Here is a 262,451-nt window from a genome sequence, read left to right as displayed (position 1 = left end):
CTCATATTCTATTCAAGTCATGAAAGTCATGTTCAGTCCACACACAGATTCAGACACACACACACTTGTTGTGACAGCTTGTTATATTTGAGGTCATCAGGCCTATGGTGAATTGTAATTGATTTATGCTGATGTGCTGTTTGGCCATTTCTCTGCACTGAATCGAGCCTCTCTGTCCTGCTTTACCTTCACACACACACACACACACACACACACACACACACACACACACACACACACACACACACACACACACACACACACACACACACACACACAAGTTTCCACTCAAAGAACGCCAAAATGATGCCCATCTTTTCCTCCACACTGTTTCATTTCCATATTCAGCACTGTGTGTGAACAGATAACTTATCATAGCCAAGCAATGGGAGCAGTGAGCTGTATGTTTACAATGTTGTATATTCACACAAACACAGTGTCCCTAAGCCCCTTATTCTCTGGCCTCAGCTAGAATATAAAGAAGGCCTGATTGGGACGGTGGACTCTCCAGGGCAAAAATGGAAAGAGTCCAACTACCACGACACTCAACACATTAGCTTCTTACTCACAAAAGACAGTGGACAGACTCCTAAACAAGTTTAGAGGGCGTTCTAGCGCCGAGCATTTTCCTTTTCCAATCGCATCCGCGATATAATGCCAGATAAATTTCTTCCCCCTGTAATTTGACTGTTGAAAACACCCAAGAGGCAGAATGAAAAATGAGAGACAGAACAGAGGCAAGCTCTCTACACATCGAAGGTGGAGATATTAAAATGCACTCTCGCTCGGTGAAGGCTGTGATAAAAAAATGTCATTTTTAGGGGGCATGGGCAATTATGATTAAAATCGCTCAAGGAGTCTGTGACTGTTTAACAGAGTGCCACTTGATGGGGGTATGTGTGAGTGTGTGCTCTTACGTATCTCATAAAATTTCGTTTTACAAAGATTTTGTTAAAGGAAAGAGCGGGGATGTAAAACAGGCATTTCCAGCCTTGTTTTGACGCGTTGTGCGTTTGGATGGAAATTCAAAGCACAAAGTGGACGTACCTTAGTAGGCAGTTAACACGGCAAAAAATTAGGTCCTAATATGAAAAATCCAGCAGAGAGGGGAAGGCTAAAGAAAAAATAACGAAATATTGTTGAAACAGAAAATAGAAATTTTGATTAAAAAATACAGTCTGGCTAATGGGAAGTGCTGCACAGGACCCGCATATGACAAGACGCGTAACGGTTTGACTAACAAAAACAGAAAGTGACACAGAGCCAGAGGAAACCAAGAACTCAAGATAAAACAAGACGGAACTAATCAGAGACCACATGATTCGTCACATTTAGATTGTTACCCGTGAACTTGGCATCAACAGCTTTCATCACGAGAAGACAAAAGCTAAACCAACTAACTGATACTCGACATGTTGCTGCTGCACTAACATCAAAGAAAACAATCCAAATAGTAAAGTTAACCATAAGCCTGAGCAGTTATGGTAACAGCTTAACAGTTTTTAGGGGGTGGTCAATGCAAAAACAAGCCAGTTTGTCATTTTTTGTTTTAACACACAAAGTGGCGTGAGTTACAGCTGCACCACTGTTTTCATTTTTTTTTCTTATTTAACTACTAAATCAAATAAGTCTTAGCAAGCACAAAAAACTAACAGTGAGAATGGCTGCATCATGGCTGAGTTAAAGTAAGCACATGATTCAAACTGGATCTGCTTTTAACCATTGTATAATTAGATGGAAACAACACTCTTTACTCTTGTTGAAAAAGTGACCAAAAGTTAGCTTCAGTAACTTCATGAGAATCTTAAGTGAGAGACATGGAGAGACCAAAATACAGGAAGCTGCAGTAACACATACGTGAAGTAATAAAGGCATGGACTGTTTCCAGGTCGTGCTAGTAGCTATTTTTTGACAAGAAATCAAATCAAAGCTTCAAGCCAAAGATAACACCCAGGCCTTTTGGATGAGATTTTAAAGACAAGGTGAGATGCTCATGTTTTGGCTCAGTGTGGACTTAAAGAGCAGACTCAAACAACAATCAGCAGTTTTAAAAGGTTTATTGAGAGACTTGTATCCTTGTCTTTGTAACCAATTGGTGAGTGGTGGAAGAGGCTGGATATTTCACAGGGCAGCACTAAAAACTCTGCCAGAGAAAAGAGAGGATGTTAGCAACTGCCGCGGTGAGTTTGACAGAACATTGCTGATGAAGAATGCAGAACACAATATGTGGTTCCACTGGCTTACTCGTTTGTTTCCGGAACAGGGTTGATAGGTTTGTAGCTTAAACCCATTTGCTGGAACGTTCAAGACAATTCAGCTACACGGCAAAAAGCATTAAACACCAAGTAGGCAAAGTTCTTTGTGTTACTCATATATGAGGGAGAGAACCACAACAAGCGCCGTTCCTTCGCTTGACCCCAGTCGCTCTCGTCCGCTCCCCCGTAACACTGCTCTTTTATTGAGGTTACATGAATATACATAGGTTCATTTGCATATGACGTTTCATATAGGTACACATGTGGACAAAGAATACCTTGTCTGTGTGTGTGTGTGTGTGTGTGTGTGTGTGTGTGTGTGTGTGTGTGACCCCATAAATGACTTCCCTAAACCTATTATTATTTTTCTTCTACAATGTAAATTTTGTCTCTTTTTTATTCTTTTTTTTTTTCCTTTTACAATAGCTGGTGACCTGCAGAATCACTGCTCTCACAATTGGAGGCAATTACTTTTACACAGCGCACACACACACTGTGACGTCGGGCACATTCACACTCACTTTTTCAGCTGCGTAAATAAATCATATGGCTGATGATATGTGCCATGGTGATCCATAAGTATGATCACAAGTCTATTTAATTATTTTTCAACCTAACAAAACAAATAAACAAAACATGATGCTGATGCTTTGAACACTCTACACACATGAGTCAAGATACAGGACAACTGCTGCGCATCTGAAAGAAGAAGCTGAACTCACGGAAACGCTGCACACTCCAGTTATCATAGTTATCATAGTTTTGTTTCCCTCTCTTTGATGAGTTCTCAGCCAGCTCTCGATCTGATAATGTGTAGCTTGCTCATCAGCTCAGAAGAGATCGCAATGCAACCTCACACTGTGCTTTGCCCCACAGTGGCAAAGACTTGCACTTTCATATTCATATTCAATAAAGGTGTGCTCTATATGTCAGCAATGGTTCATATTAAGATGACAGTCTTAATATTAGTTAAAATATTTACCTATTTTACTTCAGCTTATATGTCATTGTTCCAAATTTGAGCAACCCTAAGCTTAATGCAGATTACTTTCAACAACTGGTTAAATTACTGGTCTGGAGCACAGGCTGTTGTCGATCAGAGCAATCTGAAGAATCATCTAACCATTTTGTTTCAGCAAGGGGTGGGGGAAAGCCATTCACCAAAGCATATCTTAAGTGCTGCTGCTGTGGGCTGGCCTTCTACACACGCTCTTTAAGGCTGCTGTGTTTTCTGAAAACTTCCAACATTTTCCAGCAAGCAGTTTACACCCAAAATCATATTTTTTGTACCAATATTCTAAATATTTCGCGCTGCCAAGAGCGAATTCCATCATAAACTTCTCGTCACCCTCTGACGCACTCTTGGTTGCTTGATAACAACAACAGCTGGCGTCATAGACCACGTGTTCTACTCCACACTCACTCACACAAACACAAACACCACAAATAACAACAAAGAATAGGTCTATTGTCCAGCACAATCTGGACCCCGCGGAACTTCTCAACGTCCCACAAAGCGGCGGAGAACCCACTCAACTCGCCACAAAGCGGCGGAGAACTCACTTATCACTCCACAAAGCACCGAAAAACACCGTTCTTAGCCCCAAAAAGCGGCTAAGGAAGTACACACTCACACGGTTATAGAGTCGGACTCTCTGAACGTACTTGGTATGGCTTATTGCGTGTAGCATCAGTCCCTAAGCCCGCCGATCATCATCCATCGAGGAGAAAAGACTAATCCAGCTAATCCACTGGCCCGATGACAAATTCTCACGTCTCGGGACTTTACTACAGGAACTTCCTGGCTGACGTCAGTCTTTCAGCATGTCTCTTTTCCCCTCGGTGAATGTCGACTCCAGGGCTCCGGCTGGAGGATCAATTAATGATAGGTTTGTAGCTTAAACCCATTCGCTGGAACGTTCAAGACAATTCAGCTACACGGCAAAAAGCATTACACACCAAGTAGGCAAAGTTCTTTGTGTTATTCTTATATGAGGGAGAGAACCACGACAAACCACGACAAAGACAAAGAATACCTTGTCTATGTGTGTGTGTGTGTGTGTGTGTGTGTGTGTGTGTGTGTGTGATACCCCATAAATGACTTCTCTAAACCTGCTGGTCTGGAAGTCCAGCAGTTCATCTAAACAAAAGGCACTTAGCCTAAAACAGACATAGATATGTTTATCCTACCACAAAACAATAAGAGAAGGTACGGCCTCTCCCATGCTCCCAGGATGTGGGTGTGAATGCCAGAGCACTCTGGAATGCACACAAAGTCTTTGCAGACTATTAAGGATCAAACCTCTACCAACATGACATTGATTATAACACTCTAAGCATATATGAGTAGATATTTCTAAGCATAAATGACAATCAACAATACAAACCTAACACAGTACAAGAAGATACTCAGCTGGCAGGTGGGACTTCATTACTGAAGAGAGAGTGCAGGGGTCACGTGATGGCAGCGGGGTGAACGCACTGTTTTTTCGGAGCTCCGTGCCACTCGGCCTTAATTCCTTTATACTCCATGTTTTATAAGGCGTCCTGTTTCTGTTCTGGTATGTACATTGCGGGCTATGTCCCTGAAAGACTTTTGGCCACAGTCTTTTGACAATGTGGGTAAGCAGCGACCAAACAGAGAAAGAAAAGACACTCCGTCTGAACCGGGCGAAGCCCCTCAAGATGGCACCTGCTCTGACTCCAACCCTACTGTCGAATTGGACCCAGCCTTTGCCAATGCCTTTAACTTGATGATGGCTAATGTTGTTAAAGTAACTGACAAGAAACTTAGTCCTCTGACCAAGGCTGTTTCTAAGCTCGTGGTTGAACTCTAGTCGGCACACAAAGGGTGGGACGAAGCGGAAGCTAGGGTGCTAGCTGTGGAGAACGCTGATACTGCTCAGGAGCGCCGGATTACCAAGCTGGAAAATCAAGTCAGCGCTCTCACGGAAAGATTGGATGCAGTGCAAAATTACAGCAGACGACTGAACGTCCAGCTTGTTGGCCTACCGGAGGACACTGAATCTGCGTTCTCAGGATGACCACCAAGGCTGGGCGCATAAAGTTGGAGAGGGCTCATTGTGTACTCGCTCCGAAACCAGACCCTAACAAGCGTTCCCGCACGCTGCTCATTCATTTTCATTCTTTCAGAGATAAACAGAGAGTCATGGAAGCGGTGCACCGACTCAGCTCTGAAGATGGGGGTCTTAAGCTTAACGGCTCAATGGTGTCAATTGACAATGACTTCTCCACGGCAGTGCTGAAGAAGCCAAAGGCCTATGATGCAGTGAAGCTGCTTTTACGGGAGCAGGGTATACAGTACACCATGTTCTTTCCGGCGACAGTCCAGGTGACACACAACGGCTCGAGGAGGAGATTCTCCACACCTGAACAGGTGCAGGATTTCCTGGCTTCCCTACCTGATTGAATCCCCTGCCGCTTGCTTCTTCTTACACTTACTGCATCATTGACTGGGATCAGATGCAGTCCAAATGTCCCCTGTTTAATTTGTTATATGTTAAAGAGATCAGTGAAGTCAAAAAACTCTCCAACAATCCTATTACTCTATGCTCTGTCAAGGCCTGGATGTCTATCTGTGCTTTGGAGGGCTGGGTCCATCTGATATCCTAGCTGGCTCCTGTTATGATTGGCCCTTACTTCTTGCCTGGATGTCTGGACCAGGTTTTTTTGGTCTGGTCTAATTTGGGGCTGGTTAACTTGGGTGATCTGTTTAGAGGTCGGACCCTTCTTTCCTTTCAGGAGCTTCAGCAATGTTTTGGCCTTCACAATGTGGAATTCTTTAGATACCTGCAACTGAGGCATGTTATAATTAATGACACCACCCTAATGTTGGACTACTAGGTCTGCAGTGGAGGATGCTTTGTCCTCACTGCAATCACTTTCCTTGGCTGGAAATAGGAGAAACAGACTGAAGCATTTTGTGGTTGGGCTCCAAGCAAAGAACTAGGATGGAGATGGATACATGGTTAAATCACAAAAGGCAAAAACTAGCAGGTAGCAAGGACGGCCTGATTGCCACCATAATGACAAGGACAATCTAGCGGAGAACCGTTGCAAAAACAGGAGCTTGATTACAAAAATGGAACAGGTGTGAAAAGAAAAGCTGGTGCAAGAAGACTTTACCCAGAGGCAAGCTGGCAAGATAGACCCAGCCCAGCAACTCCACCTGTGGTGTAAAGAGAAAGGGCTCAAGAAGGAGAGATACAGAAAAAAAGGAAAAAGAATACCCTGCCAGGACCATAACTGAGATTACATACATTTCTGGTAAATTGGCTTTAAGATTTGGAGGAATCATAGATGACCAAAGAAATTATTTTTCCATTGTTTGACTTGAGGAAGTGATAAGTCATCTAACCTTTAGTATTTAAGACATTACAGCAGAAGCTGTAGGGAATCCTGAGATTTTAGCAGAAGATATAGCTGTAAATCATCAGCGTAGAAATGGAAGGTGTTATATCTCCTACTAATATTACCAAGTGGAACCAGATAACTCTGAGGGATCCTGCAAAAATCAGGGGCAGGGTATGAGAAAAACTGAGCAACAGACACACAGAAAGTCTTATCCTTGAGATAAGAACTGAGGCAGCGAATAGCTTTGCCCTTAATACCAAAGCAGAGTTCAAGGCGAGCCAAAGGAATCAAAAAGCATGGACTCATCTGAAACAGAATCAGAACTGTACTGGAATCTAACAAAGTGTGAATAAGGTTAAAGCTAATTTGATTAAATTCTATTCTGTTTTGCTGTTTCTGTATTACAGAAGATACTTCCATTAATGCACAGACCAACACACTGATAACACTCCCAAAACAAGAAATGAGGGTTACAGATGTATTTATTAGTAGCAGTAGTAGTATTGTTGTTATTGTTGTTGTTGTATTATAGCTCGTTATATAATTTATTTTTATTTATGTGTGTAGGATATTAATATGATATATGCCACTGTCTCAGCTGAACTCTGGACACGCACACATATACATATACACTGATATGCACACACTCATTGGATACTCACGTCAAATCTCTGGTTCGGTCTTGCTTTTATCATTTAAGAAATATTTCTAAATTGAGCCCCATAATAGCTCATACTGAACTGGAGATTGTTATGCATGCTTTTATTTCATCACGACTGGACTATTGCAATTCACTGTTTACATGTCTAAACAAGAGTTCCCTGGAGCGTCTGCAGACTGTCCAAAATGCTGCAGCAAGGCTTCTGACGAAAACATCGAAATACTCACATATAACACCGCTGCTTATACAGTTACACTGGCTCCCTGTCGAATTCAGAGTCCACTTTAAGATTCTGGTTCTCACATTTAAGGCTCTTCAAGAACAAGCACCATCATACATCATTGAACTCTTACAGCCCTATGCCCCTAGTAGGTCTCTGAGGTCTTGTGGTCAGGGCCTACTTGTTATTAAGTATACGAGACTGAAAACTAGGGGTGATCGAGCTTTTGCTACTGTGGCCGCCAGACTGTGGAATTCTCTTCCTCAGAACTTAAGATCTGCTGATTCACTGATTACTTTTAAAAAACAGCTAAAAACACATCTTTTTAAAATTGCATTTTGTTAACTTTTGACTGTACTTCGTCTTTTTAATCTGTGTCTATACCTTGTAAAGCACTTTGTGATCTCTTATCTAGAAATGTGCTATATAAATAAAATTTTACTTACTTTACTTACTTACACTCACCCCCCCTCCCTTTCCAAACGCCTTCGACGCTTATTCCCTTCCGATGCTGCACCTTTTACCCACCCCTGTTGCTTGTCATGTGTTTCTTTGGTGTATTAAGAGTTTTTTTCATGTGCTATGTGCAGAGGTGTTTTTTTTCTGTTCTCAAACTGATCTCCCTGTTGGAGCTCAGTCTGGGGGGAGTTATTTTTTTCTCCTTATCTTTCCTCATGTGGTGCATTTTCCATTGTTATACCTCTCTGACCTGCCTTCCCCATGTGGTGTTTTGTGTAATGTATGTATGGTCAGAGGGTAAGATGGCGCCGCCATTGCGTGCAATAGGTCGGCAGCCTTATGAAATTTCCCCTTTGTGGGACTAATAAATGTATATCAATTCAATTAAAGATGTTTTAGTATACATTATTAGTACAGTAGTACAGTATACAGTATACTACAATCCTTCAGAGATTCAATATCTGAATAAATACCTTCATATGAAAGACAAAGCATTCAATCTAATAACTCAACATATTGAAACACGAACATATATTGCTTCTGCAGATAAAGCTTGGCAGATTTTAGTAGCAAAAAATATGATTCTATAAACACTATCTTTAATTCAGTGTTTTTTGTTGAGCTAGTTTGATGTTTAGATATCAGATGATGTATGCTGTGAACAAACATCTGTGCAAGTTTGAATAATTCAGATCTCCCCTATGGTGTTTCCTTATAGATATTCAAAAGCATGTGAAAATAAAAAAACAAAAAGTGCAGTGCAGCGTCCAGTTGTATCACATTGCAAAAAAAAAGAAAGAAAGAAAAAAAAAAAGACTTTTTCTGTGAACACAGTTTTTCCATGTTTTTCATGGTTGCAGTCCCTGACATCTTATTTGTGCCTTCTGGTGTTGGTAAAGATGAAAAATAAAGAGAGGCAAGGAAAAGGCTTCACATTATTACTATGTGCAGCATCAGACTCCGCTGTAATAATTCTATCCCGAATGTTTCTTTGAAAAAAATTGAAGCCTTGACAAAACTCTAATGAGAATCTGAATCATAACTGAATCATTTAATTGAAACATACATGAACAAACTCATGAAATGATCTTAAAGTCCACACCTCCATAAAAGAGATGACTTGTGCAGGTTTTGAGAGACTTCCACACAAGGTTGCCAGATATGCAGAGTGGAGAAAGAAGGCTGTATCTTTATTTAGCCAGGCCATTATGGAAAGGTCACAAAGTTCATTTTGAAACACAGATACATACCCGTACACATGCACACATACGTTTCAGCAACCCAAACCCGCGCACACACATCATACCAAAGGAGAAACAAAGGCAAGCCTAAAATAGAGAAACAGATGACTAACACTTAACTGTACACACAGTACTGGATGCACACTCACACACACACACAGTAAAAAAAAACAAGTTTCCAGATATATTCAAACTGATCGATTTTCTTGGACGGTCTGTCATTTTTAGCTGTGCTCTGCTGTATAATTATTGATCCGCAGTAATCAGTGGAATATCAATCTTGCCTTGAACTTTCCACTTAGGTATTTTCAGAATGGCCTGGCCGTGCGCTTTCTGAGTTTACGGTTGATTAAAAGAACAACAGAAGAGAAAGAAAGTTTAGAAGTTAACAGGCAGGATATTTGTTGACACAGCATGGATCCACATGTGTGTCTGTGTGTGTCATTTTTGGCACAGGAAGGAGGACAGGATGTTCTGTTTGGATGTGAAAGTGTCATGTCCTTTCTAATCTATATACAGTAGTACAGTAGCCTGAGGAGTGTACATTATACTTCCATTGAAAACATGTGGAAATAATTAGGACAGCTTGGTGGAGTTGAGTTGTTTACGGCTTCTACATAGTTTAGCGTCATGTTGCATCATCTTTTGCTGGTGCCTGTAGTGTGGGGCTCAGTGTTCAAGTACAATTTAGCATTCTGGCTCACTTCATAAGAATGTTTTATGAGGTGTAGTAAATGAATCTTCATTATTTCAACATAAAAAAAATGAGTAAATAAATCTTTCTATGCTTTATGGTGCAATTTGTTCTTTCTTAAAGAAATAGTTCACTTTCTTGCTTAAAGTCACCACTTTGTCATTCAGTGAGATGATTGCGGCCCTCAGATGAGGCTTAGTTTGTCATTAGGGATGGGACCAGGAACAGAGAAACAACTACAATGGTTCTGTCTCAGGTTCAACTGCAGTGACCATTAATTAAGATTTTACATCTTGGGTTTGTTTTTCTTTTTTTAAATGATTGTTAAGAGCTGGTCTCTTTCACCAAGGTTCGGTTACTTCCTCAATCAGCGACTGCCCATGAAGCCCAGATAAAGTCCCTAATTGTTGCACACAAGCAATAGTGTGAAATGAGAGGTATCAGCACACATATTTTGTCACCACTGGACCGAGCCAGGCTAGCTGTGTTTTTAGTCTTGCTTTCTTTCCAGAGACCAGGGAGTAAATCCTGCGGTTACAGACAGAGCTGCAGTATGTTGAAGGCCATGGGAAAATGACCCTTAAGCACTCTTAATCTGTGACCTCATTAAACACTTTCCTAATGAATTCATCCTTTCGATCACGTTTCGAGTCTTACTGCATACAGCATGGTGTTTATTTTGTAAATTATTGTTCCCAGAAAAGTAAAAATGGAGGTTCGAGTAGAGCATGTGTGTCTGCTTGTGACTGACATGTCACTACCAATTCCAATGTCTTTTAGTTTCCCAGCAAACTCAACCCTCACTCATATCCAGATGGCAACGCTCAGAACTGACATCACAAACCAACTGGTGACGTTATGTTGCTTTCTCCATCTTTTGTATACAGTCATACTTTTATATACATCCTGGTACATATGTACAAAGAAACAGCCACAGATTTTAGCAAGTTTATGGAAAAGAAAGAACTTCAAAAAATAATTTTGGGAGCACTAATTAAAATGTTTTATCTTGTTTTTACAGACAGAGGAGCCATTGAGAGGAATACTCCAACAGGGAATGTGTCTTCAAGCATTTAGGGAATGTTTTCAGGGAATCAGTCTGAAGAATTTCAAGATGTTGGTTATATTTCAGAACTGGAAGACATGGAGTTCTTACTGATAACTGTCCTTGGCAAGATTTTAAGGATCACCACACACTGAAGACAAGCTGGGAGACAGGACCTCTGATCCTTAACTATATATCAGTAATGAGATGATGCGCGAAAAATATTGCAGCTGAAGCCAAGAGGCCACGTCAAGCAGGGGTTAAAGTGGACTAATGTCCTTATTTAATTTAGAATTGTTAAATAAGACATTGAATCCACAAATTATGTTTTTGCTGAATTATATTTTTGTGAAATATCTTGCAAAATAAATTGAAATATATTAATTTTGTGTTATTCAAATATTGCCTAAAAACAAACAAACAGGCAGTTTAGTATTTTGATAAAGTCTACAGTTAGGCATGATGTTGGACTGGTTACAGCTAACTGATTACTTGGTTATAGGTTACGGGTAGCAAACAACCATTTAATCACCTTTATATTAGAGGTGATTATGCTGATTAGAGTCACTCACTGAATTCTACCTTTTATACTAGCTTTATAGTATCCAGGGGTTGGAAATGAGTCTTATATCTTGTTGAATTCAATTGGCTAAATCTGTCACGGGGTTTGAAACGGACTCAGGCGCAGACCAGAAATCCTTGGCAAAGGAGACAGTGCATTTATTCACAGTATACACAAAAAGACCAGTTAGAAACAATCACAAAACTCGCAGATTCCGATTTGCAGATTTCAGAGAGACTGACGCTGATGGCTCAACGGTCCAGCGAAGAATGACACAGGTCCGCCATCATAAATAGTGCTTCAATCCGCTGGGATCAACTGCAGGTGTGACGGTGAGCACAGGTGCATGGGCCAAGGGCGGGAGCCTGTAATGAACACCACCCCGGCGGAGGAGAGAGGCACGGGGACCATGACAAAATCCACGAAGAGCAGTGAATATCGTAGAAGTACCACAAGTCAGCTGATCACAGTCTGTACACAAAGAAAAATCTACTGAGCTCACAAAACAAATCATCATGTGAGTTATTTCTGGGTAATCCTTTTCCTTACCCTGCACCGCTGCCCCTGATCTTAGTGTTCCCCCACCTGCTCAATCCTATTTTAACCCATGGGTCTAAGGAACCATTTCATGATGCAGGTGAACAAAGGGAGAGCATGAAAGCGATACTATGCCCTCTTCAAAAGCCAGAAAACCTTCACATCCCCAACCCTACGATTTATATCAATCATCAGGTCAGCTAATAGCTAGTTCTTTGATATTTTTGCATAGTTATGAGAATGAAACTGAGCTTTTTTTCTAACTCTCTGCACAAAAGAAAATAAGCATGTTTCTAAGAGTGTCAAATCATTAATTTAAAGACAAAGTAACTGGGTTATATCATTAATTCTGCTTGTCTTTAATTAATTATTTGCCCCACTACGAAATAAATTCATGAATTCATCGGGGGGTGGGGGGTGCAATTGTGTTGCACATAATTATACAGAAAGTGAAATTTATCCATAACACCATTTTTTAAATGAGGCTGCTGACCTTAGGTTCCTGGCATCATCCCACAGTTTCTTCCCTCTGCTTTGAAGCCCAATACGGAGGCTGATTTCAGTGGTTGGCCTTTCATCATTAGTGTAGTTTAAGAGCTCCATGTGACTAACAGGAGGAGAGTATCCAGCATAGCAAAGAGAAAGGGGCATTTATTTCTTATCACAAACTCAACATTCAATCCTTGTTTAGGTCTTTGTATCAGTACTCTCTTTTGGTTTCAGAGGTTTTGTATGCGTTTTTTTAGCAATATGTTTTAGTCCACTTCTGAAAACCAAGAATGAGGCCAGCAGACAAAGACAGTAAGAACTCTGTGCTCTGTTAATACAGCATACTTCTTTGCTTAGCTGCTTTTTTGATGATATTCAGAGGTCCCATTACTCGTTAAGCTCTCAAATTGTGCATACACCACCTATTTTTGTGTGGGTAGTTTCATGCTCACAGCACTGAATATTATGTTGTCAGACTTCCTAATTACTATACATAAAAGGTTAGGGCATGTAGAGAAGGTAAAGTAGCTGCACTGTTTAGGCATCAGTAGCATCATTTTATCGCACATATATATATATATTAAAAAAAAACCACCCAGCACGCCCCTGCGGGCGGTTTATCCTTCAAGCTCGGGTCCTCTACCAGAGGCCTGGGAGCTTGAGGGTCCTGCGCAGTATCTTAGCTGTTTCCAGGACTGCGCTCTTCTGGACAGAGATCTCCGATGTTATTCCCGGGATCTGCTGGAGCCACTCGCCTAGCTTGGGAGTCACCGCACCTAGTGCTCCGATTACCACGGGGACCACCATTACCTTCACCCTCCACATCCTCTCGAGCTCTTCTCTGAGCCCTTGGTATTTCTCCAGCTTCTCGTGTTCCTTCTTCCTGATATTGCTGTCATTCGGAACCGCTACATCGATCACTACGGCCGTCTTCTTCTGTTTGTCTACCACCACTATGTCCGGTTGGTTAGCCACCACCATTTTGTCCGTCTGTATCTGGAAGTCCCACAGGATCTTAGCTCGGTCATTCTCCACCACCCTTGGGGGCATCTCCCATTTTGACCTCGGGACTTCCAGATTATACTCGGCACAGATGTTCCTGTACACTATGCCGGCCACTTGGTTATGGCGTTCCATGTATGCCTTGCCTGCTAGCATCTTGCACCCTGCTGTTATGTGCTGGATTGTCTCTGGGGCATCTTTACACAGCCTGCACCTGGGGTCTTGCCTGGTGTGATAGACCCCAGCCTCTATGGATCTTGTACTCAGAGCTTGTTCTTGTGCTGCCATGATTAGTGCCTCTGTGCTGTCTTTCAGTCCAGCTTTGTCCAGCCACTGGTAGGATTTCTGGATATCAGCCACCTCCTCTATCTGCCGGTGGTACATACCGTGCAGGGGCCTGTCCTTCCATGATGGTTCCTCGTCTCCCTCCTCTTTCTTGGGTTTCTGCTGCCTGAGGTATTCACTGAGCACTCGGTCAGTTGGGGCCATCTTCCCAATGTATTCTTGGATGTTCGTTGTCTCATCCTGGACTGTGGTGCTGACACTCACCAGTCCCCGGCCCCCTTCCTTCCGCTTAGCGTACAGCCTCAGGGTGCTGGACTTGGGGTGAAACCCTCCATGCATGGTAAGGAGCTTTCTTGTCTTTATGTCAGTGGCTTCTATCTCCTCCTTTGGCCAGCCTATTACCCCAGCAGGGTACCTGATCACAGGCAGGGCGTACGTGTTGATGGCCCGGATCTTGTTCTTACCATTCAGCTGACTCCTCAGGACTTGCCTGACCCTCTGCAGGTACTTGGTGGTTGCAGCCTTTCTAGCGGCCTCTTCATGGTTCCCATTTGCCTGCGGGATCCCCAGGTACTTGTAACTGTCCTCTATGTCTGCAATGTTGCCTTCTGGTAGTTCAACCCCCTCAGTTCTGACTACCTTCCCTCTCTTTGTTACCATCCGACTACACTTCTCCAGTCCGAACGACATTCCAATGTCATTGCTGTATAGCCTGGTAGTGTGGATCAGTGAATCGATGTCTCGTTCACTCTTGGCATACAGCTTGATGTCATCCATGTACAGGAGGTGGCTGACAACTGCTCCGTTCCGTAGTCGGTATCCGTAGCCAGACTTGTTAATGATCTCACTGAGGGGGTTCAGGCCTATGCAGAACAGCAGTGGGGACAGAGCATCTCCTTGGTAGATCCCGCACTTGATGGTGACTTGTGCTATGGGCTTGGAGTTGGCCTCTAGTGTTGTACGCCACATCCCCATTGAGTTCCTGATGAAGGCTCTTAGGGTCCCATTGATCTTGTACAATTCTAGGCATTCCAGTATCCAGCTGTGGGGCATTGAGTCATAGGCCTTCTTGTAATCAATCCAGGCAGTGCACAGGTTGGTCAGTCTGGTCTTGCAGTCTCGGCTGACTGTTCTGTCTACCAGTAGCTGGTGTTTTGCGCCTCTGGTATTCTTGCCAATTCCTTTCTGTGTCCCACTCACGTATTGACCCATGTGCCTGTTCATCTTAGCCGATATGATGCCTGACAGGAGCTTCCATGTAGTACTGAGGCAGGTTATTGGTCGGTAGTTGGAGGGGACCGGTCCCTTCTTGGGGTCCTTGGGGATCAGGACCGTCCGACCTTCGGTTAGCCATTCCGGGTGTCTCTCGTTAACTAGCAGCTGGTTCATTTGTGCTGCCAGACGCTCGTGGAGTGCAGTCAGCTTCTTTAGCGAGTAGGCGTGAACCATGTCGGGCCCTGGTGCTGTCCAACTCTTCATACTGGAGACCCTTTCTTGGATATCTGCCACTGTGATGGTTACTGGACCCTGTTCAGGGAGGTCGCTGTGGTCTGCCCTCAGATCCACTAGCCACTGAGCATTGCCGTTATGGGTTGCGTCCTTCTCCCATATGCTCTTCCAGTATTGCTCCGTCTCCAGCCTTGGTGGTGCTGTTCTCTTATTATTGTTCCCTTGCCACTGAGAGTACACCTTTGCTGGTTCTGTGGAGAACAGCTGGTTTATTCTCCTGCCTTCTATCTCTCTGGTGTACCTCCTCAAGCGGCTGGCCAAGGCTGTGAGTCTTTGCTTGGCAGTTTCCAAGGCCTCAGGTATGGACAGCTTGCTGTATTTCTTTGTCGCACCTTTCTGCAACTCCGTTAGTTGGCTAACCTCCCTCCGTGCTACTTTGATCTTGCCCTCTAGCCTCCTTCTCCATGGAGGGTACTGCCCCTTGTGGCTGTTCAACTTGTAGCCAAGCATCTCACTGATCACTGCTGCCGTATTGTAGATCAGCTTGTTAGTGTCGGTAATCGTGGTTGTAGGTATTGTCCGTAGTGCTGCATTAACATCATCTAGCAGACCTTCTGAGGGTACTTCACGTAATCTTGGTAACCGGCTACGGGGGATCCAGGTTTCAAGCTTGGCCATTATCCTATTTTTCAGGTCAGTTCCTCTCGCACTCAACGATCCTTCTCCTATCGCACTTGGGGCTATGTACCCAATCTCGGGTGGGGGTGATGATATCTCCCCCCTGACCTGGCGTCCTGACTCCTCCTTGCCGTAGCATTTGTGTTGTACCTCGTCAATCTCTAGCTGTGAGAGCAGTCCCTTCTTTCGAATGTTGGAACACTGAGCTATTAGTTGTTTCGCCGTCATTGTGGATGTTGGGTATCGAAGAATCCATAGGTCCGTCATCCTATTCATGTAGCCCCTTCCGCCGGGGTTACTTGCATAGTAGCATTCCAACAACGCCCTGTTTTCGTCTCTTGCCCACCGATGCCTTCTTGTTCCAGTAGCCCACTTTTCGTCAGGGTGCCCTGGTTCCGCAACACCTGACGCGGACCTTGTTGATCCGGGCGACGTCCGAGCCGGCATGCCTTCATATTTATCTGTCTCGCTCATGTATGCGGTAGGCTCACTTAGCATAGGGGGTCTAGCCTTAGGACCCTTACTGGATACAGACGCCCCAGGCAGGAATCGAACTTGCGATCCTGGGTTCCAAAGGCGTGTAGTCTATATATATATATATATATATATACACACTAGGGGTGCAACAATACACAAAATTCACGGTTCGGTTCGGTTCGATACTTTGGTGTCACGGTTCGATATTTTTTGGATACAAAAAAAAATGTTCATGCCTTTTTAATTTGTCATTTATTAAATTTTCACGGCACATTCCGCACCACATCTCTGTGCGTTCATCATTTGTTTGAAGCCAGCTCACCTCCTGCAACTACTTTTCCGAGAATACGTGCTTCTTTTGTGGTTCGGACTCCTTCTGACATTTCTTTGGAGGTGGAGGAACATCACAGTAATTGGACCAGAAGGACTGGTAGCTCCCCTTACGATAAGGGTTCAGATCGCGCGAACAGGTGTGAAATGTGTGTGTTTAGTTAGTTTGTTTGTTTGCTTGTTTTAATCAATTTTAAATCATGCTTTTTATTTGTTTTTGTTTCTAATGTCTCTGTAAAGCACTTTGAATCACCTTGTTGTTGAATTGTGCTATACAAATAAATTTGCCTTGCCTTGCCTTGCTTAAAGGAGCTTCTTCGACATCTTTAAGAGTTCTAAACAAATGTCTGTCCTCCTCCTGAAAATCTTATGTATGCAAACACGCGTTGCAACTTCTTGGCCCTATTTCAGGAAGCCGGTTTAGAAAACTCAGAGTGAAAAACGATACTCAGGGTTGAGTAACCCCGAACTGTCCAACTCGGAAAATTCGGTTTCAGAAAGGCTGATAACAAGTAGTTCAGTCAACGCGGAGTTGCTTTAACCCCAAGTTAAGCGCGCGCACGAGGATATATAAAGCCCTGATTAGTGGAGCACAGATTAAGCGAGTCACCATGGAGACGGAGGGAAAGAAGGCGCGGTCAATGTATTTTACAGCGCTTGAGGCCGAAATTCTGATGGCAGCATATGCCGATAACATGCAAATTCCGCGGAAAAAAAGTAACACAGCCTCAGCTGCAAAAGAAAGGGAGCATGCATGGCAAAACATAGCCGACAGAGTCAATGCGTGAGTGTTAATTTAAACATTGATCTAGGGATTTCCACCCATTTAACACGTTATTTTATTATATTTTATTTTATTTTTTATTTCATACATTTTATTTTGTGATGTGATTTGAGCGCAGGTGCAACCCAACAGGCCCCAAACGTTCCTGGCAGCAAGTAAAAATGAAATATAAAAATATTGTCCAAACAGGTAAGGTGTAATTGTATTATGAGCCATAGTGCTTGGTCTGTTTGTCCTATGTAAATCAATTGCAGTTAGAGGCTACATTAATTTCCCCTCTGTAAGCACTTATTGAAATTATCTGAGCACATTACAAGTACATATTTGCTTACTCTGTATGCTCAAATGTGACCCGTTATAGCCAACAGAAAAAAAAGCGGAGGCCCGAAAAACAGGTGGGGGTCCTCCACCACCACCACTCACAGAGGCTGAGCAGTTGGCTTCCACATTTGTGATAATGTTGGCAGCATCACATATGATCTTCACGGTGCAGAGAACACAAATTAGCATCCATTACTATAATGAAATAATTTGTTAGTTTGAAATGCTACAGGGAACTATGTACCTGTACATTAATGTTGTGGAAAGACTTCCTGTTCACATAGTCTCCTTCATTTACTGAAGGAGCAATGATTGGAATGTGAGTGCCATCTATACAGGCAATCACGCCTGGGAACCGTGAGAATAAATGTAAAATTTAAGTAGTAGTTCAAATATCACCACATCATGAATTAAGTTTTGTTCATCCTGATACCTGCAATTTTGTGGAATCCCTCTTTGATAAATCTTGTGGGTCTATGACCGGGGAACACCACAAACGAGTACAGGAGACGTTTCAGTGCAACTGTAACATTCCTGACTGCCCGACAGACGGTAGCCTTGGAAACGTGCTCAGCGTCACCAATATTATACAGAAAGCTCCTGTTTGCAAAAAACCGAAGTGCAATACAAATAATATATACAGAACTGAGAGGATGTCCGCGATGTGTCACATGAGTAATATTAGGCCTGAGGATGTTATTCAAATAAATTATAGATTGTGTTGAAAAACTGTAACGTTCACACAGAAAATCATCAGGAAATGATAAAATGTCCGAACGCGCTCTAATCACTCTCTCCCGGCGGAGAGCTCTGCGGAGAATTTGGGCTTCAACATCTACTGGCTCTTCAAGGAAGGAGCACGCCATGTCTGACACTTCCTACAGTCAGGTTTCCGACAAAGAGGCGGAGAAGGTCAGGGTTAGTTGAAGTAAACCTGCTAGGGGGCAGGTTAGCTTCACGGAGTGTGTCGTCATAGTAACTCACTCAGAATTAATCTAAACTCGCTTTGTGAAACCGAAAACCCAGAGTTTTCGTTAACTCAGGGTATACTTACTCAGAGTTTGCACTAAACCGGCTTCCTGAAATAGGGCCCTTATCTTGTGCCCGTTTTTTATTTTGACAGCGAATGCGCACCTGCGGACCACTTATGTGCAGCCCTGGTTATTTCGCTTGTCATATTGCAGCCACAGAAATTCTTTTGTCCATGAAACCATAAAGCTGCACTTTCTTTTTGTCTTATAGTCTGATTTGTCATAACTTTTCCGTTTTGTGGTAAGCTTTTCTTTGGCTGTCACTTCTTCACCCTGACCTGTCTTATTTGGCTCAGCAGAACTAAAATATTGTGGCGAGCTCAGACAAGGAGGAGACGGAGGTATCGTTTGGTCTTGCTTCCCGTGAGCTAGCCAGGGAGCACAGCCGTTTATTGACATCTGCAGAAGAACACTGCCGCTAGCTAACTGCTCAGAGCGGCAACAGCACAGCAACAACAACAACAACAACACACAGGGCGCCCTCTGACCCCGGAAGGACACACCGTCGCAGCGAGAGGGCGTTCACCCGTCACTATGGCAAACATAAACAAAACATAACTGTACACACGAACCCCGAACAGCCCTGACCCGCTACAATATATATCCTGCTGCTTTTACACACGCACTCACATAACGCTCAGCGATTCTCTGCGCGATCAACCTCTCACATGTTTAAGCTTGCTGCGGTAGATTTCACTTGTCATGTTTGCATAGTAAGCTAACGATTGATAAGACGATGTCAGAGGAATTGGTGCGCAAATTATCATCACTCACCAATCAGTGCTGTCGCTCTCTATACACAGTTTGCGCGATTGCAAAGTGAAAGCAAAAAACAAGCCCAAATTCAAACGCGATTTCAATATGTCACATATTGACAGTGGCTAATTACCCAGCTACATTTCCGAAAGAATGCAAAAGCATTGACATATATTGTTCCTTCCTACGATAGCCCGACGGGCAGGGCAGAGATAGATTTTGGTAGCCCGACTGGAAAAATCGCTAGCCCCAGGACGTCAGGCAGGCGATTTTGCGATCCCTGTATCTGATTGAGGAATCACTCATCTTTGGAAAAGAGAGTTTATTACAGAGAAATGGCTCTTTCCAAATTAAAAGCTATACTATACGCTTCTTCTGGGCTATATTCTCAGCAGCATATTAAACATATCAGGTCCCCATAAGGAGAATCATGTGCTAACGGCTGTCTAAATGACTCGGGTAAAGTTTGTAGCATGCGTGCTTGTTGTTTTTGTCTGCTTCCACTTGTCTTTGCACTAGGATGATGTCGGTGTAAATGTGCAGTCATATTTGTTGTGTTCCCACTAGTGCTGTCAGCGTAATTCTCGTTGAAATGACGTTAACGCCGCAACACGGCAAATCTCCGTTAATGAGCTACTGCGGATCACCCGCATGGGGCTGGACGGCCAACACGTTAACAGCTAACTGCGCTAACACACTAGCTCCCACCCATGTAATTGAGCATTGCGTGGCACATCCAACATACTGTTTTACTTTAGTCCATGACGCGCTTACCTTCAGGGTCATACCTCACATGAAAACCAAAATAATTCCAAACGCCAGATCTGAATGAGGGTGGGGGAGGTTCAATTTGCCATGTTGCAAGGAGAGCTTAACTTCTGTCTGGCTAGCTTGCCCTGCGCTCAGTGAATCTCCGCCTAGGCTGCACCGTCGAGCGCAGATCCACTGAGCGCTCAAAACAGACAGCATTGTCAGAAGGAAAGTTGATAAAATAAATTAAAAATTTATTTTGTATTGTTCGATACATATGCATACCGAACCGAAAGCACTGTATCGAACGGTTCAATATCGATACGAGTATCGTTGCACCCCTAATATATATATATTAATATATCGTCCGCAGATGGTCTTGAGACAAGTCATTTGAGATGTTTAAGATAAATATTTCCTGTAAGCTTCACTGTTAATAATAATAATAATAATACATTTGTACATTTATAGGCGCCTTTCAGACCCTCAAGGTCACCTTACAGTAGCATGTAAACAATACCATAAAAAACATAAGAAAAATGTATATATAGCAAACATGGTAGATAAAATTTAGATATAAACAGTCATAAATGTATAAAAGCAAGTATAAAAACTGAGCAAGGTAAAAATGGCCTAAGACAGATCAGGTGTATGCAATTCTAAACAGATGGGTTTTGAGTCGTGATTTAAAAGTGGTGAGACAGTGTGTGGTCCGTAGAGAAAGTGGAAGTGCATTCCAAAGTCTCGGGGCAGAACAACTAAAGGCTCTGAGTCCCATGGTAGTCAGGTGGAACTGACAGAAGGGAAGCTGAAGAAGAGCGGAGTGTACGAAGGGGTGAGTATGTATGGAGAAGATCGGATAGATATGGAGGAGCAAAGTTATGAAGCACTTTGAAAGTGAGAAGCAGGATCTTGAAATTGACACAGAGGTGAATTGGGAGCCAATGGAGCTGTTTAAGAACAGGTGTTATATGTTCAGTGGATCTAGTTCTGGAAATAATACGAGCAGCTGTATTTTGAACCAACTGCAGTTTATGGAGGGATTTATGAGGTAAACCATAGAGAAGAGAATTACAGTTCTGTTACTGTGCCAAGAAGATAACACGCTGGATGTTAAAATACACATGCAATGTTCCCATGCCAGTCATTTGATAATGCTGAATAAACAAAAAAGCCGATCTGCAAAGCACTGAGCTGATTTTTCCGGTAGCTAAAAGTGTCTACTTTAATAGATTTAGCATTACTGTATATTTGTATTGTCCTTATGCATGTGTTAAGTGCAAATTGTTTTGGATATTGTCACTTCTCTTAGATGTTTGATTTCCACAATATAAAATAAAAAATATGTTCAGTTTTCCGTTAGAAGCCTGGTTTTCAAATTCACCTCATGAAAGTGGGAAAAGCTAGTTTGGGATTAGTCTGGAGTTCAGTCCTAATCCCAAAAGCAACCTAAACAAGAAACTTGAAGTCTGCATTGTACCTGAGAGTGAAGAGAGGTGTGGTAACATTTCAAGATGAAAAAACTTTCTATTTACAGAGATTTAGAATTTCTCAATCAGCCCAGGGAGCCGTCGTGTCATTTTTAGAGCTAATGCAACCAAGCATTCCAATGTTTTATGGAAAATTCATGTCAGACACACATTATTCATCCAAGAGGCACATCTTTATGCTCTGTGAAAAGCCCTAAAGTTTAAGCACTGCAAAGGCAGAGCTGGTACCACTTGGCATGATCTTATAAAAGGAACAATTACTGATATTCAGTGACTAATTCATCCTCTTCAGGGTCTGAATGACATTTTTTAACCACCAGATGGTCTTTACAGTAACTTTCTTTTGGGGGCCGGACCAAGCCAGCAACACCACCAGCCTTTTCATAGTTAATTCATATAGTGAGTAACAGTGTTATTAGAGATTGCTTGAAACCCAGCTTGTGGTGGAACGGAATAATTGATTTTCTGGGTACTGTGTGAGAACTTTCACTGTGCAACTGTGCAAAAAAAGTTAAGTATACTCATATAAACATTAAAAAAAATCGGAATTTCTAATATTTTTTTGAAACTCATGCTTTTAGAAATATATTTAAAGAGCAACTTAACATTCAGCTGGGGGCCCAAGTAAAATTAAAAAGTAAACCATTCCTATTTACACTTCTCTATCATTTGAGGACAATAACACCAGACTGCATAGCTGAAAGTTTTAGAGATGCAAAACCCAAACCAAATACTCAACTTGGCACTTTAATTCAAAAGCGTGCATGTGTGTGCTCATGCTTTAATGTACAATCCCCTTGAAGACATTTCCCACTCTTATTACAGGGTGGGAGGGGTGGATGGAGATTTTGCAGTGGATGATTGTTAGAGGCAGATCTCCCCCTGTGGATGTCACTGTGTGCCAAATCACAAAAGCAATTGACTGTGTGATCAGAGACTGGAAGGGACCTGGGAGAAAAGAGGGTAATTTGATTGGCATGGGTGTTATTGATTGACAGCAGCGAAATTCCCTAAATTGCTTATGAAGGATGGTGACCAGTGAGTGTTGGAATGAACGATAATGAATCACGACACCAACCTAACATAAATTGGCATCCGCTGGTGATTAAAATCTGGTCACTATGAGCATCTCCTACACCCACAATCTACCTTTGCCTGTTTGTGCCTGCTATAGTCACATGTGGACAGACACACGTCACAGTCACATTAAAAATGTTCAGTCTTTTTTTTTTTTTGTGGCTAAAAGAAACTGTGCGACTTCTCTTCCAGAAGTAGCAGCTCACAGTGAGCCTTAGGCTGCATGCAGTGATCAAAATCAGCTGAGCTTTGGTGAATACAAAGCGCACAATTGAGTTCTTGACGTAGCTAGAGATAACTGCGAGTCGTTTAATGTGTCATCAAGGTAAATTTGGCCACACATGTGAGTCCTGTATGAGTTATGGAGACACAATTGTGCAGACGTAATTATCACAGCTATATCCTGAGATGTCTCGGAACTTCCCCTCACAATCCAGTCTGGCTATAGTACAAGTCTGCCTTCTGAATAGGATCCATATGTGGGTGGATGCCTAATCATCTCAATATTCTGCTGGCTGAAAGTACACTAAATACTTCATTGACACCACATTTAGGATGCAGATGAACACCCACACCCGGCAGATATACATTAAAAATATTCAAAGCAGTTATGGTGAGTCACAGTCAGTTGGTGAAGTGCCTCTAATGTGGAGATAGTTGAGAGACGCAACACTTGGCTTGAAAAATGTGTGAGATTTATACACCTGTGATAAATTCGTTATTGGGACTATAATCACCCAAAAGCATATGGTTGTTTTTTAACTGCTGTGCTAAAGACAGTCTCAATAATAGCGGTAACTTTTCACCACTGCTACTTCCATAAATTTAAGACAAGAAGAAGGAAATAGTGGGGGGAAAAGGAGAAAGGCAGGTGGAGGTCATTGGCATATATGTTTATACACCATAAAATAAAGTATTACTCCAAATGCTGTAAGATCTGAATACTGAATTGTAGCAATAAAATAAAATAAAAAATCAAATCAAATCAAATAATAAAAATCAAATTAAAAAAAATAAAATGAGGAAGAAGAAAGAAGAATGTTGCACAGAGTTCAGGAAGGAGTTGAGACAAGCTCTGAGTGGTAGGGAACAGAAATACAGCTGAAGTGGTGAGGGGAAAATGCCAAGAAGGTATTTGGTGTATCCTATAGACAGAGTAAAGAAGACAAGAAGAGTTGGTGGTGTAATGAGGAAGTACAGGAAATTATTCGAAGGAAGAGGTTGGCAAAGAAAAAGTGGGATAGACAGGTAGATAAAGAAAGGAGTACTGGGTATAAGAGAGAGGTATAAGAAAGCGGTCGCAAAGGCAAAGTAAAGGGTGATGCTCGACCCTGAGGGAAAGGAAAATATTTATTTCAACTGGCTTCTAGGAAAAACTGTGCTTGAATATTACGTGCAGCAGTTTGGGGTGGTTAAGGACACAGATGGAAATGTACTAATGAGTGAAGTGAGTGTGCTGAGAAGAAGTACTTTGAGGAGCTGATGAATGAAGAAAATGAAAGAGAGGGAGAGCAAGAGAGAGGAGGTACAGGGGTCAGATGGAGGAAAATCATTGAATCGGCAAGTGCAGACAATTAATAAGAAGGAAGTGAGGGCAGCTATGAAAATGACAGATACAAGAAAGGGGGTTGGTCCAATGACCTAATGTGGAGGTAATGGAGATGTCTAGGAGAGGGGGCAGTGGAGTTTTTGACCAGATTGTTTAACACAGAGAGTGGGAGGAGGCCTGAGGAAAGGAGAAAACGTACTGCAGCCTTTTTCAATTACTAGGGTGATTTGCAGAGCTGTGGTAACTATTGAGGGAGAAAGCCGATGAACCATGATTTGGGTTTATATGGGAAAGAGTTGCTGAAGCAGTGAGGAGTATGGCTCCATGCCAATAAAGAGCACTACAGATGTGATGTTTGCTTTGAGAGTGTTTATGGAGAAGCATAGAGAAGGTCAGAAGGAGTTGCACTGTGTGTTTGTGGATCTAGAGAAAGCATATAATAGAGCACCAAGAGAGGAACTGTGGTACTGGATGAGGAAGTCAGTAGTGGTGGAGCAGTATGTGGGTGGTGAAGGACATGATGAGGACAGCAAAATAGTGGTGAAGTGCGCGGTAGGAGTCACTTCAAAGTGGTGCTGGGATTACATCAGAGAGCAGCTCTGAGGCCCTTCTTGTTTGTAGTGGTGATGGACAGGCTGACAGATGAGGTACTGAGAGTGGGGAGCAGGTGGAAGAGAGTCTAGAGACGTGGAGGTGTCCACTGGAGAGAAGAGGGATGAAAGTAAGTAGAAGGAAGACAGAATACATGTGTGTGAATGAGAGGGAGACAGGTGTAACAGTAAAACCTCAGGGAGCAGAGTTAGTGAAGGTAGATGAGTATAAATATGTATCATGTATCATATCATCCAAAGCAATGGGCAGTGAAGACAAGCGAGAGGTGAAGAAGAGAGTACAGGTAGGGTGGAGTGGGTGGAGGCAAGTTTCAGGAGTGATTTATCACAGAAGAATAGCAGCAAGAGTGAAAGGGGACATTTACAAGATGGCAGTAAGACCTGGTATGTGTGTGGTTTGGAGACGGTGGCGCTGACTAAAAGGCAGGTGGCAGAGCTAAAGATGTTTAGACTTAAATTGGTAGTGACGAGAATGGATTATAAATGAGTATATCAGAGGGATAGCTCAGGTCAAGGAATTTGGAGATAGTTGAGATGGTTTGACATGGAGGAAAAGTGAGAAAGGATTGGAGAAAGCTGCCAGAAAGGAGGAAAAGAGGAAGACCTCAGAGAAAACTCATAGATGTAGTGAAGGAGGACATGCAGAGGGTTAGGGTGCTGGTGATAGAGTGAGACGATAGAGCAGATGATTCACTGTGACTATGCTTGATGGAGCATTGACAAAAACAAAGAACAGGAAGAAATAAAATAAAGTAAACTTTTATCCTGTCACAGCTGTGATTGGCTCCAGTCCTCCTGCAACCCTGAACTGGATAAATGGGAGAAAAAATGGATGGATGCAAAATAAAATGAATAAATGTTGGCCTTATTTGACGATATCATAGAATATTTAATAATTAATTTATGCTTAAAACATTTTTGTTAAACCAATTTTCCTGACCTACACTAACCTCACCTGTACTGTATACACAGGTAAGAAAGGAGAGTCACAACAAAACCATACATTTCTGACTAATCCAAAGAGGGGATCCGGAGGCAGGTTGGGTCTACTGGTGTTTTTCAAGAGAAGGGTGACTAGAAATCAATACAGAGTTGTTCTGAGTGATCGTCTTTATGCCATGATCAAACATTTCTGTCCTGATCTGTCTTTGCTTCCAGGAAGACAAATGCCTCCATCCACAATAAGGGCTCAGTAAATGTAATGTAAAACTGATGTGAATCACATGACATGCACTTCACAGTGATCAAAAACAAGAAATGCTTCTCTGGGAATCTGTGCTATGAAGACTTAAAGCAGTTGTAAAGTCAAAAATGGCGACGACCTGTTGCTCACAAAGTATGCCTAATAAAGTGGCAGTTTAGCATTGTTACGGCCCTGGGCCTTGGAGAGAGTGAGACTACCCTTTTGTGCTTATGCAAATCTAAGTGTGCCAGGACTCGTAGATGACTGGCTGCTGGGAGTCCTGTGCCAGCCTTCTTTTATGCAGATCACAGTGTGCCAGACCTCGTGGACGATTGGCTGCCTCGAGATCCCATGACCACTCCATGACCAATTGACTGGCTGATTGTCTGCACCTGGGAGTATAAAAGGCTGAAGAACCTTCACACTATGGTGAACTGCTGCTCTGAAGTGAACATGCAGTGGCCTCCTTGGCTGTGTTGCATGTGAAGCTTGTTTGCTAAACCTGTTTGCTGTGTTGCTCTTTGTTTAACCCTTAGCTTTTACTCTTTCCTGTTCTTTTCATTGTGTATTAATTGTTTCCCCAGTGGTCTGTTGAACAGCCCTGTCGGTTTTCAGTTTAATGTTTGTAATAAAACCCCTTATTAACTCAGATTTCGTGAGAGGGCTTGTGTATGTTTCTCCCCTCCTGTCGCCTAGCAGAGGGGGTCGTAACAAGCATATATAATAATGGATCAAATGGCTCTTTAATGTGAAAGGCCTCAGTTGTAGTGATAAATTTAAGGGAGAATTACAAACCAACACTGCGTTGTACCTCCTGTCCTTGGAGCTTTTCCCCTGTTTTAACTGAGAGTTTTGTTTTTCTTGTCTCTTTACACCAACTTTGTTTCTAGTAGCAGCGAGCAGGTGGTTTAAACAAAGCTGTGGATCTATTTTACACAGCTTGCACTGCGCTAATAAACAGAATGACAAAGTACAATGATGAGTGAGTATTGAGCTTTATTCATCAAACAACAAGAGAAGACGGCTCCAAATAAATGCTAATGTTGCTGTGCATCTGTTAGATGAATAAACTTACATTTCACCTAACTACATAGATAACAGAAGATAACAGTGTGCCATATGTTATTCTGCTGCCCTCAAGAGAACATAAAATTAATTAAGGCTGCTTAAAAAAGGAACCAAACAACAAACTTTAAGCAGGAAAAAAAGGAAAGTCATCCCACATATTGTGATTTATTATGCTCTGATGCATCCATTCGGCTGGCGTTTCTTTAATTATGTTTGTGAGGGCTATGGTATGTTGTGTACTGTCCCGTTGAGGCTTTTAAGTTGGAGAAGGAAAGGAAACACCTGTGCCTCATCTGAAAGACTTCAGGAGAAGCTCCTATCCAGCATGTTTTCTTTCATTACCAGCATTGGTTTTTTATGTCACATATGAAATAGGCATGACTTTGGACCTTTGGGGCTCACTCCAGGTGATTTCACTGATTTACATGGCTTCACCTGGAGAGGTGAACTAATCAGTGAAATTACCTTGGAAGAATAGCAAATCCATCAGTCCTGCATCAATACTTCTGTGCCTAGATACAATGGAGAAAAATTTCCCCCCAGATGTCTAGAAAATAAGTATTTCCTCAAAAGATGGATCAAAAAGAGATTTGAGATGCACTGAGTGCTTGGTGTTACACGCACAATCAAGTGTGCAGCTCTTCATTTCCCCATCTGTTAAAACTGGCTCAGTAAAACACTACAGCACTCACTGAGAGTCTCAATGATTACCATTCAGCCAAGATAAAATCTATTGCATTTCATATTGGCAGTTCTTTATTTTTATGTTGGTTTGGCTCCTTAGCTTTGGCAATACTTGAGATAAGTGAACACTGAAAATTTTTTATCTGACTTGACCTTTCCTTCTTTTGATTTCTCCCGTATATGGTGTACAGTTTATCTGCGTTGCCATGATAATCTGCTTTTCTGAAGCAGCCAGATCACAGAGGTTGCAGAACTTGGAAAGACTCTGGCCTGCATTAGGTTTAAACACAAATCAGGTGTAGTTGGACGAATATTTGTTGAGAATTGGTTAACTGGAATAATAAAAATAATGAATAATATGACAGCACACTCAGTGTCTTTCACATGCACACAGGTATACACACTAGCCAGCCATTTTACACCATACTTGTAATGGGTTGGACCCCTTTTGCATCCATGGCACAGATTTGAAAAGCTGCTGGAATCTCTGGAATCTCTGGAGAGAGATCCAACCACATCCCATAGGTGATCTGTTGGGTTTGGGATCTGGTGATTGTAAAGGGTGGTTGGGTACAGTTTTTGCGACATGATGTGTTATCCTGCTGGAAGTGGCCATCAGAAGATGCGTAGGCTGTGGTCATAGACATGATCAACAACAATACTCATGTACAGATAGTAGATGTTGGCATTTAAACCGTGCATGTTTAAGCGGGCCCAAAGTATGCCAGGAAAATGTCCTTCTTACCATTAAACCACCAGCAGCAGCCTGAAGTGTTGATAGACAGGATGGCTCAAATGCTTTCATGTTGTTTACACTAACATTCAGATGTTGAGGCAGTAACTGACCTCGGGCATCAACTGCTCAATGGATATTTTCTTTTTCCAGCCACTCAGTAAATCCTAGACTTTAATCTTAAGTTGTGTAGACCAGTAAAACTCTTCTTTCTACTACTAGCCAGTGTTCTGGTAGGTAACAGGAGGCTAACAGGGGTTACAGGGACTGTTCTGCCATTAAATTGTTTATTTAACATTCAATTATGGTATAATATGAATGGCCATAGGAGCAGGAAAATCTGTAAAAACACATTAAAATACAGTTAAAAGTCTAAATGTTCACATTTTCTGAAGATGTCTGATGAGCCACATAAAAGTCTTTCCCGGGGCCCTGGGCCTCATGTTTGACATTCCTGCAGTACATCAGCATTCTGAAATACTTAGAAAACTCCTCTGGCACCAACAATTGTTTCACATTGAAAGTCACCTAAATCACCTTTCTTCCTTTTTCTGTTCCCTTCCTTCTTCTTCTTCTTCTTCTTCTTCTTCTTCTTCTTCTTCTTCTTATTCTTCTTATTATTATTATTATTATTATTATTATCTGCTATCACTCTCATCAGTACAGCTCTGCTTTGAAAACGGTTATTAATTATTAATATTCTGTTTTTCTTCTGTTTTGCTTGATTGTTTGTGGGTTTTTTGAAATTTTATTATTTTAACATGTTCAAAATAAAGCTGCACAATGAAAAAGTATAAATACAACATAAAAAATTAACTAATGAATAAAAGCCCCAGGTCTCTTTAATTCTTTTCATTTATTGCATATTTATTGCTTTTTACTTTCTCCCCAAATTTTTGGGATACTTATTTTATTTATGTATTTAATTTTATCTTGTTGAATGAGAGAATTTTATATAATTTATAAAACCGAATTTTATTCAATTAGAAATAAGAACTTTATTGCATAGTATAAACCAACTGTATTTATGTATATGTGTATGTGATAATAAAACTACCGCTGCTTCTGAAATATAAATGATTATACATTATAAAGATAATGTATAAAGGATCGTTTCCAACACCTTGTTGAATCTATTCCAATATTATTATATTGCAGGTATATAACATTGTCACAAACAGCAAGGAGATTACACTATTCCATTTCCGGTAGACATCTTTGAACGTGAGTTAGACCAACTGCACTTTTCTTAAAAGCTCAGTTATTTTTCTACGGTCTCGATTTTGCTGTATTTTTGGAGGGGAGTAGGGTTTTTGTGGATACAGGAAACGTGTTAAAAACTCCGGTGAGTTATTTTTTAAGCACACTGTTGTGGATTTTAAACGCTTACCTCGGAAAAAAACAGATGCTGTGATGTTCATTGATTGCGCACGCGGGGCTGCTAGCTTCTGAGCTATCTGTGCACAGGTGCTGTGGAGCACTTCATGAGGCAGGTGAGCAGATGTGAGAACAAGTTGACCCACAGGACTTTTGATATTTGCCCAAAGCTTATTTAATTGGCACTTTTTTGCTCTGCAGCTGTAAAGATAAAACACTCCGGGGGCTGCTGTGTTTGTTTTGGGATGGTAAATATCAGAAACGGGCTGCATATGGTGAATCACGAACCCAGTCATCTTTATCTGCTCAGTCGGTAAGGCCAAGTTAGCTAACAGCTAACGAGCCTGCTCAGTCTGCTGTAAATCTAGGGATAGCGTTTTGATTAATGTTAATTGCCCTGGGTAGCCAAAAGACTTTCTTAGAAGAAGTATATATCTCAAGTGCTTTGCAGTGTTTACAGGTGTTGTTATGCTGGGATAAATGATTGTGCCCATTTCTTTTGTTTTTGCTGACAGTGCTGGTTAATGTTTAAATAATAATCACATCTTTTTCACCCTCTAGTACGATTTTTATTTTTATTTTTTGCTATATGCAGCATCTAAAGTAGAAATGACAAAAGCCCACAAGGCCAAATAAATATCTAAAATACAGTTGAATTCACAACTGTAAATGCTTTTTTTCTGTTGGTGTCTAAGCAGTAGGAAAACAAAGTGTTTTTCTTTTTATTCAAATATTTTAAATGTCAGCATTTTGCATCCATTTAAACAGATTATATTGCAGTACATCAAATGTTTGGATTAGGTTAATTAACTGGGCACTCATAAAAATACTGAAATAGAGGCTACAGCAAGTAATATGGTTAGTGAGACTTGCTATGATATATGGTTTGGAGATAGTGATGCTGACAAAAAGACAGCAGGCAGTGCTGGAGGTGGAAGAGGTGAAGATGCTAAGATTTTCACCAGGAGTGACCAGCATGACAGGATTAGAAGTGCATAAGAGGGACACCTCTGATCGAGGAGTTTGGAGACAAAGTTAGAGAGACAAGGTTGAGATGGTTTGGACATGAGTAGAGGAAGGATAGTGGATATACTTGACAAAGGATGTTTAATACGGAGCTACCAGGCAGGGGAAAAATACGAAGATATCAGAGGAGGTTCATGGATGTACAGAGGACTGGTGTGACAGAGGCGAGTGCTATGGACAGGGTGAGACACATTCAGATGGGCGCCGCAGAGATATTTATAAAAGTTTTGCATTCATTTCTTCTTTCTCTTTCATTTGATGTATTTTGGCATTTTTTTTAATACTGCAAGTTTTGTAAATTTTGTAAAAGTGATTATTGATATTATTACCACATTTAAGAAAAGGCCTATGCACTTTTTTCTGACCTTCTGCCTTGGCTATTATGTGGCTGTAGTTTAATCATAAAAAACAACAACAACATTGTGCTTTAGTCAGAGCCTACACGTAAAGGAGGCTCTGAAATATTAAACAAGTTAACAAAGTCGGCACAGATCATAGTCTGTGATACTTCGGCTTTCAGCCAGTTTCACCAGATATTTCACCTTTCTTTCTTTCTTTCTTTCTTTCTTTCTTTCTTGTGATAACTTCTTCAGAGTATTTTCATTTGCTGCTTTTAACCAGCTGCTGAGCCTTTTCACATTATACACAGTTGCTGGTTTAGTACAAGATTTATGGCTGGGCAAATTCAGCCCTTGATGCTTTTTAGCAATAAGAATAATAACATTTTCATCCCTTGGTTTGCAGAGAAAAAAACTGCACATCTCTTCACACGGTGGTGATTTAAAAAAAAAAAAAAAAAAAATCTGATAAGCCTGGATTTTCCACAGGTGTTGTGCAACTTAGCTGCTGTAATTCACTGCCTTCAGGGTTTTTACAGCTGTGCCGTGTTTATGTCAAAATAGACACAGACTGTGAGTTTGGCACTGCAGCCCTGCAGAAGAGGTGAGGAAACCACACTGGCTATCAGGTTCAATTGAACCACAACCACTGACTAATCAATAATTAAAATATTATTAGGTTTAAGCCATAATTTAGATCTTGTGTAAATTATTTTCTTTGTGATGGCAAATTCATAAATTGGAACCACCTAGAAAATGTTATAAAATCATACGCTTAGTTTTCTATGTTTTAGCCCCATCATTACATGAAATTTCAGTAATTATTTTAACATAATGATTTTGAAAATGACCCCAATTATCTGACATAACTCTCAAGTAGTGACATAATCTCAGTGTTGAAGCAAACAAAGTGCATGTTAGTAGTAGTGATATGATGGAAGTGATGCAGAATTTAAGAACTAGCAATGACAAATATATTTTGTCTCCAAAAGCTGTCTGTTTTATTCATTACGAAAATTTGAACCAGATCACAAAGCTCCACTAAAAATCTTTGTCAATAATCATGTGAAGACAAGTTTGACAAGCTAGCAAGAAGTAGATATTCAGAAATGTTCTTTATGATCGTTTTAACAAGTCTGTTGGGATAATGTTGGAGAGAGTGCCCAAGTACAGGACTCAAAGGCTGTTGGTTCATGCAATGTTCATTGCTGATGCCAAAAAAAATGGAGCACTGAGTTTCAACGGGCAAGTAAACAAAAACAGGAATCCACAAAAAGGGCAGAAAAGACACATGGAACTTAAAAGCAAAGAAAAAGATGAGGCTATATATACACCATTTGGGGTGACTGGACTAAGGCTTGAAAGACATACAGGTGCAAAGAGTTAGACGAAGGTAAATATATTGAGGGTGCAGCAAAGCAGGAAATAACATTAATTCTGGATGCAAGAGAACATTAACCTTCAAAGGAAATGTTAAGTAACTAAAGATAGGAGAGAAGAAGGTAAAAATTAAAACTGGAAAATATAAGAACTGAAAAACAATAAGTGTGTTACAGACACCCAGGACCACAACAACATTGGCAGTTACGGTATATCCATATTTTGTTGAACAAAGACACAATTTCTGTAATTTTGCTGCTGTACACAACCTCAGTGGATTTTAAATCCGTCAGTATGAGATTGAGATGCAGACATTCAGCTTTAACTCGAGGGCTCTCTCCATACTCTTTCATGTGATTCCTGTAGGTAGGTGGTAGAAGATTTTTGTTGTGTTTGAGTTTGTTGTGGGGACCAGTTTGCGGCATAAGTACAGTTTTCTGCTCCGTGTCAGACTCACCATAACCAAACCATGTCCATGCTACAGAGGTCCTTATGTTTGGATCAGTAATTAGTTACTGATTACTTTTTTCAAGTAACTTGACCAACACTGATAGTGGCCCATTAACACTGGAAGCCATATGTGCCCATGCTGTAACATTTTTATTTAAAAAAAAATTCTGTGCAGATTTTTTTAAAATGTTGTCTGTAAATGCCTGGACATTGTGTTCTCCTTTTATGGAGATTTTCTACAAATAACAAACACTGAGCACACACACACACAAATAGGGATGGGTATCAAAACCCGGTTCTTGTTGAGAACCGGTTCCCACTGTTTCAATTCCTTGGAATTGTTTCCCATTTTTGCAAACGATTCCCTTATCGATTCCAGTCGCCCCGAATGACGTCACCACGTTGCGGAGCGTCATTTACCTGGCAGGAAACACGGCGCCTAAGCGGCTTAAACGCTCAAAAGTTTGGTTATACTTTACGAGAACAGATGACAACAAGGCAACTTGCAATACTTGCAAAGTAGATATTTCATTTAAGGGAGGAAACACTACGAATATGCAAAAGCATTTGCTCACAAAACACGCGATAACCTTAAATGAATGTCGTGTTTTTAATTCCGCTCCGGACTCATGAATCTCAACCCAGCAGCGGCGGTAACGTTTGCACGTCCTCTCCCGTTAATGCGGCAGGTAAATAATCAACTAACAGTGCATATTATGTTAGCGCGATCTGCCTTATTACAAAACCTGCTATTACTGTGCATTTAGGTGACCATGATGAGAGAGACAGACAGTCTGGCTCAGATGCTGGCAGTTCTCTCTGCAGTCTACTGGTAGCGTCTCCTTTCAGGCCAGGATAGACGAATGTCACCGAGCAGTGACTAAGTTTGTGGTCAAAGGCTTGCACCCATTTGCCACAGCAGATGCCCCCGATTTTCGGTAAGTGAATGTGTTTAATTGTAGGCAGGGACATTACTGGATATTCTTGTGTAATTGCTACAGAATAATTTATGTTATACTTTGTTATTGCTACAGAAGAATATTTATTTTATTATTTTACGTTCACAATTTTTTTCCGGGGACCCTGTGACACCCCATTGAAGAGCCGTAGGCTGGATCTCTTAAAATCTCACTGTTGGGTTTGTAAGGCCATGTTACTCCTAAATTTCTATCTTGTTCAAAAACAAAGTTCTAAGCTAATCGACCTTAGTGTTCTCCTTTTTAAAAAGAAAGAATCGATAAAGAATCGAATCGTTAAACAGAATCGAAAATGGTATCGGAATCGTGAAAATCTTATCAATACACACAAACACTGAGCGCACACACACACACACACACACACACACAAACACAAAGCAAACTGGAACACAACACAAACAACAATAATAGTACATACGGTTATGGGGTAAGATTGAAAATAAAACAAAATTGTCCATAAAAGAAAAAACGACTTCTTCCACCTCGTACGATTAGCTTAGCTTTTGTGGGCTAAATAACAGCCATTTCTCCCACCTTTTCTCTCCCACCTCTTTTTGAAGTGTTATTGCATATGTCAGCTGTTCATAAGCATGTAGATTTTTAACAGTGTGTCTGAACAAGGTGTTCGTGGGTCGGTTGCTCTGGGGCCAGCACTCAGTGATGGCTTTTTAGCTCGCTTCTTTCCGCCTATCTTTTTGTCTGTGTGAATTATTTCATTTGGAAAGTGTCCAAGGTAAAGGCCTCCCTGTTCTTGAGTGAGTCCAGCAGTTTGCACCTTTTTGTAAACTCTCTGTATTTACATTTATGAAGATGTCTCTTGATTGTAGACCCTGACTTCTTGAGAGTGTCCTTGAGAGGGTAAAATATTATGATTTTTTTTTTTTTCTCTTAACCATGGAAAGAATTCTGTCATGGTGTACAGCAGACAAAATACGTCTTTCTGAAAGTGGAACAACATTTAATTTATTCCTTTGTTATGTTCTGCCGTGTGCAGCTACCGAAACTCCCATAGAGGTTCATTATCTTGTTAATAGTGTTAGCTCCTCTTTGTGTATGATGCTGGCTTGTGGGCTTCTCTGAGAAAGAAACAAATCATATAGGTTTGGCTTCCTAGTATAACTCATAAACGTACACCTTGAAGCAAATGATTCATAAGCTGGAGAGAAAATGGAGTGGGGAAAGGAAAATTTGCTGCTCCATTAAAAAAAGCTAGGACATGTTACTGGGAACAACCCCCAGTGTTTTTTCAGCACTGCAACTGGGCTGACAAAGAAACAGAGTTTGGTTAAGCCACTTTAAGTAGACATTAATTGATGAACTTATTTACAAATAATATTGTAACTGCAAACTACCAACTCACAAATAAAGCTGTCAGATAAACAAATAAAGCAAATAAATAAGAATAAATTTAAATAACAATAATCAAATCAAAATAATTCACGGCTGGCCCACCAACTTATGATTAAGTAGAGCAACTTCAGTAACTGCTGATATTATTTAAGACTCTTTCTCTCCAGTCAGTTTTTCTATACTAACTTCATTAATTCTTCCTCCAGTGCAGATTCAACGTGTCTACCAAACCCTGTTCCTACTAGACTGTTCAAATAAGACATAATTAATGGTAAGACTTAAGTTTTAAATATGATAATTTTATCTCAATTAAGAGGATATGTTGAGACATTCCCTAATCTACTGCTGCTACACACCCACTCCGACACACAATGAATAAGCAGTGCAGATTCAGACTTTAGAGTTAGTTAAACTTGCACACAAAAACGATCAAATTCAGTACAAGGACACACAAATACAGAGCCAAGATTAAACCTTAGGGCGTCTCTTTAAGTAAGAGTTCAATTATCAGAGCACCAATCAGCTGATAAACAGTGGACATTAGGTTTGCTTCTAGAACAGCTTAATTACTATAAACTCGACTAAATTCAGCATCATTATACAGAGAGCTATCACAGCCTCCTCTGTCCAGGTCAGGTATCTATGCAGTCAGAGCATTACTTGCCTTTGAGATCCAGCCGAGGTTGATCAAAGTAACTGAGCTCACCTACATGTATGTGGGTGTACAGAGCTTTGAAAATGCTGGAATAAAAAAAACCAAAACGTCCGCTCTAGAAGCACAGTGTGCCTTTATTATATGGCTACTGCTAACCCCAAATGATAGTGAAAATTATTCTCATTATGATTTAATGTTATGTGAAATTATTATATTTATAGCACATATAATTGCAGTTTATTCTTGCATGGATTTTCTTTTTGGATTTGTTTAGTGGAAAGATAGTCCCGCTCTCTGGCTGGAGACTCCTGCAGGACTCAGTCCCATAAATCTGTAGATATACATTTACTTCGTGTGTGCAGAATTACTGGGAGCATAAATCCCTGTGATTTGCTTCCTCCCCGATGGCCTGTGCTGCTGCTTTTTTAAGGAGATTGTTTTTCAAAAATGCTGACACATGACAGGGTACAGTGGTATTACCAGATTGAACAAAATATTAGCCTCAGAAATACAATACTTACAGGAAGGATTTCTAACCATTCATCATATTTCTGTATGGTTTTAAATAAGATTGTGTGGGATGAGCGCAAACAGGCAGACGTATTGATATCGTAACTGTAGTCTCAGCACTATATTAGCATGCCAATAGCAATCAGTTGATGTGATGTTCCACCTGAACTTATTACCATTACTGTTAATATTATTATTATTATTGTTGTACCCACTATCTGAAGAAAGAAGAAGAAAAAAAAAAACCTATTGGAGGATAGTAGATAAATAACATTTGTACTCTTAGAGACTCGTTCAATAAAAATCTGACATCAGTGCAACAATATACTCCTTTCTGTTGCAGAACTTCAATTTTACTCTGCAGTGAAGATTAATATCTGAAGAGGCCCCGTAACTTTCAGTAGTTTTTCAAAATATTTTATAATAAGAATTTGATTTTTATGCTGTCTGCATCAGATTGCACGTTTCTCTACTGATTGACAAACTAAACTATATCACGATACGGCTTGGCTCACGCTGATAAACTAAAAATTTATTTTTCTGAAAAGGTGACTTCATGGGAATTTTTAAAAGTGATAAACGATGCTGTGATCAAAGTTAGATTTGGTCACAGATTTGATGTCATATTCTATCTCTAACTATAAAATGGTAAATGGACTGGTTCTTATATAGCGCTTTTCTACTCTTCTGAGCACTCAAAGCGCTTTACACAACTTGTGCATTCACTGTGCATTCACCCATTCACACCCATTCGCACAAGCACATTGTTCTAGGTGCTTTTTAAGTAACATTCACACACATTCATACTCCGATGGATGCATCGGAGAGCAATTTGGGGTTAATATCTTGCCCAAGGATATTTGGCATGCAGACTGGGGGAAGCCAGGAATCGAACCACCAACCTTCCGATCAGTAGATGACCTGCTCTACCGCCTGAGCTACAGCCACCCAAGGACATAATTAAAAGAGATAATAAAATGCGCATTTAGATAGAATATGGATTACTTCAGCAGACTTGGCAGTGCTTTTTGACATACCATCTTTAATAATTTTACATTATTAAATAAACTGGCAGATGCATCTGCAGCTGTCTGGCTTATTATGAGCATTTAAGAATAAATTTAGTCATTTGGAAATGGAATCACAAGTTTTTTCTGCACGAATATCCAGACAAACATAAAACTTTAATTGATTTTAGAAGAATACTACTTGCAGCCTTCTTGCTATGCATATTAGGGTAAAGGAAAAATGAAAAAAATAAAGTGAGACAGTTTTCACCCTCTGACTGGGACTACGTGAGGGAAGCCTATATGTGTGTCATCTTACATGAGCTGATCCACATTTCAAGTGGCTGCATGTGTACAGGGCTATTCAGCGACAGTTGGTAATGAATTGGATTACCTTCATTAAAACAGTAATGTCCAGCTGTATACAGTTTGCATATATCATGGTAAAAAGAATATAGTGTTCGTTCACTGCAATCAATTGAGCTCTTAGTCAGAGGATTTCTCTTCCTCTCACATCTTATCCCTCTTCTGTCTCATTTGTCTTCACTCACTGCATTGATGTCTTCCTATTACCACTGATTTGACTTGTCTGTTAGTGAATACCTAATCACAGTGAAGATGCCACGCTTTCATTCCTTGAAGGCTTTCTCCTTTGCTCTCATTTCATCGTTGGGGTGACAACTGTTCCTTGCTGGAAGGGGAGATGTGCCACATTCAGTTTACACAGCCATAAAAGAAGCCTGTGCGTGGCATGACCTGCTTTGCACACCTGCCTACACACAGACGCCCATGCGCATGCATGTATTGTTTGAAATGTAATGTTAAAGGATTTCTTTATGCACCCAAGGACAGTTCTGTAGGTAGCTTTGGGGGTGCCTTCGGGGTTGATCTCAAGGTCTTGGTCAGCAGTGCACAGCTATGCTATGGAAAAATTTATGAATAAGTGATGTAGCTGCTGTCCTGTCTAGAAAATTCATTTTAACCTTATCTCTCCACTAACTCAGTCTTGGTGTCACTTAATTATGGGTAAAGTTAAAGCTTTTCTTTCTGGCTCATGTCGCTGAGAAACATATTTTTGTAGTGATAATTTGACAGTACCAAGACTTTGTGTCATATTTGTTGATATTTTTTAAATTTGATCTCATCTTACTTAATGGTCCTAACAAGTATTTTTGATTCTTTCAAGACAGCGCTGAGCGTCCATTCTCCAGTGGTCTTCACCTGACAAACCCTGTTGCCGCTTCAGCTTAAGGTAGGACAGATTCTGTCTTTGCCATCATAGTCTTATGAATATGTTGGCACATTTGAGTCCATTGTTTTAAGTCACTTCCAGTAAATGCTCTGGAGGGTCAGCTGTCTTTGAGATGTTAACGTCTTGGTCAGTGATCTGAAACTGTTCTGAATAGGTAACTTAGTTGCCATGTTAAAAGTGACCATAGCAACAGGAAGTTGTGGTCACTATTACAAGTATTTTTGTTAACAGTGGCAAAAAGAAACGTTGTTTGAACTTTGAATGTGGTGTTTAGAGAGGAATTTAAAATAAATGAAAGTTCTCTGATCAAACATAAATTGTTATCATATAGAAAAGATGTCTTTGTAAAAAAAGAAAGTTTTGCAACTTTTTGACACCCCTCATACATATTTTATAGCAAAACAAAATTGGCCAGCCATACTCGGTAAACACTATGATACATTCAAAATTTATCTTTGCATCTCAAAGCCTGTGCATGTCTACTCCTATTTTAAATGCAGTAGTGCTACAAAAGAGCATGAATATGGCTCAAGTCTTAGGATTTTTTTTTTTTTTTTTTTAAAGAAAAGGACACAAACTTTTTTTTTTTTTTTTTTAATTTAACAAGTTGTATCTCGTGTTTATGTGTTGCTCTGCACAGCACTACAGAGGTGCAGCAGTTATCTCCGTCTCCTCACAACAAGAACGTCTTGGTGTCTAATCCACAAGCTGGCTGGAGTCTTTGTCTGTAGAGCTTGCATGTTCTCCCTGTGCCTGTGTAGGTTTTTTCTTGGTACTCTGGCTTCCTCCTATAGTCCAAACACATACATGTTAGGTTAATTGGTGACTAAACTTGCCTGTGGCTGTGAATGGTTGTCTGTCTTTCAGTTTTAACAGTCCAGGTTGTACCTTGCTTCTAGGATAGACTACAGCCCTCCTGTGACCCTGAACTGAAAAGGCAGTTAAGAAGATAGATGGATAGATTTTTTTTAATGCTTTATTTTTGGAAGTGTGGTTAGTGAGTGTGCTAAATTCTGTTCAGCCTGAGATCAATCATTTGTAACACAAAGATGAAGAAAAAGATGTCAAGAGTAAGAAAAATAAATGACGGGAATAATAAACATGGGGAAGGTGTTGGTAACAGACTTGTTAAATATTTGTGCATCCGCTCAGAGTCACTGGCACTGGAGCGATATAAAGACAAATCACCATTCTGGACCTGGGCGAGAATATAGCCTGTTTGATTTGCATTTGAGTTTTAGAAGTGTTGTGAAACTCGATCCATCTCTCCATTCTGCTCTGCTTTTTCACAGCATGTCATAGTAGCAGTGCAGCTAAGCGAATTAGTGCAGATGTCTCTCTCGGGATTGTTTTCCAACTCCTGCTGCGGGATCCTTAAATGCTCCCTCGGACAACAAAAATATCTGATCTCTAGTGTTTCTGCCCCAGGGCCTCTTACCATTTGGGCCGACCTGAGAGGCCTGTGATGTATGTGCCTAAGAGCTAGGGCTGGGCAATATGGCCTAAAATCCATATCGCGGTATAATTTGAAGCATGTGCGGTAACGATATATATCATGATATATTCTTTTCTTCTGTATAACGTATTTTCCACACTATAAGGCACAATTAAAATCCTTTAATTTTCTCAAAAATCGAGAGTGTTTCTTATGTATGAATTCTGGTTGTGCTTACTGACCTTGAACCGATTTGGGTGTGCAGAAATCTGTTAAAAAATGTTTTAGTACAACTTTGGTAAGCTGCACAGCTTGATTGATTGTCAGAGCATTACGGCTGCCGTAGTGAGGAGCTTTGCAGAGTAATCTGGGTCCAAAATTCCGTCCATTTCAGGTCCCAAAGTCAAACGAACACTGAGAGTTAAAAACGGTCTAAATTCTTCCATCTTTAATAAAATCATCAGCGTTGCTGCTTTACCAGGTGTAACAATTTAACATGCAGGCATCCATGAAAACAGAATTTATTAAATTTAACGGAGTTAGAAGTTAACAGGAAGTTAGCTCGCTAGTTTCCACCTAAACATTTCATACCATGTTCTGACTGAGAGATTTTTGAAACGAATTAAAACGTACAGCTCTGCTACCACTTCCAACATAAATGAAGACAGAAAACTAAACAGCAGTGGCGTTTGCAGGGTTACTGAAGTTGGACTACCTGGTATATAATGTTGTGCTACTTGATTGCTAGCAACACAGCTATGTTAGCATAACATTAGCACAGTGAAACTGGAGGATGAACGGCAACTTTTTTAAAAAGGCAAGCATAAAAAATATCTCAAAGTCGGAAAATTGTTTGAATATGATGATAAATAAAGATTGTCTGACTTGCTATTATTATGAAAATAAGAACCAAGGTTCAAACGTACCAAAACTAAACTGAGACAAGCAAACCAGCTCTGGGGATTATATTAGAAGAGCAGTGTTTCATCTTAGCTTACATCTGTATGTTTGCACAAGGGTAAGCCTGACTTCCTTACACATATCAGAGCAGGATTTTCATAGTTACTAAAATTGAAGTTATATTAGATTTTTGGTTACTAAAGTAAAAAGTAAACTATATTATGTCTTTGTAAAACTAAAAAGAGAGACATATTTAAGAGATGTCTTTAGTTTCGGTCTTTTGTCAATTTGGTCAACACAAGTATTGTGTACAAGTATTGATACTTTTACACTGAATACTAATCAAACTACTGAAATTAAACAGATTAAAAACAATATTTAAAAATTGAAAATGCAAACTAACAAAATAAAACAAAACAAAGCTTTTATAAAGCAACAGTTTTAACAAATCAGTCAATACAAACAGTTGTACTCCTTGACAGCTTCCCCTATGTAGCACAGACTGTTACACAGTGCTACTATGTTTTAGACATCACAGACATCACGTTGTCACAGAAAAGCCAGTTGATATTTTAGACCACATAGCTGAATTCTTATATACTTTGGAAATGTTAATATCAGTCTCATTCTTCTAATAATATTTGTATGTTTGAGGAAAGAAACAATGATGAGAGGATAAAGTTATGCACAAGTTGGTTAAATGGAAAATTAAATTAACAATTATTATTTTGTAAAAATATTTCTTATTTTTACATTTTCATATTTTAAAGTATGTCATTAGTAGTAGTCATATCTACAGCAGACAAATAATTATTGGAAATTAATAACAGCCCTCGAAGTACTACTCATGTCTCAATTTTTCTTTTCTTAAAATTGTTATTAAATCTCAAGTCCCTGGCTCTTCAGTCTCTAACACTTAATCTAAATATTCTTACGGAACTTTTTGTACTTCTGTCCATTTTTGTCTCCAGTCAACTGACAAACTAACCTCATACCGTCTCTTATTTCTCCTGAGATGTCACTGACTTCTGAGCCACAGGAATAGGCTTGAGGGAGGCTTTTAATACTGTTGATCTCTTTTTACTTTTGTCCGTGTTTTGTGCTCTCCTGAAGCATATGCTCTCACACAAAGCCGGTATTCTCTCCCTTAACTGCACATCGTGTCACACTTTTGCTTGCCAGGAGACAGAGGGTGGGCATCTACAGCCTTGTGGGTGTAAATGTATCTATAAGTATCTTTTTATCTTAACACCCAAACCACCACTTCCACCACGTGCGATCAGCCATCCCTCGTTCTGGCCAAACTTGTAAACAACTTTTCATCTGAACTCATGCTGGTGGTATAAAGGGCTCTTTTAAATTTAAAAAAAAAAGAACAAAACTTTTGCTTCAGTTTCTTACTTTACTAGGTCATGTGTGGGGATTAGGATGGAGGGGGGAAAAACCCAAATTACAAAAACAGTTACTGAGAGTGTTCTAGATTGATCATATTATTCAAAAGGAAAAAATGCATCGGTTATAATAATATGTAATTCTGTCACACACACAAATATCCTAAATATCTTTTGTAGGCAAAAGAGAACTTAACATTGAAGTTTGCTGTTCGGTCATAGGCAGGGACCAGACTCTCATTAGCAGTGATGGTACTTGAGAGAGCCTCTTCCTAGTTGGACATAACGAGAAACATTTCACCACCGAGGAGTAGCAGCTTTACTTCACCCTATCTCTAAGACTGAGAACAGACGCAGTTCAGAGAAAGTCCATTACTGCTGTTTGTATCCTGAATCTAATTCTTTGGATCACTACCCACAGCTCCGGGCCATAGGTAAGTTTAACCTTGGGACTTCTCCTTTTCTGGCTTAAAGCCACACTTTAAGACCCAGAGAGGGTAATTCTGATACTAGCAGCTCCGCACTCTGCTTAATCAATAGAGTCACATCATCTGCAAAAAGAAGTATTGAGACCTCTGAACTTTGCTGCCTCTCAAGTTCCACAAACTAAGCAAGTTCAATAGGACTTAATGGCTATCTACATCTCTGGTGTCCACAATTTGGTTCAGGAGTTGCTACAGTGATGGACATCAAGCTTAAATCCATAACGCTGTATAGCCACTTCAGCAGTGCGCTGGAAGTTGATTATCTCCTAGACCAGGGATGTCAAACTCCAGGACTCGACGGCCGGTGTCCTGCAGGTTTTAGATGACTCCCTGGAAATAACACACTTGAATCAAATGATTAGTTCATTACCAGGCTTCTGGAGAACTTCAAGACATGTTGAGGAGGTCATTTAGCCAGTTAAATCAGCTGTGTTGGATCAAGGACATGTCTAAAACCTGCAGGACACTGGCCCTCAAGGTCTGGAGTTCGACACCTGTGTCCTAGACTGAGCTGCTGCCAGATGCTCCCAATACACCCGCACAGTGCATGTAGTCCAGCCAGGCCTTTCCAGCAACTTCCCCTGATGCCTTTTCTAGCTCACCCAAAGGTAGTGATCTACAGATCAGATGATCATAATTACAGGGTCAACGATGAACCCGAGGCTTGAGGTCTTCAGGTGCCAAGTGAACTTGCAACGTTATGTTTGAAAGTATTATCAGATATGAGCAATTTATGATAATCACAGAAGCCACCACCTGGTTTCAGCTCAGCTCAGCTGTTCCTCCAGTCATGCCCCTTTGGGTTTCATGAGCTTTGAGAGTCCCCAGATGGCTCAAATAAAGTTGGGTACCTTGAGTGCTGAATGTTTGGTGCATAAGTGCAAATGACCAGAGGTGTGGACTCGAGTCACATGACTTGGACTCGAGTCAGACTCGAGTCATTAATTTTATGACTTTAGACTTGACTTGAAAAAATGTTCTAAGACTTGTGACTTGACTTGGACTTTTACACCAATGACTTGGGACTTGAATTGGACTTGAACCGGTTTACTTGAAAAGACTTGATATTTTACCCCAAATATAAAATTTAACATGCATATTATATAGAGATTGAAAATGTGACGTCATTCACGGGTAGAACCGCAAAGGATTCTGGGAACTCGTGGCAAGCGGTACTAGCGCACGCAGGCTTTCAATTAAAATCAGTTATACAGCTATAAAAAGAAACACAAAAATGTCAAGAAGCTGTTGTATTATTAACTGCAATAGCCGGTCGCATGACAGCCACGGGAAGCCGACGGGTAAAGAGATCGGTTGTTATCGGATTATGTCGTTGAAGAGAAATTGTTTGAGCCATGTTTCCGAAGTAACAAAGACGCGACGGATGGCCTGGATTGCAGCCATTCAAAGATCAAATATAACGTCCCAGAACACTCCAGCTCACAGGTTAGTCTGCTCCAAGCATTTACACGAAGGTCAGTGTTTTTTAGTAGTTAATACGTCATTTTCATAACATAATTAGTGATATAGGTTACAAACAAGTCTGGCGCTGAACAGAAATTGTCGCGCTATGCTCCTTTATTTATTGTGTTTATTGTGCATAAATAGTGAATTGTCCTGACACAATATTGCGTTTCGCTTCTGTTATTATGGTACATTGACAAAAACATATACTTTTATTCACAGGATAAAACAGGTTTTTTGTATCACTAATTGCCCAGTACGATTACAGCATACAGTATTATTGTCACTGCTACATTTCTGTGATGGGTACCAGAAATTATTTCCACTACTAATTAATTACCGTTGAGCTCAAAGGTCCTATTAATAAACGGTTAAGGAATGTGTATTTATGAAGACAATTTGTGAGACTGGTAAACTTATGATACGTACGATGGTCTTTCGTTCTACACGGTGCATTTCAAGGTCCTGTACCCATCCGTCGGTAAACTGTACCTGGGCTTGTTGCAGTGACCTGAAGTTACTAAACTTCATGAGTGTATGCACTCACTCCAAGAACCGTATAATTATAAATATGCATATAAATATGCTACGATGAGATAGCTGACTTCATCTAACTAGCAAATGTTTTCCAGGCTACGTTGGTGATGCAGTTTTTTTTAATGTGTATGATATTTTTGTCATGCGATTTTAAAGCCGGTCCTACAACCGCATCCAAGAATAACATGCAGCTTATCTCAGAACTGTCGGTGAAAATTATTCTCGGAGCTAGGTTTAATTGAGCTGCATTTTAAAGAGGTGCAATTTCACAATTTGTGTATATTTTCTAAGTTCACTATTTTGTCATGTGTTGAGAAAAACACAGATTTTAAAATTACATGGTCTAATATTTACATTTAGCATATAACTGCAACATTATTTTTTCGTTTTTTTTTTTTTTTAAAGACTCGAAAGGACTTGAAATTCAAAGTTTCAGACTTGTGACTTGACTCGGACTTTTACACCAGTGACTTGAGACTCGACTCTGACTTGCCTGACATTACTTGAGACTTGACTTGAGACTTGAGGATAAAGACTTGAGACTTACTTGAGACTTGCAAAACAATGACTTGGTCCCACCTCTGCAAATGACAGTCAGGGCCTGATCCTCAGGAAAATTGCAATGTATAAGCACTAAACCAGGGGGGAGATAGCAGTTCATTTATATCCATATCCATTTTTTGTGTGTTTTATTTCACTTATTATATTATTAAAGCCAGTAAAGGTTCTAGGTAAACTAGAACACATTTTGATTGTTCTGCCAGTGCCTTGAACTGTATTGCAATTTGTTGGAGCCTATAAATAATGTAGTTAGCACTGTGAGGTTTTACTGATTCATAAAAAGTATGTAGAGAGGAAAAAAAACACAGAAAAGATCAAAGGGAAACCACCGGCACATAGCAACGTCAGTTTTGCAGCATGAGGCTAAACAACTGATTTAAAAAGGTCACTGTTACAGCATGTATAAAATAAAATAAATACAATTTGCTGTATAAAGAACTGCAAGACAAAGTTTCAGTAGATTTAGCAAGGACATTGTAATTTTTTTTTTTTTCTCCATGACTCCTGCCTTGCTTGCAGTGGACATTGATGGACATAAATTGAATGCTTTCTACAGTCACATTACATTTTTCTGCAACATGGTAATGTAACCGTACTAAATTCAGTAATCACATTACAGTTGTGTTACTTCAGTTTAATACGTTTCTTCAGTTATCTGTCTGACGGGCAAGTAGAAATGAAAAATGTCCTTTTTGTTCTTGCTACACACAGCTAGCATGAAGTTAGAGTGATGTCAAGCTGAATACATGCTAACCAGCTGGGCAGTCAGAGCCTGATCTTTGGTAGTAACAAAAGCAGTGATGAGCAGATACCGTCTCGTAGCATCATAGAATTCATTTCTACCCAAATATGGTTCTCCAGTAGAATAACCAGTATTCACAGTGAAGATCTTTTTGAGCTGGTTTCAACTTTGTTGTTGGCTTGGTTGCTATACTTGGACATTGAAAGATTCAATGTGTGCCCTTGTTAGGATAGGAATTCGTACCAGTGTGTGGGACTGTAGCCTAAGTTTAATATTGTTAAGTGGTAATTACGTGACAGTGCATTTCAGGGCATGTTATTGAGTAATGTGAAAGTAATTCAAAAACAAGTACAGCAAATTACTTTTCCCTGGGAGTAATTAAGGTAATGCTTTACTTTTACAAAAGTATCAAGTAATATGTAACACATTACTTTTTATGTGGAGTGGAGTTGCTTACATTTGAAGTACATTTGTTTTTAGACTCTTAGCTGGCTCTCAGAAGCTGTCTCAGAGTGCATTTGATACGAGCACAATCAGTTGTGCATCAAGGACTTGCTGACGTAAATTCATTTCCATACCGTTGGCCTCTGTGTACCAAAGTCCTTTGTGGAGCTTTGTTTGTGCATTGTTTATGCCACTTCACATTGTAGTGCCTGCAGGACCATCACATCTGCATGATGTGGAGAGGCTTGTGGAGTGTTTATTTGTTTCAATATCCCTGCAGGAGTCTGCTTTTTAATAGTGCATGAGCAGCTTCATACCTCTACCAAATTAACACTCTTGTGATGTTTTTGTAATGTCTCATTCCTGTTTGTATTTCAATTTCACTGTCCTCCTCTAACACCACTTTTTTCCCCCATTTATCAATTTGTTGATTTTCTTCTCTCTCACTCCCCTTTTCTGTGAAACTCTTCTCAACCTCTCCTCCTTCTGTCACTATGCCAGTCACCTGGGAGTTGGGGTGCATTTGCTTGGATGTTTACCCTTATCAGTGATAAACTGTTTGGCTTGATCTGAGAGAACAGGCCTGTCATTAAGAATGGTTTATCGGATTTGGTGTTTGGGGAAGCAAATTTGTTATTATTTTTATGTAATTAAGAAGAATTCCTGTGGGTTGGCTTTTCATTCAGTGTTCTCAAAAGTATTTGTGTTGTAGTTTCTATACTCTTTCTCATAACTGTCTTCATTCTGCCTCATTAGGGTTCCCTGACTAATTGAGATTATTCTTTAAGGCTCTATATTAGAGTGAATTTGCACTGATATGCCTATCCATTTTATACTGGTTAACTGCATCTGGATTGTGGGTATAGAGCTGCTTACTTTTTCCTCATCATTGCCTCCAGCTCTTCTGGGGGGGATACTGAAGCGTTTCCAAGCCAGCCAAGAGCTGTGATCTCCTCAGATCATGGCTAAGCTCCCGTTGCCTCCATCCCTTAAACACCTAAACACCTTACCTGTCGAAGAGGCAGAAAAGAGCAGAGCAGAAGACGACACACTGAACTTGCCTTCTATTGATGTGGCAGGGTAGCAATATGGAAAAACTGTAATTAGCATAGAGGTTCAATAACTGACCATCTCTCAGATCAGCCAGGCAATTATTCGTAATCACATCCTCAAGTCCCCCAGTGGAACAATATAGTCCACAGAAGATGATGGTCTCTGTAGATGGTGGACCCACACAAAGATGGCTCCACATAGTTTTTCCTGTTCACCGGGTGATACTTCCATCCTTGGTGAGGTAACTGGAGTTTGTGATGCTATAAAAGTTGTCTTTGGAGTCACACCCGTACTCGAACTAGACGCTTTTCTGTGTATCGCACCAGAAAACATTTGTCCTTCCTCCCCAAGAGTCCACTGGCCTGGACTGACATAATGATTAGCACACTAGGCTTCAGTTTGTCTTTTTTGCTTTCCCTGTTTTATTCCACAGAAAGGGGCTTTCTAAGTCTCTCTCTCCCTGGCCCACTTCCAGTCCAGCCCCTGCACACTGTAACTCTTTTGTGCTCTCATGGAGTTGCCTCCAAATTAAGTTCTGTTCCAAACAAACTAGCCATAAGCAGAAGTGGCCCTCCAACACAAAGTCTGCATCAGCCAGGTTTACAAAACACACACACACACAGTGAAGGTGCAACACCTGTTTTTTGTTCGAGTCAGCTCCACACACGTGCAGATATTAGTGTGTTAAAACTGATTATCCTTTCAGAAGAACACACAGAATTGAACCGTGCCAGTGTTCAATGTTCAATTACAATGCTTCCCTAAATCCTAAATAGGGCCTAATCATTGCAGAGTGTTTTTAATCTTAAGGATTTTTTGAATGACGACAGATAGTAGGATTTTGTAAATAACAATAAAATTAAAACAGACCAGGCACATTTTGAGCACGTAACAGGCGTCTTAATTGTTCTATTTGATAGTATTGTGCATCTCTTTAGATACCAAAGTTTCTGTTGTTCTTCAGAGAAAGGTGAAAATGTCCAAAAGGTCATACAAGTAAATTCCCTCTTATTGTGAATTCAATTAGCAGCTACAGTAAGACTCCACATGCAATTACACTTGTCATGGTGGGTGTATAGGCTGGATTGGACACACACACACACACACACACACACACACACACACACACACACACACACACACACACAGAGCCACTCTTCATCACAAAGTGACTGTTTGTGTTTTGACTGGCCACCATCCTGCATCGCACAAACATGGTCATGATTTCTCTCAGTTTTCAGTGGGCTGCATGGAGGCAGCTGACACAGTCCAGCTGAATTCTGCCTGAGCCCGACCCTTAAAGCGGGCCAGGGTATAAGAATCAAACACACTGGACTTAAGGGATCAGATATGCTTTGGCACATCACGGATGTGTGTCAAGCCCCTCATTTAGGCTCAAGTTACCTTGGAAAGTCCTAGCAGGGGAATCTTGCCCCTGATATTCTAGGTGTCTGAGCCCATCCAACGTGGTAAGGGACACAGATGTATTTTTCACAGATGAATACCCAGAATTGCTGAAACTAGCATTGACTTGAATATCTTATAATCTTAGTCGCCACATGTCCTTACAGGCTAGTTCAATGTAAAGATGTGTTTCTCTAACAGTTTTTAACCTTAATTGTACCTAAGATGAAACATACTCTAACATACACTGGTCCTCATTTGTAGCTGGATAAAAGAGCAGCACTCCACTAGCCCGCAGAAGCTGGATTATTACAAAACCACCTAATTTTTCATTCTGCATGTAATGTGGCCCAGTTACTGTTGTTTACATTCTTTCACTGACAATTAGCATTATTTGCTGCCCTCACGTTGACATGTTATCCTTTTGTGGACATTTTTGCTGCATTCCCATGACATTAATCAGCTGCTCTACAGGGCTCTCAACTTTTTGTTAGCATGTGTGCATGCTTTAGTGGATACTTGTTTAAGTGCGCTAATGGCATAGTGCTGTGTGTCATGTCCAACCCCAGTGGCTGTTTTTCGTCTTTTTTTTTTATGCGTTTTTTTTTTTTTCAGCTTTGGGCTTTCTTTCCTCTAATCAAGCTACAGTAGAGTGAAAGGCTAGTTTTCCTTAGACTTTATTCAAATCACTGTCGGTGATATGAAATGTAGCTTTCCATTAGGGGTGCAACGATATTCGTATCGATATTGAACCGTTCGATACAGTGCTTTCGGTTCGGTACGCATATGTATCGAACAATACAACATTTGTAATTTATTTTATCAATTTTCCTTCTGACGATGCTGTCTGTGTTGAGCGCTCAGTGAATCTGTGTTCGACTACTCCGCCTAGGCTGCACTGTCGAGCGCAGATCCACTGAGCGCTCAACACAGACAGCATAGTCAGAAGGAAGAGCGCAGGGCAAGCTAGCGAGACAGAAGTTAAGCTCTACTTGCAACAGGCAAATTGAACCTCATTCAGATCTGGCGTTTGGAATTATTTTGGTTTTCATGTGACGTATGACCCTGAAGGTAAGCGAGTCATGGACTAAAGTAAAACAGTATGTTGGATGTGCCATGCAATGCTCAATTACATTGGTGTGAACTAGTGTGTTAGCGCAGTTAGCTCGTTAACGTGTTTGCCGTCTAGCCCCATGCACGGAGCAATCGGCGGTAGCTCGTTAACGGAGATTTGCCGTGTTGTGGCGTTAAGGTCATTTCAACGAGATCAACCTGAAAGCACTAGTGGGAACACAACGAATATGACTGCACATTTACGCCGACATCATCCTAGTGCAAAGACAAGTGGAAGCAGACAAAAAAAAGCAAGCATGCTACTAACTTTAGCCGAGTCATTTAGACAGCTGTTAGCACATGATTCTCCTTATGCTGCTGAGAATATAGCCCAGAAGAAGCGGATAGTATAGCTTTTATTTTGGAAAGAGCCATTTCTCTGTAATAAACTCTCTTTTCCAAAGATGAGTGATTCCTCAATCAGATACAGGGCTTGCAATATCGCTAGCCCGACGTCCCGGAGCTAGCGATTTTTGTGCTTCGGCAAGCGCGTACGCTAAATTGGATACGATACAGAGAAGATTAGCATGGCCCCTGCGCAAGGATGACACGCAAATTAGTAAGGAAGTTGGGGGAAGCAGACAACTCCACAGGAAGAGTCTTTTGTCTCTTTGAGGACTCTGGTAGGTAGCAAGGGAGTGTGAACCTTAAGGTGTGAAACAGCTGTGTACTGCCTTTTGTTCCTGAAGAAGGTATTTAACTGAGAGCCATGCTAGGCTCAGTGAGAACTCTGCTGACCGTCTGCCCCGCGGTCATGTAGGCTCTCCACAAGCTTGGTTACCTGTTCTTTGTGTGTTTTAATTAAAGAATGTTAGCTACCGCTCACCGCTCGTCTGCAGGGTTTATTTAATGGAAAACTTCCACAACAGTAGTAAACATTTAAAGCAGCCACAGTTGTGGTACTGAATCAACTTGCTTCTTGGATGCCCCACTGTGGGATTATGCTGGAGAGATTGCGTATCATTTCTGCCCTGAGCTCAAAACAAAAGCTGCAGGTAGAGGCTGGGCAGAAGGACCTGCAGCTCCCATGGCCTGGACCTGGATAAGCAGGAGAAAATGAATAGTTGGGTGGACTGATAGATGGATAGCACAGTTATTTTGTTCCAAAGCCTGTGCTGGCAGGTTAAGAATGCTTATCATTGCCTTTTTTAGATGAGGAAGCACAACCGAAAGAAAAAAGAACAAACAAAGCCAGTAAATGGTTTGCTTATCTTTGTGCTTTTGTGCACCATAATTACATTTTGTAGCAGTTCTTTGGAGTGACTTTTCCTGCTGTTTACATCAAAATATAGGCAAAGTCTTGGAGTGAATTCAGAAACAGGCAGGAGATAAACATCTTAATGAGAGGGCAGACACAACAAATGCAGTTGGTTCTGTGGGCATGAGCACACTAAGTAATTTGGTGATTGTGAAAATGACGTTAATTGTATGCTGTGGTCTTCTCAGTGTCACGCAGAAGAGTAATTTGAATGGAATAAGTCATAAAAGACAAGAAAGCACGAATAAAGCCATGGGACCCTTAAAAGGAATAAAGGCAGATATTAAAACTGTAGGAGTGGTAATATTTCTGTATTGCATTATATTTTAAGATGTTCCACGTAGGATTGTCCACCCCCATGCAGATATGACATTGAGAATTATTCCTTACAGTCTAATTCTTAGAGTCCTTACAGTCTAAGGAGCACAGGAATCAGTCACAAAATGACTCTCTTGTCACACATTTTGTAGCAACTACAATATCACTTTTATAACCAACACAAGGTTGTGTTGATTAATGTGGTACTAAAGCATCCGAATTAAATAAAGTCACTGACGTAGTTCTGAATTGCAAAGCATTATTGGAATAAAAGTAAATTAAAGTGATTTTTATTGTATTAACACCGATGTTCATAACCGATTCAATCACTAGCTATGCGTCATTTTACGTCATTACTTGCCTGGAAGCTTGGAAGGCAGAAATCTAGCTCTCATTAAGCTTGTCATTATCTGATGTTCTATAAATTTTAAATGAGCTTTTTCAGCATGTTAGTTAAAAAAAATATTACTAGTCCAAATAAATGAGAAGTAAAATTAAAGTCTTTAATGCAGCAAGGTTATTTAACAAGCTTACATTGGCTTTTGCAAGCCAGGATGTTAGTGTGCTTGAAAACAGACCCAAAAACACAATTTAGATGTACTTTTACCTTCCTGCTATGCATGGCATTGTTGCATTGAACACAGATTTTTACAGAAATTGGGCTGTTGTTAAACTTAATTGGTTCTCTTTCTACAACCCCTGGAAATAAACTTGAGGAGTAGCCTCAGTGAGGGTGATAGACAGAGCAAGGTTTTAGACAGGATTGTTGTGTTGTCCTACACAGAGCGTGTTGAAGAGGCAGAAAAGCTGTGCTTGCTGTAGAAAATCCTCCAGAAAGATATAGGTTTTTCCAATTACTTGCTGTTGTCTTTCCTTTCTCGCTCTCTCTTCCCCTTGTACAGCAGTGATTAAATTGGCTCAGAAATGTAATATCAGAAGTTTTAGTTAATTCAATTCTTTTGAAACAGAGGCTGTAGGCTAAATCCACTTTCTTTCAAATAGTAAATTGATGATTGTTTTTGGCATTTTTCATCCCAATGATTTTTTTAAAAACATATAATGGAGGAGACATGGTGCAGTATGAACAGCGCAAGGTAGCAGATTGGACTGTAATGGCATTGTTTATGCTACGTTGTTGTTGTTAAAATATTTTTGTTTTTGCATGTAGTAGTTATTATGCAGCCTTTTGAGGGGAAATGTTTATTCATAATATGCACAGGGTTTTATTTGTTGCTTAATTCCCCTCTTTATTGGATTTCCATTGTATTGATAGTTAAGGTGGTATTTAATATGCATGAACAATTCTCAGTTGGAAGAGTAGTTTATTGAAATTTTAGTTAAATTAGAGTTCCTTTTTCTCCTGCAGAGAAACAGGCGCAAAAGAGGGTTATTTATGTGGGATGGTGGCTGAAGAGCTAAAACGGAAGTGTTTTTCAGATTAAGGGAGAGAGAAGCTGACACAGCACAGACTTAGTGAGGGGAGAAAGCTGCGAGGAGAGAATAAGCCAGCGCAGACAGTGAGGAAGGGAGTAAATCTGACCTCAAGAGGACTGAGAAATTGCAAAGCCTCTGAGGCTCAGAGTAGGGATGGAGGGATGTTGATTGATGGGGGAATGGCTAGTCTGTCGTTTATCACTGGAGTTAAGATCCTGTTAAGTAGCCTTATGCTGTGATGCGGGAGAAGAAAGAAGCAGGCAGAAGAGGGATGGGGAGGGTGTATGAGAGGAAAAATAATAGTAAGGTGGAGTTTTAGAAGCTTACAGGCACATGATATTAAGAATATTGACAATATAAGGTCATATGGCAGAAATAAAGTTGATGTGAGACTTGGCACAAAGATTTTGTGGCTTTGTGTGTTTTTTTTTTTTTTTTTTATACGATATAATTTCACTTCTAGAAATTGTATTAAGCTGCCAAAAGTTTGGCCAGTTGCTTCTATTATATTCATTCAGACACAGTGGGCATATTTCATTTTCACTGCCATGCCAATCCTTTTTCAGGATCTACATAGTTATTTATTTTTTCTTTCGGGTTTTTTTTTTTTTTTTTTTTTTTTTTTTTTTTGCCAGCAAGATTTTTTTTTAAACTTTGTTGCAACCAATACTATATTTAAGGGGCTGCTGAAAAAGGGTTTTATTTTTCCTGCATGGGCACCACTGATGGGATTTATTACATGATTTACCTGATTTAAAATACAGAAGATTTGAGAAATGGCTTCATATTTTTGAAAATATTGCTTCGAGGAGGCATGTTTGTTAAGCTATACAGCCAGCAAAGTACAGCATGGTTATAAAGTAGTGCAATTTAAAAAAACAAAACAAAAAAAAAACTGAATTTCTCTTACATATTGCTTCCTTGGCTGTCTTATGGGGCACATAATAGTTTTCATAACTGAAGCCATGGTAATATATTTTTGTGCTTTTTTTTCATAAGTCCAGGCACACATGAATGCCATATAGGAAGAGGCCGCATTTTTTGGTACACCTGTTCAGCTGCTACAGATCGAAGCAACTCATTGATTTAGTCATGTAGATGTGGTCAACAGGACCTGCTGAAGTTTAAAATGAGGGTCAGAATGGTAAAGAAATTTGAAGGTTTGGTTGTTGATCACACACATTTTTTTTTTTTTTTTTTTTTCCCCCCCCAGAAACTGCTGATCTACTGGGATTTTCCTGCACAACAAGTTGTAGTTTTGATTTCTGTAGATTCTCAGTCCGCCCAGAAAAGGTAGCCTAAAAAGCTTAAAAACAAAAGCAGCTGGTCTTCAGCAACCTTGTCTCAGGTGACCTCAATAGGTCACATGATAGGTTGTCTGAGGGGTTTCACCATTAACTTGGGTTATGATAATGTCCCATGCCTTATGTTTTTTCATACTTTGGCTCATGTGGTGACTCACATGATCGGCACCATGAGGAAATCTCTAAAAAAAAAATTAAAAAAAAATTGAAAATTTGTTTTTAGAACTGAAGAAGTCTCTTAGATAATAGAAGTCCAGTTGCCTCTTCTTTAAGCCCTTAAGGCATGTCTAGGTTTTACAGAGAAAATAGAGTGGCAGTTCATTGGGCATGTTTTTGGTACCAAAGGTCAGGTCAGAGGCGAATGGCCAGACTGCTTTTGAGCTGACAGAAAGGCAACAGTGACATAAAATAACCACTTATTACAAATAAATTATCCAGATGAGCATCTCTGTATGCAGATTTGTTGAAGCAGATTGGCTACAGCAGCAAAAGACTACACCAGGTTAGGGCTGGGCCATATCATACCATTCACGGTAATACCGTTATATGTTGGGCAATGATAAGAAAATGAAATATCGCTATAGAATATGGGTAAAACGTGCATGTGCAGTGCCTTTCTTTTCATAAGCACATGGCGGAAAAAGCATGGCGGCGATGGAGAATGAGAAGGGCGAAAGCGGATCGTTGAATGAAACAGATGAACCAGAATTGGTTTGTAAAAATGCTGCAACTTCAGTGGTGTGGAACTGGTTTAGCTTTCATCCGTCAGATACACAACAAAGCACTATTTTTGGTAGAGCCTGCTAGCGGGCCGTCGTTATTACGTGTTGTTCGGAAAATACGGCACACTTAAAAAAAAATTTCTGAAAATCGACAGTGCCCCTTATGATCCCGTGTGTCTTATGTATGAATTCTGGTTGTGTTTACTGACCTCGAAATGATTTTATGTGGTACACGGCGCTCGAAAATCTGTCAAATGTTTTAGTACGACTTTGCTAAGCTACGAAGCGCCGCTTGATGGATTGTCGGAGCATTACGGCTATCATAGGCAGGAGCCTCGCGGAGTGATACGTACTGTGCTTCAACATAGTATTACTGTATTGTGTGTGTATAACCTCTTTTTAAGTTTTGTGGATATTATACATGGTTATGCTGAGGATCTGTCGGCCAGTTTCCACTGGAAATGCCTTTTGGTTAAACTGTCAGCAAGGAATTTGCATTTTCACTGTTACATTTTTATATAACTTTAATGCACATAAAAAACAGCTGCTTGTTTAAGTGAAAATACATTGATGTTTTTTGGGGTTTTTTGCACTAATAAAGTTGTGGAGTTGTAAAGTATTTTGTCTAGTGTCAATTATATCATCAGTTAATTTGTTATCGCAAATTTTCAAATATATATCGTGATAAATATTTTTGGTCATATCGCTCTGCTCTACACCAGGTGCCACTCTTGTTAGCTGAGAACAGGAAACCTGGCCTTGAGTCCAGCATCTTTTCCAACATAGGATTATATTATGTCTTGATTTAAAATTAAACCAGCAGGCAGAATGAAGATGTTTGTTTTGTTTTGTTTTTTGTTTTTTTGACCAATCTCTCCAGCTTCTTTCAACGCAGACATTCATTTCAAAGTTTGCAGTGGGGCAAGCGTGGCCCAAAAGCAGCATGAAGGGATACTTAACCCTCTGGGGTCGCTGGACGCGCCGGCGCGTCAAAATCACATGACCAATTTAAGACAACACAGCTACAAGATGCAGCATGTCAGAGTCTCCATTTCAACTTGGGTCGAAAGTGCGGACTTCAAACTATATACCAGTTTTTGAATTGTGTCGATGGGCCACGTAAAACCAGAGTTATGATTAAAAAATACATGTGATGTTTTTTTTCTGAACAAAACTGTGGTGTTTACAGCGGGAAGAACGGTAAAAACTGCATTTTCTACAGACAGCGCTAGCAAACACTCTCCGCTTGCGAGTGAAAAAAGAAAAAGAAAAAACACCCCTTCCCTATTGGTGTTAGTTTACCATGTCAACCATTCAAAAAAAGGATAAGGCAACATGTGACATTTTGTTGTTTAGGGAGAAGGGGAAGTTTTTAGGAGTGACACCCGCAACGGAAAGCGGGCGAGCGAAAGACAGAGAGAGAGCAAGTTTTCATATGTGAGACATTAGTGACGTTTAGCGTGTTTGGAGGCTGTAGTTAGTTTGTTGTGTAGTTATTGTCTTGTATTGTGTGTCAGTTATACTGCTGAATTTCATATTTGCTCTAAAAAAAGCCGTCAAAGGCAGATTCCAGTGTAAACGCTGTTCCCACATGGAAAACTGGACTCATGCAACTGCTGTCAGACCTGCAGGGTTTAGGCCTTTGGTGTTCTCCTCTGTCTTATACTGAACACAAACTACATTTTTTGGACTGGCACAAATAATTTGTGTGCCTTCTTCTTTGATGCAGCACACCTGATTGTTCTGTAAATAGATTTAAATGGTTATATAAAAAACGCCTGAGGCCTTGGCTGCATTTTTAGGTAAATAGTACCATATAACTTTGTTGTTTGCAAAACTTGTGCATAATTTTTAGAAATGTACAATTTCTATTTGCATTTCAAGTTATGAAAATGATTCGTTAAACATGTTTGTGGGTTTTACAGTAAAAAATAGAACTTTTTTCTACTCGGATTTTAAATTTTTTGTCTGAATTTAGATCAACTGTGCTAATATAGTTTACCAAAATGAAAAAATAACTCAAATTTCAGATATTTGAGGTTGTGCTGGAAATAATGATACCAAACAAGGCAAGAAAAACATATTTTAAAAGTAAAATATAGACGTAAAATCAAAAGTAGTCAAAAACGGCCAATTATACCCTGGACCCCAGAGGGTTAATTAGGGGTATGAATGGATATTAGGTTGATCAATTTCCTGTGTTCAGCAGGCCTACGTTGAGAGTTAATGATTGCTCATTAAATGTGGCTCTTTTCTCAGTGTTTTCATTTTAGTAGATGCAAATCTGATGCTGTTTATCTCCATGAATTTTATCGCTTATAACTTAGTTTCCAAAGTCAATAAAAGTGACAGAGTGTGTGGGAGGTTTCATTCCTTTGAGTTCATGACTAAACAAACATTCTCAGCAGTTATTTTCTTAGTTATGACCTCTGTGGTTTCAAACTTTAAATGTCTCAACAAATTTTGTATAAAGTGCCATAAAATATTCTGACACAATTAAAATTCCAACAAAACCAATCAACTGTAAAAGTTTTCATCGCATGTTTCCCCATAGCACCGAGATGAAGTTTGTCTTCTGTGACATTTTGACAGCTACTTGATAGCCATGGAGTTTAGTATGGATATTCTTTGCGTTAAGCAATCTCCAAACAGTACTGTGGGCTCCCCAAGGGGAACTAACCACTGGGGAGCTCCTTCAAAAACAAACTACCTTCTTTTTCTGTGTTTGCAGTCACACTATGCAATAACAAGTAAAGTGAAGTTTAATGATGGATCGCAGGATGTGAATTACAAGTAACCATACTACTTGATATTCTTAGTTTCTGGGTACTATTCAGCTATCCTTCAAGGAGCTCACCCCACTTAAACAACTCTGAAATGACTTCACCTACAGTACCTGAAACAGAATTGTGACCCTGCAGACCCTGTTTTTGTTAGGTTGAGCATGTATCATACAGAATTGCAGTCGTTTGATGTGTTTGCAAGTTTCTCCTGTTTGTGGAGTACTATGTTTTCTCACAGCGCCACACATCTTTTACACAATGCCTTTTACTTAGCATGTTTTCTAAGTTTGTTGTTTTTAACAGTAGTTGTTGCACATCATGTTCTTGTAGATGCTGGTAAAAACAAGTGAAAATATATACTTTAAGAAAAAGCTGCATACATTTTTAAGCATCCTTGAAGAAAATCAGAGGTTGGCATAAATAGTCATGTTATAATTTCCTTAGTCTAATTAAACTGAGTTCTCCATCAGTCCAGTGGTCTTTGTTTTGTTCTGTATCTGTATTAGTGCTTTGTGGAGATGACATATTGGCTTATTTTTCTCAACCAAGTAATGACAATGACTGATATCATTCTGTTTGTTTAATTGGGTTCTTTTTATCTAATTTTCCGACATGCTAAAATTGTCTTTTTATAGAAATACAGAAATCTCAGTCACAAACTTTTATGTATGTTCTTACTGTTGCACTCAGTGTGACCCATTGCCCGATCTTTTCTAGTTCTCTTAAACTGATGAGGTAATCTTGCTTTTACTGGACTCTTTATTTAACTTTTTGTTTTCCAGTAGGGCTGCCACAAACGATTATTTTGATGGTCGACTAGTCACCGATTATTTTTGCGATTAGTCGACTAATCAGATCATGCATCCAATGGACGTAAAACGTACAGCTTATTGCACCAGCATCTGCTCTTATATAACTATCATTAGCTTACAGCTTTAAGTGTTTAAGGTATGTGCTAACTAAAAATAAAGACAAGATGATAGTTTATTAAATTTTAATGAAATTTGCAGACTGTTTCGGTGGAGTTTAATAAACTCAGCCGCCTGCTCCTTGCTAAAATATAACAGGACACCGGAGTATATTCTCCAGCATCTCACACTTCTGATAATCAGTTGTCTGCTTGACGTTTATTCAGCTGTGTAAAAACTATAACTTTAATCTCAGCCAAACCGATTTACTCAGGAACAAATAAAATACTGAAAAAAGCCAAACGATAAAATTTTTATGTTGTCTAAGTTACTTATATATCATGTTTAACCTGAGTAGCGAAAGACGGCGTTGGGTTTGAAAACGATTTGCCGGGAGTCCGGTGTTCTCATGGGCTCTAGTAAGCCTTGAACCCCGTCTCCGAAAACGTCGGAGTGCTTTTGAAAATATGTGGTGTCTTAATAAACCAAGCAGATATTTGAAGTTTACACAGCTACATTCTTGCCTGAAAATATGTTAAATGTTTATTTTGTGACCCAGAAAGAATAATAAGAGTAATATTAAAACTAGCTGCCGCCATTGTTGGAAACTGAGCAGGGCCGCGCTATGAATTCTGGGAAACGGCTTCTTCTTCTTCAATTAGTCATCGACGTAATCGTGACTAGTCGACTAATTGTGGCAGCCCTATTTTCCAGTCATCGTTATCTTCCAGTAATTGAGATCAGTTAGGGCTTCACAATGGATTCCTCAGGGCGTGTTTATTCCCTGAACATCGTACTGCTGTGTGTTACTTAAATGTTTATTCTGAACCAAACCAAATTTGGTACACACATGTAACAAGCCAAGACTGACAAATAAGTCCACGGGACCCAATGACGCAAATCCAAGACGTAGTCTGCCATTTTAAGTTAAAAATGTCATGTTTTACACTGGTACAGCTTCAAGGTGGTTGACCCCAGCAAGCTCAAATTGGTCAAGGAAATCCTTAAGAAGTTGGTCTTACATTACACTGGAAAACTGGGTACTGCTCCTCCCAGGTTGACGCCATCCACCTCGAAAATGTTGAGAATATACATCAGACCCTGATGATTCTTCAGCACTTTTTGCTATTTTCAGACGTTTTTGAAGTTCAGAGTTTGTTTTTGGTTTTTATGGTGGGTTTTTGTGCTTTTGAGCGCTGCATAGTGGGAAGAAGAAATATGGAAATGCACTGTAGGTTATAATTATAATTCGATTGAGATGTGACATTTGGCCAGATGGTATTCTCCATCGCCACCTAGTGGCCATATAATGTGTTCAGCAGGGCTCAATGCGCCAGGGTGTGAGGGCCCTTTCATCACAGCTTGCAGCTTTAATTTATACACAGATGTTTCAGAGAATGCATGGTTGCATAAATTTACATATGTATATAAACTGTGATTATATCAAGATAAGGAATTTTGCTTATATTTCAAAGCATCCGTATCCAAAATGTGCTGGCCACAAACAGAACATGCCAAATGTACTCTTGTTTGCCGAAGGGCGCAAACAGAAGAATATCCCTGTAATTCTGAGACACTGCTGACCCTGCATGGTCAGATGGATCAGCCAGAGTTTATGTTTAGGGACGGTCACAGATTGTAGAAACATAGTTTATTTGTGTCAAATTAAAGAGTGATTTGTTTTTCATGTCAGATTTTGTGGTTTATTGTTTTTTAGCATTACTTTAATGGTAGAAATGTGAAAAAGGAATGATTATAATACAAATAACTTAAAAGAAATGGTAATGCCATTATGCTTGCCTAAAGTGTGTATATACGTTATATGTATACTTTTAGAGCCTTTTTCTAAAAGTCAAAAACAGTCTATGGAATTTACCATGTTTTTAGTAGTGTTAAAAAAATACAAATATAGTTTTACATTGTGTCAGTCAATAACTAAAGATACATTATTTTTTCCCACAAATGCTAGAAATTCAATGGAATTGGTCCTGCGATCTATTTCCAACACTCTGAGAAGCTTTAACTTTGTGATCGTTGAGATAACAGCTCACTCTCTCTCTCACAGAATACCAATGTCATACTTACTCTCGTCACTGCAGCACTTCTACACTGATTTGTTTGAGGCACAGAAGTTTTTCCTTTTTTCTTTTTCTGCTGCTTGAGAGAAAAATGTGACTTAGGCGGGCAGTGCCAGAACCTGGGAGGAAGGACAAAGTCTTCAAATGTATCTGAAAATCCCAGAGGTTTTCCCTCTTTGTGGGTTTTCTAATAAAACAGGTGTTATCCATATCCGTCTGATATGAGAGCTGGAAATTGAGATTACCATTGCTTTGTTCGATGTGAATATAAATGAGGCAGGAGTAGGGATGGGTATCGTTTAGGTTTTATCCAATGCCTAAACGGTGCTCAAACCGGTGCTTAAAGAATGGAGAACACAAAATTGGTCCAAAAACCCCTCATGTTCAGCTGTGTTTTTTTTGTAAAAAGATAACAATGTTAGCCTTTTCTGCAGCTATGGGGCATATATGGTATCACTCTTTGCTGGAAGCAGTGCTTAAACAATGGAAAAAACACAAACTTTGTCCAAAAACCTCTCATGTTTAACTGTTTTCCACTTTTTCTTTGGTCATTTTAGCCTTTTTTGCCAGGGTGAAGGGAGTATCTGCCATCAAACAAGAAGACAGCCGCATGTAGCTATGATGGTGTTTGCTAGTTCACCTTACATGCATTAATGTAATAACGTGGTTAGCCTACTCAACGTAAATTAGACACGAACAACATTAAGCTACTCACGCAGAGAAGAACGGCTGCTGCTGCATCATCATCCGTCATCATTTCTGCTATGCGTCGCCAGGTGTTTCATCGGATTTGAGGTGTTACTTCCTTTGACAGTATCACCTTAAAGCACTTGTTGCAGGCTGCTGACTTTGCATCTTTTGCTGTGAAGTACAGCCAGACTTTGACCCCTTCGCTTGGGCATTTTTAATCTGTAGCTCTGCTCTAAAAGAACGTACATACCTGGACCCGCCTACTATCCTCGGAAACGTAAAATGATTGGCTAGAATTCAAAGTGTATGACATCTCGGGGGAAAAAAAGCACCGAAATAAAGCACCGAAATGTGCGCTGCTTTTCGGTCTGGTTACTACCGTTTATGTCAGAACCAGATAGGCAGGAGTAAAGTAACAAGACTTTTCATCCCATCTCCTATAATTTGACTTGGAACACTGTGGTTTCCCTGGCCATCAAGATACACATTTAATCTTCTTTGGCCTGCTGACACGGATAATTTAACAACTGAGTGAGTGTACAGTAATTAGGTGTCACACTTAAAGTTATCATGTCACTCTAAAGCATCGTGTTAACTGACGTTAAAAGATCAGGCAAGAAGCCTGTGATACTTTAGCCTGTGATACATTAATTAGAATGTAGATTACATTCATATTAATGTCGTATCAATGTGTGTATGATATAGCGGTTAAAATCAGGATTCCTGATGAATTACAATAAAATTCTGACAAACAGTTTACCTTATAGCTAATCAATATCTGTATTATTTAACATTGGGATTGTGACAAAATATCAACAAGGCTGCATATTTTATTGGTTTACTTGCCAATACACGCTTGCCAAAAACAGGTATTTTTATGTAAACATGCAGATGTTTGAGGTTTTTTTTAATTAATTCTTTTTTTTTTATTGGTTTTGGAATTTGTAGATGTTCCCTGTGCTCATTTCTGCACATAGAGATGTGTGTTATTTGTTCAGCTTACAGGACATTTTGTTCTGATTAAAATTAAGTTATGGCCTGTTAAACATAAAGGTTAAAATAAACAGAATATGCAGATTCTCATGACCATTAATCAACAACCACTGATCCAAGGTCAGCACTAATGATCAAGGAACTGACCTCCCACCCCATTGTTCCCTCGGTGGTGCTAGTTTCAGTCTTTATGCAAATGTACTGTTTATAACATTGGGGAAACCTTCAGGTGAGACTGAAGAAGTCACTTGGGTGAGTGACGAAATGTTTTTGCCACTGAAAACGCTGAGCAGAATAAACTTTTGGGGATTTACTTGAGCATACATCAAGACGTCCTATCTGATAAGTAGGAAGAAAATGAGTTTAACACGGAACCAGATATATCTGCCAAAACCTTCAGCCTGTTATGTAGGGCTTTGTGGTCAATGGTATTGAAGGCTGCACTGAGCTCAAGCAAATGATCACAGAACAATTCCCTGCATCATTATAGACCCTTAAGAGAGGGGTTTCAGTGGAGTGCTGCTTTTGAAAGACGAACTGAAAAGGGTCAGAAATCTGTAATCTGCATAATAAAGACCTGAACTGATTTTTCTAAAAAAATTCTAGTAATTTTCTTATAAATGGCAATTTTGAAATAGGCCAATAATTACTAGTAGAGCCAGGATCTACAGGGTGGGCCATTTATATGGATACACCGTAATAACATGGGAATGGTTGGTGATATTAAAGTCCTGTTTGTGGCACATTAGTATATGTGAGGGGGCAAACTCCTCAAGATGGGTGGTGACCATGGTGGCCATTTAGAAGTCGGCCATCTTGGATACAACTTTTGTTTTTTCAATAGGAAGAGGGCCATGTGACATATCAAACTTATTGGAAATGTCACAAGAAAAACAATGGTGTGCTTGGTTTCAATGTAACTTTATTCTTTCATGAGCATGATGACCATTTTACCTATTACTGTAAGTAAGTCATTAAATGTAATTGGAGAAAAAGAAATAAATGACCCAGGACACCAAGAGCCATCTTCATAAGGGGAGGCACTTGAGGAGATTTTGGATCTCAAGCCCATCACCTTATTTATAAAGTGATTGAGAAAAATATTACAGTCTTCATCAGAAAGCAACACAGCATTCTGAGATGGAGGAGAAACAATACTGTTGATGGTCTCAAACAGAACTCTAGGATTTTTCTTATGACGATTTATAAGATTATTAAAATAAGAGGATTTAGCCTCTTTCACTGACTCATTAAAATAGGTGAAGAAGTTCTTTGAAGTCTTCACGATGGACATCAGACCAGTGGACTTCCACAGACGTTGTGCTTTTTCACAGGAATGTCAAAGACCACGAGTTTGCTTATTTAACCAGGGTATGCGGGATCTAACAGAGAGATTCCTAGTTTTGAAAGGCACACCCTGATTGAGAATGGCAAGACAGTGTACATTAAGAGTTGATAAGGAGCTCCGCGCACAGCAAATCAGGATTCCTGCTGCAATGAGCTGTGGCTTTCCTCGCTTTGAGATGACAGCCTAGGTAGTAAACATAAGGGCTTGAGGGGATTAATCCAGCTCCCACAAGTCTCAGGCGTATCTTACCGGCAGCAGCCCAGTAATGAAGCTCAAGAAGATCCACTTCTCTCCGAAGCCGACGAAGCGGCACAAGAAAACCGACTCTCTTCTCCCGCTTCCTCCAATGAGGCCTCTGAAGCAACAACTAGCTGACTGGCAAGAATGGAGGTAAACTGGGTGCTGCGCCGTGCTCAAGTGGAAAACAACCTCGTTTCGTTGACTCTGGAAATTATCCATAGCAGATTTGATCGCCAATAACGCATGGCGATCATATATCCGAAGGGAGATGACACCAGACAGATCTGTAGCAAAAACACTTGCACAATATGTAACGTAAACAAACACAGGGATAAAGCCAGAGGCACAGCCAAACACAGGTGCCATCTTGCAAGCAGCCATCCCACTTTCTATCACAGTGAGCTGTGACACCTGCAAGAAAGTGTGTGTAAAAGGGGGGCATGGAGTGTACTAGACCACATTGCATTAAAAAAAAACCCATTATTTTTCAGATTCAAAGTGAAATATTTTGTTTGTTAATAAAATTGTGTTTACACACATACACACACCAGTTTTTTCCCCACAGACCAATAAAAATGTACATGGACCAGCCAAGCTCTTAGGTTAGACACTGAGTTTTTACTAACATTAATTATTTACGTTGCATGTGTCCCTTATTTTATTTGACATTACTGTACTTGAGATAATTTAGATGCACAATAGATGCTCTGTCATGGTTTGTGGTCGTTTCATCCAGAGGTGTTTGGGATCTTGTTAAAATTGATGGATTTAAGGGCACAGGAAAGATACCATCAGATGATGGAGTGCCATTATAGTGTTCCATAATATGTTTTTCTATCAGTCATGGATTGGCTTGACCTCAACGTTATTGAAGCAGTGTGGGATCAACATCCTAAGAAGAGCTTTGAATGTCCTTGACAAAGCCTGGAGAACTATTCACTGAAGACTACTTAAAAAAAATTAAACCAAATATTGACTTTCATGCGTGTCAGAACTGTAGAAACTAAGAATTGTTTTTGCTTTTTACATACTGTATTTCTATATGTTTCAATAAATTGCTGTACCTATTTCCTATTTTCCAAGCAAAATGTAAAGAAATAGATGGTTCAAGACTTTTTCACAGTGCTTTATGTCCCTGTACTTTTAGACTGAGTGGTGATATGTGTTATATATCTCAATATTTTCTGCATGCGAGCTATCACAACCACTTTTATTCAAACAATTTAAAATATAAAATGTATGAATTTTTTCGTAGCCTGTATTTCAAAGCAGTCAGTTTCTCAGTCAGGAGCTGCTGCAGTTTTCAGGAAACGTTGGAAAATCATATTGCATATTTCATTATAATGTTTAATATAGTAGCAGTTTTGCTGGGGAAAATGTTTTTACTCAGTATGGGGTATTTTAGTTTCTTTGAAGTGAGGTTGTATGAGATACTTAAATGCTTGGTGTATTAATTACGCTGGATTGCGGCACACCACCAAACAGGAGTGCCAGCTGGCACAATGTTTTAGGTTTGATAAACAGCAAAACACATTACAGTCACCTAAAACAAATTAAAAGCCGTTTAAGAGTCCTTTATATTAATTTTCAGTGCTTCAAGTGCCAGCAGACCCTTTTCATCAGACTGTAGCCATTACACTCTCTTCAAAGCCGCTGGAGTCCATTGCCAAAAACAGTAATTTTACCTTGCAAAACGTAGAACCTTTACATGTTCTGTGTCGTTATAGGTAATAAGCATCATATTTTTCGTAGGATAGTTTCCTTTCCACTACAAAATATTATGCTATGTCTGTCTCTATACTGCATGTGAAATTTGAGAGCAAGCTTTAAATTGTATATGTATAGTGGAGGAGGGGCTATTCTGTGTTAGATGTTATTGATGTATATTGACATAAATGGTGGTGTCTCATTTGAAAATATAATATCTTAAAAAGTATACTATCCACTAGGGCTGCACGATTTTGCATAAAATGAGAATCACGATTTTTTTGGCTTAGAATTGAGATCACGATTCTCTCACGATTTTCTTTTCCAGTATAAATATTTATTGCACTTATTAACTGCACATCAACTTCGTAACAGTTGAGACTGAACATAAAAACAATAAATAAACATAAAAACAACAAATGTCTCACGTTTTGTTGTTGCTGCAAAATGTTGTACTGCTTGAAATTCCGTCTCCACCGTTGCTCGACGCTGCGTGTACAGAGCAGGTAGTGCAACAATAGAAAAATAGTTGCGGGACGGCACTGTGTAGCGTTTGTCTAGGGTGTTGATCATTTTCCTAAATCCCTCGTTTTGCACAGTGTTGATGGGAGCCATATCTTTGGTCAGGTGATAAGTGATAGCCTCCGTAATTTCTTTGTGCCTGCGGGAGTTCGACTGGTATAGGGAAGCGCTGTATAAGGTTCCCGTTATTGATGTTTGGGTGGTTGACCGGGACGGATTTTCTCCTGTCACTTTCTCGTCATCCCTGACGTGCTCTCCGTTGTTTTTTCCCTGCTAATTTTAGCATCACACGGCACAGCTTCTGTATCACGTGGTATAAGGCTCCGCCCTTGTCATTTGTTGAGCAGGAAGAGTGAGCGCTTGTTTTCATGCAGATTACGTCCCGGATCAAAATGCGGTACAATCGTCGTCGTCTTTTTTTTTTTTTTTTTTATCGTTGTCATTTGGAAATGAGATCGCACATAAGTATGAATCGAGATCGCGATTTTCTAACGATTAATCGTGCAGCCCTACTATCCACCACAGATACAGTACTGTGCAAAAGTCTTGAGCCATCACTCTCTTTTTTTATATTGTGCTAGGAAAATTAGAAATTGTTGGAGGATTTACAAATTTATATACAAATACAGTATATAAAGCAAAAACATTTTCTGATATATTTCTGATGAGCTTGAATGATTATATTTGGTATGACCACCTTTATTATTTAACATAGTCTGAACTCTCTTAAACAAGCTTTGTTTAAATTTTAGGATTAGTTCTCCAGGCTTCTTAAATCATATTTCATATTATGTCAAGATGATACCACATTGCTTCTTTAATATTGAGTTGCTGTCTCTGGGGAGCCCAGTCTATGACTGATAGTGTTCCACTGTGTGTTTTTGTACCAAGCTGTGCTTCTATTGCATTGGTTGTGTGTTTGGGGTCATTGTGATGCTGAAAAATTAAACTGTTGCCAGTTAGATGCTTTGCAGATATAGTACTGCATAATTAAAATCTGACTGTACCTTTCTGCATTAATAATTCTGACAATTTTGACAAGATTCCCAACACCACTGGCTGAAATGCAGCTCTAAATGATGACAGAGCCTCCACTGTTCTATACAGATGGCTGTAGACACGCTGAAATCCTCTCCTGACCTTCTCCATACATACTGAGGACGGCTTATACAAAAAAAAAAGTCAAACTTGGGTTTGCCGTTCCATGAGTTGTTTTGTAATTTTTGGCATACCTCAGCCTTTTCTTGCTGTTTCATAACAATGACAATGACTCATAGATACAGCTAAAGAAATATGAACCAGTTATGTGATGTTTACATTTTACTAAAAACAATGTGCCTAAATATACAGTTTAAAATTGGTGCTTTCCAAAATGTTGCCTATTAAGTATAGGCGCATCACCAATTCATCCCTTGAGGTAGTGTTTATTTGTGTTGCTTAACAAACACTGAAACCTTCTGATAAAGGTCAGGTACAAGGTCTGGATTGAAAATGAGTGAAAATGCATCCATTGCCCAAAGAGAACCTGAAAAAGCTTCAGAAAGCCTGGAGAACTATTGCTCAAGAGCAGTTATATATTACAAGAAAGCCTGGCATCTTAAAAGCAAAGTATAATGAAATAAGGAGTGGCTCAAAACTGTTGAAAAGTACTGTATAACACACTTTAATCTGAGTCTTCTTTTCTTTTTTGGATTTATCGTGTTTTATTGTAGATATTGCATGTAAAGGACTTTTGTTCTTTTGCTGGATCTGCTTTTAAAACCAGGGGTTGAACCAGGTTGTTAAAGTGCAATGCCTAGTCATCTGAGTTAGTTCATTGTGCTTAATATGGATACTATTCCTTGGATCTCTCACTTATAAGTGTTGGTTGATTTGTTAAGCTATTTAAACAGATCATAAGTGATAGGTCTTTTAGTCTTTTCCTCCTCACAAAGGATGTGAAAGAAGTCTGAATATTGCATGGAAAAAAGGATGCTTTAGAAAGAGAGAAGACCTTTTATGCTTGATGTTTAATTAGCAATAATTTGAGAATTTTGTCTGTCTTAATTTGCAATAAAGCTTAAAGTTGGTAAATATCTCCTTGTTTAGAGACCTTTTGCTTAAGAGTATGCAGCATTACACTGGCACGTACAATAGGAATGTCATGCCAGAGTTAGTGTCTTTATTTATGTGGGACATTGCGGTGTAGTTATCAGGTCACATTCTCTAACTATGTCAGCTACTCGGGCCTGTGTGTCGTCTGCAGCACCTGCTGTGTATCCCAATCCCGAGGCTGCGCACGGCTCTGCTTATCTGCAACCTCTGTGACAGTGTCAGTCTCTTTGTGGCTCTGTACTAATGGTTTCCTTTGAAACATAAATTAGACTTAAGAGAAGGGAGAGAACGAACACATGATTGAGGACTGAAAGGTACAGAGAGAGCTTGATAGATTTTTCCGTCATTAATACAGATTGTCTTACCACAGAGCCTCTATCATGTAGTCTAATTACATTGATTTTGTATGTCAGTCAAGTATTTTACCAGAGTGTAGCCTTCATTCGGTATGCATGTGTGTGCCTGTTGTAGAGAATTAGCCAGGTCAAGCAAAGGCCTGTCAGAGGACTTTGTAATTAAGGACTGTGTGGCAGCAGCATGTTTCCCATTAGGGCACCAGTATCACATCCCAGCCATGTGAGTCAGCCTTGGCAGTCTTGCCCTGTTTAATAGAGTTAAACAGAAACGCTTAGGCTAATTATCTGCATCACTGATAGGATTTGCCTGTAGCAGTCACAGTATAAAGCAGCAACAGCTATCAATTGAACAGAAATGATTAGGAAGAGTGCAAGTTTTAGTCATGTGTACCTTTTTTTTGCACATTAATGTTCACAAAATGTAATTAAATTATTTTCAATTTTTAAAAAAAAAAAAAAAAATGCAAACTGCAGTGTTATTAGTTGCATTTTGAGAGACTCTGAAAAAACTATCTCCGGTCTAAATTAAATCAACAGCGATCTGATTCCAGAAATACTACTCTGAAAGAACATTTCCTTCTCCTCATTTTTTTTTGTTGTTGGTGTTTTTTTTTAATGTGCCCAGTTGTGCTCCTCCATTCTCTCGGTCTGTCTTTTTGTCATTCAGCTTGCTGTGTTGTCTCCAAACCCTAGTTTTTCCTCCACCATTGTCTGTAATGTTCCCAACAGGCCTTGAGTAACCTTTTTCAAAAAACTTCTTACAACAGAGAACATAATATTTAGAGATGCAACCTCAGATATGTCTGGGTTTTGTGCTCATCCGGAGCAGGCTGATGTTCACCTATCCAGTAATGTCATTGCACAATGTAGCAATGCAGAACAATTGTGATTGTTCTGTTTGGTAACAATATGCGCGACATATTGATTGGCATGAGGATATTTCTTCTGTGATGCAAAATTTAAATGGGATGGGCTGCAATTGTGACTGGCTTGCTAATAATGCCAGTGTTAACAATAATGCATTAGCTGGCAACCAACAAGTGTAGTCTGCCGTTTTCTAGTTTTGAGAATCCTGCAAGTCCATATGGGAAGTCTTTCTCTTTTCCTTTAATAACCCTGGGGCCATCTGGCATTTTGAAGAAGTATTTACAGAGACATTTAGATGGGGACTCCATACTGTAGCAGTTTACTCATTTACTTAGCATGTGAAAGTTCATTGGTTCAATTCCAGTTGGAAACACAAATTCCTTTTGGGGTTAGTGTCCGGACTGCTGCCAAATAAAACAGAGTTCCCCACCTGTAACGAACCCCTTTTGGCAAGAGGATGGAAATGTTTTGTGTAGTTGAATCCTATTTATTCTTCAATGTGACATTTGTTTTTATGAAAATGACAAAAGGACCTACAACTTGGTGCAGATCTGGAAAAAGTGTCAAGTGTTTTTTGAATGTGCATTGAATTCTTAAACTTTGTAGGAAGAAATGTACAAAATGAACCATGTAAACTGTTAATTATATTCTTAATTAAATTTGCAGTTGGCTAAAATATAAATGACCAAGATAGACTAAATCAGAATAGGATGGAAACATGGCAGTCTGACTCTGAAAATGCATCCATACAGGAATAGACTAGCAGTGATATAGTGACCAGGAACTGAGGAATGCTAGTGAAATTCAGCTACTTGCACCAATCACAGGTGACATACAGCCTTGTGGAAATGGAGTACAAAGCATGATGTAATAGCTTGTAGAGTCACCTTTAGCAGCAGTTACTGAAGTAGTCATTTTCTGTATTACTTAATCAGACTCTTAATCAGACCACATTCTTGTGGAGGAATTTTCGCTTACTCTTCTTTTAATCCGGTTGACATCTGGACTTTGATTCTTTTCTTTAGTCCGTGACTCTGTGGTAGATTTGTGCTGTGCTTGAGGTCACTGTCCTGCTGCATGACCCAATTTCACACTGTGGCTGTATAACATGCCCAAATCATCATCCATCCTCTACTGTGCTTGACAGTTGATGTGAGATATTTGTGCTGATCTGCTGTTTGTTTTTCACTTACTGTGGCATTGTACATTATAGCCAGAATTCTTCATTTTGGACTTGTCTCTGCAAAGGAAAGATGTAGCTTTTGGGGTTTTTCCAGTTTCTCTGAGCATTCCACAGTCTGTATGGGGTGAATTTAACGAGGTGTGTTCTCCTGGGAAGATTGTGGCATTCTATTAACACATACCTGAATGTGCCAGAACAGCAAATTGCAAAAAGTTCTGCTTTTATAGAGGTGGTCACAATTTTCTGTAAGGAATAAAGATATACTTAAATTTCCACAGGACTGTGAATTGTACCCTTTCACTAGACAGGGCTATCTATCCAACTCAAGACTGGGTATCTGTGATCAAAAAAACCATCAGCTAAAAAGTGATATGCAATGAGTAGTGGTGCAACAGATCACGGTTGATCCGTAATCCGAACCGATCCCACTCCATGGTTCGGCATGCACGTGATTCTAAGATTCGAAAAAGAAGGGAAAAAAAGTATGTGTATGGTGCGCATGGTCGGTCTGTCAAGCAATAGTTATGGCCAGTGCTAGCGATCCAAGTGGAGGAGCAGAGGAGTTTGCAGCATTTAAGCAGCCCTTTGCTCCCCAATCCGACCGGGCTAAAGCTACTACAAAAGCTACTGGGGTGTTTAGCTGCAGACTGGAGGCCGTATTCCCTTGTGCAAAACAAGGGGTTTAAACTATGATGAACGTGCTTGAGCCACGCTATGATATCCCGTTGCGCATCCACTTCAGTGACAAGATCGTACCCAGGCATGTATGAGCAGGAAAAGTTTAAAGTTATGGCTGAACTGTCCAAGGCATCTTCTGTTGCCCAACTACAAATGGGTGGACCTCTAGGTCAACGGAAAGCTACACAGCAAATCCAGCATGTCCAAATTAACACTGTCGGATTTGATTTCAACACTATTAAAGTGTCTATATGGGTCCACACCAGAGAGTGTTAATTTAACTCTTTTTGGAGAGTTGGTACGTTAACTCTGATTTAGTGTTAAACACCAAATCTGTCTGGAGTTGATAATTTAACACTTGGTGTTAAGAGTTTATATATTAACTCTCAAAGAGTATTTTAGTTTAACTACGTAAGAGTTATCTTCTAATTCATTCTAAAAAGCGGGAATTTTACTGTTCTGAACTTCTAGAAATTTCTTTTGGAAATAAACATTTACTAAAAAGATGCAAAGCTTTTTGAAAAACATTTATTCTGAACTGTGCACCACAATTTCAAAACATTTTCTGAAAGATGTAACAGTATACATGTTCTCACTTTCATTAGAATTTTGTTTATCAAAAGGTCTGACATAGGTGAGCTGGTAAATGCAAATAACAGCATTCTCAACACTTATTTCTTCAATACAATATGCATGTCCTTCATTCATCCCTTTGTGGAACTTCAACGCACTTCTGCTCTCCCCCATATTCCATCTTCACAAGCATATCCTGTGCGGAGATTGAATAAAAATTAGTTGACACTAATTAATCACACAAATAATCCAGTAAACAATTGCAGCACAGTAAAAAAAAAAAAGGAATCCTCTTTGAGCCATTACTTGTGTAAAGTATTTTCCCAAAAGACAAGGACACAGGCAACAGGTAATACTGAACTAAATGTAAAACCTCAACCTTTTTCATTTTTACCTAAACCGTGTGCACAAAACTCTGGAGGGATCTATGCTAACGTAGAACCCAGTCAGGATGCCTGCTACTGCTGTTTGCTCGTTTTTTGGGGTTTTTTTTTATGGGCGATCGTTTTCAGGCTTCAAGTAGCACCATTATACCAACATTTCACATTCTAGACATTGTTTTAGGTGTATTTGACCAAAAGTTTGACTGAAAATTCACATGCAAGCTTTTTTCAAGGCTGTGGTATTTGCCCGCAAACAATACCTTTCAGCTAGCTAAAACAGAATATTATGCTATCAGCGAGCAACATGGCTAATGCCTTTCACACAGCTTTGTCTCAACTCCAAAGAGCCACAGAAGTAAAAGCTAATAATAATTGAAACAATCTTTGAAAAAATGACTTACCAAGCATGGCAAACAACTTAAATATGTAGAGCAAAATGTTCTGAAACGGCTTCACTTCAGCTTCGATTGGAGCCGTGCTGGGGGCGGAGTCTGTGAATTTACTCTATTGGTGTCATAGCCCCTGTAGGAGTTCAGAGTTAAGAGGTCAAGAGTTAATGTTTCCATTGTAACACCTCCAGATTTGACAGAGAAACACTCATTTTTAACACTCGATTTTAACTACTATCATTTTACACCTCAGAGTTACATTAAAAGAATGTGACTCTACTTAGAGTAAAATTAACTCTACTTTTGCAAGGAGACTATTAACACCAAAAAATTTAACACTTTTGAATTTGCTGTGTACGTGACCGTGACCGCTCATTATATCACAGCGGAGTGTAGATACAAAGCCCTGTAGTGTCCTATATTGCACCTTAATTTCTTTTTATATAATTGCGTGGAATGAGTCTTAAGTTGAATGTTTTTAATAGGCAAAAAATACTTAAATAAGTTAATACGTAAATGTTAAAATCTTTGTCTTTTTCTTTTTTTGCTGATCCGAAAATTGATCCGATCCGTGACTTAAAACCGTGATCCGATCCGAACCGTGAGAGTTTTGATCTGTTGCACCACTAGCAATGAGCAAATCGCTTTATGTGTGGATGGTATTTAAGGGTATTATCAGATTGGGCATAATTGCCTTGTACCTTTGCTGAGAACAATTGTTCCCCTTTCCCTCTCGCCCACTGGCCTGCCCACATTGTATTTAAAGATCTGAGTGCTTCAGTTTGGCTCAGCATCTCTTCTCTCTGCCATGTAGAGTATTCATGATTTAATGTGTCTTGTGTGCAATTTTGGAAATAATAACACGGTGTCCTGTTATCTATCTGTTAATTAACCCAGTGATTTTTTTCTTTCTTTTTTTTGTTACCAGAGAGAGCTGTTGTTGAAAAAGCACTGTAGTTCAGTAACATGTTTACTGATCATGAATCCAACTGAACCAAGCCCACCTCCTCAAGAGGCCAGGCCATGGTACGCAATGATTTTGTGTGGATTTTGGGGGTCAGAGGTGCTCAGACATGATATCAGTTGCCAAGTGTGAGCACTCCCTAATGTTGCCTACAGTATGACATTGTTGGGTGTGTTGTGAACTCGCTGTGAGCAAACAGGAGAGATTTTCCGTAGAAATGATTTGCACACCTGTTCAAAGGGAAGGTTAATTGACTCAGGACATGCTGAGTCACTGATGCAGCATGATGTGCAACAAGAAGAGGTGCTCGGTTCCTTTATGCCATGCCAATTGGCACATGAAGGCCAAATCAGGTTAACTGGACAGGTTAAAGTGTGATTACTCAATGACACATAGATGGAGTCAGAGGGAGAAAGAGAAAGACAGACATATGTTGGAGATAAACAGCCTCTCTCCCAGGGCGGCCTGTTTGTTTTCTATTTTACATTTTACCAAACAAACAGTCTATAAATGGCATTTTTTGTTTCTTTCTCTGTCTTAGAATATCTGGTGAAAAGCCACTTTTGCCAAAAATACTTTTGACCTAATGCTGCACAATTTATGGCATTTTAGTGAGGCTGCAATGGTACTTGTATCCTCTTTCAAGGTTGAAGTAGAGCTCTCTGAAAAAGTGAAGTTAAACTCATTCACACTATCATGTTCGGTAAATCATTCTTCATTGATCACTCAAAAAAACCCTTTATCATATGTGTAATTCAGAGAGAACATGGTTATCTTTATTGCCAGAAGACTAGAAAGTCTTATTGAGCACTCGAAGTGCCTTAACTACAAGTCATATTTAACTATATCGTACATCATACAGTTGCTTCATGCAATACACTTTATCAACATCATCCCTGGCTAATTTTAAATCACCGGTTAACCTAACGTGTGTCTTTAGACTTTGGGAGGAAGTCAAAGTACCTGGGGGAAACCCACAGAGGCATGAAGAATTTGCACACTTGGCACAGAAAGTCCCCACCCAGGAACCTTTTTGCTGTGAGGCCACAATGCTAACCCCCGCACCACAACTCCATCCAATGTCTCTACAATGTCTCCTTAAACAGCATTAAATAACACTATATAATTAGTCCAGTTAAAATGACCAGATGATTGGTGGACAGATTTAACAGCTGGTTTGAAGTCTGTTTCTTTAAAAATGAATTTGAAATTTCTTTAAAGGTAAATAACAAGGTGCTTGAATTTGACTTAAAAAAAAGAAGCTTTTAGTAAGAAAGTAAAACTGTTACAGTTGCTGCATTTGAATTATTGGGTTAAATATATGAACATGGCTTTATGTTATCTCTCCATCCTAATTAAACAGCTCTTAGGATACATTACAGTTTAGTTCATTTACTTTCAATAAAATTCCCACCATAAATGTGTATGAGGTTGTAAAGAAATATTGTCTTACTTTAAAAACTAACGATTACCCCCACCCCGCCGCCCTGAAACAAATTCTAAAAAATAAAAACAGGAAGAAATCCACTAAAAAACAGTTTGCACTGTTCAATGAAAAACTTTGAAGCAAGTTTATTTTTCTGTCTGTATTATGTTTGGTTGGCTGCTTGAAACTTCAACTCACAAACATGCAAACATGTGTGTATCAGTTATTGCTAAAATTTCAGTTAAATGCCTGCAAAGAGACATCCTGTTTGTTGCTTGTAATCTGGTTATGTCAATTGACTGACCAGCAGATCCTTTAAAGAGGGCTGCAGAAAGACTGGAGACAGAGCATTGTTATCTTTTGGTTTCTTTTTTACACTCACACACAGTAAGAGAAAGATTCACATTACATGGCTTATATTACATAATATTGTTCTCCACTGGAAAGCAACCCCATAAATCATTGGTCCTTATGTCCATGTCACCCTGTTATCCTAGAAAATAGAGTTTAACATGTTTTTACATTGTGAATGTTTTAAACCATGATCTTTTTCCTTTTTTTTTTTTTTGTTGTTGTTGTTGTCGTCATTGTCGTCATTTGTTGCAACTGAAAACTTGTTCAGTACTAGTCAGGCCTGGTGACGTTGTCCCTCTTTTAAAGTGGAACCAATCCTACATATTGTTTAAAAATACTTTCATGGGTCATTTCAGATGCTGGGGACAAACAACTGATATGATCTTTTGGTTGTGGAACTTGTCTTATACAAAGGACAGGGCCTGTGTTCAGATGTTATTGATATGTGTAATCATGGAGTGTCCTACTCTAATAGAGGAAAAGTCAGTGCCTCTCAGGAAGTCTGGCCTTTTGAAATGTCACAGCTGTTTCAGAAGACTATCCTTTAAAAGACAAGATTTTAGTCCTTCGTCTTCCATTTGTCTTTCCTCTCCCTTAGTCATGTTCTTTCTTTTTGCACTCCAGTTTCCATTGTTCGTCCTCTCTCTTTGAAGACTTTAAAGCTTTGAAGAATGGCACAGTGTGCTTCTTGATTCAGGAGCAGGTAATGGGGAACAGGACTGTACTGTTGCATTTAAAGGTGCTGTGTCACACCTTAATAGGTTATTCAGCTTGAGCTTGGTGTGCATATAGATGGATTGTAAAATGAAATGCTCTGTATGATCTTCCCTGGGGATTTCCCTTTGGAGGAGACTGCCATATTTTGAGCTGTTATTCAAATCCCTTTATATTGGAGACATTCACCTTTTTTAATGAAACTATTGTTGGTGTTTTAACCTGACAGTGCAGGAATTTGAGCACTGGTCAAAGTCCAGACAGAAAACTAGTTAAACCTGTTAATTAACAAAAAGGAAAAGTAGGCAAACTGTTGCAGCAAGTAAAGCTTGTGTTTTCAGCATTTAAAAAAATCCTACATTTTTCATTTTAATTTCAATTTAATCCTTAACCCGTTACCTAAAATCTCAAAACTTGTAGATTAACATGCAAAAAACAGATATATTTATCTGTCTTTGACTTGTTTCTATGAATTTTTAACTTGAAAATGTCAAACTGCCTCCCCTTTGTGGTTCAGTAATGATACAGACATAGTTTTGAGAGACAGGCAGTGTGGTGGTTGGTTTTGTCACCTCCCAGCAGGGACCTTTATTTGTGTAGATCGTTCTCTCCGTGTCTGAATGTATTCTCACATGTTTTCCGGCCTTCTGCCACAGTCCACACACGTGCATGGTGTAAATCGATAGTTTTGAGAGATATTGAAGTCAAGTTAAAATAACAAACATCAGAAATATTGGAGAATGGGGTTATTCTTGATTGCATTATTGTTTGGCTGCGTTTGTCTATGTAATAAATACAGTTTAGACCCGCCACGTGTAAGCATTAAGGGATTTGATAATGATGGTAACATAAGACTTAGGATACATGTTACAAGCTCTAGATCTTTCCATCCGTACATCTGTCCATCATCAGGCGTGTAACAAGAAATGTTGCATTTGACCTTCACTGTTAAGTGGCATAAAATGGACCCTTCATCTTTCTAATGTATATTATTAGCTTTCTTTTGTTATTAGCCTTTTTACACATTTAAAAGAGTGCCCTAAAAAAATTAGCTTAACTATATACATTTTTAAAAAGAAAAGGGGAAAAAAAACCATCAAATGTTGTGACTTTGCTGTGATACCGTTATGTCCTGATGATGAAGCCTATGATACTTTCACTTCATGCTGGAAGTGAAGAGATCAGCTTCCTCTCTCTTTCTGTCTTCTGCTGTTTGGACAGAGTTACACTTATGCAGCTCTGATATTTGTTTCGGTTTTGTCTCGCAAGAAAAAAATAGGAAACAAAACATAATCTCAGAAAAAAATTTACACATGAAAATCTATTTGTCCTCCTTTTCGGATCTTTTTTCTAGGGGTATAGTCCTCCCACCCCCTGCCAGTAGGACCCAGCTGATATGAGTCTCAATCACTTGACCTTAACATAAAACCTTTACACACTCAGACAGGGAGTGAAGTGCTTTGCTTTACCAAAGGTCACTCCCACAGATTTCTCCCACTCTGCTGCAGAGCTTGGCAGCAAGGAGGAAAAGGGTGAACCCAGCAGGCTGCCGTTTTAGGACCTCAGGCTGAATACATTCCTGGACAAATATACCCTTGATCTGTCTTTACACTACAGTTTTAGGCTTTTAAACACCAACCTCTCAAGCTTAAGGCTGACACTGGGTATTTCCGCCTTAGCTCTCAGTTTGGTCAACCAACAAGAGTCTGGTTTTATAAGCATGGCAAAATACCCATACACAAGACTTCCAGACATATGTGCAGGGATTTTAGCTCCATTTGATGTGAAATGATGACTCGAAGAGAAAGTTTGCAGTAGAAAGTCTTACTTTTTTTCCTCTTTCAGTGCACCACTTACTCACACAGCAGTGTGAGAGAGAGAGCAGGAAAGCTGCAGGAAAGCAAGACTTTATTGCAAAGCAGTTCTGTTCATAGATTTTCATCAAGATGTTTTTTTAATGGAAAAAAGACACTTACAATGCACTAAAAGTCTAGTAAATCTAGTGGCAGTTAATAAGTTGGCAACAGTTAGGTGAACCTGAGTGTGAAAAGTGAATGCTAGAATTCCCAACAAATTAATAACCAAAATATTCAATAGTTAAGCTACCCTTAACGTTTATCGCACCCCATGTTTTTAAACAATGCATGCTAGTGAAAAAATTCCTATGTTTGAAAAACTCTGATTACTGCCAAGATTATGTCATTAGCCTGTTAATTAGAGCTGCGACAGTTGTTTTGTTTCTCGTGTTATAGATCAGGCACATCCCTTTGCTTTAAGACAGTGTGCTTTCACCCCTCCAAAAGCAAGCCAAGATGACTAAAAGAGAACCTTTGGCCAACAAGATTTTTCTAGAGTAAGCACAACTCCCAAGGTTTTCAAAGGTGAACCTGTGAAAGGATTGTTAATGGTTGCCTGCAGCTCCCTTTGCCTACAGATCACTAGGTATGAGATCAGGGTCTGTCACCTGGTATGCATTCGGCAGCACACGACAGTTTTTTGTCGCGCTAACTCTGTCTTGCCCGGGGCTAATGTGCAGTCTCCTGAGGAGCCCAAGTCAGCTGCCACCTCTGTATCTTGGTGACTCCCATGCTGGAGATGGCTGCAACCTGTCAGGGACCAGCGGCTCCCCTTGCAAGATGAGCTTTGAAAAAAGTCCTCAGAGTTTATCATTTGAATAAAATTTAAAGTTCGAGTTCAGTAAATTCTTGTTTGCTAAGTTACTAAATAATTGTGTTAAATAATCAAGATTTACAATATAATTATTGATCAAAATAGCCCTGAACACAGCTCACAGGTTCTTCTCTTCATCATGTTCTCTGTGCAAGTACTGATAATTCAATTTAAATTAAATTGCATTTTATTTGTGTAGCACCAACTCTTGGAATGTGTGCGGGTAGCCAACAAATATTCTAATTGTTAACATAACAGATACTGAATGCCGGCAAATTGTTGTGTCCTAAATGATATGCAGCCATCTGCTACTAGATGGAGATGCAGTCCCGACACAGTTATTGAAAAGTGCCAAAAAACGTTAATCTATTATTGTACGTTATTTTGAAGGTGAAAGAATTATTTCGCAGACATAAGAGCCGAAATGAGCTTTCTCCGAAAGGGGGACGGGTTCAGTTATTTGGGAGAAGCTCAGAGTAGAGCTGCTTCTCTGCTACGTCAAAAGGAGCCAGTTGAGCTGTCCCTGGGTGAGGTGATCCGGATATGTCCCATCAGAAGGAGACCCCGGGATAGATCCACGATACACTAGAGAGATACCATCTTCCAGCTAGCCTGGGAATACCTCTGTGTTCCCCTGAACGAGCTAAAGGAGGTGGCTGGGGAGAGTATAACGCGCAGTATTCACAGTGCATGATATGAGGCGCCAAACAGTTGAGCAGCATTTAAATTATGATTAATTTTTAAAGAATGTCATTAATTGTTTTAAATTCCCTTGTTTAGACTGTTTTTGACATTGTCCATTAAACAGTCCTCAAATTGAACTTTATACGTTTCTTAGTTTTACAATGATGATGCTTTATATTGTATGGCAAAGACCTTACAATAACAGAGAAAACCCCAACATTCAGACGATCCCATAAAAGCAAGCACTTTGCGACAGTGGGAAGGAAAAACTCGCTTCCAACAGGAAGAAACCTACGGCAGAACCAGGGTCAGGGAGGGGGGCAGACATCTGCTGCTCCAAAAGACACGATACATTGTGACACATGTTCATCGTATGTGCTTTAAATATAGTCCCTAATTCTGAAAATTTGAAGCATATAAACAGAATCACTGGAAACAGGACTGTTCTAAGTTCATAACAAGCTTTATGATATTAGATTTCATGTAAATGTGTTCTTTGTTTCTGCCAGTGAGCCTCATGGGCTTAGGTGTTAACAACATTAAGAGAGCTGAATATTGACACAGCGCCTTTCCTGGCGTCTCAAATTCATTTATACTCTGGTCTGTTGGCCTTTGAGATTCTGCTGTTTCTGATCTCTAGCGTTTATAATCTGTCTGACCTCAAATGTGACTGAGTCAGTCACTCCTCGTCTGTCTTTGATTCAGTCAAACACACACTATGCGCCTCTGTCATCTCTCTTCCCATCGTTTGCTTGTTTTTTTTCCTCCCAGCCATAGCAGTGTGATGAGATGAGGACACTCAGTGTCGCTGTTTACAAAAATGACTGCCAACCTGACATTCAACTGTCCATCAGCTGCCTACATGAATTCATATTACCCACCGTGTCTTCGTGCCTGTCATTTTCTCTCTCCATCTCCAACATAACATGCCTTTCTTCCCCACTATCTCAACTCCTCATTCTTTCTTTATTTCCATTCTTTCCTCAAATCACTCCTCCTCAATCTTCCACAGCTAGCCAAGGTGTCAGCTTTAACCTTTCCTCCTTTTCTGGCTATTTTTGCTTCCCTTTACCCCTTTACTTCTTACCTCTCCACTTTGCATTTGTTCATCTCACTTTCCTTTTTAGAGTAAACACAGCAGCCTTCTCACATCTCGCAATGTATCAGTTTGTTTGAACTGGAAACAGCTCTTTCTCCCTCACTTGGGTTTCCTCCCACCACCCTATCACATTTATCTTCATCCCCTCACTCTTCACATCTTCCCTGTGTGCTTTTCTGTGTCTTCTTCTGCCTGTTTAATGTTGTTCCATCTCCTCTGTATCATTTATCTTCCTCCATTTCTCCTACTTTAAAAAACTTGCCTTGCCCTGTAGTTATTTGAGATTAATGTACCTGTCCATATGTCAGGATTTTCTACTAGGCTTGAGGAAGTGTATATATTCCAGGAAACTAGAAAATCTGTCCCAGCCAATCAAAAAGTTATCTCAATTGGCTATTCGCTCATTCGTATTTCACTTCCCTGGCAGTTTAAAGTATCTTTTAGTTGATGTATTATGATTGTAGTGCACCAAAAGAGTTGATGCTGTCAAATTTTTTTTTTTTTTTTTTTTTTTGGTTGTTCAGATTTGGTCCCTTTCTGTGAGCTGCTCTGCAGAGTTGAAAGACCTTGCCTGTGGGGTCCGCGTTCAGAGTGGTGGAAATGACCTCTTCTGATTTTTTTTATTTTTTTATTTTTTTTAATCGACAGAAACCTTGCTGATCTCACAGCTCCCCCTCTCTTCCCCTACTGGGCAGATGAAGACCTTTATCCCTCTATCTCTCTGTGACACAGCAAGACTCTGTATTTTCCTGCTTTGCTCTTCATCCACCTCTCCTTTATATTCCTCATATATTTTCTCACCTTTAACCTGCCACGACCGTTTATCCCGCACACCATTATTCCTCCCGGGACCCCCCAAAAATCAAAATGTCACTCCAAAGACTCATCCTGTGCTTTCCCATTCAAAACACATAATTTACACACATTATGCTTTTTAGATTTTTGCTTTGTTTGCATATAAAATTTTGCAAAGTCCACCGACAAAAGGATTTAATGTGTCCACCAATAAAACCCTGCTGTTTTAGCCACCTGCAATGCTTCATTTGTAGTCGAGGCTTTTCTTCCCTGAGTTCTATACCTCACTATATAACACACTGCCAAGCAGCTAGCTGTCAAACAAAAACTTACTTCAGATGAAACCATCTGTATCACAGCCAACTATTATTTCTTGTTCTAAACTCTAAAATATCTCAACTGTGTCTCAGCGAACCATGCCAAATCCTCCAACTGTTACAAGATTAAATATGTGTTGATGCACTTGCAGGATTTGACAAAAATGAAGAGCCCACAATAGGTGAATACCTGTCTGTTTAGTCTCTGTGCAAAACAAAGCTAATATAGCTAACACTACCATCTTGTCTTCTTTGTGCTGCCACATGTGCGACAGCCACAGTCGCCATTAACACCTGTTGCTAAGGTATACAAGGGTCATGCTAATAGATGATGACATTAGAAATTGACAATGGTCAAAGTGATTGGCGAAGGCTTGTCAGACAGGGTGATTTTTAGCTAATTTCCCTATTGAGTTATTAAATTAATATCATTATCATTGTTATGGTGATGCTACAGCGGGCGATAGGATGATTGGACCAAACCTAATGTATATGTGTAAAATGATAATTGAAGGAAACTTAGAAGAAACAGGACATATTAACAGTATGCCTAAAGTGGTTAACATTAGTATTAGCTCTGACTGAATGCCGACAGTTTGGACCTGTGATGTAAAACTGAATGCTAATTATTAGTGCATGTGTATTGTAGTGACTTCTCATGAATCTCTCCTTTCTAGGTTTACATACCAAGCCTGTTTCAGAAGGTTATCATTGAGCTCCTGTGTTTTTAGCCAGTAGCTACACTGGGCTTTTTAAGAGGAGAACCTTAAAGAGATAGAGGAGCTAAAATGGAGCATGAAAGCAGGTGATCCGGCAATGTGCATGATTAGCGCGCTCCCTAAAACATAACCTATAAATAAGGTTAGTAAGCACTTCAAAAACAGTGAATGCTGGAACACACCAAATAGTAATTATTGTGATTAGTACAAAATGTCCTATTTGGAAAAAACTGCAATGTATTGATTGACTCAGTGTGTGTCTCTCTCCAGGGTAATAATTTCATAAGAAGAAGCTCGTTAAGAAATGAGTATTTGGTGTTTTATTGTATTTATTTTTAATGTGGAAACGTAGACCATCTCAGCTTGGGTGCCAGACATCTCTGTCACTACATTTAGTGATTTCTTTTTTGCATATGCCTTAAGCTACTTTTTTCCAACTGAAAACCACCTACCATGAAAATCTATGGGCAGCTTTGCTCCAAGGAATTCAACGTCTTTGTTAAGTGGGAGAACGGCAAACGGCAGCATCCAAAATGAGGCTGCACACTATGTGAGAGACAAAAGTAAGACGTCTATGTTAATTCTAACTTTACCTTTGAGTGACCCTTTTATATGTAACTAGAGTGGAAATCACAGAACAGAACTTTAACTTATTCGATACATAGGCTGTATGTAAAAGATGGACATAGACGGATGTGATTGTGCTGACCTGTTATGAAGCCTTCACTTGAATGAGAATTCACTGCAAGCTGATAAGGAAGAGACCTGTCAATCACAAGCTAGGCCCACCCTAAGCACATCCTCTTTTATCCCCCCTTTTGACTCTAATTACAAGAGTTATTTATAAAATGATTAGTGTGTTATGCTAAACAAGATGTAAACATAGCTGATTAGACCATAATCCTTTTGAGGTTAAGACGTTAGCCAAACGTTCAAGCTCATTCCATCATGTCAGCTGAATATTTGATTTGTTGTAAATGTTTAGATTTTTTTTTTGTGGCATTTTGCTAAAAGAAATGGTGACTTTTTACTTTTATTGGCAGGTGCCCTTTAATTTTGCTTATGGTTTGAATGTTTTGTATGAATGTACAAATGTTTGCTTGTATTTGTGTATGCACTGCAAGCTAGGATATGTACACTTAATTTTGAATTCAAATTTTTATAATTTTAGGGAGCACAGTGGTGCAGTGGTTAGCACTGTTACCTCACAGACAGAAGGTCCAAAGACATGAATTTTAGGTTAACTGGTGATTTTTATGTGTGTTGATGCATACTCAATCATCCAGGTAAGGGAATCCCAGAATTCTGAATTCTGCTGATTCTGTTCATTTGGCCATTGAGTTTTCAATGTCTAGATGAATACTAACATTGGAGTGACTTGAACATCTGAATTCAGTAATCTGGATGGATGAGTGGATACTTTTGGTAATATACCGTATTCATTATAGATTTTTCGACCGGGGAAACACCCAAGTGTATGTCTGTCTACTTCATTTTTTTTTCCTTCCGAAGGAAACCTATTCAACCTTGGCACTGTTTTTTTCATAACTGCTGACTTTCTAAATATGTTGCCAGGCTAGCTTTGCACTTTACTCCTCTGTTGTAGATAGTTGGAAATGCAGTTCCAGCAGTTAAAATTGACTGTGAGGCAATAAAGTAAGACCAGAAAGTAATACCCAGAATTTTGCCTCTGTCACACTTTCGGATCCTCTGTAGTTAAGGTGTTGAATTCAAGTGGAAAAGCTGTTTTGTGCCATAGTTGGCACAGTCAGGCTAAGACAATAAGGTGCAGATTTTGTAGGAGGAAAGTGAAGCACTGGAGTAGTGGAAAACATCAAGGAGCTATGTGAAGTTGCACCGTAGTTGGTCCAGAGGTCAGACATTTCTTCGTGTGGCTGTTCTGATAGAAAAGAGATGGCAGTGCTGTTGTTCTGATCTGCCTTACCCTCTCTCTCACTATCATATTTCTCCAAATTGCTTATCCCTTACTCACCAAATGCATTTTTTTTCCTGTCTCTTATTTCCCTCCCTTCCTGTCCCTCTCCAGTTCAAAAAGTGCTGCTTTGTCATACATCAGCTGAACTTCCTCTTCATATTTACTTTGTAGCACTTTGCAGTGGCAATGGGAGTAGTGTCATCATCACTGAGATGTGTAGAGGCACAGGCATCAGCAGATTTATCACCGTTTTCTCCAGGCACATTTAAGCATTAGTGGGAGAGAAAGAGGATCAGGGTGATGAAAGCATGACTAGTGGGCTGTAGTGCAGTGTGGAAGAGGTCATTATGATACTTTGTGTTCATCTTTCTGAAAAGTCTTTATTTGTCCACCATGTGGAGCTTTGATCACCCTTTGTCCTCCCTGCTCTCATCTAAAAGCTGAAAAGCACTACTGTTAACCTGTGCTCATAGCAATTAAACAACTCCCTAAACTCGGAATCCATAATTAAGCAAATCACTTGTCTGATTGAGTAATTAAAATGGGCCGTGTTGTTCCCATTCCCCAGAAGAATTCAAAAAGAATTAACTAGCATGGGCCTCTGTAATCAAAATAAACATATTCACTGCATTAGACTGTATAATGCTGAGTGAATTTCTGTGTCATATAGTTCAATGCAATATGTAAATATCCCCTTTGCAAAGCTTTTAATGGTCAGTTTGTGTTGAGAGCTGTTGAGGGGCTGGAGTGAGTGCGCTACTTTGTGTGATGCTCTTGTTATGATGAGTAATAAAAACAAATGCCTCTTAAGATATCATATACTATTTGTATTTCATATCATTTATATTTTTGGTACTAATGTAATGAAGTCTAATGCAAAGTAAACACTTTACTCTTACAGGTGGTAACAAGTACTTAGTGGATGTACAGTCGTACTTATAGGTTGTTGTACATGTGCAAATATGACAAATTTTTTTTTGACAATATCAGATTAGTTATTACATACTGTGTAGCAATTTCTATCAATCTTATGATACTTTTAAGTGTCAAGATATGAAAAGGTGCATTTTGTAGGAGCATACATGAACTGACTCAACCATCCACCTTCAAACAATGGAAGCTGATTCGTTTAAATGCATGCATTGATGCCAGGCTATTACCATTTCCCTCCTGTCCTAATTAATTGCACTGTGAAAATTTCCCCTCAAACTCTTGTCTTGAGCTTGACAGTTTGTTTGATGTGTGTGACTTTCCATTGTTCTCTGTTGGATCCCGTCCGTTGCCGTGCACCGTGACTCCTGGGCAGAGGGAGAGCTACCCCACACACAACGCGCGCGCGCACACACACACACACACACGGATGTTCCTGGCCTTCCCTGTGCTACTAATTACCTTGTTTCCCATCTGGACTATCTGGCACTAGTGGCGCTCTTTCTCTTCTTTATACATCTCCTAATTGTCTTTTCTTCACTTTTTCAGCTGCCTGCCTGATCAGAAAGTGATCCAGCTTTACAAACTCATATGAGAGCAATTTTCATTTGTTATAATTATTAATGTAGAAAATATCAGCTAATCACCTAATTTAAACAAGCAAATAGAAGATATTTTCTTTAGTTTATTTTGTGTAATAAACTGTTCCTAACAAAGTACAACAAAAAAGTAATTATAAATATTGTAATATTAAATCTTAAGTCTTGAGAGGACTGGAAAAGGTTTTCACTGAGAACACTGAGATTATTTTTCTCTATCTGTCTTTCCCTTCATCTAGTCCCTGTTGCAGAAAATAACTACCACAGCATGATGCTGTGGCCTCTGTGTGGCCACTGGACTGTAAATAAAAGAACAAAGCTTCTGGGTCTGAAAGACGAGGGCAGTTCGGAAGTATTTTAAATGTGTACTCTTTTTACTAACCAGCAGTTGGAGGCTCCTCTGGTTGGCTAAAGAACGCTAACTGTGCAGAAGCCTATGGGGCAACAACCACATGATTAATACTTGAGTTGTGACCTCAGGAAGCACTTTCCCATTGCTTGTTTTATTTATTTTTGTTGACTGTAACATGCGGCTAATTTTGTAAATTAGAGACAAAAACAACTTTGCTTACTATGGCCTTGTATTCTATAAAATACTTCTTCTGCCAAGACCTTGTATAAGTGCTTGTTTGTAAGTGCACTTGAAGTTTTAGAGTGTTTTAGGGAACCATGGTATAAGGATGCACCAGAGCTAATATAGCATATAAAGCAGAGTTCATGGTACCTATTTTGTGTTTGTTTGCCTATGCAGAGTGAAGGATGTGGACTGTGCAACTAATGTAGCCATGTTTCCTCCAAAAAAACCAATCGTGTGTAGCCTGATTGAGATGAAGCTACGTGTAGGTAGAAGGCTGATTGGTTGGACCTGAACATAAAAGAGAGCAATGAGCAGAGTTCAGCATGAAGAAAAGTAAACACAAAAATAGGTTTTTTTGTGTGATGTTGGATGTTTTTCTCCAAAAATGAGATTTTTAAATCTTAAAAAAATACACTCCGCCTGCTCTTTTAAATATTAATGAAAGATTAATAGGTTGTTTAAACATAATAAATTAATCAGTATCTTAAAATTTGTTGTAGACGCTCATTATGACGGAATTCTTGGCCCAGTTTAACCTGAACCATACTATATGAACAGTATGTAAGGGTTAAATAAGACAAGCCAGTGTTTTATTGTCAGTAATTGTTTAACACTACAAAAGCCTGTTTTTCCTCCGTCATTGTGGAATATTAACAATGATGAGAAAACAATAAACTCACTGTGCATTTTAGGATCAGTCAAAACAAAATGTGGAAAACTTGAAAACTTCAGAATCCTCTTCAGGTAATTACTTTGCTTAGAATCATGATTGAGCTTTTACCTCCATCACTGACGATGTTACAAGGCAGCACAACATTTTCTCATTTTTCCCTCTTTTTTTTTTTTTCAAAACGTCTCGCTGACTGCTTGGCAGCAAATCAGACAGCTCTGCTCCATATTAAGCACTTCTGTGTCAGCATCTGTTTCTCATATTTATTTGCCTTTTGTAGAGGTTCCAAAAAGTTAATGTTTCTGTTCAGTCCGATATTAATTTATGGTTTTTGACAGATGTGACTGCCCTTTCAGGTGGTGATTCTGAGGAATAAGGTCCTTTATTTGAGGTGCCCCTCAACACTTTGTCAGTTGCTGTGAGTTCACTGAGAGTTCAGTAGAAGTTATTACACAATAGTCTTTATAATCTAAGTTTTCATTAATCAGCAGATACTTTTTTTTCTCCACTGGCCAAATCCCTGTGTCATTTAGAATTCATGGACAGAGAAACAAGGTTAGCCTTTTATTTAGTGACTCTGATGATTTGTGACAGGCAGAAAATTTGATCATTAAGACCAGCAATGAAAATAATCCTCACAGCATGTTATTATGTGTTACTGGCAACATCTTTGTATTAAGATTTTATTCATGTTCAATAGGTTCCAGATATCTGCTCCATGAAATGTTATAGCCTAGGTGCATTGTAGTGTTTTATCTTTTTAAACAGAGTAGCTGAGGCTGAAATTGGTGGAATAACATAAATATTCATGTATTGTGAGATTTTGATTTGGATGTATGACATCAAGAAGAAAGATCAGTCACAATACGTGGCTGTCCCCTCAAAAATTGGTTAATGATAATATTTTGTTTTATAAACAGAGTGTTTAAGTTTTCTAATTAATCAGAATATCTTAAAACAGACATAATATTAAAACAAAATATACTTTATCAAAAACTACTAAGGTTTCAGTCTTAGTAGGCCTAGAGACTGACCCCTGATTGTGGGGGGGAAATGTATATTCTCCAACTATTCAGTGATTGGTTGCTGGTAATCTCTGTGTGACATCAATTGCAAAGAGAGGTGTTTCACAAAAAACTTTAATTAAATAGTTGATTCTGTTCATCTGGACGTAGCGTTTTTGGGAGAAACGTCTCATCACTCATCCAAATGACTTCTTCAGTCTTAACTGAATGTGGCAGAATAAATGTGGTTATTTAGACATTTGTCAAAGCTGGGAAGGCACCTAAAGGATGCTCCAGGCGATCCAGAAGAGAAGATGGACAACTGCTGCCTAAGCAAAAACCCTTAGTGTGATCCCTTGTGTGTCATGAGTATCGGAACAGCTAAGACACATTTTCTCAAACACTGTGTCTCTGTCTCTGACTCTGTGTTTGAGGACAAGGGAGCATCTTCAATTGGCAGTACCATTTATTCATTTTGTTTGCTTTGGTCTTATTTGCCCACAATCAGAGCTACTGGCTGAGGAACGCTTTCTCCTGAATATACCAGAACTTGTTTTTGCTTGCCTTGTGATGGCCAAAGTGTCAAAAATAAAAGGTGTCAAAAATAAATAAAATAAAAGGCTAATAATATATTTAAATACCTACCTAGGCTAGATTTACTTTCTTTGTGAAACTAGAGCATGCCTAGTCTTGGAACAAATAAAAATAAATGAAAAAAATTGATGTCCAGTAAGAAAGATTGCATAATAATAATTGCCAAATAATAGTCTATTTCATGGCAGATGAACAACAGTTATTTCAGCATCAAGTCATCGTCACTGTGAAATGACACAATTTCCCAGATAATACGCAGTACAGTACATCATGCAACATTGTAAAGTCTTCTAATAAAGTTAAGCAACAAAATAAATAAATGTGGTATAAAATATAGCAATATACAACGAGAAGAGGAAAGCACAAACACAAATATTAAACAAAAACGTTTGGCTCAAAAAGCAAAAAAGCATTTTTGTTTAATATTTGGTTTAAACTTTGCTGGCAGACTAAAAAAAATGGCAAGAAAGTAGACTGAGTGGGTAGGGGATAAATAAAACACATCATAACAATATAAAACAACAACGATAATAAAAGGTCCTAATAGATGATGATATTATTATTATTATATCGTGTAACCTTTACTATGGAAAATATTTTGGAACATATCCACGCACATAATCAAACACATAATTTATCTGCTGCTGTAAACAACTTCAAGCAGAAGAAAGTATATTTTACTTTATGGTTTTGCCAAGTTAATAGAAATGATCACTACAGAGAAGCCTTTTGATTATATAAAATTGGGAAACATCTGTCTAGATTGCTGAAAATATTGAACAGATAGGCCTATATCATAGAAAAGAAGTTTACAGATTTTCCTAATTATCTTATCAATGTAGGGCTCAGTAACAGCCCTAGACACTAGTTAGTCAACATCTGTCAGATGCTTGTCATTAGGGGAAATTGGGTGTTCCCTGACCGACCAATAAACCCACCAAACAATCACCAGTTGATTGGGAAAACTCCATTTTCTGGGATTGGTTTCTACAGGTTGCTTGCATAAAATTGGTATTAATTGGCGGTATATACTGCTTTGGTTGCTACCAGGTTGTTATAGTTGCCTGAAGATTGCATTGAAGACACGGCTGTTCTGCAAACACTTGTCAGCTGCCTGCCGAATAAGACTGTGAAAAGTGCAAACTAGAAATAGAAATCATTTGCCTTTACAGTAAAAGTTTCACCATTTGAAATATGCTCTTTGCAACAGGCAGTTTTTACTTTAAAGTTTTCTCTTTCCAGTAGCAGCTTTAAATTTTACTACAGTTCAGAGAATAGTGTTTTTTGATGAGTCGACCTTTTTCATGTCAGGGTCAACCTCTAGGATTTACGAAATGTACAAAAAAATTTGTTGTAAATTAAAAAAAATGTTTAAAAAAGGTGTTTAGTGCAGCGCTGTCTTTGCAGCTGATTTTATTTAACACCAGGCATCATCTTCCAGCAAGAATTTGCATTCTTCCTAAGCAACTAGAGGCTGCCAGAGGGTAACCGACTGGTCTCTAGGCCTGTATAATTTATAGGGAGACTCTAGAATATGAACAACTAGCAGAAAGCAAACCCAGATAAGTATAGACAGGTACAGCTTCTTATTAGACATAGTAATCATTTTTTACTTTAATGGCCATTATAGCCAGTGTTTTAGAAGCTGGTACTCCTAACGTCTTTGCTAGTTAGATGACAAAACCAAAGACTAAAAAATTTGAAAATACGACGGATGTTGAGTCTTAAAGGCATTGTGTCATTCTGGCAAATGTCATTGCTTTTCATAGGTGTTCCAGAGGAATGACATGTAATACTCCAGGCTTTCCAAAACTGACATTCGGCATAGCAACCACAAGAACGTTTTAACATTAAAGCATGAATTACCTTGAAAAAATGCAAAAGGAAAACAAATTACCACAAAATTAGTTTAAATATATCTGACTTTAAAAAAAAAAAAAAAAAAGTTTTTGCTTTTTGGTAATTCAGTGCAACACCTGCTTCTAAGGCCTGATGGCTATCTCTCAAATGATCTGTAAAACTGAATGACACTGTTTTTTTGTTTTGTTTTTTTTGCCTATCAAAATTTCAAAGTGTGCCAATGTTGACAACTGTTAAAATGCTTTGGGATACCGAGATATCCAGCCAATAAGATACCAGGCTTACAACACCAGGTCTTAAAATAGTGTCGACTTGGTAGAATTTGCTCAGATGTTGCAGCCAAACAACAAAATGACAGCTTAATAAAAGACATAAGCTGACACGGCTAAAACAGTTTCTGGCAGCTCCCACTTAATACACTGAATTATATTGTGGGTTTCTTTTAGTAAACAACCCAAAGCATTCCACACATTTTGGCTTATTTATCATGTATTTTCAGCTGCTGAGCAAAATCGGTGAGGCTAAATTTAAATCAGAGTAGTAAACAAGGTGATGTTTGTTTATTATTTGAACAATACATTTAAAAATGAAACTACTATGGAATTGTGTTGGTGGAAACAGGTTGGCTCCTATGAATAAAATGTAAAAACTATTAATGCTATGAAATTTTAAAAATTTAAATCCATTCAGAATGGAGTTAAAACATAGAAGGCCTATAACACAAAGATAAAATGTTGTCAGTCCAGTTGTGCCTCTAAAGTAAGACAAGTATTTGTTATACAAGGTGAAGGCAACTTTATCAGTTACTGTGTTAGAAGCTTCCTTACAAGTGCTCTTCAAATATATTCCTGATTTGTCTTAAGAAAAAACAGTAAAACCTAAACAAAGGGGTTGATTGAAGGGGAAAAACTGGAAGCTGTTAGAGAAGATGGATACGCCTGTATTTCAACTTATACTGATTGGCAAATTTTCAGGAAACTTTGTTTGTATACTTGTTCAACTACTCTTCAACACAAATATCTAATCAGCTAATCATGTGGCATCAACTCACTAAATTTAGACATGTAGACAGAGTGAGGTTCAAACTGAGTATTTGAATGGGAAAGAAAAGTGATTTAAAGGCCTTTTAATAAGGCATGGTTGTTGTCTGATGGGTTTGTGTAAGTATTTCTAAATGTATCTCTAAACTGCTGATCTACTGGCATTTTCCCAAACGATTAGCTCAGGTTGTACAGTATGTAGGGTTTACAAAGAATATTTTGTCTGAATTTCTTATGAACATTACTTGTCATGTTCTCATGTTGTTGCTAAGGATTGTCTTATTGCACTGGAGTCACACTGGGTTAAATATTTACACTTGGGTTTTAAGGGGTATTTATTATTTTCTTCACTATTTTATTTACGGGTTGTACGGAAGCCCCAAACGCAATTTCATTGTTCTCTGACAACGACAATAAATAAATACTTACTTACTTACTATTTAAAAAAAGAGAAAATATCCAGTAAGCTGCTGTTTTCTGAGTGAAAATGTCTTGTTGATGTTAGAATGGTAAAGCTGATATAGGAAGGTAACAGTATCTCAGTTAACCACTTGTTACAACCAAGGCATGCAGAAGAGAATCTCTGAACCTTGAAGCAGATAGGCCATACCAGGTGCAACTCCTGTCAGCTGAGAACAGGGCATTGAGGATACAGTTCACACGGGCTCACCAAAATTGGACAGTAGAAGACTGTAAAAATGTTCCTTGGTCTGATGAGTCATTACCTACTACAATGTTGATGGTAGGGAAACAATATAAAAGCAAAGATCCATCTTGCCGTACATCAACACATCAGACTGTTGATGGTTGGGGATCTTTTCTTGGCACACTTTGGTCCCCTTAGTTCCAACTGATCATTGTTTAAGTGCTACACTTTGCTTGAGTATGGGTGCTGACCATATATTTCCCTTTAAAACCACAGTATACCCACCTTGTATGCGGCTGACAAATCTTCAGCAAATGTGTGATGCTGTCATGTCAACATGGATCAAAATCTGAAGAATATTTTCAGCACCTAATTGAAATTTATGTCACAGGAATTAAAGCAGGTCTGAAAGTAAAAAGGGGATCCCAACTGTTACTAGCAAGGTGTAAGTAATCAAGTGGCCAGTGAGTGCATATATCAGTTGATAATCTAATATCTAATCTGATATCTACCATGTTGACTGACTTTGGCATATTTGCTATTAAGAGCACATGGAAACACATGACTTAAGCAAAGACTTCTTAGATGGTCCATACCTCATTGCAAGTCACATTATTTGTCAAGTAACTCCATTAAACACAGTCACATAGTCCAATTCAGTGATGTGTACTGGTTGTACACGTCACTGAAGCTGAAGCTGGTTGCTAGATAGCGTTTTAAAACCAACAGTAGCTTAGCAGTATCCAAATGAAGGAGTTATGTAATATTCAGTTATTAAGAAGGGAGAAATTATCTGTAGATACCAAAACAGTTTGTGTCCTTGATTACTAATGCTGTTAAGGCATTTTATCATGGGACTATATGGGAATTAGCTTTCCCTAAGAGCCAGACTCTAGTGGCCACCCGACTTACTGCGGTTTTTTATCTCTTTCATGTTGGCTTAACTTGTCAGCCCCAGAGGTGCCCATTTTCTAGAGCAAGTTATATTTCACAGTGTTAGAGAGAATAAATAACAAAAAAAACAACATTTTAAAGCTTTCTGATATTTAAATCCTATACTTTTATAATTGTTGTAATATATAGGGTTGTGTTTAAATACTTTCAACACTAACATTCAGAGTTGAGTGGGGGGGTTCATTTTCAACCCAGATGCTTTTTGCAGGATAAACCCTTCCCATTAAACTATTGTGTAACAAAATGTTTTGTTTGTAGGAAATGTAAACAACAGGTAGATCATTGGCTTTAATTTTGTCTTTTTATCACCACAGACAGGGTCAGAGGAGGTCTTTGAATAAATGGATTGGAAGTTCAGAGACACAGATGCTTGTTCAAGTTAAATGGAGTTGTTTGTAAAATCCACTCCACCCCTGCAGTCGTATTGGCATCCATTGCTCTGGCAGCTTGTATTTTTCATCAAGACTAAATTGTATATGTTTGCCCTTTAATACATTAGCTGGACGAAGATAAAACGGTGGACTGGGGTCAAGCATTTGAGGGCACAAATGCATGGAAAATTCCATTTAGCGAAGACAAAGTGCTGGGAGGGGTCTAACAGAAGAGGAGGGTGGCAAGGATGCCCACACCTTGGGTTAAGCGACTGTCCACCCACTCTGCTTTTTAATTCTGTCTAAAAACATTTCGTTGTGTCTCAGTTTGATAGAACACGTTTTGAAATTGCTGTCTTTAAAATATATTATGAGTGTTGCTGTGAAAGGATTTGTCACCATGATAATCTGTCAAAACAGGCTCGTCTGTGTGCTGTTTGTTTTGAGTTCATTAGTGAGATCGACAGGGTTTCCTGTCAGGGCTTATTCTCAGGACTTCACCGTTTTGATTCATTGCAATTTAATTTTCATGTGACACTGATTCTGTTGTTGTTACCAGGAGATCCCGTTGACTGTTAAGTGTTCCTGTTTTTGCCCAATAAATGATTGATTATATGACAAGCTTATGCCGACGGGGGAAAAAAAGAACAAAAGGGAAAATCTAACATGACAGACACGGCCTTGTCTGCCATGTTAGAATGAACAGAATTAGCAATATGTGAAACATATGTGTTAAATGCACCTTAGAACACACATGCATCAACACTACATATGAGCGGGCAGAGGGAGGTTTGGAGTCTTCACACACCCCCGTTCTCTGTTGCCTGTTGGGGCCCTCCAAGGTATGGAACCGATCTCCCCCCACCACTCCCCCTGCCAGTGGCAGACGCCCTCAGACATCGGTGCATTGGTGGGGTTTTTTTGTGTCCGGGATGGGCGTCCAGGTACGCACCAGCTCATTCCTGGCGGCTGCTTGTCGGGGCCTGGAGCCTGGAGCTCACTCGGGCCCCTTCGGGGGTGGGGTGCCCTCAGCCTCTCGGCCTGGGGCTCGGTCAATCTGGCACAGCTGGCTGCCGGCGGAACTCACGGGCTCGTCACTGCAACCCCCCCTGGCTTCTGCTCCGCAGCTGCTGAGTGACCCCTCATCTGGGGCTCTCCTCAGCTCTTTCCGGGATAGTGGCGCGGCTGCCCCTCCGTTGGTCTTCCTTGGTCTCTTGTGCTCTGAGGGCCTCTGGTTGTCTGGGGCCTGGATCTCCTCCATACCTGCTTCATGCCCTGGAGGACGGGGCTATGGCTCCCCACACCCTCTAGCAGATCATTACATGAAGGAATCTTTTAAATACAAGCGCACTCACGCTCACAGGTGTACACACGAGTGCTCACACAAACAAACTACACCCTTTTTGGCTCCAACCTCAAAGCACACTGTGTGCTGTAAGTCTTACGTGCTGCATAATAATCAATATTTAATATTTACTGCTATATACACATAGAGTATCGCGATGGTGTTGTGTTTATTATATTGCTGTTTTTGTTTGCATGTTTTCTCTTTTTTTCTCTCTCAACAGGTGATCCAGGTGATATATATAAAAATGTTTTTTGCCCCCCCCCCCTTCTTTGCCCATCATCACTATTCCTCTTCCCCACTGTCTTTGTTTCCCTCCCTCTCCCCGGTCATGTCTGTCCCGTCTGTAACAACTGAAAATAAAATAAAATAAATAAATAATAACAACAAAGGTCAATCAAATGGACCAATACGGCAAGGCAGGGATGGTCCACTTGGTAAAGTAATTCCGTTGGTCTTCTCTCTTTGCTTTCAGACAATAATACTGATGGCAGAAGAACCAAACGGGACAGGAGGGCGGGGGGGAGAACAGCAATATGTGAAAACAAAACAATTCAATTCAACATGGTTTATTTATATAGTGCCAGTTCACAACAACAGTCACCTAAAGACACTTTGTGATGTAAAGACTGTACAATATTCAAAAGAAACCCCAACAACCATGCCATGAGCAATAGGAAGGAAAAACTCCCTTTTGACAGGAAGAAACAATACAGTGCAATCCCAAATCATGATTTTATGAATGAGAAATATCTACCAATATATTTGATGGAGTTCATGCAAGTGAGAAAAGATACACGGAAAGAACACAAAGAAAACAACATGGGATCATCTGACCGAAAAGTTCAATCTGGCGCAACATCAGCCATTCAAAGCAAGAACAACTCAGTGTTCAGCATCTCAGGTACCATTGAAATCAAGGAAGACCAGAATCACAGATTGTCAGACTTATTATTGACCACAGCACAGATGTTTTTAATATCACATTTTCAGACTCTGAAGCTCCTATTAAGTTAGAAATTATTCTTTCTAGCTCCAAATGAAAATTAAATGGTAGAAATAAGGAGTTCATGTTACACATTTGACAGAAATTAAACTCATTTGCTTTGCCACTGCTGTGTCCTGCCCGATAATAATGAACGGTGAAACACAAACTCTGTGAAATAAGAACGGAACAGTTAAAATATATCAGTTCAGTGGTGATGGTAAGGAACACCCAGCCCTAGAAGAAAGGAGAAAGTGACAAAGCTGCAAATGTGTTTTCTTGGAAATGAAATGGGGATGTTGAAATTACATGAAATGCTTCACCGGATTACGGGAACTGTAGTTTGGACAAAATTGCCTCTCTCCCTCTCTGTGTGTGTGTGTGTGTGTGTGTCTCTCTCTCTCTCTGTGTATCTATAGATATAGATATTGTGAGTACAAGAAAACAATGCTTAGAATATAATGTGCTTAAGTTTGATTAGATGATAGGGTCCAGCTGTAGATCAGGTTGGTTTAGCTATAGGCCTGAGTGTGTGTGTAATTGTGCAGAGAGTGAGAGGAATTTATTGACACTGGGGGTCTGTCTGTCATAAAAGGAAATAGGAAGTCACAGTTAGGAGATGCTAGGACTGTATGGAACAGATAGGAAAGAGAGGAGAAGTCCGTTACCCATGTCCCTGAATGTAATAAAGGCTCATAACTGTCACAACTTAGAAGTAGGTTTGCAGGAGACCCTCCACATGCTTAGCTGTAAGAGTAAGACAAACAAGAAGCCAACAGCTTAGTGGAAATTCCCCAAGGGATACCTGAGTGGGGGTCTCAGTGCTTGTGACCTGATAACCATGTTTTGTTTGGTGTAGCTTGGGTGAGGGGAGATGGACTTTTATGACCGGCAGGAAGTCACATATACACACCCAGTGCTGTAACTGTTACGACACACACACACTCACTCACGTCGCACACTCACAGGTACGCGCACACGCAGGCACTCACGTGCTCGCACATACATACACAAACACAGTGTTTTGGGTTTATAACACACCATGTGGGTTTTACGATGGGGGGTCGCTTCTATAAAACTGGTTGTAACAGACAAAGAAGTTGAGATCTGCAGAGAAATTGCCAGGCCCTGTGTATCTCCCCTTCTAGAAAGTGCATGAGTGACTGAAGATGAATAAAGGTTTTGTGAAATAACTACTGAGTTCCGGTGTCGTCTCTGGAGGCCTGAGGAATAAAAAGAACTGGGGTGAAACTGAAAACGCAACAATATATAGGATAATCTCTTACACACTCTTAGACACAAGGCTTTTATTTATCAAAAATTGTGAGGAAAAAGTTGTGGCGTCACTTTTGACTGAAAAAGTCAATAACTGTAAAAAAGGGCCACTTAGAAATGAGTTCACCTGAATAATATGGGTGCTGTGTTTGTAACTCATGTAGTTTATGAATATTCTTAGCTGTTTAAATGCTTGGATAGCTGTTATCGGCAATGTTATAAAAAGGAATCATTTATGTATGTCAGTCTGCCTGATTGACAAGTGTAAAGATTACAATACAACATATTTAATGTGGCTGGAGAACGTCTCCAGAAGTGTTGATAACCTTATCTGGCTTGTGCGGTCACACCGTATGTGCTGCACAATGTCAGGCTGCGAAGGTCAAAGGCAGCTTTGTTGAAGTCAGCTTGACAGATCAATAATAAATCATAGCTTCTGTAATATTGCAGATGTTGACTGTTTCCTGTTGTTTTTCACCTTCAGGTGACAGAACTGTATATATGTTTAAGCCGTTGTGATGTGTTTAATCATAAAAATGTTTCCCACTATCAATCTGCTTCGGATCGGATTTTTCAGACTTGCCCTGGAAATAAATTTTTTTAAGTTAAAGGCTTTAATTTTATTGGAATTTTTCACTTCCATCGTGCCATGTATTGCAGACCTAGAACAAGATTCAGACATCCTGAAGTACATGCTTTCACAGACATTTGAACAGTGGTTGTAGCCTGGTTACCAGTACTATATCCTGGTACTGATCTCTGTGTGGGTGAACTGTTAATAGCTTTTAAAGGCAGGTGCAGTTTCTGTGAAATCATTCCTTTTTAAACCAGCCAAGTGTAAAGCTCTGGTGAAACTGTGATACCAGGACTCCTTTTTGCTTAAAAATGGCTAAAAACAATTATTAATTACAATAGAGGAGTTGTTGTGGTTAAAGAAGGCAAAAGGAACATTTTCCTGTATAAATAGGGCCATAACTGATGCCACTAAGTTTCTAAAGAAGTTTGGTCACTTGAGGGTTAAATGATGAATAAATATCAGGCTTTGCCACAGCTTTCAAAAGGGGATCAGGAAAGGTGGCAGCTTTACACGGTTACGTCTTTCAGTGTTCGTTTTGGTGTCTGGATCAGTTTGCAAGTCACTGTGCGTGAAAGGTTTCAATAGGTTGGTTATAGGGACTGATTCCCTGCGAGTGTTTCTTACAGATAAAACCCATGGGCCTTCTTGCTGCAGCAAATAGTCCATCCGTGCTTGAAATCTTGTCGGAGCCAAGTCTTCCAGAGCTGCCAGCTCCCAGACAGTGGAGAATGATTACCAGAATGGGCATTAATATGCAGCATCCACCAATCAGGACAGTGCAGCTGGTATACAAATCAGCATTCCTGAGTGGTTGACTACACTACTGCTATATTTGATAGTACTGCGTTGTGTGATACGTGTGAAGTGACACATCCGTTTCTTTTGTTTCTGTGTAGTAAAAGCTAATTCGTGCTTTTTAACAGCATGTAAACCAGCTGAGTTTATTTATTTATGCATTTTTCTTTTTAAAATGTGGCTTTAAAACGAGGAAGATGACTGCTCTGTTTGACTCGATTTCATTGTTGCACCATAATTGCAACATTCTGCTACACACAGCATGCGTTGTTAGAGGACTCTGTGTGTGCATGTGTGCACGTCTGTGTTTCTGTATATCTCAAAGGAAATGTTCTTCTTGTTTTCTGTAGCCACACAACACCTTTAATTGCTTTCAAGGCAGCACATTTTGTTGTGTTCTTAGGAGTTCAGAAGAGTTCACAAGTACTTGGCAACATAATCTATGTTGACTTTACATAACTTTTTATAAGTTGTCAGCATGGAAAACAATCTCAAACTGACCCTGGTGTCAGACCTTTGAGTCAGAGTAAGGTATGAATGACTAGAGTTTCGTGCAGAATTTATATTGTATGGTCTTTCACTTCCTATTCTCTTTGGCATTGTAGAGCAAGATGCTGAAGTATGGAGTATTGCTGTCATGGAGCCTATGTCCAGGAGCTATCCACTAAATATTAATGTTCAGTGTGTGTATGTGTATGTGTGTGTATATGTGTGTGTGTATATATATATATATATATATATATATATATATATACACACACACACACACACACACACACACACACACACACACACACACACACACACACACACACACACACATATAGAGAGAGAGACTGTGCTGGAGAGTAACGCAATACATGTACCGGCGTTACGTATTTAAAATACAAAATATGCGCAGCTGTATTCCATTACAGTTACAGTTGAAGAAGTTGATATTCACAATACAGTTACTTTGTTGAAATAAAGGGATTATACTGCGGCCTTTTTCTGTTTCATATGTTAGGCTATGCCCTCTCTATTTTTGGTACTGTATTTTTCGAACCATAAGGCGCACCCAACGTATTAGCCAGAGGTCCCTTTACTATGGTTCGGAGCCGTGGACCTGTTTTATATACGCAAGGAATAGTTTTCTATACGGGATCGCTGCAAAAAGTGCAGCCTTACCTAATGTCAACCTACTGTTACTCATTTTATATTAAGATTTAAAAATCTAGTTGGTAGTGGTATGGCAAGTAGCCTTCAGTAATAGTAATAAACCACACAGCAATCGTATATTCAAGTAGATGTAAAAAGCATGACAATATATTAAGTAATCCAAAGTATTCAGAATACATTACTCTCATTGAGTAATGTAACGGAGTACGTTACAAAATACATTTTGGGGCATGTATTCTGTAATCTGTAGTGGAATACATTTTAAAAGTAACCTTCCCAACACTGTGTGTGTGTGTGTGTGTGTGTGTACACACCATAAGGCGCACCCAACGTATTAGCCAGAGGCTAATACACACACACACAAACTGTATACTGTAGTTAAAGTTGATGTTTTAGGAAAGGACAGGATAAGGACCAGATCTGGACTCTTTGATGTCAGTGTATCATGGATTCATATTTAATTATGTGGGGAAAGGTTTTAAGGTTTAAAAAGTTAATCATTTATATTAATAGTCTCTGTTAAACTTGTGTTTTAACTGCTGATATGTATAGAAAACCAAGTTGGCTGATCTTCTCTGTCTAAAATACATGATAGGCATATGTCTCTGTTTATCGCTAAGACTCCTTTTGGAAGGCTGCCATTTTCCACCACTTCTATGCTAGGATGGTACTCTGGTCCATATCAGCCCTAGTCCTGCTTGGCTATCATTGCAAGTCCAGCTTCTAATTTCTTCGCTCTAACCACCTGAAACTCTTTGCAATGCATCCAGAAAATGAATTCTTTGGTTGCTCTCAGTCAATTTAAATTCATGATTACAAACCATTTAGGTTCCATCGTTATCTCTTTAATGAATTTGCCTTTTAACTCTAGATTTAGTCTCCTGCAGTAGTGTATTATTGGGTTTTTTTTTTTTTTAGAGTGTATCTTATGTTATCTGTATCCTTTGATTTAATTTTAAACACTAAAAATAATTGTGAATTAGTTTTTTATGGCCTTTTTTTTTCTCTTTTTTTTGAGAATAGTTGCTCAGATTACTGTAGAGTCATGTGAAAAAACCTACATTTCTGACTAAAAACAGACCTGCGATACAAACGTATTTAGGAGCACCATGTGAATAAAAAGTCTGACAACATTAAGCCCGCGCAGCCGCTAGTTTTAAACAAAAACACTGATAGCAGTGATGATAATGCTAGCACATTTTAATGTGGAGGCGGAGTTTTTTTTACACAAGAGCAAAGAGGCAGAGCCGAGAGGCTTAGCTCAGAGTGAAAAAAATGTGCTTCTAGCTTTCAAAACAGCTGCGCTGTTCCTGTAGTCACCATTAAAACCTTTACTAGAAAAAGTCTTTCAACAAACTCCAACATGAAGAAAAGCAAACTTTGTAGTTGCTCCATCCACTGCTGTTTGTTTTGTACACAGAAACATCTGCAGTAAGCCTCCAGAAGTTGTATTAAAAGATGAAGATGAACTGTTAACTTAGTCTGATACCAGACTGGTTAAATCATACAGCTTGCTGAAGGCTAAATTAAACTAAATTGCATAAATATTTATTAATAAAAGCGTTTTTCACAAGCCAATAAAAATGTACATGGGCCAGTAAGGCACTGGCCTGAGGTTAGGTTGGACACTGAATTATTATTATTAATAATAATTAATTGTTCAATCGATAGATTAATAAAATGATCAATAGCTGCACCCCTAGTAGCCAGATGCTGCTAATCAAAGGCACTTGATTAATTGGTCACGTTAAGCGTTAGCACCTTTTTATAAACAGGGTTCGTACGGGTGCTTGAAATCCTTGAAAATACTTGAATTTTAATGTTGTCTTTTCAAGGTTTGAAAAGTGCTTGAATTTCAGATGTGGTGCTTAAAAGTGCTTGAAAGTGTAACTGTATTTCATTCACCACAAATAACTATCTGATTGAATAGTTTTCTTATCAGATAGAGAAATAAAATGAGTCGCAAAATGTAGAGGCAAATTTTCTCCGCCTGGGCTGCCTTGCCCCTCTGTCTGTTTCAACGTGTAACCCCGCCCCTCCCTCGGACAGTCGGGGATGGGTGCGCTAACATACTTATAGGTTGCTGTTTTAATGAGTGTTTGATGGAAAACAACAATGGCGGAGTTTGCGCTCTCCAGTCGCATGATAGGTGAGACCTAGTAAATAATTTTCCAGTACGTGTATGTTACACATGCTATTTTTAAAAAAATATGATTATTATTTTGCTATCAAACTCGCTGGAGAAATGATTGAAATGCACTGAGTGTGATGCAGTATGGCAGCGCTATTATGGAATATGCTGTGAACTTAGCTAACATTACTTAGCAGTGATATGAGTTAATTTACTCAAGTGAAAGCTTTAAACATTAGCCTGATACATAACTAGCTAACTTAAGGCTTTCTGGTTAACCCTCTGGGGTCGACCGACCCAGAGTCTCCATTTCAACTTGAGTCAAACGTGCGGATTTCAAACTATATACCAGTTTTTAAATTGTGTTGATAGGCCACGTAAAACCGGTGTTTTTTGTTTTTAATAAAACAGTGGAGTTTCCTCCAGGAAGAAACGGTAAAAATGGCGTTTTCTAAGGAGTGCGCTAGCAAACACGTTTTGCTTGTGAGTGAAAAACAACAGTCATTGGTGAAAAAAGAAAAAACACTCCTTCCCTATTGGTGGAAAAATGTACCACGTCGACCAATCAAAAAAATGATATGGCAACGTGTGGCATTTGGTTGTTTGGGAAGAGAGGGAAGTTTTAGGAGTGAGCAAAGAGAGAGAGAGAGAGAGAGAGAGAGAGAGAGACAGTTTTGATACATGAGAAATTTGTGACGTGTACCGTGTTTGGAGTCTCAAGTTAGTGTGTTGTCTTGTGTAGTTAGTGTGTAGTGTAGTCGTTGTTTTGTTTTGTGTGTCAGTTCTACTAGTGATCGTCACAGTTGCTGCAAAAAAGCCACCAAAGGCAGATTGCAGTGTAAACACTGAGTGACACACCTGCTGTCAGACCTGCAGGTTTATCCCTGTGCTGTTCTCATCTGTGTTATAGTGGACACAAACTATTTTTTGGAGTTGCATCAATAATTTGTGTGCCTTCTTATTTGATGCAGAACACCTGATTATTCTGTAAATAGTTTGAAATGCTTATATAAAAAACGTCTGAGCCTTGGCTGCATTTTTAGGTAAATAGTACCATATAACTTTGTTGTTTGCAAAACTTGTGCATATTTTTAAAAATGTACAATTTCTATTTGCATTTCAAGTTATGAAAATGATTCGTTAAACATGCTCGTGGTTTCTACTTTCTACTTGTAAAATTTTGTCTGAATTTAGATAAATTGTGCTGATACAGTTTGTCAAAATGAGAAAATAACAGATTGGCAAGATAAACAGTTTTTAAAGGTGAAATATAGAGGCCAATTCAAAAGTAGTCAAAAACGGCCAATTATACCCTGGACCCCAGCTTTTTTGAGTATTTGAAATAATGGTAATATGAGTGATCCATATGGTCACAAAGAATAGCCACTTGTTTCTGTGCTACCAAAGTTCCCCGGCTTTCATTCAAAATGTGTTTATCGTCAGCACCTGCACATTAAACTACTTAAACATTATAAATGTCTTCAAGCTCACACTGAGGCCTGTGGGGCACTATCAGCCACTGAGACAGTACACACATTTATATGTGTATTTGTATATGAATATTTCATACTTTAAGGCTGCCTGTTTATTTAAGGGAGATTAACAAAATACATTGGACTTGTACATAATATCACAGATGATAAATTAAATAGATTTGAAGTAGATGCTTGTGCATTCTTAAAGCATTATATGTTGAATTGAACTATGTGATCTGTTCAAAGCCTCTCCCAGTCTGTGCTGTTCTCCATGCCTGTCTGACTGTACATGATGTTATTAGCACAAACACTTTAAAGGTTTAGGATTTCAACAATAATACAGACAGCAATGTAGTTAGCAATAAAACAGTTTTATTGGGAATTAACTTAAAAAACAAACAAAGAACATAGAAACATCTGTCTCCTATTTTTTGTCACACAGGAAGGAAGCATCAATTTCTGATGAGAAGACTTATTTATTTCTTTTTTGGGGGGGGGGTTCAACAGGAGAAGAATATCTCTAACATGTTGATTTGTTCACATTGTCGCAGCTTAATTTTTAAGTGAAATGTGCATTTTTATACACTATGTATATAAGGCAACAGTTTCCTTTTGCAGTATTTTTGTGTGGTTTGTTTTTCTATTTCTTAACAAAAGGTGAACAAAGGTGTTTAAGTTCACCTAGGATGATTTGTTTTAATTTTCACATGGTCTTACTGAGGTGATGCGAATTGAAACATGCATTCTTTTTTGGGGGGGGGGGGGCATGTGCTGGAAAAGCTTGAATTTGAACCTGAAAAAGGCGTATGAACCCTGTCTAAAGCTGGAGTTTTGGGAAGTTGTTGATCTGGAGTATTCAGGTGTGTGTTAACACACTGCAGTAGAAAGTAGAGTAGACATCTCAGCAAGTTCACCCCAAGGTCAGATACTGCTGAGATACTCAGAGAAACTGCAAAAAAAAATCTAAGAGGTACATCTTAAACTCTACAGGCCTCAGTTGGAAGTGTTGGAAAGGTTGCCTCTTCCCTCTAAAAAATAACATGGCAGCTCAGTTTTGGTTTGCAAAGTTGCATCTGAATAAACCACAAGACTTGTGGAACAAGGTTTTCTGGATAGGTGAAATCAAAGTGGAGTTGTTTGGCCATAATGCACAGCATCACATTTAGTAAAAATCAAACAGCATAATGGCACAATCACCTCGTACAAACTTTCAAGCACAAGGTTGTCAAGCTTGATCCAAACTGGGTCATGCAACAGGACAGTGATCCCAAAGTCAGCAGCAAAGCTACAACAAAATAGCAGTGGGGAAAAACGCACGTGCCAGCAAACTCCAGTGAGCTGAAGCAACATTATAAAGAAGAGTGGGCCAGAATTCCTGATAGAGTTACTAAAGGTGAATAGACAAGCCACTGAATCATGGGGTGTTCTTAATTTTACAGGACTGCATCTAATTTGATCTTATAAAATATGCTTTCATTTTTGATGAAGAGGCTAATTCACTAAGATTAAATTAAAAAATTTCAATTTTTACCACATGCAAGACAACACCAGGGTCTAAGTAATATGGATGTATTGCCTGGGTTTCTCCTGCATAGAGATAACTTTTGCTAAATTAAGAGTAAGGAAATTTGGATTCTCTTAGATGTGTTTAATGTTTATATCAGTGTCATTTTTCATCTCTCTGTTCATGTTAGGTATTCGTGCTTCTGGATTCCTACAAATGTGCTATGCCTTTAATAGCAGCTGTGACTCATAAATTAAACCACTGTAGAGCATAATATATTTTGCTGAACTTTTGAGTCGCCTAAATTTACGGCCATGTATCCAGCTTCATTGCTGCCAAACAAGAAGCAACAAAATCTAATGTTGCCTTGTAAACAACCACTTCCCATAAATTTAATTTATGCGTAGTAGAGCACATTACCGCTGTCTTCAGGCAGCAGATTGCTTGTGCAGATGCTTATAAAAGACCATCTAAATAGTTGATAATTCTCAAATATGTCACAGCATGACAATTAAAACAATTTCTGGAACTCTGACATCACCAGCCGGTGAATGTCTGGAGCGAAACACCGCTGTCAAAGGAAAGCACACTGTATGAGAAGAGTGAGACAGATAAATGGTTTGTGTGCATATAAGAAAGAAAGAAGGAAGGAGAGAGCAAGAGTGAGACCCAGTACCTTGTACATGATCTGTAAAAAGTAAGTCAGTATAGCTTGGGAGGCACACTAACTTGGTTCCCTGTGATAACTTTGTATGTCATCATTTTATATAAATTGTGAGCCCAGTCAGTCCCTATTAGCGCACCGAATGAATTGAATACATGTGAGGTACACACTACCAACTACTCCATTGGTAATCGGATCTATAGGAGCATTAGGAGACAGAAAGGTGCTAAAGCTGTGGGGCTGGATGTTAGGTTTGTGTGAGTTTGCCAGCATGGCTGAATATTGCACAGTGGATGAAAGCAAGTGCTGAAGAATTAGCAGCATTAGAGTCTGAACATTACCCTAATGAGCTGGAATTGCATCTGTACTTTAGGGGAAATGTGACTCATAACTAGGACCGGGTAATAAGCCGGAGCTCTTTTTATATGCTTGGGTAGAATATTGTAGTAACCATTTTAGCTTTTATATAAACTGCATCAAAATGGCATTGGTTCAGAGCAATTTACTGTATGATGATGCAGAGGCAGCCCACCATCTCAGTCTAATCATGTACTCCTCACCTCAGTGAAGAAGAGAAATCTTTGGTATGGGAATAAAACGCATATTCAACACATAATGGTACCTAAATAAATCAATTATCTGCAGAGTCAAGCAGGTTCTGTAGTCGTGAAACATTTTAACAAGCGAATGGGTATGTATTGTTAGCACAGTGATTTGATCTTACTGGTGAAACTCACAAACAGGACTTCAGTCTTCATCCTTCATCATTTTCTATCTATCATTTTTTATTTTGTTTATTCTCATTTACAATTCTTGGTTTCCAGGCTTTTCCTAATGAATCTTGGGGGGTTTCCTGATAAATGCCTGTACATATAGCTTCTCATAGAAACAGTGAGGATAAATTCTGCACACTGCACCTCTAAGAATGTAAAAATGGGTGACAAATTGAAGGAAATTACTGAACATTTGTCCACTAATTGAGAGGATCTGATGGTTCTGTTTTGTTTTGGGCATGGTTTGGCACACCTTTTTTCCTGAGATCAGCAATAGTCCAGATCCAGACCCAGATGCTGTTTTTTTTTTTTTTTTTAATGCACCCAGACCTATTACTAGACTTTGACTGACCTTTTTAACCTTCCTTGAATTTACCATGGGGCTTTAATCTGTATAGCGTTTTCTTTTGTCTGTGATGGGATGCTACTCAGCAAATCAAATCATTTATTCAGAGTGCGTATGAAAACAAAAAACTCTGCCAGGAGATGAGATGCAGAACTCATCTCTAGGGTTAGATGTAAGGTCATCTGTCCAGTCATCCCTTTCCTCACTTTATGAGGAAAAAGGGGGAGTTAATGCCTAGATGGTTAGAGAAATACAAGATAAAGGGAAACTTACACTACACTTTTTACCCCTCACACGTAAAAGCCTAATGGGGTTTTGTCAAAAACCCGCCAGGTTGGCAGGCAACATGAACACCCAAGTTTGGGAATGGGATAAATTGAGAACTAAGCGACCTCAAGGTCATAGGTCAAGTTTTCAGAAAATCTTGTGAATTGAATAACTTGAGAACGAGGTGACGTAGGATTTTCAAATTGATACCATAGATGAATCTACTGGGAGGCCAAGGGGTGCCACTGGCTACAGTCACCATTTTTTTTCTAAAGTCAGCTTTTTCAAAAGCTTTTTTTTAAAGTTCAGAATGCAAACTTATTTTACTTGAAATGAGAAAAGAACATTTTACTTTTAGAGTACCCTCTAGGTCATTGTGACAATTTATTTGTCTTACACACCCAACCAAACAGCAAATAAAAAATTAAACAAAAAGTAAGTTAAAAATCAAAATGTCTAGTCCAGCAAACATAGAATAAAATCTCTGACGTAATGTTAAGTCTTTTGTGCGATTTGGTGCATCTCAAATAAATAAATGAATAATCCAAAAAGTAGTTATATTAATACTGAAATATTTCCTCCAAACAAAACGTATAAATTCTCAATGTGCCAATCAGTCCGTGCATGATTCATTGCTCCGCCCATCAAAAAGTCACCTGCGCGAATATATCGCCTATCGTCATTTAGTGGACTGACGACTGTCAGCTAGAAAATTTTACATATCGGCCAACCTTAGTGTACAGAGGAGTTTATGGTTGACTCAATGACTTCAAGATGCCAATATGCTGTGGCTGCAAAACGAGCCCAAATCATCACCCCCTCTATCACTGTGCTTGACATTAGAAATGGGGTGCTCGTGCTGATATGCTGTGTGGTTTTCACCAAACATATCACTATGCATTATGGCCAGATATTTCTGTTTTGTGCAGTGTGCCCAAAGGACATTGTTCCACAAATCTTGTGATTTATTCAGATGTAACTTGTAACTTGCCAAACATGTTGATGATCAGTTAATCAAGCACATTTTAATATCAGCACCTGGCTGTTATTTATCCTCTTAATTCCCAGAAGTAGTAAGAGTGTACTGGTAAAAACTGATTTTCACATGACTTTTATATGGTGCAGAGAACCAATTATTTGATCCTCTGCTGAATTTTAAGTTTGTTTTCTTACAAAGGGATGAACAGTTTCTAATTTTATGAAACTAATTTTATGAGACAGAATATCAAAAAAAGAAAGTCCTGAAAAAACAAATTGCATAAAAGTTACAAATTGATTTGTATGTCACTGAAATAATCATTTGATTCCCTACAAGCTAGCCGGAATTGTGCATAGCAGAGATTGTAATCTGTCTCCCACATGGGCATGCAGATTTCAGTCAGTCAGTCTGTTACAGATACTCCTGATCTCAGTGATTTGAGGAGTATCTGAAGAAATTGATTCCGTCCACAGAATCAATTTCTTCTATTCCTCTCCTTCGCCATGGGCAAGAGAATAGAACTGTCAAAGCTCACTTCAGAGACAACATTGTACACTTGCACAAGGCTTGAATGAGCTACAAGACCATCAGTAAGAAGCTTGGTGAGAAGGTGACAAGTAGTGAAATTACTTGGAAATGGAAGAAATATAAAATGGTCTTCAGTCACCCTAAATTGTGAGCTCCATGCAAGATTTTGCCACATAGAGTGAGGATGATCATGGGGGAAAGTGGTGGGTCAGCCCAAAACTACATGGGAAGCACTTGCTAATGATCCAAAGGTAGTTGGGACCACAGTCACCAAGAACACCATTGGTAGCACATGCCATAATGGATTGAAATCTTACTCTGCCCACAAGGTCCCCTTTATTTCACTCAGTGACATGAAAATCACTTTGTAACTTTTATGTAATGTCTTTTTTTCTGGATTTTTGGTTGATGTTATGTCTTTCTCCATTAAAATGAAATTACCATAAAGACTGTCCATTTCTTTGTAAGTGAGCAAACTTACAAATTTAGCAGTGGATCAAATATTTCCCTAACTGTAGGATAACAGACCATAACTTCTAATTTCAAATGAACCTGATAAAAACAAACATACAAACTAAGAAATACACAAAGAAACAGCATTTGTCAAAAACTTTTGAGACTACTTTAGAGTATGTCATAAAGCAAATAATGGTAGAGGTAAAAAATAATTTGTCTTTAGAGTTTCAGAGCTTTCTAACTCAGAAGTGTTAAGAAAAATGCTTTATGATTATCACTGGGGTGTTGGATTAAGTGCTCATCCCCATGTGCCTAAACAAAAGATGTGTCTGTTAACAAGAGCAAGTATCACTTTCCATTAACACTTAGGTGGCTCATGAAAGCTACACTAATACACTTGACATTGATAACAATTTTTCAGGCTGAGCCCATGAGTTCTGTCTCCTGCAGCGTGTAAGGCTGCTGCTTGAAAGGCATCGTCTCTTAGCAGGATGTTACTTGGTGGGGGGGCTGTGTGTGTCCATGCAGCCTGTGGCTCCTCTCACACCCACTCTGTTAATCCAAAGTTAGCAGACAAAGTATTTGTTAGTTTAAATTAGGCTCTTTTATCAAAGAAATGGTCTCAAGTCATTATTGATACAGTTTTGTATTTGTACATATTTGCCATCTTTCTGATTTTTGAGTTTTTTGCATATTTTTCAAACTTGAATGTTTCAAGTTGTTTCAAAAACGCATTCTGTGTGTGTGTGTGTGTGTGTGTGTGTGCATGTGCGCATAAAATTGGAAAATGAAAAATTGATCCTTAGAAATACAAAATAACTCATGTGAGGATACACTTAAGATATGATCATACACTAATTGCTAAGATGTCCAGAAATGTTCAGGCTGGAACTTTCTTTTTTTCACAGTTAGGGAAATGTTGAAGTCTTTTTTTTTCTTTTTCTTTTTTTTTTACTAAGAGTCCTACCTGTTAAATGAATAATGGATCAGTCTCCACAGCGTAATGATGGTATTTAAAAGAAGCTAAAGAAAGCAGAGAAAATCTTTCTGTGAGAGCCCTTTAGAAAGTTTGAACTGTGTGAAAAAGAACTCGACATGATTAAGTTGGTGAATTTAAGGTTGTCCCTAGTTATAAAAAAGCCATTGTCCTAGGACATTACGACGATGTCATGTCTATTAGATCCAAGGTGAGTCTGTCAAAGGACCTTTGTAATCCTTTATCCCTCGGTCTTTCATCAGGAGTTGTTTCCTTCCTTTGTGTCCTCTTACTGTCTTTGACTTTAAAGCCAAGCTGGTGCACAATCCCTGGAGGCTTCTTATTAAAGAGTGATGTATGCCTTTCAGTACAAAGGCCATTTTAGCATTTTCAAGAGAACAAGATTCTGATATAGATGGGTTTTGTTAGAATTTTGTCAGTACCAGTATTGATACCTTTACTCCTACTGTGTTATTTTATTTTATCTCCTGGAGGTGGAGTTGCTTTATCTGTGCTGTTTTTTGGGTGTTTACCGTGTGATCGCATTATGCTGAAATTACCAGGCCAAAATCCTTAAAACTTGGGAAAGTGGAGCTGGGCAAAAAAAGGGAACCCATTTAAATTATAGTGTACTTTAAACTTGTAAAATGGGCCATTGTCCTCCCCAGTGGCTACACTGTCGGTGAGCCCTTTTAGGCTTTTTCAATTTAAAGGGTTAAAATTTCGAGACTTAGTGCAACAGTGCTTATTATGCCCTTTATTACTGTAATTTGTCTGGGCCGTTCAGGTGTGTGTCAACTAGGGGTGGGTTTAAAAAATCGATTTCCCGATTCATATCAATTTTAGCCTGAATAATGCAATATTGATTCATTAAATCCTGAATTTATTTTTAAATATAAATTTATTTTGCCAGAAATGCCAGAATCTCAGATTAAAGGTCACAAAACTATTTCAAAAACTGCCAAAGAGTTAAAACACTTTGAGTTCGAACACTTAAAACACGATTAAAAAGCAGGTAAACGGATTTCACTGCACGTACACGGACACGTTGTCGGGTGCTGGAAGCCGACATCTCACAGATTCTGAACCTGCAGGATTTGTCACTCTGTCACTCTTTGTCCAAAATTCACTGAACCAGCAGGAAAAGAAGATCAAAACTACGCTTCATGTTTGAAAAACATTGTCATGAATTCCCGCTTGCTTTGGCTGTTTTGCTTCCACCAAGATAAAATCACACTTCCTGCACAGCCCTCTCTTTCTGCCTTATTATGCACCAGTCTACCATTGTGTACAGTGCTGTCGGTCACTATTTTGTTTTTTGTTTTTTGTTTTTAACAACCTCCGCTGAGAAAGCCTAATTTAAACTTTTTAAATTGAAAAAAGCTTAGTTGTGTCTCTAATAAAACTTCAGTAACTTTGCTCTGCTTCACTTTTAGCAGCATCAGATAATGTTCATATGCTGATTCATGATTTTCTTCAGTTTTTTTATCTACTGCAGAATATTTTTAAGGCGGTTATCTGCTATGAAAAGCCAGGCCAGGAAAATCTCCATGTTTTTCTGTGTTTTATCCTCAGTTACTTTGACACAAAGGCAGCTGCTGGGATGCTTACACCTCTGATGAAGTCTCACAAGTGTCAGCTTTGGTTTTATGAAAATATGGATATGTACCGATAAATGATCTGAATTATAATATTTCAGATTGTCTCATTCAGAATCAAATCCAATCGGGACCTTGTGAATCGGAATCGAATTGATTATAGAAATCAAAATCAATACCCAGCCGTAGAGTCAACACAATGTCAGTTTTCCTCAGAGGAGATGTCAGAGCTTGCATTGCTATGGCAAAAAGCAGGAGGAAGTCAGACTGAAGAAACTTAATAGTGTCTATGAAGGAAGCCAGAAATGGTGCATCTTTCCCAAGTGTTTCCATTGCAGTGACAACATTTACAACACACAATAAATTATTTCCAAAATAAAATAAAAGTGATTCTTGTTCTAAAATAATGTCAGATCATGAATATTGTTTCCTCTGAGTTAATTACTGTAGCTCAAGTAACTAAAGAGTTTGGAGTTTGTAGGAACAAAAAAAAAAGACTGGGGTGTGTGTGCAAACACTAGTATATATGGTCAGAGGCAAGCAAACCGTGGAAAATGTCATACAGAGATTTAATTAATGTTGATATAAAGAATTAACTTTAGCTGGTGCTGCAGCTTTTTGAAATGAATGTGTTTTGATTTGCTGGAAGCGTAACGTTGTAAAAATAATTACTGTAGAGTTGTTTAATTTAATTCCAATCCACTGAATACATTTAGTGTGTTGATATGTGAACTGGAGTTTCTTGGGAATGACGTATTGTAGTTTATTGTACTTTTACAGCTGACCTACAATTACATGCAGTTGTTCACATAAGTTTGGCTGTGGCATTTCAGGTGTTTCAGGCGAGCACTTTAGCATTTCAGTGTGTCCAGAGTGAGTGTATGTAAGTAAACATAAGTCAAAACAGCAAATAGTTCCCTAATTTAAGACTGGTCATTAATAACAATCTGTATATACTGAGAAGTCTTAAGAAATATGAAAGTGTCAGTTAATCATCCCAAAGAAAATTTTAACTGAATATCACCAAAAATGGAATTAATTTAAGCAAACATTATTGTGAGTAATATACAAATCTTGGCCTTTGAAAAGCTAAAATATTAGATGACAGGATTACTTCTGTATATCTACAAAAACGCTTTAAGGGATCCATTTATGGCAAATGTATTTGAGTGCTGCATGTACAGCCTATTACTAATATGTCTATGCTTTCCTTATACCACTGCATTATTAAAAGTTTCTAGGCGCTTAAATACAAGCCTCTATGCTGAATTAAATATAAAAGGCATTAAACAAAAGGTTTTCAGATGAGATTGCATTTCACTGCACAAAGTGGCAACCCATGGGTAAAATGTAGGCAAAGCCATATGCTGTAAAGGAGCTAATTCAATACACCAGCAGAGCAGAAAAACAGCTGATTGTTGCTCCTGATACAAGCTATAGCTCGTACAACTGTAAAGCCCACAAGGCAATTTCTCAGATTTCTTCACAAAGAAATTTGCTTTTAATTAGACAAAGTCTCTCAACAATTAACCTTTGCGTTCCCTCGCTACAACTAAAAAACAATAAAAAGTTTTATCTTCCTTTTATTGCCAGTTTTAAGAACATAATACCCACGCGAATGACAATTTAGCGTTGCAGATTTGAGATGTTTAACCCGTTTAAAGTCAAGGATCATTATAAAACAGTGAGGTTTTATGATTAAGCATTGCCTAAATTTTGCTGTGCGTGTGGAAGCAATGAAAATTGTGCTTCCCGCTCTGTCTCTCTCATACAAACTCTCTTATGCAGTTTCTGAAGTGGTGGATGTGTGCAGGCTTCTCTATTACTCCCATGCCTTAAACATTTTTGAGCAGCACTCAGCTCATGGGGCTCCTGCTTGTATCGAGTCCAACTTGGTAAACTCTGACACATAAATCTGCATCACTGACAAATAGCAAACCCATATAGACAGTGTTGACCTTTGAGGGAACACAGAGCTAGAGAATACAACATCAGGCAAGCTTATTTTCTATATTGTACAATCGAATTTTATATCAGGCTGCAGTGCTGTGGTGTAGGTCATTAAAAAAATTAATGGCTTGCCAACAGTTGATTTGTTTGTTAAATAAACTTTGCGAACTCATTGTTTTGTTACACTCTGATTGAAGATAGCAGGCAGGTCCTGAATGAATTAGAACATTCAGTATATTCCTGCTTAATCAAACGCTGTTGCCATGTTAAACTGACATTTGGGCAGGGCCACACATAGAAGACAGAGGCCAGACTTTAAACAAAACTTGTTCCAGTGCAGGCAAAAATGACTTTTTATAGTTAGAGGCACGTTCTCATGTTCTCAGCCCTTCTCAGCTGCACCTAGCCTTGATGAGGGGCAGGACCTTTGCTAAAGTGCTCCTCATCAAGGCTAGGACCTTTGCTAAGCTGGCAGTCAATCAGATCTGGCAATGCCCTGGCAAGTATGTGAAGTATGCTCTCTCCACAAACGGGATTTACCACAATGCAGGAAATGGTTTCCAAACTATGTTCCTGTCAAAGTTTCATAGCTAATAGGTATTTGTTATCAGCTGCAACTTGTAGACATTTTCTTAACTTTAATGTGGTAACATAAATTTGGGGGCACAGTGGAACAGTGGTTAAGACTGTTGCTACAAGGCAGGAAGTGTTTTAGGTTTGAATCCATCATCTACCATCCATCCTCGACAGTACTTTTAATTATCTAATAGAATAATTTGCTATGAAGTTGATTAGTCATTAGAAAAAACCTTTTCCAGTCATGTAAACAAAGATGAAATGTGTTGATTAAAGAAGGATTTAAAAAAAAAAAAAAGAATGTTGCATACTTACTGTGGGAAATGGGATGACCAAAAAGAACAAAAAAAGCCCTGAACATTATGAGAAACATTCATCACCCTTCAACTTTACAAACACTGGTCTAAACATCAGCAATAGATCAAGTCCTAGATTCTGGGATTCGATAAATGTTATCCAATAAAAGATAATGATTATTATGGGCAATTCTTTGATGTGACAAATGAGTGAGACAAATGAGCAAAACAAGGCTTTCCTTTGGTCTCTGATCCCGTCTAATACCTCTATGACTGACGCCACAGTTCACTCCCAGAAATTGTATTAAATTTGAGGGGAAAGTTTTTAACCCAGTCAAAAGGAGGTTAAGTATTGTGGGATCTTGTTCACGAGTGAAAAATTATACAGATAAGCAAATCAGTGTAGCCATAGCAGTGCAGTTTCCAGTTACCAGAGGATCTACTGTGTACTATGTAAAAGTCTTGTGGCATGCAGGAGGACGCCAAATTCAGGGCTCGAGAAACGAGAAATAAACTTAAAAGCAGATCAGCATCCAGGAAATCTAAACTAATTCTCATGTTGAAAAAAACAAACAGCAAGGAGAGAGACAGCCATGGGGATGATAATGGAGCAACAGGTGACACTAATTACAGGTGGCGAGACAGGGGAAGTAGAACTAAAGAGACAGAGGCCACAAAAATAAAACTGGGAGAAACAAAACACAGGAACAGAAACACAGACTTCACACAAAAACGGAAAGTCGAACAAACATGGAGACAAGACTAGACTTGAGGCGACAGAAACGAGAAACAGAATACAAACAAACTAAAACCTAGACCTAAGAATACAAATACTGAACAGAGGAAATGGAACCGATATCAAAAATCAAGGACTAAGCACAAAGGAATAACAACTATAATAGGAACCAAAGCCTGAAACTACAGTTTTAAACTCAGAATAGTAAATGAACAAGCAGAATTGCTCCTTGGCTCCTTCCTTTGGAGGCTTTCCAGGCTTGCCCAGCTGGGAAGAAACTGCACAGAAGACCCAGAACTTGCCAGTAGGAATATATATCTTCTCTGGACCAGGAGCATCTTGGGCTTTCCCTGGAGGACCTGGAACATTTTGTTTGGGAGAAAGACTATAGAATATGCTGCTTAGCCGTTGTGACCTGACTTAGGATAAGCGAAAGAAGACAGATTAAGGGATGTCCTATCTAGATTTCTTTATTTAAAGACGTTAATAAAAAAATCACAGAACATAAAACTTTTTTTGGGTGACTCCAAACTTTGCAGCAGTAATGTATCTGTTCGTATCGACACCACTGAACTTTGGCCTTTACAGGAAACTCATAATTAATAAATCACAGAGCGTTGCAGACGTGCTGGTGTTTGATGTCATGCCTACTGTTTCACTGAGCAGTCTTCTTGTTCCTGTAGCCCAAAACCACAAGTGGCTAAGTTAGCAATATTTAATCAAAAGTAGTAGTTTGAGAAAAAATTGGAGGAAAAAAGTAAGAACCTTTGCAACATGACAGTGTTTTGGAATATGTGTTGAAGCTCACAAAGCCAGTTACTCACTGATATCATTATTCCCTGTTAAGGGAACTCTTGCAGAGAGCACTTCACGAACCACCTAGACTATGAACTCCAAATTGAGCTACATTTTCTTTTTGCGAAGTCCCAAATGAGACACATAAATGCGAAATCAATTTTCTGAACTAAGTGGTAACACAAAAGCTTAAAATTATTTTTTTAATTCAAATATTAAGTGACACTGGGTGTTAAATAACACAATCTCATCCTTTTTGAGTTGGTGATATAGCAGATGGAATGCTGGTACTTGAATTATTCCTCTTCAATTAAAACAACACTCTGTCCCACATTTAGCCTTCTGATGACATTCATTAAAAATGCATTAGCGTCTGCATTCATATTGCATGTGTTTGCATAAAGTATCCATGGGAATAACACAACCTCAAATTCTGGGTAGTATTGTCATCTTCCACCACATTTCTAGTACACCCACTTCTTCTCTCATCAAAGCCATCATTGTCAATTTGCCGTGATTCATTCTAGATTTTTTGTGTATTGATTTATACAGTTTTAAGAATTTGGATAGCTTTCCAGGGTTGCAAACAAATAAGGTTTTGTTGGAATCTGAAATAGCAAGACTGAATGTGAGGGAGTGGGCGACAGATGGGAAGCACAGAATCTGGTTTCATGTGAATGAGCTTTTGCCAGAATTATTGGTCAAATCAATCTGAAGGCTAGGGCTGTCAACCTGCAGGGCAGGAGTAGGAGTTTTATTATATCCTTCTCCTAGAAACAGACAGACGTACACACATACAGACTGAAACTGTACTGGCTTTTACCTTGTAAGGTCTCTTGCCAATTGCTGTAGTAGGGTTGTACTTAAAAATGTGCTTTATTGTTATTGTACAGCAAATGAAAAGTTATAAAAAGTATTCAATACATTCATAATTTGAAACTTTTGAAAAAACTTTTTTGAAGACGCAATTTGCTGTCGTAGTTTTGCACTGGATTACCTTAACTTGTAAATATGCAATTAGTATATTACTGTATATGAGACCTCTAAGTTACATTGGACAGCCTACCTCCATTCAGTATAAGGCAGTCTTTCTCGACAGTATTAGAAAGTGCAGCATCACAAATTATCATAGACCTGAGTCAGCACAGTTCTGCTACCAGTCTTAATAAAAGCTGAACATCTTAAGGTGATACAAGGTCCAGGGCTGTTGTGTTTCATTAGATTGTGCAGCTCTCATGTCTTATCTGATTATTTTCTGTAAGTGTATTTTTTTTCTCTTTACCTAGCTGAAGCATGCCTCCTTGTCTGGTGATTGTTCTATGTTCTATTTACAGGAACACATGAAGTAGAAAATTCAGTTATGGTTTCTGCATTTTCAGCAAAAAAAGTAATGCATTTCTTCTGTAAGTCTCTCTATATCATTACAGTCACATTAGAAAAGTTTCTAAATATGTAAATATAACGTGATTATTCAATCTTGAATTATAATAAAGACTAAAAATAAAAACTTCCAAAATATGACAAATGCAGTAAACATTCAGAGTTGATAAGCTCGCACCAGAGTCCAGCTGAATTTGATTGCAAACTTTGTGGCACACGTTGTTCTGTCATCACAAAGAAGACATGTTAACGGCTCAGTGTTATCTTCGACCTGATTGTCGTTGCTGTGTGTGGAGGAGGGTTCAGCACACAAACACTGGGGCCAGAATGAAGGAAAGCAAATCTTAATTTTTAAAAGTGAAAAAGTAGGAGAACCAGCTTTTTGTCTTGGTCAAAAGTTATTGTGGTGCATCTCTAAAGAAAAAATACCCCTTCCCTATTGGTGGAAAAACGTACCATGTTGACCAATCAAAAAATTATATGGTAACATCTGGCATTTTGTTGTTTAGTTAGAGGGAGAAGTTTTAGGAGTGACGGTGCCGAGAGAAAGCGAGCAAGCGAAAGAAAGAGGGACAGCGAGTTTTGAGACGTGAGAGATTTGTGACGTTTAGCGTGTTTGGAGTCTATAGTTAGAGGAGCTTGCAAAGAAAAGAGTCTGGACTTCTTTAAGTTGCTTGAAGACGTTTCATCTCTCATCCGAGAAGCTTCTTCAGTTCTGAAGTAGCTTCTCGGACACTTTTCTTTGCAAGCTCCTTTGACTACGATGACCTGGATGACTGAGAACCTTCACAGACAGTTTATAGTTAGTGTGTTGTCTTGTGTAGTTAGTGTGTATTGTAGTCGTTATTTTTTTTTTTTGTGTCAGTTATACGAGTGAATTTCACAGCTGCTGCAAAAACTCCACCAAAGGCAGATTGCAATGTAAATGTTGTCTCCAGGTGGAAGACAGGAGTGATACACCACCTGCTGTCAGACCTGCAGGGTTTAGGCCTGTGGTGTTCTCCTTTATCTCACAGTGAACAGAAACTATTTTTTGGAGTGGCACAAATAATTTGTGTGACTTCTTATTTGATGCAGAACACCTGATTGTTCTGTAAATAGTTTTAAATGGTTATATAAAAAACACCTGAGGCATTGGCTGAATTTTTAGGTAAATAGCTGTTTGCAAAGCGTGTGCATAATTTTTTTAAATTGCATTTCAAGTTATGAAAATGATTCGTTAAGCATGTTTGTGGTTGTTACAGTAAAAATTATAATTTTTTTCTACTCAGATTTTGTTTTTTTTGTCTGAATTTAGAACAATTGTGTTAATACAATATGTCAAGATAAAAAAAAAAAAAAGTAAATTTAGACATGTTAGGTTGTGTTGAAAAGAATGATATGAAACAAGGCAAGATAAATGGTTTTTAAAGGTGAAATATAGAGGTAAAATCAAAAGTAGTCAAAAATGGCCAATTATGCCCTGGACCCCAGAGGGTTAATATATTGCTATTTCTGTTATTTTCTTCTTAGTTTTTTCCAACCATATTACCAAATTTCAATAATTTGTTGTGATATCTAAACTAGTCAGGACTACTGTCTTTAAACCAGTTGATCCACTTGTTTTTTGTTTTAATCTGAAAGTAGTTTTTGTATTTTTATACTTACTGCATTTTGCAATTTAATTCATTTTTATTGTATTCCTGGGACAATTTTTTACAATATCACTTGAGACTATCTGGGTTTGGCTTACATATTGTTTGTCTTGGCTCTTATATGAAAGCATTACCATAAATGTCTGTGAAGGTTCTCAGTCATCCAGGTCGTCGTAGTCAAAGGAGCTTGCAAAGAAAAGCGTCTGGACTTCTTTAAGTTGCTTGAAGACGTTTCACCTCTCATCCGAGAAGCTTCTTCAGTTTCTTCTTCATTACCATAAATCTACAGTTTGCAGTAACTTGTTTTAAGACCTTTGTTGTTACTGTCAATAGTTGTTGGATTCATTTGTCAGTCAGACAAATTGATGATGACCTAACCCTGACTGCCACTTGGACTTTATTGATTAAGGCAGGATGAGTTAAATGTGCTGAAACAAGAGAATTAGACTACATTTCAATAGCAGTTCTTGTATCCAATTCTTTTTGTGAGCTCTTGGTAAGGAACAGAGCAATCCTTGGAATCTTGCTAATTTTGGAGAGCCACAATGATTGAAGATGATTTGATTGGTAGTCTCCAGAAGGGAACTTCATAAATTAGAAAGTTATGGCCTGATTATCACATAAATTGCCCGTTAAATAGATTTTACTTTCTTGGCAGTGTGCATGCTTGAATTATATATGTGTGTGGAGTGGGAGAGTCAGAAAGTGAGATCCATTCATGATAACTTGCTCACCATTACTTGTATCAACGGCACAGATAATGCTGGTGTGGTTCTTTTATTACCGTCATCAGTTTTATTGCTGTTGTTAATACTATGGTTTGTTCCCCTGGCAGTCTAATGCAGAAGAGATGAGTGGATCCATCACAGCTAGATTGGGTCCTGGAGGAGAAATAACCAGCATCAGGCACAATGAGAGTTGGGTAAAGTGAGCGGCAGAAAGAGATAAAATGCAATAATGAGAGAATCAGGTGATATGAAAGAATGAACAAAATAATTGAACAAACAAATGGAAAGAGATGAATGATTTGTCAGGAGAGAGGAGCTGAAAGGGAAAGATCAGAGGAAATGGGCTTTCTCTCTTCTATAGGCTTAAAAGTGATTTTAACTTCAGAAAAAAAACAACAAATATCCACACAAAGGCTGTCTTTTTTTTTTTTCTTGAAGGTGAAAGAGTGAGCTTTTGCAGGGAATGAGGAGTGCCAAGATGAGAATTATAGAAAGACTGCCAAAGCAAATAAAGTGAATGCTTTACTTTTGTCTGCGTTGCTGAATAAAGCACTATCAGCACTACCAAGACCAGAGTCTCTCTAATACTGATACAAACTGCTGTGTCTCCTGCTGTAACTCATTCGTTTCACTGATGGAAACCTTGGCAGAAGACAAGATGTGTTGGATTAGGTTTTGTTTTTTGTTTTTTTTTGTTTTTGTCTTTTACTGCAGCCGCTCATCATTGTGCACTTTATTAAGTACTCAACATTACAGAGAATAGGTTGGTTCAACAGCTTTATGCAAAGACGTAACACACATAGCCACCAGTCCCAATTTATTAAACTATATCACTAATTTATGGCAAGTTGAAGACAAACAAGAGGCTGTTCAGTTTCAGTCACTGAGTCCGCTACTGGAGCTCAGAGTTAGGAATGCAAATTTTAAACTTACTACTAGCACTGTTGCCTCACGGCAAGAAGGTACTGGGTTCAAAGACATGCCATTAGTGGGGGTTAGGTTAATTAGTTCTAAATTGCCCATACATGTGAATGTGACTGGTTATCTGTCTCTCTGTGTTAGCCGTGTGAAAGACTGGCAATCTTCTTCTCACCCTATGGCAACTAGTATAGGCTCCAGCACCCCCATGATCCTGACTTGGATAAGCGGAAGAAATGGATGGATTTTACTATTTCTTCTTCCTTTGGCTGTTTGTTTAGGGATTGTCATAACAGATTTTCTTCCTCTATCTCACCCTGTCCCTTGCATCTTCTGTCACTTCAACCGACTGCATGTCCTTTCTCACTACATTCATAAACCTCCTGTGTTCTCTTGCTCATTTCATTTTGCCTGGCAGCTCCTTATCCACTATCCTATGTTCTAAAATAAAACAGTTTTTCACCCCTGATATGTACTGTTGGGAATTTGAAGAACAGAACGCCACTAAAATTAAAAATTTAATGGCAAAAATTCCACTAATGGCTTTAACTCTCCCAGGAATTTCTAAAGTATTAAATACAGTAACTAACCTGCAGTCTTCCATAGTATATAACCTGTAACTTTAGAACTATTTAGTTATTGTAGGTTTGTATGAAATAATCATCATACCTGATCTACATGTTGTATTGATTCTTTAGTTTATGAGCTGCTGGCAACAGCAGATGTTCATCTGTAACAGATGTCCACAAATATAGTCAGAGAAACTTTAATATAGTCAGGGGAAATCTGTCATGATTTACTATCATCTCTAAAATGTTTTAATATATCAGTTTAGTTGTAATGTTCTTGGAAGCATGTGTAATCAGAGTCCTGCTGCTCTTTCTAAACGTCAGCAGCGTTAGCAGCTAAAGCTAATCGCTGTTGACAGAGACGAAGCTCCCGGCCTCTGTTAGCATTTTGAAATCCGAGTTTAGCGCGAGCCTTTGCTAACCGTTTAAACTGGACAGGGTCTCATTTGGAAATTGAGATTTAAATGGTCTCAGTCCTTCAAAATGATAACTAGCATTACTTTTTTTTATATATACTGGTGAGAGAATTTAACGTTTGGAAGTCAACAGCAAAATGTACCAGCTGTGATTCACTATAAGTTGCTTGATTAGATTATTTTCAATAAACAATGACTAAATAAAAAAACAAAAAATGATTAAAAAAATGGAACAAGCACTGTTTTCATGTTTGTATTAGTCCATCATCGCTACCAGGTCTCAACACCTCAGTTCCCCAGTCTAGATCCACACAGACTACCTTTTGAGCAGAAGGGACCGATATTTTTAAGTTCAGGGAACCGATGCTAGAGGTGGAGGGAAAAAAAATCAATACAACATAGTATTGTGATATTCTCCCGAGAACCGAGGGAGGTTGGGAGGGGGCAGCAGGGAGGAGGAGGAGGTGGTATCTTTGATTTTGGTTTATCTTTAGGGTGGTTCAAATAAGTCAGACCAAAGATATAGACCAAAAACAAATGACCACTATAGAGGACATGAATAATTGGGCTGGGTCTCATGCGGATTTATTATTATCTCAGGATGTGATATTGTATCAATTCAGGGAATCCAAATATCAGTATTTCATTAAATAAACTTAAATACTTAATAGTTAACACGGATTGACAAAGTTGAACTTCGAGGGCATAATTACCTTTGAAAAAAGGTGATAAATTGCAAAAGAAAAATGCAATAATATGTATCGTGAGTGATATTATTGTATTATTGTGTGTCTGGTGATCCCCACCTCTAACTGATGCTGAAAGTAATGATAATAATAATGATAAGTGTTACAGTTTTTTGTACTTCACATCAGGAAAATGTTGTGGCCACAGTGGATTTTAGTATATATAGGATATGTGTAGGAACAGGTGTTGGTGTAAAGAGAGGCTGGAATGCTACCAGTATAACTGCTCATCACTGTTTTTAGAACCCAGATAAAGGCCACACAGAATTCCAGTAGCAGACACATCTCTACATCCACTGTGCAAATCAGGCCCTTGTGGTCAAATAGCTGCTAAGAAACCACCACTAACAAGCAGAAGACTTTTTCTTGGACCAAGAAACACAAGAAATGGGTATTAGACCTGTGCAAATCTGTGCTTTGGTCTGATGAGTCCTAATGAGATATTTGGTTTCACCCCTGATGTCTCCCGCAATTAGCTGGGCTGACCTTATGGAACATGTTAGGTTAACTGAAGACGAGCTGGAACCATGCAGCTCAGGCTGAAGCCGGCGAAACGGCTGTCTCACTGGATTATAGAAGTTATATAGCAATACAAGTTAAAAACACAATACAAGTTATAAACGATAAGAATTTAAAAACTAGGCATAGAAGGCGTAGAATTAAGACATATAGGATAGGGTGAACAAGTGGGTCTTCAACATAGTTTTAAAAACCTCCACAGAGCATGCCTGCCTAATATCTTGAGGGACGTTGTTCCACAAAAATGGGGCATGAAAAGAAAAAGCAGGCTCTCCAATAGTCTTTTTTCTGGCTCTAGGTAGTACTCAGCTTTAAGCACTGACAGAGGCGAGGCTGCCCGACACTGACGCCACCGGGCCCTCTGACCACCACCAGTAGGAAACAGGTGAAGTGTCTTGCCCAAGGACACAACGACCGAGACTGTCTGAGCCGGGGCTCGAACCGGCAACCTTCCAATTACAAGACGAACTGCCAACTCTTTGAGCCACGATCGCCATATTGGTGGTGGGTTTGGAGTAATATAACATGTGCTTTTGCCCATTTCTGTTACAGTGGTGGATGTTCCTATTAAACCTGGCCAAAGTTTCACACATCAGCATATGTACAAGTAATTCCTATAAGCCTAAAGCTTAGGCTTCTAAATGCAGGGTTGGAGACTGCAGAGGTTTTTGTTTTGTTTTTTTCTACGCTGGTTTTAGGGAATAGGGAAGAGTACTGAAACAGCTCATTTTAGACAGTGGTTGAACTAATTATGCAAATACTTTAATAGAGTCTAAGGATAAAAATACGGAGCTGGAAAGACCCCATTTGTCGTTACAAGTTAAGTCGTTGGTGTTTTTCAAGTTGTTGCTTTTACAAATTTCTGTTGTTAGCTTTCTGATAAAATGTGTGGAAAAAAACAATCAGATATTGGATTAACTCATCCATGACATGGAAATGTTGATATGCATTGGCACTAAAAGCCTCAATCCAAGTACACTATTTGAAATGATGCTAAATATTGTATCAACCTCCTTGCCTAGTTGTTGTGATATGAGTAGAAAATCTGAGGCGATGGAAAAGAGGACGACTGTTATTACCAGGCAGAAGAAGATGGTGCAGATAAGCGAGTGATAGCAAACGGAAAAAAATGTAATAAGAGGAAAGGCAGCAGATGACAAGAAAAAAAAAAAAAGAAAAGGCAGAATTTTAGAAAAGGAGAAGACAGATGATGATGGGAGAAGAGACTCAATATAGACCAATTTCAGTCTGTGTTTCACATTAGCAAATGCAAAGCAAATGAGGAAAAATGTTTCTTTAGTTCTTTGTCGTGCTGGTTAAAATTCAAGAGAAGCAAGAAGAGGAGACTTGAGTGCCAAAGAAGCAGAGTTAGGAGGAGCAGAACAGAGAGAAGGATGACGGTAAGACAGAAGATGCTTAGGCAGTGTTTTGTAGTGTAATTAGAAGAGCTCTTACCCCGAGCTGTCATTGGGGATGTTTCTTTTCTCCACTTGAGCGCTTGGTTGTTTATCTGCACAGCTGGTTGAGAGAGGAAAGGGGCAGGGGAGGAAAAAAGACTAAATGTGCAAGTTGGAAACAGAGGAGGAAAGCGCTGGGAGTGTGTTGTGTTTTTGAAGAAAAATATGTGCACACCTGTGGAGGAGCTCATCACTTGTGCATTCTAAGATCTATGTGCATTTAACAGTATGCGACCCTATTAGCTACACTGCTGGGCTTTGATAACTGCACAATAAGGTAAAGAAAATAACTCACTTTGGAAATGATAAATTAGAAATTATAGGTTACTGAAGTTTTTCTTTGTACATTCCTTGTATATAATTGCTTTTTCATCCCATTTAATTGTTACAGATCTTTGACAATGGAGAGATACAATAGTATAACTAAAGAAGCCTTAGGGCAATTGGGATAGTCTCTACAACTCTCGTTATTAAACGTCTTTAAACTTTTTCTTTACTTTTTTGATGTGCGTTTGATGTGTATAACAAAAATTGAGGCCTTTTAATTGGAGAACTGCCTTATGCTGCTCAGAAGTGAGTTGACTTTGAATTTGCTGGCTATAAGACAAAAAAAAAGTCAGTGTTTTCAAAGACCTATCCATCAGAAGCTGCCAGAACCACACCGCACATTTTTCAGTGAGAGTGAACAAAGAAATGATCTTTATTTGCGATGAGCTAGAAAGACCAGCAGAAGGGTGTGATAAAGTGTCAAGTTGTTCAGATGAGGAGTATTCTGCACTGAGAAACTGAAGTCACAAAAATCACAGCTTTATTTCTCGTCTCAGCGTCCCCTTTACCTTTTTTTTTCTTTCTTTTGGTGCAGGACAGAAATGGAAACGGTATACAGTATAGAAGCAAAGGTCACTTTGCCCTGACAAGAATGTTTTGTTAGAAAATGTGAACTGTTCATGAGTTGGGTGCTTAATACCTAAAGGTTATATAGTTCAGAGTACAAGGCTCACTGCACACTAGAAGACAAGCCCAAACTACAAATTAGGGCCCACTACACAAAAACAGAAATGATATAAAATAAATATCTGCCATTTAAAATTTTATAGCCAGTGTAGTCATGCCTGCACACAGTATTGCAGGCATTCATACAGAGTTTACATTTTCTCTAGTTTACTAGTTTTCAAGCAATTTAAGATTTGAAAATGCCCACACTGAAAAGAATTCTTGTGTGGTCGGTTTTGTTGGAAAAATATCTTTGAGGTGAAGAGTGATATTGTTGTCCTTGCCTGTGCTCTCTCTGCTGAACACCAAATGTTGGTGGACGGCTCACACCTACTATTACACGCCTCCACTACACCGAACAGACGAAGAAAATAAAGGCAGCTGACAAAAAGACCACATAGTCGATGTGGGCAGAGGAGGTAATTCATTCATTTAAATGCACACTTGGGTCTCTAAGATATATAACTAATTATATTGCTGTCGGGCATTTCAAATCCAGCTTTAACACCAATGAAATCCTTTATTACAATGTGGGTTATTAATACTATAAATCCTTTAAATTATCTAATCTCCTGACTGACTTCCAAGCTCCATAGATTCTAATGATCCCCAAAACACTTTTAATATTATTTTGTATTAAGTAAAGTGGCTCTTTTATCTGTTATTGTTATTTCAAATGCAACACTAATTGAAAAAAAATATCTTCTTGTAACTAACATATTTGAAATGAGGAATAGTCATTAAATACTGCTGTGGGTATGGTTCAAATCTGTTGAATTTGGGCAAAAACCTTCAGTAGAGGTGAGACACCGTTAACTACCTTTTGCTTTCTTTTTCAATTTCTTTGAAACTTGCGAGGAATGATTTCTAAGGATCTGTGCTGTGCTGTAGACTTCTTACTGATCAAATGGATATTTAAAAAAATTGTGATATGTGACAAATGAGTAAAGAAACATAACAGTTACAGGTGATCCAAGCCACAGCGCTCTGCATGGAAAACTCAAGACATGTTCTGAGACATGTTTGAAAGTGATGAGCAGGCCCAAGTGATTAGATTTTTTCAAAATGCCAAAAAGAAGAGATCAAAGTGACTTTGAAAGAGGGTTCATGTTCAGTGCAAGAGCGGCAGAAGCTTTGGTCACATAGTCTGCTCGGTTGGCTAGTGTCTGAATAGTAGTGATGTGCGATACCACTGATTTCCTTTCCGATCCGATACCAAGTAATATTCAGGGTGGTATCGACGATACTGATCCGATACCGATACTTTGTACAAAAACTTATTTTGTTTATTGTATCTCAAAGTATAGCATCATAATGATTACAGGACATCAGATTTCTTGTTCTTATCACTTAATAATGCAGAATTCATCATATAGAAATAAAAAAACTGAAGTTGTGCACTATTTGAACACCTTGCCTGCCTGCAGCACTAAAGGACTCCGTGAGAGACGTCTGTCTCTCCCTAGCAGCACCTGTCCCTCTCCTCCTCTTCAGTTCACCTCAACATACGCTCGTCATATTCTGTGATATGATTTACTCTGAGGTGTTTGACAAGGTTAGTCATGTTGCCACAACCATACATGCCAACCCTGCTGATTTTTCCGGGAGAATCCCGAATTTCAGTGCCCCTCCCAAAAATCTCCCGGAGCCAGCATTCTCCCGAATTTCTCCTGATTTTCCACCCAGGCAACAAAATTGAAAAACCATATCGCAGAATTCATAGCGCGGCCCAGCCTATTCCAGTCTCCACCAATGGCGGCAGTGACTTAGTTTTAATATTACTCTTATTTCTCTTTCTGGGTCGCAAATTTTTTTTTTAAACATATTTTCAGGTGAGAATGTAGCTGTGTAAACTTCAAATATCTGAGCCGACCGACACATTGTCTTCAAAACCCCGCGGACTTTCATTACTCGGGTTAAACATGATATATAAGTCACTTTGATAACCTAGAAATGTTATTGTTTGGCTTTTTCAGTGTTTTATTTGTTCGTGAGTAAATCGGTTTGGCTGAGATTAAAGTTATTAGATTAGATTAAATTAAATTTAACTTTATTAATCCTTCGGGAGGGTTCCTCAGGGGTTTTCACACAGCTGAATAAACGTCAAACAGAAAACTAATTAAACAAAGTGTGAGACGGTTTACGTCAGCGCCCGGTTATATATTAGATAGCAAGGAGCAGACGGCAGTTTCACTCCACCGAGGGAGCTCGTGGCGTATACCCGGCTTTCTTTAGACCACGAAGGCCGGGTCGTCAGGTGGAAGCAGCCTCTGAATTTGGACACCCCCGCTGTTTCCGGGCCGGCCAATAATAACGGTGACATTTAACGTATTTTATTCGATAAATAAACACTGTAAAATGTATTTATCACCCCCCCCCCCCCACCCACCCCCAACAGCCCTTTTGAATGTCTCCCTAATTCTGAGGTCTCAAGGTTGGCAAGTATGGCCACAACACCTCACTTTTTTGCCACATGGATCGCAAACCACGTCTCAGCTGTTTGTGGAGGTAAAATACGTTCACACATGACTCCAATTACGCTCAGCCATTGTTGTGAGTGCGCACGCCAAGGGGCTGCAAGACATTTATACAGCCGTATTTCGCACATGACTATGAAAGGCGGAAGAGGAAGTAGTTCCTTTGAATGTAGACAATCCGAATGTTATAGTTTCTTTCCACTGTGTTCCTGTTAATGATAAACTATTTTACAAATTTACCCTAAATTACTAAAATATCGATATTTTAATGTGAGAATCGATTCTAGAACATAAATGATTGGTATCGGAGGAATCGATATTTCAGGATCGATCCGCACATCACTACTGAATAGTAACAATGACTAGAGTGACACTTCTGCACACATCTGATCTACTGGAAAGATATCAGTGAGAATTATGAGCAGTGCACATTGAACAGTGATGCTCATGTATTAGAAAAGACAGAAGTGCAATTATTCCTCAGGTGACTGAGATTCCCCCCAAATAGGGACCCGAATGCGTTGGTGAGAACAATCCCGTGACAGTTACATAGAGAAGAACATTACATTTGGGTTACACTGCACAAATCCTTCATTACATCTGAAAAGTCAGTGATACAAAAACCATAGAGGTCTGCAAAGATGAGTCATCCTTCACTATATTCTTGACAAGTGGGCGAGTGCATGTGTGATGCAGAGTAAATGAACAGTACAGACTTGACTGCTTTAGCGTTAGGGGATCCAATAACTCAGTTAATGTTGTTAGGGGTATATTGCTAACACTGTTTTGGTCCACTTGTCAGCCTAAAGGGATGGGTCACTGCAAATCAAGACCAAGTTGTTATAAGTGATCGCGGGGATTGGGAAGCTCATCTTGTAACCGGAAGTTCGATCCCCTGCTCTGTCTGTCTTGATCGTTGTGTCCTTGGGCAAGACACTTCACCTGTTTCCTACTGGTGATGTCCAGAGGGGCCGATGGCGCGATATGGCAGCCTCGCTTCTGTCAGTCTGCCCCAGGGCAGCTGTGGCTACAACTGTAGCTTGCCTCCACCAGTGTGTCAATGTGACAGTGAATGAATAGTGGAATTGTAAAGTGCTTTGAGGGTCTCGAAAAGCGCTAAATAAATGCAACCTATTATTATCACCTTTCAGGAAATATTTCTACCCGGATGGAAGTGGTTTTCTAAAATCCATAGGGCATAAAGCATCACTGAATGGGCTTTAAAGACTACTGAAGACAACTGAATACATATAGAGCATGCTTGATATCGTCCAAGCTATAATTAAACTTTGACTGAGAAGATATTTCTGAAAATAATAAAATTTCACCCCACCAGTAGACGTTCAATGCCAAGACCCAATCTAATATCTCTGCCATTATACAGTGCCCAAATACTTACTAAGATCATTTTTTGATGAGGTCTAATCTATATACCCCCTTGTGCCCTTGTGCTTGGATGTTGCAAAAATTCACTTTCAACACAAAGTTCTTTTTTTTTTTTTTTTTTTTTTTTTTTTTAGCTCATCTGTCTGAACCACCAGCAAGCTTACGTGATTTTCTGTCCACAGTTCACAAAGATCTCTGATCCTCCTCCAGTATCAGTCAGTATTTATTGAAACTTGTACAAAACGATCCACCCAAACTGTGCTCAAGATCACTGTCTGCAAGCCTCCGTGACTTCACCGTGGATTTTTAATTGCCATTGTGTTTTAGTCATTGTGTTCACCCCCCACCCCTCCGTGTTTCTCTGTCTTTCTGCCAAAATCTGATTAATTCTTGGTGTGTAAGGCCATCACATGCACACGAGGCCATATAGCATTGTGTGCAACATTTCTATGTTGGTTATTTACTAGGCTGTTGTCACAACCAGCAACTAAGATTATGAACTCTACCAAGAAATCCCTTGTAAGGAAGGCTATTGATTGCCTATGTCTTCATAAAGCCCTTCTGAATGGGTTGTTTTTATCTTACATCAGCTGAGTTTATACCTGACAGGATAACAAATATGCCAAGTGCTGGAGGACCTTCAGGTTAGATTTGAGTAAGAAAAATCTCCTTTTAGGTTGAGCACCCTGGGATACATGTTAAGCTGTGCTACAGCGAGAGAAAACCATAGACACAAACAGGTTTAAACCATCAAACACAACTTTTACACTCAAGAGGTCGGCCAAACCATGTTTACAAGACATGAAAGATACTGAGGCAGATGGACTCACATCATCAGTGACGTAAAAGCTGGTGATGCACAGTTGAATGCCAAACAGAAGCCTTTGAGACAAGTTCAGTGTGGCTAAATTATTTATATATCAACTACAGGTCTATCTACTGACTTCCAAAGAAACATTATAGTTATAAATCATCTGATTCATTCGTCACCTAATGTGGCACTGCTTGACGTCAGCGTAGTTATATTTCTACCCAGTTTATGGTTTTTAATATGAATCTTTTCTTTTGGCCGTGTGTCTTAGCAGCCCAAGTTGAAACACTTTGGCAGTTTTAGTGTAAATTATTCACAGTTGCATTTTCAGATTTGTTTTCCAATTACATTTCCTGGTACAAATGAAGGTTAACACATCAAATGGACCCAAGCGTATTGTTCAGGTGAAAACCAATTTGTAGTCCTCCCCAGGTGACATCAATGGGGGCAGCAGCGTTGCAAACAGAACATGGTCTGACTAGGCTGCTGCCTGTTTAATTTGTTTCCTGTTTAAAAAAAAAAACCCCAAACATTTGTCACTGAAATTGAAATGTGGGGACTTGAAATGTAAGTGCCTTCAGTACTTTAAATAAAAGTGCCCTCTTCATTTTCTTTCTTTTTAAATGAAATCACATGAATGAGATGAGATGTTGAAAATCACAACTATGATAGTCTTATTCATTCAGTGCTGGTAACCCAGAAGATAAGTTTATAGTCTGTTCGTGAATCCTGTGTGACATAATTTCTTTTACAGCTGCAAATATCCTGGAGCATACGACAGCCAAATTTATCAGTGTATGCCCCTAACCCCCCCCCCCCCCCCCCCCCCCCAACATCCAAGTTACTGCGTGAATCTGCACTGCTGTCCATTTTAGAGTATCCTTAGGGCATTGAGCAAGCTTTGCACTCATTTCAAACTGCTTGCCATTTGGTCAGATAGCTTCAGAAATTTCCACACCTTTCCAGTGTCAGATAAGGCCCTGTCAGTGTTCGATTTCTGTGATTTCACATTCTCACCCACTTCACGCTATGTTTGGCCAGCTGTGAAGAGTGAATTAGCAGCCAGGCATTGTACTTTATCCTGCAGTTGTCTGCCCCCCCAATTCTTCTCTGTTATTTGCAGCAAATATGAACAACAGAGTGCAACACTTCAAAATTTCTTCCTGGAGAGACTTTCATTAAAAGTTAAAGCAATATCCAGTAATATCCTCATTCTCTTGACCAACTTTTTACTCTGACTTTGAGTGTTGTTAACTCTTTGGGTTTCTTGAACTATAATTTATACAAGAGCTATGTCTGCTTTTGTAGAACCAGGACTTCCATCAGTGCTTTAAAAACCCAGTGGCCCATCTGGTTTTAGTTAACCCCCCTCAGACTGAAGTATTGGAAATTTTAAAATGAATATAGAGGTTTTAAAGATGTTAACAAAAGCTGCGAACATTAAGCTCACGGATATATAGGCTCAGAAACCAGTTGGCAACCCCCCAGTCAATCTCCAGTTGCTAGGAAAAGATGTGCATTCCCCAAACAATCGTTGAGTTTTTGCTGGCTTTTCCAAGGAAAAATTGGTCTTCTTTATGATTGCTTTGGCTGCTATCATATTACCTCAGTTGCCCGTAGGCTGGGCACTAACTTGTCTACAAATAGTTGCCAACTACAGAGTAAAAGTTGTCCCTTAAGGCTGTTAAACGATCGTGGCTCAAGAGTTGGGAGTTCGCCTTGTAATCGGAAGGTTGCCGGTTTGAGCCCCTGCTCGGACAGTCTCGGTCGTTGTGTCCTTGGGCAAGACACTTCACCCCCATTGCCTACTGGTGGTGCCAGTGTCCGGCAGCCTCGCCTCTGTCAGTGTGCCCCAGTGCAGCTGTGGCTACAACGTAGCTTGCCATCACCAGTGTGTGAATGGGTGGATGACTGAATGTGTAAAGCGCTTTTGGGGTAAGTAAGTGGACTAAGTAAAGCGCTCTACAAATACAGGCCATTTACCATTAAACGGCAAACACCTTGCGTAAAAACATCATGAAATTCAGAATTTCGAGATGCAAACCTTGCCGTCCACAAAAAACAAACTGAGCCGGTTCTGATTTTGCTAACGAAAAAAGGAGAAAACGAAGATTCTAGGTTTTTCTGATTCTAAAAAGAAAGCTGCAGGGAAAATTTAATGGTTTGATCAAGGAGGTGAAGCTGTATTACGGACACTTTCATACATATTTCAGGATGTCAGTGTCGTGTTTGAGCTTTGTGCTGGCAGAGTTGGGACCATATCTAAGGAGGCAGAGAAATAATTTTAGAGACTTGACCTACCCGGAGAAGCATCTAGCTGTGTGTCTGAGGTAAAATAGGATTATTTAAGTATTCGTGTTTTTTGCTGTGTGATTGCTGAGATATGTTTATACACATCCCAAATATCGGAAAAATCTAACTCAAAACCACAAAATAACTCCTGCAAGTTCATCCATTGTAATTATTTGTAATGATTTGTAATGGCGACCACAGAAATCTGTCTGTAACCAAATATCTAACAAGTTATTTTTTTTCTTTCTTTGCAGCATTGTATGCCTCCATTGCTATTATATTTTATAGCCAAAATATCCAGAAACTACTTGCCAATCTGTCTGGAATACACATTTTTCCCAATGACACGTGGTTGTCAGCTGCTCTTTTGGTTATTATTATTATTATTATTCGTTACTAGCGAACTGATGCCATGATCGTGATTTTACAAATGTATAAACAGAAAAACTAAACTATTACGAACTCCGCAGTAGCACCAAAGCACAGATGTTTGGTTTGTGCCACATGATTAGGACTAGTGCTAAATTAAATGAATACAAGACTAAATGTCCCTGTTTCCGGTTGGAGCCTCGGGGGGTTTTAGGCATAAATGGTACTCTTCTGTCCGCCAGATAAAGTTGTTGCACTGCTCAGCATTTGCTTCACTGTTCTTCTCTTTATTTTCCATTGTAAATAAAAGTTGTATTTATTCAATATTTCCCAAAGGGCTGCCACATCAGATCCGCATGTTTGATTTGGCACAGATTTTATACTGGATGTCCGTCCTGATGCAATCCTTCTATTTATCCGGGGTTTGGATCTGCACCAGGAAGTACACTAGTTTGGGACCCTGAGGCTTGGTTTGTCTCTTATCTGTCTGAAACTGGGAATATCTGCCGTGAAAGAAATCTGTGAAAGAAATCTATACACTATGGAACTAGAGCTGGGCGATAGAACGATAACGATATGTATTGCGAAATAACTTTTTCTCGATAGAAAAGTTAAACTATTGCGATAGGCCTCATCTCTCTTGTCCTCTTAAAAAAAAAAAAAAAAAAAAGAAGAAGAACAGCCAATCCAAATTAACTAGCGCAGAGCCGAACCAATTACAGCCGCAGCGTCACGTCACGTGACTTGTTACATACAGCACAAGTGCCAAGCCGCACATGTGTATTTGTTTGGAAAGCAGCCAGCCGCCGTGCCGCCCGGGTAATGGAGGAAATGAGTGTGCTGACTAGAGAAAAATCAACCGAGAGCGTGACCGAAGGTTACCGAAGAGAAAACAGATGATGGTTCCAATGCAGGTGTTCTTGGAATTCATCCTACCTGACAAACCATCCTACCCGTTGTTTCTACGCATGCGCACAACACGAAATTCAGTGGCAAACCGTCCTACCTTTGTGAATATAAGCTACAAACATACTCAGACGGGTAAAATTATGTGCCAAACCGTCCTACCTTTGTAAATGTGATGTACAAGCATACTTTAACAGCTAAAATTAAGTGGCGAACCATCCTACCTTTGTGAATATGAGCTAGAAGCATAATTTTACAGCTAGAATTAAAATGTTTGAAAAGCTAAGCTATACAACAAGGAGAGATTGAGAATTTCCTTTTAGTTCTCAGTTTATTTGATATTGACAAAAGTTAGTCAATTTTGTCTGTTCTTCTGTAAAACAAACTAAGATTTATTTTTAGAATTAATATTTTGTTTCTAAGTGGAATTGACAATTTAGTCTGTTTTGTTTGTTCTATTTTGAAACTTAAACGCTTTAGCGGCTGCCTTTTGTGTAGTTTGCAATATTTGCCTTTATTTATCTGAAAAAGTCTCATGTTCCTTAAGTACATCTACCCTGTTGAACTTATTATGGGAAATAAATATTTAAATCAAAACAAGCTGCTGATTAGTTCACATTTTACTTGTGAGCAACGGCACATTTAAATCTTACAAATATAGTTATTTGGCTTATATCGTGATAGATATCGTTATTGCCTGAAATGAAAAAAACATATCGTGATATGAAAAAATCTTATATCGCCCAGCTCTATATGGAACCTTTATTTACATTACAGCATCACAGAAACATGTTTTGGTTAAGTGTTTGTCCAAGAGACCGTGTTTTTACTAAAAAATATTGACACTGACAAGAATCTTACTATGTAAAATTATTCAATTTTGTTGGATGGTGACTTAGATCAATCAATTGTCAATTGTTAACTCAAAGTGTTTTAGTTCACCTTTTTATTCATGTCAATATTATTAGCTTGTAAACCACAGTGTTCTTAACCCAGTAGTTAAAAACACTGAAAACTCAGTCTCAGTAAATGAGGAGAATTAAGGCCAGTTAGCACTGAGTTACAGCTGCTGTTACTTTCTATGTGTTGACAGTTGTTGATGTTGCCTTTTGAAAGAAATTTGGCACATTTTGTGCTGATTCAGAAAATAATTAGACATTTTCTGAAGGCTGCAAACACACTTGAACAATTTTAGATGTTGCTTTAATTGATGGATTTAGATCGATGGCTTGAAGTAGAATTGTTTCTTTTCATCTTTTATCCACTAGTGACCACCCGAGGCTAGGTGAGGAGAGGGTGTTGAGTTCTACACCACAGTGTCTATATTTATATCCAAGGAAAAGAAAATGTCTTGATTTTGATTAATATGTTTTCTTTAAGACACCAACTCTTTACAAAAAGTTATTTAACAGCGACATACACCCTACTCTGTAATATTGCTTTGTAACCAGCATTTTATCAAATTGTACCTTGGATCAGTTGTCAACCGGTGTCAGTACAGTTTCAGTTCACCTTTTTATTCATGGAATCAATATTGTGAGCTTGTTATCCTTATAAATCTGTATTTGGTATTAAAAAAACCTAAAAACTCAGTGTCTAAGAGCATACAATCAGCAAACCAAAATCTTGAAAATCAATTAGGCTAGCTAAATAATGTTTATGTCGGTTAATTTATTGTCTTCCACTCAGTACTGTACTTTCTGATCCTTTGAATAGCTGCAGTTGTTTATTGATAGAAAGTAAAATATTAGAGTTGTAATATTTTAGAACTTTGTGTGGTTTTAGATGAGAAGGGTAATAAATTTATACAGCAATGTATTTAAAATAAGGATTCAGTAAAATGTTAGGTTCATTAATTGTGGATAATTAAGGTCAGTTAGAAATGGCACAAGTCTGTTTCAGATTTCAGGTATTTCTTTGAGGGATTTATGTGGATGGCTTGAAGGAGAGTGATATACGTCTAAATGTTTTATCATTTTTTTTGATAAAACAAACTAGATGTACTACTTTGGCTAATTATTGGATACAATGTCATCAATTGGTCAATTACCTGCTGAGTTTAATCAGACTCATCCTAACACATGTTGTTATCAGTGTAGTTACTAGATGACAATTTAAACAATGGCTTCACTTATTAAATAAGTGGCCTGCTGTGTGGCGTAGCGCCAGTGCTTGTTTTCCCTGCAGCTTAATAAGCCTGATATTGTATTTCATGAAAATGTTACAGTTCCTCATGACATTTTGTTCATGCAGGAAACGTCTACTATAAATGCTCAATGAAACCTTGGGGGCAGATAGGCTATATTAACCTTTCTGCAGCAACAACAAAAACAGCTTGTTTTGTGTCCTTGCCTTAATCCGACATGGTTTTAAATAAGTTCTTTGCTTTTGTTTGTTCCACATATTATGCTAAAAGCAAAATTACCAATGTTTTACAGAGAAAACATTTTGATGTTGGACAGGAACCCAGACATGTTAAAACTCATAGTAGCAGGCAGTGTTATCAAGCTTCTCTAAAAACTAAAATCAATTTTTTAATCTTTGTTAACAAAAAAGAAGAGTATTAGCTTCCTCCTACCTCACATCTTCTCACTTTGCCTTTCTGTTCACTTGCCTCTGGAGTGAAAACATTTTTCTTGGGTGTTGTTTCGTAAGAGTCAAATAACTTGTACGTTGTTTTGAGATCAAGCCTTACAGGAAGGTTTGGTATTTTTCACTTTGCAAAGATTTGATAAAGGCTGGCAAAAAGGCAAACAGTAACATCAGTGTTTTACTGAAACCAATCTTCCACAGTGAGGATGAAAAAGTGAAAGAGGGCAAGATTAACATAGAAAATTCACGCTTTTGGGCTCCAGTTGAGCCCACCTAATGACCCTCACATGTCTCCTTCTCTCACTATGGCATATAACCACAAAGCCCTCAGCACTTATTGTATTAGTTTATCCACTGTTAGAGATGCAATCATGAGACCTTAATAAATTGCCTTCTATCTTTTTTTCTCAGAAGTCTTCCAAGCCATGTGGCAGGATTGCATACACATTCACATTACCCTTTTGGTGGTTAGTACATACACACAAAAGAGGCAACGTTTAATGTTGCAAACACCTAAAGAAAGAAGGGAAAGATGTCCTATGCTGTACAGAATGTGTAACCTGGGGCAAAAGTGTTTCGTGGTAACGGCTTATGTAAGTAATTTTAATTTACTTCAATATGATGGGTATTAAGGACATAATGTGTTATGTGTGGAAAGGCCTTCAGTCCAAGAAAGCTTCTTTAAATCTCAAATAGATGACTGCGAACACAAAAATAAAAAGCTAGATCGTCAGTCAGGGCAGTTGCAAAGACTCTGTTGTCCTGTTTTGTCTTCAGTAAATCATCATTAGTTTTATGTCAGAATTCCCTAATCAGGGAATTTACTTAATGCTGAATATGGTTAAATATTTACTATATTTTTCTTCATAATGCAGTTTGCATTTAAAGAGACTGTTTGATAAGTAATAGATCACCCTGTAAAAACAGGTACATTTTGTCTTCTTTCTCACTGAAAAGAGCTTTTCTAGAGCACACATGTGCACAACTTGTCCCCGGAATCATCTCGGTCCACTCCGGTACATTGTCCTAGAAGGAAAATAGAACAAAACTCAAAAAGTCAAAAAGGGGCATCATTAGGCAAAAGAATCTCCAGGTGAATGACTACAATGAGTCATTCTCCTCGACTTTTAGACAGCTGGCACAATGTGGGCTAATTTAGATTTTTTTTTTTAATGTCAGTTACATTGTAACCTGTAACAATTTTTCACATCAGTTATTCAGTGGCTGGCTCTTCCCCTACCTTTTTTTTTTTTTTTTTTAAGTCAGTGTGCCTCTTTGGGGCCAGACTTTGCTGTTAAAATGAAATTTATGTAACTGTGGGCCCAAGGGTTCTGATTTCTGGATGTACGTCCTACCAGGCCCATGAATCCAAAAAAAAGTTAGTGCATTACTGAATCTCCCTGTATTCTTTTTTGCTTGCTCCATAGACTTCTGTTAAAGCTGGCTTGAAAGGGCACAACACAAGGAGGGATGCAACACAGGTTTAGATTCTAATTACCACCATTTATTAAGAAAATAAAGGTCCTGTGTGATGGATGAGGAGGGCGGGAGATCAACAGGCCAAGAAGGCGAGCTGTGAAGGAGGCCACTTAAATAGGCCCAGCCCACGTAATTCACAGTTGTCCTGAATCTGTTATCAACGGAGGGCACCTAGAACTTAAAGATACAAATCATGCACACATCAGCCATATGAAATCAATATCAAACTGACGTGTAGCGTTTTACACTAGGATCATAAAAAAAACTAAAACCAAAAGTTAAAAATATCATTTAAAGATGGCTACTTTCCTAGACACGAAGTTAAGCCTAGTTGTGAGCTGCTGTGCACAGTATTGATTTTATTTATATAATGCCAAATTGCTGTGAATTGAGGGGATCTTGACTGGACAGGCATCTGAGATGGTGGATTGTTGTGAACTGGCCAGATGGTTAATGTTGTCGACTCACAACAAGAATACAAAGAGGGTTTGACTCCATCAGTCAGCTGGGGCTAGATTTTTGGCACTCCAGCTTCCTCCAGCAGATGAAAAACATGCATGTTAGGTTAACTGCTGACATTTAGTTGGCCATACTTGTAAATGGTTGTCTTGTCTCTGCATGTTAGTCCTTCAGTAAACTGGCGTCCTGTTCAGGCTGTTCTCCACCTCTAACCCAGTGACAGCCAGGATAGGCTCCAGCACCCACCATGAACCTGAATTGTATAAGTTAAAGAGGATATATGGATGTTGACCTTTGACTAAAATGTCTGCTAGATCCTTATAAAAATATAGGGAATGGGGCAGTTTCCAAAGCATTGCACTAAACCAAACCTTATTTAGCCACAGTCTCCTAAGTATAAGAAGGTCTGAGCAGTGAATTTTACCTTTTTCTGCACAGATCCCCAATTGCTATTAGAGTTAATGGTTTGCAAAACATTACACCGCTTAGCCTTAACCTGCTCTGTAGACCTAGTAAAGCCCACCCAAGCAGATATCCTAGCCTGTGGCCTCTGATAGTTCAGTGCTTCTCTCACTGGCAGACTCATAAAAATGCCACAGGACTCAGCCCCAGTGTTTATTGCATTGTAAGCACTTTTTAAAAGCCAAAGTAACAACATACATTTTACAAAGTGGTCTTCAGATAACTACTTTCACAAAACCTATAGCTACACTTTAATTTTTTACTCATGTCAACTTTTATTATGGGTTTTGTTTTGCTCTTGCTGCTGTTTTACTATGTGCTTCTTTTATTGCACCCTGAGCTGCAACCACTGTATGAAAAGTGCGATACACATACATTAAGTTTAATGTGTATGTATATAGTTACTATGGCATTTATTCATTACAGCTGAAAAAACCCAACCAAAAAACATGGCTGTGGATGCTGGTTATATAACGGTTTTTCTTCAGTAGTTTAAGACATGAGGGTTAACCACAGAGTTTAACACAAGAAAATCAGACAAGTTGAAATGATTACAACCCATGTTTTCTTGGGTTGGCACGTGAACGCTTTACACTTCAGTTCACGTGCCATATCTGATGTGTTTCGGTGAAATTCAGTCACCCTGCTGTGATCTCTGCCTTCAGTACCTTATCATTTCACTTCAGTGTAACTCAATTATTCTCTCTTAAAACTAATTACTGTTTAACCAAGTGAAATAGCTTGTATGCGATGTGTTTGAGCTTTGTGCAGGTCCATATTGTCCTGTTTCTTTTCTAATTTAACATTGCTGTCAACCTTTTTTGTACACCTTCAGTACAACTGCTGCGACCGTGAATACAAATATAGATAATTACACACCTCTCTTCTCTGACATTTTTCAGCTGTAGGTCAGACATCACTGAAGAACACAGAGTGTGTGTGTGTGTGTGTGTGTGTGTGTGTGTGTGTGTGTGTGTGTGTGTGTGTGTGTGTGTGTCTCCACACATTCTCTCTCAAAGATGTCCCTGCACATCTGCTGAACTCTGATTCTTAAAGCATCCATTCATTTAATTGTACATCATAGTGTAACCACCCTGCTACATCTACCACATCTTATCACATCTACTTGGGCACTAAAACTCTGAACATGTGTGTACGTGTGATCGATGCTTTTAAGCCTACAGAGGGATTATGGATGTTTTAGTTGTGCGCGACAATTGAACACACTCATAACACTCAGGTCAAGTGTTTACCCAGCTGCATGTTTGACTAATGACTCAGTTATTGAATTATACACGTCGTTAATAGACTAAGTGTCCACTAAACTGAAAAAAGATTGTACCAGGCAATGACTACCTCAAAGACTCCCCTGCATGTTTTTCAAAACTTGTATAACAAAATGAGCAACATTGAGTTTTGTGGAAACAGGAGAAATTTGCTTAGGCCTCTCCAGATGTGATGGACATTGTTTGCATTTGCTTTGCTCTGTGATGTTAATCATCAACATTTATGGAAACAGTGGTTGGAGACTGCTGTACTGCCAAATTAACTGCAACTGTGTGGAATTAACTTGTTATCTTGTTGCCTTTTAAAATATCTTTTTTAACTGCTACCTTCAAAAGGACTTTTGTGCGTGAAGACCAAAGACGCTGATAAAATGGCGAATAGAATCAGTCTGCTGGCAAATTCTAGTTGCAGTGTTGGTAATTATTTGTAATTTGTATGCGATAATACAGTGAGTAACTGTGATTTATAAGAAAAAAATTGCAAATCTGTTGTCATCTGTTGAAAATTTGTTGTTCCCTACATACACAGAAATTCATGTTAAATGGAAATGTATATTAACTATTTACATGCAGAGTCCAGCCAAAGATAGTTTCATAGATTTGAAACTAATATTCCTCCACAACTACCGTATTTTCACGACCATAAGGCGCACTGTGCTAAAAGGCGCAGTCTCAGTTATGTGTGCCCTTACTGTATTTAACACACACATAAGGCGCACTGGACCATAGGGCGCATACAAGTACCGTATGCGTATTTAAAAATAAAGCGGGAGCAAACCTGAATTCGGTACCTTACTCACATTCCTATTGCCGGTAATCGTCATCATCAACAACACACAAGCATACAAGTGTGCATATTTAAAAATAAAGCAGGAGCAAAACTGAGTTTGGTACTCACATTTTTATCATCAATCAAACCCATCGAAGTCCTCATCCTCTGTGTCTGAATTGAACAGCTGCGCTAAATCTCCATCAAACATGCCAGGTTCACTTTCTTCACCGTCAGAGTCACTTTCCGTGCCGTGCGGCTCCTCGGAAACGATGCCGGCTTTTGCGAAAGCTCGAACAACAGTGCCAGCAGACATGTTAGCCCAAGCATCTACAATCCATTGGCAAATTGTGGCGTAACTCGCCCGGCGCTGCCTTCCACTCTTAGTGAAACTGTGGTCTCCACCGGTCATCCATCGCTCCCAGGCCGCTCGCAGCCTTACTTTGAATGGGCGGTTCACACCGATGTCCAGCGGTTGGAGTTCCTTTGTCAGGCCTCCCGGAATGACAGCAAGCTCACAGTTCATTTGCTTCACAAGTTTTTTCACATCGGCTGTGAGATGGGCACGCATACAGTCACAGATCAACAGCGATGGTGATGCGTGGAAAAAACCACCTGGTCTCCTTACATACACCTCCCTCAGCCAGTCTTTCATCATTTCCTCATCCATCCAGCCCTTTTCATTTGCCTTAATGATGATTTCTGCTGGAAACTTCTCTTTAGGCAAAGTCTTTCGCTTAAAAATCACCATAGGCGGCAGTTTCTGTCCATTAGCATGGCAGCCAAGCACAACAGTAAAAGAAGACTTTTCATACCCCGTTGTGCGTATCGCTACCGTGCTGGTCCCCTTCTTCTCCACAGTGTGACTCACCGGGATGTCAAAAGTGAGCGGGACCTCGTCCATGTTTGTGATGTGGCTGGGCTGGATGTTTTTGTCGCCGATGTGTTTGCTGCAGTAGGAGCGGAAGATGGCCAGCTTTTCCTTATAATCCGCTGGAAGTTGCTGCGCTACCATAGTCCTGGTCCGGATGGAAAAATGGCACCGTTTCATAAAACGAAAGCACCAAGACGGACCTCCTTGGAAATGTTCAATGTTCATCTCTTCAAGCTAGTGAAACTGCTTTTAGCCGAATGGTGACCGTCGAAACGCTTCTCCCGCTCGCTCTTTGCTCGATGATCCACCGCTCGAGTCTTTCCTCCAACTCGAGCCACCTCGCCTTATGTCCGCGGAAACTCAGCTGCCTTTTCTTGACCTGCCGGAGCTTGTTTTCCAGCTTCCTCCATTTGCGAACCATCGATTCGTTAATCTTAAATTCTCTCGCCGCTGCTCGATTTCCATGTTCCTCCGCGTAGCTGATGGCCTTCTGTGTGTTCTCAGTCTAGATAATTATAATATTTGTTTGGGTTTTGTTTTACTGATATATGCAAAAACAAGGTTTGTTTTCAATATTTAGTTGTCACTGAGTTACTGCTCCATGCTAAAATGTGGTGGAGCTCAGTGCTATCGTAGCTGCCCTTAAACTCAAATTATTCACAGCTGTGATGAGTTTTAAAAGAGCTCAAAGAAGTGCGCTGCTTGTCACTATTTTAATCCACCATGCTGTACGTCTCTCTGTAATGCAGAAGGTCAAGCAGCAAAATCGCTCAAGAAAATTACTTATGTTGGAGAAGTTAAAAATGTGACTTCAGTGGGTCCCTCTCATTATGAATCTGTCCTTTGCTTTCTGTTTCTGTGTGGAAGTAACATGGTCACTCAGTGTTCCTGCCTCAGTGACTGCCTCTTGTGAGATATTTATAGCTGCTGAGGGATTTGTCCTCACAGTACCATAGGGTTCATAGGCATACACACTGTGTTCTTCCTTTCTTATTTTCACCACACATTGTGTGGTCTGTTGTTGCAATAGAAGCAGGGCAACTCTGGGTGTTTGTTTGAAGTTAATGTAAACTTAATATGAAGTGGGTGTTATCAGGCAGTTGGTGTTGATCAAACAAGCTTACATTGTTCATTATCAGTGCAGCCACTAAAGACTTCTCATGTTTGACTTTGCATCAACACATTTTACACAGTTAGTTCTCAATTATTGCATAAAAGCTGTCAAGTCTTCAGTTCACGAATCAATTACCAGGCAGGCCAGTTGCATAAGAAATCAGGTTGCAGTATGATGTTTAAAGAAGATGTCTCCTAATCTCTGTTTTTGAAGTTTTTCTTTTTTTTATTTACACAAATTTTGAACGTTTTTGAGAGCAGAGGGGTTAATATGGCCCCAGACTTGAATCTGCATGTTTTAAGAATAGGATGAGGAATGCTTGCAGGTATCTGGCCTCTTAGTCTGCCTCAGTCTTTTCCCACCTTGCACGTCTGCCCAGGTGTCTCATACTCCACTGTAGTTAATTAAACTGCATGGCTGTCAGGGAGCAATGAAAAGCTGTTTAAAGGTATGATATAGGGGAAAATGTGAAGGTGTGAACAGAGAGAGATGACGGGTATCTGACGTGTAATTAGTACTCCTTTTTTGTGAATCCACTGCGAAGTGGAAACCTTTTTATCTGACAGTATCTGTTAGAAACAGCTCAGTGATCCATATAATTATCATCAGATCCTATTAGTCAAAAACACGTTGATCAGTGTAATTATCATCAAATCCTTTTAGTCGAAAACAATCTGATCTCTGTTTTTCCAAGCCTATCTTCCTCCCCCCTCCTGTTTTCCCTCAGTCATATCTTGTACAGTTTTGTGCATGCTTTAATGTTGTTTTTATGAAAGAACATCAAAAGTCACAGCAATTTGTTCTTATTTCGCCTCTCACACGTCTTTTTTATCATTCTGCCTGGGCCTGTCGAGTGGGGTCATTCAAAGGCAAGAAAAATATCATTTCACCATCGGCGATATTCCGGTGATTAAATTGTCTTTGAAACTGTACCCAAATTATCAGCTCACGTGTCAGTGGCAATGGGTATTTTTCATAATAGACTTTTTCTCTTTCCATCTGTAGCAAGAACACAGGCACATGTGGCTTTGTTCAATTCAAGCAGTGACAGTGTGATGGCATGCTTTTATTTTGTTATTTACACTCGTACCAGTCCTATATGTGTTATTATTACATAAATACTTGTCAAACAGTAACACATCAGAATGTCTTCATTAAAAAGGGCTATCCAGCTTTAATTTTTGCTTAGCTATAATGAGGTAAATTTGATCACTTGTGGATCTAGAGAAAGCATATGGTCATGTGCCAAGAGAGGAGAGAGGTAATCTGAGAGAGGATTATATCAGGGATCCACTGGGCGCCTTCTTGTTTGCAGTGGTGATGGACAGGTTAACAGATGAAGTTAGGCATGTGTCTCTGTGGACTATGATGTTCACAGTCTGTAGTGAGAGTAGAGAGCAGGTGGAAGAGAGCCTGGAGAGGTGGAGGTGTGCTCCAGAGAGCAAACGAATGAAGGTCCGTAGAAGCAAGATAGAATACAGAGGTAGATGAGTGGAAAGCGTGCATGGAGCAGAGGTAGTGAAGGTGGATGAGTTAAATACCTAGAGTCAACCATCCTAAACAACAAACAGGGCAAAAGAGAGGTAAAGAAGAGAGTGTGGGCAGGGTGGAGTGGATCAAGATGAGTGACAGGAATGATTTTTCACAGGAGGAATAGCAGCAAGAGTGACAGGGGAAGGTATACGAGATAGCAGTGAGACCTGCTATTAGGTATCGTTTGGAAACATTGCCAAAAGAGAAGCCAGAGCTGAAGATGTTAAGATTGTCATTAGAAGTGACCGGGGTGGACATGACTGGAAAATCATATTAGAGGACAGCTGAGTTGAGTAGTATGGAGACAGAGTTAGAGAGAGGCAAGGCTTAAGTGTTTTGGACACATGCAGAGGATGGTGACTATATTGTTTAAAGGATATTTAATATTGAGCTGCCAGGCAAGAGGGAAGACCTTAGAGAAGGTGAAGGAGCACATGCAAGACGGTTGGTGTGATAGAGGAGGATGCTGCGGTGAGATGTGGGTGGATGATCCGCTGTAGTGATGCCTAAATGGAGCATCCGAAAGAAGAATAGAATCTTTGAGGTAGTATTACTTTATATACTAGTCATTAGTCTTTTTAGTGGCCTTGGATCGTGTAGTTCATTTTATCTACGCCTCATGTGCCTAGCACAGCAGTTTAACTAATTTATCTTCCTTAATGTTAGTATGTGCAAATTCCCAGTTGGCAGGATGTTCCAAAGCAACAACACAAGTTGTTGTGATTAATTATACCTCACGGTGATGTTGCAGAAAGTTGAATTGATAATCAAATGATACCAGACTTCATACGGAGGAGTGGCTTTGTTTCAAACCACGAATAGCATAATTCTCACTAAAAGTGTTTTCCAGACAAAATGCCACCTGCTGCTTATGAATTAGTAGCTTTGTGCTACAATAAAATAAAATAAAATAAATGTGAGTAATAAGCACCAGCAGATGCACCAAATTATCAGCAGCTTTACCTGCCCATATTTACCTTGTTGACTGGTATTAGCCAGTAACTAACAAAACTGTAGCTTTTGTTAATTACGGCAGAATTGAAGCCTTTGTTACACATTTAGGAGCCGTCTTTCTCTATGATAAGGCTGCCGAGGAGCTAGTCTTCCCATAAAAAGAGAATTATCTGATGCATCACATTAGTGTTGCGGTCAGTGTATCTGAGATCATGTTTCATATATTTTATAATTGAACGTTTCCCACATGTTACATTTTAAAGTATTTAAAATGAAAATGTTGATGTCTGCTGCTGCGTATCCTACTACATGCTGCACAATTTGATTATCAACTGAAAACTGGATTTTTTTATTTTTATTTGAAATCATCTGTGAGGTTTGATTTGATTGATGTGTAGAAGTCACACTGCTAAACAAAAGTAATTGGCTAAACGGTAGCAAATTAAAATTTTCAAGTTATTTTTGCAGTGCAGAATTTCCAATCGAGCTGCACTGATTGTTGTAAAGTTTAGTTCTCTTATTTGGAAAATGCAGAAGTTGCTAATGTACTTTTTTAAAAATAAAAATAATTTTTTTAAAAAGACCTCATCTATAGCGCTCAGTGAATCACACAAGATGAAAAGATTTCCATGCTGGCAAAAGATAGGTAATTGATTGACAAGTACAAGATAACAAATAATTGTGTGAAATTTTTTGAAAAGCTGCTGTTTGATACAGCACATTTAAAGCCTTTGTCACACATTTAGGAGCTGTCTTTGTATATGATAAGGGTGTGGAGGAGCTAATCTTCCCATAAAAAGTGGATTATGTGGTTTTCTAAATTAATTTTGGGAGTAATTCTTGCACTAATATATTGTAAATTATACCACATGTTCGAATTCTGACTTAGATGAACAAATGTGAAAAAAGGTCATAACTAATCCAGCTTTAGTGCTATTAGTTACAGACACACAACTATGATTAAACAGTTTTAGTTGATTGATAGCTGTCAGAATGTTTCTGTAAAGATTACCTACATGCACTATATCGTTAAAGTGAAAACAGTGTGGCTGTAGGTGGAAAGAGAGCACAGTGTAAAGTTATAGAATTCCTCTTGTTCTGGGAAATCGATGATGCTCTCTGGCTCCATGACGCAGAGCTACTGATTCACAGATTGATTTTCTGTGTGTGTGTGTGTGCGCAGTGAAGCAGTGAGACAGCTCACACCTTCGATTGAATAGTTGTGTATATTTACCATATTAGCATTCTTTTTTGGACAGCCTGGGTTTCTTGTAGACTGTAAATACAAGACTATCACAATGCTGTCCCAGCTGCGTAATCTATCTGCCTGCTCAGCAGAATCCCAGCTCCCTGGTGGTTTGTTGAAGAAGGCTTATACATGTCAAAGGCATGCGGGTAATGTTATCACTAAGTACATTATGCAGCACTGGATTTTTAAACTTGTGCTTTCCTTAATAGAACCTTGCTCAAATTGAATTTTCTTTATAACAGGAGGGCTCAGTGTCTGTCTGCTGCAAACATTTGTCACAGTTATTATAGTCACATATTGTCTATAGATTATTTCACACCAAATACTGGAACAAAGTAATTGGCCATTGTTGCGGGGGGGTCCATCCCATTCAAGACAGCATAACAATGAAACTCTGCAGCAGTTTATGGGGTTTCTGTATGAAGGATTGTGGAATTTGATGAGACATTTCCAAGTCGGGATTGTTATCAGAATCAGAAACTTTATTGTCATTGTCACGAGAACAACGAAATTAAGAATGGTCCCCGATCATTGCATTATAGATAAAAGAAAGTATGACAAATATATTTGTTTCCAGAAAATTCCACCCTATTGGGATATTCAATCCACACTGAAGCCATGCTTGTATTTGTTTAAATGAAAAAAAAAAAAAAAACGTTAAGATATGTGTATATATATTGTACAGATATTTGCGTGTATATTTTACATAGCTTATCCATATTTTTTCCATGTCTTATTTCTTTAATATGCAGAACCCCTCTAGCACTAGTTTTGAGACATGCAATGCATTTTTGTTGTGATATGCACGGTTTGGTTTATTGTCCAAATAATAGTTTGTCTGTCTTGACCATCGCATGCTAAGGTGTGTCCACACCAGATCACCATAGAAAGTGAATGAAATTTGGTGATTTCAAACAGCTGCGGGCAAAATAATTTTTGGTGACGCAAGATAAGCTTGTGATTGCTCTGGTTTTAATCGATTACTACACTCAACCACTCAGGGAATATGCATTTTCCCTAGTTACTGGGGGTTGCCATAGGGTTGTTGGGCGGTATCTAAGCTTGTTGACAGTTTCTGTACCAATCAGTTTCACAGCAATTGCTAGCAGTCACTCAGCAGTCACGAGCCCCCAATTCATGTTTACCCCCCACACCCCCACCCCCAAGACCCAAGCAGCAACAGGAAACAAATCCTTTCTTTATAATGTGATTTATTTACAAAGTGGTAAGAAGTCGAGTCTAGGGACAACAAAACGGGAGTGTCAACACTTCAGGGTGAGCCAAAGCCAAAATAATAAACAAAACAAATCTAAACAAATCCCGCGCCCCTGACCTTACCAAAATAAAGTCAAAAATAAAGACAGAGTCTGACCTCTGTAACTAATTTAAAACAGGAGAAAACTGGTGATCAAAAGAAACGGCAGCTCACCCCTACCCACTCCACTTCCGCAACTTTCAAAACAGCACTGCAGCCAGCGGCTGCCACAGGTATACTGCTGGGTTGTGAGGAGAGACGCGAGAGACGAGAGAGCCTCCCTCGCCGTGGCACTCCAGCCTCCTTTAATGGGCGGGTCCTCCAGCTGGAACCAGTCTCGTCGGGCTGTATATCCACGCACCAATCGGAGCAGGGCCCTGGCATAGCCGAATTAACATAAACAAATACATTAACTGCACAAAACAAACACATGAAATGCAAGTTCGTAACAATAGGAATGGGTAGTTGCCAACTCCTGTGTGGCACAGGGGCCTTAGCTGACTTAACATAAGGCAAATCTTTTAAAGTTGCAAGCTGTATGAAATTAGATACTTATACTGTTACCTTTTAGAAAAAGGTGTTGCTTCTGGAGTATTAATGACAGTTTCATAATATCCTAGCATCCTCAATGACCAGGGACTGAGAAATAAGCTGTCAGGCATTTGTTTCTGGAAGTTCTCTGTGATAACCCCAATTTTCAGTTATTAATCTGCAGCTCCGCTACAGTGTACAGTGATGCTTACTGATGAAAATCCTTAATATTTTCTTCTGGCTTGATGTGTAGTAGTTTCCACACATTTGCCTAACAAGCAAAACATCCCTGGTTCAGTTCTAGGAGGAGACGCAAATCCCTTGCAGGTTGAAACAAGGAGGGCGTCTGGTGTTAAATTCCCAAATCAAACATGTGAGGCTACCTGCTGTGGTGACCCCTTGTGAATAAGGGATCAGCTGAGAGTAGTTCTGCTCACTGACAAAAATCCCACTTTACATGCACTGGCAAAGCCTGCATCATAAATACTCTCGTGGCTCACTCTGCTCATGTCATTTATCAAACACACCCTCGCAATTTGGTAGTCAATTTAACCTGCAGACTTTCTCATCTCTGCCTCTGACACGTCAGTGCTGCTCTCCACCACCTGCATCCACCTGGAGGCTGAGAAGAGATATTTGTTTATCACTCTCCAGTTTTATACGTAACAAATTTGCATGGACTTCAGAGCCTGAAGCTGTATCCACACACATCGCACATCGCTTTGGTCACTAGTGGACATTTTAGGCTCTGGTTGCCTAGGTAACTCAAATGTATTTACTCATCTGTTGTATAACAATTACCTGTATCCTGTTCTTTAATTGGTAGCCACCTCAATCGCTCCCTCGAAATTGAGAAACCTTTATCCTGAGACCCACTTGCTTCATGTTGTCAGTGTTTTTTTTTTTATAATACTTAGTTGTTTGAAGCCCAGTCAGATTTCACAAATGGACATTTTGGTCTTTGTTTTGATCATTTCAGCCTGATTTATCGAACGGCTCTGGACAAATACACAACAAGCTTCTCAGTTTTTTGGTTTGTGAGGACTCTAGCCCATATGAGTGGTTTCATGAAGGAGTCACAATGGCAACATAATTTAATAACTACTCATGCCCACAATCATTTTGGCTCATATTGATGCTGTTTTATTACATCGGCACTCTGTAACATCTCATTTTCACCAGTGAATCCCCAGTGTGATAGGGGCATAGATTCAACAAGGCATTCACAGCTTTTAGTCCATGTTGACATGACAGCATCACACAGTGCACATTTGTTTGCTGCACGTCCATAATGTGAATCTAACATTCTATCACATCCCTATGGTGCTTTATTGGACTGATATCTGATGACTGTGGAGGCAGACTGGAGTGGTACCCAGTGTGGTCTTCTGCTGCTGTCGCTCATTTGGCTGGCAAGTTCGACCTGTTGTACATTCAGAGATTCTCTTCTGCATAGCTTCGTTATAACAGGTTGTTGTTTAAGTTATTGTCTTCCTCCTTTCCATCCACTTCCACGCAGTCTGATTATTCTCTTCTGTAGGGATGGGTATCGAAAACCGGTTCTTGTTGAGAACCGGTTCCCACTGTTTCAATTCCTTGGAATTGTTTCCCATTTTTGCAAACGATTCCCTTATCGATTCCAGTCGCCCCGAATGACGTCACCACGTTGCGGAGCGTCATTTACCTGGCAGCAAACGCTCAAAAGTTTGATTATACTTTACGAGAACAACAGGACAACTTGCAAAGTAGATGAAACACTACGAATATGCAAAAGCATTTACTCACAAAACACGCGATAACCTTAAATGAATGTTGTGTTTTTAATTCCGCTCCGGACTCGTGAATCTCAACCGAGCAGCGGCGGTAACGTTTGCACGTCATCTCCCGTTAATGCGGCAGGTAAATAATCAACTAACAGTGCATATTATGTTAGCGCGATCTGCCTTATTACAAAACCTGCTATTACTGTGCATTTAGGTGACCATGATGAGAGAGACAGACAGTCTGGCTCAGATGCTGGCAGTTCTCGCTGCAGTCTACCAGTAGCGTCTCCTTTCAGGCCAGGATAGACGAATGTCACCGAGCAGTGACTAAGTTTGTGGTAAAGGCTTGCACCCATTTGCCACAGCAGATGCCCCCTATTTTCAGTAAGTGGATGTGTTTAATTGTAGGCAGGGACATTACTGGATATTCTTGTGTAATTGCTACAGAATAATTTATGTTATACTTTGTTATTGCTACAGAAGAATATTTATTTTATTATTTTACATTTACAATTTATTTTCCTGGGGACCCTGTGACACCCATTGAAGAGCCGTAGGCTGGATCTCTTAAGATCTCACTGCTGGGTTTGTAAGGCCATGTTACTCCTAAATTTTTATCTTGTTCAAAGAAAAGATATAAAACAAAGTTCTAAGTTAATCGAACTTAGTGTTCTCCTTTTTAAAAAATAAGAATCGATAAGAGAATCGATAAAGAATCGAATCGTTAAAGAATCGAATCGTTAAACAGAATCGAAAATGGAATCTGAATCGTGAAAATCTTATCAATACCCATCCCTACTCTTCTGACATCTTACATTGCCCAGAGAACTGCTGCTCACTGGTCTGAAAAAGAGAAAATATCCATTCTCCATAAAGAGATGGTTGTGCAGGAAAATCCCAGTAGATCAGCTGCCTGTTCAGTGTAATTCAAATGACACCACTTCCAGGTATATGTTGCCGTTTTGACGCAAGCTTACAATAATTCGTTGCTGTCTGAATTGTTCACATGGTGTGTATACAACATAGTTATTTTTGTTTGCAGAAGGAAATCCTGGCTCTAAAGACTACCACTGACAGAAAAATATCCAAATGTGAAATGTTGCTATTTTCTGGGCGTTACCTTTGATATTTGATAGACAGGTTATTAGGCTAATTAGCTACCAGTGCCGGTTACAGCTGCAAAAGTGCGTCTTGATGACGTTAGTGTTCAGCATTACAAGGACTGTTGCAGGGTAGAGGGGCTTGTAAAGCTAATTTGTATGCTGTGGGGATTTCAGCTGTGACAGCATTCAAAACAAACACGGTAAACAAGTTTCTACTGCAAGAGGTGAGTTTTTTACAAATTCTGTGTTTGAGGTGATGCTGTAATTGTTACTTTTTAAGGTTATTGTTAGCTACTATAATCTTGTTGATTATTTAGCTATCAGTGAAATGCAATCCTTTTTTGCCATCAGTGCGGTGTTCAGCTAAATTCAGTATACGTAATGCGCTCTGACAGCATTCAGAGTAACCTTTCCATTTGTCAGATTAAGAGTGTTAATGTTGTCCTTGTGTATTTCAGTTTAAGTTCTTTAAGCTGTTCTGGCAGAAACATGCGGTTCATTTCTGTGTGATTCCTCTGCTGCTTTGACATTGCCGTGGTTTAATAGAAAATTTACAGTTTATCTTTTCAAGCTTTTGCAGAAAATCCAAATGATACCTGCATAGAGATTTAAGGAGAAACTCTTCCTGCGTCCCTCATGGACAGCAGTGTAGCTCATTGATTTCTGATACACAACAAAAGGGTCATGGGTTTTTACCTATCTAGGGAACACTTTCTTGTGTTTTTCCCTGGAGTTACAGTTTCTCCCATCATCTAAAATGATTTTTTGGTGCTGCCTATCTTAACCCTATCTGAAGAGTTTCATTTCAGAGTTGAATTGTTCTAGGAGGTGTGGAGGATGAATTTTAAACAAATGTATTCTGTTATCTTCTCTGTGTGCAGCTCCTTTTCAGATAGATGAGCTGTTATTATTGTAATTATTGTAGCATATGTGTACGCTGCTTAAAAAATTAAAGGAACACTTTGAAATCATCAATCTCAATGTGAAAAAAGTCAGGCTCAATATCCATCTTGATATGGACTGAGTGAGGTGTTAGAAACTAGGATAACATATTCTTTGATGAAAGAACTAAATTGATAGACAACCAGAAAATCAAAGAGAGGAAAAAAAGACTTTTGCTAGAATTTCATTGCAGGATCTTAAAATGGTACTCAGTAGTTAGTGTGTTCCCTGTGTTTGAATGAATGCCTGACAATGTCGGGGCCTGCTCCTAATCAGACAACAGATGGGATATGGGATTTTCTACCTGATACTTAATGGCCTGGGTTCCAATTCCCAGCGTAGAGTTTGTGCCTCCCCAAACCATCATTGATCCGCCATCAAACCGGTCATGCTGAGTGATGTTACACGCATTATAATGTTCTCCAGACATTTTCACGTCTGTCACATGTTGTGGTATTCTGGAATTCTGCAGCAAATTCCAGTTGGGATTCACAATGCCAGACAGCAAGCACCGGATAGGTCCCTCAGGCCAACCTCAAGAAGTTTATTTTTGATTGTTTGGTCAAAGACATTCACACCAGTGGCCTGCTGAAGGTTCGTTTTGTTGCTCTAGCAGTGCACAGCTGGTACCCACTCGGGGTGTGAGGAAGTTCTTTTTCAGTTTCTTAAATAGGACGTGCAAGAGAACATTTGAGGGGTTGCACCAAGGAGCAGTACATATAAAACAAATAAAGATTTTTATTTATTTATTTTTAATACCGATGGGCCAACTGACCAGCTAATGTTTAATGTTCTCGGTCTGGTCAGCTTTGCGTATGTCTAATTATGCACCAGTCCATTTCATGCATCTGTGATGCATGCCCCACAGTGGCGCAGACAAATGCTGACAACCACACACTGACATGTTGTCAGCAAGGAAGCTCTTCGCTGTGAGTAAGTCCAAAGTAAACACTGAGGGGACCACCATGAAAATGTTTATAACAACAAATCTAATCAGAAAGTTAAATCACCCTCACTCAGCTGAACCTGAATTTTTTATAGAAACAAATAAAGGTTAAGTGGCTTAAGCTAGAGCCAGCAGCCTTGGTATGAGCAAAGGATCAAAAGCATTTTATGAGGAAAATTAGGGAGATGAATGAAAAATGAGTAAAGGGTTGGTGTCCTATTGTCTCGTCACAAACATAAATAAAATAATCAAAATAACTGACATTTGTTTTGTTATCTAAATCTGTTCCACCTTCTTCTGTTTAGGAAGATAGAAAATGTCAAGTAAAGGTGGGGAACCTGTTTTCAGAGAATTATTTGTTCCTCCTTCCAGCAGCAAAATACAGTATATTCAGTTGTTTATGTAAGAGGAGAAACCTGTAACTTACTAAGGTTTGGAGGAAATTGTAAAGTTTATTAATTTCATTTCATTAAAATATGAAAAAAATAATTAGCATTGAATAAAAGTTGATTTTGGTGTCATTTATAAATCTTGGAAAGAAAATTGGAAGCTGCAAAAATCAGTACTTTGCAATGTAGTTGACCGATGCCAATGGGTGCAACTCTAATTTGCAACTTTAAATCATGTAAAGCTACTCTAATAGTCCAAGAATAAAAAATATTTAGCAGGAAAAAAGCAATAACACCCCCTTTAAAGCCTCTGCTATTAACTCCTGGTTAACCCTACCCTAGACATGAATGCACCAGCTGACATCCCTTTGACTGCTGCTCTAAAATGATCCTCACTCTAATCTGTCCTGGCATCTTTTAATGGCTTCTGATTTTTAATCTTATTAATTCTTAATTATTTCTCATCATGGGCCCACTTAGATCTGAACTGTCACATTGGCAAACTACAGCATATTAATTAAATACTATAATTGATCAGTTAAGTTTTAACGAGTGGAAGAGTCAAGCAAGAATAAATATGAGTGCTCTAAGGAGGTACCTGTGGCCCAGATCTCAATGTTGAAGTGAATGTTTTTACACGACTGCATTAATTTCTGTACTGTATGTTGACTGGTAAGATGGCACATAGAAAATTAAAATCTTGTTTGCAGTGTTACATTGACCTGGCCTTGGCATACTGCTGTCTCTAGCTGTTTCCATGTGGTCTTGTATTCCCTTGAGTGGATTATATAACCCCATTAGAGACTTTGCTGTTTCTCTGCCTGTGTAATTTACAGTTTTACACTCTTTACTCCCATTTTGCTGCCTTGTCTCTTTCATCACCTGCCGCACCTGTGAAACACTACAGAGCCCTGGGAAGCTCTTATCAATGTCTGCCATTTCCCACAGGAGTTGGTAATGAATGTGGGAACTTGAGCCAGTTGAAATGGAGCGTCTTCCCATGGGGAGGGCTTAAGTTTTAATTAGCAAAGTTAATAGGGCAGAATGGGATCAACACAGTGAAAGACAGAGATGCAAAGGAAGAGTCTTTCTTTGTGCCTAATGAGACTCCTGAATCGCGTTGATGTAGCCAAAGAAAAAGGTTTATTTGAAGGCAGCAGCACACGTCTTCACCCTTTTATAGTAGAATCAAAAGCCTTATACAAACCAAAGGTAATCTCTCTCAGGATGGTGGCTTTTATGCTTGCGTAGCTCTCCCTTTGGAGAGTGTGAACTTGAATTAATCTGAATTAAATCTACCTTAATTTCAGATGATTACTCACTTGAGCTCCACCACAGCCAGTGCTATCAATTAGATAACCTGTTTAAGCTAGATTGTATTACACTGTGACCTATGTTGCCAACACTCATTACTACGGTTCAGAGTGGGCAAGGGACCAGCATCAGTTACATAAGAGCTGTTTTTCAGCTGATGGCTATGTTCCCTGCTTTTAATGATTTATAACCTACTAGTGAGCATTCGTGCAGCTCCACCTGTGTGTTGCTGAGCAAGGACAGCCTCGAGTTCTTCAACATCTCTAACCTCTTAATGGCAGTTCTGTCCTTGTTTGATTCCTACTTGCATATAGAAGTAAGCAGAAAACTTTTAAAGTGAAGTTTGCCACTAGAAGTACAATAAGAGGAAGCAATAGGAGACCAATTCAGTGATACTAGCAGCAAGAGGCTGATATCCCTTAATTTGAAAAGAATGAAAGGAGTGTTGAAGAATTTGAGAGAATTTGTGATGGTGCAGGGCAAAAGGGTTTGTTAGGTGGGTGAAATTGTAGCTAAGGGCATTGGGAGATACTATCAAGAAGGAAGCTGAGATTGTGTGTGGATGAGTGTTTGTTATCTTAAATCGCAAGGTGGAAGTCTTTCTCTGAGCCCTATGAAATGCCTTCAAATTATTCCAAAAAGCACTAAAAACATTTACATGTGATCACAAGCATACCATTACAGTATAATCCAACATAACATCAGAATGCAGCATTTTTGACATGACTCCTCATACTCTTTTTTTTTTTTTCCTACCCAATCTCTCTCTGTTTTTTTAGGGTTGTGGTTGTAAATCAGCAGGGGCCTCACCATGGAGCAGGAGAAGAATGATGGGATAAACAAAGACACAGTCCTTCCACTTCCAATTCAGCAGAATAGACCCGCTGTAAGAACTGCCTGCATGTCTCTCTCTCACTGTCATCTCCCACTTACTCCACGGGCACTAATCTCAAAAGCTTTGTTCTTCACAATCACGAGAGAACATGCGTGGCCCCTTGTGTTTAATTCTGTTTGATGTGGCAAATCAGTGGATGTGATGCATCAGTGAGTCATACATGCCCGTCAACAAATGAATATAATTTTTAAAGGAATACTGACGTTATGGTAAATATGCCTATGTATTCCATTGCACTGAAATGAGGACGTCTATACTGTACCATTTTCACATCTGACTTTTTGTGTTAGGTATTCAGGTGGATTAGCTGTAGCGATTAGCGTAGATCGGCATAAAGACTGAGAGGAAGAGGAAATCGTTAACAAGCATTCAAAAAGGATTTAAACTTCGTAGTATGTATTATCTGTACAGAGAAATTAAAAGCAGTGGTTTGAAAAGGATACATTTAGTCGCAGTATTTGCTACTAATTTGTTCCCTATAGATTTCCAGAAATGCCGATTTCTACAGGTGTCATTTTGAATGTTTTTAAGTCACACAAAATATATATCTAATATAATCTATATTTGGTATGACCATATTTATTCTTCAACAAAGCCTGAACTTTCTTAGGCAAGCTCTCTTGTAATTTCTTCAAGTAGTCTTCAGGAATAATTCTCCGGGCTTCTCGAAGAACATCCAAAGCTCTTTTTTTGGATGCTGGCTGCCTTTTGTTCCTGTCTGTATAAAGATGATCGCACACTTCTTTAATAATGTTGAGATTTGGGCCTTGGAGAGGCCAATCCATGACTCATAGTTTGTGTTTTTCTATCTAGGTATGCTTTTACTGCATTGGCATTTTGTTTGGGGTCATTGTCATATTAGAAAGAAAGAAAAGCTGTTGCCAATCTGATTGGCTAGAGTGGCAGGGTGAAATGTAAAATTATCTCAGAAAGTCAAGAGTTTTTCACAGTGCTCTGTCGTGCGTCCTTCGACTTTGTGGATATGAATGTTGCTATTGAAATGAAAACAATACTTTTATAATATTTTTATAAGGTGTTTTTAGGATTCTGGGCGCATAAATGCTACAAATGGGTCATTTTTAGCGCATTGGTTGGTGGTTGCCAGGCAACACAATGACGTCAAACTATCTGATCTTGATATAACCCTTCAGGGGCCTAAGATGTACCTGTGTGCCAGCTCCTAGCTGTGTAGGTGGACTTGGCGGGCCAACTCAGACAGATTTCATGTTGCATAGTAAGAGTTTGGGGTTTTCTGCTAAAGACGAAGTAAGCAAGCAGGATTGTTGCTCAGCTCAAACAAATCATGAGTTTAGCCGTAGAAAACTCTCCTCAAGTCTTACAGATCTTTTAAAATTTAAATTTTACAATTTTGACAACAAGTATTGAGCTGCCAAAGTGAACAGCAAAGGCGAGTCGGGCTCTTGGCGCTGAAATATCTCTATGGCTCTAAATCAGTAGTGTCCAACATCAGCCCGCCAAAGACGACAATCTGGCCCACTGAACAGCTTCGGAAAACGCGACATAGCTTTTAGACTTTTAGCTGTATTTTTAAAAGCTGATAAAGCAGAATCTATGCAGGATACAGATGACCAGGGTTAGAATCTGTTCTGGTCTTGGATGCATTTTGCTGGCATGATTTTATCCCCTAAGAGCCCCTGAGAAAGTAAAGAAAATATTTTGGGATGACCAAATCAGTACTCACCTTAATCTAAAAAAAGCTGTTGTGGAAGAACAGAAGTTCTTTCAAGTTAGCATGCAGATCTAACCCAAAGTCACTGGAAAAATGCAGCTGCAGTTTTTGTTACACAGCGGGGTGACAGAAAACACTGAGCTGTTTCACACACTTTTTGCCTCATAAATATCTTTGTATAACTTCCTTAAATAGGTAAACAACAGTCTAATGTTTTCATTTTTGTGAGTTGATTTTTAAGTTTTCAGGATATAATAATGCACAAATAGAGAAAATTCCCCCTGATATGTAGAAGCCGAATAAACTTTTTTTTTTTGCCCTCCTTATTGCATGACTCTGATGGTACATTGAAAGATTTTGTTTTGAAAGCATCACTACTTTAATTATTTCTATTCCCTGTCGAGTTTCCAAACACCACAGCTTATGAATGCAAAGCTTTGTGGCAGCTGAATAGCTCTGTGATCAGACTTCACAGCAGCATCTGAATGCACCACCAGGAGGGATTCATAGATCACCCCATGATTTTAAAACTCCATTAAAACTCACAAAATTACAACAAAATTAAGTGACTCTAATCAAATCCAATGCACACGTGTTCCTTTTATGTAGCTTTTACTATATTGAGCAAGTTTCAAGGCCTTGAAACTTTCAGCAAAACTGAAATGAGCTAAAACTTTAAAGTGATGTCATGCCCAATAAGTCCACTCACATACATTAAAAAACAAAATTCCTCACCAGGAAAGTGGTGATCACATAGCACAAACCGTGCCAGCACAATGTAAAATCCCCTTCCTGTCTGGATCCGGGACTTTCATTCATCTCTTGTTATGTACAACACTCTTTGCCCACATTACTCCTGTCCTTGCTGATCTGCACTGGTTGCCTGTCAAATATCGTATTCAATTTAAAATTTTGTTGTTTACTTTTAAAATTACCAATAACACTGCACCAAGCTATCTTAAGGAACTTTTAAACCCATATGCTCCTGCTAGGGCTTTAAGGTCATCCTCACAGTTACTGTTGGTTCAGCCCAGATCTCGACTGAAATCTAGAGGTGATCGATCGTTTGCTCTAGTTGCACCGGAGCTGTGGAACAATCTGTGGAACAATCTCCCGATTGGCATCCGGGCGTCTGATTCTATTCATTCTTTTAAATCACGGCTAAAAACATATCTTTTTAAACTTGCCTTTTCTACCAGTTAAATGCTGGCTTGCTTGCAGTGACCTATTGACCTATTGTATTAAATTCTCTGCTATCTTTTCATTATTGGTGTCTTTTATCATGGTGGTACAGTCTTACCTTGCTATAGCAGAAGAACAGAACTACAAAATAATAATCCAGAAAATTAATGACATATCATGGGCATCAGATCCAGATCGAAGCATTTCTACCTTCTCCTTGGAATGAGCAGACATAAGTGCGTAACTCTGGTCATCGAGCTGGGCCAGCTTATTTACACACAGGTTTAGCCTGATAATCTGCATGCCTCTCATTTTTTTGGTCTACCTCTTTTCTTTGTACTTTTCCCCTGAACGAGTATGGCCCTTTAAATTATTGATAGTTCGATCCAAACTTTCATGATCATAAGGTTTTGTCTTTAAATTAACCTTATCTGCCAGTCAGCTGCTCTCTTTTCTGGAATCCATCATCATTCAACTTGGAGAAAGTGTCATTGATCTTCGGAGATTGATTAGATCTTTTTTTTTCCAAAGCCAGGCGATCACTCTGAATCCTGATCAACACAACACATCGAGCATGATAATCAGTCAGTTGGCGTGTTTTATTGTACTGTACTGCAAATATTTGAACACCTGACCAGCAGTCAGCTTGCTCGGGGAGGCCTGTAGTGTGGTTGATTAGTATACAGTACACAGCCTGGCTTGTTGAGCACATGAGCTGTTTGTTTGATTTGCACAGGGAGCGTCTGATACAGGGGCTCACATGGGAACTGTATTAATATTTACTGCACTGCTAGTAATGGCGTGCCGATATGAATTCAGAGTTAAACCAATCAAAGAGACAGAAAAAAATTCACAAGCTCAAAAGACATCAGGGTGCAACAAATTAAAGTCAAATAAGATAAGAAACATTAGTTTTAGCTTTATGTACGTAATATCATGGCAGTTGAGTGTTATTTCAAAAAGTGGATGTGGTTGTGGTTTTTCTGCATGTGACATCCTGTTTGTGTTGTCTGTTTTGTGTTTCTTCCCAGCTGTCATGTGGATTAAAGATCAGGAAAATGATGAAAACTGTGCCTCCTTGTTTGGGGAAGTTCAGGCCAGTTGTGGGCCAGTGCTGCCACCAGTGCACCCCAGACAGTCTGGTGAGTGTGCAGAGTAATTATGGATCTCTTTCACTGAGAGAAAAATGCTGACTTTATATGGCACGCAAAGGTTGTGAGTATAAAGATCCTCTTGTAGCTATCCCCATTCACATAGTATCCTTCAGCTATAGCCTTTTTTTATACAGTAAATTGGATTGTGCCCCACACAGCCCATTCGTGGTTGATGTTGACATTCAGGTCATCTATCTTTATCTGTTTTTGTCATTGCTTAGAGCAAGAAGCTTGGACAAAACTATTCCCTTGGTTTCCACAACCTGCTGAGTGTCAATGAGACACAAACCAGGTAGTATGAGAATCCACCACATTCGGGCAAAGCCACACAAATTTATTTGGTCCCAGCGCTCTCACTCATGCTCATTTCTTTGAATTGTATGCAGGTATCGAGGCTGGCTGGTGCGGAGGGTGTGCTGTGCCCTGTTTGTGAGTGGGTGCAAGGTTTACGGCAGTCCTGTTAGCGGCAGGCTTGAGCGAGTCTGTCAGAGTCACAGGTACCTGAGGAGAAAGAGAGGGAGGATGACAGGAGTAGAGATGCTGGAGGAGAGTAAATAAATGATAGGCAGAGATAGAGAAAATGAAACGGGTTCCTGCAGTTCTGCAGAGAGAGAATGAGAAAGGACTAGTGGAGATAAGACAAAGACATGCAAAGAACAGAAAAGTAAGGCTATCTCAGTCTATAAAGAGTGAACGAAGAAAGATGGGATAACTTGAGGAGAGGTTTCTATCTCTGTCACTGTTCCTCAGTTTGAAGCTGTTGTTGTCCCTCCTCCTGTGTAATTGAGTTTAACCTTTATGTAACCTCAGGGATGGTGTTGTTGTCTTACTGGAAGGCTGGTGTTTGTCTAAGTGTAGCACAAATGAAGCTTTGTTCCGTATTAACCCTGCTGTCCTGTGACCATGTGTTTCAGGATGAAGAAGGCGCTCACAGCAGAGCACAAAGCACCTGAGGGGGGAGACGGCCACGGGCAGCTAGATTGTCTCTCACCATTCCACCCCCTCATTAACACCTGCATCTCCTCTGGCGTCTTAAGGTTTGTTTATGTGTGCATGAGTCGATTGGGGGGGAAAAAGCTAGGTTCAAAGATGGTTGTTTGTGTGTATTTACTAATACATCACATTTGCATATTGATTCAGAGCTGTGCTGTGAGACCTTTCATTTAGAAATAACGAGTGAGATGTATCATATCGGTGTGCCTGAAGCAAAAATAGAGTTGCAGTCTGCAGCGATTTCTTTTAATGATTTTTTTTAATCTTTTGATGCAGAAAAGATGAGCCTTTTGATGATATAACGATTCTAAAAGATTTTCACATCTTAATTTATGAGAAATTCCTATTTTATTCTCATTCATTTGCTGCTACTCCATAATGGCTAAGGAGTTAATTTTATGTATTTTCAACATTAAAGCAACATTGCTTTTCTAAAATGTAATTTAGGTCTATACGACTGCTTATCCATATGCATTGTTGTGATGCAAGTTGCTCAGTTTTAGAGATATTGCCTTTTCTTGAATATAACAGAACTAGGTGGCTTCTTTTTTGTGATGCTCAAAGTGCCAAAAAATACATTTTTTTAAAAAACTCAGCAGTGACGGCTGTTTTTTCAAATGTTATGGCCAGGTTACAAAAAATATAGTGCAAAATTGTGCAGTTTCATGGAAGAATTTTTTCTTTTGTCCTCTCTGCATCTGCCAACTAAAAGATGCGTGCGGCGTCTTTTATTTGGAGGACACGATCGTTACTGACTTTTTTTCACAAGCCTCTCATCATGGGTAGATGCTCATTTTCTTCTGCGCAGTGATACAGTAAACGGGCGTAATTTGGTATAAAGAAAATAGTTCCTGCATGAAACTTTCTCTACTTTCATGAACGTGATGTTGATGCTGAGTTTTCAAATGTTTCCCCAAGTAACAAAATAGATTAATTGAGATTTATTCCCATTGTAATCAAGAGAAGCAGTATAAGAGAGAGACTGCATTTCAACAAATCCTGAATGGAAATCTAGGATTTGTTGGGCTTTGGAGAATTCTGTAATGGCAAAAATTATGTTTTTTTTGTTCCTGCCCTCAAAGAGCCAGTCAAGAGCCGGGCAGGAAACTGAGTTATTGCGGTTTCTGAATTTCTGCCCACACACAGTAAAAATACACCACAGTTTTAACTTTGGTTGTGCTGTATACATACTTGTTTTTGACCCATTCTGTGGTCAATAACCTTCTCTTTTGCAGTAAATGTATAAGATCTGGATTCTTTAACTTTTTTAAAAATGACATTATCGCCATTGTTTTTCTTGTGACATTACCAATAAGTTTGATGTGTCACATTTCCTATTGGAAAAACAAAAGTTGTATCCAAGATGGCCGACTTCTAAATGGCCGCCATGGTCACCACCCATCTTGAGGAGTTTGCCCCCTCACATATACTAATGTGCCACAAACAGGACTTTAATATCACCAACCATTCCCATTTTATTATGGTGTATCCATATAAATGGCCCACCCTGTATTACTAAGATGACTGGCGAGTGACAAGACTTGCCTGTAGAAGGACTTTGATGGAAGGCAGACATGTCCACAGCTAATATCTCCAAAACTGGGCATTCCAAAATAAAATGACTAAAAAAAAGAGCCATCTAAAAAATATCAGGTCAACTGTCCCTTTAAAGCCTCGACAACACCAAAGCCACCCATCAACTGATCCTGCCAACAAGTATCATTTGTGCACTCAAGGTCTTTAAAGCTTTTTCTCATTTTCATTGAGGGTCTATTCTGTCTAAAAACTATTAAAAACACATTAATGAGCCATTTGCTGAATGTTTTTTAATGACAATGAGCATTAACAATGTTGCATCAATTGAACTTAGACCGTCCTTGTGCTTTGTAGGTTTACTGTGCATCAGTGTTGAAGAATAGTCCCCAACAAGCATGGAGAAATTAATTAAAAAGCCTCTTTTAAAGTGACGTGGCCATTCATGAGTCACTTTTACATCTTTCATTACATAGATGGACTGAATAAGTGAAAAATGTTAAGAGCTTAACTAACACATTGTTGGCTTTAGTGTTTTTGCAGTATTAGTTGGCGATACCCAAAAAACCCACAGCTGTGGTTGCTATGACGAACAGACCAATCACAGGGGGAGGAAACATAGCTCTTATGAATATGAATTAGCAACAAAACAGCCCAAGATAATTGCCAGATTCATTAAAAAAAATTCATTTCAGTAATTATGTTTATTTATGTATTTTTTTTTTTACATAAATAAACAGCAGAAAAAGCAGAATTTGAGGCTCAGGGTTTCGGATTTCTGTCTTACAAGAATGTTCTACATTTTTGTACACAGGATTGTTTTAAGAATTTTTACTGGAAAAAATTGGAATAGTCAGCTGTCAGTGGAGATATGTAGATATCACAAATTCCTACTTCTTTTTGGTCACTCAGGGGAAGAACAATAGGCTTTCCAAACCCTAAATTGTGTTGAAGAGACAAACAGAAATGCTTATGTGCTACTGTAAGACAGCTCAAAGCTTCTTGTGTGACTGCTTACAGATGAATGCCTTTCTAGCTGTCAATCATCATGCTCTTCAAGATGACTGACAGCTGTTTGAGACACAAACTTGTCCACGGCCAGTGGACGGCATGTTTTTGATCTCTGCACTAAGTTGTATTTAAATTGAAATTGGATCTTATGACTCTATCATCTCTTGGGACCATGTTTCTGTAGCCTCAGATAGTGTCAGAAATTCTTCAAGTGTCTAGTGAAATGAAGTGGAAACTTTATTTTTTTTCTGAAGAAACTTTTTGACTGTCTTGAAGTTTAAGAAATCTCTTCGAAATCCAATTTCTCCTCACTTCCTCAGTCTCCCTCATTTATAGACTTTGTCTCTATCTACATCTGTCATCCTCTCACACTTGCTGTTTTATTGCTTACTGATTCACTTCTTTCCTATGTCATCATTTTTTTATCTCCATCCTTTTCCCCCACTTTCTCTTGCCCCCACCTGTCTCATTTACATAGTATCACATTTAACACTGTCCTTTCCTCCCGTTTTGTACTAAACTGTTTCCTAAATTATATTATTGGTGATTATTTCTCTTACCTTCATTTGTCTATTACGGCCTTGTGTGCATCTCTTGTCATTAACTTTTTCATCTCTTCTTTCTATACATCCCTCCACCCACTATCCTCTTTTGACTAGATTCGTATGCTGGGCGATGCTGAAGATGTTTGCTTCTGTGTTCGGCAGCATTCAAGTTAACCTCAACCATCTGTCGGCTTTACACAGAGCCTCACAAGAGGTACAAATGTCTATAAATACACACACACCTTTGTAGATTAAATATCTGCTATGCTGAAGGGTGTCTCTTGCTGCAAAAAATGGAAAGTACACTGTGTGTTTGCACAGTGTTGATACTGGGAGGTTTTGGCTTCACATTAGGCTGTGCTCTGACATCTATTGAGATGGTAAACAAGCTGCCGCCCCATTTGTAAACACATCTACTCCAAAAGATTTCAAGGTAAACAGAAATGTGAGAATATATTCGGTAAGGTGAAGTAAACAGATCTAATTGTCTGGAATCTTTTGAAAGTTGAGGTTTCTCCTGCTTGCCTTTTTATGTGTAATTATTTTCTTTTTCTCCTAACAAACTTCACACTCTAATTACATGGTTGACTAAATAAACAGAAGTAAATAACTCTGAATCAGGCTTAAAATGGGCATGAATGATTTCAGTGAGCGAGGTCTTCAGCTTTGTTATCGCTGAAATGTTGTGTGTGTCTAAAGTTGTTTTCACACATAAACTCTGGAAAACGTCAGTACATTCAGGATGTTGTGTGAAGTTGTGCTTTCTCACATGCAGTGCATGTGAAAACAGCTTCAGCTAACAGAAAACCTCAAATGTTATTCTTATGATTTCTAATGGTTTTCAAATACTCTGCTGTGAAAAATTAAGTTAATGTGACTTTTAAAAGTAAAAGTCGCACATCCAGTCCTGATGAATAAAATACTCAAGTTGGAAAGTGTTTCTGAAATACAATAAGTAATTCACTGTGACATAACTGCAGTCAGTGGAAAACAAAAATCTTCAATCCAGTGAGGACGGATTCAACAAAGATCAAAGTTCACAATTTAAATCACACGCTGATGTGACTTGCATCTTCAGATGGCTCAGTTATTTTTTTGACACCCATGTGTCTGTATGCACATTAGGGTGGGTGTTGCTCAGGAGTAAGGTTGGTGGTTCGATCCCTGGCTGCTCCAGCCTGCATGCCAAATATTCTTGGGCAAGATACTAACACCAAGTTCCTCTCTGATGCATCCATCAAAGTATTAATGTGTGTGAATGTTAGATAGGAAGCATTTAATCATAGAAAAAAGAAGTGCTTGTGTGAATAGGTCTTAATGGGTGAATGAGGTGTGTTGTATAAAGTGCTTTGAGTGCTCCGGGAGAGCAGAAAAGTGCTATATAAGAATCAGTCCATTTACATCCAACAACATCTGGACTCCTGATAAGACAGCAGATGTTGTTCTGGGGATTTCTTCCCAGATTTGGATCTGAATAGCTGATGGTGCTATTTCTGTGCCAGAGCTTCTCAACTGGATTCAGGTATGAAGAGCCTGAGAACCCCTCAGTAATATGAGTGCTTTTGTCATTCAAGCACTAACTACACTGACCCATTGCCAAACCAGTCTTGCTGAATGATATATTGCAGGCAGCTTAACATTGTCTTTAGACTCTTTCACATCTGGTGTTTTTTGGTAGATGTGAGCACAGGTCCTGCTGAATGATGTCAGGCCCTCATGCCACCCTTGTGCAGTCTGTTTCTGACAGTTTGGTCAGAAACATGCTCATAAGTAACCCACTGGTAATGATTTTCTTCAGGGCTGCAGTGATATTTTTCTTGTACCTGTGTCCTGGTATCTCCTTCACACTCTACAGACTGATGTTGGGAGACACAGTAAACCACATTGGATGTGCCATTACTGAGGAGCTCAACTACCTGTGACACCTAATTGGTTTGCAGGTAGAAGTAGTGACAAGGAGACCAGTGAAAAGCAAAACTAGAGAAAAATTAGACAGCAGCAATAAGACGAGGCCCCCCTCCCTTTCTGAGGGTTGCCTTGTCATTGCTTCTCCAGTGAAGGTGAAATGGATTCAGATTTGTGTTTATGACTTTGTATTAAACAGTGATGATCAAGTGTTTCTTTAATATTTTTGAGCAGTGTAATTGTCAGGATATATCAAGGGTTATTTCTGCAGGGATTGTGTACAAAATCAATTTAAATCTTGTTTAGTCCCATTGTCTAAATCTTTACCAATTTATTCATCCATAAACTGTTTCATGACAAACCTGAAAATCTCTCATTTTCTGTGTTATTGAGGCAAGTTGGGTTACAGCGTGACCTCACTGAACTGTTTGAACCACTGCATACTGGCTGTAGTTACAACCAAATTCATATAAAATAATTTCAGGTGTAACCCAGTTATTGTGTCTTTCACTACATTAAAAAAACTAATAAAACAAAGAATAAATATATCTTTTATCATGAGTTTATGAAAACTACCAATGCTCAGGCTGTTTATGTGTTTTAATTCTTTTATTGCAAAGCGCTTTTTGCTGTAGCGACAATATCGCGTGCACAGAAGTGCCATCGTGTTTTATCTCTCTGCTTTGACTTCACTCGATATATAATTGAGTTTGCGATAGTAGCTCTTCATTTCCATGTCCATAATGGAAAAAATCACTAATGCTACTCGAAAGATAAGGGACCGCAAAGCAAATAATAGAGCTGTTGTTGACACTGGGAAAACAAAGTTGCGCTGTCAACTTCTACAATCAATCCAGCCATTCAGGCATACTCACCACCTATACTTGAACTGTGGCTGCATCTTTAAATACTTGAATGTTGACCTCACACATTTTTCACTGTGTCTTTGCTAGTTTTAAAACATAAAATAAATTTTTCTTCATTGCTTCCTGTTTCCTTTGTGTGGCTTGATCAAAAGCTGATTTAATCTAAGGTCACGGATTCGCTCCTTAATCTGTGCGTCACCTCTGCACAATCCGTGTTTGTTTGATGTAATGAATTACAATGTGAGGAATTTTGTTTATCAGAAGCTTCTTCTGTTCTCTAATTCAGGGATCTCTGCTGGTTTATGTGTACGTGCGTCAGAGCGCCGTGGACTGCGCTCTCATCCCTCTCGTGCTCTTCTATCACAGCCTCAGAGTCCCGTACACGGTTTGTCCTCTCCAAATTAAGAACGCCTCCCTAAGGTACATTCATACACACAAACACACACACAAACTAAATAAGGTGCTGTGTTTATCACTTTTATTCACGCTACTATTTTTGAGCTGGGCAGTTTTATTTCAAACAGTGAAAATGTGCATGAATGACTTTATGCACATTTTCTTTGATTAAACTAGTGTTTGAGTTATGCTGTGCTTTGTTTATCCTGCAGATCAATCCTGCAGAAAGTAGGTGTAGTCCTCCTGCCACCCTCTGCACCTACTGAGGAGGATGCTGAGATGGACACGTTGTACCAGTCTGTCATGACTGCTGTAAGTTAGAAATAAGAAGGGTTAGTATATAAGAGTTCCTAGGTCTGGTGATTTTCATACTTTATTTTAAGGAAAAGGAATTGGTCCTTATATCAGACATCAAACTTCCGCTTGACTGCTTTAACAAGCAATTGCCGTGGTTCTGAGAGGCTTTATTTAAGTTAAATGGAAACATCAGGACATTAACAGGCACAAGCTGTGCCACACATGAGCTGGCATAGTGTTAAAGTAAACAGATGCAAACCTCATTCTAGCACATAAAAAAGGGAGATACTGACATTTGTGTTCCCTAAATGTCATAGCAGACCAGGAAATAGCTGCTGAGATTTTTAATTTTCTACCCATTTTTTTCCCTAACTTGGGCAAATATTGCCTGTTTGTAGTCTAACCCAGTGTAATTAAAGGGGACCTTTTTTGCTCTTTTCCAGCTCCATATGTTTTATTCTTAGACTGAACTGGAGAAGATCTGTATGATTTACAGCTGAGTCTTATTTATCTTACGATGGGTATTGATACATCTCCTCTGGTGAGGAGTGTAACAGCATATTCACTTAGTGGCAACTTGAAAGGATCAGATGTTGGGTACCCTGTGGTCATAAAGGGATTGACATGGTCAGCATTTACACAATGACAAATTGGTCCTAAAGGACACAAAGTTTTGTTAACAATATCCCCCACGTCATTACACCATCACCATCATCCTGAACTGTTGATAGCAGGGAGGATGGATCCATTCCTTTGTGCTCTTTACACCAAATTCTGACCCAACCGCAGCAGAAATCAGAACTCATCAGATCAGGCAGTGTTTTTCCAATCTTCTATTGCCCAATTTTGGCTGAGAATTATTCCTGTTCTTAGCTGACAGAATTCTTCTGTAGCACATCTGCTTGGAGCTTTGACGTGTTGTGCTTTCAGTAATCTTCCATTGTATCATAATGTATCATGTAGACATGGCCAAGATCATCTTGGCCATGTCTACATGCCTAAATGCATTGATTTGCTAGCATGCGACTGGTTGATATAGATAATTGCATTAAAAAGCAGTTGAGCAGTTATACCTAATAAAGTGACCAGTCAGTGTGAATTTAAACAGATTCTGTTTAGGTGACTTCTGCAGCACACCAGCATCAGGACAGTTTACCACTTGGGTCACAATATGCAAATGTCCAATTTTATGGGCAACTACTAATTGAGGTTAGAGGCACAAATTTTTCTGTGCCACAAGTCATAAAAAAGTTCTCCTGGTACAAATTCCTCATTAGCGCTATATGTGAAAGTTAAAATGACACACTGAGCCCTGAATTCGAAATCATGTTGCTAATGCATTTTGATGAAAAATAAATCCTAGACAGCAGGTAATTATATAAAATTAGAAGGTAAACAAAAATTCCCATCTTTGTAATTTTGCTGCTTAGTGTATGTGCATTCATTTAAATTCATACTCACAGACACGCAGGGACTTTTCATTGCACTACATGGCGGATTGTTATCACAGTCAGCTCCCCAATCAGAATGCAGCCTGCCACCCTACCATCTCATCCTACTTTCCATTCATTCTCAGAATTACAAAGTAGCTTCAGTCTTTGCTAAAGATATTGCAGCTCTGGAAGTTGGCTAGAGTGACAAAGCCATAAGAACGAGGGTGGGGAAATATGAAGAGCATTGGTAGTTTAAATCAGGAGCTTGACAGGTCGGTTATCTGGGAGATATTCGTGGTGTGTATTGTTTTCTCCCACATCTTGCATCTTTTATGGTTTCCTCAAGTGCCTGTCTAAGTGCCTCAGTTATTTATTTTTTTACCAGTAATCATCAGCATCTATTTATTCTTAATATCTGTTTATATCTAAGGAGCCAGCCGCTTTGTGATCTGTATCAGTTTACCTAAAGCCACATTTCATTTAAAGGCGCTACTGCCTTTACTAAGATCAATATTGTGTTATACAGTTCAATAAAACAGCTCAGTCTGACGTCAGTATACAGAGACTACAGCTAAAGTGAAACATAAACAGCCTGTTTATGAATTGATGCTGTGAGATGTTTTATTACTTTGTTTGTTTTCAGTTGCGCTTCAAGTGAGAAAGCATATTTGTTTTGCGTGAGAAGGCAGGCTTGTTTATTGCTTGTATTTCAGTGTTAATAGACCTTTATTGTTTATTGAGTGTAGGCCTGTTTAGCTGCTGTTCAATGGTAATTGAATTTCTGTTGTCTGTAAGGGGGAAACAGGATTTGGGGTGAGGGAAGTATCTCTGAATGTCATTAAGTGCCCCCCACAGTCCCGCTTTATCTCTGCTCTTTATCCTGCCTGCTTCCTGCATTTTGACTTGACTTTCCTCCACATTCTGCCTCTGGACTTTTTTTTTTAATGTTTCCTCCATCTTCTGGTTTGCATTATTGCTTATGTGTCTTTTCAAAATGCATTGTAGGCGTTTATGTTAATTGTTCTCTGACTCCCAGGATTTTTCACACCTCTGTCTTTGCCATCTTTCTCTCCTCAGCTGGTACGTGAGCTGCTACATGAGGGCCAGGCAATAAGTATTGGTGTGTCAGAGAGGTCTGGCCTGGGTGGCCAGTGGCTGGCTCGCATCAGGCAGCTCATCAAAGAGGGATCTGTCCCCGACGTCAGTCTGGTCCCCGTGGGCATCTCGTACGATTGTGTACCCAAGACCTACATTCAGGTGGATGTGTGTAAACAAACACTTGCAAGCGCACACACACTTAATAGGATCCATCTGTAACTGTTCTGTCCTCAGGAACAAGTGAACAGGTTTGCTTTAGTGCTGTGTTTTCAAACTGCAAAAAGGAGAAAGAACATGAGGAAGAAATACTGCATATGGTGAAAGGAACAGGTGCTTGCCAGTGTTATAAAAACAACAGGAAATTAGTTATTGCAGTCTGTGCCATTTTTTTGGCTCGCTTATCAACACGACCAACAGTTGGAGCGACAGCAGTTACTTTGACATACAGCTCATGGAGGCAATCAACATGCAAACACTTTTTAAGATACAACTGAGTGAATGTGAACACAAAGACCTTTCACACACAGATACAGTGTCACTACATCAGAGAAAAAAATAATGCTTTAATAGTGTGATGACTGTATGAATTTACCTAAAATTCACTTTATTTTGTACAGTGTTGACTTGGTTCAGTTATTACATCCAAGCATAGCTGTATGTATGTTTACTTTGAAAACAGGAACTGCTAATAGATAATAAGCAGACACGGGCAAGTTCACTCAAATGTAAGCAAATACAGCCTAAAACGTTCTGTTCAAGAACCCCCAAAATAGCTGTAGTTAGAAAAATAGGCAAAGAGAATTGTCTACTCAAACAGAAGAAAGACAAAGAATATTGAGTCCATTAAAAATAAGATTTTGTAGTTACAGTCCTGTGATCAGGATATCTGTGTTGTGTGTTGACGGCACAAGTTTCTCAGATTTTTGTCTAAAGAGGTGCTCACAGAATGAAACTTGTGGTCTCGAGAAAAAACCCAAAGTTGTCAGTGATGACTCTCCAACTTCCAGAGCTTTCACAACTTTGCTCTCTAATTTCTCACTGGGCAGCTTTGGTCGATGAGTTGAGGTTTGCATTTTATTTTTTTCAAGGCAGCTGTGATGATTATTAGTCTCCATTAATAACGCCCTTTGTTATCTGCACTTTGAGATGATACCGGAGAGTGGGTGTTGCTTTTGGTTAATTGCAATAATAAGGTCCTTGCCCCATCATTTCTGCTCTGTCATTCACACACTGTAGACACACAGTGCTGTACACACAGTTCCTGTACTCCTAAGCACACTATGAGGGCGGCCGTTTATCTTAGTACTCGTTATAGATCCTGCTCATTAGTGGTATTGCTGTTCACATGTCCTCCTAAATGTAAATATGTCAAGATATATATCTGTGTGTGTGTATTTTACATATCTTCATAGGTTGGGTTGAAATCTATCTTCCAGTGGTTGTGGTGCCTTTTCTGTTGGAGGCCAGAAGGAAGTGTGAGGATTCACCTCGCCCAGCCCTTTTCTGTCAAGGTACGCAGCAGGAAGCCCATGTCATTAAAAACCCCATTCAGCCGTACTGGTGTTTACTTTGAGCATGAGTTCTGAGCGTTTTAACAGTGGTTAAACAAACAGTCATGTTGTCCTAGTGGAAAGAAAGAAAGGCAGACATGTTTTTGTTGAAAAGAGCTGAGACTATTGTCTCGTGACGCTTTGTGGGATCATTTATTTATACACTCTTGTGCCAGTAAACAGAAAGCTTTGTCATAAATCACACTTTTCACATTGTAATAGTTAAATTAGCTTCACAAATGAGTTTTGAAATTATTTCATTTTAAATTAGTCTTAGTTAAAATTTCCTTTGAGCTGTAAAATCTAATTTATAGCATATTATATTAAGTAAATAATAAATCAATTTCTACATTTATGCCCTCTGTTTTCTGCACGTTGAGACTAGAGAGAGTGAGTGTAATTCAGCACACCACAAGAAAGATAATAAGTTAAATGCCTCTTTGGTTGGCATTATAGCTTTTCAGTAGGAAATTTGCAGGATACACTGTATCACTATATATTAGTTTTAGCTAGATATACCTAATAAACTGGAAATGGAGTTACTAATGGAGACTTTGTGCAGTTTTATGAACCCAGTTAACAAGAGCATTAGTTTTAAGTAATTTAAAGATGCAAATTTAAATCTCTTTGCATGTGCATGCGTGTGTAAACGATCCTGTGTGCGTGTGTTTGTGTGTAGGAGATGTGCGAATCAGGCAGGTGCAGAGTAGATGAATGGCTCCCTCTACAGGACCTGTTGCTTCCTGTTATCCTCAACAACCGGTAATCAAAGCTTCTGCATACATGCCTGTATGTGTGAGTGAACATTAATACTGCATATGAACAAACCACAGTGGAACTGCATTGTGTTTTATCTGCATCTGTGAAATTGAAAAGTTGTTTTCTCCTAAACTTTGAAGAACTTTTCTCTAAACCTTAAATCTGGCACGGATATGATGCAAGCACTGATGAGAGTTTTCATCCTCTTAGCCTCGGTCCAATTACCATCAACATTACACAGTCTGCCAGTGAAAAAACGATAACGGAAAGAAAATAACATCCCCGCTCAATCTCTGCTTGGCTTCTGACAAGCAGAGTGGCTTCTCCCATCATACATTTAATTCTTATGAGAGGGATGGAGGAAAAAACAGCCAGAGTCAAAGAGATGGCAAGCGATAGAAAAAGAGAGGAGTAGAGATGGGTAGTTAGATTGGATTGTCATCTGCATGTGAGCAACTTCAACTCTCTGCGCCTACATCATAAACATGCTTGGGCGCTGCTCAGTGCTTCTGCTGCACTCTGTTTTTCCCTAGCTGCTGAGGTTTCAGCTTTAGAGCATTTGCATATCATTTAACCGTTACATATATTTAATTCAGAATGCTACAAACACACTGTATCAGATACTGAAGCTTAGACATTTTAGTGTATGTATTTGCATGTTTTGATTTGAATGCAACCACATTTGGGAAGGAGCATTGGCTCACCTTTTAACTACGATATGTAAGAGCTGAAGAGACAGACAACTCTAAAACAAACAAAATGTTTTCCTGATCTTGTGCAAGACAGGATATAAACTGCTCAGCAGTTTTGTTTTGACAGTGCACTTAATTTTTTAATGGTTTGCAGTATATCATCAAGCATTAAGGGTGCCTTCACAGATATGACATATGTACTTGTATATAGGGATTCTATCATCAACAGATTCTGGGCAGCATGATAAACCTTTGGAGATTCTCTTTTTTTTCTTCGGTTTTTCCATGTAGCTCATAATAAGGTTTAAAGATACAGTGTTTAAAATTTCATCTCTAGATGTCAATGAATGAACTGAATTCAATGAAACAAGTAAATGAGTCAGTGAAGCTCATGCCTGTCCAATGACAATGATAGCGAGGTGAGTTGGTCAGCATATCCTGAACTTTTCTGTTGGTAAACTGTGTTGTTTTTGCTGCTGTTAGTTGGTGTTAGCCTCTGTTAGCGGCTGCTAGCTGGCATTAGAAAAACTTTCATTGTAGTAGATCTAAAATTGTTAGACTCAGACACTTAGTAAATAAACTTTCATATTATGTGAGAATTTAAACTGTTTATCAGAGGGAATGCCAAGCCTAACATTAGCTTGTTAGCTTCTAAAACACAGTTGTTGTTTTTTGGAAGCTTGGTGTAAGCTGTCTGGATACAGGTGAGATCGCATGTCCAGTCTACTGAAAATAGGTAATTGTGACTGTTTGCCTCATTGACTTCTCAGTGGATTTTAATTCTCATTATTTTGGGCACTACAGCCAACCGATGACAATAAAATGTAGAACTTTCTTTCTATATTTCACACATTACAGTAACCTGTGATTTATAATGGATGGTGAGATGGATAAGTGACTATATGACTGACACTGTTTACAAAAGTGCACACACTTTGTAACTTTTCTTAGTTGAAATGAACAATTTCTGTCTAAAATGTTTTGATATCTTCTCTTAAAAATAATATAGAACCAGAATGCATCAATGCTACACCACTTTTAACACAGCATCAGATAAACAGCTGAAAAACATTATTGCTCGTTATAGGCACAAATGTAGTGTGAAGTGATCCACTGAACTCTTACTGAACACTTTTAGAGTTAGCTTGAAATTGTGATGCATTTATTTATCTATTTTTTGGGTAAGTGAAATTATTATTGTGTAATATAATTATGTAATGAAATTATTCAATATAATTAGATAAGGCTGTTGAAAAATTTTTTTCAACTGGAGCAAATAATATCAAGACTGATTCACATGATTTCTTACACAACTCCCCGGACAATGAGTCCACTTCACTTCAACACATTCAAATCGCTGACGGCCAATACAGGATCTTTTTAGTTCAGAGACTATGTTATTATTCTTTAAAGTTATAATCATTTCAGTTTCGTTCCTTGTTTAATGAGTGCTTTGTTTGCTGTGATAATTGCAGTTGTGGTTTAATACACCTCCAAAGACTCATTGAGCACAAATAGAAAGGAACAGCTAGTGCTGCTGTTTATGGCGTCTCTCAATATTTTTCCATTTACAACATTAAGTATATTAATTATAAATTATAGTAATTAACATAGTTGTTTTTTGTGGAGTGGTTAGCACTGTCATTTCACAGCAAGAGGATCCTGGGTTTGAATTTAGCTGTGTCTGCATGAGTTCTCTCTGGGTTCTCCGGTTTCCTCTCACAGTCCATGCATGTAAGGTCACCTGATATCTGCTGGGTCAGTACTTGCCATGATGGTGAGAGTGTGTGATTATCTGTCTACATGTTGGCCCTGTGATGGACTGGCGACCTGACCAGGGGCTACCCCCGACTCTGGGCCAGTGACAGCTGGGATAGACTCCAGCCCCCCTGGGATCCTGAATTGGATAAGCAACAAATAACGGATGGATGGATGGCTAGAAAAAAGGCCAGGAATGGTCATCATCTCATTTTGTACGCTAGATAAACTATCGCATACTAAGTGCAGAGCCTGCTTCACAATAAAAGCAACCCCATGTTTTAATGTGAGATGGCTCTTATATGGAATACAAAATGCGAATCGTGAAAGGCTGCTGCAGAACAGCATGCAGCACTTTTGCCCGTCCCCAGTGACTCCATGTGGCTTTGACAAAAAAACCCGACAGAACCAATTTGTCCTCTCGAGAGCGGTGGTTTGCATGGGTGTACACGCGTAAATGTCTCATGTTTATTTAAAACATGTAACAGTTCGTGGGCAGATTTGTTTACTTTCACCACCAACCCTCCTGGCTTACCAGTGCATTTGATCTGCAGCTAGATTTGAGTCAAAATTAAACTGAAAGTGTTCAATTTGTTTTACTTTTACTATTTTATTTGTTAAGCCATTAGTCTGTTATATTTGTTTTATTTGCTGTCAATGCAGATTGCTTAAAATATGATTGATCTTTACAAACACAGGTCGGGTTTGGGTTTCAAAGCGTCTGAAAGCTTTATAGCTACTCTGTAGACCTAATCTAAGAGATTATTTTTTTCTTCACTTTACAATAGTTTCATTTTTTTAGCTATAAATTAAATAAATAATGTTTCCAGTTCTATAATGTAATACCTCTAAAAAATGTTAAAGAAAAGAAATATACTAGATAATTATAAATACCCCACTGCAGTCACATGTGGTAAAAATTTATATACTTAGACCTTTAATAATGTCTGTGAGCTCATTTATACTTACTAGGCTGCCTAATCTTCATCAAAATAAGAAAAGTTAAGTTGTACTTTATTTTCCCCAAAGCTGAAAAGGCTTTGTTACAGCCAGTTAAAGTACCTTTGATAAGTAGGCATTATAAATTTCACTGGAGGTCTCACCATTTCTCCCATATAATATACAACTTAAATATTTTACCAAGAGGCTTTATAAGATCCTCTTGAGCCTCCATGTAGATAATGCTGACAAAGTAAAAGGCAGATTGGAATCTGACCTGGTTACTATAGAGCCGGAGGCCTGGAGTGGCCTCTATGGCCTGTGCAGCTCTCCAGTGTCCTGGTCTTTAACTCTGCTTGGGAGAGGCAATTCAAGATTTTACACAGGCTGTACATTATTCCTGAAGGAATCCAGCCTTGTCCAAGTATTATGCTAAATGTCAGTCTTCTGTAAGATCTTATTTTCATTGTCTGTGGAGCTGCCCCCCATGTCCAGTAGTATAAAGTAATTTTTAAGCATGCTCTACATCTTGCTGCAAGGACTTGCCTGCTGGGATATTGAGCATGTGGATCAATAATAAAACTCCTAATCAGTCACTGCAAGTTGGGACAATTATGATTCCATTTGAAGCCTTAAAGATAAGCCTTTCCTGTTCTAGCAGTATAGGAAAGAGACCCGTGTAACTACCTGGGTGTCTCTCTCGTCGGATGAGGTTGAGGCTTGCAGATCTGGCCTGGAAAAAGGATGTGATGCCATTGTTTAATATGACACTACCCTCTCGTCCATGGATTCTCTGGACTCATTTTTACTGTTACTATTAGTACAAAACAAAGGGTTAGTAGGGAGAAGAGACATCCTCCTGGGGGATGTAACATGATGAAATAAATATGTGAATTGGGATCCTTAGCATTAATTTCAGTGGATCGGAAACACATCGGAAAAAGTGTTTCCAAAGTTTTCTTCTTTTTCCATGCAGATTATACTTCTGCTACGATTGCACAAAGTTACAACAACATCCCTTTTAATTCAGTTAAAGATACAGTGTGGAAAACTAAAGTACGATGTACCACCAAACTGTTGAAACTGGTGTGAACATCTACTGTGTCAGCACAACAAGCTGTTTTGCTCATCAGTTTTCCCATTTCAGTTGTTATTTGTCTCTTTGCCATCGCGGACAAGAGACCAGCTCTCTTTACATAGAACACTTTGAGCGCCACATCCTTCTGTCTCTCTTTCTATGGCATCATCTCTTCTATATAAGATAAATAAATGAAAATCTAAATTTATGCGGGTATTCTTCTCTTTTCACTCCCCCTTTTTTTTTTTTCTTTGAAGCGCTGGCAGTGCATTCGGGCAGAGGAGAGTGTCGTGGCTCCTGCCGTCTTCTTATTATGCATCTGAACTTGAAGAGCCAAGTCGGTCGGAGAGAAACCTCAGCATTGCCATCATCCTCCACCTCATCTTCTGTAAGTACAGGATTATCTTCCTTGCTGAATAGTAAATGAGTCTATAATGGTATGCAAATTGTGCTGCATAATCTGTGTGTGTGTTTGTGTGTATGTGTGCGTCTAGCTGCAACTTCCTGCATGGCTGTGATGCCCACCAGTCTTATGTCCAGTCTTCTGCTGTACAAACACCGCAAGGTTCGTGTGTCAGCCCCTGTGTAGATGCAAACAAGTTTCCTCTTGCTGCTGTGAGTGTTAAAATCTGCTGCTACCCCTCTAAGGATCCATCAACACTCCAAGCGGCTCATAAACAGAATTGTTTTTTTTTTTCGTGCAAGTGTAGTAGAGTGTGACAGTGATTTTCTGAGTCATACCCACCAGTCTCTAACTAATGTCAGCAGATGGTTAATGTTCATGTCTGATTTTGGAATTCGATTTTTCCTTCTTCTCTCCTCCGCAGGGTGTAAGTACATCTGTTCTGTGTCGTGATGTGGCTTGGCTCACAGAGGAACTTTTGTTCAGGAACAAAGACGTCGGCTTTGGGGGAAGTTTGACAGAGGTTGTCCACTACTCCCTGTCTCTGCTCGCCCCTCACCTCATCATAGCTGCTGCTCCATCCAAGTCAGTTTCCTGTCATAAAAGAAAAATGCTGATGAGCTGTTGCTCATCAATAATACATTCTACCTTTTATTATTTTTCCTTTTGGTACACACCTCTCCAATTCTAGGAAAGACCCATTGATTGTGCCCTGTCCTTCTCTTGCTGCCACACTTCACCTCTCCTACATGGCAAAGACGGTCACACACGCCTTTATTTCGGAGGCTGTTGGGGGTGAGTGACTTTGAAGGCATGCGTTTTATGTAGGTAACATAATTTTCGTGGACGTTTATTTATCTATCATCTTGTCACCATCACCATGTGTTCTGGCAGGCACCGTATTTTTCGTAGGAGGCCTTGGCAGTTACTCTGTTGGCATGTCAGCTTGGAAAATCAGTTCTAGAGAAAACATTTTAATTTTTAAGAATTTATTATGCGTGACATTTAGGGGTTAGCAAGTTTTTAGCAGTGTCAGGGAGTGTGCACACAGAAAGAGTTTTTTTTAAACTAGAAAGTGTCAGCAGTGGAATTAAACTGTTTCATTTTAAGTTTACATTTCTTTAATGTCCATCGCTTCCAGCTTTAGGAGTATGTAGAGATTCGGATATATTGCTTGAACTCGAACCTAAACGTATAGTGGGGGTGCGCTGGGAATAGTTGCGTCAGGTATATCGGCTGCACATTTATGATGTGAATTTGCTGTTTCACCACATCCTAAAGTTGCTCTATTGGATGATAAAGCACAGAGATAGTATAGTTTTTAAGTTGTTATTAGTGTTCAATTTTTATTTTGTTTTGACTTTTTGCCTTTAATTCAGTTTAGTTTCAGTTACTTTCCAGAGCAGGTAGGCTCATTTTAGTAGTTTTTTGAAACTGTGAAGTTTCACTTTAGTTTTTTTATTACTTTCAGCTTTAGTTTTAGTCTTTATTAATTATTGTTGTATAGAGGGCATATGTCAGATGCAAGATTTAAGAAGATTAGTACAGGTATTACTGCAAAAACAAAGAACTTTTTAAAGCATCGACTCACGGTCTTGTAGATGTCCAAATGATTCAATAAATATGTCCATCAAAGCCTCATCAGACAAGTTTTGATAAAAATGTGTTACCAAAATAACAAGCACTTAATCAAAGGATATTTCCTCTAGTTTAGTTCGTTTTAAAGGTTCACAGAATTGTTTGTTTTTTTTGTTTTGTTTTTTCAAAAGTCGAGTATTTATTTTAATTTAGTTAACTAAGATTTTTATTACATCTAGTTTTAGTTTTTAGTTTAGTTTTAGTTAACTATAAAATGTAATCCACTACAGATTACAGCATATATGCCCCAAAATGTATATTGTAATGTATTCCGTTACGTTACTCAATGAGAGTAACGTATTCTGAATACTTTGGATTACTTAATATATTATCATGCTTTTTTACAACTACGTGAATGTACTATTGCTGTGTGGTTTGTTACTATTACTAAACGCTACTCGCCATACCAATACCAACTAGATGTTTAAATCTTAATATAAAATGAGTAACAGTAGGTTGACATTTGGTAACGCTGCACTTTTAGCAGCGATCTCGCATACAAAACTATTCCGCGCGTATATAAAACAGGTCCGCGGCTCCGAACCGTAGTAAAGGGACCTCTGGCTAATACGGGCTCGTAGCCAAAAACTAGCTTTACTTTGTTGTCTGGGTCAACTTTGCTAGCGAGAGACAGAGAGAGGCGTTGAAAGGCTGCTCCAACGGAACTTATTGTTTCAGAGGAAAACACGAACACAGCGTACAGTCGAGTCTTAATAGCTTACTTACAACTGGGCTCGTCAGGCACTCTTTTTGGCTGCAGTGGTTATTATTATATTTACATGCTTCCAGCTCCCGTTTCTGATCGGTGACAACTCGTACTTTTCCACTCGCCTTTTTCTCCCTCCTCGCGCTCACAGACACATTACGGGTATGGCAGTGGAAATGCCAAAAATAGAGAGGGCATAGCCTAACATATGAAACAGGAAAATACCGGCGTGTAATCCATTTATTTCAACAAAGTAACTGTATTCTGAATACCACCTTTTTAAACGGTAACTGTAACGGAATACAGTTACTCATATTTTGTGTTTTAAATACGTAACGGCGGTACATGTATTCCGTTACTCCCCAACACTGTTGACAGAGAATCAGATCTGATGACTGTGGAGCCCATTTGAGTAACCATCTCAAAGTACAGTTTGAGATGGTTTGAGTTTTGTGACATGGCTCATTATCCTGCTGGAACGAGCCATCAGAAGCTGAGTACATGTGGTGACAAAGGGATGACATGTTGTACATTCAGAGATGCTCTTCTGCATGCCCTGTTTGTAGCGAGCTGTTATGTAAGTTATTGTTGCCTTCCTGTCAGTCTGGCATCCTCTTCTGACCTCTGACATCAGCAAGGCATTTTTGCCCAGAGAATTGCAGCTCACTGGATATTTTCTCTTTTTCTGACCATTCTCTATAAAGTCTAGAGATGGTTGAGTGGGAAAATCCCAGTAGGTCAGCAGTTTCTGAAATTATCAGTCTGTCTTGCATCACCAACTGTACCATGTACACAGCCACTTAAATCACCTTTCCTCCACATTCTGATGCAGTTTGAACTTCAGCAGATAGTCTTGATCATGTCTGCGTGTCTAAATGTATCAAGCTTTCATGTGACTGGCCAGTGATAGTATATCAAAGTAGTAGTATATAGTATATGTCAAATTTAAAACACCAGTACTAGAGTTGCAGTATTTTAGTTTTTGTTGGCTGAAGCCTGTCAGATAACTCTTACAGGTTTTATTTAGATCTTTCCGTGGCTGCATTTCAATTTCAGTCACTACAAATAAGGCCCTGTGAGCTAAACTGTACATCAACTGTCTTGTAGACAGTTGGCAGTTGCTTCAGTGACCATCCATGAGCAAGACATGGACAGCAAATCAGACTACAAATGCAAGATGTGCATTAGGGTCACAGTTGTATGGAATGCATGTAATTGAATCAAACTGTATAACACGTGGCACCATTAAAAACCTCCTCTTTTGGATAGAGACCGGAAATCCCTGGTTTAAATTTGATTGTGTTATCTCCTGTGTAAAATTATGATAATGGGCACATACTGAAAGTCTATCATAACCAACATATGGTGTTCACATATGCTGATTGTGCTCTTTACATTTTATTTCCATTCCCATTATGCATTCAGGAAATAGATGTCCTGGATGCGAGCAGGAGGAAATAGAAGTGTGGAGGTTTGATTATGGATGGGCGTCCAAGTCATTCATTTCCTTTAAAAGACATAGTTTGCCTTCTGTCACAGACACACACAGATTTTTGTGTTTTAATATCCACAGCTATATTTTTTTCCCCCACATTTTTTTTTAAACAACCTACACCTGTACCACAGATATTGCTGAAAGCAATAATCTAAAGAGTATTGGCACTGAATATCTGGTGTTTTAATTTACAGAATTATCCAGTGTCTTGTGTTTTTCTTTGGTGTTTTGGTTGGGAACAGAGCGATAATACATGACAGTAATATATGGTAATCGTCTAATGGCAGAAATCCTAAACCGTAAATCTATACTTTACCAGATCCTCAAGCCCAGAGCTATCTGCTGAAATCTTATTTTCATGCTGACAGGCAGACAGGAATGAAGCCATAGAAACTGTAGCCCCATTTTAGGATTCCTGGTGGAGGTAAAAATAATGGTTTGAAGTACAGGAAGCTACTTCTCCAGCATGATTCACTGTTCCTGCATGACCTCTTTTGGTTGTATAGGAAGTGAAACTGGTGGGCAGGGGGCTTTGTACTGCTGAAAGTCTCTTTGTTGTATATTCATACATGGGTGCTAACCTCAAGTGGTAAAAATAAGTTGCATCAGGTCCTGTATACAGTACGTTGTTGTGATGTTGTAGCAAATCGAAAGAGCGATGTGATAAACACACATTTGGGGTTAGCAATAGTCAAATCTCCCCCGCCTCCATAATGGTTTTTGTTTAAAGTGGCTGTGTTATGCTCATTTCCTGCTTCACAGTTTTATTCTTGGACTCTACTGGATTAGCTTTTCATGATTCATAACGATTTATGTTATGCTGGGCATGGTGCGGTCCCTCAGGTTATTCCCTAGCCTGCAACAAGCAGTTTTACCACTTTGCAAACAGATAAGTTAAAAGGGTGGTCGAGATTACCATAATAGAAACGCCCACTTTTATTAACCTCATCCGGAGCCAAGAGTAGGAAAAAAGCTGTTTGAAGCCTGAGCTTTTGTCCATAGTAGTCATGTGCCCTTGAGGTGTTGCTGCTCACTACTTGGGACCAGAAATACTAGTCAGTTAAACAAGTAGCAAAATAAAATCCTTCTTTTATTTTATTAATATACACTGGCAGTGCCCTGTCATCAAGAGGTTACAATGACACTTGCCGACCTTCTTTATGCGATGGGAAGTTGTAAAGAAGCGAGGTGAAAAGCTCCATGAATGAGCGCAGTTCTGCAGTAATTTGATGCAGAAAATAAATGGCTGTAAGTGTGCAGAGCCAGAGTAAAATTACATATAACTGTCAGGCTGGAGCAATACCTAACCACACTGAGTGCAGGCAGTGTACTGTGGATGATAACTTAGCACAGCACAGCTAAAATTAACAGCACTCTGTTAATCGATCTCACATATGTGTGTTCTTATTTTTAGACTAGTTGACCAGTTAATGACTAGTAAACTAGTTAACAGGAATATCTCAAGTCATTTTTTTAAATTTTTGTTTACTTTTTTGTTTTGTCTTTACTTTACAAACTGCCTGGAGGTGACTGCAGTTTTGATTTGGTGCTGTATGAATATAAAACTGAATTTAATAAAATAAGGTATAATGGATTCACTTCACAGGTTTCTCCATCAGGTTTGAATTTCCCGAGGTGTGACAGCTGCACAGTTTAGGAACATGAACAATCTGGATGTCAAGACTTTTCCACCAGGACATGAAAAAGCAGGATAATTGGGATTGAGAATGTAAACAAAGACTTAATAACACTTGTGTAAATGACGGAAATCCTAGCTCACGCTTATCAGCAAAATCTCATCAGTGTATCTATTTTCCAAAGAGCGTGTGTAATAGCTAACAGATTTCAGCCAAATTGTAACCTACTTAGCTGTTATAAACAAACACTTGCTTTGCCACACAACACCTGTGCTGCACATTTGGTCTTGAGGAGGCAAACAATAAAATGTTTGTGTTCGTAGCGTGTGCGGTGTCAGCCATGCTGTGCGAGGTGGCTCACAGTGGCGTCAGCAGCAGCGTGCGGAGTGACGTGGAAGGAGTGGAGGTCAAAGGTGACACGGAGTTTGATGTGGTGCTCTGCCAGTCTGAGCTCACTGCAAGAGCCTTGCAGCTCTGCCATCTCCTGCCTCCGGGCTTCATGCCAGTGAGTTTGAATTCATATCTCTCACACACATACATACACACACACACACACACACACACACACACACACACACACACACACACACACACACACACACACAGCCAGCGTGTCTCATTCAATGGATGTTTAATGGAGCTGAACAGCCATTCATCCTGCTCTGCTGCCTCTGTCTCAGCCAGAGAGAGGTTTTGGATTGTATGCGTGCACTGTGTATCTGTGTGTGTGTGTGTGTGTGTGTGTGTGTACATGCTCCATCAAACTGACTTCAAGGGCTCCGAATCTGAGCCAGAAATACTATTCCTTTTTGTTTGCCCACCTTTCATTTCGGCAGCTGCTCTTTCTTGTCTCTGCTGCTTGCAGCTACATTTCTCTCCCCATTCCTCACAGAGAAACATCTCTCCTGCTCTGATTCCCCTCCCGGGCACCCCTTATTCTCGTTCTAAGATGATTCCTACGTCTCTACTACACACCTTATGTTCCCTGTCAGCCGTCTCCCTCTGCATTTTTTAGATATGTGATTGACTGAAGCTGTTTGTAACCTTGCCTCACCATTGAATCATTTGCCCTCTCACGTTTTCTCAATAGCCTTGTCAGTCTTCCCAGAGTTTCGCGCTGGATGCCATTGACAGTCTGGTTCGCTGTGGCATCCTGATCCAGGAAGAAGTAAGAAAAATTTTAATAGTTTTAAAAGTTGGGCCTTATAAAACTGCATAATTTAACAAACAAAACTGCACTGAAATCTTGTCCTAAAGGTAGTTTAATGAATTAAATATGTAATAGATCTGGTGTGTGTTTTACCCAAAGATGCAATTTTAATGTTACCTTCAACTCTTTAATGTTTTCTTTGTTTGAATTTGGTTTTATAACTATTTAAGTTACTCTGTACTCATTGGAGACTTATATCATACACCTCCACAATCTAATGCAGTCCAGTACCGCTAATGAGGCCACAGTTCACCAGAGGATGGTTTTGTACTACAGGGAGTGCAGAATTATTAGGCAAATGAGTATTTTGTCCACATCATCCTCTTCATGCATGTTGTCCTACTCCAAGCTGTATAGGCTCGAAAGACAAAATTAGGTGATGTGCATCTCTGTAATGAGAAGGGGTGTGGTCTAATGACATCAACACCCTATATCAGGTGTGCATAATTATTAGGCAACGTCCTTTCCTTTGGCAAAATGGGTCAAAAGAAGGACTTGACAGGCTCAGAAAAGTCAAAAATAGTGAGATATCTTGCAGAGGGATGCAGCAGTCTCAAAATTGCAAAGCTTCTGAAGTGTGATCATCGAACAATCAAGCGTTTCATTCAAAACAGTCAACAGGGTCGCAAGAAGCGCGTGGAAAAACCAAGGCGCAAAATAACTGCCCATGAACTGAGAAAAGTCAAGCGTGCAGCTGCCAAGATGCCACTTGCCACCAGTTTGGCCATATTTCAGAGCTGCAACATCACTGGAGTGCCCAAAAACACAAGGTGTGCAATACTCAGAGACATGGCCAAGGTAAGAAAGGCTGAAAGACGACCACCACTGAACAAGACACACAAGCTGAAACGTCAAGACTGGGCCAAGAAATATCTCAAGACTGGTTTTTCTAAGGTTTTATGGACTGATGAAATGAGAGTGAGTCTTGATGGGCCAGATGGATGGGCCCGTGGCTGGATTGGTAAAGGGCAGAGAGCTCCAGTCCGACTCAGACGCCAGCAAGGTGGAGGTGGAGTACTGGTTTGGGCTGGTATCATCAAAGATGAGCTTGTGGGGCCTTTTCGGGTTGAGGATGGAGTCAAGCTCAACTCCCAGTCCTACTGCCAGTTTCTGGAAGACACCTTCTTCAAGCAGTGGTACAGGAAGAAGTCTGCATCCTTCAAGAAAAACATGATTTTCATGCAGGACAATGCTCCATCACACGCGTCCAAGTACTCCACAGCGTGGCTGGCAAGAAAGGGTATAAAAGAAGAAAAACTAATGACATGGCCTCCTTGTTCACCTGATCTGAACCCCATTGAGAACCTGTGGTCCATCATCAAATGTGAGATTTACAAGGAGGGAAAACAGTACACCTCTCTGAACAGTGTCTGGGAGGCTGTGGTTGCTGCTGCACGCAATGTTGATGGTGAACAGATCAAAACACTGACAGAATCCATGGATGGCAGGCTTTTGAGTGTCCTTGCAAAGAAAGGTGGCTATATTGGTCGCTGATTTGTTTTTGTTTTGTTTTTGAATGTCAGAAATGTATATTTGTGAATGTGGAGATGTTATATTGGTTTCACTGGTAAAAATAAATAATTGAAATGGGTATATATTTGTTTTTTGTTAAGTTGCCTAATAATTATGCACAGTAATAGTCACCTGCACACACAGATATCCCCCTAAAATAGCTAAAACTAAAAACAAACTAAAAACTACTTCCAAGAACATTCAGCTTTGATATTAATGAGTTTTTTGGGTTCATTGAGAACATGGTTGTTGTTCAATAATAAAATTATTCCTCAAAAATACAACTTGCCTAATAATTCTGCACTCCCTGTAGAGAGCGTTATATTGCATTGCTTTTAGACTTCAGTAGAAATCAGGTTCATTTAACTCTTTACCCCTTTAAAGCCCACTAGGAGTAACTCTTGAAGCCTTTTTCTGAACGCATTTCAGGTCTGCTTGCAGGAAAAGAAGTGTCTGGGTTTTCACCAGAAGGCTCTGTCTATAAAGGTTCCCTTGGAAAAAACTACTCCAGTGGTGGTCAAACCACATCTTTATTTATAGATACTGAGATATCAAAACTCGTGGTTAAGGGTGCAGGGCGGTCGTCAAATGACGTCTTTATGGGGGAAAGAGTTAAAGACACAATGTCATCCATTTATCCCGTGGTCTCAATTATATTTTGCATATTATATTAACCAGAGCTTGCTTCTGTCTGTTCTGCCCACTATCCTCTGGAGGTTCCCAGGGATGTTCCCATCTGTGATTTCTGGAAGAAACAGGAGGGTCCTCTGAACTGGACCACTTCTGACGACCCTTATCACAGCGATTCTGACTGCGAGGAGCCGGACCTTTGCTCCTATAAGGTACAGAAGACCACTGGCTTTCCTGAGCCTCTGTAGCTCCTTCATCTCTCTTCTGTTGTGTGCAGTATAGAGCTGGTTCCACATCTTTCCACTGAGAGAAATAAAAAGACTGGATAGACTGAAAAGTTACATAAAAAAGTTGAAATGACTCATTTCAACGTCTGAAGTGAGTAGGCTTCATAGACACTGAAGTGACAGTTGAAATTTAAGGCCCACATCTGTTATGAAGCCTTAAGATCTGGTTGGCCGTGATTTTCTTCCCACGGATATTAACTCATCGTTCTCTAAGTAGCACTACTTAACATTCAGCTCTCCGATATGTTTATTATGGTAGTTTGTTCTCAAAAGGCACCGTTGTGGGACTGGCTGTGCGCTGGCCCAAACTGCCTACAGGACATGCACAGAAAATACCAGAACAACCACATGAAATACAACTTTAAAGCAACTGAATCTCCATTATAAAAGCACCCGCATGGATAGAGCCCACATCCTGAATGCCAATTAGCAGTAAGGTCTTAGATTTAAAAGAAGTCCAACTGTCGTGACTGTTGGACGTGATATCCGACTTCCAAGGTGTCCAATTCACCAGCTGTCAAAGGTGCAGGCATGTTATTCGTATTCACTGCAGAGAAACTTTGAGGTGATGGTCTTGGGAGTCGTGACTGTGCAAATGTAAATCTGCATAGAGAAAGAGCAGCAGTTTTATCACACTGATGTGAGCAGGCATACTATTTAACAGCTCTGCTGGCAGCTATGGAGATAGCAGTAGCATTAACCAATGAAGCGTTTTAAATGCAAGCTTCAGCATCATAGAATCCAGTAAAGATGAGGATATTGTTATTCAAAGTTTTAGCATCCACATGCTTGGAAGCATTTTGTTTTGCCAGATGATGGAAAAGGTAAGAAACTGCATATTTGCTTATCGCACATTAAAGAACCATAATGGCCGTGGGTGCTGGCATCTTAAAATGGCTTTTCTTGTTTAAATCTCGGAACAATGAACATTTGCTAACACTGTGAATAGTCGACACTATGAGCAGTTTAAAAAGAAAAAAAAGGTGATACCAGCACTTTACATTATGTTTTGCAATAGAGAGCATTTTCAAAGACTTCAGTGTATTAAGTCTTTATAGATGTGTTGGTTATAATATGTAGGACATTCAGTTATATGTGCCCACCACCTGTCTGTTTACAAAAGGCAAGCCATATATAGATTTGGTGCTTTTCAAGTCTGCCACTGAGCTCTGCATCATCATTGCTTCATTGCTTCCAAAAACACATCACCCTCCACCTCCTTGCCTCCTTCCTCCTAATAGTATTTAGTTGTACTTTAGTTGGTAATGTTAATTTGTTCATATTTGTTAAAGGTTGTGTATCCCAGGTTCTGTGAAAGGAGTATTGTGAGCTCAGTGGTGCTTTGTGTGTGCTTCCTGGGATTTATTTCAAGCATCACATGAGAAAAGTCATACAGGCAAACAAAACTGTACTTTGTAATTCTCCAGTAAATAGTGGAAATCTACACCTACACTTTCAAATGAAAAAGAGCTGGCACATATACTTCAAGCTCGGGGAAAAAAACATCTAATGGTGTTACATTTTAGCTTCAGGGCATTTTTATGTTCCTATTAGATCATTTTATGATATGGACTGATAAATGGACTGCCGTTATATAGGGCTTTTATCAAAGTGCCTTACAATTTGCCTCCCACATGCCCATTTACACACACACTTGTGTTTCCATTACCTCACAATCATTTCCTACAAACTTACAGACTAAAACTGCCACTTTTCTGAACCTAATTTTACCTTAAACTAAGTTTTCACAGAAAAACTCAAATTAGAACCTTTTTTCTTCCCAAACAGGAGTCAGGTGGTCAGAGCAAGACTGATTGTGCAGATTTATATACCCACAACCTGAGCCATACAAGTATGCACACAGAAACTAGTGGCAGTAAGGTGCCACGAAGATACTACCTAACCATAACCACTAGGGGCAGGGAGGGTAATTGGGGTCTTAAGCAAGTAGACTTTAACATGTGGGCAGGAAGTATCTGAGATCAAACGCAGACCACCAACCAGCAAGATGACCCTTTACCTTCTGAGCTACATGTCACATGATGTCATAATAGTAGGTAGAGCCGTCTTTCTGTATATGACCTGCTTTTCATATGAATGATTGCCAAGCGACACCTCTGAATATTGGAAATTGCACTCTTCAGTGTGGAGACTACTCTTCTTTTGTGCTTCGCAATTCTCTACTATTCATATGCCTAACTCTGGAAATACAGGCCCTGATTTTTTTTATAATTTAAAGATTTTACTAGCATCACCACACAACAGAAAGAGCATTCTTATGACTGGCTTTGCCACATGTAGCTCGCTGGTTGACTGCATAGTGCCACCCACGCTGGCATAACTTCTTCTCATTTCAGCTTTGTCCACCAAGGAAGTGCCGCACTACAGTTTACAAAGCTCCACTCTTTCAAACTCCATCTTTTAACTCTCTCCATCCAGTACGCTCATTTTTCTTATCCTGCCGCCTCTGCACTGCTATCCTCAGTTCAGGTGCTGAAGCAAGCCTGCATACACCTACATACCAGACAGCAAAAAGTATTCCCTAACCTCAGTTTGCCTAGGTAGATTCACTTTTGTTTTGCAAAGCAACCAGGCAAGAAAAAGCAAGAAAACTTTGCTGTTTTGTTTTCCCAAATGTATGTATATATTTTTTGTTTGTGCGTATTAGGTTATTTATTCATGCTGCCTCTCAGTTATGTGAAACAAACAGTAAAATGCAATATAAATAAATCAATATGATCGACATTTTAGTGTTATTGGATTCTTCCATTTTCCTTTTGGATCCAATTTTATTTCTGTAATTTAAAGCTCCTTGTATTATCTGTGTAAATATTGTGCTGAAAATGCATTTTTTGTTGCACTTTGCAAACATTCATTCTTTGTGTAATGTCTTTGCTAAGCAGTCTCTCTGGACTTGTTTATACAACAGCTGCAGTGCTGACCTTTTTGTTGTGATGTGCTTTTACTGCTCGTACAACTCAACTCGTGATCGTTACTCTGACGGCTCCGTTTTCATCCTGTCATTTTTGTCTCCAACTTTTTCTGTGTATTTAAGTGCTTCACCTTTTTTGTAATGATTGTTTAAACGCTAATTGAATTAGCCCAGTTGACTAAGTGGCACCAGCTCATTAGCAAAAATATAAAAAGTTGTTATAAAAGCTTAATTAATGCATTATTTTAGAAAAAAAGGATTGTATGCAGATATAAGGTGCTGTGCAAAAAGCCCCATTTCTTTATATTTTGGGTATCTAAAGAAGCCAGGCTTTCTTGTAATGTTTTAAAGTGGTCTTGAGAAATAATGTTAAAGGTTCTGAAGGTCTTTCAGTTTTTGTTTGGACATTACCTGCTTTTTCCACCCAGAGGGATGGGTTTTTTATTGTTTCTTCACCCACTTAACACTGATCTGTGAATCAATACTTCGGTAATTAGGCACCAAACACAAGGGATGAACAAAGAGTTGTTTCTAAAAATAACAGACATCTTAGTGAAGAAACAATTTTATTTTAGGTGCTTTATTTCTAGCAGCCTGTCTCCGAAACATTTGTTCTTTTTTTTTTTTTTTGTCGAATCTATGGATCTACACAGTTTGAAAGGCATAAACAGAGTTGTTAGCTGAAAACTTGGTGTATCTTGGGTGCAGTGTGTCCTTAACTGGATAGGTAGAGGACAGAAGAAAAAAAAGACCTAAAAATTATCAACAACATATGAACAGTATCTGAAAGTCATCTCCTTTAGAGAGAAAAAATCGACCTGACACAGAACCTGAGAAATGCATCCAGCCCTCCGACTCATCCATCCACTCCTCTGAAATGGTGGTAGGGTTGCTGTCAAGAAGCCATTCTTAGGGAAGGCAAACCAGGAGAAGAGGCTGAGTTGTGCCAAATTATACAAGAACTTGACTAAAAATCTGTGACAATAGTTCTTGATGGAGTGATGAATCCACATTTGACATTTTTGTTCAAAATGTCTACAGCCATCTGTAAAACACGGTGGTCTGTCATAGTTTAAGGCTCTATTTCAGCAAGTGGTATTGGGGATCTTGTCAAAATTCATACCAGGTACCATCAGAAAGCATCTGACTGGAAACAGCATCATTTTTCAGCATAATGTTGATCATAAAAACACTTCCAGTGCAGTAAAAGCATAACTGATAAGAACCCCCCCCCCCACAGTGGAACACTATCAGTCATGGAGTTGTCTCCCCAGACCCCAGACCTCAACATTATTAAAGCAGTGTGAGATCATCTTGACGGAGAACGGACCAAAATGCAGCCAGTGTCCAAAGAAAAGCTTTGAATCTCCTTCAAGAAGTCTGGAGAACTAATCCTGAAAAGTTCTTAAGAAAAGACGAGGAAGCTTGTCCAAGAGTTCAGACTGTGTTGAAGAATAAAGATATCAAATATTGACTTTCAAGGCATAAACTATGCCTTACATACTGTATTTTCGTGTTCGTTTCCACGTTTCAATAAATCACTGCACCTTAACATATTCCTAGCAAAATATAAAGAAATGAGGATTGGCTCAGACTTTGATATACTAATGTAAGCCCCAGCAACATTTAAGGTATAAGGAACAATTTTATTACTTGATCAGACATTTTGGTCTGTGGCCTTCATCAGGGTGTCACCCTGAATTATCTTAGACCTCTTAGGACCCTTGTTCTTCTCCGTGCACTTTGAAAGTTGTGGCAGAAACCTCCATTCTCTTTCCACAAAACCTAAAGTTTAGATGAGGAGAGCAGAATCAACCAAATATGAGCTACAAGCTGTTCGGTGCAGTTGTGTAATGTCCAAAGAAAATGGAACATTTTACAGGAGCAGCTGAACTCCACATGATTATAATGTCCCCACACACTTTATAAAGTAGTTTAATGAACCACCAGCTTCATGGCCCCTCTCATTATCTGATGTACTCATTAACGCAGTCTTTATAGCAAAATTTATTTCCAGTTTCTGAGACAATAAAGAGCATTTTATAGAGTAATTACACAGTTTATCCAAAGTTTGAGTACACAGCCAAGGACCTTAATGTCAGGCAATGAAAGATCAAATTTTAAAGCTTTTATGGATATTTTAGAGAACAGTTTGCTTCCAGTTTTTTGGGCAGCTGTCATATTTCATCACGACTGCTGTGGTTAAATCCAAGTCCTTAAAGAAATGCTTTTCTTAGTCTGCTGTTCAGGAATCTGACTTGCTGAATCTTAGTTTTCTAAAAGTTTGGTTTAACAGTTTTAAACACTGTTAATAAAATTATAACCAACTTCAGATTCAGTTATTCTGGACTGCAATAGTGTTCATATGCCGGAAGTGACCTTGAGCTACTGCAGTAATTCATGTTATGGCAAGGACCACTCCACTAAGTAAACAGAAAAGACACTATCTTTACTTTCAGACACCAAGGTCAGTCAGTTTAGAAAGTGTAGTCGTAAAATCTATCAAATAAAAATGGCTATCGTGTTGTCTGCTTCAGGAGAGGAAGGCCGAGACTTCCCTTTGCCGCAGAGGATAACTTCTTAGAGACTCAGAGATGAACAATTAACGGCAGCTCAGATTAGAGCCCACATCAGTGCTTCCCAGAGTTCAAACGGCAGACACATCTCAATATCGACTGTTCAAGGGAGGCTGTGAATCAGGCCTTCATGGTCGAATTGTTGCAAAGAAACCTCCCCTGAGGGAAACCGATAAGAAGAAAAGAACTGCTTAGGCCAGGAAAAAGGGATGGGAATCAAGACTGGTCTTTACATTGTCCAATCCATTTTTTCCTCTGGTAGTTGCAAAACCATGATGTCAAATTCACAGGAGTTGAGCTTTTACACAGGTGAAAGCTCAACTTTCACCTGTGTGATTCTAAAGCTGGGGGGAAAAATCTGTATAGTCTTAATTTTTTGTTCTCCTTTGTACACAGATCAGGAGGGATTAAGGGATTTGTATCAATCAAACTGTTATCAATATCCATCCCTACAAAGAAACACAAAGAATGGCTTTCTGGGCTTTGATCTTAGTCGAAGTTTTGGAGTTTAGATTTTTGGTTCAGCCCACTGCGACTCCGAGAAGGTGAAAGGATGTCGTTCCTGCCGTGAAGCATGGAGATTGTTGGTAATACTGTTGCAGATTTATCCACAATTGAAGAGATCTATACAACATCCTGCAGTGACACAGCATCCCATCTGGTTTATGATTAGTGGGGCAATCATTTATTTCTAACACCTATTTGACCAGGAAGCAGAGTACTTCTAAACTTTTGGTAGGCACTGCAGATTAGTCTGTTTGAAGTCATTGAGAAGGCTTTACTCTTTCATTAGTGTTTGTTTTCTTTGCTGGTCTTTCGCTTAAATGTAATGCACTTAAAAAAGGCCACTTGAGGCTGCATACCTCTGTCAAGACTTAATATTACCTCTGCACCATTCACGAGTTGTGTATCTGGATTATTTTTTTTGTATCTTCGTAAAGACATTAAGAGATTTCTCAGATTTAACTGTGATATTAAAATTGTGCATTTGTTAGAATGTGACACAAAATGTCCAATTTACTCCCGTCTCGCAATAGCAGCGAATCCTTCCAAAAAATCCTTGAATTCAGATCCATATTGGTATCGACTCCAAAAGTTAATCATTTCTAAGTTGGGCCAAGCCCCACTTTTGTGAAGTTTTCATGCAGATCTGTCCAGAACTTTTTGAGTAATCCTGCTAAAAACGGACCAACAAACCAAACCAATCACACGGCTTACTTGGCAGAAGTAATTGGGCTCCTTCTGTCGTACCGTTAATAGTCTTGGATGTATTTATTATCCACTGCGATTTTCTTCTACAAACAGTACATCAGCAGCACTCTCATAAAAATATGTTGCCTTCAAATATTCAAGCCTCAGCAAGTCAACAGTTTATTTTGAGTAATATCACATCCCAGAGCTGTGCATCGTCCTCCTGACAGTGAGTTTAAGTATGTGGTATTGTAGTAGAAAATAATCTTTCAGTTCTTCACTGCCTCATTCTGATTTACTCTTATGTGTCCTTCGTGGTCTGTGTCAACTTCTTCTAGATACGACAGCCAAGTCACTGTCCAGAGATGCTGTTCTTCCTCTGCAGAATGCTAGCTGGACATCTCAGGGCGCTATGCTGGACCACTATGGGGCTGGATCTCTTTGAGATGCCTCTGGCTGGTATGTGGACACTGTTTAAGGGAAGCTGGTCACCTGTATCCAATGTGGGGTGGTAAACATTAGATAGTTCATAAATTCCTTTTGTGGTTACGAGTAATTTGGCAATCTCGTGATCTGGTATTAGAGTGACTTTTCAGTCAGGCCTACTCTAGTATCGATGCATGCAGTGAATGCTGGTGACATTTTTCATGTTTTGAAAACCAAAACTATACTGATTTAAACTCACCTGCAACAGCAATTTCCAAGGTGTGGTCTGCAGCCCCCTAGTGGCCATGAAGGTACTGCAGGTCAGCTACAAATAGTCACTAAAATTATAAAAACTCTTAATTGTTAATATGCAATCAAAGCATTTCAAACTAATTATGCATTAAGTATTTTTTATTTTAAATGGTCATTTATCTCAACAGTTTTTCATTTCTCTTGATTAGTGGTGTAGAAATGCCGTGTTGCCTAAACAAAACCTTTTGGCTGTCGAATCCACATCAAGTGGACTCCCAAAAGAGCAAAAATTAATCAATGAAAACAAAGTGCTGTTTTAATATGTGGGAACCTCTGCACTGCAGTGTTTTCTCACGGTGAAGCACTCACTGCTTCAACTAGAAATGCCATTCTGACCATTTTCCCATGTACATTTAAAAATGTTCCAGAGACCTAAAACCAGAGCACAAATATCAACTTTTGCAATAAATTGAACTCCCTTCTGTGTTGAAGATAATCACCAGTGATCAGAGCTGGGTCTCCAGCCACAACCCAAAGACCAAACAGCAGTCTTTATTGGAGGAGTTGGATTTTTCCAGGCCCAAGAAAGACCATCAGGTCAAAAACAGAATGTGAAGCACGCACATTGTTTTTTTTTTTTTTTCCACGTTAACAGTGATGTACCTTATTAATTTATCCCCCATGTTCATATCGTGAGTGCAGAGTTCTACTATATCACCCTGTAACATCTGAGACTGAGCATTAAGCACCAATGACCCGAGCTGCAGGGTGTGCTTTTGGCCACACAACACTATAGCCACTTATACTCCCCGCCCCCATTCGCCAGATTTAGCTTCTAGTGACATCTTCCTTTCCCACAAACTCAAATTCAAATTAAAGTGTCACCTCTTTGGCATAATGGAGATAATGCACCAATCCTCAGAGAAGTGGGACATCCAGTGCAGAGGTGACCAAGGAGAGGACCCTGAAGGGGATACAAGAAAAATTAAAATCAGATATGGTTTTTGCTTTTACAGGACGAATCAAAGAGCTTTTATCTTGTAGCTTTTATAATAAGATGGTTTTATCTTAGCAGATTGTTCTCACTTTGTTTCGCTTGAATAATTGCCTCCATTTTCATGTCTTTCCTGCTGCAGAAGCTGAGTTCGTGGCTCAAATACACTCACATCTTTGTGACACAGCAAATAAGAAGAAACAGCACTATGGTGAGTTCAACCTGACATCCCTCTGGAAAAAAAAAACGAAAAAAAAAAACTCACAAAGATCTTCCATTTTTGTGTCAAAACTTTAAAAGCTTGTCACCTTGCCTTTTTTTAAAAAAACTGATTCAGTGTGTGTTGTAACAAAGGTACGTAGACCAGAGAAGAAAAACAGCTCCTTTCACTCCCATCACATGCTATTCTCCTTGTTTAAAAAAAAAACCACCATAAAAGATAACCAGAAAATACCCAAATGACCCTTCAATGTTACACTCTGAAAAAAAATTACAGTCCCACTGGTATGGCTTTGTTCTCCTATCCCAACCTGCTTTTTCTATATTGGATATCTGTCTGTTCTTTTGTTTCATGTGCGTCTTTTTGCTGTATCTCACAGAGAGCTGCTCAGAGGAGGCGGCGCACACTGCAGTCAGAACACTAATAGACCTGGGGGTGAGTGACAGCCTGTGTGTGTGTGTGTGTGTGTGTGTGTGTGTGTGTGTGTGTGTGTGTGTGTGTGTGTGTGTGTGTGTGTGTGTGTGTGTGTGTGTGTGTGTGTGTTTCCAAATCTGCCTGTCTGCCAGGAATTATAGCTCCACTCAGGACTCAAAGTTGACGTGCAATCCAACTCTCAAAAAGTTGACTTCTAATGTGAATCCTGGAATCCAGCCCAAATCTCCAAATCACTATTGATCAATCAAACTGGTGGCATTTTTCAGTAGCTGTGAACAGAAACCTGATGTTTGATGCAATAGGAGGACTCTCTGCCTGGCTGGAAGCAACCAAATCCAATCATGTAGGAGGCAGAAATGTCAGTTCATAAAGAGAATTCACTGAGCCAAAGACATGAGTTATTTAAAATTAGGAAATGGAAAAAAGTAGCGCAGACAGGTTGAGGTCTCTTAGCTGTGACAAAGTGGTTTACATTTGACATTCAGGTCTTTAACCTTTCCCGCCCCAGAGGTTCCTGTGCCGGTGCCATTTTTCAAAGGTTGCCAAGCATGAGGCCAGCTAGTAGTTCACTGTATAAGCAAAATGATTTGTGTTGAGCTCCGTTGATGTTTCATCAAATTTGGTAGGGTTGCACTGAGAAGTTTTAAAGCAGCATTTACACATGAGATCAGTGTTTACAGTCCCATATTTATAAGGCTCTAATAAACTCTCTAATTCACAGTTGGAAGTAAAATGATCGATAGAACAATCAATAATAGTGTCTCATTATAACCTCACTGTTTTTAAACGAACCTGTAATGCTGTTATCACAGTCTATTTCTGTTTTTACATTTTCTCCCATTCTAAGTTTGGACTAAAGATTAAAACATCTTTCGATCTCTGTAGATGTGCTGCAGTTCAGCTTCTATGTGGAAAAGGCTCCTCTAAATGTTGGTTGGTTGGGATCAATGATGCATCACTCTAATCCTTCCATCTCGAAACTTCAAATATTGTAATTTTTACTGCATTCATTTCACAGCTGCAGTTCCTTGAGGCTTTACACGCTGAATATATGACCCCCTTATAAAAAGTGATTTGTGATTATAGGTTTTTCTACCCGGAAGAATTTAAAACTACTAGACTCCTTTCAGTAATAAGAACGTAACCTTGAAAGAGCCACATGTTGTGGAGTGCAGGAGTTATACGCGGAATAGGACTTATTTTAACAATGAAGCATTGTTTTGATCTCACTGAAGGATATTATGCTGCATATTTTGCTGGAGTGTATGAAGAAACAAAACTTGTTTTTTTGAGGAATCCTCTGTGGCACATTTCTCTTTCTTCCCGTTGGGTGTGAGATGACCTGATATGAAAGCACTCCACCAGGGCACAGTGAACTCTGGATTAAACAGAAACTTTGATGAGACTGGATAAAGGCCTCATGTATATTGTGATAGATTATCATGCCGCTGCAGCTTTCAAGTCTGCGGATGTTTTTTTTTTTTTTTCTTTCTTTTCATAAAATGAAAGTTGGAACGCAGCAAATGGTTTGTCTTGCAGAAGAATATGAGCCTCTCTTATCTCCATCTGCTGTGATTCTGCAAACAGCAGCAGGGAATATTGAAGAGAAAGAAGGGCACCAACTTAAACTCCGAAATCTGAACAGAAACGCAGGATTTTCCAGAATGATTCATTGTGTAGCTTTTGTTTAGTGTTGGTTTTATTCATGTAAAGGAGTAAAAAGCACCGTATAAATGAATGTTACTTACTTTTACCTTTTGTTGTAGGAGGTATGATTTTCAGAAGAAAGAGCAAAGAAGCAACATTTTTATCCCTACTCTACCACTTCACCAGCCTTTCAACTCGGCAGGCAAAGTGTCTGCTCCCATCAGTCTTCTCTTTCAGTCTGCGGGTTGGGAATCGCGGTCTTTTTAAAAATAGAGCATCATTGACCCATTTATCTGCAAACATCTCAAGAGGCAATTATTAAGTTTATTATTGAGGTTATCAGTCAGAAATGGACCTTTTCTTCATCTTAAGCCTCCGATGGTAAGGGAGGGGGAATTCTAAGATCTCCAAGTTGAAGCAAACAGGAAATGTGCTTCTAGTTTTTAGGAAACTTTAAAAGAAAAAGGAAGGACAACACAATCTTAAGTTTGCCTCTTTCATTTGGCCTCATTATTTCAGACCTTGCTAAGTGAATTAGGTGATGTTGTTTATGTGAAATCTGTAGCTTTGTTTTTCTCTTTCATTTTTGAAGCGTTGTTGCTTTGGGAGCTTTTTGTTTTTATCCGTCTTATTACCTCACTGTTTTTTATTCAGCCTTGTGCAGGAAGCGCTTTGATGAAGATAAGAAAAAAGCTGCACACTCACTTTGTTCAAATAAAGGTTACTAAATAATAAGCACTGTGGTTGCGATGCTACTAACGTATCTGTGTTTCTGCTCGTTATTTTCAATTCAGGTCCTCTTGGAGGAGTGGCAGAAGGGAGGCGTCTTCCTGGCTGTTAGTCCTTTGTTCCAGTTGTCAGAAAACAGGCAGAAACTGCACCGCTTCATCTCTCAGTACCTCTACAATTAATACATTTAACTGAGCAGCATGACTCAAGGCTTCAACGCGGCTTTGTTTTCTTGCAGAGTCTGACCTCATCCTCTGTATCAAGGGAGCCCGTGTTCAGTTAAAACAGATGCATGCTGAGCCAGGACGCTGGTGTCTTTAGGTTAATTGCATTTTGATTTTTCAGTGATGAGACATTGATTTTAAGTTTATCTTTAGTAATAGCATTTGCATAAAGCCGCAGGAGAGGAGGATTATTAAGTCCCTGTAATCAGTTGTGAGGACTCGCTGTAGGATGACGCTCGTTGGTACAGTTTGCGCATCCACGCATGTTTATGTTGTAACGAAGGATGCATCAAGTTCTGTCTGTTCCATGAGAAAATGTTTGTTTGGTTCTTTATACTCAAATAAAAGTTCCTGTGTCATCATGACTTGAACAAAAGCGCAAAAAGTTCACTGTGTACAAACTAAAGCAACTACAGCCCTTTAAAGTAGTTTATTAGTTAGTAGTTAGTTTCTTGCACACAGCCATGGTTCTGAGCTGCTCTCCTCCTGGACGTAGATCATTCGGTGCTGAGTCAGACCTCTGGAGAGTCTGTATGTCTCACGTAGACCTTTTGACATCAAGATGCAGAGACAAATCGATGGCTTGCTTTAATGGGGACTTGGAGGCCTCTGTATTTTGGCGTTCACAGCTGACTGTTTGTACAGTCACATGCCAGTGCAGCTGTTTTTACTCCTTCAGCGAGCACAGACCACAGCCGCAGTGGTTGAGCTGCCATCGGCCGTGAGAATCTACTGCCCTCCAGTGTTGAGCTGAGGATACTGAGCCCTAAATAGTTGTGGAACTGGCCTGTAGCCGTGGCCCACTCGGAACAGAAATTAAATTAGAAGGTTTGCGTTTGAGTATCTGTTTAAGAGCAGCTACCGAGACTTAAAACAGAGGATTTGCATAATAAGAAATGTGAGTTTTGAGGACTGTTTTCCATGTGAGCTGCTCTCACGTGGAAAAAAGAAAATCATGAACACCTTTAAAAACAAACAAAAAACAGGATAGGGATTGATTGGCTGTGGCATTTTAAAGTCGCAATTCAGAAGATGCAAAATACTTTTTTTCTGAGTTATTATAATTATTATACAGTTGCCAGTGGGGGTGAACTAATTTAGCATTTTTTCCATTAATTTCTGTGAATATGTAAGTCTGATTTCATATTCGAGGTGTTCCTTTAGTCTTCACAATAAAAAAAAAAAACTAGAGTGCTGAAGATTCCCTCTGCACTGCGCATGAAGCGAGGCTGTGGATCCAGAATAATAGATGGATCTGGGTTAGTTTGTTTTCTCAAGAACTTCAAACAGTGTCTCCAAAATTTCCTTTAAAGGGTCCTTCCAGAAACTCGTGGATCCAGATTAACTCCAAAGGTTTATCTTGGGCCAATCCCCGCCTTCAGTAAAACACTTTCATGCAGATCTTTTCATAACTTGTTTAGTAATCCTCTTGGCAAACAGACAAACCAAACTAATCACGTAACATTCTTGGATGAGGTGAAAATCTCCTCTGTGACTCGTGAAGATTGCCTGAAGCTGAGGTTTTTTTTGTAGGGTATTTTGAGGTTAGCGAGACACTGAGCTGCAAAGCACTCCACTTTGCACCATATATGTTCAACAAAAAGCTAACTAATCTTAAACTGGAGCAGTTTACAAATTATAAGGGATACAGTGGTCGAAACGTAGCTGCCAGTTTGAGGATGTCAACATGTCACACTGCTGCAAATTGTAAACAAGTACAATGAATCCATCCTTGAAGCTCTCTGTCAGACATTTATATTTAAAAGCTGCTACATGAGTCGAAACACAGATCGAAGTAATTAGAGAGATTTTTCTCCTGGGCAGTAAAAGAAAAAACAAACAAAAAAAAAACAAAACAAAAACACACAGTTGGAAAGCAGCATTTTTTAATTTCATTAATTTCCACACATCTAGTAATCTGTTTTCCTTCTTTTATGGGAAAGATGTTCTTTCACTTCTGACTGAAGTTTTACACGCAGTCTTTGATCCTGAATATTAATCATAATTAGAAATACTTTTTACGTCAGCGTCAAAATACTTTTTTATTTTCACATGAAAAGAAAAATCAGTAGGTTCACGGTTTCTTCTGCACAGCACGAGTGGGCGGCTGCTGACGGAGGGTATTTTTTACAGCTCGTGATGACTCTGAGGTTGAGTCACATAATTACTCTGTTTTGTGTAGTAAAAGAAAATAACACATTTTCTCTCCTCACAATTACTGAAGTATCATGAATAAAACATTCATCAGGCAGTTTTACATATCTCCTGATGGTTTTTTCACATTATGTAAAAGGGAAAAAAACTATTTGAATAGTAATTCATTGTGAGGGTGATCAGAAGGTGCAGTTCAGCGGCTGATGTTCATTCATGGATTCTCTTCTCAGGGTTTACACCACTTTGTTGATTATAGAACCTAATTGTTCTATCTGGCACTCCACCACGTCCCCTTTCTGGAAGAAAAAAAATGTTTTAACACTTAATTAAAAAACACATTTCAAATCACTGCCTTATTATCTGTTAGTAATTAATGGGGGAAAGGACAATATAGTCCTTTTATGCCTCTTTTCAGCTACATTTTTTTAATTCTTTTCCTCTACTAAAGTGGCTTTGCATTGTTTCACAGTTTAATTTTTGTTTTCTGTTTTAGCTTCTTTCTCCAGGAAGAGCCTTGCAGCAATATAACAATCGCAAAATGTCAATGAAATTAAGCGACTTGCAGCAACAACAGAAAAAATAAGTATTAGCAATGCTAAGTAGGCAGGTCCTGAGCTGGCTCAGCTTTGCTGGCCTCACATCCAAAACCACTGCTTCTCATATGAGGGAGTGGCATGTTCATTAGATGGTTACCTAGGCAACCAGAGCCTGGCCATTAGTGACCGACTGTCGTCTACAATCAATTTATTTATGTGTGACCTAAGGCTTTATTCTGATTGGCTGGCCTTTGTAAACCAAAGGTTTGAACAGATGTGTGGAGATTCTGTGCTCACATGTGGAAAAGAAAGTCATCACAGGAGACTTTCTTTTCCACGTGACTGTAAGCGCCTGAGATGACCACATTAACCCTCTGAGGTCTTAAATCATCATCAGTTTCAACCCTCAAATTTAACCTGAAGCCAAATTCTCAACTTAGGTACTCTGAAAGAGCCATTTTTTCTTTCTTCACCCCTCAGCTGTATGGCTCATGCTGTATTACCATCGCCCCACAGGATGAGCAGGTGTCGTGGACACGCATGTTTGTTAATGCGATGACTCGAGAACGAGGCGACGTAGGAGTTTGAAATTGATACCGTAGTGTTTTATTAAATTATTCTCCCAAATCTTAGCAATAAGGGAACAAATAAAACAAGAGCACTCAGAGAGCACAACTGCCCCCAAAGGGCAAATGCTATACTACAACTTTGATGTTTTATTATGTTTTTATTACAAAATGATGATGTCAGCCTGTTATATTATCATTGTGACATCGTAGGATGTTATTGAAAAAATAAAAAGTGTGTTATACAGCTCCCTCTATGCCCTTTCATGTGGTATGTTACTCATTATTTATGATTTCTTGAAAAATGTTTTCATGGTCAAATACTTATTCATATTCAACCTAGGTACTCATGACCCCCAAGGCCTGTTATATTGTTGTGAAGTTTGAAGACGACTCATAAAAAATTGTGCGTAACACAATTTTCTTTACAGATTTTCACATTTGGTCTGACGTCGACTTTTGTTTCCAAAACCTAGAGATACGGTCGAGTTATCACTTCTGATTACTTGAGCCCTGCATATTACTTTGTTGCTGATGGTTGGTTGTGAGCGACCTTCCTAACCCTCTAATGCAGGAGTGTTGAACTACAGTCCTCGAGGGCCAGTGTCCTAAAACTTTTCTGTCTCTGCTGCAACACACCTGAATAAAATTAGGTCATTAGCAATACTCTATAGTCTTAAACTCATGCTGAGGTGGCAACCCCTAACCTTACTCAAGCAAATTTATATATATATGTAAGTGTTTGGAAAAATGTACTTCAAAAAGTGCTTTTATTGCACCATGTTCATTCACTCAAGAGCTGCTGTAGCATGAATCAAATGGCTGAATTGCTGCTTCAGCATGCAATCAAGTTCAAGAGTCTTGCTAATGATCTACTAAATTTATTCAGGTGTGTTGCAGCAGGGATGCATGTAAAGGTTTCAGGACACTGGCCCTCGAGGACTGGAGTTGACACCTGTGCTCTAATTTAGTACCCTGTCAATCATCTGTATCCTGTACTTACTGATGATCATTTCACGATTTCATGAACTGAGCTCAAAAGTTCTTGAATGTCACCGACTTTCTACAATCTCTGGTTTCAATATTGCTGCCACTTCTTGGGTGAGACTTCTGAGGGTTAACGAGCCTTCTTTGATACCATACAGAGATAAGAATAGAAGGGAAAAAGCAGTCTGATAGATATTACTTGTGCAAACACCAACCTCATTATTCAATACTTTTACCATGTTTGATAGAGGCATAAACCACATTGGTAACAACGGATAGAAACGAAGGAAGCCCAGAATAGGTCCTCTTTAACTCTGTGACCTTAAGTTTCTTTGGATAAAGTAAAAGTAAAGCTGGAGCTGCACAAAACATGTCCAGACCAGCTGTACATGCTGCGAATTCACTTTTGTCAGACTATAAAATCACCTTGAGAAAGATGGGCGGCTTTCTAAATGCACCCACGCCTGGAGGAGTTCCTGTCAGAAACACATCGCCTGGAATCAATGTCACAAACCTATCAGGAGGGGAAAAAGCACAGAGTGGAATATCAGAAGAATTACCATCACTTCAGCGAATTAGGATTTTCTTTCTCGTCGTCGCGCAGTATAATTTCAGTATTAATTTAGATTAAGCCGGAGCATGCGAAACAATATCTCCCACAGATTATTCCGCTGTCTGCACAGATCCTGTGAAAGGTGCTGTGGGCTGCCATTATTAAGAGAATAACACAAGCATTATCACCAGTAAGTTGAGCGAGAGTGGGAGAGGCGTTGTCGTCTTAAAATCTCAAATCAGATCAGAGAACGCTCCAGCTGGTCAGGGTGCCGGTTGGGGTGGATAAGTCTTAAATGAAGCGTGTAATTTTAGCTCAGAGTCAGCAACTTTTTGTGGCTTCATTTCTTAACTTCCTGGAATCTGAACTCTCAGCTTGAGTTACTCAAGCAGAAAAAGAGTACTTTGTTATGTATATGAGTACATAAACACACAGTATCTGAACTTCTCATTTATGGAACTTACTTTGAGACCCAAGCGACAAGCGCTGCTGTCTTGAAGATTATCTGATCCGTGTTGCTGTCCTGGACCGTGTCTCCATTAACCAGGCAGCGGATGCTCAAGTTATGAGGATCTGGAGGAGAAATGACACATGAAGTAGTTTCCTACTTGTGACTTTAGGCCTAAAGATAGGTGACAAATTTGTAGGGAAATCATTTTATTATTTTAAAGAAGCTGGTGGAAAGTAGTCTAAACAAATTTATTAGACCACCCGTCATGAAAACACTACTATTATTTTTTTCAAGAGTACATCTGCATCATGGATAACAGTTTTTATGTTTTAGCATTTAAATATCATTTCTGACCTGTAGACGGGGGCACTGTCTTTTCAACAGTGCACTATAGGATACATGTGATCACTCAGAACTTTCTTCTGTGCAGTGATGTTTACACAGACTAAAAGCATGCATTCAAAATGCCCCCGACAGCATAACACAGCCACCACATCCTCTCCCTGCAGGGGGGGGTCAAGCATCTAGGCTTTTCCTTTAAATTGTCACCCATCCGTAGAGGGTTTTAATTGCTCAGCTGCCTCTGGTTTACCTGCACGCAAATAACCAAAGTAAGAGGACAGCGACACTTGTGGAGGGTAATTACTAATAATAAAAATTATGTAATTATCATTTTCAAAACAGGCAGACAAGCACACTCTACCTTTAAAGAGCGATTTTCATTCTAACTAAACTTAGACTGACGTGATCTTTGACAGCGACGGTGTTGAATCATTTTTCAAGTGTGTTGTATAAGAGAAAAGCCTCGTCTCTCTGAAGAGGACATGTCAGCACGGCTTAGTTTTGCAAAGTTGCATCTGAACAATAAACAAAAAACTTCTGAAACAATGTCCAGATGAGACAAAAGTGGAGACATCCGGCTGTAATGCACAGCACCATGTTTGGTAAAATCAGCACCCTGTAAACCAGGGGTGGGCAATTCCAGGCCTCGAGGGCCGGTGTCCTGCAGGTTTTAGATCTCACCTTGGGTCAACACACCTGAATCACATGATTAGTTCGTTACCAGGCCTCTGGAGAACTTCAGGACATGTTGAGGAGCTAATTTAGCCATTTAAATCAGCTGTGTTGGTTCAAGGACACCGGCCCTCGAGGCCTGGAGTTGCCCACCCCTGCTCTAAACTATGGTGATGGAGGGGTGATGATCTGGGCTTGTGGTCCATCCGGAGGCTATTTAAATGTCACCTTCCGTAGACGTGGGCACGCTGCTACCCTGCTCTGCTCCTGCACCATCTCCACACCACATCACAACGTTTGGTTATTTTGTTCTCCCCCGAAAAAAGTGAGAATGTCATCAGTTCTGATTGTTTGTTTGTCTGTTTGTGAGCAGTCTAGCATCCACAGTTCTCAAGAAATTATCTGTGAATGTAGCGCCAACGAGAGCTCGAGCTGATTTAACTTTGGTGAATTTTGGTCACACCAAATGTGAAAAATCTGTAAAAACTTCAATAATTACAGTTTAGCTGCGATTCACACATACAACATCTGACATATACGGACTGCTTTACAGCACTGATGTGGATTTACATCTTTACTGTTGAGTTCAATAAATTGTGTACTCAATGTTTCACAACTGCATGTAACAATAACCATTTATAGTATCTTACGCGAGTTTTTTACTTGTCAGCTCAAATAATGGCCGTAACCTAAAAGCAAATATCAGCGATGATCGCCTGTCAAGCATAAACATCATCGTGGGACATTTTTATGTGAACATCTCATCTTTGAAAATGGATATTTTGATGTGATGCAGGAAGATTCTAGTCTGCATGTAGAAGTAAGAATTTCTTTGTTTTGTTATTAAACCGTTGGTAGCAGAAATTAAACCGTGGTGAATCGTAAACATGATGGCCCACATTTGACAAGAATGTTTTTAGCCTTTAGAAATCCTAATGGTTACCATTATCATCTGGTTGGGGCTTTCATGCTGCTCCCATCAGCTACAAAAACAACATTTCCTCACTGAATTGCAGCTTGTTAACTCGGTGAAGCTGCTGGCGTACGGAATCACAGATAATTGCATGAGTCACCAGATTGTCTTTAATTCCCCCTTTCAGCCTCACGCTTCCTGCTGCGGATGCTCGTTCTCTCACCTGTCACGGTGTCAGTGGTTACTAAGGCTGGGCCGAGAGGACAGAAGCTGTCAAATGTCTTTCCTAGAAGCCACTGCTTCCCGTTACGCTTCATCTGCCAGTCACGAGCGCTGACGTCATTGGCCACGGTGAACCCGGCCACGTAGGAGAGAGCGTCTTCCTCCTAATAGAAAGAGGAGTGGAAATCAAGTCAGAACAGCTGCTTCGCCAAGCGTGAAAGCACCGCGGCCTTCATTGATGCTGTGATGCTGACCTTGATGCGTTTTCCTCTTCGTCCTATCACAAAGGCCAACTCCACCTCCCAGTCCACCTCCTTCAATCGCACAAAAGGCCAAGATGATGTAAAAACGGCGTCAAGAAGCATCACATGTGTATTTTTTAGCATTAATAAATTAAAGTATACTAAAAACAGCTTGTTTGTTTTTTTTTATGCAAGTGTTGTGCTGTTAAATTATTGTCCTGCTCACATCTATCAAAGAAAACAAAAGAATTAATTTGATTGGTTAAATTTTAATCAGGCACTAAATGTGAAATATGTTACAGGGCCTACTTTTAATGGCTAACGTAAGGAGTCCCCCAAATCTTTTCTATAATACTTTGGTATTTTCTTCACTCTAGTCTGGCTTGTCCAGACCAGATTCCTACTTTAAACAGTGACCTACTCAACCTTTAACCACTCATGTAAAAGTATTTTTCTATTAAAAGTAAATGTTAATGTGACAACTTTCAAGGGATTTGAAGTTCAAAGCTAGAGAGATGCACTTCTACACAATCCTATCCAATTCGCATACTCTGAGATCAGTATGTAGGCTGCTTTGTCTTTTTCTAGATATAACTTTGACTTCTTTTGAGTTAGCATTGTTCTTCCTATTAAGGCCTCTGTCAGTCTTGCCCTCACCTGGCTCTCAGAGGGCAGTATGATGTCATCGTACGGCCCTGTGATGGCGCTGGGAAACTTGTTGAAGATGATTGGTTCTTTGGGGATTGGAGCATTTTGTTCCAGGCAGTGGTCGCGGTAGTTCATACCCACACATACCACCTTCTCTGGACCTGTCACTGGAGACAGCAGCTGGATGTCTGCTCGGTCTACTACACACTTACCGGACGCCAAAGCTCTGAGGATGATGAGGAGGAAGACTGGTTTTAGATGATGTGGAAAACAGAAGTTGAACAGATGACCAAGCTTGTTGACATATGTGAGAAAGAAGATTGTGTTAACTGAAAATACTAAAATGATGATGATTTGAGATGAGTGTAATCAAATAAACTGATGATTGAGTCATTTGAGTAGAAGGAGCATAAGGCAATAGTATGGCTGTATTAATTAATGGCTTAATGGAAGAGAGTTGTTGGCACCTCTGTGCACACTCCAGGCCCTTGTCTCCCAGCTCCAGAAGCTCTCTCATTGTTGACGGCATCGAGGGGTCAAATGCCTTCAGATCCACCACACTGTGCCCCTCACCTTGCTCCACTCCCACCCTGATGCTTGCTCCTTCACCACGATGTCGAAACTGCACCAGACGCATCGCTGCACCGCTGAGTCCTCGCCTCTGCACGTCCACAGCTTGCCCCCGAGCGATTACACTCCTGAAGATGCAAAGGGAGCGAAGAGGAAGTCTCATCTGTTCGTGTGAGAAGAAGAGGAAGTGGAAACAGATAGTAGAGGTCATACCTGATCCTTCAACAAATGCACAGTCCGAAGACATGGATGGTAGTTTAACTGATTTTGTGTGAATAAACATGAATAATCGTTTGTCTCTATATGTTAGCCCTCTGGTAGATTGGTGACCTGTCCATGGTGTAGTGTGACTCTCACTGGGATAGGCTCCGACCCAACTGTAGCCTTGAATTGGATTAGAGAAATAAGATGGAGGACTATAGCTTCATTTTCCTGTTGTTAGCTGACAGGAGCGGCGCCTGGTGTGATATGCTACTGCTTCAGGTGTGCTGTGCACAGTTCTTCAGTATACACCTTGGTTAATAAATGGTAAATGGACTTGTTCATGCTGCACAAGGCCGGGCGTCATGGACACCCAAGTTTGTGAATATGAAAACTTAAGAATGTGGTCGTTTTCTGAAAATCACCTGGGATTTTAACATTTATATTAAAGGTGCAGCTACTAGGAGGCTGTAGTGTAGCACTGGTGACCACTACCATTTTCTACTTTTCTTGAGCAGTCAGTCAGCATGTCTCATTCACACACACACACACACACACTCTTTTAAATGTAAGTGACTTCTATCTAACATTCACACACACATTTACACTCCAATTAAGACTGACACTAAGCTTTAGTCTGAGATATCGAAATCCACCGACAGTAGACCACCTGAGCCACAGCTGAACAATGACTGGATATTTGATTTAAAGAAAATAAGGCATTTTCCCCCAGAGACCTGCCTGATATGGATTGTTTCCCCCTCTATTTCTGACCATTCTATGTAAACTACAGCGCTAGCTGTGTGGGAAATCCTAGTATATCATCAGTTTCCGTTTATAATGCAGTGCAACGATTCTGTCATGCACTACTTTTCTAATATTCTCCAGATTCTGACTTTTAATGCCTCAGTCTAAACTCCTTAAACTCTTAAAACTTGCGTGAACCCTAACTTTTCTGAGAACCAGCTGCCATAATGGAACAAGTGCAAATTAAGTTCGCTAATCTGCACAAAATAATAACACGTAATTATCTCCCGCTGTCGCATTATAATAGAGCTGCAAGTTGTAACCACGGTGGAAAAAGCAGCTTCTCTGTGCAGCTTCTGTCCCTAGAAACGGTACCTGCAGCCTGGGATGATTTGCTTATCTCGGAATTTGTTTTATCATTTTTAACTCTTATACTAAAACACTTACAGAAAACCGTGACACCTACTGCTTCCACTTCGACCTTTGCACTGCCTTCAGTCAATACTCACCTCCGCAGTTTTTGCAGCTCTGCACAGAAAACACTACTTTTAGCTACTTCCGGTTAGCGTTTGTAGTCCGTCAGCTCAGTCTCGTCCAAAGCGAGATAAATCACTCAGCCAGCGACGGAGTGCAGCCACGATTATCATTTATATCATTGCTAGTTGTAATTTATATATGTGTGTGATGTAATCATCTAAATTGAGCTTTTGGCTTTTTAATGAATCGGAAGTAGAAACTACAAATCCCTGCTGTGTCCTTATTGTGTCTTGAAGTACAGTAGGGAATTTGGCGGCCTGGCTAACTTAAATTTAGACATTTTCTACAACAAAACACGAAATAAATTCACAGCACATAATTTTGCTGATTAACCACACACTGAAACCAGCTGTTTAGTGTCAAAGCTGCCTTTATTAGCCGACCCAAAAAGCACTTTACGGCTAAGCTTGTCTTTATCGTGCAGCTACGGAAGTCCCTGAAGGCAGCGTGAGTGGATCATGTGACCAATTCCTGACCGGTGTAGGAAGGATCATTTAGGCTTTTCATCCCGAAGGTAGCAGAGCAAGACGACAGAAAATGTGTACCAGGTAGTATTTACGTTTTATTTAAAATTCAAAACGGCTAATTTAACGGTTTTCTGACGTGCAGCTTTCTGCCGCATGCGCAGAATCGGATCCAATTTCAACATGTTTTGTATTTTAACCCACAAATAGCAGGCTGTGAAAATAAGATATATTTTACTGTAATATAAACTTAATGCAATAAGTCAGAGTGGTAATATAGCAAAAAGGAGGCCATATTAATCCACGTGTCTCACATAAACGCGTAGTTTTAAGTAGTAGTAATGATATTGATGTGAGTGTGATTACTTGTTTTATTAAGCACGTGTTTAATTGGCTTTGCACACAGCTGCATGATATTGAATTTATTGTTTTACGTGTTATTTATTTAGTTAAAATGTGGATAAATCCGAACCTACCATCCTGCTTGCAGATATTTATTCATATCTAGTTTTCACTTTCCTTTACTTCCCTTCTTCTAAGCGTCATATGATGCCAGAAGTATCTGACTCATGTGAAATGAGTCAGTCTCGTGAGTATTTTATTCCCTGTAAAGCGCAAGTTATTTGCAAAGTCTGGAGACGGTCATTTTAGCTCAAGCAACGAGATTTCTGGCTTCAAGTTGCATGGACAACCAAAGTCTAAACGTGTTTACCGCCACAGGAAATGTATTCTGTGACACTCCTTAGCAGCTGCAGACAACACAGAACCTTGGCCCACTTTTTTTTTTTTTTTTTTATCAGTAGCCTGCATTATAAAAGACTCTGATTGTGCAACTCTGTCTTCTGAGATATCGTGTTAGGCTCTGCTGACATTGCAGTTTCTCTCTCCAGCGTCCAGCCCATCCAATGGACGAGCGACCTCAGGAACCAGAAGTAAGTATCAGGGCCCCACTTCCTCTTTGACTGTCAGTTTTTATTCTTTTGATTTTCTTAACAGACCGTTTGTTTCTTCTTTCTAGTTTTGATGGGATTGTTTTAGTGACCCAGAGCCATGAATCCCTGCCCTCTGAACTTGAGTCCCTGAAAGCCCCACTGCAGGACTACAGTGCTGTAAGAGTCCGACTCTCTTCTTTCGACTATATATTTGCTTGCAGTTGTGCAAAAGATGGGCATAGAAGCTGGGTTAAAACAATAGGGTTAAACAAATAAGACCACATTAAAATAAACTTGAGGAGAAGTTAAAATAAGGAGAGAAAAAAAGGTACATGTCAGTATATTTTCATGTTTTATGTCCTTGGAGAATTGTTACAAACTTAATGAAAAAGAAAGCAAGTCATGGCTGGCTGATCTCATCGGGCAGGGCATTCCAAATCTGATGGAAAAACACTTTCACATTTAAACCTTGTCTGAAACTTTCTATAAGGGCGTCACCAAAGCAAATAATTAAAGGGCCAAATGAAATTAAATCATCTTAAATTGAACCAAGTGATTGGTAATCACAAGCTCCACAAACCAAACAATAATCTCAATTTAAGCTACATTATATTAGATTTAAACAATCACTTTATTAAATCAGCACAGTTTTAGCAGATATTCGTCATTATATCTTGTTGTCATTCCTGCTACATTAGTGTGAAAAAGCATCACACAGTCAGTCTGTTATGTTACTGTGACAGTAAGAAGTTAAGGAAGTGTGATGGATGTGAGCAGCTGCATTGAAGGACCTGAAATTGCCTGCCCTCTAAACCTCAGTGTGACAGTGACGTCCTGCAGTCATGGTACTACTACTGCCCTCTACTGATGCATTGTGCTTTGGTGATTCTAGGTGGACAGCGGTCTGGGGGAGGAGGTGGTGGTCATCAAGGTCCCTGGCCTTCCTGGTAACCGCTTGGTGTTTGCCTCCACCGGCCCCGTAAACCGCGACTACGATGACATCAGGCGCTTCAGTGATGCAGCAGTCAACGGGATCCAGCGGTCAGTTGAAGGCAGCTGACTTTTTTTTCTTCTCCTTCTTTGATTTGAATTGCTGGTTTACTTCCATGTTTCTTACCTCATGTGGTGTCTGTTTGCCCTTTCAGTGCCTTAAAAGCTGGCATGCAGCGCCCCCTGCTGGTGTGCCCTCCACATGCAGACTACAAGAACAACACCTTGGTGGCTGCGCTCGGAGCCCTTCATGCACTCTACATGGTGAGAAAATATCTTGATTGATGGTTTACCGTTTGCCAGTAATGACAGGTTTAGTGTATAAGCGCTATCATCCATGTATGGAAATCGAAAGGTGTGTGAGGTGGACACAAGCAGCTGCAGACACTACACGCAGTCACTCTAGAGACGCTGTCTGCAATCATAATGATGCTGTGGCCAAGTTTAGAAATTGTATTCAGATAGTTTCCCTGTATGGAGCCATGAATTAAAAACAAGAAAAATGTATCTGTGTGCAAAAAGGACACTCATTCACTCTCTTTGTGCCCAAAAGCCTCTTGAAGTGAGAGAGAGCAACGTGAAAAAAAATGACCACAAGGTGTGTGTTCTGGGACTGTGGGCAGCGGAAGAGGCTCGGGGAACAAAGCTGGTGGAGCTGGCTAATGCTCTGGAGAATGGGAGGTGAGTCAGATACTTGACCTCATTGTCTGCACACGTTTCCTAAGCTGACCACATTTGGCCCCCTCAGACTGGCGTACCGTGACATCGGTGGATCAGACCCTGAACGTATGGCTGCCCCTCGTGTGGCTGATTACGTCCAGGAACTCTTTAAAGACAGCCCTGTGAAGGTAAGAACGAGTATTATTACATCTATATTCTGCTTTTGTTTTTTTAAGAAAAATTCAGAATTTGGAATTTTTGTTGATTTATTTTCAGTTTACAACTTTTTTTTTTCTTTTCTTTTTTTATATTTATCTTTGGTTCTTCTGTGACAGTTTAATCCACGTTTTCTCACCTCAAACCTCTGCGTTTGTTCACCGTCAGGTTGAAGTGGTGAGCGACCTGAAGACTCTGGAGAAAGAGTATCCGTGCCTGGCTGCGGTCAACCGCTGTGCCAACAGTAAGATGCCACTGACCCACAAAGCTGTTAAGATGGGGTTTTTTTTTTTTTAAAGCTATCAAACTGATTTAATGTTTTCTTCTTTTGCAGGTGTACCCCGTCACCAGGCCCGAGTCGTCAAACTGCAGTACTGCGGAGAGGGGCCGATCGAAAAGACGCTCATGTTGGTGGGAAAGGTGAGACTACACTCTTATGTGTCTGCCCTTGAACCAATTAAATCACTTTATTTAAATATTATTCATGTAACACCAGATCATTACAATAGTCAGCCCAATGTACTTCATTGTATGAAGTTGAGACCCTACAAGATGATATTAAACCCAAAATGAAAACCCCCTCAAATATCATATAGTCATATAAAATATGAATACATTTCACCATCTTACACCATTTAACCTCAGAGTCCATGGCATTGACTAACTTCATGCCCACAATGAGCAGATGTCAGCTTGTGATCAAAAGTGTATTTATCCAGATTAAAATATCTCTCTTACGGCATGTTCAGAGTTTAGCACCAGCTAAAACAGAGAGCTAATTTCTTCAGTGTTACACAGATTTGCTCAACACTTAACTGCTTAAATTGGCTGTGAGTTGCCAGGTTGTGTTGACAGATGGGCTAGAACTTTATGTAGGGTGTAGATTGTTTACTACATTACATATCCAATCTGGTAAACACCATAGAGGCGCAGATGCATATATTAGTGATTCGTAACAGTGTTTGATTATTATGGGAGTTAACAGGAAGAATAGCATGCAGGAAGGTGTCAGGTAGGAAATCAGAAAGAAGTGGCGGGTATTAGTTTGTACTTAGTCAGCAAATGTGCCTCTGATGTGGCGTTTCCAGGGTATCACCTACGACACCGGTGGAGCAGACATCAAGGCTGGTGGCGTCATGGCCGGGATGCACAGGGACAAGTGTGGAGCTGCTGCTGTCGCTGGCTTCTTCCAGGTGAATAATCACCTCTTTGCACCTGAACAATAAATACTTGGAATAAATATTCATCACTTGTGACTCGGCTATAAATCAGCTCTGCACGCTGCTGAGTCACCGTTAATAAAAACCTTATTAGATGCACAGAGGTGAATATTTCGCCTCCCTGCAGTCTTCAGAGGGCCGCTATACATACTGAGATTTGATACATTTTAAATGGGGGGAGTGAAACTTTTGAAACTCCTCTTGCTCTTCAGATCGTAGCCCAGCTGAAGCCACAGCACCTGAAGGTTGTTGGCGTGATGGCCATGGTGAGGAACAGCGTGGGTGCAGGTCAGTGGGCTTCCATTTGTTTTTCCACAATATTTCTGTGGAGTCTCGTCAGCTGACATTTTTTGATTTTACTCAGATTGCTACGTGGCGGATGAGCTGGTGGTTTCCCGTGCGGGTCGTAGGGTGAGAGTGGGAAACACTGATGCCGAGGGTCGTATGGTGATGGTCGACCTGCTCTGCGAGATGAAGGAGAAGGTCGGAAAGCTCGGGAGACATCTTTAGCTGTTAGTTTTCAGTTGCATTCCTTCCCAGCGTGACCTTACCTCTGCTCTCCACACAGGCAGTAAATGAAGTTTCTCCGCAGCTGTTTACTATCGCCACTCTGACTGGTCACGCCATCAGAGCCATGGGACCCAACTACTCTGTGAGTACTGCTGAAACTCAGACAATATCTTCAAGAGCTGTGTTTTTATTCAAGAGCATGTTTAACAGTTGAAATGAACCATTTATGTAAAGCCTCAAGCAGTTATAGCTGCTCTCCCTTTAAAACAAATTTCTTTTGATTGAGTGCTCCTTGCAAACAGAAGGTTTGAACAGCAGGCTAATGGGACTTCTGTGCTCACGGCCAGAACGGCGTGCCTGAGCTGAACATACGGAGGACATCTGCTCTCACTGACTTGTAGCCTAAAGTTAAAAAAATAAATAAATAATAAAACAGATTGTTTAGAGTAATCTGAAGATGGAGCTTTTGGCTTACAGGGTTTCTTATGCATACACTAACTACTTTGGCAATGTTTAAAATGAGCATGCACTATTGTAACTAATTTTTTTTTTTTTTATCAATACAAAACAAAAAACAGTCTGAACACATTCCTCAAACCCAACCCACCCTACCCCTAGAAAACCAGATCAAGGATATGAATATAGTCAGACATTATTAACATATTTACTCAATCGTGTATAAAAATATGTTGTCATGTTGTCATTCTGTCACATGCATTCAGTACACCAATACTGCTGTGTTAGTAATGACAGCTTCCATGCTTATACTATACAAATTATATAAATGGTTGCCAGGTAACATAAAATACCTCTAGTGTTGTATCTGATCTAATTTAATTCAATTCAGATTTATTTATACAGTGCCAAATCACAAAAGCAGTCTCCTCAAGATGCTTTATATTATGAGGTAAAGACCTACAGTAATAAGAGAGGAAAACAACCCTCTGTGAGGAAGCACTTGACAACAAATCCTTCCATGGAGAGAGTGAGCCTTCTAGCCAACAGAGATAAGAAAGCAGTCACGTTCACTTAGAGAGAGATCTAATGGGGCCACCCCAAACGGTGAAATCAATGGAGATGGATGTGCTGTTTGTCCACATATTTTAGAAAACAAACCAAAACATACAACAGTGGTCAGGACCCTCCGCATCAGTCGCACGATGATCAGCAGACCAATGACCACTATGTACAAGTTTAAACTGGACTACAGTTTGCCCAGTTGGGTCTGAGGTAGATTCTCCCAAATCAGTTTCCCAGTTTGTTTTTAAGATCTTCTAAACTAATCAGGTGATGCGTATTGAGAAAAGCATGGATTTTACTCATAATCTCTTTGTAATCAAGTTGGCATTTAGAAATCTGACCTAAATTTGTTGTTGTGGTACATAAACGGTAACAGTCTGAATTCTGAGCTAAATGAAACAAAGAATTTGTGACCCCTCCTTTATGATAGGGGAAAAAAAATAAGAGCAGTGTTTTAATCATCATTGTTGTACTATTGTACTAAGTTAAGTTTGGAACTTTTTGATTTAGATCATCATGGATAACGGACCAGCCCATCGCAGCGGGAACGCTGCTCAGTGGCAGAAAGGTGAGAAATATTTACTATTCTAGATCTACTTACCTAAGGCTTCTCCAGCTCTTTCAGCTGGAGCTGAATCATTTTGTTAACAGTTGAGTTAGTTCACCTGTTTTGCCAGGTGTACAAACCAAAACAGCCAAGACAACTTCACTGACAGAGGAAACACCGAATAACCAGTCCTTTAGTTATTTTAACTGTACAGATGATGCTTTGAATTACTCTGTTCTGCTCATTTCAATTACAGCTAAAACCATTATTCGATGAATGGACTCCTTGATTGCTGCATATTTACTCAGATACTTTGATTAATTGGATTTCAATATGTTTTAAAAAATGAATTATGTTTGCATCGAACTCAGTTAAGACATAACTTTAGTGCAGACTATAGATTTATGGGACCTGATTTAGGGTCTAATTAATTAGAAAAATCTTCCCAGATCTTTACACAGACTGTCTAAACCAAGGGCAGCCTTTCAAAGCTTATTTATATATAAATTGAATCATGTGACCTCTTTAGAATCTGTTTTCAACAGCTTTTAACTTTTTTTTTTTTTTCAGTGTAACTATTATTGGAGCAAATTATAATATTATCAGTGAGACCACTCCTGTTGGCCTAGCACGGTTTTGTAGTTTAGGCTTTCATAAAATTGCAGTACTACCGTTTTCCCAGCAGATGCTGCTATTGTAAGAATTGCAAATACTTGAAAAGAAGTAAAAGCACATTGCTTCATAAACCTCTTTCCACCAGTGCAGGGTCCTATCTTGTTCCTGTTTCATGCATTCAGCCCACACCACTATAAACCTGCTGATCTCATAGCTGGAACCACTGATGTTAGCTGAGGGGCTGCTGCAAGATACCACTGATAATGTCTGCTGTGACTTTCATTCTGTGAAATGACCCTACCTTCTCCTATACTAGCACAACGTTGCCTTCAGTTGGCAGAACGCTGCCTTTGATTTACACTAATACATGGCCTTCTCCCTTGCAGCCGGAGAGGTGCTGGGCGATTTGTTTGAGGTGTCTACTATCAGGCGCGAGGACTATGAGTTCCACAAGGGCCAGTCTGAGTACGAGGACATCCTGCAGTGCAACAACCTGCCGTCCTCTGCTACACCTCGAGGACATCAGACACCTGCAGCTTTCCTCATCATGGCTTCAGGACTTGACAAGGTGCTTGCTGATTTTATTCATCTGCTATTCATGTGAAATGTGTGCATTCGTGTGGAATGACCTGTGTTACCTTGTGCGTGCCCACCGCAGCACGGCGTGGATTCTGAAGCCCCTCTGCCGTACTCCCACATTGACATCGCCGGGTCCAGCGGTCCTTTCCCAGGTGTACCAACAGGAGCCCCAATCGTCACCATGGCAACCAACTACATACTCTCTGATCTCTAAACAGAGAAATTTAGTCTCTGCACTTAAACCCTGCACAAATTTCTTCCCATCCAATTACAAAAGAAACACCTGCTACAGCACTTAAAAAAATTAAAAATAATCTGTCCTGTTTGACATGAATTAATACCTCAGACTGCTTTTCTGTAAGACTGTTTGCTGCTTCATATCTGAATCAAGTGTCAAACCAGCCTGTCAAGTGGCCTGAATCAGTACATTCTCAGGGGTTAAATGGCCGTGCAAACGTAACATCCTTTTCTATGTGTGCCTGTATGTATGCACCAGACTTGATGTGATTTGTGTAATTTGTGACACCATGTGCTTGTCAAACCAAGTACTTCATCAATAAAAAGGTTTTTGAGGTCTTTGTGTTCTCTCAGCGTAACTTGTTTTCTTACAAGGAGGAAGCCCCATTTTTATTGCCTTTGGACCAAGTTTAAAATAAAAAAGGAAGTGATGGATTTTTATTTTTATTTTATTTTTTTAAACAGGAAAATCCTAACTGATGTTCAAAATTGTTGCACTTGTAGTAAACCTATTTTTTAAAAAGACTAGATACATTTAACTATTAAGCTTTGTAAAATTTTGAATATTTAGGTGATAGCTACAGTTAATTTACACATTTAGCATACAAAACAGTCATATTACAGTGGTCATTTTATATGACAAATACATTGTTGTTTATTGTCAGGGACCAAGCAGTAAAGCATAAAGGACACAGGTGGTTTTAATTCAAAAAAAGGGGTTTTATTGACCCAAAAATATGAAAACATATTTAACAAAGCCAAAACTTAAACAGGCAGACCAATAAAAGAGGTCAACTCAATAGACTAAACTCAAGATAATAATTAACAAAACCTCAAACAAACATATGGTAAACTGACCTCCTGAAATGACACACAGGGGAATTTAAATACCAGTTTAGCTAAACCAAATGACACACATGGGGGAAAACAAGATGGCTGCCATATAACCCACTAATACAAAACAATGAAACAAACATGAAACACCCCCCAGGCAATGAAGCATGTGGTGCAATCCAATTAGGCTGTCAGTGGTACTTCAGGTCTCGCAGCCCTTTGCCACACCTTTTGCCAGACAGAGAAGCCAACCCCAGGTAACTCAAACAAAGAAAGATGTATTATATACATAAACAGAACTTGCTTCATTTGCTCTAGCAGGACACCTACTGGACGTAAAAATAATAGCTGGCATGAATTTGAAGAGTGTGGCATTTTGCACACAGCCTATAAATGTCAACAACAAAAGGAGTGTGTAAAACATGTATATTGTAGTGATGGCAGTATACTGTGTATATTTATAGTGGCAGTATGGGAAATGATTATTTGGAAATGCTTGAAATGGAAATGATCATTTACTGTGAGGTGAGGTGTGGACAGTAGTTGTGCTTTTGTAACGTTGAGGTATGGACAGCTACACACTGAGGCTTTGAGCCTCAGTCCTGCCTGTTCACATTTTATTCTGTAAAAACTAAATTTTCACTGCTTTTATGACCTTTTTAGTGGGGAGAACATAGCTAGGATTTAATGATTTAACAAATCTTTTGAATCCTTTGTCCTCCACAATGCTAAATGGCTGGGAGTCCTCAATCACCATGGTAACCAGGTCTTCATCTATTTGAGATTGTTCTCCTGAGGGAAGACAATAAAGATAAAGCACAAATATAAATATCACACACGTAACTTATAACAGTTGTATAATATTGTTATATCATTTAGTAACATTACTGCATCCTATATTATCATTGCATTTGATGGCTCACCTGGTCTTGCTCCACAATCGCTGTTCCCCTTATTCTCATGCAAAGCTCTGTAGTGCCTAAGCATGGATGAGGTGTTGTTGTTATATCTCAGCTCCCTGGCACATAGCAAACACTTCACCTTGTACAAAAGTAAAGACAGCTCAACATAAATTGTATTGCACCATCAGTATCATGAAAATACATCTTCTGTAGAAATTTACATACCTTGTTGGGAGGAATAAGATCAAAATGTTCCCACACAGGGGAGGACATCCTCCTCTTCTTAGCTGGCTCCATTCTCTCCTGACTTTCTCTCCTCACTCTCATAAACCTCCAAACGGTCTCCAAACTCTCACTAACCGCAACTCTCCATCAAACACCCACATTTTTGAATGAAGTCAGAGGGGTTTATATCGCTGTCATATCTCGCGGCAAAGTTCGAACCACTTCATGAACCAGTCACGTGGTACAGCCGGGCAGCGAGGCTTCGGACGTCATCATTTTCAGCTCCTCCCATAAATGAAGCAAGCCTCGATACGCGCTTCGCGGAAACGCCCCCTCCATTACTCGACACACGCTCCGAAGCCTCGATACAGAACGTCCCATCACTATTAATATGTGTGCACGCCATATAAACATTGGAAGGTGTGATGGAAAAATAAATACATTTAATAAAGAAACAATATTGAACAATAAATAGAATATTTTAAAGTAGTGACTGTAAATTAAACTAAAGTGAATCAACGGGTGGTGAGGTGTGGAGCTTACCATGTGTGGCATGCCATCACATTTATATAGAACAAGTACTTTGGATGTGAAGATTAGCTCCCACTTTGATTTAAATTCAATACTTTGTCACCGGAAAGAAGTCTAACTACAGATTGAATCTGTCTGATACCATAATATAAGAAAGAAGTTAAATCACAACAGTGTGTCTCAGTTTTGTTTTGTAGTAAAATAAATTGCAGCTGCTGCACTTTGGACTTACATTTTAAGAAATAAATGTACTGCTCATTGCCCAGATTGTCCTGTATGTATAAAACAAAGTTGTTTTTTTCTTTAGATGAACAAGAACTTTTGTTATTTATTCATGTATTTCTTAATTACTTTGGTGTTGTATGAATGGCTATGGGAAAGGTCTTTATCGGTACTAAAAGCCTGTAAAACGTCTGAATAAAATTACAAAACGTGATGCCCACATTTTCCAAAATCGTCCAGTGGGCCAGATTTGCGTTTTTGCTAGGCCGATTCTGGCCCCCCGTGCCCTATGTTTGACACCCCTGCTGTACAGTGTGGTATAATGTTCTGTATGATTTGTCCAGGTTACAAAATTGTCCTCTCCAACATGGCTGAAATAATCGTCTACTCTTTTAAGCGGTTGTGGCGTCGACAAGGAAACGGAAATGACGCAATCGCACCCCCGAATCATTAAAACTGGCTGTTAGCGCGCGCTTCCAGCTTAAACTCCTCTGTACCGTGAGAGTGGTAGTCACGTGCCGTGTCTGTGCTCGCCAGCAACATAAAACCTGAGCTTTCAGAGAAGCCTTTCTCATCTTTTCATCTGCGCAGACATAAAACTCCACAGCAACCATGTTCGAGGCTCGTCTGGTCCAGGGCTCCATCCTGAAGAAGGTGCTGGAGGCTCTGAAGGATCTGATCACAGAAGCCTGCTGGGACGTCAGCTCGTCCGGCATCTCCCTGCAGAGCATGGACTCTTCTCACGTCTCACTGGTGCAGCTCACTCTGCGGCACGATGGCTTCGACTCGTACCGCTGCGATAGGAACCTCGCCATGGGAGTCAACCTGAGCAGGTGGAGCACATATACCAAACATAAAAAATAGAGCTTATAGGTAGAAAATACTGTCTTAACACCGTTTGATGGCAGCCCGTTGCTGGTTCTTGATGGGGCTTAGCTAAGAGGAGTTTCTGCTGACTAATGTCCCCAGGTTGACAGGTTGAGTTGTCAAAGTTTATAGAGTCTAATAACACGAAAAAAATGGCTGCTTGGTTTGTGACGCGGTTACTACTTTTGAGTCTCCCGATCGCTTTTAGCCTCTTTTAAGCGCACTTTATTACATCTTAATGCAGCTTCTGATGCTGACAAAGAACAAGGCCATCTTGGCGGAGTTGCCCGGGCATGTCTGCCTCCTGAACTTAGTTAACTCTTTAGTGACCGCTCTGAAATGGCGCGCTTTGTATATTAGATGTTTTTAAGGGGGCAAAAACATTTTAAAGTTTAAATTACGATTGGAGCAGTTTGAGAGAGTTCCGCTGCTTTGTGATTGCGCGGTGACAGCGTTTTAGCGCCAAACTGTGCGCCGGGATGGTTGGCGGGAATTGTTGTTGAACCCGGGAAATACCACTTCCGTTCCTACGTCACTGCCTGTTTAGCTGTTTACAACGCTTTTTAATCGGCAAATTAGACTGTTAGTAATATTTATTTTAAACTGTTTTATTGTTTAGCCTGTTGTCGCTGCAGGTCCTTCTTTTAAAAAGAGAACAGACTGAATGATATTTTTATTTAACTACTGACTACTTGTTGAAATTTTCAATTATATTTTGCAGAAAGGATTTGATTTATTGTGTGAATGACGTGGTTATATTAGTTATTTATTTAGTTTTGTTGTATTTTATAATGCAGCGAGACTAAAGTTTACTGATTTATTTTTTTTACCTCCTCTTATCCAGTATGTCAAAAATCTTGAAGTGTGCCGGAAATGAGGACATCATCACCCTCAGAGCAGAAGACAATGCAGACACGCTCGCCCTCGTCTTTGAGACTCTCAGTAAGTTTGAATTCTATGTTTATTCAGTAACATCAGTCTGACTGGTGGTGTCACGGTGGTGTATTTACCGCTTCTCTTCAATCTTGCAGACCAGGAGAAGGTGTCAGATTATGAGATGAAACTGATGGACCTGGATGTGGAGCAGCTTGGTATTCCGGTAAGTCAGCTGTTACATCCTCAATTTGTGTACGGCAGGGTTTTCCTCACACGGTTGCTAACCTTTCCATGTCTGTCTGTCCCTCCAGGAGCAGGAGTACAGCTGTGTGGTGAAGATGCCCTCCGGGGAGTTCGCTCGCATCTGCCGTGACCTTTCACAGATCGGCGACGCCGTCATGATCTCCTGCGCCAAGGATGGAGTCAAGTTCTCCGCCTCAGGCGAGCTGGGCACAGGAAACATCAAGCTGTCCCAGACCAGCAATGTGGACAAAGAGGACGAGGCTGTGAGTATGAGAGCTCAGCATGTTTTGGCAGACATGGGCAAGACAATTGCATAAAATTTACATGTGCAATAATTAAAATGTGATTGTTTAAATATGCATTTTGTGCTCCGTTTTAACTGGCACCTGGTGTAATGTGCTATTACTGCCAGAAGTGGCAGTAATGCACTCACAAGCTGTTCAACAGTAAAAACGCAATAAAATAAAAAGAGAGAAATACTGACCTATGACTGGATCAGTTTAAGTTTCTACCAAGAAGTGACTTTTGCTGTTTGTACAGAGTACAGGTGGAGGTTGAAAGCTCTGCAGATGTTTCAGTGTCATGAATTCACGACTGTTTATTTAAAGGCATCAATTAGTTACCAGCAGATTTAAGACCAACTTTTTTTTTTTTTTTTTTTTAATTTTAAATAAATCAAGTATTCTTAAATATTTGTTGCCATCTTAATGCTGAGACAGCAATTAAGGCCTTTACTTTAGAGCTCCTTATTTACTCTATGAGCTGGTGATCCGAGTGAGTGTGGCAGCACCTGTTAAGTTCTTGGCTCTTCCCTTCCTGTGTTTAGGTTACGATTGAGATGAATGAACCCGTCCAGCTGATCTTTGCCCTCAACTACCTGAACTTCTTCACCAAGGCCACGCCACTCTCCAAGACCGTCACCCTCAGCATGTCCGCTGATATCCCCCTGGGTACGTGCATCTGCTCTTCCCTCAAATGACTGCAGGATTCTTCGTTTGGTGTGTCGTGGCCTAGACTTGACTGTTTGTTTTGTTTTTCTCCCTACAGTGGTGGAGTACAAGATTGCTGACATGGGGCACATCAAATACTACCTGGCACCGAAGATCGATGAGGAGGCTTCTTAAGATGTTTCTAACAGACCAAAAAGGGAGAATAGAGAAAAGCGAGACGACTGCGACTTGTCCCGAGTGATTGAAGCACTGAAGTGATCTCATGGCGGTCGATCACTCTGCCCCGAGGTTTCTGATCTGCTGTTCGCGGTGGAAGGTCGGCCTTTTATAAGCAGCCAGCTGTCAGCTGTATGAATGGTGCCATCTGCGTGATGCAGTGAAGCCTCAGAGCACCTGGCTCTGGTCCAGACATCCCCAGTGTAAATGTCAGCACTTGCTCAATCTAAATTAGAGTCGCTCTCTATTTTTGCCCGTTTTTGGGAAAGCAGATTTAAAATAGCCTATGTCATATTTCCTTTTCTTTTTTCCTCCCTTTTTTTTTTTTTTGTAGATAACGCATTTGTAAATACTTCCCTGTGGTTCAGCACTGTCTGTCAAACGCAATGTTTTTGTATTCATGGATTCATTCCCAAATAAACAATTGAGGTTGTTTAAAAATAATTTTGTCTCGTTTTTCTGGACATGTGTGAATATTCTTTCTGTATTTATCACACTCCTTGCAGATCTCTAAGCCATAGGTGTCAAACTCTGGCCCGCGGGCCAAATTTGGCCCGCAGCCTAATTACATTTGGCCCGCGAAGCCATACCAAATTACTATTAGAGCTGGCCTACTGGTATTATACAGCTAATATATATATTGTTTAGTATTAAGCTTTGCTTGTTCCATATTCAGTTTTCCAGCAAAACTTATTTGAGTCCATAAGAAAAGATTCATTCTTATATCTGGAGGAAGGTTTTTGTTTTTTTTAATAAATATTAACGTTAGCCCGCGACTTTGTTCCAGTTTTGAATTTTGGCCCACTGTGTATTTGAGTTTGACACCCCTGCTCTAAGCTGTTATAATGCTCATTTGCACCAAGGTACAGACCTACACAGCTTTTTAAAAAGTTTTTGTCTTTTATGTTGAGCACATTGAGTTTAGGTGTAATCAAATGTAGGATCTAACACTGACACTAGCTGTAAAATGAAATGTTTCTTTTTTGCACCATCTGCAAACCACAGCGACGTGAAAGTACGGCTCAAGAAAGGAATCAAATCTAAAAAAAAAAAAATCAAAGCTTTTGTGATTTGGAAACAAATAAACAAAAATCCTCTAAGTATTGTCATTCCTGTCTGACTTGTTATAGATAGTGTTTGTTTGTTTGTTTGTTTTTTGTTTTTTTTTGAGAAACAGGTCATGTTCTCAGCAAAACCCTGTTTTTAAATAAAGAGTTAATTAGAATGAAAGCGATCCATCTGGCCTGTTCATCATAGAATCATTAAGAAAAAAGTAAATAATGTCCTGTTTTTTTTTTTTTGTTTTTTTTTTCTCACATTCACAAGCTAAGAAATGTAAATCAGTTCTGTCACTGCACAGTTTTCATCAGTTGTAAAAAAAAAAAAAAAAAAAAAAGACCCAAGTTAGCATTTAAGGTTATAAAACTTGATCAGCAAACTCTTGTTATTTTTCCTAAAAACCTCCCCAAATCGTATTGATTCAATCTTCATTGAGTCAACATGACGCAGTAATCAGAAATGGCCACTAGGCGATGCTCTTCTGCTACTTCTGATTTTATTTTTCGGGTGAAACAAATGACCTGCAAAGTTAAAAACTGACTAAAATAGGTTTTTTTTATTGCAATCCTGATGATTTTCTTCCTCATTCGGGGATTTTCCTCTGCAGGAAAGACTGTGCACAAAAGATCTTCATTGTCCAAAACACAATTTTGCACTTAAATCTCTCAGCTGCCCAGCATCCTTTTTCATAATCTGTTTTCAACTGTGTAACTGTGACCTCACTGCATTTCAGTTATTCAACCAGACAAAGGGGATTTTAATGGATTTTCCCAAAATCGCAAACATCATAGTTAAGCTGTTTGAGTCAGGGTCCTCTGGAGCTTCAGCTCTGTGCCCCTGCAGGTCGATGACCAAACTGAACAAACTTGTGCATATTCAGAGAAATCACTTAACATGCAGCAAGAAATGCATCTGAGAAACAAGAGTGTGTGGCTGCAGCTGATTGTGTTATCTGTGTTGGAGGGCAGTAGGCACTGTAGAGTCCGTTTAATCCTCATAAAGCTTTAATCTGACTGGCAGACGCATCTGGCACTGCCTGTGTTTCGTTACACAAAGCAGTCTGCCACATGACATAACTACAAACTAGCTGGTAGTGCTAGTAAATATCAAGCTAAGAGATTGGAAAAATTAAGGTAGCAGATTTTTTTACTTCAATTTCACAAAGCAATTTTATAAAAACAGGGAACAAAAGGCAGAACAGAAACATTGTTTTAACCCAGAATTGTACAATAATTGTTTTAGTCTTGATTTACTTGTTTTTAATGTTTTTGTTGGAAACTAACATCTGAGCAGCAGAGGCTTACAAAAAGACAGAAGTCTTTTTGATTAGTCTACCCAGACATGTTATAATTGAGAGACTCAAAGAGGCCTGAAATTTAATATATGGGAGATTTCAACAACAGCAAAGAAGGTGGTAGAAACATGGCTTCCAGGTTTCACTGGTGCTTCTATACATGCAGCTTTTATGTCATCGAGACACCTGAAAACATGTAAACTTAGCTTCTTCTTTTTCCAACTTTATTATAAATCCCAAATTTTTTTATTTTTGTATATTTTATGTTAATTTCATCATCGTCCCTACGAATGCAACATTATGAGCTCCAAACAAAATCTTTGAAAGAGCACCACAGGCCTACCAAAGACCAGTCGTAGGTCATGTTTTTGTTAGGAAAGTTAATTGAAATAAAGCCTCGTGAAAAAACTTTAATTGTTAATGTTAATTAGCTTAGTCCTTGTAAAAATAGATGATTTAGCATAGCGACAGCAAAGTGAAGGTTTAAGGTTTGTAGAAATTCAGACTGGGTTAAAAAAAAGGCTGTAGTTAGCTTAGGCTAGCTTACGGACTAGACACTTGTCTTAACTTGGTAATCGTTCTTAAACCTTTTCTGGTGCAATAAAATAATTTCAAGATTAGCAGATTTGAACCCAGGCTTCTGCAATGGGTCTCCTTCAGACATGGTCCCTTTATTTTCCAGTCAGTCTCCAAGACCCACCCCTAGTGGCTCGGCTGGGGAGCATCCCACAGTTTAACAGCCAATTTCAGGCTTTAGTTTAAGCCAACAAGTTTAAGGCTACACTGAGCTTTGCATACAGACTGGATAAAATTAAGGCCATCGCAAGTAGGTAGGTATCTACCCGCAATACTACATGATATGTACCTCGTTTAATTTAAAGGGTAAAAACATGTCCTTAACAGGAGGGCTAGCATAACTTCATACAATGCTGGGGCTTGGGGCTAGCTGTAGATGGCTGCTCCTGGCCTATCACCACCTGCTTTGTTTTCTTGTCTGCAGATAGGTTGTCCTGGTCTTAGTTTAGCCTAACATCTTGGACAGTTTAAAAACAGCATGAACCTTCATGTGTGCTCTATGCAAAATGAACAGTGCACCATGTATCTTTAATCCATACAGAAAACTGAAGCATATCTCCCGCCTAGCAGTTGCCAGGAGACTGAGAGGGTTAGTTAATGCTCAGTGGCAAATTGTTTGTTTATGTAAGGATTAAACAGTATACCACGGGTTAATTGGTTAGCTTTAGGAGTGAAGGATTTTGCTCTTTCAGGACCTAGTCTGGCTGTGTGTGCGTGTCCAAACTTGGTGGTATGCTTTTTACCTAGTATCAGTCTTCTCATTGTTACCACACAGCAACAAAGTAAATATTTCCCAGACTTTTTCCTTTGAGAACATTTCCCCATTTAGAGGAGTTTTCTCATCTTCAGGCTGTCAGTGAGCAATCTGACTTTGCTTTTACCTGTCCCGGTTGAATAAAGGATAAAGGCAGCCAGAGATAAGGGACAGCAGGGGAGAGACAGCGCAGATTATAACCTCACAGTAGACTGCCTGCTTTTGTAATCCCAGACTCCATCTGAATTTTTCTGCTGAAAGGGCTGAGCTTTCACCCAGCGCCACGAAAAGAGGATTTTTTTTAATGCATTCATTCATGTCAGATAGATCTGATGAGATGTGCTTCATAACTCCTAGTACCTGAATGTCTAAATTCATTCCAGCTCTCACCAGCTTTTTACCCTCTAATGAAATGTTCCACAGAGCCGTGCGTGCAGCTGTGCTCGCATTATTTTACTTCCTAAAGTACATTGTGTCTACCTGATAGGGCCAGTGCTTCAGATAAGAGCAGAAGTGTGTTGTCTCCAGATGCAGAGGAGCGAGGGAAAAGATGGGACTGTCATCTTAGGAAGTGACCGATAAAACAAAGCGACAGCGCAGCCATTTAAGCTGCCTCAATATTTAATTAAGCACTGCCATCCAGGTTAAGATTAATCATGTCCTGGAAGAGAGCGAGGAGGGTTCAGCCTGATTGGGGTTTCCACGCCTGAATTGGCCACAATTTTAAACGCCGTTATCAGCCGTGCTTTATAATAATGTCAGAGCTGTGTGTCTGAGTTCTGCTTAATGGACAGAGCCAACTTTGACAAAATCAGGCCACTCAGATAATCTGTCTATGACTCAGAGCTCCACAGCGAGTGTGTGACTTTTGTGTCGTGCTGACTTGATATTGTTGGAAATCGTTTTTGTTTTCGTCTATCTAATTAGATTACAGTTACCGTAGATTGTGTTCTTAACAGATATAATCCAGAAGGTGATAATTACCATCCAGTCTTCAACACTGATTATTTGTCTTTACAAGCACAGTGAACCGCTTATTATCTGAGCCAATACTTTTTAAAATCTTCTTATTTAAGCAGCTCGAGGCAGCACAACTCAGAGGAACATTTCATATAAACACTGGGATTATTTATACGCTCTCGACAGCCACTTTGTTAGGTACAGCTGTTCAACTGCTTGTTAACACAAGTATTTAATCAGCCTACCACATCACAGCAACTGAATGGATTTAGTCATCCAGACGTGGTTTGGATGACCTGCTGAACTTCAACTGAGGATCTGAGGGGGAAGAAAATGTGATTTAAGTGGACGTGTTGTGGTTGTAGTTGTGCTGGTTATTTCAGAAACTGCTACTGGGAATTTCCCACACAACTTGCTCCAGGGTCATATGAGTTACTGTTTCCTAAGAAGACAACAGTAACTCAAATAACCAACTGGTTATAGCATCTCTGTGTGCACAACACATCAAACCTTGAAGCAGATTAACTACAGCAGCAGAACACCACACCGGGTGACCGTCCTGCTAGCAAAGGACAGGAAGCTGAGACAGAAGATTGGAAAACCGTTGCCTGGTCTGACGAGTCTCAACTTCTGCTTAAGGATGATATGCAACGTCAGATAATCTCAAACTGGTTTCTCAAACTTACCAGTGAATTCACTTTCCTCAAATGGCCTCCACAGTGGCCAAAGTGGAGATTCGCATCATGGATGTGCAACCAGCAAATCTGCAGCAACTGTGTGATGCTATCATGTACTTTACACACAGAGTTTATAACTCTAATGGATTTAATTAACTTTAATCAAAATTCAGCTGAAAAAATAAAAGCATGAATATGAATTGAGACATGCGGCAGCCTGGGAGTGAGGACTAAAAGGCAAAGTGAGAGCGTTATTATAAACAGAATGTCTGACAACAATTAGCTCATTTATTCTGTTTTAGTAATCAAATTTGATTAATTAATTACATGCCATCCCCCATCACTAACATTTGAATAAACTGTATGCAAATTAGCAGCAGAGCTTGGAGTTTTCAAAGCAACATGATAAACAAGTATCAGAGAAGTCACCTGAAACTGAAACAAGTGCAGACGGAGTGAGTGATGATATATAACAGTATATGGCCAACACAAGAAACAAGTGCAAAATCCAGTTTTGTTTCACAGTGACACCAACCTGTAGACTGAGGCGGGAAGTAAAAGTACAAATACAAATACTTCCAGCCTCCAAACATCAAACTGATCTGAGCCTAAACACATGAAAGGCAGTCCTGTTCGTTTATTACTCACCAGAGGATGGAGCATAGAAACTCAGAAATGGAGAAAGATAAGAAAGACAGGAGAGGGAGAAGAGAGGTTAGATTTAAAGGTAAGGAAAGCTCACATGCAAGTCCTCATGTTTTTAAATCAGATGTTGTGTCTGAACATGGGACCTTTTTTTTTTTCATATTGTGAAACATGCTGCATAGCAAACTGAGACAGACTAACTGTGTTATTTAAAGGCTGCATGTTAGTGCAGGATAAAGAGGTTAGTTTGCTGTACTGTGATGGGTTTAAAGTAAAGAACAATGTGTAACTGGTGCACAGTAGCTGTGATTTCATTGTCAGAGTCAAGCTGAGTATAATTAGAATTAGAAAAAAATAGATTTAAGTCTGTATTCCCATCTACTGATATTATTTTATTATTATGTTAATACAGCACAAGGTTCAGTTAGCTTTGCATAAAAATAGAAACGTCCTCCAAAGAACTACTTTTTACTTTCTTACTTTGAGTACATTTCAGAGCCTGTGTTGTTTTACTTTTACTTGAGTTAAGTAGTTGAATCAGTACTTCAACTTTTACTAAAGTATTTTTAATAGTAGTATTTGTATTTCTACTTGCCAACTCTGCCTGTAGAAGATTATCTTTTGGGATTCTGCCAAACTAGCTGATTCCTCCATTTCCGGTCTTTGTGCTAATCTGTATGGACATGAGTCAGGTATTGATCATCAGCAAATAAGCACCTCCCCCAAATGTCAACCCACAAAGGGGGCCTGACAGAGCACAGGCTCCTGCAGGGCCACTGTCAGAGATTAATCAGTGTCGCTCTTCACAAAGAAAAGTTTGAGGAATCATATCTCACACAGGTCTGTGGCTGAACCTTTGGACCTGCTCCCGGTCAGCCTGTTGATATTAGATCTTGGTCTTAATATTATCATGTAAGTTCAGAAACACGTCTTTATTACCAGAACTACACTCAAAACCATAATCAAATGTTTATATTGTTTGTAACATGTCTATATTTGTTAATAGATGGTGCTCAGATGTAATTGTATTTCACTGTTAAATATTTTTATGCATTTTTACTGTAGTAGGCTTTCGCTTCTTCAGGATGTGGACTGTTATATTCAAGTGAACCAGATGCCTGCTGGTTTATCATGAGGTTGCGTTCCTGCATCGCTCTGACTCGCTCCCTCTCCTCTGTCTCTGTCTGGCCTTTAAATTGCTTTCTGGAGGCAGGGGATTTTGGCCAGGAAGATAAGGGGAATGGGATGAAAGACTCTGCCTGGCTGTCTATCTCTGTCTTCTTCTGCGAGGCAGGGGGAGTCTACTGACAGTGACGCGGTACATTTACTGAGACAGAGAAGAGAGCAGGTTGTTCTCGGTCAGGAGATGCCGGCAGCATCTTTCAAACCCATTTCACACCACTATCGGCCTTATCAGCAGCAATGAAACAAACCGCTGGTGGATTTAAAGTGTCAAGCCATACAGTGGATTCTCTCTGAAAATATCGCCTGCATAAAGTGCGAGTGCTGCAGAACAGATGAAAGCCTGTCCAGTAAACAGATTTATGTTGTCGTGGTTTGCACTTCTCTTGTCAGCCAGTCAGGTCCCGGAGGGTCAGTCCCGACTCTTAGACCTGACTCTTATATAAGCCCCCAGTGCTCATCTGTCTGTGCATAAGAGCAGGTCGCATGGATTATTGATGCCAGCAAAGAGCAAACAAGGCCGCACATGGCAGAGACATGCCAGTCACACACAATCCACAGTCTGCTTTGCTTCAGACTCCTCTCTTCAGTATTTCAGATGTTATTCAGTGGGATAAATGTGCTGCTGTGCGGATGTGGGGATCCCCACAAACCCACCAATTTAGCTTTTTATGCACCCCATCCACAGTACATGCGTATCCACCTCCTCTTCCTCCTCCCTGAGCCCTGATTTTGCACAGTATGCCTCATAGCTGACATATGTGTATTTCTGACTATGCTCGGCGTGTTGAAGTCATCCCCGCATGGATTAGCATATTAATGGGATGTCCTCTTTGTCCCTGTTTTCTGTCACTCAGATTTCACAGCAGCAAGGGAGAAGAAGAGGCGATGCAGATGGGGAGCCCGCAGAGGCTCAGGAGCCACATCTGGGTGTAAGAAGTTCAGGTGGAACAAATAATTAATGCGGTTGTTTGCTCTTACTGTGTTCACCATGACAGTTATGTGTTTCTAAGCTTAGCTTATTTCCTCATTTTAAATATAGAAACTAAAGCGCAGAAAGAAAACACACATTCACACTCCTGTTTGGACACAAAGTGGCAACAGAACTGAATAGAAATGAGCAATCACGAGAAGAGCCCAACACGTGTTCATGTGACCTCAAAATTTTACTCAGAAAAGCTTTTACTTAGTGAATTTTTAAATAACTGGCGTGTTTATACATTTTCAGACAAGTCATCAGGTTTTGGAATAAGTGGGTTATTTGTACGAATGTATGGACCCAAATGATTAAAGTACATAACTACGTAAGCAAGAATTAAATCAGGATTCAGGTAAGTTTCACTCTGGTAAGCATTGCTGCACAGAGACTGAGCAGGGGATTGGATTTTCCTTGACAGCTTAGTGTTTTTTGATAAATCCTTATAAGAAAGTGCTCAGTTTTCTTGGTGTGAAAGCTCCAATCTTGATCCAGCCTTAGCTCACCACTGGCAGGTGAACAAGAACTGCAAAGTCAGATCACTTGGGAGGTAAGTTACTCAGAGGGAGTGAGTCTCATAACCACCACAAAGGTGACGACAAACTGACAGAGAGTGGAGGTTTAAGCTGGCCTTTTGAATCCCAGAGTAATGAGTAGATGGGAGACCAGTGTGCTGACTGAGAGGAGGAGGCAGGAGCAAAACCAGACCTGTAGCCAACTCCACCTGAGAGCGAAGAGAGAGGGAGATGAGCTGGATTCTGCTGGAATCCTAACACTCGGTGGATAAAGTGATGAATAAATATACACACAGAGCCTACTGGCATGGTGGAGAGGTTCAAAGAGCAAGAGAGAGATGTGAAGCTTTGCAGCTAAATAGCCCTTCATATTGAAAGGGTGTGTTCCTGTTTGTTTCTGGGATATCTTTATGCAGATCTTCCCTCTATCCTTTCCTCTCACATACCAACTACCTGTCCTTGTGATTTCAAGATTCAAAGATTTTCTATTGTTAGTTTGCTACATTTACAGGGCATACAGGAGAACTGAAACGCTGTTTCCCCCTCACCTTAGTGTAAAAGAAGAACTAAGTGAATACCAAAAGTATTCACTCACTCATCCAAATCATTGAATTTAGGTGTTCACTTCCACGACCACAGGTGTATGGAATCAAACATCTAGGCTTGCAGACTGCTTCTACAAACATTTGTGAAAGAATAGGTCACTCGCAGGAGCTCAGTGACTGTCGCAGGATGCCACCTGTGCAACATGTCCAGTCATGAAATTTCCTCGCTGCTAAATATTCCACAGTCAACTGTTAGTGGTATTAGAACAAAGTGGAAGCGATTGGAAATGATAGCAACTCAGCCATGAAGTCATAGGCCACATAAAATCACAGAGCGGGGTCAGCAGAGGCATATAATGTGCAGAGGTCGCCAACTTTCTGCAGAGTCAATCGCTAACAGAGATGGGCAGTAACGCGTTACTGTAATCTGATTACTTTTTTCAAGTAACGAGCAAAGTAAGGGATTACATTGCAAAATCGGTAATTAGATTACCGTTACTTTCCCGTAGGAACGCTGCGTTACTGCGTTACTAAAACCCTGATTTTTTTTTGCGAGAATGTCTCACGACAGTGACGTAAGCGAGTGCGACGTTCGTGACAACAGCTGTGTGCAGGTCAACAATGGATCACATATTGATTGTGGGAGAGAGTATGAGCGTGCAGCGTTTAAAGCGTGGAAGTACTGACCTTACTTTGAGTTGGATTCCATAAAAAGTGACAAAAACATTAGCGTCCGTTGTGCGTGGGAAGAAAACCCCTAAACTTCCAAGAAAGCACCGAGTGCACAACGAGGTAATGGGAAACTCACAGAGAAACTCGCGGATTCTTCAACTGACCGCAGCACACCTGCACCAGGGTAAACCTCCGCCTACCCCCAGTCCTGCTTTACAGGTGAAAATAGAGCAACAGGACCGCTGAGTCTTTGACTTTATTTATTTTCTGCTGTGTTTTACTTGCATCTATTTGAAAGACTGAGTGTAAACACAAAAAATATTTTATTTTATGTGCTGAAATGTGCAGAAAATAGGTTTAAATGTTAAACTAATTTATTCAAGTCAGAGAATGTTGCATATAATTAAATTTTTGCTTGATGCATAAAGTTAAAAGATTAAAACTAATAAAACAAGTTAAAAAAAAGAGACTTTTCCATTTGATTACATTTTGTATGATGGATTATGTAGAAAAAGTAGAATTGGGCTGAAAGATCTATCGCTTTATCACCTCTTCAGGTTGTAAATCGTGTTTTTAAAAAGTAATTAAGTAACTAAGTAATTAATTACTTTTGAAAATAAGTAATCAGTAAAGTAACTGGATTACTTTTTTGGGGGAGTAATCAGTAATTAGTTACTGATTACTTTTTTCAAGTAACTTGACCAACACTGATCGCTAAAGACATCCAAACTTCATCTGGCTTTCAGATTAGCTTAAGAACAGTGTGTAGACAGCGTAATGAATGGGTTTCCATGGCCAAGCCTCACATCACCAAGTGCAATGCAAAGCGTTGGATGCAGGTGTGTAAAGCTCACCAAGTTTGGGTTTTGGTGGTTGCCAGCACAGCAGTACTTCTCTGACTGCACTGTGCCAAATGTAAAGTTTGATGGAGGGGGGATTATTGTTTGGGGTTCAGGAGGACTCAGTTTGGTGTAAGAACTTGACTGGCGTGCACAGAGCCCTGACCTCAAACAGATATACACCGTTGGGATGAATTAAAGTGGAGCCAGACCTTCTTGTCCGTTCTAAGTGTTTGACTTCACAAGTGCACTACAGGAAGAATGGTCAAAATTCCAACAAACAGACTCCTAACCCTTGGGAAAAGCCTTCCCAGAAGAGTTGAAGCTGTTTTAGCTGCAAACGGGTGGGCCGACATCATATTAAACCCTATGAAGTAAGAATGTTACTGAAATTCATATGCATCTGAAGTCCGATGAAAAAATACTTTTGAAAGTATAGTGCATAAAAAAATCTAACCTATGTATAATAGTGGCAGTAGTGTAAGCTATAAATTAAATAAATAGAGTAGCTTTTGAGCCTGGTTCTCCTGGAGGTCTCCTCAAAAGCGAGTTCTTCTTCTCCACCATCATCAAGTGCTTTCTCATAGGGGATCCTCTAATCATTGGATCTCTCTCTTTAATATTGTAGGCTGCCGCACAGTACAAACCACCTTGAAATAACGCTTCTGAATTAAAATTGAATTGAACTGTTTGATATGTGATGTGAGAAGAGGTGTGATGTTGCATGTGTGTGATGCAGTGTTGCTCAAGCTGCCTGCCTGAACTAGCATGCAGGCTCTGGTGCATATTTCCTCTTCATTTGCACATATCAGAGTGCACTGAAGACAATTATTATCCTTTATCTAAAAACGCAGCCCTGTTTTCAGGTTTGTGATGACACATTTCTCGCCTAATCTGATGCCTTTTATGTGATTTACAGACACTGCTAAAAAGTGCATCTTAATCCTGGGAAGACACTGAATAAATTTCAATATTAGAGCCTAATAAAGTTATTAATTAGTTAGTCCTCAGAAAAAAACTTCTGTATTAGTTTCTGTTCTGATTTAGTATTTAAAAAACTGATTGCCATAGACCGACTGTTAAATCCTTTAATCCTTCTTCTAAAAAAGTGTTTTTAAAGCCAGTACAAAAGGAAAAATGTGTATTCTTCAACTGCAAGTTGTTGCTGATAGTCACTATTAAATCATAGGGTTGGACTAGCTAGCCATAAAGTATACCTTATTTATTGCTGCTATGGGGTGAGGCTGCTGTGGGAATCTCCATTATGCACTAAATATTTCTTCTCTGCTCCCCTCTTTTCACTCACCATATGTTTATAGGCCACTGCTTCATGTCATTACCTTCTGTCTAGTTTGTTTTGTCTTTATCCTTGCACGTCCTCTCCTTTTATCTCTTGCCCCAACCAGTCACATCAGATGTCTGAGCCTGGTTCTGCTGGAGGTTTCTTTGTGTTAAAGGGGATTTTGTCCTTCCACACTAGGTGTTTATCCAGACTATACACTGACTCTTGTCACCAGGAGAAGAGGCAGGTATCTCAATGACCTTATATGATGGATCAGCATCTGTTCAAATCATGTTGAGCTAATATTTGAGTAGGAAATCTCTGAGCTTCATTGAGTCCTTCTCCTTTTATTGTCTTTTTCAGTACAATAAAACATGTATCAAGGATTAACCTAGGCTTCATGGTTGTCATGATTTATTTTTAAAGAAGCTAAATCCATAGAACAGTGAAATTAATATTTAGGCGCTACTCTGTTGGAGATTTGTACCCTGTACAATTTAGTAATATAGGAAAGTGCCTTACTGCACCTTGTTTCCCATCACAATCACATCTCTGTTTCTTCTCTGTCTGGGAAAGCCTCGGTTCGCTCCTTAGCAACTGTTTCCACGGCTACAAAGTTGCTCCTTGTTTCACCCCCATCTCGCCTCCACCCAAAGTCATTGTAGTCCTTCTGCTTCTCTGTGTCCACTTCCCAAAGCCTGGCGATGAAGCGACTGTTGTACCCGGGACATCAGTGAAGACTGCCTTTTAGTTTGATCAGCTCCAGTGGTGTTCCTCTGTGAGGAAGGATGTTACCTCGCAGCTTTTGGTGATTTTACTTGTCCTAGGAGGGCTTTGGAAAGTGTATCTCATTGAATGTGACAACCTGATGCCTATTGCACTCAGGCACTGAGACCATACAGCTCAGCACTAATGTCACTGAGACAAATTACACTTCATTGTCTGCACTTCCCCACTAACTGTTCATGTTTCTGACTGTCATTCACACTCACACACACACACACTTGCTCAGGAGGAAGGCAGATAAATCTATGGCTGTGTTATATAAAAAAATGTCCATAGAGACACATGAATAAGAGAAATTATATACAGTAAAGGCTCGGGGGGATATTCACACAAGAATCCAAGCTTTGGAGCTACAGAAAGATCTATTTATATCACTCCTAAAAATAGACATTCTTCTCCATAGAAACATGAAATCCTTCTGAGGGGCAAATTATTCTCGGGCTGCTGCTGCTGTTGTGTGTGTGTGTGTGTGTGTGCGTGCGTGCGTGCGTGCGTGCCTGTTTTTCTTCAGCTTCTTTCAAAGGTGAAGGAAAATTACCAGCTGTATGATTCCAGCTGTGAGGCTCTTTCTTGGGGAATCTCCGCTCTCCCACTCCACCAGCAGCAGGCAGGATTTACAGTGCTTTGATCATCAAGCCCCATCCACCAGCTTTTCCTGCCTTCACATTGACGGGCTTTAAGCCGACAGGCACGGCGTACATTCATGCACATTAGCTTACAGTAGCAGAAGGTGGCGGAGGGGGGGGAGACTCTGGGGCTAATCTGCTATGGAAAGGAATTGTCTCGTTGATGTCTGAAAAATGTCAGGGATCTAATTTTATCTCATTCGAGCAAAAATGCTCAAAAGCCAAATAACCCTTGTGTAAAAATGTTAGCATTTAACTGCGCTTATAAAAGCTGACTGTGTTTCCCAGTGCGTTCTCTCTGTGATGAAACCTTGAGCTTATAAAATAAAATGGTAGTATCACCCTCACCTGGTTGATGTTCACTATAAGCATATTTATCCCTTGCAAGCTGCTTAGTAACCCACCTCCACTCCCATATTCATGGTATGCATGCCATTTTTGAGTCAATCAGTGTCTTATCTGTTTTCACTGATGCCTGTTTTGTTCTGTCTTGCTGTAGACTTGCTGCTGATGTTGCTGCCTTGCATTTGTGAAAAGTAGAGGCGGTCCCTGCACAGAGCCATGCGGCCAGATTTAAGTGACTAAAGAGGAAAACATAAGCCTTCTTTTAATTATAGTAGTGAGAAATGCCAGAAAACTGAAATGACCTAAACTCAGAATAAAACTGACTAACTGACCAAAGACTATGTTCCCCCTTAGGAAATTCTGCTACAACCCCAATGACACATAAATTAAAAAATTAAAGGGACAATCTAATTAAACAACAAAAAATACACGCTGTTGCTTTAATGCCGTTGTACCGCATGATGCAATTAAGCAATTAGTGTCCTCTGTGAGCTGTAAACATGCTGAGCTGGTCTCAGTGGATTTTGTTTAAAAAAATAAATAATTGGGCACTGCAAAAGATTTAGATGAGTTTAAAGGTGGGTCAAAGGGAGTCCACGGGATATAATGAGTCACTGAATTTTTGATGAGCGGAGACATGACGTGAATCATTGAAGAAATTTTTCACATGACGCTGAAATGTTATTTTTTAAGAGTCTGGGAACAGTGATGCTGTTTCTGATGTTTCTATGTTCACTGAGGCTACAACCACACGTACACGGGTATTTTTGAAAACGCAGATTTTTCTATGCGTTTGCACCTTTCGTCCACACGTAAACGGCGTTTTCGGTCACTGAAAACTGAGATTTCTAAAAACGCCTGCCAGGGTGGATAATTTCGAAAACTCAGATTTTGCATTTACGTGTGGACGAGAAAAAAGAAGAAAACGCAGCATCAAAGGTGTGCGCCATTTTTGATGTCACACTGTGCGCCACGTTATTGTTTCGGTGAAATGAATTGCTACAACACTGTTACTGTATACTCTCTGCAGTGTTTAAAAACTTACATATACACACACTGTTACTGTCCCTGCACACATACGACTCGGTTCTGCTTCTATGCCCCATCTTTGTTTAGTACTTCCCACCGAGGCTTCTAGACTTCTGATTGGCCAACATTTCGCCACCTGTTGCTTTGACATGTTCCTAGCAGCGTTTTCCTTCATTTCTGCGTTTACGTGTGGACGGGATTATTTTTTAAAATGAAAACGGAAAATCTCTGTTTTCAAAAATACCCGTCTACGTGTGTACCTAGCCTCAGGTGTGCAGCATTTTTTTTGTTTTTTTTGTCATAGTGAAATGCATAAATGTATAAGCAATCGGTTTATTTTATTTAGGTTTGTTATTCTAACTATCCAAATAGAATTTATCTGCACAGTTCATCATGGTAGTTGTAAATCTGCACTGTATGGCCACACTGCCATGACCACAAGAACCGAAGGGCTTGATGTGTCTCCATATTAGTCTTAAAAACAAGCCTTAAAAACAAATTGTTATAAGGGCATAATGTTTCTGGTGCTTTTAAGTCAGGACTCCAGAAGGAGCCACTAGATAATAAAATAGAAAAGATTGAGGAATATATGCTTAAAGTACAGAAGTCCACACTTTTTTTTTTTATTATATAAAACAGATTTCTATGAATGCTTCTGCAAAAACAAAACAACCTAAGGAAGAAAATTACTCCATCCTTTCACAACCTCAAAATTTGCCCCCTGCTGGCCGTTAGAAAGGCTGCAGGTCAAAGGCACATGTGCATAGGCTTCCCTTTTCAGACCTGGAAGCTACGTCTTGCTTTCATGCAGTCTGTGGCCCCATATCTCATCTCTCCTGCAAGAATTCCCAGCTTTGCCTCCACATCTGTGCACTCCTCTCACAGGAGATGATCTCTGTGTGTCTGATGCATTTTCCTCTTTTCAGCAAAGACTATGGGTGTCCTTGGGGGGGGGGGGGACCAGCAATAGATTGAAACAGCTTGACTGAACCATCAGATAGCCCACCCAACACCCCCCACAGGGATCAGAGAGCAGCTGTCGATCTTCAGCAAGAGTGCTTTCCATCACGCTTCCATCACTGTGTGGTGCGAGATGCTGGAGTTCAGCTGTAGCTGACCTTTTTTCACTGATTGTTTGTCCGACTGAGCCATTTTCTCCAATAACTGCCATTCTTCCTTGCTGAAGGGAAGCCAAACCAAGTGCTGAAAGTGTATTTTAGAGAATAAGATCTTGAACTTGGACGATTGAGTAAAATAAAGCAGACTTCTTGTAAAAGTGTTCACTCACTCTGTCACTCAAATATTAATCTGCTGTTTTCCTCCGCTGGCCTCTAAATAATGCTCGCTAGTTATAGAACAGGAGGTTATTTGTGGGTCACCCGCTGTGAACACAGTATGCAGTTGTGTCTCTGTGTTACGCAAAGCTAGTGAGGCAAAGGAAATATGGAGAAGAAATAACTGAGATAACGTGAGCTGACAAGAAAAGATGCGCTTTGTCAAAACTAATTTAGAGGTAACAGTATAACTACCAGAGTTATACCTTTCTGCTGACCCTCTGACCTTTCCACTCCAGAATATTTGCAAAAGCCTCTTTTCCACAAGTACTACTCTACTCTGGTTTTGCTTGCTTTTCCATTACATTTGAGTACCACCTCAATGTGCGTGGGGTTGTGATAGCAAAAGTAATGGCGTGATAGTGAAAGTCCGTGACGTCATTTGTGTGCAACACAAACACAACACGACAATGGAGGTAATTGAATATATGGTATACGTGCTGCTCAGTATGGCTTTTTGTCAGACTTGAGAAACACGGTGTTGGTGTTTTTGCTGCCGTTTCCCTCTCATGACTCATGACGAGCCACTGACTAGCCAATCTTCTGCTGACGTCACATTTTCAGATCCACTCAGATCGCTTGGAAACCCTGTCGAGTTGGTACTAAAAAAGTACCTAGTAGCAGGTACTACCCTACCACCTAATTTAAAACCCTAAAAAGTTTTTATAAAAAGCTCAAGTTAAGCTGAGTAGGTACTAATGAAAAAGGGCTAAAAGTATTTACAAGTAGGATTAATTCTTTTCTTTTTTTGCATCACGTGACAAGACAGAAATTTGATAGTGGGATGCTTGTTCACCACAAGCATTGTTTTGCCTGTGCACGTGACACATCCATCAAAACATAGATATTGCATTACTGTGACATTGACTAATTTTCATCTTTATACGGTGTCAAATCTGCTTGAGTTTCCCTGCCAGAGAAAGGATGTAAAAAGAAAGTAATCTGTTTGATAAAGTCGTGCTCCGTAAATAAACAAAAAGCTGAATTCCAACAAACAGGCGAAAGTCATACAGAGAATAATGAGAAACATGGAGCCAAAATACAAGAGGGGAAAAAAATCTCTGAAAGACACAGTAAATATCATCTTGTAAACAAATCATAAGGAAATCCCTGGAAAGCTTGCCTACTTGGAGAACAAAGACAATCTGGCAACTGACAGAGGGAAATGGGAGAGTATATATATTTGGGAGAGTGAATAACTGGTTGGAAACAGGTGGTGCAGAAAAACTGGCAGGAAAAACGGCAATATGTGAAAGTAAAACTCAGCGGCATGCATGAAAACCCAAGATTACAAAATAAAACAGGATGTGACATAAAATAAAAGAAACCTAAACACATGGTGATGAAGTGCCAGTGAGGAGTTTCTAAAAAACTGAAATGAGGACTGTGTGGTAGATAACGCTGAGTTAGTAGACATCAGTCTTCGAGATGCTAATGCATCATAATGATTAATGCGTAAATATTTGTAAAACACTTTCACTTTCTTCATAATTAACTCTGAATTCATTAAAAAATTCTTCATCATTTGTTGCTCTGTTCATGAATCATGAGGGATTACCAACAACCCTCTCAACATTTCATGACCATCCAACCCTCACTTCCAACCATCGCGCCCATTAAAAATAAAGTATAACATCATCTTACGAAATCAATGTACTTTTTTTAACTGGAGAATTTTAAGTTATATCCTTAATAAGAAACCACAAATGGCACATGCAAAGCAGCACTAAATATTGAAATAAGCTAATTTACAGCTTCCCTGAGAAAGGCAAACCTCCACCAACACTGGATGTAAATAGAATAACTTTGTTATTGTTTCAGCTTGCCAAACAATGGTTGCTGTTCTATATACAGCAAGTGTGGCTGATGCTTTAACTCTTTCATATAAAATGCTTTGAGTCCTTTTACCATTACTATTTTTTTTTTTTTTTGTCATGAACAAAAAATGATATACTTTTGAAATACCACTTTAAGATATCACAGAGATTAAATGTAAAGTTAAACTTCTTTAACTTTGGGCTGTATGTGGCTCACGATGTAAAATAAATTCGACATTCTTGCTTTAACCTCTTCACACTTTCTTCTCCATGCACCTTGGTGTAGGTAAAGTTGTGCCAGAAACCCCTCCTCTGAGTGCATTTTTTGGGTAAATCTGATTTAAAGTTGACAAAATGGAAAATGTTTCACCTGCTGAAAAAACAATCTTTTGATATGACTGAGAGCTTCTGAGCTGCGCTCGAGGCAAGGTCGTTTTTGTCTGCTTTATCTGGTCATATCAGTTGTTTATCAGAGACGCTCCCAACATTAAAGGCACTTTGTTCAAACCTTCTGGGCTGTTTAATCCTCCTGTTAAGTTAAACTCTATGTGATGGGATGCAGGATACTTTACACAAGGATTTTAATAGAAATAACCGAGGCATGGATTTACCATTAAATTATGTCCATGCCAGTTTAGTTTTCCATGCTGAGATAACACCCGGGGCTCACATCACTCCAAAAATGATGCAGATTCAGGCTTGTGTTACCTTAATTGGAGGCTACAGTGCTTCCCTTGCTGTGTTCAAGAGAGTGTCTGCCAAAGTATTTTCCTTTAATGTTTATTAATATAAAATGTCAAACCATAGCCTGTTTGTTCTTTTCACCTGAAAAACAAAATCCCCAAACTTGAGGCAGTAACAGCTGCACAGCACTCGGTGAAATGAGCAATCTTGGTCTGTAAGTGTCGTAGACACTTGAGAGAAGTTTGAAAGTTCAATGAGTCTGCCATCATCAGGTAAGTGTCCAAGTGTCCCAGTTTATGTGGGACTGCACATCATTTTTATCCCTCATCCCACTGGCCCACATATTGACCAAATGGCCCACATTTTGACTGGCTCTAGTTTATAAAATTCAACACTCACCAGACGTTTCAGTAGTCACCTTTCTTGTACCATGTTGGGCTCTTGTTTACCTTCAGATCTGCCTTAATTCTTCATGGCATAGATTCAACAAGGTGCTGGAAACATTTCTCAGAGATTTTGGTCCATATTGACATTTTACCGTCACACAGTTGCTGCTTTATTGGCTGCACTGCACTGATGCAAATCTCCTGTTTGACCACATCACAAAGGTGCTCTACTGGAATGCAATCTGATGGCTGTGGAGGACATTTGAGTACAGAGAGCTCATTGTCATGTTCAAGAAACAAGATGATCTAAGCTGTAACATAGTGCGCCATCCTGCTGGAAGCAGCCATCTAAAGATGGTTGCTCTGTTGTTGTAAACGGATGGACATGGTCAGCAACAATCCTCAGGCAGGCTGTGCCATTTAAACAACTCTCGGGTGGTATTAAAAGACCACAGTATGCAAAAGAGATTATCTTCTGCATACTTTTGAGCTGGTTGCCTATCAGCTCAAAGCCATTCTCCTCTGACCTCTGGCATCACTGCAGCACTTTTACTGAGAGAACTGCGGCTCACTGGATATTTTCAAATCATTCTCTGTAAACCTTAGAGAGAGGTGTATTAATTTGCTGCCACATGATTGGCTGATAAGATGTTTGCATTAAAGAGCAGTTGATCAGGTGTACCCAGTAAAGTGGTCACGAGTATGTATTTCTGTTTTTGAGGGAAAAGATTTCTAAGAAATAACTGAGCGAGTGAACTAAAGCTTTTGTACACCAGCTATAACATTTGTGCAAGCCTCAATTCAATACCTCTTAAATATACAGTGAGCAAAATGAGAACTAAACTCATTGTGAATGTGTGTTTGCACAGGAAGGTTTCTCGTGCTGCCGTGAGCCTCTGCCAGCACGTGGAATCGTGTCTTTAGCTTTGGTGGCACTTTTATTACACAGATGGCCTTTCCTCATTCATCCTTCGGGCTATTTACATTTCTTGGCTGTTCATTATGCAATCAGCGTGATGTGTGAGGATGCTTGACCTGGCTTGATTGCTATTTAGCATCTCGTTACAGTCTCCATCTTTCTGGCTCTCTCAAGCGCTCTCTCTCTGCTTCGGGCAGCTTCAGAGAACCAAGGTCGCCAGAATTGATTCAGTTCCTCACTGAGCACACACTGATTCTCCACCAGGGCTTTAATTGCATTTCTGTACCAATAACTCTCATGACAATCACGTAATTCACACACACACACACACACACGCACACCCTTCTCTTAACTTGGTACGCATAAACTGGCTGCAGCGATGATGATAAGACAAAAAAGAGACGAACGAAACGACAGAAACAGATGTGTCTTTTTGCTGTATTCATGCGCTGTTGTGACTCTCAGTATAATCCATTATGTTGTTAGAGAGCAAGAGAGAACTTGGCACCAATTCTTCATAAGGCACTCAGCTAAAAATGGTTAGTTAATAATTTGTTTTAATGGACAAAACTGCTCTTTTATGATGATTTTGTTGAGAAGAACTGGCAAATCAGCATAACATTTGCTTAAGAATCTGCAGATACAATTCCAATAAATTCTCAATTAAGTGCTCTTACAATAATAAGCACTGCAGCTATAAATATTGTTTTAGCTGCTAATTTATTAGGCTTTCCCTGGCCTCTCAACCATTATTACTAACCCATTATTTATCCGCTGAAAGCAGCACTGTACATTGAGATGCCCTCACTGTCGCCAAGTGTTTGCTCAAAGAGGCTGATTTTAAGGGTTCTCTCTGTATTATTGTAGTGTCTTTATTTTACAGTAAAAGTGCATTGAGACAATGCAGATGTGATTTGGTGCTATATAATTAAACTAGACTGAACTGAGTATAACATATTGTAGCACACTGACTGAAGTGTAATATTCAGTCCTCTGAAGGGACCTGGCAACCAAAAAAGTTAATTAAAGCCTTCTAAAAAAAAAAGAACATGTAAAGAAACCATTAGTTAGAGCATAAAATCAGTATTGCAGCAGCGATACTATCAGCTCGAAAGGAAAAAGCATGAAGAAAAGTGCATCACAGAATGTGTCTTAAATATTCTGCATATGCTATTTCAGACAACATCAACATCCCAGCGGAATTAAACCCACGGCCAGCCTGTTGACTTCACATCATCAGGCTGTAAGTCCACTTGTTTCCTCCATCCTCCAGCTGCACCCCTTACCCCACCCCCCGCCTCTTCCGTGGATCTGTGTGTGTGTGTGTGTTCGTGTGTGCGTGTGTGCGTGTGTGTGTGCATTCCTTTGCATCCAGAGCAGCGGCAGTCGGAGGTTGAGAATCCGCGCAGAGAGGACACACTCTGCAAAAATCAGCTATCATTGTCGCCGTTACAACACAGGAAAGCATGCAGGTAAGATCAACATCGAATGATTATTTTCTGTAATCGGGCATTTAAAAAAGGCGGCTTTTCTGCAGGTTGCAAAAGCAAAAACGCGTCTTAAGTTGAATTAACGCGCGGCATCTCCTCTACCGGCTACTTGTTGGCTTGATTTATATTTTAACCAATTTTTTTTTTTCTTTCTTCGCGGACCTCGTTGGCTCATTCCCTCTCACTTTTGCCGAGAGCTGAGTTTCGGAGTGAAGTTATGTAATTGCAGCTGTGGAAGCTGCCTGTGGAGGAGACGCTTCGCTTTTAGCGCGCAGCAGAAATCCTGCAGACAGCAAGTGTCACTTGGCATCACGTCTCCCACCGCGACTTTTGCTCCCTGTCATCAAATTCTTTTTAACGTGTGGTTTATATATGTCATTATTAATGTGTGTGCGTGAAAGAGACGTCCTTTATGTGATTCACTCGTGACTTCAAATCTGTAATAATCCTCGATTCTAACGAAAGAGTGGGATTGTGCTGGTAATTCTGCCGGTGTGTGTGTTTTCCTCCGTGCTGATGAATCAATTTAGGAGCTCAGACCTCAACAACAAGCAGCCTCTGAGTCTAAATCCGAGGTAATAGCCTGTAAAGTGAAAGCCCAGCCTCCCCAAAGTGACTTCTACCACCTTGCAAGGCAGTGCTCATTAATTCTCCCAGAAAGAACAAGTTTCTCCTTTTATGACTGTTTTTTTTTTTTTTTAAATATAGCGGGCTGGAAAACAAGGGCAACCCTGTGCAAAATATAATTTAAGAAAGGAGAGACACACATCATTCAGCAGGAGACGGGAGGCTGCAACATGTGTGTAACAGTTTCAACATAAAATTCTGATAATCTCAGACAGGAGCTGGTAGTCACACGCAAACAACTCACAAGTGCATCGAGCTCTGAGTGGTGAGATTTTGATTGGTTGGAGTACAAGCTTGAGGACAGTGCAGAGCCTCTTTGAGATTGATGATACTCATCATCGGTCACTCGGTGGGTCAATAAGTCAGTCAGTAAATTGATCAATAAATCACATGAACATCAGATGGAGAGCTGAGGTCTGTGTGCATGGACGTATGCGTGGACACTCGTGGTTCTTTCAGTCATCATGCTGTATATATGATGTTTAAGATGAAAAATACCTAATGCATGGGCACAAAGTACAAAAAAAGAAGCAAATTCTGACATTTCATGGACAAAGCAATGCTTGGCATTTTTTCCTTTCTGCATTTAGCAGCTGTTATTTGCTCCAGTTTGGTACCTCCTGTAGGTCGACTGTTGCAGGACCTCTACCTCATCATTTTATCTCTCCTTTCTCTCTGGCTATTGACATGCAGGTGTTTGAATTAAACCACGCTGTGAGGGAGCTGGGCACCTGCTGTTTCAGTGGGTGACTCACTTCAGTTTATTATTTGCTGTAGAATGACTGCGTGATCAATATTGTTGGTAGTTGTTTTCTCATTCTGAGTCATTTTCAGCAATATCAGAGTGCCTGTTGAAAGAGTGAGCCTGACATTTTTATATTTTATGCCACACTCCACCTCAGTTTGAAAAATATTCATTTGGATAATGATAAATGTGAATTTACTCAGTGCTTTTATTCTCTCCTGTTGTTGTTTCGTCTGGTTTAATGCTTGTTTGATACCTGAGTAATGTTTACTTAAAACTTCCAAGGTCTGGTGTTTTAGGAAATTATCTCAGTTTTTAAAATGTCAGTAAAAAACTGAACACAGTGACATAGTTTAAAACTTATATTTAACTAAAAATGGTATAAAGAAATGACTGAAACTAAGAAACACTGGCTGTTTGAAAAAAATACATGTTCAGTTTGAATTTGATTCCACCACTAAATGTCCCCAAAACTGTGAAAGCTGTAAAAAAAAAAATCACCTGGTGGAACACTTTGTAGTTAATGCAGTTAATTAGTAAAACGACCGGCTCTATGAGAATATCCTAGAGAGGCTGAGTCTTTCACCTCTGTGGGACAGGACGCACGGGCAAGTGGTTTAATGATTTAGGAATCACGTTTTCATTATTAAGAGAATTTGAGGATATTGTTATCGGTGGTACAGCGACAAGGCTGAAAACCAAAATAGCATGGCCGTGATCTTAAGGATCTAAGATAGTGCTGCATTTAAAACAGACATGATTCTGTGGCGGAAATTACTGCACAGGCTCAGAAACTCCTCTAAAAAGCACTGTCAGTGCAGCTCGTTGTTTCATCTACTGATGCAAATTAAAATTCAACCGTGCAAAAAGGAAAAACAAACCCCAGATAGGCCCTCATTTTTGGCCTTGAGTTCATGTAAGATGGACTGAAAAAAGTGGAGAACTGTCCTGAAAGCTGTGTGACCAACAGCAAATTTTTCCAGAATTGACTGTTTTTGAAAATCATAGACACTGAGCCCTGCAGTCTAAAGAGGAGAGCAACCATCTGGATTATCATCAGCGTACAGTTTAAAAGCCAGAGTCTGTGTATTAGTGCACATCACACTGGCAATTGAGGATCTTTGAAGGCGCCATTAAAGCTGGGTGATGCACATTTAAGAGCAAAATATGCTGCCATTCAGACTTTTTCTTCTTTGGGAAGTCTTTGCGTATTTCAAACTAACCTACAATTCAGACCTGTCATCCAGTGAAAACATTTGGTGTTTATTCTTTTTAATTTTTACTTTTGGAATTTTAGCCTTCATTTGACAGGACAGGGCAGACAGTTAACAGGAAAGTGGAGAGCGAGGGGGAGAATGACACGCAGGAAATGATCTGGGGCAGACTCAAACCAGGCCCAAGCAATGAGGACTTCGGCCTTTGGTACATCAGACACCAGTTCAACCAGGTGAGCTGTAGCAGCAATCCTTCTGGTGTATTATGAAACAAGCAAACAAACAAAAAAATGTGACAAAGGAGGCCCTGAACTATTAAACAGCTAAAATCTCACATCAAACAAAAGTGGGAAAACTTTTGACTTGTCAAACTTCAAATTTTCGTCTCCTCAATTTCCAAACTCTTGATGTTTTTATAAAGATGTGATGCAAGAAGAGGTGACTGCTTTTTGAAAACAAAATATTCAAAATGTGTATAAAAGAATATTTGTAGCCAACTATAAATAGTACGTGAAACGAGTATTGAGGGGTGGACTCAAACCTCATGTCTGCACATTCCTGCCAAACCTATGTTTTGTTGACCCTGTTAGCTTCCCCAACATCCTCCTTAATCACTAATATCCCCTGATTACCTTTTTAGCTCTTAAAGTAACAATGTGTAAAAACTTTAAGCTGTGAACTGAGTTCAATTTTCAATTACGTTTATTTTTCACTCCCAATTCAAGTGCAGAATCCTAGCCACTGTGGCTGTTATAGGATAAACATGTTTTAGTCAGCAAAAGAGATGTTGCCAACCAACATGTTTCTAATACCGTTAGGACTGGATCTGGAGCCGGCCCAGAGTTCTTTCCCTATCTGTAGAAGGTTGTAAGTCTGCTGTTTACCTCAGCTGTCAATGCCAGGTTAAAATTGTCCACCTTTAGTTACTGTGGACGAAGATGTCAAACTTTGTGGAAGGAGTCCAATACGGGTCAGACACATTCACTTCTGAACAATGAGAGTCGTACTGAGGTGAGCTGTTCAGGATATGCTGACCTGTTGGTAGCGCTGCTGTTTTTGTCACTGTTAGCTACTATTAGCCTCTGTTAGCTGCAGTTGATGGCAATAGTGAAAAGCTCTTTTAAGTAGCTGTAACACTGCTGGAATCTGATGTTTAGTGAATAAACACTCAGATGTGATGATTTAAATTAAAAATAGGATTTTTTCTTCTCCACCTTTGGTGTGTGTGGCTAGAGACCCATCACAGATAGAAATAGATAGAGATGTATGCCATATTGTATTATATGTATGAGGCTTGTTTCCTGCCACTGAAAATACTTTTTTTCTGTTAGTCAGTCTTAGACTAACCCTAAATCTAACCCTAATTTCAAGTTAGCCAAAATTTCAAGATAATAATGCAAAATTTTGAGTTACGAATGGCAAAAAATGTTTGTTTGTTTGTTTGTTTGAATTGCAGAAACTTCCATAGGTCTGGGATGGAAAACAGCCCGCAGTCATACTTCTCCCTGTTATAAGAGTTTTTATTTAAATCTTTCTACTACTGTACTGCAAGTAAAGACCACAAAACAAGTATTTTATAGTGGAATTTTGCTTTAGGGGAGTGTACCCATCATAGCTATTACACACACATAAGCCTGCAAGATGAGTGAATCTGTGGTAGACAGGCTGACGGCAACACACCCACCCTCATGCTGCACCTGATACTGTGTCTTTGGGACCCACCTACTCAATAGGTGGGGTGATTGGAAGTTGTAGACTCATTAAATAATTTACCAGGTCTGGTAACTGTATCCGTTGAAGTGGGAACAGGGATGGGCACCGCACAGTTCTGATCAAACTTCATCAGCAAACACAAAAGAGAGCTTCTGAAAAACAACAGAAAACTTTTAGCTCACCAAGGTCAAGTTGTTTTGTTTTGTTTTTCCAAAGTCTTCCATTTGTCTTATGATTACCATAGCTTATATTACCAGGAAGCTACACACACACACACACACACACACACACACACACACACACACACACACACACACACAGAGCCAACTTCATATTACCAAGCAAAACGGAGTGTTATTGACCTAAAAGGGTAAAAATGCAGTGAGGTGCAAAGATGCTGCTGAAGAATATCAATCACTGATCAGTATGTGTTGTTATTATCTGCCAGTATTTTTATTGACCGGTCCGGAGAAGAACGAAGCAATGTGATACGTTTGGGACTGACTGAAGTGTGTGTGTGTGTGTGTGTGTGTGTGAAGGAGGAGGGGCTGATAATTGAAACATGTCTCTTCTGTAGCTCTGAGCCTCCCCAGAGTATTAATTCTTTCACCACATGCAGGCTCACACATCAATATAAGTCTCACTCTTGCTCTTCTCTGACACACACACACACACACACACACACACACGTGCGCACACAAACACACACAGCATGCAGTCCATATGGATGTGCTATCCTCCCACAGACACAATGATTCGCTTTGACAGCGTTTAGGACACAAATAGTATCAGCTGTCGACCATCAGCCTGCTTTCATATTTCATAATTTCGTCATCATGCTGCTGACTTCACATATAGAGCCGCACTGTGCCACATCGCAACAACAGTAATGCAGATATTTTCTGTCTGCTTACAGTAAAGGTTACAGCTCTGCTTGCTGCCTTCTTCAGAAATCTGAGAACAGAATTGGGCTCATTGTCAAAGCTTTATCACTTTATCACCTATTTATTTGATTCAGATGCTGTATATGCAGTTGGGTGTGTGATTTAATTTATCTGGCAAATGACTTTACAAAGAGAAGGAGAGGTATTGCATACACAGTTGACAGGATCTCATCGAACAAAGAGACAGAAGCTAGAAGGAAACAAACCAGTCAAGAAGAAGATGAACTAATATAAATGCACCAATCATTATCATCCTCTGTAATGACACGTATGAGGGCTTTCTGATCTCTTGTCACTACTGGCAGCACAACAATTGCTGTCTGTGCTTTACAAAATCAATACATTGGCTGTATCAATATTTGACTGTTACGTAACTGTGCAGTGCATTTCCACCATTATAACTGTGCCTTCATTAGGTTTAGACCCAATCAAAAATGAAGACATTTTTAAAAGAATTAATGGTGGAAGCTCATATTAAAAATGATAAAAGTAATTAATGAGCTCAACTTGCAAGAACATCACTTTTAATTTTGGATATTAATGTCAGAGAGAGGTTATCAATATGATCATTTCAGGCATACACTGTCCCTATGGGCATAGCAGCCTGTCAAACCTCCCGCTCTGTTTGGTAGGCTCAGCCACTCAGAAGAGACTTGGTTTAAGCTGAGGGTTGGCTTAAAGGGGGAGGAGCTAAAAAAAAAAAAAGCATATTTCAGACTGCTCAGAATCCCAGTATGAGATAAGTAAGGCTACTCCTGTTTGCTGGAGAAAAAGAATTGAGGTCTGTCCATCAGAGTGTCCACGTCACACTCTTTTTTTGAAGTCACGCTGACCTCCTGGGGCTACTATTTTGGCTGATTGTCCACATGGAGTTCTGAGCTGACAAAACGCATCTGTATCATTGCGGCTTTACTTTGGTCGCCTCGCTGTGCTTCCTCCCATTTGGCTGTGTTTTCAGCATGGTGTCCCGATGCGTCCATCTGTCTTTGTTATTATGAATGGTGTCCTGATGTGTTGTTTGACTGCGTTGTTATGAGCATAATTTCGGCACTGTGGCACTGCGGCAGCCACGTGACTAAAAACTGAAATTTGACATCTTTGCCAGTTAAATTTAAAAACGTTAGTGACATGGAACAATGCCCCGTTTTTTTCTTTTGCTGGTGAAACAGAGAGAGGAAATAAAGACAAGGAGTGTGCAGTTTGTAGGCATTTAAGGATGTAAAGCTGCATGAATGTACATTAACATGATTAAATGACATATGTACTATGGGCTCTTAGCAACAAAACCATAAGGAATCACTAACAGGCTCTGCATGATGCTCCTTCATCTCTGTGGAGCTCCTCCTGCTATTTTTGTGTTACAGATGCAGTTTTGCAATTTTGGTCAGATCTCAGCAGTAACATGGTTTCTAGCTACTGCAAGATGCTTTTTACAAAAAAAGAAAACAAAAATCCCTGATAAAATCAACCATCGGTACACTTCCTGCTTAGTATCAAACCAGCTGGTGGACTTGATGAAGCATTTAGCAGCCAAGGAGCTATATTAAGTTGGTGAAAATCAAACAAGACCATATAACACACTTGCCATTAAAAACAAAGGAAAACCTAACAAGGTGATGACATGTGGGGTGTTTTTCCCCCAGCTGCTTCCAGTCAGACAAAAAACACTCAGAAGTTCCTCCCCATAAAGATGGAGGACTCTCAAGAGACATATTTGGTATGGATCAGATGTTTAGCTCCTACTTTGTTCATAAGGCAGCTTCATTTTTTCTTTTCATTAGACCAATCCCTCGTCTCTTTTAAACTCCACATTCTATTGTTTGTAAGGATCTGCTGGTTCCTGATCCTCATGGCAGTTTTAGTTTCGCCGTGCTGAACACAGAGGGTGTTATCCAAGAGTTTTCTCCAGCTGACTTCTTGTCATTTAGATGTTTTAAATAAGAAGAATTTTCCTTTATTTCATTTCTTTTAAAAGGACAAGCACAATCTTTTCATTTTTCTGCTGCCAGTGATGTCATAACTCCAGGTGTTTCCTATTTTAGAGCCAGTCTGTGCCATGTTATTTGTCAACACACTGTGCCAACAAAATGAACCAACTCCCCGTGAAGCTGCGTTGTTCTCATGCTGCTTCACAAATGCAAGGCAGAGATTTAAGAGCATCTCACTCTGCTGGAAGCCTGGATGGGTTATGTGCGAGGGTTTAGCAAGTATTCACTGTACTTCTCCCTTTGTGCTGTCAGTCCTTGTCACCACGCTCCTCCTTCTGCCTGCTCGCCTTATCTCCCTGCATATGCAAGCACACATGGGAATGCAGAGGCTGAGTCTGCCTTCCCTTCTGTTTAGATCCCAGCTGGTATCTCTGCTTCACCTGGAGAGGAGCATGGTGACAGGTGACATTATGTGTGTGAGGGGGAGGAGGGGGAGGTGCCCCTGCAGGTGGGAGAGAGATGGAGAAGGAGTGATTGACTGTGAAATAAATTGGAAGGAATGAAGAGGTGACGAGATGGAGCGATTGAGAACAGATTTGTGCAGACATCCAGGGAGAGGAGACACAATAAATATTAAAATGAGGGGCTAATGAAATGACTGTTGTTTTCCCATTGTGGATGTGTTGGTGTATGTGTGCATACGCTCAGTTTCATTCTGTCTAAAATCAGGTTAAGGCTTTGAGTTGCAGCCCTGTGGATCAATTAGATCTCCTCAGAGTTCTACAAAGGAATGCTTAACAATAAATAGGACAGAGAAATATAACTTGGGAGACAATAAATGTTTGTGTTGTAGTAGTTAGGATGAAAACAGAAGAAATATCATAATCTTTTTTATTTTCTCCCTTTTTTCCCCTGGTTCCAGTAGAACCAGTCTGGGAACTTCTCAACCAGTGCTTTGTGGTTCCCAGGTTAGCCAGTGGATACCTTTTAAAACTTTGCTGTCTACAGGGACTGTTTCCATGCAACTGTTTCTAGAGATTAAGCTGAAATGACTGCACATTAAGCTGGTGTTTCCAAACTTGCACGACAGATGTATATTGTACAACAACAGTAGCTGATTAAATACAATTTAAATGGCATTTAGTTAACAGAGGGAGCAGAATTTGAAGGAATTAATGTTGCACTTGCTTAATGGTCCAATTGCCAACCACCATAATGGTTACTCTGTGGCATTATCCAGCTTTTCTGTAAGAAGAGAGAGAGAGGAACAGGAGAGGACTGAATCATGTAACCTTGTTCACAAACAATAATGGCCTATCCAGCCATTTTCTTCTGCTTATCCAGTTCAGGGTCATGGGGGCTGGTGTATGTCCCAGCTTGTCAGATGGTGCATAAAAAGTCCCTAATGCAGACCCCTGACACAAACCTTGATAAAACAAAAAAGAGAAAGAGAAATTATTCAGCTGGAGTATGAAGTACATGAAAATCCAGAACAGAAATTCAACTGAATCTAAAGGTCCTAAAAAACAAACAAAAACAAAGGCGCAGAAGGCAGAGCAAATAGGGAAAACAAACAGGCAGAGAGCACAGGCAATATGTCAGGAACATCATATAAACTTTTCAAAAAATTAAAGGAACACTTTAAAAACACATCAGATCTCAATGTGAAAAAGAATCATTCTGGATATATATACTGATATGGATTGGGTAATGTGTTAGGAATGAACGGATGCTACATCGTTTGATGCAAATGAAAATTATCAGCCTACAAAGATTCCCCAAAAAATCAAAGTGATGTGGCAGTTCAGCAGTTTGTATGAACTTACATGTTTGTATCCATCCTTGACAATGATGCATGCTCCTAATGATACGACAGAGGGTGTCTTGGGAATCTCCTGCCAGATCTGGACCAGGGCATCACTGAGCTTCTTTACATGCTGAGGTGCAACCTGGTGGCATCAGATGGATTAAAACATAATGTCCCAGAGGTGTTCTGCTGGATTTAGATCAGGCAACCATGGAGGCCAGTCAACAGTATCAATACCTTCATTCTACAGGAACTACTTATATAGACTCATCACACAAGGCTGAGAATAGGGCCAAAGATTTCATCTCAACACCTAATGGCAGTCAGGGCATCATTGCCTAGCTTGTAGAAGTCTGTGTGTCCATCCAAGGATATGCCTCTCCAGACCATCACTGACCCACAACCAAACTGGTTGTGAAGAACAATGTTACAGGGAGCATAACGTTCTTCACAGCTTCTCCAGACCCTTTAATATTAGTTACATGTGCTCAGAGTGAACTTGTTTATGTGTGAAAAGCACAGGGCACTTGTGCTAGTCCTCAGGCCACCCTCATGAAATCTGTTTCTGATTGTTTGGTCAGAGACTTTCCCACCAGTGGGCTGCGGGAGGTCATTTTGTTGGCTGTTCCTCCTTATAGAGAGGAGCAGATACTGACTCTGCTGATGGGTAATAACCTTCAGCTCTCCTAGAGTAACTATCTCCTGGAATCTCCTCCATGCTCTTGAGACTGTGGTGGGAGACAGTAAATCTTGGGGGAGAGTGGAGGCACCTAGGAAACTAGACACAGCTGAACTCAATCAGATAACGAGACATGGAAAACTAAAACTAAAACGTGGCATAAGAGACAAATAAAACAGGAAGTAACATGACACAGAAATGAAGCCTTAACAACCAGATACAATGAGTCATTAAGTGATTAACTAAAGCAATGAAGCTAAACCAAGTGATTCTAACTCTAACAAGAACTGAAGACTAAACGCAGTGACAATAAACCCGATACAACATGAAGGTACAGATACCAAGGAATGAAAAAACCCTGTAATACTAATCAACAGGAAATAACTAGAAATTAACACAAGAAATAATAAGCAGAAGTCAAAACAAAGGAAAACTAAAACCTGATTGAGACTATGAGGCTGACACTTACAGAAGTAAAGAAAACCTGAAGTATAAGAGCTCCAAGCAACAAAAACCAGAAAACCATAATCAAACAGAATTTTTAATACTTAACCAGAAAGTCTCAACAAACCCAAACCGTGGGTTCAAAACCACAGGACAATGAAACCGCTATCATAAGGGAAAAGGTGGCATAGAGCCTGGACAGGCTTGTCAGTTGCAAGGCTGAACGACAGAGACAAACACTCACAGTCAATTAAACCAACATGCAAACTGAAGCTTTTGTGCTTGCAATTGTGCAATGAACGGATATCGCTGGTTATAGCATACATTATTTACACTATGTGGTGTTCCCTGTTTACTAATGCTGTCTGCAGTGTAGATCCAATATTGCTTAGTGAAACAATGGGGCTCCTTGACACATTGTAGGTTAATATTATTTTCAGATTACTTCCTTACTTCAGATTTAATAACCTGAAAAAATATTAAAGTTTTTTTTTTACTTGTAAACTTGTGTGCACAAGATAAGGAAAAAATGATAAAGAGCTATTTAATTCTAGTGTAGAGTAACCCTATACATTTACTATTGCTTATAATGAAACAGTCCCCAACTAAAAGGGGAGAGCTTCTATCACTATTCATACATGCTAATGTTTGTAGCTTATATAAGAGTACACGCACACATACACACACTGGCTTCTACTCTTGTGTGTTTAAAATGGCAGAAAATGACACAGTTCTCCAAACTCTTTATAATGAAGGTATCACTCCTAAATCACTTTCAGATTATCCTCAGAACAAAACTTCGCTCACCAGCTGTATCTGGCTAATCTGATTGTTTCTGTGCAGGTGGAGGGTTTCAGTGAACTCTGAAAGTGCAGTATCACTGAGCTGCAGCATAGCTGGTTGTTATTCTGTAGGTGCGACAGTTATATGTGGAGGTGTGTGCTGGTTTAACTCTCCCTGTGGGGACGTTTACACAGTCACATGGTGTGGTTGTGTCTTGCCTATGGGCACAGAAAGCAACATAAATCATTGATTTTTTTTTCAGGTGAGATTTTAGGGTTATGGTTAAACACCACACCACGACTGGACAACATTTAACTCTTTAAGAACGACAATATGAAAATATTTTTGCTGTATCTTGAATGGGTTCAGCCTCATTTATACTTCTTTTCTAAAAACAGCGTAAGCCATTATAAGAAACTAACACAACATCAGTAACAGCAGTAGCAGCAGTCTCGCTGAAATCGGTGTGAGTCAATGTAGTGTCCATCAAAGTCACACAAACACAACTGCGTATATTGTGGTCTTGGTCTATTTATAGTCTGCACACCCTCTATATCGTCTTCTGTAGATGTGCTTCGAATGCACGTCAATGGTCTCAGTACAGACTGTATATACAGTCCTGTGAAAAAGTAATTGGCCCTTCCTGATTACTTTTTTTTCCCATGTTTGCCACACTCAAATTTTTCAGATCATCAAATAATTTTTGATATAAAGCAAAAATAAGCTTAGCAAATTTAAAGAAATGCAGTTTTACATGAAGAAAGCTAACACAAAAATCTTGGAGATCATCACGATGTTTTTTGGCAAATGTGAGACGAGCCTTTGTGGGTTTTTTCATCAGGAGTGGTTCATCCATGGACGTCATTTTTGCTAAGTCTCTTTTTTATTGTTGAACTCTGACCTTAACTGAAGCAAGTGATGCCTGCAGTTCTTTAGGTTTTCTGCGTTCTTGTGAGACGTCCTGGATGAGTCGCTGATGCGCTCTAATTTTGGTCACACCTGGGATGATTCACCACTGTTACAGATTTTCTCGCTTTGAGGATAATGGTTCTCACTGGAGTTCACTGGAGTCCCAAAGCCTCAGAAATGGCTTTGTAACTCTTTCTAGACTGATAAATGTCAGTGACTTTGTTTCTCAACTGTTTTTTAGATCATGGCATGATGTGCTGTTTTTGTGATCTTTTAACCCACTTCACTGTATCACACAGGTTTTGTTTAAGAGGTTTCTTGATCTAGCAGATCTGGCAGTAATCAGGTCTGAGTGTGACTAGTGAAACTGAGCTTAGCTTTCCCAAAAAATTGGGTTCAGGAATTAAAAAGGGGTGCAAGAAACCTTGCCTTTTCACACAGGGGGAGGTAGACTTGGATAGCTTTTTATTTCCTTGATAAATTGAATTTTTATAAACTGGATATAATATTCTGAAACATTTACATTTGTCAAATATGCAAAAAACAAAAACAAAAAAACAAAAACAAAAAACATTGTCAGGTCTCATTGTGATGTTTTAGCTGTGTTTTAGGTGTGCCCAAGCCCAAGCTAGTTCAACCCAACGCGCACCCTGCTTTCTCATCTGTTTCCCTCTAAGTGGGACTTTAATTTGTAAAACGAACATCATGCTGTATTCAGTAAGACTTAAAAGTACATTTTCTCTGTAAGCCTCTTTACAATCTGACTTCATTTTGCAACCAGGGGAGTTATCCCCTTTTGGCCATTAGAAAAAACGGCATGTTTAAATTCATGCTGACCTTGAAGAAGCGGCAGAGGAGCACAGATGAACTCTACTGGCTAAGTTTGAGTCACACTGACACAAAGAGTCAGAGAGAAAGTGAATCTGCTGTGGCCTCGTTAATCACTCATAAATTATTAATGGAAACTCCCATCCGCTGTTATAACATTGCAAGGATACACCGCTCTCTCTGTCTTAGACCTCTTTCCATCACTTTTACTTTCTTTTCTTTTTTTTCATATTGCTGTGTTTTCACAGAGTCATGAGCTTCTTTAAGCCATTCTCCCAGAATGACTTCACTCTCAAATGTCCTTCTCAGGTATTCTAACATAATTTATAACACGACTGCCCAACATTTAACTCCTTAAGACTTTCTGCATGAAAATACTTCTGCTGTATCTTGAATGGCATCGGCCCCACTTATACATCTTTTCTACACATAGTGTAAGCCATTTTCAGAAACCAATAAAACACAAATAATGTCAGCAACAGTGCCTTAAATCACAGTGAGAGTGTGCATGTTTTCTCACCTTTTCTGTTGTCTGTAGGGGCTCGTAATTGTTGAATCATTATGTGTTGTGCACTATTTTCACACTAAGAATCCAAGAATAAAACGCTTTTAGGCTTTTTAACAAAAATAGGGAAGAAATGATTTGGTTAAAATGTGTGAAAAGAGAAGGGAAAGTGGTTTGCAAATATCTACTACAAATAAATTAAAGCTGCTCTCACTTACTGTGACAATCTCACAGGGATTCATTACTAAAGCCTGCAGCTCTTTTAGCATCACTGAACTGATTTCTTCTACCCATAATTTTCCTTTGTGATTCAGTTTTGCTCTGCTTGCCATAAGCAATTTTTAATTTTTTTTATTTAATCTGTCATATTTGTTGTGAAGATGAAGACCCAAATGCAGACACTCAGGCACTGTCAGGCAAGCTGACTGTGCAGCAGGCATGAGTAGGATGCAAATGCAAGACTTGAAAACAGTAAACTAAAAGCACTTTTATTTAACCTAAACTGGATACAAAAATAATACAAGGTGAAGAAAAAACAAATCTAAACATACTTCAAGGTAGGACACAACCACTAGGGACAACACAACAGGAACAAAGGGCAATATATATACACACACCAGGCATTACCTGAAAAAGGGAATACACTGAAGGAAATCTGACTATTGAGACAAGGGGAAGTAAAACTAAGCACAATACACGAGACAAGGGCCTATCAAAATAAAACAGGAAGTAACAATCACTGAGACCGGGACTAAGACATGTGAACCTGACACTTAGGAATATAAATAAATTGGGAATCAAAAGATATTTCAAATAAACAAAAATATCCAACAGATAGAGGACTGTGACATAACCTTTATTTAATAATATGACTGATAAAATTAAAAATTCACATCCACATTGTTCTTGCCAAGACAGACACCAATAGTATTAATGGTAGTTGTATAAAAAAACCCACAGATACACAGTGAAAAACAGTGAATATAAAAAGTAAAATACAACACAAATAACCAACCTTTTTGACTTTCAGTGCCAATTATGACTAAAAGAACAGTAAAGGTCATTGTGTTGGCCTACAGGGGTAACAGTATTCAGGAAAAACATTTCCAGCCCAGAGTAACTGGCTCTAGGTTATTTAAAATCCCCATAAATTAATTTAGTGAGCTGATTTTGTTGCAGATTCTGAAAGCAAACTACTAATTTAAAGGCTCTTTTGTTAAAGTTCAGTGCAAACTTTCAGGACAGACAGCAGGAATGAATCTTAGGCAGTGACGGCCCACAATTTTTTCATTAATCTAATGGATTAAGAAAGGAGCAAGGCAAGAAATCCCTTCTAAATAATAATGTAGAGGTGGTTTAGTCTATGACATGAATATAGCAGACCAACCGACCCCAGCATACAACATTCGGTGGAGTTTGGAATAAGCCCCAGTGGAGACGGTATTAAGCGTATCTATGCATTGTGAAGATACGTGCATATAAATCATGTCACTATAAATGAGCACTGACGTAGGAGTAGAGGCTGAAAGTCTATTACTTTCCTAACGGGACAGAAAGGACAGTTTCAGTTTAAGTTTTTGACAGCAGTTACTAAATGTTAGTTGTAAAAGGCAGCGAGCCATCAATTATTATTCCTAAGTACTTATACTGCAACACTAACTCTTGGAGTGGACTGTAGCGAAACACGAGATGTTTCGTGGTTTCACATTTCAAATTTGTCACTATTTAAACAAATGTGATGGACGTCATTAAAAGCTACAGTACCATGCAGCCATAACCATTTAAAGCAATAGCAGATGTTTTTGACTAGTATACATTTTTAAAAAGCCAAATTCATGTTACATTTTCACTCTAAAATAGCGTAGCAACTACCTGTCGAGGAAAGCAAAGCACTTATAAGCCTAACAGCCTGATAATTCCCTCATTAGTTTGTCAGTTAAGATAAATAAACAAAGAAAATAGAGGAAATGAAGCTGTGCTAAAATAAGGTAAATATATTGGACTTAGATTCGACAGGTGGCCAGAAATAAAACACCAAATTAATGCTAATGCTGATCCGTGTTTGCAGACAGTGTAAACATTGCTTGCTGACACAGCTAACTGATTCGTTCTCCATAACAGTTACACAGTGTTGTGTTTACAGCCTGCATGGCTGTTCCAAGTGACCAAAACTCTACTGATACTGCTCAAGAAGTAGAAAATAAAAAATGTATCTGATGAGAGGGGTTCAAGTTAATTATAATCATAAGACAAGAGGGAAAAGGATGGAGATGAATTAAAGAAAGAAGCTCAGTTGTGTTAGTTTTCTGTCAGGTCCTGGCACTGTTTTCCTACAGTAAATATTGAATTTTGTTCTTGTCTGAGAAAGTGTTGAACTCCTGGTATTTGAGTTTCATTTCAGTTTGGAATGAGATATTTCTGTCGTTGTACCAGAAGGAAGTGCAGCTCCATCTGTTCTTCTTGTTTGTGAAAGTCTGTTGTCTTTGGGTTGCCATGTTTGTCTTTGTCCACCAATCTCTGTGACCAAGCTGACGTTTTCTAGCGACTGTCTTTCTAAATGTGCGGAGGTTTATAGGAATTGATTATTATGCTAATTATGCTATCATGTAGTGGTGCATTACATGATTTGAATTTAAGTTTAATCATTAACTGACTCACACTGGGCCTCATTGTGGCCCCTCAGTCCATCCTCTGTCTCAGATGTCTACGCGCCATCATTTTAGCCTTCTCTGCATTTTGCGACTCACAGCTTTAACCCAACTTTGTTCTGAAAAGCTCGCCCTTTTAAACAAGGTTTGAACAGCAGGTGGGTCAGTTACTGTCTCACAGCCAGAGCTGTGTGCCTGAAAGGACCAAGGGTAGAAATAAACTGCCTGAAACCGAGTGGTTAAAGCTGCCTGAATTGTGAATTGGCTCACACATAATAACTTAATCTGATGTTATTTGAAACATTGGCTATGTATAGAAATATAAGCATGCAGAAATTATAACAGTCAAAAGTTAAACACATAATTTGTTGGGCAAAAAGAGAATTATTGTAGTTTTGGTTCTGTACACCACCTCAGTGGATTTCAAATTAAACAATGTGTGAGTAAAATGCAGACTTCCAGCTTTATAAAACTGCGTTACATGAACTGTTTTAGAATTACAGCCAGTTTCATGGCCAAGTGAGGTTTGTTCTCTCATTATTTAATGACAAATGGAGCCTAATATCTCAATATAATTCAAAGTGCTGTGCCCAAAGGCCCAAGAGATGTCAGTGCAAGTGAGGGAAGCCATCATTAGGATGACAAACCAATTAAACCAATGAGAGATAAAGCAGAAACTTCAACAGTAGCCACATCAATATCTGGTACATAATTAAAGACGAGGAATGCGCTGACCAGATCAGCAACCCCTAAAGGCCTAAAAGAAGACAGAAGACAACTAAAGTACATGATCAGAGAATTCTTTTTATAGTTAAAAACAACAACTTCACAATATGTAGCCAAGTCAAGAGCATGCTTAAGGAGGCAGATGTATCATTGTCAAAGTCCCGATCAAGAAACGGCTTCATGAATGGAAAGACTGGGGGTCTACAAGAAGGTGCAAACTACTGATTACCCGCAAGAACAAGAAGGTCAGATTAGACATCATCAGAAAACATCTTAAAGATGCTTATTGTTTCATTTAAAGTCTACTGTGGTGGTGACAGAGGCAAAACTACAAAAAGTGTGCAATTCTCCAACAAATTGTGGACTTAACTGTACACTTTTGAGTACATAAACACCATCAGTCCTCTTTAACTTCGTTTCTCTTTGACTGTGTTTCATTTTAGAGTGATCCAGATTCGCTCTGTAACGTAATAAGGCCAGAGTTTATGCTTCACATTAGCCAATCTCCGCTGAAGTAACAACCCAGCAACTTATATTTAATAATTGATGGCAGAGCATAGCGATGCGTACGGCTTGGCTCCTCTGTTTGCTCTGAGCGTTATGGGTCCCTCATAGGATGTGCATGAGTGTTATAGTGGATGTTGTACAGACATTACGAATGGGAAGTGCCGCCCTGGGACAAAGCCAGCTGAAGCGTTAAGAAACAGAAGATACTAGCTGCAAACGTGTGTGTGTGAGTGAGTGACTGTGAGTATGCCTACATGTCCAGCAGCCCATGAATAAACAAATAATGTAGGGCTGCATTTTCTGTTGTTTGCACTGTGCCTGTCTGCATCTGTTTGTCTTACGGCCCTCACTTTGGAGTTTGGGGCTTTCTCTTAAAAGCCACGCTGAAAACAACACTTTCCAATAATCTACTTCTCCAAAGAAGCGAGTCACCGCTGAGCACATTCGCAGCATATATGTCACTGTTGACATGCGATTAAACAGATATTGTATGTTGTCATTACGATACAAGCCATCTTCATCCATCTCTTTCCTCGCAGTTGTCCCTCTCAGCCACTTTTTCCACTCATCTTTCGCTGTTTTTACCAATCTGTTCATGTGGAAGATGCACAGAAATAACCTTGAAAATGTATTCCCCAGCAAAGTGCTTTCGTATCTTCACCTCCTATCTTCCCATCCTCCATCCCTCTGTCCTCTGGCCGTCCTCAGATAGGCCACGATTCATTATGGTAATTGACTTCGGTTCTTCCAGGAACATGAGCAGACCTTGTTCTCCTCACATCTTTTTCTTTTTTTTCTCTCGCTCTCTCTGTTTCCCTTTCTGCCTTAAAGTAAAGGATTTGCATGGTCAGACTCCCACAGAATCAAATAGCTGTTAAAAATCCTCCGTGTGTTTGTTTGTGCACCCTGCATCTTCATTTTCCCCCCTCCTCTCCCTCTGTCATCCCTTTCTTCCCTCTCTTGCCAATAGCATAACGGGGTGTCTGTTTGTTCACTGTTCACCTCTTTCATCTTCCTTCCTGCACATGTGTGTGTATGTGACTATTTTGCATGCACCCAGCAGGAGCAGCTTAATAGAGCTTATTGAGAACCTAAGAAAAGACATTCTCAGTAAATCAGAGATCGCATCGGATCAAATCAATGTTTGCTGGATAAAAAAAACTGAAAGGATGCCAAGATGTGAAGGAAAGAAATTGAAAAATATATTAGAGCCAAAAACGTTATCTCCTCTGATGAAAGCGGATAAATGCTAAATATGAATGAGATGGTAGGGATGGGGCTTGCATGGTAAGCATTACAGGGAGCTGAAATATGAAAATGAACAGAATGAGGCTTTTAACTAATCTGAAATTAAAGTTATTTCAGCTATTTAAAGATGTGAGAGCATGATATTTGTAGATGAAGTGGAAATAATCTCTTTAAGCATGGCTTGCTCTTATTCTTTCTTTTGGATCTAATCGGTGTCAGAGATACGTTGTGTGCTTTTATTTGTAGCCAGAAATATGAAACCGTCCTTACTTAAATTTCAAGACTGTTTTGTGACTGATACACTGTTGGTGTCTCACCAGTTGTGTTATTAAACACAACTGGTGAGACACCAGTCTGGCTCTTAGTAAGAAGGTTTATCTGCCACTGGAAAAAAAAATAAAAGAACAAGTATCAGGCAGACTTGTCAAGGAAAAAAAAAAAAGGCAAAATTTCAGATTAGTACGTCAGAATTTCGACGTACAAACTCACAAC

At 39.5% G+C, this 262,451-nt stretch overlaps 5 protein-coding genes and 1 pseudogene across 20 annotated transcripts in view; 5 read left to right on the top strand and 1 right to left on the bottom strand.

Moving 5' to 3' along the window:
• The first annotated feature begins 30,003 nt into the window (after nucleotides 1–30,003).
• Nucleotides 30,004–198,483, top strand: gpat2 (glycerol-3-phosphate acyltransferase 2, mitochondrial). 12 transcript variants are annotated; one of them, XM_040050508.1, is made up of 24 exons: nucleotides 30,004–30,140; nucleotides 39,056–39,117; nucleotides 155,977–156,083; nucleotides 159,996–160,106; nucleotides 160,340–160,410; nucleotides 160,505–160,615; nucleotides 161,033–161,155; nucleotides 164,315–164,414; nucleotides 167,258–167,391; nucleotides 167,580–167,679; nucleotides 170,175–170,360; nucleotides 171,608–171,706; nucleotides 172,425–172,507; nucleotides 177,229–177,359; nucleotides 177,466–177,536; nucleotides 177,799–177,959; nucleotides 178,066–178,169; nucleotides 183,174–183,355; nucleotides 183,941–184,018; nucleotides 186,289–186,414; nucleotides 193,527–193,647; nucleotides 195,003–195,071; nucleotides 195,460–195,515; nucleotides 197,957–198,483. In XM_040050508.1, exons 3-24 carry the CDS (start codon nucleotides 156,009–156,011, stop codon nucleotides 198,071–198,073), a joined length of 2,409 nt encoding a protein of 802 aa, XP_039906442.1. In that variant the 5' UTR covers nucleotides 30,004–30,140; nucleotides 39,056–39,117; nucleotides 155,977–156,008; the 3' UTR covers nucleotides 198,074–198,483. The 12 variants fall into 12 exon arrangements, with proteins under 12 accessions (XP_039906442.1, XP_039906449.1, XP_039906448.1 ...); XM_040050515.1 differs by having other exon boundaries at nucleotides 39,052–39,117; nucleotides 170,175–170,354; nucleotides 171,632–171,706; XM_040050514.1 differs by having other exon boundaries at nucleotides 39,052–39,117; nucleotides 170,175–170,354.
• LOC120745948 lies at nucleotides 51,122–51,216 on the top strand (annotated as a pseudogene).
• A 1,655-nt stretch (nucleotides 198,484–200,138) lies between the features above and the next one.
• fahd2a (fumarylacetoacetate hydrolase domain containing 2A) lies at nucleotides 200,139–208,506 on the bottom strand. Of its 2 annotated transcripts, none has more exons than XM_040050522.1 (8): nucleotides 208,429–208,506; nucleotides 206,869–207,134; nucleotides 206,411–206,627; nucleotides 205,766–205,825; nucleotides 205,513–205,675; nucleotides 203,376–203,484; nucleotides 202,785–202,872; nucleotides 200,139–200,565 (listed from the first exon to the last, which is right to left on the bottom strand). In XM_040050522.1, the coding sequence occupies exons 2-8, from the start codon at nucleotides 207,132–207,134 to the stop codon at nucleotides 200,503–200,505; spliced, it is 966 nt and encodes a 321-aa protein (XP_039906456.1). In that variant the 5' UTR covers nucleotides 208,429–208,506; the 3' UTR covers nucleotides 200,139–200,502. The 2 variants fall into 2 exon arrangements, with proteins under 2 accessions (XP_039906456.1, XP_039906455.1); XM_040050521.1 differs by having other exon boundaries at nucleotides 208,367–208,463.
• Nucleotides 208,507–208,864: 358 nt separating this feature from the next.
• zgc:152830 (uncharacterized protein LOC767682 homolog) lies at nucleotides 208,865–216,785 on the top strand. Its single transcript, XM_040050520.1, has 16 exons — nucleotides 208,865–209,004; nucleotides 209,811–209,852; nucleotides 209,939–210,029; nucleotides 210,745–210,893; nucleotides 210,998–211,106; nucleotides 211,396–211,523; nucleotides 211,591–211,690; nucleotides 211,887–211,962; nucleotides 212,053–212,138; nucleotides 212,807–212,911; nucleotides 213,151–213,226; nucleotides 213,303–213,421; nucleotides 213,507–213,590; nucleotides 214,979–215,036; nucleotides 216,017–216,198; nucleotides 216,289–216,785. The coding sequence occupies exons 1-16, from the start codon at nucleotides 208,994–208,996 to the stop codon at nucleotides 216,421–216,423; spliced, it is 1,551 nt and encodes a 516-aa protein (XP_039906454.1). The 5' UTR covers nucleotides 208,865–208,993; the 3' UTR covers nucleotides 216,424–216,785.
• pcna (proliferating cell nuclear antigen) lies at nucleotides 213,140–222,756 on the top strand. 3 transcript variants are annotated; one of them, XM_040050525.1, is made up of 7 exons: nucleotides 213,140–213,153; nucleotides 219,672–219,993; nucleotides 220,872–220,969; nucleotides 221,059–221,126; nucleotides 221,215–221,409; nucleotides 221,973–222,096; nucleotides 222,194–222,756. In XM_040050525.1, the coding sequence occupies exons 2-7, from the start codon at nucleotides 219,773–219,775 to the stop codon at nucleotides 222,268–222,270; spliced, it is 783 nt and encodes a 260-aa protein (XP_039906459.1). In that variant the 5' UTR covers nucleotides 213,140–213,153; nucleotides 219,672–219,772; the 3' UTR covers nucleotides 222,271–222,756. The 3 variants fall into 3 exon arrangements, with proteins under 3 accessions (XP_039906459.1, XP_039906458.1, XP_039906457.1); XM_040050524.1 differs by having other exon boundaries at nucleotides 213,141–213,153; nucleotides 219,666–219,993; XM_040050523.1 differs by lacking the exon at nucleotides 213,140–213,153 and having other exon boundaries at nucleotides 219,611–219,993.
• A 20,807-nt stretch (nucleotides 222,757–243,563) lies between these two features.
• kcnip3b (Kv channel interacting protein 3b, calsenilin) overlaps nucleotides 243,564–262,451 on the top strand; it is a 55,186-nt gene continuing 36,298 nt past the window's right edge. For both annotated transcript variants that reach the window (XM_040050986.1, XM_040050985.1), the window contains exon 1: nucleotides 243,564–243,686. In XM_040050986.1, the coding sequence (XP_039906920.1) occupies nucleotides 243,681–243,686 (6 nt within the window). In that variant the 5' untranslated portion in view covers nucleotides 243,564–243,680. The remainder of the gene's footprint in view (nucleotides 243,687–262,451) is intronic.

Source organism: Simochromis diagramma, unplaced genomic scaffold (assembly GCF_900408965.1).
Source record: "Simochromis diagramma unplaced genomic scaffold, fSimDia1.1 OVJJ01000131.1, whole genome shotgun sequence".
In the NCBI taxonomy this organism is placed as follows: Eukaryota; Metazoa; Chordata; class Actinopteri; order Cichliformes; family Cichlidae; genus Simochromis; species Simochromis diagramma.
The sequence above is the reverse complement of the archived record's forward strand: the minus strand, read 5'-3'. Positions and strand labels throughout refer to the sequence as shown.

Coding starts and splice junctions, on each gene's coding strand:
- gpat2 (XM_040050513.1), top strand. CDS start 156,009: ATGGAGCAGGAGAAGAATGATGGGATAAACAAAGACACAGTCCTTCCA. Junction 160,411..160,504: donor GTCAATGAGACACAAACCAG/GTAGTATGAGAA, acceptor AATTGTATGCAG/GTATCGAGGCTGGCTGGTGC. Junction 160,616..161,032: donor CGAGTCTGTCAGAGTCACAG/GTACCTGAGGAG, acceptor CATGTGTTTCAG/GATGAAGAAGGCGCTCACAG.
- pcna (XM_040050525.1), top strand. CDS start 219,773: ATGTTCGAGGCTCGTCTGGTCCAGGGCTCCATCCTGAAGAAGGTGCTG. Junction 221,127..221,214: donor TGGAGCAGCTTGGTATTCCG/GTAAGTCAGCTG, acceptor CTGTCCCTCCAG/GAGCAGGAGTACAGCTGTGT. Junction 222,097..222,193: donor GTCCGCTGATATCCCCCTGG/GTACGTGCATCT, acceptor TTCTCCCTACAG/TGGTGGAGTACAAGATTGCT.
- fahd2a (XM_040050522.1), bottom strand. CDS start 207,134: ATGAGACTTCCTCTTCGCTCCCTTTGCATCTTCAGGAGTGTAATCGCT. Junction 206,628..206,868: donor GGCCTGGAGTGTGCACAGAG/GTGCCAACAACT, acceptor CATCATCCTCAG/AGCTTTGGCGTCCGGTAAGT. Junction 200,566..202,784: donor AGCCGCCCATCTTTCTCAAG/GTGATTTTATAG, acceptor TTTTTCTTCCAG/AAAGGGGACGTGGTGGAGTG.
- zgc:152830 (XM_040050520.1), top strand. Junction 210,894..210,997: donor GCAGTCAACGGGATCCAGCG/GTCAGTTGAAGG, acceptor TTGCCCTTTCAG/TGCCTTAAAAGCTGGCATGC. Junction 213,422..213,506: donor TCTGCGAGATGAAGGAGAAG/GTCGGAAAGCTC, acceptor CTCTCCACACAG/GCAGTAAATGAAGTTTCTCC.